Here is a 288,358-nt window from a genome sequence, read left to right on the forward strand (position 1 = left end):
TCCTCTTGGGGTTTTCCATGCCCTTTTTACCCCTTGGCTTCTTTTAAATTCCTAGAGGTTCCTTTTGAAGTGGGGCCCACAAGATATTTCCATAGGATATTTTGTGGGTCCCACAAGATATTTTCTAAGGAATATTCCTGTGGGTCCCACCAATATTTCTGTGGGTCCCGCAAGAATTTCGGGTTTCCGGCGATTTTTTTCCGAAAAATTCTGAGTACGCCATTTTCTTCGTATTGACGTAACTAAGAAAGTTGGCTCGTACGAATCTCTTGATTTCGAGCAGAGAGGAAGTTATGATCTCCAGAGCGTTTGAGCATATATTCGTGAAGATACGAATATCCTAAGTATATCTGGGTCGCAGGAATCGATTTGATTCGCTTTACGGTAAAAATGCTATTTTTCACTGAAGAATGCCTCAGGAATTTATTCAGAGTTATCTGAAAAATTGCGGGTCTTACCCTATCGAACTACGAGAGTTTGATAAAGTCGTAAACTTGTTCATCGAGCACTTCATGTTCAATGTTGAGGCCTCGCCAACTCTCAATCATTTGTACAATCTTAAGCAGAATGAGGGCGAGAGAGCTAGAGAATTCATCCACAGGTGGAGAAGCACCTATAACAAAATGAAGGTTACCATTCCAGAGGAACATGCGCTGCAAATCATCTTGAACAACTTTGCCTAGCCTCTGAGGAATCTCATTTCCACGTCTCCTGCAAAATCATTCATTAAGTTGATTGAGAGAGCCGAATGACTCGAAACAGGGCTGGACAACGACCTCTATGAAGGTTACCCTTTCATCTGAGGTAATCCTGAGCAGAAAAAAAAGGCACACGTTGCTTACTCCACAAAATTTTCAGACCATAGCGGCAGTTTTAGCGGCAAGAAAAGCAAGAAGAATCACAACATGAATTTAGGACGCTCTAAGGTTGAAAGAGCAAATTCTGCAGCCCAAAAAGGGAAGTTCGTCAAGCAACAGCCGGTTCAGCCAGTGCAGCAGCCTGAATCAAGGCAGCAAGAGAAACCAAAGCATGATGAATGGAGTTATGATCGAGAATTCATTGCCCTGGAGCAATCTCGGGAGGATATCCTTGAATATATGATATCAAAAGGGATGGTCAAACTTCCCAAGGTGGCAGATCCTCCAGTCTCTATGGGAAAATAGACAGACAAATTCTGCAAATTTCACCGGACTGTAGGACATGACACAAAGCATTGTTTTGTCTTCAAGAACATCATCCAGGACTGTATCGACAAGAATTTATTGATCGAGGATGAGAACGAAGAACAACCCAAAATTTTTTCCAAGCCTTTTCCTAAGCATTCAACTTTAGTGATTTCAGAGCAGACAGTCTTTTTTCAGAATAGCATTCAGCCATGCTCCAGCCAGGACATCCAGGATCAGCATCATGTCCTAGTCCTACGTCAAGCACAGTCTTCTGCCAAGAGGGTGGATATCACTTCATTTTTTAACAACAATAAGTCAGTAAATGATCCAGCAAAGGTGACAACAGAAGTCGCCAAGCAAATTCCCAGGATTCCAAAGTGCTTCATCAAGGCAGCTTCAAAGAAAGGTGAAGTGTCAGAATCAGTTTAAAAACCGATCACAGCTCTATCAAACATCTCCATCTTGGATTTAACCCATGCTTCCCCGAAGCATCAGCAGGTTCTGGAAGACCTGTTACGAAAAATCAAGGTCAAACCAAGCACGACTCCACAGGATTTGGCTCAGATCGTCAACCAGGCTATGACCAACGCACCAATTACGTTTTGGATGATGATTTGCCAAAGCCTCATTCATTCCACAATAATGCATTGTATATAGTGGTGAGGACCAGGGACATGATTGTCCCTCATATGCTTGTGGACGGAGGCAGCAACCTCAACATCTGTCCAGAGATGACGGTCAAGGCCTTAGGCCTCAAAGAAGAAGAATATACCCAGATCCGATAACGATCTACGGTTTTGATAACCATGGGCAGACGGCTAAGGGGAAGATTTTTCTCGAAATTTTCATCAACTATTCAGTGCATACCGTCCTATTCCATGTGGTGAATGTGCCACCCACATACAACCTTTGTTGGAATGCACTTGAATTCATAATGCCAACGCCGTTCCTTCAACCCTTCACCAATGCATAAAATGGTCGAAGGGAGGCATGATTACCACTGTTCTGGGAGAAGATCTGGAAGAGAGACTCCCACAACTAATGATTCCCCGTCCTACTTTCACTGCCGACATCCCAAGCATTCGAGAAGTAGATGAGATCAATTTGAGTGACAGTTTGGACATGCTGAAGCTGAAGGAAGTCCAGCCGTCAGAGAATATCACCGCAGTGGTCCAATGGCAGGGACCTTGCTTCTTCAAGCTGGGTGGGCGCCTCAATTGTACTTCTTTTAAAGATCATCCTCTATTTCCCCAATTCTCAAAAGTCAAGAAGGGGTTCGATCTTTTGATGAAGCATGGCTATCAGCCCTTCAGGGGTGTCGGGAAGAATGAGGATAGCATGATGGAACCAATCATCCCCGCTCGGCATGTTACTGGTGCAAGCTTGGGTTTTACTGGTCTGTCATCATGCAGAAGAACCACCTTCATCAGAGGGGCAGAGTGAAGACAATGCCTTTATTTTTTGTTTTCTTTTTCTATTTTCCTGTTATCTTGTAGGGACAACTCAGTCCCAGTTTTCTTTTCTCGAGTCATCTGTAAATACCGAGTGGTTGTTTTCAGCAATCAATCAACGAAATTTTGATCTTCTCTTCACATCTTGACGTATATGATTCTTTTCTTATATCTTTTTTTTTCTATGTCATCATTCTCTGTTTCTGTATAAAAGGCTATCTTTTTCATTTTTCTCAAAAATCTTCTTTGCGTTTTTCAGGATTGCCAAAATCATGGCTCCTAAATTTCTCAAAAGACTCATTATCAATTCCATTTTTTCTCAAAGTAATTCCAAACCAGCCAGAATCTGCAAGGCAAAGGCAAGAGCAGGAGTCAACAAGATGGCAGAGCAGATTGAAGAGATAGCAGAGTTTGACTCAGCGATTCAAGAGTTGTCAGAATTTGCCAGTATTTAGAAGTAGGATGAGCCATTGCCGTTGGTACAAAATCTGACAAAGGATGTCAATATTGGTTCAGAAGATGATCCGAAAATCCTCAAGATTGGATCCAGCTTAAGTTCAGATGAGAAGGAAAGGCTCATCCATTTCCTCAAACAACATCAAGAAGTCTTCACTTGGACTTATGAGGATATGCCAGGCTTAGACCCCAAGCTGGTCGAGCATCGTCTTGTGCTAAAGACGGACTGCAAGCCAATCAAACAGAAACTCATAAAAATGGATCCCCGAGTGGAACCACAAGTTAAAAGGACTTGAGGAGTTGTTAAATGCAGGATTCATCCAGACTATTGACTACCCGAACTGGTTGGCGAACATCGTAGGAGTTCCCAAGAAGAATGGCAAAGTCCAAATTTGTATTGATTTCAGGGATCTAAACAAAGCCACCCCAAAAGATGATTATCCCCTCCCCAATATCAATCTTTTGATCGACAGCACGGCAGGTGTGATCATCGCAAAATTTTTCCTCTCTTGTGGTTTCTCTCTCTTCCTTCTCTTTTCCTTTTCTAACCTCTATTTTCCTCCTTTTTGAAGGGAGAAGAATAAAAGAAAGAAAAGAGAAAGAGAAGAGAAAAGAAAGAAAGAGAGAAGAGGAACTATTTTGCGCGGTCTCACTTGACCTTAATTTGAAAACATTTAGAATTTTAACTCACCTTCGTTTTTGAAAATATTGCGGGAAAATGAAGAGACGGGATTCGCTCGTCGGTACGAGGTTCGACCATTCCTGGCGCCTTTACCTGGGGTAATCGAACCAAGGATCGAATCTATGCCTTTTACTTTGCCTAAATATAATCTAAGAATTTATTCTAACTCTAAATGCACAAAGAATCATGCTTGTGCAATGCGAGGATGTATGCTCTTTTCAAAGATGTTTTGGAAATTTCCAAGTATTCTGAGATGAACTTGGTAAGGGAATGAAGAAATATTTGAATTTAACTTAGAACTTGAGATAGATCAGAGAAGTTCTAAGTTTTCAGAGTTGGGAAATAAATATTGATTTTTGAAGAGAAAGATTTGAAGCTTTGAAATGAAAGAAAATGGAATTTCAAAGTCAGAAATGGACTTTGAATTTAATCATGGATTTAGGAGAAGAAGATGAAATTTGAAAGTGTAATCTTAAGATTTGAAATCAGGACAAGCTTGAGAGATCCAAATGATATAGAAAGTAGAAATGGATTCAGACGAGATTTGAAAATGAAATTGGATTTGAAATCTAGAATTTAGGAATGGAATTGGATCTTAAAATGGATTTAAAATTTGAAATCTGACATCCGATGTAAATTTGGGTTCTGGATCCTAAGATGGATTTGGATCTGAAGTTTGAGATCCAATGTAGAGTTGGACTTTGGATCCTAAGATGGATTTGGATCTTGAAGTCTGAGATCCAATATAGAGTTGGACTCTGGATCCTAAGATGGAGTTGGATCTGAAATCTAAGATCCAAAGTGAAACTGAAGTCTGGATCCTAAAGAGGAATTGGATCTGAAGTCTAAGATCCGAAATGAAATTGGAGTCTGGATCCTAAAGAGTTATTGGATCTGAAGTCTGAGATCTAAAAGTGGAATTGGATCTCTGGATCCTAAAGAGGAATTGGATCTGAAGTCTGAGATCCAATATGAGTGTTGAATCCTGGATCCTAAAATGAATTTGGAGTTAAATTCATTAGATGAATCAAGAACTTCCAAGTTTAATTTGAACTTGGAAAATGAATTTTAGAAATTGAATCTTGAATATACAGATGAATTTCAAAGTTGAATTGGATTTTAAATTTAAGATAGAATTTGGAATTTGAATTACAAGATGATTCTGAAGTTTCAAAGTCAAATGGGACTTTGAAATTGAATTCTTGAATCCTTTTGAGAAATAGAATTGAATTTGAATTTATAAATAGGATTTGATCTAAGAAAGGAAAGAATTACTTGGATTTTATGAAAAAGAATTTAGAAATATGATGCAAATCTATCTAAATGATGAATGAATTTAAATTTTTTATTTTGATTTTTTGAAAAGCTATTCCATTCTTTAAATGAATTAAAATAAGATTGAAGATATAATACATCCTTGACTATGGTCATTGAATGTATCATATAATAATCTATATTTAAATTCAGGTGAAGAATGAAACACATTTGGTGCTTTTATAGAATTTAAAATGAAATTAACTCTCAATATACCCTGACTATGGCCATTGGTATATATTTTGAGTTAATTTTAAGTTAAATTCTGATTAAAGAAAAAAAATATTTAAGGAAAATATGATGAATTTTGAAAATGGATCCAGTGTGGATCCAGTGTTATTTCGTAAAAGATAAAAATCATAAGTTTTGTCCACACCCTGTCTATGGCCATTGATGTGGATCATCAACTTAGGATCAATTACCTCTTACGAAAATGATACACGTGCCATTCGTGTTTCACCATGTGAGAATTTGAGAAATAAAGGAAAAGATGCATGAAAACAGGCAATTGGTGAATTTATAATGCTTATTCATTCTACCTAAGACAGGAAATGTAAATTCTCATCACTAATCTAGCTATTACAATAGACACTTGAAAATGAAGCGCTAATTTAGAGGATAGAGTCAACATTTCTCATATACCCCTGCAAGACAAATTTTGGCATAAAGAATATATAAGAACTGATATGTATAGGATGTGCCTTATTGTTAAAATCAGAAGGTATATTCAGGCAAGGTACCACACAATGTATTTATGCTACCTATATTCTTATATCACAAAAAAAACAAATCAACCCCTATAGTATATACCGTTGAAGGCTATCAATAGAATCATCAGAGGGTTTTTAAGAACTTTACCTGATGTATCTTGATTAATTTCGATAAAAACCAGAATTGCAGCAATGCAGAGAAGAGGGGATATGCTATGCATTTGCTTGTTCAGCCACTGAATGTTTGCCCAACAGTCTTATTCCGACCGTGATCAGAGTTTGATATAACAAATTAAATTCTGTGGTTCAGCAATTCAGGAGGATTCTATGCTGACCAGTATCTCGGATGTTTGACAAATCAAGAACTCCGATCTTTGAATCGAGAATCAGTTTACTTCCAAGGATCGAATTTCTTGTGAAATCGGTTAAGCAATTCCCCTTTTTCTGACAGCAATGACCCAACGAACTTCTTCCTTGACAATAAGACTGTTTCCATCAAATGGTCACTGTATCGGCTGGGAACTTAAAGAACAAATGGTTATACGTGGATAGTGTACAGGAGAACACAGGAAATAAAAGTATTTACATTCGTAGTGAGAGGCTGTGCAATTTGCTAAAAAGGTCATGATAATATGCAGGAAATGTAGATATTATATGGGGTACTATGAAGATGGCAGTATGAAATTACAGTAACTGCCGTAAGTATGAATGGTGGTGGAGATTCAGAAGTATATGGGGGTGGTAAATGAATAGGTGCACGCCACAGGAGGTCACCCCTGTACATGTGTCAAGTGTTGGGGTTTTGTGAAAGTAAGTTCAGAGCCATCATGACATATAGCTAAAACCCTCCTTTTGTGAGGTTACAATTCAAACCCTCTTCCTTTACAGAATATTCACCTATGTGGCAATAAAAGAAAATTCTTTCTGGAATAGAACCCAACATAACTTGAATACAGTAGATATATTCCATATTTTTATATACTTACGAATTTTCCAGCCTGGCCAATACCACCACACATATTACGAGATTTTACTTCCAGCTTTAAAATGGGCATCAAGCAATGGTCATGCTTGAACTCTTCTTTTGTTTTTTTTTTTTATGCAAATGGCTCTTTAAAGTTGGATATGTTCTGATCTTCTTGAGATGACTTCACAAATGACTCGCAGATGATGTCATTCCACCAACTCTAACATCCTTTTGCTCAAAAGACACCAGATCCATCTGCGAGGAGGAAAAATTTTCAGGAGCATAAACAGAAGTATACGCAAAACTGAGGTTCATGCTAGCAGCAATATAGCAGCAAAAGTACGCAGCGAATGACCAAATACTACCTTAATAACAAACCAAGTCGAAGTGCTGGCGTCGGAAGCCAGAACACCCAAAGGTATTACCTCTGCTATAGGCACGTTGTTTCAAGAAGTTTGCTCCACTCAGAAGTTTTTTTTTTTACTCATATGTACACAGTTTGCCTTATAACCATCATTAACATATGGCGTACAAGAATTCATCAGAATGAATGCTACAAGAATGCGCAAATTACAAACCAAAATCATCAATCCAAATTAGTCACAATAGCCCCCCTCCCAACATGCATTAACTAAGCCAAATACATACTGCAACATGAAACAAAGTGAAACCCATTTTTCTCTTCAAGCTCGATGCCAGAAAATGAATTGCAGACACCAAAAGAAGTTACTATTTTTTTTAGAATTTCACTCCTCCCAGAACTCAAATCAGTAAATCTCTGCAACCTCAAAAACACAAACTGAAAGAAACCAGCAATCATCAACATAGCAACTTGATCAAATAGCACCTGATAGTAGCATCCTCAGCAGGGCAATGGAAACTTGATCAGTAGCACCTTGTGACATTGTAGCATAAGGAACCAGAAATCATCAATATAACAACTTGCATCAAGCACAGGAAGACCTCTGGGCTCATGACCACTCGTGACATCAAGGATGTTTCAGAGTGATCACTTCAGGCATTCAATTGCAAGCTACTGGCCTCCATTCATCCGATGAACCATTGGACTTTGGCAATGGCTAGGGCTCTAGAGATAGGGGATCTGTCATTTCATAAAACAAGAGGAAACAGAATACAGTTCACACATAAGAACACAAACAGCTACAGGGGCATGGGGATCAAATGCAGCCACTGGTCCTTCTTTTTTTTTTTTTTTGTTCAGTTTGATTTCCATCATTCGTTCATTTCTCATTAACCATCTATTGATCTTTAGAAACTGAATCCTTGCGATGAGCGCCATCTCTCTTAGACAAATTCTCACCTTCCATTACCATAGAACTGTTTGCTGCTAAAGGAGAAAATGGCGGCTAAGGATGGCTTATGATCAGAGACATAACATGCAAAGAGTAAACAAACCATGCCATAATACTACCGTAATGAGGGTCCTCATCTGACGATGGTCAGATAAATTTAATTAAATCATGAGATATGAAAACATTTCTTAATCAACATATGCTTCATTCATGGGGCTTTTTCATAGAACTGCCATCATATAAATCAAAAGATCATCATGTCACCATCGCAGGAAAATGGCATAGACTGTTTTTAACAATTTCTTATTCTCTAAACATGTTTTCTAGATAAAATGAATAAGAAAAGAAAAAAAAAATAACAGTAAAACTAACCTAATATACATGAAGAATTTCCAGTGTTTACCATTCTGAAAGTATCTCACCTGTGCATATTCTTCAATATTGAATTCAGCAAAAACTTTCAATGAAAAATAATGATGGGAGCTTAAATATTTTTAAAATCCCCAATTAATCTGTAGATTTGTAGGGTGCATAGGTTTTTGCTTTGGCAAGATTTAGTGACCCCTTGATTTATCCTCTCATGTATCCACCTCAAGAATATAGGTAGGAAGACCTCAGCAGGATGATCTTCTCTCTTGATCTTAATTCTTAAAACAAAAACATGTCTGATCTATTATACTAATCCCTTTTCAGAGATCACTAACCCAAACACTTAGCATGATCGAACCTCTTTACCTCTTTGTTGTCTGAGATCCTCAAATCAAAAGGGAATCAAGGTAAGATATGAATTGAAAACCATCAATCGCAAATATAAGTCGATCGTCAAAAACGAGAATTAGGCCTAAATCAGAAGAAGTGAATGAAAGGAAGAAATAAAAGGAACAAAAAAAAAAGAAAAGAAAAGGAAAGAAAATCAAATGAACTAAGGAAAAGTCATATTAAATAATGAACGAAAAGAAGAAAAGAGAAAAAAAAAATGAAAAGAGATCCAATAGACTATTCAGAACGCTATTGGATATCTCATGATTTATCGGCAGATGGATGTCTCTTCTGTATGCCAACAAAAAGATATAACCAGAGGGATATTTTGAATTACAAGAACGAGAAAAAGAAAAACATATAAGCATACCCACCCAGAACGATTAAGATGCTCTCTGATGTGAAGAAGTCGATCATACAAAAGCCAACTAAAAGAGCAAAAGGAATAGGGAGCTTGATAGTGAGAACGCCAGCAGAGGATCGGATGTGAACCGATCTTTGAGTAAAGAAACCAAAAATTTTAATAAACATAAAAGAAATGTCGGGATGCAGCTTCCGTTGCTGTTGCACAGGGGTGCATTGAGGTTGCTACATGCAACTCAATGTTATCCATGGTATGCTGATGAAGACCCAAAATCTTTAAAATAAAATTTAGCAAAAAATTTAAGGGGAAAATGTAGAACGGATACAGAGATATATAAAAAAAAGATAAAAGTTCGAAACCAGATGAATCGGCGATGCCATTGCGAGGCATCGTCGACCATCGACCTGTAGGGGAAGAGACTTAGCCAAAATCGTAAATTTACAGAAATAAACGCAAAAACCAGAAAAGTGCGGATAAAAATGGGGGGGAATCGGATTCCAAATATACATTAAAATTTAAGGAGACCCCCAAAAGAAGTTTTCTTACCTTAGTCTTATAGAAACTCTGAAGGAAGGAGGATCTGGATGGATGCTAATGCTTCCATTACAGGACTTCTTCCAGCGAAATGAAGAAGAAGAGGAGAGATGGAAACGCGATGCTGCAGATGAAGGAAGGTGCAGGGGTGAAGAAGCGGTTTCTGAAGTAGAGAGAAGAGAAGGAGACCGGTGGTGTGGTGAAGACGGATCCGGAATGGGGCGTCCTGCATGCCCTTTTAAGGAGGAGGAGAGGGTTCTGGAAGGATCGATGGTTGCGCGTCGTTGGAAATCGAGGGTGGAGGATTTAGGAGATTGATCCAATGGTAGAGATAAAGGGAGCGACGCCATGGCTGAGGTGTAGAGAGGAAGAAAGTTCTGGAGAGGGGGGGGGGCGCCTCCGTAACTCTCTTCTACGAAGAGTCTTCATCAAAACCCTAAAAAAAGACAAATTTCAAAGGGACCCCTCATTTTTCAGGTTTTTTGCACATAGGTGGTTCCCTAACAAATTTTTGCAAAAAGAAGTTTTCTCAAAAACCCAATTTTTCAAAAAGGGTGTTTTCAAAAAGATTATTTTGCAAAGAATGGTTTTTCAAAAGAGGTTTTCTTCAAAAACTAATTTTTTGTTTCTTTTCTATTTTGCATTTTCCATTTTTTTTGTATTTTTGTAGTAGAAAACTAAAATTTTAAAAGAAAACAAAGTTTTAAACACTAAAATTTTGTATTTTTCTGAGAAATATTTACAAAGAGTATTTTTCTGAGAGTTTCAGACCATTTTGGAGAAATTTCTTCAGAAAGTGGGTTTGGACCCAAGTTTTGAGAAAATGTTCGAGTTTTTAAAACTCAAATCAAGGAATACAATGTAATGGATCCAAACGGATGTCGGATGGACTGTCCGAGCTATTTAAAGGCTATTTTTGGTATTTTCTATAATTTTAATTTAAAATTTGAATAAGGAAACTCAGATTTTGATCTGGACATTGGATCCAGATCCGAAATCAATTTAAACATATGAAATGAATTTAATTTCAATAAAACTTGAGAAATGAACTGGAATTTATATTTAAAAATGACACATTTGCTCAAAAAATGAATTTACGGGCAAGAAGGGAATATTTAAAAGATTTTGAAAAATTTGGGGTGTTCACAGATGCCCCTCTTTGCTACTAAGCCGGTTGAAAGCCGAGCTTAGTGGCAAAGAAAACACTCCAAATTTTGAAAAATGCCCCAGTCAACAGATCTGAACTGGGTGTGGAAGAATTTATTTGAAAGACATGGTTTCAGGCTTAATACCTTATCCTGAATGGCTTGGGGGAGCGAAATCCTCTGAATGATAGAGAAGAGGAAATCGTGATGGGACTTTGGGTGAAGATCCCGAAATGATGAAAGGTAAGAATTTTGATCAAGTCTCATGGGTGAGATGAGATCAGCTTTTCAGAATGACTCGGGTTTTAGCCCTTGACCTGGATGGGACGAAGATATATCAAGATAATCTGAATGAGGAAAGGAATATATGATGACCTTGATGGGACATTTTTGAGAAAACACCTCATGAGATGAAGCTCAAGTAGGATCCTGTCCTGGATGGATATACAAAGCATGGATTCCTCGATGGCAAGAACCATGATGGGACTGGAGGAAGAAACACCTCGTCGAAACGAGACTCAGGTTTAACCCAAACCTGAAAAAGGAAGATACCTCGAGGTACGAGGTTCAGGCTTAACCCTTAACCTGAAGGGGACGACCATACGGAATCCTCGAGTGAAGAAACCATGATGGGACCTTCGGGGTTTGGACGAACAAATCCGAAAGGGGTTTGCGAAAGGAGGAAGGAAATGGGGTTCCCTAAAGCTCGAAAAAGGGATGAACTTGGGCGTCTCATTGCTGAGACTGAATCAGCTTTTGAATTTTAATGACCTCTCGCAGGGAGTACAGGTTTTGACCCTTAACCTGAGTGGGAACAACCATACGGATTTCTCGAAACCGTGATGGGACAGGAGAGATACTTCAACTGAATGGGGTAACTCTTCTGGAAGATATAAACAATGCTAGGTTGCACAAAAAATGGATATCGAATATTTATTTCATTCTTTAGAATATCTAGAAAATTTTGCCAATAAGATAAATTTATAGTTGACTTCAACGCTTGAAAAATGTGTACATGTGTGCAAAGATATTCCCTTTTTTACCTAGAGTATTTCCTCCAACGAGGTTAACTTCTTGTTCTTAAGAGTCAAATTCAAAATTTTAGCGCTGATGATTTTCTTCAAGGAAGCTATCCATTTCCTTGATATGAGAGGAGAAGAAATATTCTCAATTTCATAAAAGCAAGTAGTGAAAAGACATTGATAAAAGAATTTTGCATGAGAAAAGATGATTTCTGGCAATTTAGGCAGTTTGATATCTGAGTGTTTTCTCATGATGATCTTTTTGCACTCCTTTTGAGTCATTGAACTTTTTTGGGCTTTTTACATCATCCTTCATTTGGATGTGCCTGACTTTTCTCTCTTTTTCAGGGAAGGGTACGTCACAAACTCCTCCATCTCGGAGATGCTCCGATCCTTCTTTTTCTCAGGGATTATATATGATATTGGCTCAAAAGGTCTTTAGATAATAGCTGAAATCAAATATCATTTAGGGTTTGTCTGTAGGTCCATCACATCCGCCTTCATCTCGACGGTGATCCAAACTTTCCCTGGAAGGATCCGTCACAAACTCTGTCATCTTGGAGATGTTTCAAATCTTCTTTGGCCCTGGGAGTCTACTCGCTTAATTCGCCTTCATCTTGACGACAATTGAGAGATCCCTTTTGCCGATATTTGATTGAAGCTTTAAACTGGATAAGGTGATATGGATTAAGTGGATTCTTTTATGGCTCAGGATATTTCCACTGTCTAATTGCCAGGAAATCGTTTTTAAACATGCATCATAGCTATGATCAATATCAATTCGCTTCGGGCTTTTCAAATGTCATCGAATATTTATTTCACTAATCATACCGAGGATATTTCTTTCATCCTTTTGGTTGATCAACAGGAAAAAGATTTGAATTTTACCTCTTTTTCGCAAAGAGTTTCACCTTTTATGAAGAAAATACTAGAGGTAATCTGAGGTAATTCTTTTGTGCAGTAAGATTTATTTGGAATCAACAAATATTTTTAGCAGATTGGCAAGGTTTTCATGACTTCTATGTGAAATATTTACTCAATATAGATTTCGATGTGACCTTTAGTTGCAATTTATGATTTTGGACATTCTGACTAGTAAACTGGGATTTTTCATTTAACGACCAGCGAAGGAGCTGAAACCTTTTATTTAATGACCAGTGAAAACTGGGACATTTCATTTAACGACCAGCGAAGTAGCTGGGACATTTCATTTAATGACCAGCGAAGTAGCTGGGACATTTCATTTAGCGACCAGCGAAGTAGCTGGGACATTTCATTTAGCGACCAGCGAAGTAGCTGGGACATTTCATTTAACGACCAGCGAAGTAGCTGGAACATTTCATTTAGCGACCAGCGAAGTAGCTGGGACATTTCATTTAGCGACCAACGAAGTAGCTGGGACATTTCATTTAGCGACCAGCGAAGTAGCTGGGACATTTCATTTAGCGACCAGCGAAGTAGCTGGGACATTTCATTTAGCGACCAGCGAAGTAGTTGGGACCTTTCATTTAGCGACCAACGAAGTAGCTGGGACATTTCATTTAACGACCAGCGAAGTAGCTGGGACATTTCATTTAATCATTTAACGACCAGCGAAGTAGCTGGGACATTTCATTTAATCATTTAACGACCAGCGAAGTAGCTGGGACTTTTCATTTAATCATTTAACGACCAGCGAAGTAGCTGGGACTTTTCATTTAATCATTTAACGACCAGCGAAGTAGCTGAGACTTTTCATTTAATCATTTAACGACCAGCGAAGTAGCTGGGACTTTTCATTTAATCATTTAACGACCAGCGAAGTAGCTGGGACTTTTCATTTAATTATTTAACGACCAGCGAAGTGGTTGGGACTTTTCATTTAATCATTTAACGACCAGCGAAGTAGCTGGGACTTTTCATTTAATCATTTAACGACCAGTGAAGTAGCTGGGATATTTCATTTAATGGCTTGATTTAAGATTGAGACTTTCTGAGAGGCAAACAACACGAGGACTGATGAACTTGATTTTTAGATTTGGAAACTTAGCAAAATGGCTAGCGCGAACACTAGGTTTTCCAACTGAGAGTTGGGAAGGAGATCGGCCTATTTAAGATATTTAGAGATTGAAGCAAGAAGAATGGTCGGGGTTTCAGGATTATCCCTTATCCTGAAGGGAAAATAGAATAGACATTTTGAAGAGAATTTAGAAAAAGAATGATTCAGGTTTATCCCTTAACCTGAAGGGGGAAATAGAAGATTTTATGCAGATATAACCTGAGACTTGAATTTAGAAGGGATATGACAAGATTTAGAATTTATGATCTATGATTTAGATGGACCAGGTATGTGACGGGGAATATAAAAAGAATAAACTTTGAGAAGACAAAAGGATATGGAACTTTGAAAAAAAATATAGAACATTTGAGAAAATTGATTTATTTTTGTAAAAAGAATTCTCACAGGTAGCATGGTTGCCCCTATGAGTGATCTCAGGGTTATCCCTTATCCTGAATGGGAAAAAGAATAGAATTTAAAGAGATTTAATGAAGGGAAATTGATATAAATCTAGAAAATCAACAAAGATTGACAAAACTTGTATTTACAAAAGAATCCTCATAGGTAGCATTGTGGCTCCTACGAGGGGTTTCAGGATTATCCCTTATCCTGAATGGGAACAAGAATAGAATTTAAGAAAACTTAGCGAAGGCAAATTGATATAAATCTAGAAAATCGATAAAGATTAACAAAACTTGTATTTACAAAAGAATCCTCATAGGTAGCGTTGTTGCTCCTACAAGGGGTTTCAGGATTATCCCTTATCCTGAATGGGAAAAAGAATAGAATTTAATAAGGTGAAGAAAAAATCAATAAAGGTTGACAAAACTTGTATTTACAAAAGAATTCTCGTAGGTAGCATTATTGCTCCTACGAGGGGTTTCAGGATTATCCCTTATCCTGAATGGGAAAAAGAATAGATTTTAAGAAAATTTAATGCAGAGAAATTGATATAAATCTAGAAAATCAACAAAGATCGACAAAACTTGTATTTACAAAAGGATCCTCATAGGTAGCGTTATTGCTCCTACAAGGGGTCTCAGGATTATCCCTTATCCTGAATGGGAACACCTCGGACAACGAGGGTCAGGTTTATCCCTTAACCTGAGCGGGAACACCTCGGACAACGAGGGTCAGGTTTTTCCCTTAACCTGAGGGGAAAATAAGAATAAAGGAAATACCTCATGGGAAAGAGGCATCAGGTTTATCCCTTAACCTGAAAGGGTAGTAGAATTGATAAAATTTAATTGAATTGAGGAAATATTGATAAACTTGATAAAATTGATGTAAACTTGATAAAATAAAAATGAGTGAAACTGATAAAGATATCAAAATTAACTGAAAATTTATAAGATTTAAAAGAAGGAGTTTTTCTGATCCTGCTTGCATATGGGATTTTGAAAAGAAAATGTTTATTTAAAAGATAGGTGAAAAAAATCATCTTTGGGAGGAAAATTCATTTGTAAGAAGAACGATCAGCGCGAGATCTGATCCTTTAAAAAGGAGAATCATCATGAGAGATCATCATGAGGTTTGATTTCGAAGTTAGTGGTTTAAAAACCAGTTTTGAAAGAGAAAACATGAGGTGATGATTTTGAAGACAAATGGTTTTCAAAACCTAATTTGAAAAAGGAAAATCAACATGTTAGTTTATTTAAAAGGGATTTAGATAAAAATATTTGAACTTTTTGAAGACTTTTGCATAAACTTTTTGAGATTTTATGATTTTGAAAATCCTCATAGGCAATATCATTTCTCTCATGATGGAGGAAAACAAATTTTGAAAGATGACAAGGATTTAAAATTTTTGAAAAATAGCAAGCAGGATCAAAAAGATTTTGAAGAAATCAGAAAGAAAAGGCAATACACCTCGGTTTTTAAAAGAGGAAATTTTTGAATAATATATACCTAGGGTTTTGGAAAATATAAGGAAGATATATATATAAGATATCATATAATCACAGATATATAAGCAAGGATACACAAACAGCACTCCCTAAAGCTGACTCTATATGCAATATTTGAAATGGCTTATAGGACCTTAATCCTAACTCTAAGATTTAGATCATCTGATTTCCATCAAGGTATGCCGATATACTCAAGCCGAAGCTCGAAGTACGTGGCATATAAGATATCTCTTCGGTTCTAAGGTAAAGGCTTCCCAACATCCTTGAGCACCTACCGATATACCTCGGACTATGGCCCTTAGGTACGTGGTAGGGGGCGTGAACCCAAATAAGTGGTCCAGTTGTGAGGCTCTCTCCCGAACTATGGTTCAGTGAGACAGCCCAGCAACGTGAAGACCGGGACAATATAGGTAGGGATATTTTCAAAATATGATCAACATGCAATAAAATCAGAAGGCTCTAATGCAAGTCATAAAGAGATAGATTAAAATGAGAAGAAGCATACACTTGCATACATTGTTTGCATTCAATCCCTAGAATTGAGGAGAGTTGTATTTCAACCTAAATCTAATGTGAACATGGATATAATCTCCTCAATATGGTCCTACCAAACCATACTTAGATCCTATATGCAATGATGTCAGCTTAGGACAGAGTCTAGGCTCCTAAGGTTTGCATGGAAATGTAGCTGACATATGTTAAAATAAAGACTTAGATTATATAAAAGCAAAGCAAAGGCATAGATCCAACCGGACGAAGACGAGTCCCATCACGGTCACCAAAACTGTGATCATCGCAAAAATTTTCCTCTCTTGTGGTTTCTCTCTCTTCCTTCTCTTTTCCTTTTCTAACCTCTATTTTCCTCCTTTTTGAAGGGAGAAGAATAAAAGAAAGAAAAGAGAAAGAGAAGAGAAAAGAAAGAAAGAGAGAAGAGAAACTATTTTGCGCGGTCTCACTTGACCTTAATTTGAAAACATTTAGAATTTTAACTCGCCATCGTTTTTGAAAATATTGCGGGAAAATGGAGAGACGGGATTCGCTCGTCGGTAAGAGGTTCGACCGTTCCTAGCGCCTTTACCAGGGGTAATCGAACCAAGGATCGAATCTATGCCTTTTACTTTGCCTAAATATAATCTAAGAATTTATTCTAACTCTAAATGCACAAAGAATCATGCTTGTGCAATGCGAAGATGTATGCTCTTTTCAAAGATGTTTTGGAAATTTCCAAGTATTCTGAGATGAACTTGGTAAGGGAATGAAGAAATATTTGAATTTAACTTAGAACTTGAGATAGATCAGAGAAGTTCTAAGTTTTCAGAGTTGGAAAATAAATATTGATTTTTGAAGAGAAAGATTTGAAGCTTTGAAATGAAAGAAAACGGAATTTCAAAGTCAGAAATGGACTTTGAATTTAATCATGGATTTAGGAGAAGAAGATGAAATTTGAAAGTGTAATCTTAAGATTTGAAATCAGGACAAGCTTGAGAGATCCAAATGATATAGAAAGTAGAAATGGATTCAGACGAGATCTGAAAATGGAATTGGATTTGAAATCTAGAATTTAGGAATGAAATTGGATCTTAAAATGGATTTAAAATTTGAAATCTGAGATCCGATGTAAATTTAGGTTCTGGATCCTAAGATGGATTTGGATCTGAAGTCTGAGATCCAATGTAGAGTTGGACTTTGGATCCTAAGATGGATTTGGATCTTGAAGTCTGAGATCCAATATAGAGTTGGACTCTGAATCCTAAGATGGAGTTGGATCTGAAATCTAAGATCCAAAGTGAAACTGAAGTCTGGATCCTAAAGAGGAATTGGATCTGAAGTCTAAGATCCGAAATGAAATTGGAGTCTGGATCATAAAGAGGAATTGGATCTGAAGTCTGAGATCCAAAAGTGGAATTGGATCTCTAGATCCTAAAGAGGAATTGGATCTGAAGTCTGAGATCCAATATGAGTGTTGAATCCTGGATCCTAAAGAGGAATTGGATCTGAAGTCTGAGATCCAATATGAGTGTTGAATCCTGGATCCTAAAATGGATTTGGAGTTAAATTCAGGAGATGAATCAAGAACTTCCAAGTTTAATTTGAACTTGGAAAATGAATTTTAGAAATTGAATCTTGAATATACAGATGAATTTCAAAGTTGAATTGGATTTTAAATTTAAGATAGAATTTGGAATTTGAAATACAAGATGATTCTGAAGTTTCAAAGTCAAATGGGACTTAAAAATTGAATTCTTGAATCCTTTTGAGAAATAGAATTGAATTTGAATTTATAAATAGGATTTGATCTGAGAAAGGAAAGAATTACTTGGATTTTATGAAAAAGAATTTAGAAATATGATGCAAATCTATCTAAATGATGAATGAATTTAAATTTTTGATTTTGATTTTTTGAAAAGCTATTCCATTCTTTAAATGAATTAAAATAAGATTGAAGATATAATACATCCTTGACTATGGTCATTGAATGTATCATATAATAATCTATATTTAAATTCAGGTGAAGAATGAAACACATTTGGTGCTTTTATAGAATTTAAAATGAAATTAACTCTCAATATACCCTGACTATGGCCATTGGTATATATTTTGAGTTAATTTTAAGTTAAATTCTGATAAAAGAAAAAAATATTTAAGAACAATATGATGAATTTTGAAAATGGATCAAGTGTGGATCCAGTGTTATTTCATAAAAGATAAAAATCATAAGTTTTGTCCACACCCTGACTATGGCCATTGATGTGGATCATCAACGTAGGATCAATTACCTCTTACGAAAATGATGCACGTGCCATTCATGTTTCACCATGTGAGAATTTGAGAAATTAAGGAAAAGATGCATGAAAACAGGCAATTGGTGAATTTATAATGCTCATTCATTCTACCTACGACAGGAAATGTAAATTCTCATCACTAATCTAGCTATTACAATAGACACTTGAAAATGAAGCGCTAATTTAGAGGATAGAGTCAACATTTCTCATATACCCCTGCAAGACAAATTTTGGCATAAAGAATATATAAGAATTGATATGTATAGGAGGTGCCTTATTGTTAAAATCAGAAGGTATATTCAGGCAAGGTACCACACAATGTATTTATGCTACCTATATTCTTATATCACAAAAAAAACAAATCAACCCCTATAGTATATACCGTTGAAGGCTATCAATAGAATCATCAGAGGGTTTTTAAGAACTTTACCTGATGTATCTTGATTAATTCTGATAAAAACCAGAATTGCAGAAATGCAGAGAAGAGGGGATATGCTATGCATTTGCTTGTTCAGCCACTGAATGTTTGCCCAGCAGTCTTATTCCGACCGTGATCAGAGTTTGATATAACAGATTAAATTCTGTGGTTCAGCAATTCAGGAGGATTCTATGCTGACCAGTATCTCGGATGTTTGACAAATCAAGAACTCCGATCTTTGAATCGAGAATCAGTTTACTTCCAAGGATCAAATTTCTTGTGAAATCGGTTCAACAATTCCCCTTTTTCTGACAGCAATGACCCAACGAACTTCTTCCTTGACAATAAGACTGTTTCCATCAAATGGTCACTGTATCGGCTGAGAACTTAAAGAACAAATGGTTATACATGGATAGTGTACAGGAGAACACAGGAAATAAAAGTATTTACATTCGTAGTGAGAGGCTGTGCAATTTGCTAAAAAGGTCATGTTAATATGCAGGAAATGTAGATATTATATGGGGTACTATGAAGATGGCAGTATGAAATTACAGTAACTGTCGTAAGTATGAATAGTGGTGGAGATTCAGAAGTATATGGGGGTGGTAAATGAATAGGTGCACGCCACTGGAGGTCACCCCTGTACATGTGTCAAGTGTTGGGGTTTTGTGAAAGTAAGTTCAGAGCCATCATGACATATAGCTAAAACCCTCCTTTTGTGAGGTTACAATTCAAACTCTCTTCCTTTACAGAATATTCACCTATGTGGCAATAAAAGAAAATTCTTTCTAGAACAGAACCCAACATAACTTGAATACAGTAGATATATTCCATATTTTTATATACTTACGAATTTTCCAGCCTGGCCAATTCCACCACACATATCACGAGATTTTACTTCCAGCTTTAAAATGGGCATCAAGCAATGATCATGCTTGAACTCTTCTTTTGGTTTTTTTTTTTTTGATGCAAATGGTTCTTTAAAGTTGGATATGTTCTGATCTTCTTGAGATGACTTCACAAATGACTCGCAGATGATGTCATTCCACCAACTCTAACATCCTTTTCCTCAAAAGACACCAGATCCATCTGCGAGGAGGAAAAATTTTCAGGAGCATAAACAGAAGTATACGCAAAACTGAGGTTCATGCTAGCAGCAATATAGCAGCAAAAGTATGCAGCGAATGACCAAATACTACCTTAATAACAAACCAAGTCGAAGTGCTGGCGTCGGAAGCTAGAACACCCAAAGGTATTACCTCTGCTATAGGCACGTTGTTTCGAGAAGTTTGCTCCACTCAGAAGTTTTTTTTTTTACTCATATGTACACAGTTTGCCTTACAACCATCATTAACATATGGCGTACAAGAATCCATCAGAATGAATGCTACAAGAATGCGCAAATTACAGACCAAAATCATCAATCCAAATTAGTCACAATAGCCCCCCTCCCAACATGCATTAACTAAGCCAAATACATACTGCAACATGAAACAAAGTGAAACCCATTTTTCTCTTCAAGCTCGATGACAGAAAATGAATTGCAGACACCAAAAGAAGTTACTGTTTTTTTTAGAATTTCACTCCTCCCAGAACTCAAATCAGTAAATCTCTGCAACCTCAAAAACACAAACTGAAAGAAACCAGCAATCATCAACATAGCAACTTGATCAAATAGCACCTGATAGTAGCATCCTCAGCAGGGCAATGGAAACTTGATCAGTAGCACCTTGTGACATTGTAGCATAAGAAACCAGAAATCATCAATATAACAACTTGCATCAAGCACAGGAAGACCTCTGGGCTCATGACCACTCGTGACATCAAGGATGTTTCAGAGTGATCACTTCAGGCATTCAATTGCAAGCTACTGGCCTCCATTCATCCGATGAACCATTGGACTTTGGCAATGGCTAGGGCTCTAGAGATAGGGGATCTGTCATTTCATAAAACAAGAGGAAACATAATACAGTTCACACATAAGAACACAAACAGCTACAGGGGCATGGGGATCAAATGCATCCACTGGTCCTTCTTTTTTTTTTTTTTGTTCAGTTTGATTTCCATCATTCGTTCATTTCTCATTAACCATCTATTGATCTTTAGAAACTGAATCCTTGCATTGGGCATCATCTCTCTTAGACAAATTCTCACCTTCCATTACCATAGAACTGGTTGCTGCTAAAGGAGAAAATGGCGGCTGAGGATGGCTTATGATCAGAGACATAACATGCAAAGAGTAAACAAACCATGCCATAATACTACCGTAATGAGGGTCCTCATCTGACGATGGTCAGATAAATTTAATTAAATCATGAGATATGAAAACATTTCTTAATCAACATATGCTTCATTCATGGGGCTTTTTCATAGAGCTGTCATCATATAAATCAAAAGATCATCATGTCACCATCGCAGGAAAATGGCATAGACTGTTTTTAACAATTTCTTATTCTCTAAACATGTTTTCTAGAGAAAATGAATAAGAAAAGAAAAAAAAATAACAGTAAAACTAACCTAATATACATGAAGAATTTCCAGTGTTTACCATTCTGAAAGTATCTCACCTGTGCATATTCTTCAATATTGAATTCAGCAGAAACTTTCAATGAAAAATGATGATGGGAGCTTAAATATTTTTAAAATCCCCAATTAATCTGTAGATTTGTAGGGTGCATAGGTTTTTGCTTTGGCAAGATTTAGTGACCCCTTGATTTATCCTCTCATGTATCCACCTCAAGAATATAGGTACGAAGACCTCAGTAGGATGATCTTCTCTCTTGATCTTAATTCTTAAAACAAAAACCTGTCTAATCTATTATACTAATCCCTTTTCAGAGATCACTAACCCAAACACTTAGCATGATCGAACCTCTTTACCTCTTTGTTGTCTGAGATCCTCAAATCAAAAGGGAATCAAGGTAAGATATGAATTGAAAACCATCAATCGCAAATATAAGTCGATCGTCAAAAACGAGAATTAGGCCTAAATCATAAGTGAATGAAAGGAAGAAATAAAAGGAACAAAAAAAAAGAAAAGAAAAGGAAAGAAAATCAAATGAACTAAGGAAAAGTCATATTAAATAATGAACTAAAAGAAGAAAAGAGAAAAAAAAATGAAAAGAGATCCAATAGACTATTCAGAACGCTATTGGATATCTCATGATTCATCGGCAGATGGATGTCTCTTCTGTATGTCAACAAAAAGATATAACCAGAGGGATACTTTGAATTACAAGAACGAGAAAAAGAAAAACATATAAGCATACCCACCCAGAACGATTAAGATGCTCTCTGATGTGGAGAAGTCGATCATACAAAAGCCAACTAAAAGAGCCAAAGGAATAGGGAGCTGGATAGTGAGAACGCCAGCAGGGGATCGGATGTGAACCGATCTTTGAGTAAAGAAACCAAAAATTTTAATAAACATAAAAGAAATGTCGGGATGCAGCTTCCGTTGCTGTTGCACAGGGGTGCATTGAGGTTGCTACATGCAACTCAATGTTATCCATGGTATGCTGATGAAGACCCAAAATCTTTAAAATAAAATTTAACAGAAAATTTAAGGGGAAAATGTAGAACGGATACAGAGATATATAAAAAAAAAAGATAAAAGTTCGAAACCAGATGAATCGGCGATGCCATTGCGAGGCATCGTCGACCATCGACCTGTAGGGGAAGAGACTTAGCCAAAATCGTAAATTTACAGAAATAAACGCAAAAACCAGAAAAGTGCAGATAAAAATGGGGGGGAATCGGATTCCAAATATACATTAAAATTTAAGGAGACCCCCAAAAGAAGTTTTCTTACCTTAGTCTTATAGAAACTCTGAAGGAAGGAGGATCTGGATGGATGCTAATGCTTCCATTACAGGACTTCTTCCAGCGAAATGAAGAAGAAGAGGAGAGATGGAAACGCGATGCTGCAGATGAAGGAAGGTGCGGGGGTGAAGAAGCGGTTTCTGAAGTAGAGAGAAGAGAAGGAGACCGGTGGTGTGGTGAAGACGGATCCGGAATGGGGCGTCCTGCATGCCCTTTTAAGGAGGAGGAGAGGGTTCTGGAAGGACCGATGATTGCGCGTCGTTGGAAATCGAGGGTGGAGGATTTAAGAGATTGATCCAACGGTAGAGATGGAGGGAGCGATGCCATGGCTGAGGTGTAGAGAGGAATAAAGTTCTGGAGAGGGGGGGGGGAGGCGCCTCCGTAACTCTCTTCTACGAAGAGTCTTCATCAAAACCCTAAAAAAAGACAAATTTCAAAGGGACCCCTCATTTTTCAGGTTTTTTGCACATAGGGGGTTCCCTAACAAATTTTTGCAAAAAGAAGTTTTCTCAAAAACCCGATTTTTCAAAAGGGTGTTTTCAAAAAGATTATTTTGCAAAGAATGGTTTTTCAAAAGAGGTTTTCTTCAAAAACTATTTTTTTGTTTCTTTTCTATTTTGCATTTTCCATTTTTTTTGTATTTTTGTAGTAGAAAACTAAAATTTTAAAAGAAAACAAAGTTTTAAACACTAAATTTTTGTATTTTTCTGAGAAATATTTACAAAGAGTATTTTTCTGAGAGTTTTAGACCATTTTGGAGAAATTTCTTCAGAAAGTGGGTTTGGACCCAAGTTTTGAGAAAATGTTCGAGTTTTTAAAACTCAAATCAAGGAATACAACGTAATGGATCCAAACGAATGTCGGATGGACTGTCCGAGCTATTTAAAGGCTATTTTTGGTATTTTCTATAATTTTAATTTAAAATTTGAACAAGGAAACTCAGATTTGGATCTGGACATTGGATCCAGATCCGAAATCAATTTAAACATATGAAATGAATTTAATTTCAATAAAACTTGAGAAATGAATTGGAATTTATATTTAAAAATGACACATTTGCTCAAAAAATGAATTTAGGGGCAAGAAGGGAATACTTAAAAGATTTTGAAAAATTTGGGGTGTTCACAGCAGGCCATGCCATGTTTTCCTTTATGAATGGATACTCAGGCTAAAATCAGATCAAACTGGCCACTCGTGACCAGTCAAAAACTTCTTTCACCACGCCTTGGGGTACATTTTGCTATACAGTCATGCCATTTGGACTCAAGAATGCTGGGGCAACCTATCAGAAAGCAATGACCGTTATTTTTCATGACCAGATGCACAAGAACATGGATGCCTATGTAGATGACATCTTGGTCAAATCCAAAGAAGGCGAGGATCATCTCGATGCTCTTGGCCAAGTCTTTGAAAGACTTATTCTATACAAGCTAAGACTCAATCCCCAGAAGTGCGTCTTCAGAGTAGAGTTAGGCAAAGTGCTTGGCTTTATGATCAGCAAGAAAGGCATAGAGGTGGATCCTGCTAAAGCAAAGGCAATCATTGATATGCCGCCTCCCACCAATCTCATAGAGCTGCGGAGCCTTCAAGGTCGCATTCAGTCGATTCAGCGCTTCATCTCTAATTTGGCCATGAGATGTGAGCCCTTCAATCACTTATTAAGAAAAGAAGTGAAATTTGAGTGGGGACCAGAATGTCAACTCTCATTTGAGCACATCAAGCAGTATCTCCTCAATCCACCAGTTCTGAAGCCACCAAAACATGGAAAACCACTTCTTTTATACATTTCCGTCAACCAGAATGCTTGTGGCAGATTTCTTGCACAGTATAAGGAAGGCAGCCGGATAGAGCATGCCATCTACTACATAAGCAAGACTTTCATCGATTATGAGAAAAGATATTCTCAGATGGAAAAGACATGTCTAGCCTTAGTGTGGATGTGTCAGAAGCTGAGGCATTATCTATTGGCATCAGAGATCAAAATTTTGTCAAGGCTCAATCCCCTCAAGTACATCCTTGAGCAGCCATTTCTTACTGGACGGATTGCGAAATGGCAAGTCCTCCTGATGCAATACGACTTGAAGTATGTATCTCAGAAGTCAGTCAAAGGCCAGTCCATCGCAGATCAGTTGGCAGATTTCCCGTTGACAAAAGAGATCAAGGCAGACGACTATTTTCCCGATGATTAAATCTGTAGCATTCAAGAATCTTAGGTCTGGACCCTGTTCTTTGATGGAGCCAGAAATATGTTCGGTATAGGAATTGGGATCTTGTTGATCACTCCCGAAAAGGAGATAATCCCTTATTCTCTCAAGCTTAGCTTTCAATGTACTCACAACATGGCCGAGTACAAAGCTTTGATACAAGGCCTCAAAATTTTGCAAGATTTCAATGTCAAGAGAGTACATGCCTTCGGCGATTCATTGCTTGTTGTCAGCCAAGTTAATGTAGAATGGCAAGTGAAGGATTCAAAATTGATCCCCTATCAGAAGATTGCCTTAGCCCTCATAGGCAACTTTGAAGAATTTCAGCTTAATCATATCAAGAGGGAATACAATCATATAGCTGATGGCCTAGCCTGCCTGGGTTCCATTTTGTCATTCAAAGACAGTGAATCATGTCGTTCCTTCGAGATCGGCAAACTTGATCAACCTGCTTTCATTCCAGCTGAGCAAGTAAACCAAGCCGCTCAGAAGGAGAAGCCTTGGTACCAAGACATCAAAAACTTTATTGAAACTGATGAATTCCCACCAGAGATGTCAAGAAAGGAGCAATGTGCGATCCAGCGCATGTCTGCGCGCTATTTCATCCTTGCCAATACTCTTTACCGTCGTGGGTTCAGTTCTGAGTATGCCAGATGCTTAGATAAGGATGAAGCCATGGAAGTTGTCCAAGAGGCACACAAAGGAATTTGTGGTGGTCACGTCGGCTACCAGACGCTCGTCAAACAGATTATCCGGGCAGGGTATTATTGGAAAACCATGCAGCATGATTGCCATCGATTTGTGAGAAAGTGCGTCAAATGTCAAATGCACGCACCTTCCATTCATGCGCCAACCGCATATTTGCAGTCTGTGGTTTTTCCTTGGCCTTTTTCGATGTGGGCCTTCGACGTGGTGGGTCCGATCACTCCTTCAGCTTCTAATGGTCACATATATTTTCTCGCAGCTACAGAATACTTCACCAAATGGGTCAAGGTTGTAACTCTGTGAACAGTAGAAGGCTGACATGTGGTTTCTTTCATTCATAGGAACCTTCTTTGTCGTTTTGGTGTGCCGCATGATATTGTGTCTGACAATGACAGTCATTTCAAGAATGAGAGGATGAAGACCTTCTGCTCGAAGTTCAGGATTCATCACCACTTCTCAGCTCCTTATTATCCTCAAGGGAATGGCCAGGCAGAGGCCACCAACAAGATTTTGATCTGCATTCTGGAAAGAACTGTGGAAACAGGTCGTGATTGGCACGAGAAGATGCACGATGCACTTTGGGCATACCAAACCACCATTCAGACTCCAACCAATGCTACTCCTTCAAAGCTGGTTTATGGAACTGAAGTAGTGTTACCTCTCCATGTTCAGAAGCCCGCACTCAAGTTTGCGTCGCTGATAGAACTCCCGCTTAATCAGTATCAGCAGCAAAGGTTGGTACAACTTGATCTGTTGGATGAGAAGAGGCTAAAGGCATCAGAACATGCTCAAGCTTATCGTCAAAGGATAGCTCGACACTACGCGAAGTCCGTCATTGAGAAAAATTTTTGGGTTAACAATTTGGTGCTCAGATCGACAGCTCATCTCAAGCATCGACCAAGAGGCAAGTGGTCACCCAATTGGGAAGGCCCTTATGTGGTTAAGGAAGCACTGCCTCGCAATTCATATCGTCTGATCAACACAGACGGGGTGGAACTGCCAGATCCAATCAATGCTCTGCACTTGAAGAAGTTTTATACTTAAAATGTTCATTCTAGCCTTTTTGTACTCTTCAAAGAGCCTTTTCAATAAAACAATGATCTTTTATCATTCTTACATTTTTCTCCATGATACTGAGGCATTTTATTTTTATATACATCTATCTTCTCTTCAATATATACAGGCAGGATCAGACAAACTCTTGGCTTCAATTTTGTCAAATTCTCGTTAAATCTTTGATCAATCTTTATTTTATCTATTTTATTCAATTTTATCAAATTTTATTATTTTTTCATTAACTTTATTATCAAATCCTTATTCTCTAACCCTCTCAGGTTAAGGGATAAACCTGATGCCTCTTTTCAAATAATGTACTCCTTTGTTCTTGTCCCTTTTCAGGTTAAGGGATAAACCTAAACCTCGTTCCGCGAGGTCCTTTTTCCTTTAGGATAAGGGATAGTACTGAAATCTTCCATCATCAATTTTCCTCAAATTAAACCCTTACAAATCTTTTTCAATTTTTATTTGTCAATTTTATCAATTTTATTGATTCTTTCCTTTTCATCAATTCCTTTTATCTTCTATCAATCTCTATCAATTTTGGTAGATTTTATCAAATTTTTATTCTTCTTCAGAATAAGGGATAATCCTGAAAACCGTCATAAATAAATTCAAATCTTAGGCCACCTTGGGTCAAGGATCTTGAATAAAATCCCTCATCTTCGTCATAATCGTTGAAATCTATTCATGCTTTTTGTCAGTCCTTCCGGAATCCGACTCCGAGGTTGGAATTACTTCCTTCCCACCTAAGTTCAGACTCAGATTTTGTTTTTGTTTTTCTTTTATTTTGAAGATTTGGATTCTGACTCAGGTTTTTCCTTTTTATCTTTTGTTTGAAGCTTCGAGTTTCGACTCGAACTTCCTATTGGATTCAACGCTCGAGTTGGAACCAATCGTTCTTTTGAAGATTCGAGTTTTCAAACTTGAGTTCTTCCATTTTTGTTTTCAAAATCCGGGTTCCGACTCGGGTTTTTTTCTTTTTATCTTTCGTTTGAAGTTCTGAGTTTCGACTCAGACTTCCTATCAGATTCAATGCTCGTGTTGGAACCGGTCGTTCCTTTGAATATTCGAGTTTTCAAACTCGGGTTTTCCATTTTTATCATTATTTTAAAGATCCGGGTTCCGACTCGGGTTTTTCCTTTTGTTGTCATTTGAAGCTCCGAGTTTCGACTCGGACTTCCTATCGGATTCAACGCTCATGTTGGAACCGATTGTTCCTTTGAAGATTCGGGTTTTCAAACTCGGGGTTTCCATTTTATCTTTGTTTTGAAAATCCGAGTTCCGACTAGGGTTTTCCCCTTTTTCTTCCATTTTTGCGATTTCGAGTTCCAACTTGGATTTCCCCTTTTGATCCAATGCTCGTATTGGACCAAAGTTTTTTCCTACATTCCCTCTCAGGTTAAGGGATAAACCTGAACCTCAGCTTTCGAGGTATCTCCCTTTTCCCCTTCAGGATAAGGGATAATCTTGAAACATCAACAATCATTCTCGCTCAATTCTCAAGTATCCTAGAATGTCGGTCTCCTTTTTAACTCTTCGTTAGAAAACTCAGTGCTCGTACTGGTGCATTTTCAAAACCCAGTGCTCGTACTGATGCATTTTTCAAAATCTATTACTCATACTGGTATATTTTCAAAACCCAGTGCTCATACTGGTGCATTTTTTTTAAAAACCCAGTGCTCGTACTGGTATGTTTTCCAAAACCCAGTGCTCGTACTGGTGTATTTTTTTCAAAAACCCAGTGCTCGTACTTGTATGCTTTCAAAAATCCAGTGCTCGTACTGGTGCATTTTAAAAAACCAGTGCTCGTACTGGTGCATTTTCAAAACCCAGAGCTCGTATTGGTGCATTTTCGAAAACCCAGTGCTCGTACTGATTCATTTTTCAAAATCTAATGCTCGTACTGGTGCATCTAGCGCTCATGCTAGTGTTTGGCTGATTGATCAGTTAGCCCTCCAGGTTCAGTCTTTGTATTAACCATTCATCAACAATTCAAGCTCTAAATCTGAATTTCAACCTTCGGGTTATCATTTTGTCCAAATCAATTTTTTTCTCTTGAGAAGGACCCTCTTCTAGGGAGAGTTCGAGGGAGTTCGTTCCTTTTTGTGAACACCCCAAATTTTTCAAAATTTTGTAAAGATGACCCTTTTGCCCCTAACCTCGTTTTCTGAGAAAATCAAGTCATTTCTTCAGATTCTCTGAATTAAAATTCATATTGATATATTCAAAATCAACTCCGGATCGGAATCCAGTACTTTAAATCCATATTTCCTCAAAATCCGGATCAAAACCCATTTCTGAAGAAATTTTCTCAAAATAGTTTTTAAATTCTCAGAAAAGTTCCTTTTGTAAATATTTTTTTGCAAAAACAGAAAAAAATTAGTTTAATCTTTGGTTTCTCGTAAAACTTTAGGATTTTATTCTAAAAATACAAAAAAATAGAAAGATAACTCAAAAACCAAAAATTTGGAAAAAATTTTGAGAAAAACAAAAGATTTTGAGCCTTTTGAAAACAAATTTTGCTGAAAACCTCGGGAGCCCCCCCCCTCTTTGTAAAATCTTAAAAATCAAAGGGGCTCCTCGGTAAAATCTTTTCTTTTAGGGTTTTGTTAAAATCCTTCGTAAGAAGAAAAAAAAAAAAAAACGAGAAACCCTGCTGCATCTTCTTCTCACCGAAACCCTTCCCTAAACCCTTCATCTCCAAAACCTCCATCGCGCCCCTATCCCCCCGTCGATCCCTAACCGCTCGGCCCTTCTCGAAGCACCTTCCCTCCCTTTAAAAAGATCACGCAGGGAACCCCTTAAGACCATCCGTTATCACCCCACTATCGCTCTCTCCTTCCTTCAACGCTTCCCTTCACCATCTTCATCTTCCCTGGTTTCTCTTCCCCTTATGTTTTTCTTGTTGGCTCCCCCCCCTATCAATGGAATGAGCTTCAATCCCGAAGCAATAGCCACGGCACCACTTCGTTGATTTCATATCCCTTTCCTTCTTCCTTCCGATTTTCTGCAAAAATCAGAATCTACAAAAGAGGCATCATCCTGTGGCAATAACATTCAGAGGAGGTATTCTTCAGAATTCTTGTAGACCACAGTAAGTTACCTTCATTTTTTTTTACTTTTCTTTCACTTTCATCCTCACTGCATCCTCGGTAGCCTCGAGTTGTCTATAGCAACATCGATCTACCGACATGCAATATTGACAGAATGACTTGACTCCGACATTTGCATTGTTTTCCTTTTCAATTTGATTTTCGCGTGTCAAACATTAACTGCCTTGATATTTCCTTGCATTTCGATCTAATTCCGTTTCATTTTGATTTCCCTGAGAAATTTTGATTTTCTTGTTTACATCATAACTTCTTCCTTACATTTGATGTTTTGCTTTCATTGGCCATTATGTTTTGAGTTTCATTGGCATTATGATTCTGGTGTTTGATTGTCTGCCCCGTATGGGTTACCACCACATTTTCACTTAATCAGCATCACCAGTGGAGTAAAGTGCAGATCTGCCAACCTTTTGTCATACGTGCCATACGCAAGCCCCTGTTGATTACTTCTTTAAGCATCGGATTACATTTTGTTGGCTTTTGTATTATATTCATTAGAAACCATGCTTCTGTTCCATTATTGTTATATTGTGCATATGCTTCTCCTGTCCATTACAATCCCTTTTCATTTTTTTTTTTACTGTTCATTATATCCTAGTCTGCCATGTAAGTAGACTGGATCTACTGAAAACTCACGAAATGCTTGGGCTAGTTATGAATCAACATATAACCATCGTCGGATGCTATGCCTCTGCATTCGCCTTTGAATGGCGATAAAACATTTGGACTAACCTCTAAGGCTAGATCTTTGATTTGCTGTGGAAAACAACTCACGTCTGCAGGAATCGCCCATCTCATTGGTGAAATTCTTGTTGATTTTATAATAAACGATTCCTTGTTATTGGAGTTGGTTTGAAAATTTGTTTTGCTCTGCTTCCCTGCATTTCCTGGGAGATTCATTCTTATCTGATTCTCAAAGCTTTTAGTCTTGGATCCTATAATTTTTTTTTAGTTTAGTAACATTTATTTTTTATGACAGTCTTCATTATCTCTTCATTTACTTCATCTGTATCAGTATACCCTATTTCAAATTGAGTTTTAAGCTTGTTGGCTAGCAGTTTGATAATTATTAAACCCTTGGATTTGCCCTTTTCAAAGTTTTGATGTGGTGGGTAGGTGTTCTGATGATATCTAATTGCTATAAAGATTGTTCATGATGGGACTGTTTTTTTGTTCCTTTTTTTTTACTCTGAGGAAGTGAATTTAGCTGACAGACAAATTGATAGCGGTAAATGTGCTAAGATACATGATATATTTAGAGCTGCATGTCAAAGGAATCAAATTGGTAGCTCTTGGAAAGAAGAAACTCTTGATGTTCTACATGACAAACGTGATATCGAAGGATCCGGATTCCAAGAAAAATCTTGGGCAATTGGTCCAGGAGATATCAATGCTCAGTCAACTCTCATATCCCAATATCGTGTAGTATGGCAGTCATCCAGGATTATACCTCACAAATTTTTCCTGGGTCTACTTACTTACATAATAGGAATACTATGTACAGGGATATCAGGATTATACTTCACAAGTGTTGAGTTGTTGGGGTAATTTTGCAGATATTTGCAGGGAAATGCACTTTTTTTTTAGTTATTAGAGATCTGCCCATGATGATTTTATCGTTTTTTTTATATGGTGACTGATTCTGGTTGTTTTCATGATAGCAGCCTGGTAAAAGTGTTGTGCTCCAAGTATATCGTGCTCTGAAGGAACTTTACTAACTGGTTAAACTTCATGGTGCTGGGCACCACCTATTTGCCAATGAGTCACTTACAATGAGCCATTAATTCCTTGTTTCACCGTTGCTGCGCTTACCTGTGTATCCCTTCAGCAGCTTGACAGGTAAGTCACTATCTGTTTGAAGTACTAAGGTCGTGCAGTGTAGCCATGTTCTATCCATGTGTATGGCATCGTGTCTTGATACTAATAATGTATCTATATACATAGTCCTGCTCATACCTCACCACTTTTTCACACACATCACCATTGATAACCATGTATGTTCCACCATTTCATATGTTGATAACACCCATTTTGTAGCCACCTCCATTTTTCATGCTGATAGCATCCATCACTTATAGCATTTCATCTCTGTACTTAGACACCATTTTCGGTTCACAGATAACAAATACAACACACTTGATTCGTTCACTGGCATTCAATATTGTGTTTATGCCCTTCTTCATCTATACAATATATGTTGCATATACATTACTTTTAATGTATTGCATCTCATTAGCACTCACATATGTTTGCTGCAAAAGCCACCATCCCCTGCACCCCATCTGCATTTTCTGCAAATTGCCTGGACATAACCATTTGCTGATTAAGTCTCCAGTTGCTACAATGACCCTTTTGGATGAAAGCAGTTTTCGCTGCAGTCAAGTTGGTACTGTCAAGAAAAAGGGTCTATCAATCCATTGCTGTCAGAGAAAAAGAGAAAGTCATTGATTTGACTTTACAAAAGCTCATTCTCTTGTATATGATCACCCTGCTGTTACAGCGTTACCTGTGCACATTCACTTGTATATCACATATTATCTACCTTCAGCCACTGTATTTAGCATTCATATTTCCATGTTCATACACTTGCTGAAAGCATGTGGCCGCTACATTTTCTTAGATTTGTGAAAATTCAGTGGTATGTGGATCTGGCATCTCCCTAAAAACCTGTAAAATTAATTCATTGACTCACTGTCAAAGCCCCATCGTAACCCCTTCTTCTTTTCTTTTATGATAGTTCACTCTTGAACTATCATAATCACCTTATTTTTTTATCATTCTTTTACAAGTGGTTCACAAGAACCATTGTAAACTCTTCTTTCCTTTTATGATAGTTCACTCTTCAAACTATCATAACCATCATATTTGTATCTTTCTCTTACAAGTGGTTCATAGGAACCACTGTAAATTCTTCTCTTCTTTTATGATAGTTCACTATTGAACTATCATAATCATCATATTTTTTTATCATTTCTTACAAGTGGTTCACAGGAACCACTGTAAATTCTTCTCTTATTTTTATGATAGTTCATTCTTGAACTATCATAATCACCATATTTTTACAAGTGGTTCATAGGAATCACTGTAAATTCTTCTCTTCTTTTATGATAGTTCACTCTTGAACTATCATAATCATCATATTTTTTATCATTTCTTACAAGTGGTTCACAAGAACCACTGTAAATTCTTCTTTTCTTTTTATGATGGTTCACTCTTGAAACTATCATAACCATCATATTTTTATCATTCTTTTACAAGTGGTTCATAGGAACCACTGTAAATTCTTCTCTTCTTTTATGATAGTTCACTATTGGACTATCATAATCATCATATTTTCTATTATTTTTTACAAGTGGTTCACAGGAATCACTGTAAATTCCTTCTCTCTTCGTACGTACATATATTCCTATATATGTGTGTGTTTTCTCATAAATATAGGGTAGACCATATATAAAACAAGCATCTGTGTAAGATTTTGGATAATCATTTACACTCATATTTTTCATCTCCTTTTGTGTAAATTCTATCTAGCAGGAATATAAGGAAGGGTAGGATTAAAATATTTTTTTGATCCAATTGTTGTAAATAAATAAGATGATGAAGACTTTACATTTCCTGTTTTAGATAGAAATGAGCATTGTAAATATCATTGAATTACTTGTATTCATGCATTTCTTCCTTTATTTTTCAAATTCTCACAAATGGGAACACGAATGGCACATGCACCATTTCATAAGAGGTAATTTAATACTAAGTTGAAGATTTACATCAACGGCCATAGTCGGGGTGTAAACAAGACTTAGTATTTTTATCTTTTATAAAATAAACACTGGATCCACACTGGATCCCTTTTCAAAAATCATTATATTCTTCAAATATTTCACCTTTTATCAGAGTTTAACTTAGAATTAATTCAATATATATACCAATGGCCATAGTCAGGGTATATTGAGAATTAATTTCATTTTAAATTCTATAAAAAGCACCAAAATGTATTTCATTCTTCTCTTGAATTTAAATATAGATTATTATATAATACATTCAATGACCATAGTTAGGGATGTATTATATCTTTAATCTTATTTTAATTCATTTCAAGAATAAGATAGCTTTTCAAAATCAAATTTCAAACTTATTCAAATTCATTCATCATATAGTATAGAATTGCATCATATTTTCAAAGCTTCCTTTTCAAAATTCCAAGTGATTCTTCTTCTTAAATCAAATCTTATCCAAATCCAATTCTATCTCACTTCAAAGATTCAAAATTCAATTTCAAAGTCCAATTTGACTTTGAAATTCCAAAATCGTATTATACTCAAAACTTCAAAATTCCAACTCAATTCAAAATTCAATTTCAAAGTTCAAATTAACTTTGAAGTTATCTTCTGATTTCAAAAATCAAATTCACCTCCTTTATCTTCAATCAAGGTTTGGATTTGAATCTCAAAACTTAAATTCTGGATTTATAAAAACCCAGATCCATCTTTAAAAGTCCCATTTGGACTTCCAAAACCCAAATCCAAAGTTAAATCTCAACTTGGATCCAGATTTCCAAGTATGAATCCCATTCTACTTTGGATCTTAGATTCAGATCCAAATTCCAATTCTTAGGACCCAGAACCCAACTCATCTTGGATCTCAGACTTCAAGATCCAATTCCTCTTTAGGATCCAGAACCCAATTCTACTTTGGATCTCAGACTTCAGATCCGAATCCATTCTAGGATCTAGAACCCAATTCTACTTTGGATCTCAGACTTCAGATCCAAATCCATTCTAGGATCCAGAACCCAATTCTACATTTGAATCTCAGACTTCAAATCTACTCCATTTTAGGATCCAGAACCCAAATCCATCTTGGATTCCAAAGCTTGGATCCCATTCTGTTTAGGATCCAGAATCCAACTCCAATTCTAGATTTCAATTCCATTTTCGGATCTAATCTGAATCTCTTAAATCCATTTCTATTCTTAAATACCATTTGATTTTCTCAGTCGATTCCATTCAAAATTCCAAATCCAAATTCCACTTTAATTTCAATCCTTAAAACCAATTCCATTTTCATTCCAGATTCATATTCCCAAGCTCTTAAATTCTAAAAACTTAGAACTTTAATCTTAAGTTCTAAGTTAAAATCATTTCTTCACTTTATCAGATTCATCTCATAAACACTTGGGAATTCTTCAAAATATTTTCAAAAAGAGCATACATTTTTGCATTTGCACAAGCATGATTCTTTGTGCATTTAGACTTATGATAAATTCTTAGATAATTTCTTAGCAAAGCAAAAGGCATTAATTCGACCCTTGGTTCGATTACCCCTGGTAAAGGCGCCAGGAACGGTGGAACCTCGTACCGACGAGCGGATCCCGTCTCCCAGCTTTCCCGCAAATATTTCAAAAACGGAGGTGAGTTATTTCAAAAATTTTCAAAATTAAGGTCAAGTGAGACCCGCAAGAGAATTCCTCTTCTCTTCTCTCCCTTCTTTTCTCTTCTCTCTTTCTTTCTGGCTTTTATTTTCTCCCTTCAAAAAGGAGGAAATGGAGGTTAGAAAGGAAAAGAGAAGGAGAAGAGAGAAACCACAAGAGAGGAAATTTTTTTGCGATGATCATAGTTTTGGCGACCGTGATGGGACTCGTCTTCGTCCGGTCGAATTTAATGCCTTTTCTTTTGCTTTGATATTATCTAAGTCTTTATTCTTCAAATGTCAGCTTCATTTTCATGCAAACCTTAGGAGCCTAGACTCTGTCCTAAGCTGACATCATTGCATATAGGATTTAAGTATGGTTTGGTAGGACCATATTGAGGAGATTTTTCCATGCTCACATTAGACTTAGGTCTGAAATACAACTCTCCTCAATTTTAGGGATTGAATGCAAAACAATGTATGCAAGTGTATGCTTCTCTTCATTTTAATCTATCTCTTTAGGACTTGCATTAGAGCCATCTAATTTCTTGCATGTTGAGCATATTTTGAAAACCTCCTTACCTACATTGTCCCGGTCTTCACGTTGCTGGGCTGTCTCACTGAACCATAGTTCGGGAGAGAGCCTCACAACTGGACCACTTATTTTGGGTTCGCGCCCCCCTACCACGTACCTAAGGGCCATAGTCCGAGGTATATCAGTAGGTGCTCAAGGATGTTGGGAAGCCATTACTTTAGAACCGGAGGAATATTTCGATGCCACGTACTTCGAGCTTCGGCTTGAGTATATCGGCGTATCTTGATTGGAATCAGATGATCTGAACCCTAGAGTTAGGATTAAGATCCTACAAGCCATTTCAAAATATTACATTTAGGGTCAGCCTCTAGGGAGTGCTGTTTGTGCATCCTTGTTTGTATATCTATGATTGTATGATATTTTATATTCCCTATATTTTCCAAAACCCTAGGTATATATTATTCAAAATTTTCTCCTTGTTTTAAAACCCAGGGGTATTTTCCTTTTTCTTCTCTTAATTTCTTCTAATTCTTTTTTATCCTGCCTGCAATTCTTCAAAAAAATTTCTTTTCTATATTCTACTCCTTACCCTAATTTACAATAAAAACATCTTTTGTCAGGATATGTCCTTTTCAAAATTTATCTTTATTTCACATTTTTACTTGTATCCTTTTTCAGAAAAACAGTGCGATTGTCATAAATTTTGGAGACAACCCGATCCCTCGTAATGGGATATTTTCATTTTCAGATTATGATTTCCTCCTTTATTCAAATTTCTTCCTAGATCTTTTCTAAAAAAAACCATTTATACTCTACAGAGAGCATCAGCACTATCAGTTGAGCCAGGCAAAGCTCAAAGATTACACTGCTCTAACACCCCAGTTATAAAGCGGAAAGAGTAAGGAATGGATTCTCAAAAGTTTATCAAAAGAGGGGTTCCGGACAACAAAAGTGAGATTGATCCTGCGATATATCAATTATTCAAAAGGATGATGGTTGAGATATTGTCTGAACAAGCTGAAGCCAGTTGTGGAAAAGCTCCCACAAAAGGAAAGGCGCCTGTCACCTTCCCCATAAATGAACGCAGCCATATCAGTATAGGAAATTCCAAAGCCAACAGGGGCAGCAATCAAAGCAACCAAGGCAGCAACTTGAGAGAGTATAAAAGCCAGATTGGGAAATATTGTGAAAACCGTGATAGACCTCTTTAATACAGTCCTCAGCAGAAAGGCAAGAAGCAGGAAGAACCAAAGCGTAAAGATTGGAGCAAGGATCGAGATTTCACCCTTTTAGATGAACCGCTTGACAAAATCCTCGAACACATGATGTCTAACGGATTACTCAGGCTCCCAAAAGCCGCCAGCCCTTCCACAGTCATGGGAAAATATATAGACCAGTTCTGTAGATACCATCAAGTAACAGGGCATGACACTGAGCATTGCTTCATCTTCAAGAATATAGTTCAAGACTGCCTTGATAAGAATCTCTTTGTCAAAAATGAAGAAGAAAAACATCCAGATCTCCTAAACATGCAAGCTCAGTACAGCTACCAGGCAAGGGTCAGTGCTCAGCAGAAGCTAAACAAGCCGAAGAAAGCAAAGCATGAAGGCTGGGGTTATGATCGTCAGCTTACCCCTCTAGGTCAGCCGATCGAAGAAGTTCTCCAATACCTGCTCCAGAAAGAAATGATCAAGCTCCCAAAGCAGGATGATCCCTCTATCACCAAAGGGAAATGGAAGAATCGCTTTTGCAAATTTCATCGAGCAAGGGGGAATGACACAGAGCGCTGCTTCGTCCTCAAAAACATTGTGCAAGATTACATTGATAAAGAGCTTCTGGTACCAGAGGAAGGAGAAGAGCAGCCTGCAGTTTCAGCCGAACCATTTCCATACTACTCAGAGAGTTGAAACTACCAAGAGTTTTCGCTTTCATTCCCTTTCTGCTAGTCATTTTGTAGGGGCAAGTCAGCCCAGTTTTTGTGACTCTTTTAGTTATAATACTTGTAAATATTCAACTTTGTTATCAACTTTTGCTTATCAATGAAATGTCGATTTTCTTTATATCTTTGATATTCAAATACTTCCTTCTTTTTGCTATATTGGGGCATTAAATTCTTTTTCTTTTCAAAAATACGGGACAATCCTGACATCATTCATGAGAGAAATGATATTACCTATGAGGGTCTTTCAAAAACCATGAAAATTTTAGTTCAAATATTTTATTACAACCCTTTTCAAAGATCAACCTTTGTGTTAATCATATTTTCCTACAAATTGATTTCAAAACATTGCATTTCAAAGATCAACCCTTGTGGTGATCATATTTTCTGAAAATTGATTTCGAATTATTACATTTCAAAAAAAAAAAGAGATCAACCCTTGTGTTGATCATATTTTCTAAAAATTTGGTTTTCGAACCATTACATTTTAAAGATCAACCCTTGTGTTGATCATATTGATTTTGAATCATTACATTTCAAAGATCGACCCCTGTGTTGATCATATTGATTTCAATATATTGCATTTTAAAAATCAACCCTTGTGTTGATCATATCTTCCAAAATTAGTCTTTCAAGCCATTGCATTTCATAGATCAACCCTTGCGTTGATCATATTTTCTAAAAAATTTTTGGTTTTCAAATCATTACATTCAAAGATCAATCCCTTGTGTTGATCCCATTTGATTTCATTTCATTCAAAGATCAAGCCCTTGTTTTGATCTCATTTTCCAAAAATTGATTTTGTTACATTCAAAGATCAACCCTTGTGTTGATCATATTTTCTAAAAAGATTGATTTCGAATAAAACATTCAAATATCAACCCTCGTGTTGGTCATATTTTCTAAAAATTAGTTTTCAAATCATTGCTTTAAAAAATTAACCCTCATGATGATCTCTCATGAATGATCCCCTTTCAAAAATTAGCTCTCGTGGTTAACCTTTCTTTCCTAAAATGATTTTCTCATCTTCTTCTCTCATTTTAAAAGATCCCACATGCAGGCAGGATCAAACTCTTTTTCTCAACTTTTATCAACCTTTCAAAAATGATGTTTATTCATCTTTATCAATATTATCAATTTTATTCATTTTTATTAATTAGTTATCCATTTTATTAATTCTTCTTGATTCTTATTTTCAAAGATTACCCTTTCAGGTTAAGGGATAAACCTGATGCCTCTTTTCCCATGAGGTATTTCTTTTGCCTTCTTTTCTTTCTCTACCATTTCAGGTTAAGGGATAAACCTGATGCCTCTTTCCCATGAGGTATTTCTTTTTTCCTTCTTTTTCTTCTTTGCCTCCCCCTTCAGGTTAAGGGATAAACCTGAAACCTCATCCTACGAGGTCCTTCTTTCTTCAGGATAAGGGATAGTCCTGAATGTCTTTCTCTTTTCAAGCTTCATTAATCTCTGCTAAATCTTTTTTTTTTCTTCATTCAATTTTATCAATTTTATTTCTTAATTAAATTTTAATTCTTCCAATTCTTTATCAAAGCTTTTTTTTTTCAGCTTTTGCTTAAATTTTATTCTTTTCCCATTCAGGATAAGGGATAATCCTGAAACCCCTCATAGAAGCAACAATGCTACCTGTGAGAATTACTTCCATAAAAACTCCTTGATTCTTCTCTTTCTATCTCTTCTTATTTGTTCTTTTAAATTTTATTTCCTCTCCAATCAAGATAAGGGGGCAATCAGATCATTCAGTCCCCTAAATGGTCATTCTCAATCCTAGGTCCGGTCTTCGCACTGGCAAATTTCTAAAACTCAATCTCTTGTCAAAAACTCGAGTTTTCACTCGGGCTTCTCCCTTTATTCTTTCGTTTGAAGTTTTGAGTTTCGACCAGGACTTCCTTTTGAATCCAATCCTCGCATTGGAAATCCTTCATTTCTTTGGAAATCCGAGTTCCAGCTCGGGTTTTTCTTCTATTATTTTCAGTCGAAGTTCTGAGTTCCGACCAGGACTTCCTTTTGAATCCAATCCTCGCATTGGAAATCCTTCATTCCTTTGAAAATCTGAGTGCCAGCTCGGGTTTTTCTTCTATTATTTTCAGTCGAAGTTCTGAGTTCCGACCAGGACTTCCTTTTGAATCCAATCCTCACATTGGAAATCCTTCATTCCTTTGGAAATCCGAGTTCCAGCTCGGGTTTTTCTTCTATTATTTTCAGTCGAAGTTCTGAGTTCCGACCAGGACTTCCTTTTAAATCCAATCCTCGCATTGGAAATCCTTCATTCATTTGGAAATCCGAGTTCCAGCTCGGGTTTTTCTTCTATTATTTTCAGTCGAAGTTCTGAGTTCCGACCAGGACTTCCTTTTGAATCCAATCCTCGCATTGGAAATCCTTTATTCCTTTGAAAATCCGAGTGCCAGCTCGGGTTTTTCTTCTATTATTTTCAGTCGAAGTTCTGAGTTCCGACCAGGACTTCCTTTTGAATCCAATCCCCGCATTGGAAATCCTTCATTTCTTTGAAAATCCGAGTTCCAGCTCGGGTTTTTCTTCTATTATTTTCAGTCGAAGTTCTGAGTTCCGACCAGGACTTCCTTTTGAATTCAATCCTCGCATTGGAAATCCATCATTTCTTTTTCCCCTTCAGGTTAAGGGATAAACCTGATGCCTCCTGCTAACGAGGTATTTCTTTCCTTCTTTCCCAATTCAGGATAAGGAGATAAATCCTGAAAACAGACCACCACGCAGTTAGGATGTGACGGTCCATTGAATTCAGAATCTCTCATCAAGTTTTACCTTTCTTAGCTCATCTTCACAACCCAGTCCTCGCACTGGTTATTTCTCAAAATCTTCAATCATATGTTGAGCTCATTTAGGAAATTCGGTCCTCGCATCGGTAACCTTCTAAATTCAGTATTCTGATCAAATTCTTTCCTTTTTACAAAATTCAAAGACTTAAATCTGATGTATTTTCAAAAGATCCAGCATCTCGCTGGTCATGTATTTCCAAAAAATCCAACTTTCGTTGGTCATGTATTTCCAAAAGATCCAGCTTTTGCTGGTCATGTATTTCAAACGTTCCAGCATTTTTGCTGGTCAGGTATTTCAAATGTTCCAGCTTTCGCTGGTCAGGTATTTCAAATGTTCCAGCCTTCACTGGTCATGTATTTCAAACATTCCGGCTTCTGTTGGTCATGTATTTCAAATGTCCCAGCTTTTGCTGGTCATGTATTTCCCAAAATCAAAAGATTGCAACTCAAGATCTCATCAAAATCTATATTGAGTGATTATTTCACAAAGAATTCATGAAAATTTTGCCAATTTGCTAAAAACATTTGTTGATTCTAAATATTCTTAATACACAAAAAGAATTTTCTCAGATTACTTCCTGTATTTCCTTCCAAAAGGTGAAACTTTTTAAGAAAAAAAGGTAAAATTCAAAATCTTTTCCTGTTGATCAACCAAAAGGATGTAAGAAATATCCTCGATATGATTAATAAAAGAAATCTTCAATGATGTTGAAAAGCCAGAAGCGAATTGATATTGATCTTGGCTATGGCGCGTGTTTTAAAATGACTTTTTGGCAATCAGGCAGTGGAAATATCTTGAGCCATAAAAAGAATCCACTTAATCCATATCTTCTCATTTCCTAAGCTACAATCAAATATCCGCAAAAGAGATCTCTCAATTGTCGTCAAGATGAAGGCGAATTAAGCGAGTAGACCCCCGGGGCCAAAGAAGATTTGAAACATGTACAAGATGACAGAGTTTGTGACAGATTGTTCTAGAGAAAGTTCGGATCACCGTCGAGATGAAGGCGGATGTGATGGGCCTACCGACAAACCCTAAAAGATATTTGATTCCAGCTATCATCTAAAAGACCTTTTGAGCCAATATCATATATAATTCTTGAGAGAAAAGAAGGATCGGAGCATCTCCAAGATGAAGGAGTTTGTGACGTACCCTTCCCTGAAAAAGAGAAAAAGTTAGGACATCCAAATGAAGGATGATGTGAAAGACAGAGAAAGCCCAATGACTCAAAAAGAGTGCAAAAAGATCATCGTAGGGAAAACACCCAATCAAACTGCCAAAGTTGCCAGAAGTCATCTTTTCTCATGCAAAATTCTTTTATCAATATCCCTTCATTACTTGCTTTTATGAAATTAAGAATATTTCTTCTATTCTCATATCAGGGAAATGGATAGCTTCCTTAAAGAAAATCATCAGCGCTAAAATTTTGAATTTGACTCTTAGAACTGAGGGGTTAACCTCATTTGGGGGAAATACTCTAGGTAAAAGAGAGAATATCTTTTGCACATACATGCACATTTCCAAGCGTTTGAATCTACTATGATTTTATCTTATTGGCAAAATTTTCTAGCTATTCCAAAAATAAAATAAACATTCAATATCCATTTTGATGCAACCTAGCGTTGTTTATATTTCCCAAAAAGAGTTGCCTCTGAAGGAAGTATCTCTTCCTGTCCCATCACGGTTTTTCTCATTGAAGAATTCCGTATGGACAACCCACTCAGGATAAGGGTCAAACCTGAACCATTTGCGAAAGATCATTTAATTTCAAAAGCTATTTCAGTCTCAGCAATGAGACGCCCAATTTATTCCCCTTTTCAAAGCTTTAGGGACTCTATATTTCCTTCTTTCGCAAAAACCCCTCTCGGATTTGTTCGTCCAAATTCCGAAGGTCCCATCGTGCTTTCTCCATTTTTGAGAAACTTGTATGGTAGATTTCCCCCACTCAGGATAAGGGGCAAACCTGAACCATTTGCGAAAGATCATTTAATTTCAAAAGCTATTTCAGTCTCAGCAAAGAGACACCCAAATTCTTCCCCTTTTCAAAGCTTTAGGGACTCTATATTTCCTCCTTTCGCAAAAAAACCCCTCTCAGATTTGTTCGTCCAAATTCCGAAGGTCCCATCGTGCTTTCTCCATTTTTGAGAAACCTGTATGGTAGATTTCCCCCACTCAGGATAAGGGGCAAACCTGAACCATTTGCGAAAGATCATTTAATTTCAAAAGCTATTTCAGTCTCAGCAATGAGACGCCCAATTTCTTCCCCTTTTCAAAGCTTTAAGGACTTGTAAGCACCCCAAATTTTCACCCTCATCCAGTGTTTGTCCATTTCATATGTAATTGCATATCACTGCATACATTTTTGCATATCATTTCATCGCATTGCATAGCATTGCATGTCATTGCATCCCATTTTCGAGATCCAGCACTCTTGTTTTCAAAACATTCAATCCATATTTGAGTTTTAAAGCTTGCTTTCAAAATCAATTTCAAAACCTGGGTTTTTAGTCAACATTCTATCATTTTCCAACCCCAGGACCTCAAATTTCAAAATATTTTCTCAGAAAACAATCTGGATTCATTTCAAACTCAATTTCAATTGATTTCAATTCTCAGATGAGGCCCATTTAGGTGGTGTCACTTCTGGATTCTTTCATTTATCAAAAATCTCAAAAATTTTAGAGTCCTATTTGGATCAGGACTCTGTATTTTCATCAGTTTGAATCTTTTTAAACCTTTTTAAAACATCATTCTGATTTTGAACCAGTTATGGTCCTATCCCTTGTCCATTTCCTCCATTTTAGCCAAAATTTTAGAGTCCTAGATGGATCAGGACTCTTTTTCCAGAGTGCTAGTCGGATCAAAACTCTACTTTTCACTACCTTTTTACCTGTTTTCGGAGAAAACCTTTCAAAATCTTCTGTTTTGGCCAAAATTTCAGAGTCCTAGTTGGATCAGGACTCTTCTTCAAGAGTCCAGTCGGATCAGGACTCTTCTTCAGAGTTTCAATTGGATTGGGACTCTAATCTTTTACAGCTATTTTATCTATTTCAATCAAATCTTTCAAAATCTTTCAAAAAGAGTCAGAAACTCAGAGTTTCAGTTAAAACAGGACTCTGTTCAGAGAGTCCTAGTCGGATCAGGACTCTGATCCTGATTTCAATTTTGAAAGAATCTTTCAGAAATCTTTCAATCTACCAAAACTATTACACTTTTATCAAAGAATTTCAAAATTCTGAGGTTTTATCTCAGAGTCCTGATTAAATCAGGACTCTACCCCAGAGTCCTGATCGAAGTAGGACTCTATCCAAAATTGATTTTCTCACTTCATTTTCACTAGTTTTCAAAAAGCTTTGCTTAAATTTCATCATTTGCCTACCAGAAAAACCAAAATTCTTAGAGTTCTGATTGAATCAGGACTCTTTCTCAGAGTCCTAAGCAGATCAGGACTCTGAACCAAAAATTCAATTTCATCCTGTTTTTAACTGTTTTTCAAAATTCTCTCATTTGATTTCTCAGAAAATCCAAAAATTAAAAGTCCTAGTTCAATCAGGACTCTGTCCTCAAAGTCTCAGTTGAATCAGAACTCTCTTTTATTTCAATATTCGTTATTGTTTTCACTGTTTTGACAAGTTCTTTCATTTGTTTTTCAGAAAAATACCAAAAAAATCTAGAGTTTCAGTCCGATCAGGACTCTGTCCCAGAGTCCTAGTCCAGTCAGGAGTCTGTTTTGAAGTCCGTTGTCACTTCCATTTTTTATTTATTTATTTTCAAAATTTAGGTCATTTTGTAGAGTCCAGTTAATCCAGGACTCTAATTTAGAGTTCTGGTCGAGTTAGGAGTCTAACCCTGACTGTATTTTCTGACTTGTTTCACCATTTTCGATGAAATCTTTTCAAAAATTTCTTTATTTGGCTTTTAAAAACCAAAATCACAGAGTCCTAAAAATCCAGAACTCTAGCCCAGAGTCCAGTTCGCTTGAGACTCTATTTTCAAAAATCTTTGAATTTCAACTATTGATTTTAACCCCTTTTCAAAGTCATTTTCAGTATTTATTTCAAATTTTCAAAACTCTGATGTGGGGTCCACTCAGTTGGCGCCATATCCAGAGGAGTTTTGACCCAGTTGGAACTCTGTGCCATTTCAAAACTTTTAATTTCAAGTCTACTTTTGAATCTCTTTTGAAAACTCCTTCAATTTCAAGTTTTAAAATCGCTTTTTGAAAAACTCAAGTAGGGCCGACTCGGGGTGGCGCCATATTCGAGTAAGTCAGGGATAGACTAGGGTTAGTCAGTGTCTTGGTTAGTGTTAGGGGTTTAGAAGAGTTAATATCATTTTGAAAACCCATTTTGAAGTTTAGTTTTTAAAACTAGTGTTTTTAAAGGTTTTTAAAAAACGAAATGTGGAAGATGCCAAGTGGCATCACATTTGAGGGTTTTCTAGGTTTAGTTAGGGGCTAATTAGGGATTAATTAGAGTCCCACCTAGGCTATAATTCTCCAAAAAATCGTTGCCCCCTTTATTGGATTTATTAGAAAGAGTTCTAAAAAAATAAAACTCCTTAATTAACCCTAATTAAGGAGGTTTTGAAAACCTATAAATAGAGGACTTCAAGAGGTCAAAAGAGGGCTCCTTTTCTCTCAAATTTTTGTGGCCACTCTCTCCTCTCCAGCACTTCTACCTTCCTATATTGCAGCTGCAGCCCCAAGGTGAGTTTATTTAATATTATTTCATTATTATTTTATTAGTTTTTATGATTTTTCAATAGATTTCACCATGGAAACTCTTGTGTTCATGGATTTAACCATGGATTTCATCCAAGAACCCCAAAATCGACCCAAGAAGATGATCTAACTCAGTTTGAGGGTGATTTCAAGGATTCTAATCCATTAGAATCGATGAGAGGTACGTTTTTCATGTTCTTAACCGACGAAACATGAGATTTACCCGTTAAATGGGTTAAATCCATGATTTCAAAGGTGAAAGCAAATTCCAGCCATGGATTACCTGTATTTTATTTTTTTCTTTGCTTATTCATGTTTATTACACGTTTTCCAGCATAGAAATAATTTTTATTTTACTGTTTTATGGTTTATTTTATTATTTTTCATTAGTTAATGCATATTTTCTCAAGTTTATTAGATTTCTGTGTGTTTTTAGTTTAGAACAGAAAAGAGCATGCTGTTTCAGATTGAAATTTGTGTTGTTAATTTCTTATTTTTTTATATGTGATACATGCATATGTGATTGAACTACTGTAAAAAAATCAGAGATTTTGGATTTCGGGAACCCTGTCAGAAAAATCAGACATCAAATCGGGTTTTTAAAACTTTAAAATCATTGTTAAAATCAAGAGGGTAACTTGCTGTGGTGATATTTTTCTTATCCTATATCCGATTTTAGATCTGTAAAATGCCATGGATTTACATTGATTAGATCTGTCTACTGTGAAATTTTCAGAATTTTTTATTACTTTTTACTATTTTTTCTTTGTCAGAGACTTTGATTTTCAATTTAAAACTCGTTAGGGTTTACCAAAACCCTAATCAGACTTGTGTTGTTTATAAATCCCAAACCACAGATCCGATTCATGATCTGTAAAAAGTGAGTATTATTATTTTTGTGTCAGCTGTTTACTGCTAAAATATCAGATATTTTAGATCAGTATTTCTATTTATCCCAAAATTATCCATTGAAAATATCTGTTTTAACCCCTGTTAGATTTGTTAGATTTTAGTTCAGATTGCCGGAAGGGTTTATCCCTAACCGAAGATGATTTTTCCGATCTATAAATTGGGAAATCTCTGTTGTTTTTCCTAATTTGTCTCTGTAAAATTTCATAGATTTCCATGGAGGTTTGACCCCTGGTTCGGGTCTTGGACTGAGACTGGTTGGTGAGCTATGTCAAAAATAGCATATTTTTAGGGTTTAATGCAATTTTCGAATTAATTTAATGCCAAAAAAATATTTTTATAATTATAATTTGATATTAGGGTTATAACAAGTGCAGGTACCAATTTTAAAGATTTTTAGAATCCGTTTGATGCTTGAATGGCTTGAATTGCAAAACAGGGCACCCAAAGAATTCCAAAGCATTGCAAAAATCATAAAATTTGTGATATTCTTAGATTTTTGTGCATAAGCATATATTTTTAGGGTTTAATCATATTCATAATCATATTAGGATGCTTTAGGTTTAATTGGATGCTCATTTGATTTCATTTAGTGCATAAAACCTAAGTTTTACCAAAATATTTTCTAAAAACCCTGATTTCAAGGCCATAGTCTTGCTATCGGGGGCAATTTGGTCATTTGACCTAAATTTCGAAATCCCTAACCCTAATTTTCATATTTTTAATCATGCCATAGCATATTTAGTTTGATTTATTCTCATTTGAATTTCAAAACTTGCATTTTACCAAATATCTTTCTGAAAACCCTAATTTCAAGGCCATGGTCTTGTTATTAGGGGTATTTTTGTCATTTTGAACCCAATTTCGAAATTTCATATCTTATATTCATGTTTATTTTAGTTTAATTCATATTTTTATAATTTTGATTTAAGAGAATCATGGAAAAGGCTTATATCTAGCAAAATCCAGTAATTTCTAGATATTACTGGATAAACCTAGAAAAGCCAACATATTTTCATTAATCAAGTTTTCTAGTTTTGCAGGTACCTTGAAGATTTTATTTTTCTTGTATTTAAATTCAATAGTGATGTAAATTAAATTAAACTTTGGAATAAGAATTTAAATTTCAGCTTAGACTAGGATTGCATTGCATATAGCTTAATTCTGCAAATATTAAATGTCTGATGAATGTATCATTCATGCATATTTTTATAAATTCACTATGGTCTACACGAATGGCACATACACTAGCTTTTATGAAGTTTATAAACTTGGTGAAATTCATATTTATGGCCATAGTCAGAATATGAATGATACCCAGATTTATGATCTTCACATTAGCCACATTCAGCCTACACTCTTAGGCTAACTTCAAAAATGCACTGCATTTCTCACAAATACAAAAAGATTTTCTCAATTCCTCAAATCCATATTCATTCATTTCATTCATTTGCCAATTCCAATTCAAATAAGCTCATTTTCTCAAAATCCTCTAAGTCTTATTCAAAAATCGATTTTCTCAAAATATTGATTTGCCAATGATATTTCAAGTATTTCCCAAGTTCCAAATTTGATTTTTTTTAAGTTATATTTTCAATTTCAAAGTTTGAATTCAAAGAAATCGAGTTTTCTAAAGTTATTTCATATTTCTCAAAATCGATTTTCACAAAATCCTTACATTTCTTCAGAAATCGATTTTTACTTTTCTCAGAAGTACATTTCAAATCCCAATTCACGATTTTCCATGTGATATCTATTCTAAGTGTTTCAGTTATTCAAAGCAAGCATCATGTTTTCAAATGTGCATTTTTAGAAATTCATAGCACATGCCTGATTCTTTGTGCATTTAGAAATTAGAATATGATTTAGACAAGTTGAATAGAGCAGAGCAGTAGATTGATCCTTGGTTCGATTACCCCTGTTAAAGGTGGCAGGAACGGTCAAACCTCGTACCGACAGACGAGTCCCATTCTACAGAATTTTCCCGCATTTTAAAACGGAGGCGAGTTATTTTCAAAAGCTTTTCAAAGGTCAGTTTGACTCGCAAAAAGTTAAAAATTTTGTGATGATAACAGGACTCTATATTTCCTTCTTTTGCAAAAACCCCTCTCGGATTTGTTCGTCCAAATTCCGAAGGTCCCATCGTGCTTTCTCCATTTTTGAGAAACCTGTATGGTAGATTTCCCCCACTCAGGATAAGTGTCAAAACCTAAAACCATTTACGAAAGATCATTTAATTTCAAAAGCTATTTCAGTCTCAGCAATGAGACGCCCAATTTCTTCCACTTTTCAAAGCTTTAGGGACTCTATATTTCCTTCTTTCGCAAAAACCCCTCTCGGATTTGTTCATCCAAATTCTGAAGGTCCCATCGTGCTTTCTCCATTTTTAAGAAACCTGTATGGTAGATTTCCCCCACTCAGGATAAGGGTCAAAACCTGAAACCATTTGCGAAAGATCATTTAATTTCAAAAGCTATTTCAGTCTCAGCAATGAGACGCCCAATTTCTTCCACTTTTCAAAGCTTTAGGGACTCTATATTTCCTTCTTTCGCAAAAACCCCTCTCGGATTTGTTCATCCAAATTCTGAAGGTCCCATCGTGCTTTCTCCATTTTTAAGAAACCTGTATGGTAGATTTCCCCCACTCAGGATAAGGGTCAAAACCTGAAACCATTTGCGAAAGATCATTTAATTTCAAAAGCTATTTCAGTCTCAGCAATGAGACGCCCAATTTCTTCCCCTTTTCAAAGCTTTAGGGACTCTATATTTCCTCCTTTCGCAAAAAAAACCCCTCTCGGATTTGTTCGTCCAAATTCCGAAGGTCCCATCGTGCTTTCTCCATTTCTGAGAAACCCATATGGTAGATTTCCTATCCAGATTAAGAGTTAACCCTGAACCTCGCTTCGCGAGGTATCTTCCTTGCAGGTTTGGGTTAAACCTGAGTCACATTCCAATGAGATTCCTCGTTTTTTACGAGATGTTTTCTTCCAGTCCCACCATGGTTCTTCCCATCAAGGAACCCTTGCTTCATATATTCCTCCAAGAAAGGATCATACTCGAGCTTCATTTCACAAGGCCTTTTCCAAAATGTCCCATCAAGGTCCTCATATATTCCTTTCCTCATTTCCAAATTCATTTTTTGATATATTTTCGTCCCATCCAGGTTAAGGGCTAAACCTGAATCATTCCAAAAAGAGTATCTTGTCTCACCCATAAGACCTGATCAAAATTTTCATTTCCCACCATTTCAGAATTTCCATCTAAAGTCCCATCACGATTTCCTCATTTTCTACCCAATCATATCATCTTCGAGGATTTCGCCTCCCCAAAACCATTCAGGATAAGGTTTCAAAGCCTGAAAAACCATATTTTCAAAATAATTCTTCTACACCCAGTTCAGACCTGCTGACTGGGGCATTTTCAAAATTCGGAGTGTTGTCTTTGCCACTAAGCTCGGCTCTCAACCGGCTTAGTAGCAAAGAGGGGCATCTGTGAACACCCTAAATTTTTCAAAATTTTGTAAAGATGATCCTTTTGCCCCTAACCTCATTTTCTGAGAAAATCAAGTCATTTCTTCAGATTCTCTGAATTAAAATTCATATTGATATATTCAAAATCAACTCCTGATCCGAATCCAGTACTTTAAATCCATATTTCCTCAAAATCCGGATCAAAACCCATTTCTGAAGAAACTTTCTCAAAATAGTTTTTAAATTCTCAGAAAAGTTCCTTTTGTAAATATTTTTTTGCAAAAACACAAAAAAATTAGTTTAATCTTTGGTTTCTCGTAAAACTTTAGGATTTTATTCTAAAAATACAAAAAAATAGAAAGATAACTCAAAAACCAAAAATTTGGAAAAAAATTTGAGAAAAACAAAAGATTTTGAGCCTTTTGAAAACAAATTTTGCTGAAAACCTCGGAAGCCCCCCCCCCCTCTTTGTAAAATCTTAAAAATCAAAGGGGCTCCTCGGTAAAATCTTTTCTTTTAGGGTTTTGTTAAAATCCTTTGTAAGAAGAAAAAAAACAAACGAGAAACCCTGCTGCATCTTCTTCTCACCGAAACCCTTCCCTAAACCCTTCATCTCAGAAACCTCCATCGCGCCCCTATCCCCCCGTCGATCCCTAACCGCTCGGCCCTTCTCGAAGCACCTTCCCTCCCTTTAAAAAGATCACGCAGGGAACCCCTTAAGACCATCCGTTATCACCCCACTATCGCTCTCTCCTTCCTTCAACGCTTCCCTTCACCATCTTTATCTTCCCTGGTTTCTCTTCCCCTTATCTTTTTCTTGTTGGCTCCCCCCCCCCCCCTATCGATGGAATGAGCTTCAATCCCGAAGCAATACCAACGGCACCTCCACTTCGTTGATTTCATATCCCTTTCCTTCTTCCTTCCGATTTTCTGCAAAAATCAGAATCTAAAAAAGAGGCATCATCCTGTGGCAATAACATTCAGAGGAGGTATTCTTCAGAACCCTTGTAGACCACGGTAAGTTACCTTCATTTTTTTTTTACTTTTCTTTCACTTTCATCCTCACTGCATCCTCGGTAGCCTCGAGTTGCCTATAGCAACATCGATCTACCGACATGCAATATTGACGGAATGACTTGACTCCAACATTTGCATTGTTTTCCTTTTCAATTTAATTTTCGCGTGTCAAACATTAACTGCCTTGATATTTCTTTGCATTTCGATCTAATTCCGTTTCATTTTGATTTCCCTGAGAAATTTTGATTTTCTTTTTTACATCATAACTTCTTCCTTACATTTGATGTTTTGCTTTCATTGGCCATTATGTTTTGAGTTTCGTTGGCATTATGATTCTGGTGTTTGATTGTCTGCCCCGTATGGGTTACCACCACATTTTCACTTAATCAGCATCACCAGTGGGGTAAAGTGCAGATCTGCCAACCTTTTGTCATACGTGCCATACGCAAGCCCCTGTTGATTACTTCTTTAAGCATCGAATTACATTTTGCTGGCTTTTGTATTATATTCATTAGAAACCATGCTTCTGTTCCATTATTGTTATATTGTGCATATGCTTCTCCTGTCCATCACAATCCCTTTTCATTTTTTTTTTTACTGTTCATTATATCCTAGTCTGCCATGTAAGTAGACTGGATCTACTGAAAACTCACGAAATGCTTGGGCTAGTTATGAATCAACATATAACCATCGTCGGATGCTATGCCTCTGCATTCGCCTTTGAATGACGATAAAACATTTGGACTAACCTCTGAGGCTAGATCTTTGATTTGCTGTGGAAAACAACTCACGTCTGCAGGAATCGCCCATCTCATTGGTGAAATTCTTGTTGATTTTATAATAAATGATTCCTTGTTATTGGAGTTGGTTTGAAAATTTGTTTTGCTCTGCTTCCCTGCATTTCCTGAGAGATCCATTCTTATCTGATTCTCAAAGCTTTTAGTCTTGGATCCTATAATATTTTTTTTAGTTTAGTAATATTTATTTTTTATGACAGTCTTCATTATCTCTTCATTTACTTCATCTGTATCAGTATACCCTGTTTCAAATTGAGTTTTAAGCTTGTTGGCTAGCAGTTTGATAATTATTAAACCCTTGGATTTGCCCTTTTCAAAGTTTTGATGTGGTGGGTAGGTGTTTTGATGATATCTAATTGCTATAAAGATTGTTCATGATGGGACTGTTTTTCTGTTCCTTTTTTTTTACTCCGAGGAAGTGAATTTAGCTGACAGACAAATTGATAGCGGTAAATGTGCTAAGATACATGATATATTCAGAGCTGCATATCAAAGGAATCAAATTGGTAGCTCTTGGAAAGAAGAAACTCTTGATGTTCTACATGCCAAACGTGATCTCGAAGGATCCGGATTCCAAGAAAAATCTTGGGCAATTGGTCCAGGAGATATCAATGCTCAGTCAACTCTCATATCCCAATATCGTGTAGTATGGCAGTCATCCAGGATTATACCTCACAAATTTTTCCTGGGTCTACTTACTTACATAATAGGAATACTATGTACAGGGATATCAGGATTATACTTCACAAGTGTTGAGTTGTTGGGGTAATTTTGCAGATATTTGCAGGGAAATGCACTTTTTTTTTAGTTATTAGAGATCTGCCCATGATGATTTTATCGTTTTTTTTATATGGTGACTGATTCTGGTTGTTTTCATGATAGCAGCCTGGTAAAAGTGTTGTGCTCCAAGTATATCGTGCTCTGAAGGAACTTTACTAACTGGTTAAACTTCATGGTGCTGGGCACCACCTATTCGCCAATGAGTCACTTACAATGAGCCATTAATTCCTTGTTTCACCGTTGCTGCGCTTACCTGTGTATCCCTTCAGCAGCTTGACAGGTAAGTCACTATCTGTTTGAAGTACTAAGGTCGTGCAGTGTAGCCATGTTCTATCCATGTGTATGGCATCGTGTCTTGATACTAATAATGTATCTATGTACATAGTCCTGCTCATACCTCACCACTGTTTTCACACACATCACCATTGATAACCATGTATGTTCCACCATTTCATATGTTGATAACACCCATTTTGTAGCCACCTCCATTTTTCATGCTGATAGCATCCATCACTTATAGCATTTCATCTCTGTACTTAGACACCATTTTCGGTTCACAGATAACAAATACAACACACTTGATTCGTTCACTGGCATTCAATATTGTGTTTATGCCCTTCTTCATCTATACAATATCTGTTGCATATACATTACTTTTAATGTATTGCATCTCATTAGCACTCACATATGTTTGCTGCAAAAGCAACCATCCCCTGCACCCCATCTGCATTTTCTGTAAATTGCCTGGACATAACCATTTGCTGATTAAGTCTCCAGTTGCTACAATGACCCTTTTGGATGAAAGCAGTTTTCGCTGCAGTCAAGTTGGTACTGTCAAGAAAAAGGGTCTATCAATCCATTGCTGTCAGAGAAAAATAGAAAGTCATTGATTTGACTTTACAAAAGCTCGTTCTCTTGTATATGATCACCCTGCTGTTACAGCGTTACCTGTGCACATTCACTTGTATATCACATATTATCTACCTTCGGCCACTGTATTTAGCATTCATATTTCCATGTTCATACACTTGCTGAAAGCATGTGGCCACTACATTTTCTTAGATTTGTGAAAATTCAGTGGTATGTGGATCTGGCATCTCCCTAAAAACCTGTAAAATTAATTCATTGACTCACTGTCAAAGCCCCATCGTAACCCCTTCTTCTTTTCTTTTATGATAGTTCACTCTTGAACTATCATAATCACCTTATTTTTTTATCATTCTTTTACAAGTGGTTCACAAGAACCATTGTAAACTCTTCTTTCCTTTTATGATAGTTCACTCTTCAAACTATCATAACCATCATATTTGTATCTTTCTCTTACAAGTGGTTCATAGGAACCACTGTAAATTCTTCTCTTCTTTTATGATAGTTCACTATTGAACTATCATAATCATCATATTTTTTTATCATTTCTTACAAGTGGTTCACAGGAACCACTGTAAATTCTTCTCTTATTTTTATGATAGTTCATTCTTGAACTATCATAATCACCATATTTTTACAAGTGGTTCATAGGAATCACTGTAAATTCTTCTCTTCTTTTATGATAGTTCACTCTTGAACTATCATAATCATCATATTTTTTATCATTTCTTACAAGTGGTTCACAAGAACCACTGTAAATTCTTCTTTTCTTTTTATCATGGTTCACTCTTGAAACTATCATAACCATCATATTTTTATCATTCTTTTACAAGTGGTTCATAGGAACCACTGTAAATTCTTCTCTTCTTTTATGATAGTTCACTATTGGACTATCATAATCATCATATTTTCTATTATTTTTTACAAGTGGTTCACAGGAATCACTGTAAATTCCTTCTCTCTTCGTACGTATATATATTCCTATATATGTGTGCGTTTTCTCATAAATACAGGGTAGACCATATATAAAACAAGCATCTGTGTAAGATTTTGGATAATCATTTACACTCATATTTTTCATCTCCTTTTGTGTAAATTCTATCTAGCAGGAATATAAGGAAGGGTAGGATTAAAATATTTTTTTGATCCAATTGTTGTAAATAAATAAGATGATGAAGACTTTACATTTCCTGTTTTAGATATAAATGAGCATTGTAAATATCATTGAATTACTTGTATTCATGCATTTCTTCCTTTATTTTTCAAATTCTCACAAATGGGAACACGAATGGCACGTGCACCATTTCATAAGAGGTAATTTAATACTAAGTTGAAGATTTACATCAACGGCCATAGTCGGGGGGTGTAAACAAGACTTAGTATTTTTATCTTTTATAAAATAAACACTGGATCCACACTGGATCCCTTTTCAAAAATCATTATATTCTTCAAATATTTCACCTTTTATCAGAGTTTAACTTAGAATTAATTCAATATATATACCAATGGCCATAGTCAGGGTATATTGAGAATTAATTTCATTTTAAATTCTATAAAAAGCACCAAAATGTATTTCATTCTTCTCTTGAATTTAAATATAGATTATTATATAATACATTCAATGACCATAGTCAGGGATGTATTATATCTTTAATCTTATTTTAATTCATTTCAAGAATAAGATAGCTTTTCAAAATCAAATTTCAAACTTATTCAAATTCATTCATCATATAGGATAGAATTGCATCATATTTTCAAAGCTTCCTTTTCAAAATTCCAAGTGATTCTTCTTCTTAAATCAAATCTTATCCAAATCCAATTCTATCTCACTTCAAAGATTCAAAATTCAATTTCAAAGTCCAATTTGACTTTGAAATTCCAAAATCATATTATACTCAAAACTTCAAAATTCCAACTCAATTCAAAATTCAATTTCAAAGTTTAAATTAACTTTGAAGTTATCTTCTGATTTCAAAAATCAAATTCACCTCCTTTATCTTCAATCAAGGTTTGGATTTGAATCTCAAAACTTAAATTCTGGATTTATAAAAACCCAGATCCATCTTTAAAAGTCCCATTTGGACTTCCAAAACCCAAATCCAAAGTTAAATCTCAACTTGGATCTAGATTTCCAAGTATGAATCCCATTCTACTTTGGATCTTAGATTCAGATCCAAATTCCAATTCTTAGGACCCAGAACCCAACTCATCTTGGATCTCAGACTTTAAGATCCAATTCCTCTTTAGGATCCAGAACCCAATTCTACTTTGGATCTCAGACTTCAGATCCGAATCCATTCTAGGATCCAGAACCCAATTCTACTTTGGATCTCAGACTTCTGATCCAAATCCATTCTAGGATCCAGAACCCAATTCTACATTTGAATCTCAGACTTCAAATCTACTCCATTTTAGGATCCAGAACCCAAATCCATCTTGGATTCCAAAGCTTGGATCCCATTCTGTTTAGGATCCAGAATCCAACTCCAATTCTAGATTTCAATTCCATTTTCGGATCTAATCTGAATCTCTTAAATCCATTTCTATTCTTAAATACCATTTGATTTTCTCAGTCTGATTCCATTCAAAATTCCAAATCCAAATTCCACTTTAATTTCAATCCTTAAAACCAATTCCATTTTCATTCCAGATTCATATTCCCAAGCTCTTAAATTCTAAAAACTTAGAACTTTAATCTTAAGTTCTAAGTTAAAATCATTTCTTCACTTTATCAGATTCATCTCATAAACACTTGGGAATTCTTCAAAATATTTTCAAAAAGAGCATACATTTTTGCATTTGCACAAGCATGATTCTTTGTGCATTTTGACTTAGGATAAATTCTTAGATAATTTCTTAGCAAAGCAAAAGGCATTAATTCGACCCTTGGTTCGATTACCCCTGGTAAAGGCGCCAGGAACGGTCGAACCTCGTACCAACGAGCGGATCCCGTCTCCTAGTTTTCCCGCAAATATTTCAAAAACGGAGGCGAGGTATTTCAAAAAATTTCAAAATTAAGGTCAAGTGAGACCCGCAAGAGAATTCCTCTTCTCTTCTCTCCCTTCTTTTCTCTTCTCTCTTTCTTTCTGGCTTTTATTTTCTCCCTTCAAAAAGGAGGAAATGGAGATTGAAAAGGAAAAGAGAAGGAGGAGAGAGAAACCACAAGAGAGGAAAAAATTTTGCGATGATCACACTTTCGCATGCAACCATCTTTTCGTTCACAGGAACCCTTTTTTTAGGGAAAGTTTGAAGGGACTCATTTCTTCGCGAACTGTTTGCAAAACAACCAACCAACTTTACACAAAAGAACCCTTTCTCCAGGGAGAGCTTCGATGGAAGTTCATTTCTTTTTGTGGCCCCTGTTTTTCTCATCTTTGGCCAACCCCTTCACAGAGGACCCTCTTCTAGGGAGAGTGTGATGGACTCGTTCCTCTGTGATAGTTTTTCAACTTTGTTTTCGGCCGCCTTTCCATAAGAGAAGTCTAGAGATAGGGAGTTTTGACGAAAACTTAATTTCTCTTCGAAAGTTCCGTTTTGCAAACACCTCCTCTTTAGGGAAGAGACGAGTATTTCCAACTTCCCATTTAGGTAAGGGCTAAGTCTGAGTCTCTCTTTTTGGGGAAAAAGAGAGGAGAATTTTGTCATTGATGTGTCAAATCGATATCAAACAATTACTTCTATCAAAGGATTTCAAGAATATCTTGCCAATTTGCTATAAAAAACCATTGTTGATCTCAAAGCTTTCATCACGCAAAGGATTGCCTCGAACTACCTTTAGTATTTGTTTTCAAAAGGACAAGACTCTGGTGAAGAAAGAACTAAATTCAAGCTTTTTCTGTTGGTCAACCAAGAGGATGAAGAAAAATCTTCGATATGACCGGTAGGGGAAAATTCAATGATGTTGAAAAGCCATAAGTGAATTGATAATGATCATAGCTATGACACATTCTTAAAGATCGTTCTTCTAGCAGTAAGGCAGTGGAAATATCCTGGGCAGTAAAAGAACCTACCTTATCCATATCTCCTCAGTCATTTGAGCTGCAATCAAATATCTACAAAAGGGATCTCTCAATTATCGTCAAGATGAAGACAAATATGTGAGCTAGACCCCCGGGGCTAAAGAAGATTTGGATCATCTTCGAGATGAAAGAGTTTGTGATGGATCCTTCCAGGGAACATTCAGATCACTGCCAAGATGAAGGCAACTGCGATGAACCTCCCGACAAACCCCAAAAGATATTTGATTTCTGCTATCATCTAGAGATTTCAACCCAAGAAACAATATCATCAGTATAATTCCTGAGACAAAGAAGGATCGGAGCATCTCTAAGATAAAGGAGTTTGTTGAAATTCCACTAGAGGGGGGGTGAATAGTGAAATACGATAAAGATCGATAAAATAAAATAATCAGGCAATAAGGCACAACACATAAAACACAGAATTTATACTGGTTCGGTCAGTACCCAGACCTACATCCAGTCCCCAAGTAAACCACTTGAGCTTTCCACTATAACATCCGAGTCACCGGATAAATAGTACAACACCCTCTTCCTCAGAGGTCTTCTTCTCTCAACAGAGAAGGACAACACCCTCTTTCACAGAGGTCTTCTTCTCTCAACAGAGAAGGGCAACACCCTCTTTCACAGAGGTCTTCTTCTCTCAACAGAGAAGGGCAACACCCTCTTTCACAGAGGTCTACTTTTTTCAACAAAGAAGGAAAACAGTGAATAACAGAGTTATAATACTTCCTATAGAACCTTCAGAATGATATGAATGCACAAATGAAGGATTCTCAGAATGTTCTGTTTGTCACTCAGAGGATGCTCTTTGTCAAAGAGCTGGACTTGACTTTTTCTCTTTTCTTTCTTTTCTTTTTCTCTTTCTTTTTCAAGGCTCTCTTTTTAAATATCGAATAGGAATTTTTCTCGTTGTAAGCTCACACGTCTATTCCATTCAGTTGTTGAATAGTTTATTTGAGTGTGTTTATATAGCTTATGAAAAAGTAGTCGTTACATTTTGAAATCGTACCCTTTTTGAAATGTGAAATGTTATGTCATTTCAAAGATATCTTTTAGATAAATTCGAGAATGCCTTTTTCCATAAAAGTAAAATATAGGGTACACTAGTCGTTGTAATATTTTAGGTAATACATATTTTATGTAAAAAGTCTATTTCTTACAAAAGTACATTGAACGTTGGGTTGTAGTTTTGTCTTTATTCTAATTAATGATTTGAGGTACATAAGTACTTCTTTACTTTAAATGAGTGTAAGTACAATGAGTGCTTTGAGATATTTATTTGTACATAGTCATGTCAAGTGTTTTCTTTATGTTGTGTTTTTCAAAGTCTTCAGAGAGAATGAGGACTAAAAGAAGGTCGACATTCTTTGAGAAGGATATTAACAAGGATTTGTTACAGGAGGTATTTAATGCTTTGTACAAAAGAGAATGATGACTTCAAGTAAGTCGACATTCTATGGTTTTGTAAAAAGGTAACTAGAGTCCTTTCAAAAATATATTATATTTGTATTTCTTTGTGTAGCCGATTTTATGTTTTTGTCTTCTTCTTATATTAAAAAACATTTCTTTAAAGAAGGTAACTAGAGTCTTTTCAAAACTATATTATATTTGTTTTTCTCTATGTAGCCGATTTTATGTTTTTGTCTTTTTCCTACATTTCTTTTTCATGTTGTCTTGTATATAGTGTAAGGTACAATTATTACATGACAAAATATCTTTTTCATAAAAGGTTATAAGAAGGTACAATTATTGTTTTTCAAAAAGGAGCTTTTTGAAACTATCGTATACTTTTATGATATAGTTTTTATGAATGAGTATGTAATATGCAATATGCATGTTCCTGAAGGTTCTGTTACATATGACTCTAAAGAAGAAGAAAAAAAAGTCTTCATCTTGAGGTAGCCGATCTCTTCATTTGAACTTTAGGAATGCATGGCTCATCAAGCTTTTTCTTCAAGGAGTATGATTGCACCATAGTTGTACTTGAACATGAAGTCTCCATCCTTATTGGGTGAGATATCCTTGCATCAAATACTCGTTAGATTTATGGCAAAACATATTCAGTCATAATATAACATTTTTCAAGAGGACATATTATCATATCATATAAAATCAAATGAGACAGTGTATCATATTATGTGACATCAAAACAGAGTTTCTCAACATTCTCCCCCTTTTTTATGATGACAAAATATGCTCCCTCTGTCAAAAAGACATTATGCATAGAAATAATAATATGATAAAATATTGAAAAAAAATTTAAAGAGAGTATTACTCCAATAATGGAGACAGGTTTTCTCTCCCTTTGTCATAGACAAAAAGGAAGGGATCAGAGTAAGAGAGTTATTACAGACCAAAAGGAATTAAAGGTTATTACAGACCAAAACAAATTTATCCCGAAGGTGGAGGAGGTGGATGTGTTCGGTCGGTACGATTCTGCTTGTGAGCTTGACGAGTCTCCTGCAACAGGGCTTGATTGCGAAGGATTCGATCCTGAGAGCGCTCGATATCCATCAGAGCAGGGAAGTAATTGAAGGTGGATGTTGGATCTTCTTCATCAGAGTCGGGCATGTGCAGGGACCTTAGATTGAAGGTGGTATCATCGAGGACCTGAGAGGGACGGAGGATGACTTCGTTGTGAAGGAGTACTTTGAAGTATTTGAGAATGGGAGTTATGAAACACCCAAAAAGAAGAGGCTCAAATTTTTGATAACGAATAAAAAGGTTGAAAAGAATGGAGGACCAGTTTATCAGAATAGAAGAAAAAATTGCGTAGATAAGGAGAGAGATTTTTCGTGGGACTAATCCCTTGCGGGGAAGCTTGGGATAGATGTTGTGGAGAAGAATCTGGGCAAGTAATTGAGCATGAGGTTGGAGATTCCTCATGTGCCATGGAAGTTGGTAGCAGTTGGTACAGATAAGAATTTTTCGAAGTACCGATCGTTCGATAGGTATTATAGTGTTGAGGTTGGTGCCGGTGGAAGGTAGGTTTAGAATTCTACCTAGGTCGGAAGCATTGAAAAACATCAGCTTGCCTCAAACTTTGGTGGTGATGGTGGTTTGTTCATGATCAGTAGAGAAGTTGGTATAGAAAAGTCGAACAAGTTCGGGATAATAGGCAGCTTGGGATGAAGATCCTAGTAGAGGTTTGAGTTCAGGGAGACAGTTGTCTAAGTCAAAGAGCATGAAGTCGTCTAAGTTAACCAATTTACCTTCATAAATGGGGCGAGAGCATAGTAAGTTGTAGTTGTGAAACAGATCTGGATACCTTAGATCTGCTGCAGTAATCACATTGTTGGAGGAGGAAGAGGCCATTGCAAGAGTTTGTAAGAAAAAAAAGGAGGACTAAGAAGGGCGAGTTTGAAGTGGGTAATAGTTTGTAGGATGATATATAGATACGAGTGGAATTGGTGTGTGATGAACCAATCCATTAAATAGAGGAATGAGAATAATTTTGATAGGTTTTGAATGACATTGGAAGTGAGTGATTTTTAGATTTTTGTCAAATAAGGAAATCCGTGAGTAGTAAGTTAAGAGACTTGTGAATGACAAATCAAATCAATGTTTGAAGATAGTGTATTATATTAGGTTGAGAAGGACATAGTTTTGAAATGTATAGTATATATATAGATTTTACTATGGGTGAGTTTATCGACTAGTGAGAGAAGCCATTAATAGAGTATGGGGTGTCATGTTGAACTAAAAAGAGTGAATGATTTTGAAAATAATGGCCTAATAAAACAAGCAACTTTTTACTTTATGTGGAGGTATTCTAAATTCGTGAATGGAGAGTTTAGAATAGGACAACCCATGGGGTATGAGTGAGAGGCAATAATAGTTTTTATTTACATATATTGATAAGCGTGAAAGGAGAGTGGAAGACATAAAAAGATGATACGGATATGTAGAGAAAAGAGAAAGGTTATAAAGGACAACATTCACTTGATTTAGATATAACATAAAGTAGAGTTAGAATAAATAAAGTTTTGCTTGGAGACAAGACTTTAATGATTCTCGATTTTAGAGAGATATGCAATATAAGAGAGAGTCATGGTCACGGATGGAAAGAAATGTCATGATTGCTTATTTAATATAAAAATAGTTTTTATGGAAATAGGTCATAGGGTGATCATGTGATGTGTACTTTGAAAGATATGACATTTTTGAAAGAAAAGAATGACTTAAAAACAATGTGTCATGATTAATGTGTTTTCATATTTGTAATTTTTATGAGTATACGTAAATATGAGGACACACTTTGACTTTGAATAGTGGTAAGAGAGATGATGAGACAAAACGATATTCATGAGTGAAGAGTAATAATTCTTTATATAAGAAGTATTTTTATGGATATGCGTGGAAGGAGTAAAAGTAGACATAAAGAAAAGTGAGATGACATATATGGATTTTCGAGTAGGATAGGAATAAAAAACAAGAAAAAAATTCATGATTGATATGAGATGAAAGACATAAAATAAAGTTATGATTGACATGAATTAATGTTTATTTGATAAACATATTTTTAAAGAAACTCGATTGGAGGAAGTTCATAGTTTTTAGAGAATAAAGTTAAGTTTTAAACTTGTAAAGGAGTCACAAACAAGAATTGACAAAAATGAAGGCTCAATTCGTATGAGAGAGAGGTAAGGTACTAAAGGTACTAATGAGAATAAAAAATATGAAGGACAAGGTTTTAATGAGTCTTGATTGGAGAGAGATATAAAATATATGAGAAGGAGCTTCTTATAATATAAAGAGAGAGAGATAGATAAAAAAAAAAGGTGATACAAAATGTACTAATGGGTGAAGTACAAGTGTTTTTATGATACTTTTTGTAAAAGATGTAAAGCATGAAGAGATGATAATAGATAGTTCGTTAGACTATGATATAAAAGATGATATAGTAAAAATTTACGTGAGATATAATAGAGTGTACGTAATCTATGATATATCAAATGATATAGTAAAAATTTACGTGAGAACATAGCAACTAGACCAAAAGAAATAATCATTCGATTTTAACTAATAATTTGAAAAGCAAGAGTTCTCATAAACTAATATGTTATCATGTAGAAGGTGAATCAATTTATCGTAAGAGAAGTTTTCACAAAAGGACAAAACTACTAAAGGAGTTATGAGATGAGTGATGGGAACAATGTTATGATAGCTTTTAATATAATTAGTTTTTATGGATATGAGTGAAAGGAGATAGGACAAGGAGTCATAATGGATGTGTACTTGAAAGATGACAAGTTGAAAGACATAGAGAATGTGTCTTATAAGAGTTTAAAGTGTACGTGAATATGGAAACCTAGTTTGACTAACAAAAATCGATAAGAAGAAAAGCTATTTAAAATAAGATTTTAACAAAACTTATAAGAAGTATTATAATAAGTGTGATTAATTTATAAGTCACTTAGTTTGCATATTCCTAGTTCTCTTCTAATACGTGTAAAGTCTTCATGTTTCAATGGTTTAGTGAATATGTCTGCTAACTGTTGATTAGTGGGTATGAATTCTAGTTTAATTATGTTGTTTAAGACTTGTTCTCTTAAGAAGTGGTGTCTTATTTGAATGTGCTTAGTTCGTGAGTGTAGAATAGGATTCTTAGATAAGTTTATAGCACTCGTACTATCACAAAAAATAGTTGTATTTTCAAAATTTAAACCAAAATCTTTTAAGGTTTGTTTCATCCAGATAACTTGTGTACAGGCTAGGCTAGCAGCAATGTATTCGGCTTCAGTAGTTGATAAGGATACACAGTTTTGTTTCTTACTGAACCATGATACTAGTGAGTGCCCTAGCATATGACATGTTCCACTTGTGCTTTTTCTGTCAGATTTACTTCCAGCAAAGTCAGCATCGCTGTATGAGATTAGATCAAATGTAGAGGATTTTGAATAGAATAATCCAAAATCAACCGTGTCTTTTAAATATCTCATTATTCTTTTTACAGCTTTAAGATGTGATTCTTTTGGATTTGACTGAAATCTAGCACACAAGCAAACACTGAACATAATATCTGGACGGCTAGCAGTTATATAAAGAAGTGATCCTATCATACCTCGGTATACCTTTGTATCAACAGACTTACCATCTTCATCTTTGTCCAAAAGAGTAGTAGTGCTCATAGGAGTAGATTTTGAAGCAGTTGAGTTCATGTTGAACCTCTTCAGAAGTTCACGAGCATACTTAGATTGATTGATGAAGACTCCATCCTTGGTTTGCTTAATATGCAGTCCAAGAAAGTAGGTGAGTTCTCCCATCATACTCATTTCAAATTCTTTCTGCATGGACTTAGAAAATTCTTCACAAAGAGTGCTGTTAGAAGATCCAAAGATGATATCGTCTACATATATTTGAACAATTAGGGTATGATTATTCACTATTTTCACAAATAAAGTCGAGTCTGCTTTGCCTACAGAAAAAACAGTTTTTAATAAAAAGGTTTTAAGTCTATCATACCAAGCACGAGGTGCTTGTTTTAGACCATATAAAGCACGTTTTAGTTTAAAAACATGATCTGGATATTGTTCATTTTCAAATCCTGGAGGTTGTTTTACATAAACTTCTTCATTTATAAAACCATTTAAAAAGGCACTTTTAACATCCATTTGATATAATTTAAAATCCATATAGCTAGCATATGCTAAAAACATTCTAATAGATTCAAGTCTAGCAACAGGAGCAAATGTTTCATCAAAATCAATACCTTCTTCCTGGTTGTATCCTTGAGCTACTAGTCTAGCTTTGTTCCTTATAACATTACCTGTTTCATCTAGCTTGTTTCTGAAGATCCATCTTGTTTCAATGATCTGATGGTCCTTTGGTCTTGGTACAAGATCCCAAACATCATTTCTTTGGAATTGATTCAGTTCTTCAGTCATGGCTAGCATCCAGAACTCATCAATGATGGCTTCATCAATCTTCTTTGGTTCAAGTTGAGAAATGAATGCCATGTTTGCAATCTGTTCTAGCTGAGCTCTAGTTTGAACCCCTTTTGTCAGGTCTCCCAAAATCTGCTTTTGAGGATGATCTTTGATATCGACAAATGTTCTTTGATGATCATCTTCATTAGACTTAGCTGTGTTATCTATGAATAAATCTGTACTTTCAACATCATCATCATTAGTTTACTTATGAACAGATTGATCAATAGATTCACAAAAACTAACATGCATAGATTCTTCAATAGTATTATAACTCTTATTGAAAACTCTGTATGCTTTACTATGACTTGAATATCCTAAGAATATGCCTTCAACGGATTTTGCATCAAATTTATCCAGGCTATCTTTTGTGTTTAGGATAAAGCATTTACATCCAAAGACTTTGAAATAGTCTATTCTTGGAGTTCTGTCATAGAATAGTTCATAGGGAGTTTTATTTAATAAGGGTCTAATGAGAACTCTATTTGTTATGTAGCATGCAGTATTAACAGCTTCTTCCCAAAAAGATTTAGCAAGATTATTGTGTTGGAGCATAGTTCTAGCAGATTCCTGAAGGGTTCTATTCTTTCTTTCTACTACACCATTTTGAGGTGCAGCTCTAGGAAAGGCAAAGTTATGAGAAATACCATGCAAGTTAAAAAAAAATTCAAAAAGTTCATTTTCAAATTCTCCTCCATGGTCACTACGGATTTTAACAATAGAACAAGATTTTTCGTTTTGTAATTTTTTACATAAGATTCAAATTGACAAAACGTGTCACTTTTGTTTTTCAAAAATATTACCCAAGTAAATCTTGAGTAGTCATCTACAATAACAAAAACGTATTTATTGTGATTATGACTAGCTACTCTAGAAGAACCAAAAAGATCCAGGTGGAGAAGCTCTAAAGGTCTTTTACTTGAAATGATATTTTTTTATTTGAAAGATGATTTTGATAATTTTTCTAATTGACATGCATCACAAAAGTAATTCTTTTTAAAAGAAATTTTGGGTAACCCACGTACTAACTTATTTTTAGCTAATTTAGACATGTACTTAGAATTTACATGCCCCATTCTCAAGTGCCATAAATGTTGAGAGTCATTATTAGCTATAAGGCAATGTTCTGTGATGTTTTCTAGGTATAGTTCATATATATTATTCTTTCTTATACCTTTTAAGATGATGTTTTCATTGGTGTCTGCTATGAGGCATGCATCATGATTAAAGCTAACATTATAACCTGTGTCACACATTTGACTGATACTTAGTAGGTTATGTTTTAAGCCTTTAACAAGGAGAACGTCTTTGATAAGAGGTTTATCTATGTTGCCAATATTACCAATACCAATTATCAAACCTTTGTTGTTATCTCCAAAGGTGACGGTTCCTCCTTCTTTATGATGAAGAACAGCAAAAAGGTCTGGATGTCCTGTCATGTGCTTTGAACATCCACTATCTAGTATCCATCTGTTCTTCTTCTTTGGAGCTTGCAAAACATTAAGTAAATCTCTTTTTTGGTACCCAATCGGGTCCTTTTTTGTTAGACTTTGGAACCCATATCCATTTGGATTTGGGTTTGTCTATATCTTTAGAGGAGTTAAAAAGATTATCATTATGCTACTCCTTATTTGGTTTAGATGAACTTTTCACAAACGTGGTCTTTTGATTCATACAAGAAGGCTTTTTGAAATGAGAGTAGCCAATACCATTCTTGTAAAAAGAGACTTTCTGAGAGGATAAGAGTTTATCCAAGTTCTCTTTACCTTTAGTAAACTTGAAAACCGTTTTCATGAGGTTCTCAGTTTTACTTTTTAGCTCTAAAATTTCTACTTGCAGATTTTTAGTTTTGGAGCTAGTAGAAGAAATTTCAGACATAAGCATAAGATTTTCCTTTTTCAACTCAGAATTTTCACTGCTGAGTTTTTCATTCTTTTGGGAAAGCTTTAGATTTTCAGATTTTAAATCTTTGTTTTTGAAACTCAATTTTCTAGATTCTTCAAATAGTTCTTGAAAAGCATCTAGAAGTTCTTCAAAGGAAAAATCAAAGATTTCACTTACCGAACTTTCGTTTGCCATGAAGCACATATTTGCAGTTTCGGCTTCATCATCACTTGACTCTTCACTAGTGGATGGTTCTGAATCATCCCATTGAGCATGCAGAGCTTTTTTCTTGAAGAACCTCTTCTTTGGTTCCTCAGTCTTGGACTTTCTTTTGAGAAGGGGACAGTCACGTCTTAAGTGGCCTGGCTTATTACACTGAAAGCACATGGGATCTTCTTTAGGATCTTTTCTTTCCTTGTGCCTATTTGGAAGCCGGTTCCTTCTCATGAAGCGCTGGAATTTTTTGGTAAGTAGCGCAATTTCTGATTCTTTATCTGAGTCTTCATTCTCAGATAGGGCTGGGAAAGCTAGAGTTTTCTTTACCGGTTGCTCTTCTTCCCTTCTTTCTTTCATGTGGACTTCATAGGCCATAAGATTGCCTATTAAGTCGTCCAAAGTAAGCTTAGATAAATCTTGAGCTTCTTCAATAGCTGTAGTCTTCTTCTCTCAATCAGTTGTGAGAGATCTCAAGATTTTCTTCACCTTTTCTGTCTGGGAATATGTTACACCATGAGATTTCAGGTCGTTGGTGATGTTGGTGAATCTGGTAAACATCTCTGTGATGGGTTCATCTATGTTCATTTTGAACAACTCATATTTTCTAACAAGAGATGAGATTTTGGCTTCTTTTACTTTGTTGGTTCCTTCATGAATAACCTTCAAAGAATGCCAAATGTCATATGCAGATTCACATATAGATATTCTGTTGAATTCATTCTGATCAATGGCACAATATAAGGCATTCATAGCCTTTGCATTTAGGTTTGCCATTTTCTTTTCTTCATCAGACCATAAGTTATAGTCTGCGGATGGAGATGTGTATGGATGCTTAACAATTTTCCATACATCAAAGTCTATGGATTTGAGAAAGATAGTCATTTTGCACTTCCAGTATCCATAGTTGGAGCCATTGAAGAAAGGAGGACGAGATGCGTGTTGACCTTCAATATCACGAGCATAAGAGGTAGATGTCATTTGTGCTGGAAGACTTGTTATGTCGAAACCAGCAAACCTGCTCTCATACCAAATGAAATTCCACTAGAGGGGGGGTGAATAGTGAAATACGATAAAGATCGATAAAATAAAATAATCAGGCAATAAGGCACAACACATAAAACACATAATTTATACTGGTTCGGTCAGTACCCAGACCTACATCCAGTCCCCAAGCAAACCACTTGAGCTTTCCACTATAACATCCGAGTCACCGGATAAATAGTACAACACCCTCTTCCTCAGAGGTCTTCTTCTCTCAACAGAGAAGGGCAACACCCTCTTTCACAGAGGTCTTCTTCTCTCAACAGAGAAGGGCAATACCCTCTTTCACAGAGGTCTACTTCTTTCAACAAAGAAGGAAAACAGTGAATAACAGAGTTACAATACTTCCTATAGAACCTTCAGAATGATATGAATGCACAAATGAAGGATTCTCAGAATGTTCTGTTTGTCACTCAGAGGATGCTCTTTGTCAAAGAGCTGGACTTGACTTTTTCTCTTTTCTTTCTTTTCTTTTTCTCTTTCTTTTTCAAGGCTCTCTTTTCAAATATCGAATAAGAATTTTTCTCGTTGTAAGCTCACACGTCTATTCCATTCAGTTGTTGAATAGTTTATTTGAGTGTGTTTATATAGCTTATGAAAAAGTAGTCGTTACATTTTGAAATCGTACCCTTTTTGAAATGTGAAATGTTATGTCATTTCAAAGATATCTTTTAGATAAATTCGAGAATGCCTTTTTCCATAAAAGTAAAATATAGGGTACACTAGTCGTTGTAATATTTTAGGTAATACATATTTTATGTAAAAAGTCTATTTCTTACAAAAGTACATTGAACGTTGGGTTGTAGTTTTGTCTTTATTCTAATTAATGATTTGAGGTACATAAGTACTTCTTTACTTTGAATGAGTGTAAGTACAATGAGTGCTTTGAGATATTTATTTGTACATAGTCATGTCAAGTGTTTTCTTTATGTTGTGTTTTTCAAAGTCTTCAGAGAGAATGAGGACTAAAAGAAGGTCGACATTCTTTGAGAAGGATATTAACAAGGATTTGTTACAGGAGGTATTTAATGCTTTGTACAAAAGAGAATAATGACTTCAAGTAAGTCGACATTCTATGGTTTTGTAAAAAGGTAACTAGAGTCCTTTCAAAAATATATTATATTTGTATTTCTTTGTGTAGCCGATTTTATGTTTTTGTCTTCTTCTTATATTAAAAAACATTTCTTTAAAGAAGGTAACTAGAGTCTTTTCAAAACTATATTATATTTGTTTTTCTCTATGTAGCCGATTTTATGTTTTTGTCTTTTTCCTACATTTCTTTTTCATGTTGTCTTGTATATAGTGTAAGGTACAATTATTACATGACAAAATATCTTTTTCATAAAAGGTTGTAAGAAGGTACAATTATTGTTTTTCAAAAAGGAGCTTTTTGAAACTATCGTATACTTTTATGATATAGTTTTTATGAATGAGTATGTAATATGCAATATGCATGTTCCTGAAGGTTCTGTAACATATGACTCTAAAGAAGAAGAAAAAAAAGTCTTCATCTTGAGGTAGCCGATCTCTTCATTTGAACTTTAGGAATGCATGGCTCATCGAGCTTTTTCTTCAAGGAGTATGATTGCACCATAGTTGTACTTGAACATGAAGTCTCCATCCTTATTGGGTGAGATATCCTTGCATCAAATACTCGTTAGATTTATGGCAAAACATATTCAGTCATAATATAACATTTTTCAAGAGGACATATTATCATATCATATAAAATCAAATGAGACAGTGTATCATATTATGTGACATCAAAACGGAGTTTCTCAACATTTGTGACGTACCCTTCCCCGAAAAAGCAAGAAAAGTCAGGACATCTCCAAAATGAAGGAAGATGTAATAAGCTTCTCGCCAAAACCCAAGAAAGCTCCATGACTCAAAAGAGTGCAAAAAGATCATCATGGGAAAAGCCCCAGGATATCAAACTACCCAAAACCGCCAAGAATCTTCTTTATTTTTGTGAAATTCTTCTATCAATATCTTTTCACTCAATTGCTTTGATGATACTGAGAACAAATTCCTTTCTCTTCATATCAAGAAAATTGATATCTTCCTTGAAGAAACTCAACAGCGACAAATTTGAATTTGATTCTTGATTCTACGGAGTTAGCCCAAATTGAAGTTAATACTCTAGGTAGAAAGAGGTGATATTTTCACACATATGAGCACAATTCAATCATTCTGAATCAACTACAATTTTTGGCATCTTATTGGCAATATTTTCTCGTTATCCCAACATAAAGTAAGAACTTGATGTTCGTTTTTGACGTATCCTGATGTCATCCCTTATTAGGACTGAAAAGTCCTTCTCTTCTGTTTGATTTGAATTTCTCGGATCTACACACTTCCATGTGTTCTTCACAGTCTTGCCATAGACAATCCCCGCTCAGGATAAGGGTTAAACCTGAACTTTCTGTAAAAGGTCTGTTATTGTTAAAAGCTATTTCAGTCTCAGCAATGAGGCGCCCCGTATCAACCCCTTTTTAAGCTTTAGGGACCCCCATTTTCATCCTTTTGCAAACCCCTCTTGGACTTGTTGTGCAAAGTTTAGAGGTCCCATCACAGTTTCCTCGCTCTTCGAGGATTCTATATCCATTCAGGCTAAGGATTAAACTTGTTACCTCGCTCCTCGAGGTATCACTCAAGCTTTCTGCGAGAGGTTGTCTGTTTTTAAAAGCTGATTTAGTCTCAACAATGAGACGCCCCAGATCATCCCTATTCCAAGCTTTAGGGAACCCCATTTTTCTCTTCTCGCAAAGCCCTTCCAAATTCGTTCATCCAAATTTTGAAGGTCCCATCATGGTTTCTTCATCCGAGGATTCCGTATGGTCGCCCCTTTCAGGTTAAGGGTTAAGCCTGAACCTCGCTCCACGAGGTATTTTCTCTATTCAGGTTAGGGTTAAACTTGAATATCGTTTTGACTAGATATCCTTTCTGGTCCCAGCACAGTTTCTTTATTCGAGGATTCTGTACGGTTGTGAACACCCCAATTTTTTAAAAGTTTGGTAAAATGACCTTTTTACCCATGGCCCCATCTTTTGAGAAAATCAAAACTAAAATTCAGTTATTCTTCAGATTTTTCTGGATTGAATTCCATTCAAACTCGATTTCGGAGCCGAACACGGTGTTTAAGGACCAAATTTGAGCCTCGTTACTCAATTTACAAATCGAAATTATAAAATACCAAAAATATTTTCTAAATAGCTCAAACAACTCATTCGACACCCATTTGGATCTACTATTTTATATTTTCTCGATTCGAGGTTCTAAACCTCGAATATCACCTCAAATTCTGGGTCCAAATTTGCTTTCTGAAGAATTTTTCAGAGAAATAGCTTTGAATTCTCAGAAAAAACTCTCTTTTGTAAATATTTTGCAAAAATACAAAAAAAAATAGTTTTTAATCTTTGTTTTCTCATAAAACTTTAGGATTTTATTCTAAAAATGCAAAAAAAGATGAAAAATAACACAAAAACCAAAAAAAAAATCAGAAGATGTGAAGCTCAAAACCTCTTAAAAATATCCTTTTTCTTTGAAAATCATTTTTTTATTATATATAAAAACCACCTTCAGGAAAAACCGTTTTAAGGGAGCCCTCTCTTTGTAAAACTTGAAAATCAAAGGCCTCCCCTTGCAAATTTTCTTTTAAGGGTTTTGAAAAACCTTCGTAAGAAAGGAAAGGGGCGAAGACCGCCCTCTCACTGCCTCTTCACTAAGCGCCCACCGAAACCCTCTTCTCCTCAAAACCATCTCCAAAACCCCTTTCCTCCATCATCGATCCCCAATGGCATGGCCTTCTTCCAAAATCATCTTCCCCTCTTTAAGAGGGACACAATGGGGAAGCATTGGACCATCCGCCTTCACCTCCCCATGTGCTTGTGAACACCCCAAATTTTCCAAAAAATCTAAAAATTCCCTTTTTTGCCCCTGACCCTCGTCATCTGAATAATTGGGTTAATTTTTAACAAAAATTTCATTCATTTCTCGAATTCACTGGAATCCAGACTCAATTTTCTTTCTGACCCAAATTCTGGTCCAAATCGGATATCCAGATCCAATTTTGGTTCCGGATCTCTTGTTCAATTCTCAAATTTTATCGGATGTTTTTGTCTAGATCCAATCATAATTTGAGATTCAAATCCAATCTAGGATCCAAATCCATTTTGAAGTGCGTGTTCTAAAATAAATCCTGCATTTTCATAAAAACCTCATTTTAGAAAAGTCTTAAAGTTCGAAAAAGCAAATTTTTTTTAATGCTTCAAAAAACCTCTGTCGGGTCTCGTTTCCCTCGAAACCCCTCTTTTTGTAAATACTTTTCAAAGAAAATCCAAAAATAGTTTTAATCTCTCCTTTTCCCTAGTTCTAGAATTTTTATTTTAAAAATAAATAAATAAATAATACGAAAAATAAAATTTCAAGAATTGAACAAAAAGAAAAACCAGAATAGTAAAAATTACAGAAAAATGACTTTAAAAAGCTGTTTTGAGAAAAATTTGTTTAAAAAGACCTTTTTGGAAAATTTTGGAAAAACACTCCTTTACAAGCCTCAGAAAGCCGAGTTAAGGTTTTTCAGACTCTCTCTCTCGCTTTCTCCCTTTCGCAAATCCACCCATCCTCCTCCTGCTTCGCCACGACCCTCGATCGCCAACGGCCTCGCAGGCCTTCCCCCATCACCGAAACCCTCCTCCTCCTCCGCTCATCTCCAACTGACTACCTTTCCGAACCTTCCCCTTTTCCTCTTTAAAAAGAGCATGCAGGAAACCCTCAACTTATCCAGCTTCACCCCCGCACCCTTCTTATCAGATTGATTGTTTCTTTTTTTTTTGGTCTTCCTCTCCTTCGGCTGGAGGAAGTCGATCAACCTCCCCCCCCCTTGCAATTACAGGCAAGTAAGCGCTTCTCCCTTCCTTTTATCTTCAGAATTTATTTTCTCGTCATTACGTTTTCTTTCGTTGTTCTGATCTTTTAGTTTTCCTTTCCTTCCTTCTCCTCTCTGTTGTTTTCTATCTTCCTTTTATTACATATACGTTTTCTTTTGGATTTTCCTTATTTTATCATATTAACGCACCTCCCCCATCCCATAATGTCGATTTGCATATAGCAAATTAGGTTCAGGGATGCGCAACATCAAAGGAATCTCCGATTCCAACACATTTTGTTCTCTTCATTCCTAAAATTTCTCAATACTTAGGTGATTTGAAACGTTAGTTAAATTCTATATTCCTCCCTTTTATTTGATTCATCTCAATTTGTTTTTTTTGCATGCTTTTTCACCATCGTTTTTTAGAATTGAGCATATAGATTTTATTGAGAGCTTCCATGATGGCTATGTAAAACATCAAGATATGATAAACCAGCAAGCTTGCACTTCAATCACGTGCAATCCATGCACCAAAGAGAGCTTCAAGAATTTTCAAGGTACTTACTAGAAAAAGGATTTTCTTGATTTCTCTTTTCACTTTTCTTTTCTACCTACCGTTCATGTTCTAATATCTTGCTTGCATTACCCAGATGGTGGGAAGAACTGAGGATAATGAAAAAATGGGATTGCTAACCAATGGTATGGTTCATGTTGTCTAGTTTAGTGTTGCCAGATCCACAGTTCAAGTGCAGGATCAAACTTGCGAAAGTCAAAATGCTGGCCCTTTGTCATTGATGGTGTATTTGATATTTATCGAACATTGGATGATCTAATTCTCTTTACTGAGCTATCAATAGCTCCCTCCTGAATGGACAGATAAGTGTGCTTCTGGGATTCAGGTACCAACTTCAACCTTAGTAGTAAATTCTGCAATTAGATGACTCTTTTTTGCTTTTACACTGATTTTGGTTGAGCCTTTATTAGACCATTGCTGTGATTCTGCAACTTGGGCCTTGCATGATTGTGAATTTGTTACTTGTTGGGTTTTGAAGAAAACCCATTAAAGAGGGAGAAGAGGATGATTAAGGGCCTGCATCAGAGGGGTTCCTACATAGAGATTTTCCTGTGTTAATTTTCTTACCACCTCCGAAGTTGCCCATTTTTAAGCCCATTCATAATGAACCATCACATAGAAAGCCATGAACTGATGCAACAGTTCATGTGGCTATCCATATAAGATTTTGTGTCACTATAGCGGTTCATTTAGTCTCTAATGGGAGCCCTTATGGCCACACTTGGATCTATATTACTGGATCCAAATCAAGATCCAACAACTAAGTTTTCACTACTTATGTTTGATATGAGACCTTTTTGTTGGATCTATTTTGCTGAATTTAGCTGAATATTTAGATACTGAAGATCTGCATTTTGAGATTGAGACACTTTTTGAGTCTCTTGGGTGTTGTGACCTTCTTCCTTTCTCTCTTTTTAAATAATCATCTAGATCCACTTGGATCCACTGTAAATCGTTTGATTTATTTCCTTTTTTATTTTTTTATTTTTTTTCTTTCTTTGTTTCCATCTAGATCGGTTGTCGATTTTGATGGTCACGATTCTCTCTCCTCACACTAAATCCCATTTCCTTCTCTTATGTGGGTTTTGATTTCCTGTTTCACTTTAAATGCCTGTTGGTATTTGGTTTTCTTTTTTTTCTTTTCTTTTTTTTTGATTTTGATGGCCCATATCTGATCATCCATTGCAATTAATCTCCTGTTTTAACGATATCTGATTCATCATTTTTGTTGCCTCCTGTTCAAAATGCCATATGTACATCCGTGTTCCTCTTTCTTCAACATTGCGTAGTGTGATATACTCAGCAAGGTTAGTTCATCCATTTGATCCATCGTTTATCATTCTTTTGATGTAATCAATACATGAAAATCTATTCATTGTGAATGGGCCCATCGCTGGAGAGTAGCTTGCCAAAGGGCAAGGTTGTGGCAGGGTGACACGAAAGATTGATCCACTGATGGGGATCAGTTAAATATTAAGATCCCACCTTAGTGTTCGTAGGTTTTGCCTTCACAAAAGGCTGAAGTATGTCCAGAAAATTGGCTCCAACAAAGAATAGAAGTCATGTAATCAGTTTCTGATGGACTCTTCCATTACTTCACAGCCTAGACTGAGAAACGATAGAGTTTTTGCTAAATTTCCTGTATGTATTGTCATGGCAGTTAGTTCTTGATGTGATCAATTAAAAGTTTCAGGTAAGGTCGACTATAATCAGGGAGGTACGCAGATGATCAGGAAATATCCACACTATTCCAGAACAGATGGTTAAAAGAATATAGTTCTGAAAGTTGTAAACTGAACTGAAAATGGTTGTTGCTTTTGTAGCTATTCGTGAGTCATACCTGCCATATACATGCTTTTTTTATTTCTTCTTTTTTTGCTTTTTCTTCTACAAATGATATTGTTTGCCATAGCTATACATCCACTATATGCTATACACAACACGTTACCTATATATTCGTCTTTAATTTGCCATAGAATTGCTTATTTGGTTTAAGATAAATTATTGTGCTGATTTGCTTCTGTTACTATAAAAATTTGTCATAATCTGTTGATAAAAAAAAAGAGGGGAAAGAAGGAATGATAGAAGGTAAGATAACCTGTATATGTAGGTCAGATCAGGCCAGGTGGTGTAAAGGGTAATCACAGGCATCATACTTGCAATGAGACCTTTATCATCTGGGGTGCGACAACAAAGTTTAGGCTTGAAAATGCACATATTTCTAAGAAAGGTTATGCCGAAGTGACAATTGGTGAGGATGAGATTGGCATGGCCGCAAGCCCAAGTGGAACAACACAGGCACTAGTCAATGTTGATCGAGCACAAACCACCTATTTTCTTGGATGTCAGGATGCCATCTTTAACTACAGCAACTCAAACACAGATTTTAAAGTCTAGAAAGATCTCTTAGTTATATGACTTCAATGTACATGTTTTTCCTTTTTCTTTTTCTTTCTCTTGCTGATCTGCTCACTTCCTTTCGCCTAGTCCACTGATGGTTGAAATTCTGTACACTCTGTTCCATATTTGTCTGACTTGGATGAGATGAATAATCATGTTCTCTTGACCACCTATCGATATAAGGCATGCATATTTCTTAAGCCTTTTTTTTTTGAAAAAAAAGTCACCTGCACTTTCATCCCCCAACAGCTACCTCCTTCACTATTGTTGTAACTTTCTGCACCACTACTATATCACTGATATATCCCCCACACTCACCTGCTGTAAGTTGCATCCACAGCGTGCTTCAGCACTTCATCTTCCCCACATGCTGTCACCATCTTCTACACCTATTAGCATATTCATAATATTCCTACATGCACCTTACCTGTCACCTCCAATGACTCCCAATACACACCACCTACCGTGTACATTTCATCCCCTGTTTCACAACACTTTCTCTGCATATTTCACTCCACTTACCTTCCTCAACATCTACTCCACTGGCATGTACACAACACAGTAACCTTCAGCACCTTTATACCTCACATTCACATACCTTCCACTTCATATGCTGCTCCATCTGTACTTCCAACCAACACTCTTCTAGCTCCAGCACATGCCACTGTGACACTCTTATGTACACAACTCACTCTATCATTTTTCTATACCACACCTATACCACTCCAGCCACCTATATACCACAACATCATTACTACGTCTACACCTCATTGCAGCAAGCATTTTTCATTTGTGCTGCTGCATATTTGTTATCGTCGCAAAATTTTTCCCTCTTCCCTTCCTTGCGGGAGAGAGAGGAAAGTGTTTCCGTGAGTCAAACTTGACCAGATTTTTGGAAATTGTTTTGAAATACTCGCCTCCGTTTTGAAAATAGCGGGAAAATCCATGGGATGGGGTTCGACCTGTCGGTACGAGGTTCGACCGTTCCTGCTACCTTTAACAGGGGTAATCGAACCAAGGACCAAAATGTATGCTTGACTTAGTGAAATCCTCGAAATTGTGTTCTATCCTAAATGCATAGAGAATTCAGGCATGTGCTATGAGATTTTGTAAAATGCTTGTTGAGAAAAAGATGATGCATGCTTTAGAAAACATTTGGAGTTGAAAAGCATTTCTCAGGAAAAAGGTGGAATTCAGTCTCTCAGGAAATTCTGATAAAAGGGATTTGAAATCTCGAGAAAATTTATGAAGATTTGGAAAAATCATGAATGGTTGAAAATCTTGGGAAAATAGAAGTGATTCTTGAGAAAAAGGTGAACACGGGAAGAAAAATGCTGGTCAGGAAAATTCTAGCTTTGAAAAGTTTCTCAAGAAAATGAGCAAAATTCATTAGAAAACTCTTTAGAGAAGGAAAATTGAAGCTCAGGAAATTGAAACCCTGAGAATCTTAACCTTGAAATACTTGGAAATCGATTTTGATTTTGAGAAAAATGAGAAATTTGAAAAGAATCTTAAGAAAATAACATTTTCCAGGGAAAATCACGGGAAAACTTGACTTAGAAAATCCGACTTTGAAAATTTTAGAAGTTTCTTGAGAAACTGATTTCCATGGAATGAAGTTTTCTCGAAAAAATCATGAGAAAAACAGATGATGCCATGACGCAGATGATTTGGATGTATGAATGCACTTTGAAAAGAATTTCTGAGAGATTTTGTTGGAAAAATGTGTATTAAGTCGAAATAAATCCTTCCCATATTCTGACTGTGGCCATGAATATGTTCAGAGTTTATTTGAGTTAATTCACAATATTTTGAAAAATTGGAAATATGATGTGCATTTTTTAAGATAGCCTAAGAGTGTAGGCTCAATGTGACTGGTAGAAAGATGATGGATCTGGGTCTCGTCCATATTCCGACTAGGGATGTAAATATGGACTCCACCGAGTTCATCAACTCTCTAAGAGTTGGTGCACGTGCCATTCGTGTACATCCATGGTGATTTTGCAAAATGAGATATATGAATCATAGCATCAGGATATTGCAGGAATCAAACTACATGAGATGCATCCTAATCTAAGCAGTAAAAGTAAATATTATTCCAAGTTTGATTGTTACATCTCTGACATAAGTCAAAATAAATGAAATAAAAAAAATACATGGTATAAAAGAATCAACATCCTTCAGACCTCCCTGCAAATGAGAATTAGTACAAGAAATAGAAGTACGAGATACACAAGGAAATAGATATATATATACACGTACATGTAAATATATATATATAAATACATTCCTATAACCGAAAATATAGGTGATGGTCAAATTTGCACCTAAATATACCAATGCAGTGTACAATAATACATAAGAATACGGAGGGCTGAGAATACGCAAGTGTGCTACAGAACATACGGATGACTATATCAAGGTGACAGTAAGTGCATCAAGACTGTGGAGGAAGATGCAATGGATGATTAAGGTGCACTGGACATATACATGATTGACACTTGCATGAATCGACTAAATGAGATGTAGGTTAATACACAAAAGGCTAATCCGCCATGATATACAGAAAATAAATGTGGAATATGTAAATGTGATAGTAAATATGCTGCAAATAATATGTACAGAGGAAAAGTTGTTGCAGTTGAATGTTAACGTAAGATGGCCACATGATTTCATAGAAGAAGACATGCTGCTAATAGCGGATAAGCAAGGAAAATGACACAGGTGATGACATTAACAGATTGGATGGCAAGAATGGAGTTGCAGAGACACGTTGGGATAACCCAATACAGAGGTCTGGGTGGCGAGGTAGGTAGCATACGAGTGATGCATATGAGATATATATATATATATATATATATATATATATATATATATATATATATGTGTGTGTGTGTGTGTGTGTGTGAGCAGATATATATATATATATATATATATATATATTTGGTATGCCTTGAATACATATGTAATCATAACTACACGCTTTTTGCAATGCCATAGATGCTGAAGTCAAACCATCCCTTAAGAAAATACAGGTTCAATGAGAGCCATTCAGAACAGTCAAATTTTAATCATCGTAAGAGATGCTGTAGTAAGACATGCAACAAAGCTTAATAAAGGATTTGACAGTTCATGAGCTATTTCTTGCAAAATGATTGTTGTCATGACAAATTGCCCATAAGCAACACAAATGATACCCAATGAACTATGGTGATACCTTGATGGTGGCAGAGTGTGACTATTGCTAAGTCTGCTACAGACACAGGGTACTCCAAAATAGTAAAATAAAAGGACTGAATTAAACTAAATCACCTAGATAAGGATGCAACTGTATAAAAGAATTAATGCTACGCCAGAGATTCAAAAGGCAGACTGAGAGTCATGGCATTATTGAAGATATAACAATTGACAACAATGTGAGGGTACAGATATAGGACTCATCGTATATAGGAGCAGTTGAGCATGAGTAGTGGAAGTGTAGCAGTGCAAGTGAGAATATATAAATGACAGGTATTGTGCACATATGATCCTACCCATGTTTCCAGAATCTTAGTGGTCTATTTAGTGACTTTCATAAACAGGATACAGGAACATGAGACATATAAACATAGGAAGCTGGAATCAAATGGAACATCGGAGCTTAAATAGATCCTCATTACATTCATCAGCATCAGCACATTACAAGATTTCAGCTCTATGTTAAAGTTTGGAGAAATTCAATAGTGCACAACAAGTCATAAAACGCTCAGCTCTTTCACATTTTGAAAAATGCAAAACAAATGAAATTTTCTAAAAAAAAAAAAGAAACATATGAAACCGTGAAACAGAAGGCTATATAGACTTAAACATGGTTGACGCAAGGGAATATAAGGAACAATACACTAAATTTAAGTGTAGTGCTTTGGTTAAGAGCACACTTTTCTGTAGGATGAGCCTTGCCGGCTATCACTGTATCCCTCAATCTACAGACACCTTCAGCAAAAAAAATCATTTGACATGTAAAAGGGGTTTGCAACCAAATTTTAAACAAGAAAACCATGAAGAAATTGCCATAAATAACACCTGAAACCTCAAGTATTGCATTTGCAACAGACTGAAGGGTGGAAATTTTTGATAAAACGATCCTTTTTAATGATAAAGCACAGGCGTATGACAGTATGAGTTAGATAAACATAAGAACATTATGAATTGAAGTAAAAAAAAAAAAGAAGTTATTTGGAACTGTTCATAATGCTGGATCGAATCACACGAAAATTTTAGAGAAAGAACAAAAAAATGAAAGAAAACAATCATCTGGTAAGATTCAGACTGAATTGAGAATATCATTGAACTATCCTCAACTCTTGATACCTTGGACAACCAGAATGCAAAATACGTTAATTGCTGAAACGAATTTGCAAGAAAATGTAGTATGAACAAGATACCTACTTCACGCAAACACGGGTGTATAAGGTCTTTACCTTTGATTCGGCACAGCTGACAAGGTCCCTTCCCGTTGAAGGTTCTGCAGAGGATCAATTATATCGACTAAAGCTTCTGAAGGCCAGCTGCTGGAGATGTTGAAACCTTTGAAAAGCGATGGAAAACAGAAGGGAATCGATCATGATGCTGAGAGGAAGGGAAAGTTGTGGGTCTCCCCTTTTGCTGGAAGGAAAGAAGCAAAGTAATGAAAGGAGATTCCAACGAAAAAAAAAGGAGGAGATGCAGTCGTCCTCCCGATGACTGATGGGAGGGATCAAAAATGGGCTTCGCCTTCTGCTAAGAAAGGTGGGAAAGAGCCGATGAGGGAGACTCCAGAGATAACTTTCAAGAAAAAAAACCGAAGTCCCCTCTTGCATTGGCCCCTATGGCTTTTTAATAGCCAGCCCACCTGCTTTTTCCCCCAAATCCGAGAGTTTCCTCTCCTTTAGCCGAATTCTAATAATCTTTTAAAACAAACTTTTGAAATGTTTTGAAAGAAAGAAAAAAACTCGCCGTTTTGAGAGGGGGACGACTCCCTTTCTCCAACAAAATTTTTTGAAAAGTTAGGTAAAAATAAAGTTTTTTTTTTGGGTAGGGTTTCACGGTGGCTCCATTTGGGGCTGAAAAGTAATAAAAAAAACAAAAAAAAAGTGATAAAACGAATTTTCTTTTTTCCTTTTTTTCTTTTTACTTTTTTTTTTTAAGGTGGTGCCACCTCACTGGATTTGAAAACTTTTTTGAAAAAGTTTGTTTTTCTTTGTAGAGGACTCTAGTGGGGTGTCACCTACGTGGGCCCACTAATTATTTTATTAAAAATTAAATCAAATGAAAGAGTTTTATAAATCGGTGCCACTTTCGAATGGGCACTGTTTTGAAAATAAGAGAAATTTTTGAGAATTTGAGTGCGACACCACCTCGAGGCAGGTCCCACGTCACTTATTTGAAATAAAAGCCAAATGAGATATTTTCGAATTTTCACAATAGTAGGCTAGTTTAAAAAACACGAAGTGAATTTTGGTTTGATTTCAAAACTTGGAAGAAAATGGTTCTTCAGGGCAAAATTTAGAAAGATGCGGGGAAATTCGGAGCCCTTTTTGTAAAAGTTTGAAATAAGGTCTTATGAATTTTGAAATTGTGTCCCCCTCTTTTCAACTGACGAAATCTTGAAAATCAATGTCCAAAACTATCCAGATCATTTTCTTGAGAAAAACTTTTGTAATTCGGAGCCCTGGGGGTAAAATGGGAAGAATTGGTAATTTTGAAGACCCAGGGTTTTGAAATCAAATTTTGAAAAGTTTAAAACTCAAATCTGGATTAACAATTATGAAAATTGAGAGTTCCGGATCTCAAAATGACATGCTGTGCATTGAAATGGTATGAAATGTTTATGCAATGCTATAAAAAGACATATTTCCTGAAATGCCCCTCTGAGCCAGGACTTGGAAATTCTAGCTTTTTGTCCCGAATAGGATTTTGAAAATTTGCATTTTGAAGATGTTTCTGAGTCTAAATAGAGAAGTTTTGAGACTTGAGAATGCAATTTAGGACTTTCTGCAAGGTTCAATCTTGGAAAATGACCATTTTGCCCTTCATTGGTTCCGGAGAACTGAAATGTGATGATTGGTGGAGATGTCAAGAAGGTGAGTGAAAATTTGGGGTGTTTACAGATGCCCCTCTTTGCTACTAAGCCGGCTTGTCGCCGAGCTTAGTGGCAAAGAAAAACACACCAAATTTGGGCTATATACAAAAAAATGCCCCAGTTAGAAGGATCTGACTGGGTATGAAGAAATTAGTCCGAGGAAGATGGTAGATATGAAATTGAGAATGAAGAGGAATAGATTTGCTTTATGAGAGTGAAGTTCAGGTTTTTGCCCTTAACCTGGATGGGACAGAAAATGCTTTGTATGGAACGAAGCTCGGGTTTGACCCTTAACCTGATTGGGGAATAAAATATCTCCTAGAAATGAGACTCAGGTTTGTACCCTTAACCTGATTGGGCGGAAGATGAAATACCTCATCAGAGGAGGCTCAGGTTTATACCCTTATCCTGATTGGATAGAAAATGGAATACCTCATCAAAGGAGGCTCAGGTTTATCCCCTTATCCCGATTGGGCGGAAAATGGAATACCTCATCAAAGGAGGCTCAGGTTTATCCCCTTATCCTGATTGGGCGGGAAATGGAATACCTCATCAAAGGAGGCTCAGGTTTATCCCCTTATCCTGATTGGGCAGAAATGGAATGGAATCCTCGAAAGAAGAGACCATAATAGAACCTTCAGATTTTGCACAATGAATCTGATAGGGGTTTTGCAAAAGGAAGGAGAATGGGGTCCCTAAAGCTTGAAAAGGGGTTGATCTTGGGATTCTCATTTCTAAGACTAAATAGCTTTTGAAATTGCCTTTCGCGAGAAATGATTGGTGGTTCGACCTCGAACCGAAATGGGACTGTCTATGGTTGGATAGTGGGGACACAGGGAAGTGTGCAAATCTGAGAGATCACGCTCTCAAGGAAGGGAAAGAATCAAGTCCTTAAGAGGGATTTAAAATTGGTGTCAGGATGTATAAAAAACAGACATCAAGCTTCTCACTTCACGTCAGGATAGCTAGAAAATATTGTCAACATGTTGAGAATTCTGTTGTTGATTCAAAGTATTTGAAAATAGTGCACATTGTTGCAAAATATGCCTTCTTTTCTACCTTAAGTATTACCTCCGAACGAGATTGACTTCGTAGAATCGAGATTTGAAATCCAAATTGCTTGCAATTGACCTTCTTCAAAGAAGCTATCAATTTCCTTGATATGAACAGGAAAGAGAATTTAGTATTGTGAAAGTGGTTGATGAAAGGATATTGATAATAGAATTTCACAAGTTTAAAGAAGATTCTTGATAGATCTGGCAGTTTGATATCCTGGAGGCTTCTCCCATGATAATCTTTTTGCACTCTTTTGGCTCTCTTGGGTTTTGGCTACATTCTCCTTCATTTTGGAGATGTTCTGACTTTTCTCTCTTTCTTTTTCCTCTCTTTCTCTCTTTTGGAAGGGTACGTCACAAACTCCTTCAACTTGGAGATGTTTCGATCCTTCTTGGAGAATGTTGGCTGATGGGTTTAGAGATCTTTGGATGATAGCTGAAATTAAATATCTTTTAGGGATTGTCGGGAGGTTCATCGCATCTGCCTTCATCTCGACAGTGCTTTAGACTTTCCCTGGAAGGATCCGTCACAAACTCTGTCATCTTGGAGATGTTTCAAATCTTCTTTGGCCCCTTGGGGTCTACTCGCTTAATTCGCCTTCATCTTGACGACAATTGAGAAATCTCTTTTGCGGATATTTAATTGTAGCTTAGGTGATTTTGAGGAAATAGGGCTTGGGTGAATTCTCTCCTTTTATAGCGCTCAGGATATTTCCACTGCCTCATCTTTACAAGAATAATCTTTAGAGATGTGCCATAATTGCAATCAATATCAATCACCTACGGCTTTTCGATAACGTTGAATCTTCTTTTCTGGCCATATCGAGGATTTATCCTTCATCCTTTGTTTGGCCAATAGAAAGAATTTGAATTTTGAATATCTTTTCGCAAAAGCTTCACTCTTTTGGAAGTAATGCTAGAGGTAAACTGAGGTAAAGATTTGTGTAATAAAGTTTTGAAATCAACAAGTAATTGATTGACAAATTGACAAAATTTTCTTGAAATCCTTGGTAAAAGAGAGCATTTGAGGTCCAACTCAACACATCCGTGACGAAAATTCTCCTCTCTTTTTCCCCAAAAAGAGAGACTCAGGCTTAGCCCTTACCTGAATGGGAAATGGGAAATACTCCTCTCTTCCCTGAAGAGGAGGTGTTTGCAAAATGAACTTTTGAAGAGAAATTTAAGCTTTTATCAAAGCTCCCTAATATTAGGCTTCTCTTATAGAAAGGGGGCCGATAATAGTGAGGTCAGAAAATTGGGTCATGAAAGGATCGAGTCCATCACACTCTCCCTAAAAAGAGCGTCCTCCATGACGAAAATGGCCTAGTAGGAAAATTGGGGTGGCCACAAGGAAAACGAGTCTCCGTCGAGTCTCTCCCTTTAAAAGGGTTCCTTGTTTGAAATTGGAAATTGTTTTGCAAACGGTTCACGAAGACGCGAGTCCCTTCAAACTTTCCCTGAAACGGGGCTAAGTGAACGCATTGGATAGCATGCGAAAAGAACGAGCTCCCTCGAACTTCCCCTAAAAAGGGTCTCTCGCAAGAGAAAATGATTGAAATTGGATGTTGAAATTGATTGACCCAAAAGGTCGAAATTGGAAATTAAAAAATTGATTGTTGGAGATTGAATGACCCGGAGGTCGAAATTGGATGACCTAACGGTCGAAATTGGGAATTAGTTGACCAAAAGGTCGAAATTATGTGACCCGAAGGTTGAAATTGAGAATTGAGTGACCCGAAGGTTGAAAATTGGAAGTTGGGTGACCTGATGGTCGAAATTGAGAGTTTGGTAATTGGAATTGAGAATTGGAATTTGAAATTGGAAATTGGGTGACCCAGGGGTCAAGATTGGAGAATTGAGTGATCCGAAGATTTGAATTGAAAATTGGTGGGCAAAATATCAAGTTTGAGTAATTGACAGACCCTAAGGATCGAAATGACTTGGATTAACAAAGCAAAATAAATGGCTCGAGTCGGAGCTCGAATAAAGTAAAGAGATCACGAGTCGGAACCCGGATCAGCAAAGGAGATTGAAGAGCTCGAGTCAGAGCTTGAATAAGGTAAAGAGATCACGAGTCGGAACTTGGATCAACAAAGAAACATGAAGAGCTCGAATCAGAGCTTGAATAAATAAAGAGATCTCGAGTCGGAACCCGGATCAACAAAAGAAAATAAAGAGCTTGAATCTGAGCTCGAATAGGGTAGAGAGATCACGAGTCGGGACTCGGATCAACAAAGGAAAATGATTTAAGAGAACACCCGAGGCGGAACTCAGCTCTTCAAAAGAAAAAGTAATTTAAAAGAAAACCCGAGTCGGAACTCGGTTTTTCAAAGGAAAAATAATTTTTAGAGAAAAACCCGAGTCAGAACTCGGTTTTTCAAAGAAAAAATAATTTTGAGAGAAAAATCCGAGTCGGAACTTTGTTTTTCAAAGGAAAAATATAGACCAACTTGAAAATTGGATTTTAAAATAACGCCAGTTCGAGCACTGGATTTTGAAATAATACCAGTTCGAGCACTGGATTTTTGGTTCAGTATTAATGATTGTTTTTCAATTTTGAATAACAATTAAGAATTGTGATGGGATTGTTTGTTGAAATCTCAGTACTGACCAGATTGTTGTTAATGCAGTTGAATGCAAATGAATGTGAATTGATGTACATGCATGCACAAGTGTGTAAAATGAGAGATTTGCTTATCCTGTCTGCATACAGAACAAAATTTTAAAAATGCCCCAGTGTAACTGGGAAAAGAAAGTTTGATCATTATTTGAAGAAAATGGGAGGATTACAAGAGGAGAATAAATGTTTCAAGTATAGAACTTTTTCAAGTGTCGAGCATTAATGAGATCTGGTAATTCTACCCCATCGGCATTGATGAGCCGATATGAGTTGCGGGGTAATGCTTCTTTGACGACATATGGACCTTCCCAATTTGGCGACCATTTTCCGCCAGGATGATGCTTGAGATAGGCTGTGGATCGCAGTACTAAATCATTGACTTTGAATCTTCTTTTGATGACAGACTTTGCATATTGCCTAGCTACTCTCTGGCGATAGGATTGAGCATGTTCTGCTGCTTTTAGCCTTCTCTCGTCGAGCAAATCTAGCTGTACGAGTCGTTGCTGTTGGTATTGATTGAGAGGTAGTTCTAGCAGTGATGCAAATTTCAAAGCAGGCTTCTGAATATGTAGTGGCAATACTACTTTTGTTCCGTAGACTAATTCTGATGGAGTAGCATTCGTTAGAGTGTGAATGGTGGTCCGGTAGGCCCATAGTGCATCGTGGATCTTCTCATGCCAGTCACGGCCTGTTTCCACAGTTCGCTCCAAGATACGAATTAAGATCTTGTTGGTGGCCTCTGCCTGACCATTCCCTTGAGGATAATATGGAGCGGAAAAATGATGATAGATCTTGAACTTTGAGCAGAATGTCTTCATCTTTTCATTCTTAAAATGACTTTCATTATCTGACACGATGTCATGCAGGATGCCAAAACGGCAAAGGATGCTCTTGTGAATAAAAGAGACCACGTGTTGGCCTTCTACTGTGCGAAGAGTGATAGCTTCTACCCACTTGGAAGTATTTGTGACTATTTGAGGCAGAGGGAGTGATGGGACCTACGACATCGAAGGCCCACATAGAGAATGGCCATGGAGAGACAACAGATTGCAGATAAGTTGTCGGAGCATGAATAAAAGGTGCGTGTATTTGGCATTAAACACACTTCTTCACATACTAATAACAGTCTTGCTGCATAGTCTTCCAATAGTAACCTGCTCTGACGATCTGCTTGACAAGGGTTTGGTAGCCGACGTGGCCACCACAAATGCCTTTGTGTGCTTCTTGCACGGATTCCTTGGCTTCGTCTTCGTCTAAGCATTTGGAATACTTTGAACTGAATCCACAACGATAGAGGACATTGGCCATAATGAAATATCGAGTAGACATACACTGGATTGCTCGCTGCTCTTTCTTTGAGAGTTCTGGGGGAAATTCGCCGATTTCTATGAAAGTTTTGATGTTGTAATACCAAGGCTTTTTCTTTTGCTCGACTTGGTTTACTTGTTCTGTTGGAAGGAAGCCAGGTTGGTCAAGTCTGCCAATTTCGAAGGAACGACAAGATTCTCCATTCTTGAATGCCATAATAGAGCCTAAGCTGGCTAGACTATCAACCACTTGATTAAAATCTCTCTTGATATGAAAGAGCTGAAATTCTTCAAACTTGTTGACAAGAGCTGAAACGATTTTCTGATAGGGAAAAAGCTTTTGATCTTTGACTTGCCATTCGGCTCGAACTTGATTGACAACGAGTAATGAGTCGCCGTAAGCATGCACTCTCTTGACATTGAAGTCTAGTAGAATCTTTAGACCTTGAATCAGGGCTTCATACTCAGCCATATTATGGGTGCATTGAAAATCTAATTTGAGAGAAAATGGAATCATCTCCTTCTCAGGAGTGATTAATAAGATCCCAATGCCTATTCCAGCCATATTCTTGGAACCGTCGAAAAATAGATTCCAGATAGGATACTACTGGATATTGCATATTTGTTCATCAGGGAAGTCATCTTCGGCTTTCACTTCTTCTGCCAAAGGGAAGTCAGCCAACTGATCTGCAATTGCTTGTCCTTTTATTGATTGTTGCGAGACATATTCTAAGTCATACTCCATCTGTAAGACTTGCCATTTGGCAACTCGTCCGCTGAGGAAAGGTTGCTCTAAAATGTACTTTAGAGGATTGAGTTTGGATAAGATTTTGACTTTAGATGCTACCAGGTAGTGTCTTAGCTTCTGACACATCCATACTAGAGCTAGGCAGGTCTTCTATATTTGAGAGTATTTCTTTTCATAATCTATGAAAGTCTTACTCACATAATAAATGACATGCTCTATCAAATTGCCTTCTTTGTACTGCGCCAAGAATCCGCCGCATGCGACTTGATTGACTGAGATATATAACAAAAGAGGTTTTCCCAATTCTGGCAGCTTCAAGATTGGAGGATTGAGAAGATATTTCTTGATACGATCGAAAGATTGCTGGCATTCTGGTCCCCATTCGAACTTCACTCCTTTTCTGAGCAAGTGATTGAAAGGTTCGCATCTCATTGCCAAGTTGGAAATAAATCGCCGAATTGATTGCATGCGTCCTTGAAGGCTACACAATTCTTTGAGATTTTTCGGGGGTGGCATATCAATGATAGCCTTTGCTTTGGTTGGGTCCACTTTAATTCCCTTTTTGCTGACTAGAAAACCCAACAGTTTGCCTGATTCCACTCCAAAAACACACTTTTGGGGGTTAAGCCTTAGCTTATACAGAATGAGTCGCTTAAAAACTTGATCAAGGGCTTCGAGGTGATCTTCTTCCTCTTTGGATTTCACGAGGATATCATCAACATACGCATCCATGATTTTGCGCATCTGATCATGAAAGATAACGGCCATTGCTCGTTGATATGTTACTCCAGCATTTTTGAGCCCGAAAGGCATAACTGTATAGCAGAAAGTGCCCCAAGGTGTAGTGAAGGAAGTTTTTGATTGGTCGTGGGCGGCCAACTTAATCTGATTGTAGCCGGAGTATCTATCCATGAAAGAGAACATGGCATGTCCTGCCGTGCTGTCGACTAGAAGATCAATGCTTGGAAGTGGATAATCATCCTTCGGAGTCGCTTTATTGAGATCTCTGAAGTCTATGCAAATCCTCACTTTGCCACTTTTCTTTGGAACAACGACGATATTGGCTAACCAATCTGGGTAATAGTTTGGATAAATCCTGCTTTGAGCAGATCTTCGAGTCTTTCTTTGACCTTTTGGGATTTTTTGGGATCCATTTTTCTTAGCTTCTGCTTAACTGGCTTAGCATCTGGTTTCAAAACGAGGCTGTGTTCGACCAATTTGGGGTCTAAGCCCGGCATATCTTCATACGTCCATGCGAACACTTCTTCATGTTGCTTGAGAAAATTTATAAGTCTTTCCTTTTCTTCCGGATTCAGACTGGTTTCGATCTTTAGAATCTTGGGATTGTCTTCTGAACCGATATTGATGTCTTCAGTTGGATCTTGTACTAGAGGAGATGGTTCGTCCTGAGTCTGAACTGAGGCAAACTCTGGTAATTCCTGAAGAGACTGATCATATTCTGCATAATCATCCGATTGCTTTGCAACCTTGCCATCTTTTGTACTTTCTTTAACTCAGTGAATTGCTGCCGATTTCTGGAAAGCCTTTGGGTTGAGAATGAGCTTCTTGATTGCTCGGGAAGACATTCTGAAATTTTGGATAAGAAATTTGGTTCAGGTAAAATTGTCCATCATAAGACAAACAATCATTCGAAAAGAATCATGCATAAAATGATATTGAATTATAAAATGAAGAGATAGACGAAGAGGAGACAGATGGCATCTAGATAGACAAAGAAACTTGAAATTTTATTGATTTTGAATGGATCAAGAACATTAATAAAATGAGACATTTATTGGAAAGAAAATAATGAATGGTCTTCAATGTGCCCCTTTGACAAAAACTGCCTTCTTTGGTGAGCTTCCGCCGGAAAACCCCAGTCCTGCTCTGTGGGGACGATGCTTCTGGATCACTGGCTCGATGCGACCATCTTCATTCTTGCCCAGTCCTTTGAAGGGTTGATAACCATGTTTCAGGAAGAAATCAAATCCCTTTCTTGCCTTCATGAATTGCGGGAACAACGAATGATCTTTGATAGCGCTGTAGTTGATCCGGCCTCCAATCTTGAAGAATTTGGGACCTGTCCATCGGGTCATGGCTACAGTGTGCATAGATAGTTCTGAGGATGTCTGGAGTATTTCCCGATTTTCTTCGAGATTGATTTCTTCGCTCTCTCTGATGCTGGGGATATCCGCCGTGAATGATGGTCGAGGGATCATGGGCTGCGGGAGCCTTTCTTTTGGGTCTTCTCCCAGTACTGTTGTGATCATTTCACCTTTTGACCATTTCACGCATTGATGCAGGGTGGAAGGCACTGCATTAGCATTATGAATCCACGTTCTTTCGAGCAGCAGATTGTAGGTGGGTGGTACATTGACCACATGAAAAAGTATTGAGTGCACAGAATAGTTGATGAACACTTCCAGAAATATCTTGCCTTTTACCGTTTGACCATGGTTGTCAAACCCATAGATGGTGATAGAATCTGGAATGTATTCTTCTTCCATGATCCCTAATGCCTTTGCTGTCATCTCGGGACATATATTGAGGATATTGCCTCCATCAACTAGCACATGGGGTACTGTCATCCCTCTTACTCGGACGACGATGTATAAGGCATTATTATGAAAGGAATGAGACTTTGGAAGGTCCTCATCCGAGAAAGTGATTGGTGCATTAGTCATGGCTGCATTCACAATTTGTGCCATGTCTTCGGGTGTGGTACTGGGCTTAACTTTAATCTTTCTGAGCAGATCATCCAGTACTTGCTGATGCTTGCAGGAATTCTTGGCCAAGTCAAGAATGGAAACATTGGATAGAGCGGTCAGAGGCTTCTAACTTGAATTTTCTGGCCTGGGCTTGATGATTTGATTAAGGAAATCAGGAATTCCTTTTGACTTGGGGGCTGACTTTGTAGGTGCTTCAGAAACTTTCATCTTGCCGAATGCTGAGATTAGGTCCATCTTCTTAGAAGCTGGAGTTGCTTGCCGTAGCACTGACACCTGATGTTGAACTTGGAGATCCTGAACAGAACATGGCTTGATGTGCTCATGAGGTAGGAACGGCTGTTCAGATACTACTGCTGTGGTGTGTGAAGGAAAAGGCTGCTTTAGAATATCCATTTTCTCTTCTTCATCTCCTTTCACTAAAAGATTTTTATCAATAAGATCTTGCACAATGTTTTTGAGAACAAAGCAGTTCTCACTGTTGTGTCCCACTGTCCTGTGGAACTTGCAAAATTGATCTTTCCACTTTCCCATGGGCACAGGGGGATCAGTCAATCTTGGTAACTTGACCATCTCTTTCGACATCATATACTCGAGCACATCTTCGAGTGATTGGTCTAAAGGTGTGAACTTTTGGTCATAGCTCCGTCCTTCATGTTTGGTTTTCTCACGCAGTTTCGGCCCTTGATCCTGCTGAGGAGGCTTGCTGTATTGAGGGGCAGGCTTTCCTTTCGGATCCCCTTTGTTGTTTACATTACCTGCACCGTAGCAATAATCTTTCTTCTTTCCTTTATACTGATTTCGGCTATTGTTGTTGTTGTTGTTGGCAGAATAGGTGAAGTGAGCTTTCTTCTTCTGCTCACCTTGAGGGTTGTTTTTGGAAAAAGTGAAGCCTTTGTAGACTCCATTCTCCACACTCAGCTCGAGCCATTCAGCTCGTTCGGTTAGCTCGATGAAAGTCCAGGATGGTGCAGTAGAGATTAATCCTCTTAATGGTTGTGAAAAGTTGTTGAGGATCAATGATAGGGCATGCCTTTCTGAAATAGGATCTCTCATTTTGTTACAGGCTAACCTCCATCTGTGAATAAAGTTCCGCACCTTTTCATTCTCATTCTGCCTTAGATTGCAGAGATGACTTAGTGTAGGAAGCGCCTCTGTGTTGAACAAGAAGCGTTCAATAAACAAGTTTACAACTTTATTGAACTCCTTGAGCTCGATGGGATTGATATGCTCAGCATACCACTTAGCTGCAACTCCTTCCAAGCTGCGGAAGAAACATAGAAATAGTGCTCAGTTGTCCCTTTTGAACCTCAAGCACTCAGCAAAGAAAGTGGCGAGATGAGCTTTTGGGTCGCCAGAACCGTCGAACTTGATGAATTTATGGGGAAGATTCTTCAGATCATCATCCCCTTCTAAGCCATCATAAAAGTCCTCACTGGTGAAGACTTTCCTGCCCTTGTTGTGGGCTTGCAGATCCTTAACAACTCTCGCCATTTCTCTGAATTGTGCTTGCAGAGGTGCTTCTGTGACCTGACTCTTTGATTTGCGGCTTTTCCTTTGTTTTTGGCCCCGTTTCTGAAATGCCGGAGGCACTTCATACTCTTCATCGGTGTCTTCGATTGAGTCTGTTTCGTCTGAGATCTCTTCCGGCTGAACTTGCTTTTTGGAAGCCTTCTTATCTCTGTGACTATGGAACTTCTCTCTGAATGGATTTCTTTCTGAGCTGGTCCTGGGTGTGAACACCCCAAATTTTTTAAAGGTTTGTAAAAAGGACCTTTTTGCCCCTGACCCTATTCTCTGATAAAATAAAGGTAATTTCAAAGCCAAAATTCAGTTATTCTTTAGATTTTCTGAAATAAATTCCATATTGATGTATCCAACTTGATTTCGGATCCGGATCCAGTGTCAAAAACCTAAATCTGAGCCTCGTTGTCCAAAGTTTTAAATTAAAATTTTAAAATATCAAAAATAAATTTTGAAAAGCTCAGACTGTCCATCTGGTATTCTGTTGGATGCACAACCTTGTATTTCTCAATTCGAGGTTTTAAACCTCGAATATTTTCTAAAAATCCGGATGTAAACTCATTTTCTGAAGAAATTTCCCCAAAATAGCTTTGAATTCTCAGAAGAACTCTCTTTTGTAAATATTTTGCAAAAATACAAAAAAAAAAATCAGTTTTAAATCTTTATTTCCTCGCAAATCTTAGGATTTTATTCGAAAAATGCCAAAAAATGAAAAAATAGCATAAAAAACCAAAAAAATTGGAAAAAGCTATAAGAAAAACAAATGATTCTCAAAGCTTTTAAAGCTATTTTGCCGAAAACCTCATCTTGAACCATTTTATAAATTTTTTTTAAAAAGGGGATCTCCTTTTTGAAAAAGGGAAGATTTCCAACAGACTCCTTCCCGCGCGTTTCCCCCTCCTCTCACCATCGTCCATCCTGAACGAACCTTTCTCCCCTCCACCTTCAATCTTCAACGAACTTCCTCTCTCGAACCCTCCATTTGCCCTCTAAGAAGGGGCTTCCATAGACTCTCAAGGGAGGGAGGAGCAACCACCATCCATCTTTTCTGCAACATTTTCATATAACAGCTCACCTTGGCACCGGAACTCTCGAAACTCCATTAATCTACTTCATCCACCCCTTCATTGCGAACCCATTTTTTTCCCTTTGTCGATTTATCAACATCCATTACAATCCACCAGGATTGGGTTTTTTTTTTTCTTCAAGCATCCATCGCCTCCCTAGTCTCTGATTCCCCTTTTCAAGCCAAGAAGCTCCACTCTGAAGTCTTAAGTAATCGGCAGAAGATCGATCCTCATCTCCATCGAAAGAAGTCCCCTTTCCTCCTTCCTCCTTCAGAACTCCAGCACATCAGTAGGATATAGAAGGCGTGACTCCTTCCTTCGAAATTCCAAGAAACTGGTAAGAATCCTATCATTTTTTTTTTCACAATCATTACTCTCTCTCCTTATTATATTTGATCATCGGAGGCAACCCTGTATCATTGATCTGCCCATCGCAGCCTCAATAATACATACATTGCTACAGTAACATTTGCCCCTAAAATGTTTGTTACATTTGGAGCTACAACCAGTTAGATACGTATTATATCTTCTTGTTAATTCTCTGTTTGAATTCTGTTAAAATGCATTTATTCATTAGTTTATAGTTCATGCATTTTCATACTCTGTTGTCATTTTATTTCCTGTATGTCACTTTCCATTTTCAAGAGCTATTCGTCATCTACTGCATTTACATGAGCTATGATAATCATTTTTGAATTCAATAACCCCGAAATCTGCTATATACCTGAAATAAACATCTGATTCATCATGGATCAGATTCAAGATCAGTCTCACGATGGGGCATTGATTCACTGAGGAACCCTTCATACCACCCATCTCCTCTGATATTTCATTTTTTTTTGTGTTTTATCGATTTGTGCCATCACTGATTCGTATATGGCAACTCTTTTACCATTACAGCATGTAAGCAATGCATTATATTCATTTAACGTCATGTTCCACTACTGTAAGATCTATATTTGTCATATGGTTCTTCCATTTTTGTTCTTTTTGTCTGGGTCTCATATCTCTTCATTAATTTTCTTTCATTATCAATTTGCATTTGTATCTTATTATTATTTATGCATTGATCATAAATATCATCAACGATGTTAATGAGATATTGCATTGAGAATGCGATCCTGTATTGTAACAATCGTCTGCTGTATGTTTTGCTCATTATATAACATCACCTGAGAATCTCCTCTTTGCATTATGTAACTTTTTTTTTAGCCATTTCGGTTCACTCTATATCCTCTCCATCTGATATTCAATACCACCTGAACCAATAGTTCTCCATAGGCATCACCTATGTTTTAAGAATCATCTATGCATCTCCATCAAATTCTTGTTGTAATATAGGGACCATATAGATCATCTGTGATCTGTCGATTCCACCTGTTCTGCAACCTAAATAGGAAATCATTACCCCGTGCGTTATATATCCTCAGTTCCTAATAACCATTCTTAGCACCTGGCAGCAAATTCTGACGATATCGATTCAGTGCTATAGTAAGTAGAGATGGACCCCCCACTACGATCTCTTCAAATACTACAGTTTACTGAAAGGGGATTAAGGAACTCTTACAGGGGTCTAGATGCCATTTTAGCAGAATAGTTGCTTCCTTTATAGTACAAAGTGGTTTTCTTGTCATTTCTTTTGTTGATTAATGCTCAAGTTATCAGTTAACAGAAACTGATTTAATATCCACAACTATCACAAGTCTACCATATCAACTTGAGCTAAGCCTTAGCTCTTCTTCAATCATTCTCAAGGAGTGGTGTACTCGGTCTTTCAAATCTGTTTCTCGCCTTTTCTTTTTTTTTTGTTGGTTTTAGTAGTTGTTGCAAAGACTCATCAAGGATCGTGTTTTATCCATCTGAAGATGGGTAGTTTTAGTTCACCCTGGAACCGATTGAGTCCCATTCTCCCGCTACCCTGTCAAACACTACTTACTCATTCATTTCTTCTGCAACCAGCTAATGGTTCATCGCATATCATTGATGTTATCTCCTTCATAGCATCCATGTCTTACCTACTCATCTACTGGTTTTTTGGAGTGCATTGATGAATTCTTTGGGGTTTCCAATTTGCAAGCAAGGTAAGCTCAAACGGTGGGAGGTCTATTGTGACATTCAAAGTAAGTACCACAGATGAAGATTTTGTTGAAGATAATTTCAGTAGGCATTTTCTTGTGGAATGACGACTCAATTAAATCAAACTATTGTTGTAGCAGCTATTGTGCTGATTAGCCCGTCCCTTCGGGCAAAACTCTACAGAATCATGCTAGTCTTGAGGCTGAAAATATATGATAATGCTTGGTGGTTATCATCAATACATTAGATAATGTGAATATTAGGTTTTACATTGATGTTAGGTGCTTACATCATCAGAAATCACTCTTGGAATTCGGAATTCTGGGAGATGAATGTAATATTCAAATGGCAATCCGGAAGATTATGGGATTCCTAAGGAGTCCCTAAGAAATAAATATCTATATGCATACTGTACTGTTGTTCATCATCCAGTTGCCTGCCACAGCATAATTACACTCTCTGTATCTTCACAACACTTGAATTTCACAGAATTTTTTGTTAGTAGGGTTGGTCTTGCTAGATCCCGTTCCAACATTCCATGATACCCTGTTACATTCCTTAACATTGATGTCTTCTGGAGCTGACATTTTATAATACATACTTCAAATGAATCCTTGAGGCAGTAGATGGGTGGAATAGATATCAATGAGAAGACTGAAATGGAGAAATTTATTCACAACATGATCAACTTTCTATCAGCTGTCCTGAAATGATATATGGTTGACATTGGAAAGACATGGCCTATATTGATCGTCGGTGGAGGGATGTTATTATTTATTATTAATTTTTTTTGTTACTAATGATTCATCATTTTGTTGTTGTTGTGACATGTGTGATTAGGATACTATCTAACATTTTCACAACATCTGTCATAATGTTCTTATACCTAAAAGTTGTGTTTCGGCTGTGATAGGTGAATCCGGTCCATGTATCAATATTAGCAAAAGAAAAAAAAATCCTCCCTAAGTCGTTGCTATGACAGCCACGGTGGACATTGCAACTCTCCCAATAATAGCCACTGTCCAGCCACAGTGACTTGCATCCACATCTCCTATCTTACAAGCTATTGTATATGCCCTATATAGATATATATACATATATACATATATGTATATGCCTATATATACGTAGATATACATATATATATGCATGTATATATATGTATGTATATAGGTGTATATATCATTTTTTTACCTTTTTCATCATATATATCTTGACATAGGAGCATTTTACCATTGTCCTCCATGTGATATGTACAATCTTTCCTTTATTTTCATATTAACCCAGTTATTTTGCAGGAGATATGTGGAAAAGGTCATTATGTGGAGTTGTAAATTTGATTTCATGTATTGTAATAGATTAGACCTTAATGAGAATTTACATTTCATGTTCTAGATTAGAATGAATGAGCATATAAACATCATTTGTTGTATCATTTTTCTTCATTTCAAAGTTTCACAAATGGGAACACGAATGGTACGTGCACCATTTCGTAAGAGGTAACTAATCCTAAGTTGATGATTTACATCAATGGCCATAGTCAGGATGTAAACAAAACTTAGGATTTTTATCTTTTATAAAATAACACCGGATCTACACTGGATCCTTTTTCATCATATTTTCTTTAAATATTTTTCTCTTTTATCAGAGTTTAGTTTAAAATTGATTCAATACATATATCAATGGCCATAGTCAGGATATATTGAGAATTAATTTCATTTTAAACTCTATAAAAGCACAAAAATGTATTTTATTCTTCATTTGAATTTAGATGTGATTATTATATAATACATTCAATGACCACAGTCAGGAGTGTATTATATTATTAATCTTATTTAAATTCATTTAAAGAATGAAATATGATTTTCAAAATCCAATTTCAAATTATTTAAATTCATTCATCATTTAGGATATAATTGCATCATATTTTCAAAATTTCCTTTTTCAAAATTCCAAGTGATTCTTTTCTAAAATCAAATCTTGTCTATGAATTCAAATTCAATTCTATCTCGTTTTCAAAGTTCAAATTTTGACTTTGAAATCAAATTTAAAGTTTAATTCAACTTGATTCATTTTCTAAATTCCAAAATTCAAGCTTCAAAGTCCAATTTGACTTTGAAAATCATGCATATATTCAAAATTTCATTCTCAAGTCAACTTTGAAATTCCAAATTCGTTTTCAAAGATCCAAGTTCAAAATTCAATTCAATTCTATTTTTCAAGGTTCAATTTAACTTTGAAACTTCTGAGTTATCTTCTGATTTCACATTCGAAATCAAGTTCATCTTCAAAAATTCAAAATCAAAGTTTGAGGTTGATTCTGAATCTCAAAAACTTAACTCTTCCTAAATTTTAAATTCAATCTGGGTTTTCAAAACCCAGATTCATCTTCAGAAGTCCCATTTAGACTTTCAAAAATCCAAATCCAAAGTTAAATCCTAAACTTGGATCCTGACTTCCAAGAACAATTTCTACTTTGGATCTCAGATTTTAGATCCAAAACCCATTTTAGGATCCAGAATTCAACTTCTACTTTGGATCTCAGACTTCAAATCTATTTTAGGATCCAGAAACCCAATTCTACTTTGGATCTCAGACTTCAGATCCAAATCCATTTTAGATTTCAGAACCCAATTCTACTTTGGATCTTAGACTTCAGATTCGAATCCAATTTAGGATCCATAATCCAATTCTACTTTGGATCTCAAACTTCAGATCCAATTCAATTTAGGATTCAGAATCCAATTTCATCTTGGATCCCAGATTTCAGATCTAATTCCCCTTTCGGATTCTAAATCCAGAATTCAATTTTAAATCTCAACTCTATTTAGAATCTGTAAAAACCCCAAATTTTCTATATCCATTCTCAAACAACCCTCTTCGGGCAGTGCCAACCCTGTCAGGTCAGTGTAGGAGTCAAACCCCGAGTCGGTTGCAGAAAATCACCATTTTACCCATTTTCATTAGGAAAATTATCATTTTACCCCTAGGTCATCCCAGACCCCAGTCAGTCGGAGTCAACCAAGCTCATTGGTCAGTTCAGGACAGTTAAAATATCAGTCATCTCAAGCTCATCTAAGCTCACAATGAACAGACCATTTTCATTTCTGACCATTCCTGCCAAAATGGGATCATTTCTTCATAAATGAGCTCATTTCTCACTCGAATCCAAGTCAATTGTCTCTGAGTCAGTCATTCACAGTCAGTCATGTTCCCCTGAGTCTAACTTGAGCTCACCAGAAGTTCAAGTGCTCCAGTTTCAGTTCAAAACCATTTCCAAGTGTCTAGGAGCCCATTTTAGTCCATTTTAGCTCTTTCAGCTGAAATTGAGCTGAGTTCAGTCAATTAAGCTAGTGTTCAAGCTTTGATTTTAGTTCATATCAGTATTACTGACCTTTGTTCTAGCTCAAACCCAACTCAGGTTCGTAATTCACTTCGCTCCAGTGACCATTTTGTACCATTTCTTTAAAAATGGCAGCTTTTCTTGAAAATTCAGTCGGAAAGGTCAGTTGAGTCAGTATCATTGTCAGCTCATTGGAGTTCTGAAACTCTAAAGCCCAGCTCAATCTAGCTCATCTCAGTTCGATCCAGCTCGAACCCTAATTTCTAGTGTCATTCTAACCCAGTAGAGTCCAGAAACCATTTCTTCAACCATTTTGCAAATTTTATCAGTTTTAATGCTTTTTAAACTGGTACAAGTGTTAATCCGGGTTTAAGATCCAAAATTCTTCATTGAGGGTCTGCATTTCGCATGTCATTTCTCATCATTTCATATCATTTCTCAGCATTTCATAACATTTCATCACATTTCATTTCATTTTCGAAGTCCAGAACTCCAGTTTTATAAATTTCAATCCAGATCGAGTTTTAAAACCTTTCAAAAATCAATTTCAAACCCCGGGTTTCCAAAATTGACACTTTTACCCCCGGGAGTCTAACTTTGGAAATATTTTCTCAAGAAAAATACTCTGGATTTATTTCAAACACAAATTTTTGAATTCTACACTGTATTTTCTTCGCAACGGGGTATTGAACTTCAAAATCCAAGCTCGTTTCAAAAACTGCCAAAAATAGCTCATTTCGTCTGGAAATAAATTTGGAAGTATTTTCTCGAGAAAAACAATCTGGATTTCTTCCAAAATTAATTTTTTAAATTCTACATTGGATTTGCTTCGCAATGAGGTATTGAACTTCAAAATCCGAGCTCGTTTCAAAAACTGCCAAAAATAGCTCGTTTTGTCTAAAAATAGATTTGGAAGCATTTTCTTGAGAAAAACAATCTGGATTTCTTTCAAAATTACATTTTTAAATTCTACATTGGATTTGCTTCGCAACGGGGTATTGAACTTCAAAATCCGAGCTCGTTTCAAAAACTGCCAAAAATAGCTCGTTTCGTCTGAAATTTTTTTGAAAAGACTATTTTACCCCTCTAATCGTCAAAATGAATTTCAAAATAGAAATTTGGACCCGCTCTGAGATGGCCCATTCATTTACATTTCTACTTTATTACTTTATTAAAAAAATGTTTCTTTTTATTTGTTTGTTTTTGTTTTTGTTTTTATTGATTTTTATTTTTTATTTTATTTTATTTTATTTTAGAGAGGAGGTGGGACCCACAATGTGGTCACCCAAACCTCCAGCCCCACTTTCTATTTTTTTTTCTCATTTTTTCTTTCTCTTTTCCTTTTTCCCTCCTTTTCTTTCTTTCCTTTTCTTTTTATTCTTTCTTCCTTTTATTTCCTTCTCCCTTTCTTCCTTCTTCCCTTTCTTCCTTCCTTTCCCTCTTGTCCAGCCATTCACGTAAACCCCAATTCTTTCCTTTTATTAAACCTTCTCAACCTTGGTGCTAAAAAAAAAAAAAGCTAAGTCTTTGTTAAAAAAAAGAAAGAAAAACCCATACGTGAAGGGGACTTCTCCCTTCACGCTTTTCTCATTCTCTCCCTATCATTCCTCTCTAATCAAACCTAAAAAAACTTAGGAAAGAATTTATCTTCCCTAAGTTACCAACCCAAAAGAAAAGAGCATACGGCTGGCCATATCTTTCTCTCTCTCTCTCTCTCTCCTTTTGTTCCAGCTTTTCCCTATGTTTTGAGCTCTTCCATCAAAGAGGAGGGACTCCAATCACAGCAGCCATTGCTGCCATTGCTCCAGCTTCCCCTTGCACAACTGCAGCCACTTTGACAGCAACTTCCCCCTTTGTGTAGCAGCCATTGACACCCTTACATGCTTGCAACCAGCCACCATCTTCAACCTTCAACAAGGCAGTCAGTGCCATCACCACCAAAATCAGCTACCTTTGTTGCAGCAGCCACCTCCACAGCAGCATAGCAGCTCCAGAGCTCCTTCCACAACTTCAACAGCCACCTCTTCTACACAGCAGCCTTCATCACCACCAATAGAAGCTGCACTTTCACCTTCCTTCAGCCGGTGCAACCTCCTTCTACTTTGCTCCAGCCATCTACATCAAGTCTCCTCCAGCTACAACCTTCTTCAGCCACCATAGCAACTGGTACCATCTCTTCCAAGCCTCCGCCTTGCTGCAAGCTTCAACCACCTTCAGCTGGCACTACAGCCACAACCAACAGTCGATCTCAGCAGCCTCAAAGCTCCTCCAACATCCATTGGTACAGCACCACTATCACTTGCGCCAACCCCTCTTGCCGCCGACCCAAGGTAAGCCTATGGTTCTCTTCTACTATACTGATTCTCTTTGAAAAAGAAACATTATTGTTATTCTTTTAGAATGATAGATCTGATGTAAAATCCAGTTTAGAGTTGGGTTGGTATTGTTGGAAAATTCTCTATTGTTCATGTTAAAGCCATGAAGAGGAAGGGATTCGTCCAATGAATGGATCGGACTTCCTTCCTAATTTCAAAGGCTAACATCGAAATGACTCATGACCCCCTAATTTTTTTTTCATGTTTTATTACTACCATCATATAGATTCCATGTCTCTCTTTTACTTAGAGTTATATCTTAGTTTTATAGTCATATTGTTCATGTAGTTTAGTTTTATTAATGTCTAATGGTTAGTTATAGGTTTTTTTTATGTATGTCCCTAATATCATTGTCATTACATGTATGAATTTTCATCCATAAACTCTGAAATTTTTGTGGCAGTCATTTTCGTTTGTCTGTAATATTCTGCCGAAAATTTGATTCAATTCGGGTTTCAGAACCCTTCTAAACCAACCAAACCCTAAATCAGGTTTTCTGTCTCTCTGAGTTTTCAATCTCCGCTTTAGCAAAGAAGAACCTCCGACACCACCCTTGTGGGAGATCCGGATTGTTCTTCAAAAATCACAGTGGATTCATGATTGAATCTACTAATGATCTGAAAATTTTTAGGTTTTTCCAAGCATCTTTGACCTCTGTAAAAAATCGGATTTCTCAGACCCTTAGGAAAATATCGATTTTCTTTCATCAGGGTATAGACAGAACCTAATGCACCGAGTCCATACAATATGTAACCTTTATGAAAAAACTTTCAACATGAAAGTTGTTCTTAACATAATTTCCTGTCATTTCCCAAAATTTGGGAATTTTTTGATCTGTTTCATTATTTTTCTTGGATTTTACCTTTATGTCTAACAGATTCCAATGTCCAGAAACCTCAGAGATTTAGGTCTCTGATAACAGTATGGCCTTTTCCAAACCATAACCCGAATCCCAATGGTGTCAAAAGATCAAATCTTCCTCTGTTTGTCAGGGACATTTTTCCACAATTTTATTCTTTTTCCCATCTGTCTTCCATTTTTCCCATGTTTTCTACAGAAACCTGTCTGTTTCCCCTAAATCCTAGAGTCGCCAGATTCCGATCCGACTTGCCGGAGTAGTACAGCTCCGACCATAGGTCAAAACCAGAAAAAGTAAAAGGAAAAAATCCTTGCCTTACTGTCCTCTGTCACCCCATAAAATGTGGGAAAATTTTATGAAAGTTTGATATCCTAAATCGCCTTTAGAATCAACATTTTAGGCAAAAATCACAAAATTTAGGATTTTTTTTTGAATTTCTATGTTTAAAAATACAAAAAATAGAATTTCGAGCTCCATTCTGTTTTTAGGGTTATTCTAGGTGTCCATGCCAAATTTGGCTTAATTCCAAGTTCAGTTGCTCAATGTGTTAGTTTATCTTTAAATTCAAAAGCGAAAATCAAGCGAAAATCAAGTTAAATTCGATATTTTATGATACTTTTGCCATTTTAGGGTTTTTATAATGTACATGAGCATGTATAATCATATTAGGATTAATTTCAATGTCATTTTCATTTTATATTTTTCAATTTTACAAAATTTATTTCAGAAAACTCTGGTTTCAAGGCCATAGTCTTGTTATCAGGGGTATTTTGGTCATTTTGACCTAAATTTCGAAATTTCAATTTCTAATTCTCCAAAATTTCATTCATATCATCATATTTCATCATATTATGTTTGATTTATTTCATTTGATTTTCAAATTTCCAAAATTTACAAAAATTCTTTCAGAAAACCCTGATTTCAAGGTCATCAGGGGTATTTTGGTCATTTTGACCCCAATTTCGAATTTTCAAGTTTATTTTCGAAATTTATTCATTATTTATCATGTTTATATCAAAGGGGGTATGATTTTGGGTTTATATCTGAATAATATCCGATAATTTCCTATATTTTCGGATAAATTCAGAAAAACCTACATTTTTGTGCTAACCTTGTTTTCTAGTTTTGCAAGAACATTCAAGAAGAAGATTTAGCTTTTATTTCTTTTATTTCAATTCAATGTAAAAATCAATGTAATATTTGGAATAAGAGTTACTTTTCTGCTTAGAATAGGGTTGCATTGCATATAATTTAATTTATGCAAATTTCAATATGTGATGTATGATTCATGCATATTATTTCAAATTCACTATGGTTTACACGAATGGCACGTGCACAAGCTCTTATGGAGTTTATAAACTTGGTGAGATTCGTATTTATGGCCATAGTCAAAATACGAAGAAAACCAAGATTTATGATCTTCGTATTAGCCACATTCGGCCTACACACTTAGGCTAACTTCAAAAATGCACTGCATTTTTCAAAACTTCAAAAGGATTTCTCAATTCCTCAATGAAATTCCCTTTTCAAATTCATATTCATTCATTCATATTATTCAAATTGCATTGTTTTCAAATTCATTTTCCAATTTCAATTTAAAAAAAAATCAGTTTTCTCAAGAATTTCCAAGTCTTTCTCAGGATCTCATTTTCTCAAAATCCTAAGTTTTTCAAATGACATTTCAAAGCATTTCCCAAGTTCAAATCAAGATTTTCCTATGCTTTAAAATTCTAAAATTTCAAAATCCCAAGTTTTCAGAAATCCATCTTCTCAGAATTCCTGTTTTCCTGAGAATTCATTTTCCTTTTCAGAAATCCTTTTCCAAAGAATTTCCTGATTTTCCCAGCATTTCTCAAATCCATTTTCTCATAAAATCAATTCCAAGTTTCCAATCTCAAAACCAATTTTCTCAGATTTTTAAGTTTTCCTGAGAAATCACTTTCCAATGCAAATTTCTGATTTCCAATGAAATTCAATGATTTTCCCAGAAACTCCAATTTCAAGCACTTTTCCAATCTTTTTCCAAATGCATTTCAATTTTCCAAAGCAAACATCATATTTTCTCAAACTTGCATTTTTCAAAATTCCATAGCACAAGCCTGATTCTTTGTGCATTCTAGGAAAAAATAGAGCATAATTTAGATATTTGAGTCAAGTGAAAGCACATAATTGATCCTTAGTTCAATTACCCCGGGTAAAGGCGCCACGAACGGTTGAATCTCGTACCGACAGACGGATCCCATTCCATAGAATTTTCCCGCAAATTTTCAAAACGGACGCGAGTAATTTTCAAAACCAATTTCAAAACTTTGGTCGAGTTTGACTCGCGAAATTCGTTTCTCTCTCGCAAGGGAGGAAAAAATTTTTGCGATGATAACAGGTTTGGCGACTGTGATGGGACCTATCTTCGCCTGATCAATTATGTGCTTTAACTTAGCTCAATTATCAAAATTATGTTCTATGGAATGTCAGCTTTAATTCCTGATATCATGTGAACCTAGGAGCCTAGACTTGAACTCAGCTGACATGGATTGCATGTAGACTAGGCATGGTTTGGTAGGACCATATTGAGGAGAATTATGCATGCTCACTTAGACTTAGGTCTGAAATACAACACTCTTCAATCTAGGACTTGTATGAAAACAATGTTTGCTTCTTCAAATATTTCAAAATTCTATCTCTTTAGGATTTAGAGCTCTCTATTTGTCTGCATGTGATCATTTTTCAAAAACCACCCCACCTATGTCTACTCGGTCTTCACGTTGCTGGGCTGTAAACACCCCAAATTTTCACACTCATCTAGTGTTTGTCCATTTCATAAGTAATTGCATATCACTGCATACATTTTGCATATCATTTCATCGCATTGCATAGCATTGCATGCCATTACATCTCATTCTCAAGATCCAGCACTCCTGTTTTCAAAACATTCAATTCAGATTTGAATTTTAAAGCTTTTATTTCAAAATCAATTTCAAAACCTGGGTTTTTATTCAATACTATGTCATTTTCCGACCCCAGGACTTTATATTTCGAAATATTTTCTCAAGGAAACAATCTGGATTCATTTCAAATTCAAATTTTAATTGATTTCAATTCACAGATGAGACCCATTGAGGTGGTGTCGCTTCTGAATTCCTCTATTCATCAAATTTCTCAAAATTTTGAAAGTTTCAGTCCGATCAGGACTCTGTCTCAGAGTCCTGATCCGGTCAGGAGTCTATTTTGAAGTCTGTTTTACTTCCATTTTCAATCTTTTTTATTTGTTTTCAAAATTTAGGTCATTTTACAAAGTCCAGTTAGTTCAGGATTCTATTTTAGAGTTCGGTTGAGTTAGGAGTCTAACCCTCACTGTGTTTTCTGACTTATTTCATCATTTCTTGATAAAATCTTTTGAAAATTCTTTCATTTGGCTTTTAAAATCTAAAATCTCAGAGTCCTAAGTGTTCAGGACTCTAACCCGGAGTTCCAGTTCGCTTGAGACCCTATTTTCAAAGATCTTGAATTTCAAATGTCGATTTTAACCCTTTTTCAAAGCCATTTTCAGTGTTTATTTCAAAATTCTTCAAAACTCGATGTGGGCCCACTCAGTTGGCACCATATCCAGAGGAGTTCTAACCTAGTTAGGACCCTATTCTATTTCAAAAATTATAACTTTGAAGTTTGTCTTTGAAAATCCTTTTGAAAACTCCTTCAATTTCAAGTTTTAAAATCGCTTTTTGAAAAACTCAAGAAGGGCCCACTCGGGGTGGCACCATATTCGAGTCAGTCAAGGCTAGACTAGGGTTAGTTGATGTCTTGGTTAGTGTTAGAGGTTTAGAAGAGTCAAAACCTTTTTGAAAAAATCATTTTTGAAAGTTAGTTTTTAAAACTAGTGTTTTTAAAGGTTTTTAAAGGTGTTTTAAAAACCCAATGTGAGAAAATGCCAAGTGGCATCACATTTGAGGATTTTCTAGGATAGGCTAGGGGTTAATTAGGAATTATTTAGGATAATTTAGACTAGGGGTAGATAGGTAACTCCACCCCAAAATCGCCCCCCTTAGGAGAGTCCAAAAATTTTAAAATTGTCAATTTTTGAAACCTAAAAAAATTCTATAAATAGAGACCCATAGGGGGTCGATTTTCTCATCTCTCTCCTATTGGATTCTTGGAGCTTCTCTCTCCTCTCCAGCCCTTCCTCCATTGCAGCAACCTCAAGGTAATTATTTTCTTTAATTTTTAGTTTTTATTTAATATTTTTCATTGTTTTAAGCATGATTTAGCCATTGGCACCGTCACCTTCATGGATTCAACCTCAAGAACCATCAAGAATCAGCAAGAACGATCCAAGAAGGTGATCTAACCCTGTTTTGGATGATTTACAGAGATTTTAATCCATTAGAATTAATTTTAATATGATTCTTTACATTATTAACCAATAAAATATATGATTTACTCTTTTTAATGGGTTAAATCTATGTTTTAAAGGTGATATCAAATTCCAGCCATTGATTCCCTGTTTTTATTTTATTTTCATGGTTTATTCATGTTTGTTTTACATTCTATAGCATAGAAATAAGTTTTATTTACTGTTTTATTATTTATTTTATTAGTTAATGCATGGTTTTTCAAGTTTCTTAAATTTCTGTGTGTTTTAGGTTTAGAACAGTAAAGATAATGTTATTTCGGGTTGAAGTTCTCATTGTTTATTTCTGATTTTTTTATATGTGATGCATGCATGAGTTATTGAGTTAATGTAGAAAAATCAGAGGTTTTGGATCTCGGGAACCCTGTCAAAAAAATCAGACATCAAATCGGGTTTTTAAAGCTTTAAAATCATGGTTAAAATCAAGAAGGTAACTTGCTGTTATGATATTTCTCTCATCTTATATCCGATTTTAGATCTGTAAAGTGCTATGGATTCACATTGAGTAGATCTGTCTGCTGTGAAATTTTCAGATTTTTTGATCACTGTTTAGTATTTTTACCTTTTCAGAGAATCTGTTTTTAAATTTAAAACTCGTTAGGGTTTACCAAAACCCTAATCAGACTTGTGTTAGTCATAAATCCCAAACCATAGATCCGATTCATGATCTGTAAAAAGTGAGTATTGTTATTTTTCTGTCTACTATTCACCACTAAAATTTCAGAGATTTTTGTTTAGGATTGCTATTTATGTCTGTATTTTAAATCTGGAATAGCTGTTTTAATCCCTGTTAAGAGTGATATATTTTAGCCCAGATTGCCGGAAAGTTTTCTCCCTAACCGTAGATGATTTTTCCGATCTGTAAATTGGGAAATCTATGTTTTTCTTCTTAGTTAGTCTTTGTAAAATTTCATAAATGTTCATGGAGATTTGACCCCTAGTTCAGGTCTTGGACTGAGACTGGTTGGTGAATTAGGTCAAAAATAACATATTTTTAGGGTTTAATACAATTTTCGGATTAATTTAATGTCAAAAAAATATTTTTATAATTTCAATTCGACATTAGGGTTATAACAAGTGCAGGTACAAATTTTTATGGATTTTTGAATCCATTTGATGGCTGAATTAAGCAAATTGCAAAACCGGGTTCCTGAAAGATCCAAAAACACTGCAAAAATCACAAAATTTGTGATATTATTGGATTTTCGTGCATAAGCATATGGTTTTAGGGCTTTATTATGTTCATAAGCATCTTAGGATACTTTAGGTTTAATTTTTTAGTTATTTGATTTCATTTAGGTCATAAAACCCAAATTTTTACCAAAAATCTATTTCTAAAAACCCTGATTTCAAGGCCATAGTCTTGCTATCGAGGGAAATTTGGTCATTTGACCTAAATTTCGAAATCCCTAACCCTAATTTCATATTTTTAATCATGTCATAGCATATTTGGTTTGAGTTTATTCCATTCAAATTTCAAAACTTGCATTTTATCAAAATATCTTTCTAAAAACCCTAATTTCAAGGCCATAGTCTTGTTATTAGGGGTATTTTGGTCATTTTGACCCCAATTTCGAAATTTCATATTTTCTCTTTCATATTTATTCAATTTTATTTCATACTTTATCATTTTTATTTAAGGGAATCAAGGAAAAGGCTTACATCTAGCAAAATCCAACAATTTCCTGATATTGTTGGATAAATCTAGAAAAGCCAACATATTTTCATTAACAAAGTTTTCTAGTTTTGCAGGTACATTGAAGACTTTATTTTTCATGTATTTAAATTTCAATAGTGATGTAATTTGTAATTTAAACTTTGGAATAATAATTTACATTTCCTGCTTAGCTTAGGTTGCATTGCATATAGTTTATTTTTATAATTTTAATATGTGATGGATGATGATTCATGCATATTCTTACAAATTCACCATGGTCTACACAAATGGCACATACACTAGCTTCTATGAAGTTTATAAACTTGGTGGAATTTGTATTTATGGCCATAGTCAGAATACGAATGATACTTAGATTTATGATCTTCATATTAGCCACATTCAGCCTACACTCTTAGGCTAACTTCAAAATGCACTGCATTTCTCAAAATACAAAAAAGTATTTCTCAATTCCTCAAATCCATATTCATTCATTTCATGCATTTGCCAATTCCAATTCAAATTCTAAGTCAAGGGAAATTGAATTCCTCAAAATCTCCTAAGTCTTATAGCAAAATCGATTTTCCCCAAAAGCATTGAATTTCAAAGAATATTTCAAGTATTTCCCAAGTTCCAAATTCAAATTTTCTAAGTTAGAATTTCAATTTCAAAGTTTGAATGCAGAGAAACCAAGTCTCTCAGAATCGATTTTCACTAAATGTCAAGGATTTCTCAAAATCGATTTTTACTTCTCTCAGAAGTACATTTCAAATCCCATTTCACGATTTCTCATGTGATATCATTTCCAAGATTTACATTTTCTAAATATTTCAATCATTCAAAGCAAACATCATGTTTTCAAATGTGCATTTTCTGAAAATTCATAGCACATGCCTGATTCTATGTGCATTTAGAAATTAGAATATGATTTAGACAAGTTGAATAGAGTAGAGCATAAGATTGATCCTTGGTTCAATTACCCCTATTAAAGGTGGCAGGAACGGTTGAACCTCGTACCGACAGGCGAGTCCCATTCTACGGAATTTTCCCGCATTTTAAAACAGAGGCGAGTTATTTTCAAAAACTTTTCAAAGGTCAGTTTGATATGCAAAAGTAAAATTTTGCGATGATAACAGGTTTGGCGACCGTGATGGGACTTGTCTTTGCCTGATCAATTTAATGCTCTACTTAGTTCAAATTGTCAAAATCGATTTCCATGGAATGTCAGCTTTGCTTTATGATATCATGTGAACCTAGGAGCCTAGACTTGAACCCAGCTGACATGGAATGCATATAGACTAGGTATGGTTTGGTAGGACCATATTGAGGAGAATTATTCATGCTCACATAGACTTAGGTCTAATACAACACTCCTCAATTTAGGAATTGTATGAAAACAATGTTTGCTTCTTCAAATATTTCAAAATTCTATCTCTTTAGGACTTAGAGCCTTCTGTTTGATTGCATGTGCTCATGTTTTTCAAAAATCACCCTACCTATATTGTCCCGGTATTCACGTTGCTGGGCTCTCTTCCAGAACCATAGTTCGGGACAGAGCCTCACAACTGGGCCACCTATTTGGGTGAAAACCCCCCTGCCACGTACCAAGGGCCATAGTCCAACGTATATCGGCAGGTGCTCAAGGATGTTGGAAAACTTGAACCTAGAACCGGATGAATTGATTTTATGCCACGTACATCGAGCCTTGGCTTGAGTATATAGGCATAACTAGATTGGATACAGATGATCTGAGCCTTAGAGTTAGGATTAAGGTCCTACAGCCATTTCAAAATTTGTGCATCTAGAGTCAGCTTTTAGGGAATGATGTATGTGCATACTTGTTTATGCAGAATTTGATTGAATATGTTATTTCCTTTTTATTTTCCATATTTTCCCCAATTTTCTAAAATACTGGACGATTTTCTCAAAATTCCCCAATCTACGTCCATGTACTGTCCATGTTTTAAACCTTGGACGATTTTCCAAAATACTTCATTTTCCATTTATTTCTTCATATTTCATCAAACCCTGAACGATTTTCCAAATTTCCCTTAATTTCCTTCAAAACTCCAGGTGATTTCCCATCTTTCCTTTCTTCTGGATCTCGAATTTCCTGCTTTATTTTTATCCTGCATGCATTTTTCTCAAATTTCCTGTATTTTCCCAAGTCTTATTCCAATTTCCATGTCTTCCAGTCCGATGGCATCCAGTCAGCTTGATTCAGTCTTCCCTGAGGGTCACATCTCTTATGAGGTGCGACAAAGTCTTCCCGAACATCGAGTCCTCAGCACCGGATCCTTCTTTCCCCGGTGGTATTATTCCTGGCTCAAGAACTTCTCTCGTATGTTTCCGGACCACTTGGACAATTGTGGGTTAGAACTGGCGTCCGCAGTGGGAAAACAGACAGTCAACGGTAACTTGATCCATGCACTAGCAGAATGGTGGAATCCGAGCACTTCTACCTTCTGGTTCCCGTGGGGCGAGATGACAATACTGATGGATGAATTTTCAGAAATCATGGGATTGCCCGAGCCAGCCGGTCAGCCTGAAGATCCATTGGAGAAACAGTTTCTGATTAATGTTAAGGGTCTGGACCCTAAGGATGCCTTAGCTCGCATGACAGGACGCAAGTCTTGGCCATTGATAGAGGAGGATGGAAACGAATATGTGGACCTGCTCGAAATCTATAGACAGTATGGAACATTTGCAGAAGTCAGCTCATTGTCCAGGACAGCTCGAGAAAGAATTCAGCATGCGATGGTTCTGTGCACGGTGGGATTAGCTTTCTTTCCCGACGGACGAAATTACATAGATATCAGGATAGTTCAGCTTCTAAGGAGATGGGGAAGTCGACAGACCGCCTCTCGATTGCCATGGCCGCACTCGCCTTTCTATACCGAGGGTTGACTCGTTTCGCACTCGGAGAGTCGATCCTAGTCGAAGGGTGCACCTATGCCTTGCAGTCTTGGTTCCTCCGACATGTTCCAGTCCGAGCCAGTTCCTCCAGATACAATGGTGAAAAGCTTCTTCCAGTTGCGCGATACCGGTTCTTGATCGACAACCTTCAGGAGGAAGAGGTCGTATGGGACTACTTTGATCGCCAGGAATCACCTCCCAGATACACTTACTCTTATGGCAAGCGATTCAGGCTACTTGGCCCATTCTTCTGCACATACTATCATCCAGAGCGGTGTGTCAGGCAGTTCTCTCAGAGGCAGAAGCACGTAGAGATTCGTCCACTAGCCGGGGTTCTGCAAGAATTCGATCTCGCATCAGATCAGTGGTCCGGAGCATACCATTCTGCCAGACATGGCTGAGATTCCTTTGTTAATCTTACTATTTTTCCTGGCCCTCGTGTGTCTTCTGATTATCCGGAGTGGTGGAAAATTGTTTGTCCCCCTCCCCTCTGTCAAGTGTATTATTGATAAAATCATGTTTTTCCCCTTAATAAAATTCCTTTAATTTACATCTCATCTTGGTTTGACGACCTCGCCTAGGTAACAAGGCATATTTCCAGTTGTTTATTTTGCAAAGAATAACAACACAATTGTTGTAATTCCAGCGACGACTCAATCCCTAGTAATGGGATACTCTTTCAATTGTCCACCAAAATTCTCAACAAATATTTTCCTCCAACCAAATCTCTTTCAAAAGCCTAACTATCAATTCTGCCCTGCAGAGAGCATTAGTGACATTCAAGAGAGCACCTACATCCTCAATGGTTCAGACAAGATCCAGAAAGAAAACCACATCAGTTGAAGGCGTCGCGTACTCAGTAGCTTTAGAAGAAGAGATGGACTCACCCCGATCAATCCAGAGTCAGGGTCAGCAGGCGGATGATGGCATCGATCCCCAAATGTACATCATGTTCAAAAAAATGATGACCAAGATGCTCGCAGAGCAAGCTGAGGCTAGTACTGAGCAAATTCAGACCAAACAGAAAGATAAGGGTCATGCCGTCAAGAATGTGTAGATCAGCAAAAAGCAGAGTCGTCACGAGGAAATATCTGATGAGTCAGAATCAGCTGACGATGCTGACAAGGAATGTGAAAATGAATATGAGTTCAAAAGGTCGACTCAGGGTCAGGGGTCAGCTTACAAATCCAAAAATCAGTCTGTTAATGACCCTACTCAGTCACAGCTAAAAGATATGATGAAAATGGTCAAAGATCTGCAGGCCCGCGACAAGGGCAAGAAAGTCTTCACCAGCGAAGACTTCTATGATGGTTTAGATGGGGACGACAATCTGGATAATCTCCCCAGAAAATTTATCAAGTTTGATGGTTCTGGCGACCCTAAAGCTCATCTCGGCATGTTTTTTCGCTGAGTGTTCACGATTCAAGCGTGAAAATCGAGCACTCTTCCTTTGCTTCCCTCGCAGTCTGGAGGGAACGACAGCTAAATGGTACTCGGAGCACATCAACCCCATAGAGCTGAAAGAATTTGATAAGGTGGTAAATATGTTCATTGAGCGCTTTCTGTTCAATGCTGAGGCGCTCCCGACCCTCAGCCACCTCTGTGGCCTGAAACAGAGAGAAAATGAAAAGGTCCGAGATTTTATCCATCGCTGGAGGTCAGCTTGTAATAAAATGAGAGATCCCATATCAGAGGGGCACACTTTGTCTCTAATTCTGAGCAACTTCTCGCAACCCCTGAGGGGACTGATTTCTACATCTCCATCAAAGAGCTTCATAGAACTGACAGAACGAGCTGAATGGATTGAGTTGAGTATGGAAAATGGATCTTATGAAGGTTTCATATTCACCAAAAGCAGCAGTCAGCAGGAATCTAACAAGAAAACCCATTTTACTTACTCTACCAACAACAACAAGAACCATTATAAGGGAAATGTGAAAGATCACAGCTCTGGCCCAGGGGGACCAAACCCCAACAAAAATGAGCAAAAAGGTGAGTCGATTCCCCAGTATGATAAGCAACCTCAGCGATCTTTTGAGCAAGGGTCGAGACCTCAAGAAAAGTCGAAGCACGACAACTGGAGTTTTAAACGTGACTTTACTCCCCTAGATCAACCATGTGAAGAAATCCTTGAATATATGTTGGCCAAAGAGATGATTAAGCTCCCAAGAGTCGATGATCCTCCTATCACTAGGGGAAGATTTAAAGATCAATTCTGCAAGTTTCATCGAGCCATGGGGCATGATACCGAGTACTGTTTCGTTCTCAGGAATATTATTCAAGACTATATCGATAGAAATATCCTTATGGAAGGCAAAGAAGAAGATAAAGCAACCAGCTCATCAGCCCCTTAAGAGCGACAAGGCCATCACTCTTTCATTCTTGCGTTTTGCTTTCGTCATTTTGTATGGATGGCATGGTCTCATCTCTTTCATCAATAAAATTATCAATCTTCCTCATAGTTTGGCATCATCTTTTGTATTTCTCCTTCTTTACAAAATGTCTTTTTACAAGGGGTAACCTCTTTCAGAGTGTCTCCCGAATTCATCAAGAAGCACATCGTCAATCTTTCCACTATTATCTTCAGAGAACATTCCCCAAATATCAATTATTTATCCTTTCATCCAATATCTTACTCCCCCATTACACTGGGGCATTATTTTAAAAAATTGTCTTCAAAACATCCTGTATGCAGGCAGGTACAAGCAAATCTCTCATTTTGCACACATGTGTACTCATTTACATCATTTTGCATTTGCATGCATTCATTTGCATTTTTTGCATACATCAACTTGCATCAATCCAATACCCATTTAGGATAAGGGATGAATTCTGAGACTCGTGGCATTTGTCTAGGACAGCGTGAGGGTAAAAGACTGAAAATCTCATAATACAATCATCGAGCGCTTTCTAAACACCAACCTTTTTCAAGTTCGTCCTGCGGGCCGAGTTTTTATCAAAACCATTTTTACCGGTCAACCTTCGGGTGAAGCCTACTTTCTAAATCTGGTTTTAACTGGCCGAACTTCCTAAATCCAGTTTTCACTGGTCGAACTTCCTAAATCCAGTTTTCGCTGGTCGAACTTCTTAAATCCAGTTTTCACTGGTCGAACTTCTTAAATCCAGTTTTCACTGGTCAAACTTCCTAAATCCGGTTTTTACTGGTCGAACTTCCTAAATCCAGTTTTCGCTGGTCGAACTTCTTAAATCCAGTTTTCACTGGTCGAACTTCCTAAATCCAGTTTTCACTGGTCGAACTTCCTAAATCTAGTTTTCACTAGTCGAACTTCTTAAATCCAGTTTTCACTGGTCGAACTTCCTGAATCCAGTTTTCACTGGTCGAACTTCCTGAATTTGTTTTTACTGGTCGAACTTTCTAAATTCAGTATTCACTGGTCAGACTTTTTCAAAGCCCAGCGTTCGTGCGGGTACTTTTTTTTAAAAATCCAGTGCTCATGCTGGTATCCTTCCAAAATCCAGTGCTCGTACTGGTAGCCTTTTAAAATCCAGTGCTCGAACTGGTATCCTTTAAAAATCCAGTGCTCGTACTGGTAATCTTTCAAAATCCAGTGCTCGTACTGGTAATCTTCCAAAATCCAGCACTCGTACTGGTAATCTTCCAAAACCCGGTATTCGTACTGGTAATTTTTCAAAACATAATGCTTGTATTGGCATATTTTCAAAATCCGGTGTTTACACTAGTACACTTTAAAATTCAGTGTCCATTAATTTAGTTTTCCTTTGGGATTCGAGTTCCGACTCGAATTTCTTTTCCTTTTGGTTAACCCAGATTTCCTTTAGGAATTTGAGTTCCGACTCGAATTTCTTTTTCTTCCAACCGGTTTAGTTTTTCTTTGAGATTCGAGTTCCGACTCGAATTTCTTTTCCTTTTGGTTAACCCAGTTTTCCTTTAGGAATTCGAGTTCCGACTCAAATTTCTTTTCCTTCCAACCGGTTTAGTTTTCCTTTGGGATTCGAGTTCTGACTCGAATTTCTTTTCCTTTTGGTTAACCCAGTTTTCCTTTAGGAATTTGAGTTCCGACTCAAATTTCTTTTCCTTCCAACCGGTTTAGTTTTTCTTTGGGATTCGAGTTCCGACTCGAATTTCTTTTCCTTTTGGTTAACCCAGTTTTCCTTTAGGAATTCGAGTTCCGACTCGGATTTCTTTTCCTTCTAACCGGTTTAGTTTTCCTTTGGGATTCGAGTTCCGACTCGAATTTCCTTTCCTTCTATTTGATCTAATTTTCTTTCAGGAATTCGAGTTCCGACTCGAATTTCTTTTCCTTCTAACCAGTTTAGTTTTCCTTTGGGATTCGAGTTCCGACTCGAATTTCCTTTCCTTCTATTTGATCTAATTTTCCTTCAGGAATTCGAGTTCCGACTCGAATTTCTTTTCCTTCTAACCGGTTTAGTTTTCCTTTGGGATTCGAGTTCCGACTCAAATTTCTTTTCCTTTTGGTTAACCCAGTTTTCCTTTAGGAATTTGAGTTCCGACTCGAATTTCTTTTCCTTCCAACCGGTTTAGTTTTTCTTTGGGATTCGAGTTCCGACTCGAATTTCTTTTCCTTTTGGTTAACCCAATTTTTCTTCAGGAATTCGAGTTCCGACTCGGATTTCTTTTCCTTCTAACCGGTTTAGTTTTCCTTTGGGATTCGAGTTTCGACTCGAATTTCCTTTCCTTCTATTTGATCTAATTTTCCTTCAGGAATTCGAGTTCCGACTCGAATTTCTTTTCCTTCTAACCAGTTTAGTTTTCCTTTGGGATTCGAGTTCCGACTCGAATTTCCTTTCCTTCTATTGGATCTAATTTTCCTTCAGGAATTCGAGTTCCGACTCGAATTTTTTTTCCTTCTAACCGGTTTAGTTTTCCTTTGGGATTCGAGTTCCGACTCGAATTTCCTTTCCTTCAAATTAATCTACCTTTCCTTCAGGATTCGGGTTCTGACTCGAATTTCTTCTCCTTCCAAATTGATCTACCTTTCCTTCAGGATTCGAGTTCTGACTCGAATTTCTTCTCCTTCCACGATGGATCTAGTTTTCCTTCAAAGATTCGGGTTCCGATCCGAGTTTTCCTTTCCTTCAGAGTTGGTCTAGAAGATTCAAGTTCCGACTCGAATTCTCTTTCAAAATCCAATTCATCTAGTTTTCCTTGAAGAGTTGAATTCTGATTCAAATCTTCCCTCAAAAATCCAGTTTAGCACCTGGTCCATTCAAAGCTCACAAGTTGGAATCATTCCTTCTTAAACTATGACCCTTAGGTTAAATCCATATGGAATAGATAGTTCGTAGGTCGAATCCCTATAGAACCCATGTCATTCTCAGTAAACCAATTCACAATTTCGACTTTTTTTAGCCAATCAATTCCCAAATTCCCAATTTCCAAATTTCCAATTTCCAATTTCCAAATTTCGACCTTTTGGTCATCCAATACCAATTTCAATCATTTTCTCTTGCGAGAGACCCTTTTTATAGGGAGAGTTCGAGGGAGTTCGCTCTTTTTGCATGCTATCCAATTCGTTCACTTAGCCCCTTTTCAGGGAGAGTTTGAAGGGACTCGTGTCTTTGTGAACCGTTTGCAAAACAAAATTCCAAATTTTACACAAGGAACCCTTTTTATAGGGAGAGACTCGACGGAGACTTGCTTTCCTTGTGGCCACCATAATTTCAGACTAGGCCATTTCATCATGAAGGACCCTCTTTTCAGGGAGAGTGTGATGAACTCGTTCCTTCATGACCAATTTACCAACCTCACCAATTCCAGCCCCCTTTCCATAAGAGAAGCCTAATGTTAGGAAGTTTTGACGAAAGCTTAATTTTTCTTCAAAAGTTCGTTTTGCAAACACCTCCTCTTCAGGGAAGAGAGGAGTAATTCCCAATTCTAATTTCTGAATCTTCTCCTTTGGGAAAGGAGAAGAAATTTTTTGTCATGGATGTGTTGCATTGTGCTCGCTTTCACAAAAGGATTTCAAGAAAGTTTTGCCAATTTGTCATTAAATATTTGTTGATTTCAAAAATCTTTATTGCACAAAATTATTACCTCAGAATACCCTCAGTATTACTTCCGAAAGGACAAAGCTTTCGCGAAAAAGGATTCAAAGTTCAAAATCTTTTTATTGGCCAACCAAAAGGATGAAGAATAAATCCGCGATATGGCCAGCAAAGAGAATTCAATGTTGTTGCAAAGCCATAAGTGATTGATATTGATCGCAGTCAATGGCACATTTTTAAAGACCATTCTTGAAAAATAAAGCAGTCAAAATATCCTTGGTGATACAGAAAAATCCACTCAATTTTCATATCTCCTCAATCACCTAAGCTGCAATTAAATATCTGCAAAAGGGATCTCTCAATTGTCGTCAAGATGAAGGCGAATTAAGCGAGTCGACCCCCGGGGCCAAAGAAGATTTGGATCATCTCCAAGATGACGGAGTTTGTGACGGATCCTTCCAGGGAAAGTTCAGATCACCGTCGAGATGAAGGCGAGTGTGATGAGCCTAACGACAAACCCTAAAGGATATTTGATTTTAGCTATCATCAAGAGATTCTCAACCAAAGAGCCAATAATCATCATGATAACCCCTGAGAGAAAAGAAGGATCGGAACATCTCTGAGATGAAGGAGTTTGTGACATACCCTTCCCAAGAAAAAAAGAGAGAAAAGTCAGGACATCTCCAAAATGAAGGATGATGTAATTCCCAAAAAATCCAAGAGAGCTCCAATCTGCTAAAAAGAGAATGCAGAAAGATCATCATGAGAAAAGAATCCCAGGATATCAGACTTCCAAATCTATCAAGAATCTTCTTTAATTTTGTGAAATTCTTTTATCAATATTCTTTCAACAATAGCTCTCGCAATATCAAGAATACTTTCTTTCCCGTTCATATCAAGGAAATTGATAGCTTCCTTGAAAGAAAGTCAATCGTAAGCAATTTGAATTCGAATCTTGATTCTACGAAGTTAAGCCCAGTCGGAGGTAATACTTCAGGTAGAAAAGAGGGAATACTTTCAAAACAAAGTGCATCATTTTCAATTATTTTGAATCAACAACAATTTTCAACATTTTGACAATATTTTCTAGCTATCCTGGCATGAAACGAGAGCTTGAGGTTCATCTTTGGTGCATCCTGACATCAGTTGTTATCCCTCTTAGGACTTGATTACGGGAGTTTTCAAGGTTCCTTCCCTTCTTTGGTATAATCTGAGCGCACGGGCTCTCAGATTCGCACACTTCCCTGTGTCCCCACTGTCCCACCATAGACAGTCCAATTTCGGCTTGAGGTTAAGCCACCAATTTCAGCAAAAGACAATTTCAAAAGTTAATTAGTCTCAGTAATGAGGCGCCCAAAATCAATCTCTTTTCAAACTTTAGGGACCCCATTTTCCTTCCTTTTGCAAAACCCCTATCGGATTCATTGTGCGGAAATCTGAAGGTTCCATCACGGTCTCTTCTTTCGAGGATGCCGTCCATTTTCTGCCCAATCAGGTTAAGGGTATAAACCTGGGCCTCCTTTGATGAGGTATTCCATTTTCTGCCCGATCAGGATAAGGGTATAAACCTGAGCCTCATTTGATGAGGTATTCCATTTTCTGCCCGATCAGGATAAGGGTATAAACCTGAGCCTCATTTGATGAGGTATTCCATTTTCTACCCAATCAGGATAAGGGTACAAACCTGGGCCTCCTTTGATGAGGTATTTCATTTTCTGCCCGATCAGGTTAAGGGTATAAACCTGAGCCTCCTTTGATGAGGTATTTCATTGCCCAATCAGGATAAGGGTACAAACCTGGGCCTCCTTTGATGAGGTATTTCATTTCCCGGTCAGGTTAAGGGTTAAACCTGAGCTTCGTTTCTACACGAGGTATTTTTTGTCCCATCCAGGTTAAGGGCAAAACCTGAATCTCACTTCATTTTGAAATAAAATTTTCTTCTTATTCTCCATTTCATATCTATCATCATTACTTGAACTAATTCTTTCATACCCAGTCAGATTCATCTAACTGGGGCATTTTTATAATCTAAATTTGGTGTGTTTTCTTTGCCACTAAGCTCGGCTTTCAACCGGCTTAGCAGCAAAGAGGGGCATCTGTAAACACCCCAAATTTTCACACTCATCTAGTGTTTGTCCATTTCATAAGTAATTGCATATCACTGCATACATTTTGCATATCATTTCATCGCATTGCATAGCATTGCATGCCATTACATCTCATTCTCGAGATCCAGCACTCCTGTTTTCAAAACATTCAATTCAGATTTGAATTTTAAAGCTTTTATTTCAAAATCAATTTTCAAAACCTGGGTTTTTATTCAATACTCTGTCATTTTCCGACCCCAGGACTTTATATTTCGAAATATTTTCTCAAGGAAACAATCTGGATTCATTTCAAATTCAAATTTTAATTGATTTCATTTCACAGATGAGACCCATTGAGGTGGTGTCGCTTCTGAATTCCTCTATTCATCAAATTTCTCAAAATTTTGAAAGTTTCAGTCCGATCAGGACTCTGTCTCAGAGTCCTGATCCGGTCAGGAGTCTGTTTTGAAGTTTGTTTTACTTCCATTTTCAATCTTTTCCGTTTGTTTTCAAAATTTAGGTCATTTTACATAGTCCAGTTAGTTCAGGATTCTATTTTAGAGTTCGGTTGAGTTAGGAGTCTAACCCTGACTGTGTTTTCTGACTTATTTCATCATTTCTTGATAAAATCTTTTGAAAATTCTTTCATTTGGCTTTTAAAATCTAAAATCTCAGAGTCCTAAGAGTTCAGGACCTTAACCCGAAGTTCCAGTTCGCTTGAGACCCTATTTTCAAAGATCTTGAATTTCAAATGTCGATTTTAACCCTTTTTCAAAGCCATTTTCAGTGTTTATTTCAAAATTCTTCAAAACTCGATGTGGGCCCACTCAGTTGGCACCATATCCAAAGGAGTTCTAACCTAGTTAGGACCCTATTCTATTTCAAAAATTATAACTTTGAAGTTTGTCTTTGAAAATCCTTTTGAAAACTCCTTCAATTTCAAGTTTTAAAATCGCTTTTTGAAAAACTCAAGTAGGGCCCACTCGGGGTGGCGCCATATTCGAGTCAGTCAGGGCTAGACTAGGGTTAGTTGATGTCTTGGTTAGTGTTAGAGGTTTAGAAGAGTCAAAACCTTTTTGAAAAAATCATTTTTGAAAGTTAGTTTTTAAAACTAGTGTTTTTAAAGGTGTTTTAAAAACCCAATGTGAGAAAATGCCAAGTGGCATCACATTTGAGGATTTTCTAGGATAGGCTAGGGGTTAATTAGGAATTATTTATGATAATTTAGACTAGGGGTAGATAGGTAACTCCACCCGAAAATCACCCCCGTTAGGAGAGTCCAAAAATTTTAAAATTGTCAATTTTTAAAACCTAAAAAAATTCTATAAATAGAGACCCATAGGGGGTCGATTTTCTCATCTCTCTCCTATTGGATTCTTGGAGCTTCTCTCTCCTCTCCAGCCCTTCCTCCATTGCAGCAACCTCAAGGTAATTATTTTCTTTAATTTTTAGTTTTTATTTAATATTTTTCATTGTTTTAAGCATGATTTAGCCATTGACACCATCACCTTCATGGATTAAACCATGGATTCAACCTCAAGAACCATCAAGAATCAGCAAGAACGATCCAAGAAGGTGATCTAACCCTGTTTTGGATGATTTACAGAGATTTTAATCCATTAGAATTAATTTTAATATGATTCTTTACATTATTAACCAATAAAATATATGATTTACTCTTTTTAATGGGTTAAATCTATGTTTTAAAGGTGATATCAAATTCCAGCCATTGATTCCCTGTTTTTATTTTATTTTCATGGTTTATTCATGTTTGTTTTACGTTCTATAGCATAGAAATAAGTTTTATTTACTGTTTTAAGGTTTATTTTATTAGTTAATGCATGGTTTTTCAAGTTTCTTAAATTTCTGTGTGTTTTAGGTTTAGAACAGTAAAGATAATGTTATTTCGGGTTGAAGTTCTCATTGTTTATTTCTGATTTTTTTATATGTGATGCATGCATGAGTTATTGAGTTAATGTAGAAAAATCAGAGGTTTTGGATCTCGAGAACCCTGTCAAAAAAATCAGACATCAAATCGGGTTTTTAAAGCTTTAAAATCATGGTTAAAATCAAGAAGGTAACTTGCTGTTATGATATTTCTCTCATCTTATATCCGATTTTAGATCTGTAAAATGCTATGGATTCACATTGAGTAGATCTGTCTGCTGTGAAATTTTCAGATTTTTTTATCACTGTTTAGTATTTTTACCCTTTCAGAGAATCTGTTTTTAAATTTAAAATTCGTTAGGGTTTACCAAAACCCTAATCAGACTTGTGTTAGTCATAAATCCCAAACCATAGATCCGATTCATGATCTGTAAAAAGTGAGTATTGTTATTTTTCTGTCTACTATTCACCACTAAAATTTCAGAGATTTTTGTTTAGGATTGCTATTTATGTCTGTATTTTAAATCTGGAATAGCTGTTTTAATCCCTGTTAAGAGTGATATATTTTAGCCCAGATTGCCGGAAAGTTTTCTCCCTAACCGTAGATGATTTTTCCGATCTGTAAATTGGGAAATCTATGTTTTTCTTCTTAGTTAGTCTCTGTAAAATTTCATAAATGTTCATGGAGATTTGACCCCTAGTTCAGGTCTTGGACTGAGACTGGTTGGTGAATTAGGTCAAAAATAACATATTTTTAGGGTTTAATACAATTTTCGGATTAATTTAATGTCAAAAAAATATTTTTATAATTTCAATTCGACATTAGGGTTATAACAAGTGCAGGTACAAATTTTTATGGATTTTTGAATCCATTTGATGGCTAAATTAAGCAAATTGCAAAACCGGGTTCCTGAAAGATCCAAAAACACTGCAAAAATCACAAAATTTGTGATATTATTGGATTTTCGTGCATAAGCATATGGTTTTAGGGCTTTATTATGTTCATAAGCATCTTAGGATACTTTAGGTTTAATTTTTTAGTTATTTGATTTCATTTAGGTCATAAAACCCAAATTTTTACCAAAAATCTATTTCTAAAAACCCTGATTTCAAGGCCATAGTCTTGCTATCGAGGGAAATTTGGTCATTTGACCTAAATTTCGAAATCCCTAACCCTAATTTCATATTTTTAATCATGTCATAGCATATTTGGTTTGAGTTTATTCCATTCAAATTTCAAAACTTGCATTTTATCAAAATATCTTTCTAAAAACCCTAATTTCAAGGCCATAGTCTTGTTATTAGGGGTATTTTGGTCATTTTGACGCCAATTTCGAAATTTCATATTTTCTCTTTCATATTTATTCAATTTTATTTCATACTTTATCATTTTTATTTAAGGGAATCAAGGAAAAGGCTTACATCTGGCAAAATCCAACAATTTCCTGATATTGTTGGATAAATCTAGAAAAGCCAACATATTTTCATTAACAAAGTTTTCTAGTTTTGCAGGTACATTGAAGACTTTATTTTTCATGTATTTAAATTTCAATAGTGATGTAATTTGTAATTTAAACTTTGGAATAAGAATTTACATTTCCTGCTTAGCTTAGGTTGCATTGCATATAGTTTATTTTTATAATTTTAATATGTGATGGATGATGATTCATGCATATTCTTACAAATTCACCATGGTCTACACGAATGGCACATACACTAGCTTCTATGCAGTTTATAAACTTGGTGGAATTTGTATTTATGGCCATAGTCAGAATACGAATGATACTTAGATTTATGATCTTCATATTAGCCACATTCAGCCTACACTCTTAGGCTAACTTCAAAATGCATTGCATTTCTCAAAATACAAAAAGTATTTCTCAATTCCTCAAATCCATATTCATTCATTTCATGCATTTGCCAATTCCAATTCAAATTCTAAGTCAAGGGAAATTGAATTCCTCAAAATCTCCTAAGTCTTATAGCAAAATCGATTTTCCCCAAAAGCATTGAATTTCAAAGAATATTTCAAGTATTTCCCAAGTTCCAAATTCAAATTTTCTAAGTTAGAATTTTAATTTCAAAGTTTGAATGCAGAGAAACCAAGTCTCTCAGAATCGATTTTCACTAAATGTCAAGGATTTCTCAAAATCGATTTTTACTTCTCTCAGAAGTACATTTCAAATCCCATTTCACGATTTCTCATGTGATATCATTTCCAAGATTTACATTTTCTAAATATTTCAATCATTCAAAGCAAACATCATGTTTTCAAATGTGCATTTTCTGAAAATTCATAGCACATGCCTGATTCTATGTGCATTTAGAAATTAGAATATGATTTAGACAAGTTGAATAGAGTAGAGCATAAGATTGATCCTTGGTTCAATTACCCCTGTTAAAGATGGCAGGAACGGTTGAACCTCGTACCGACAGGCGAGTCCCATTCTACGGAATTTTCCCGCATTTTAAAATGGAGGCGGGTTATTTTCAAAAACTTTTCGAAGGTCAGTTTGATTTGCAAAAGTAAAATTTTGCGATGATAACATGGGCTCTCTTCCAGAACCATAGTTCGGAACAGAGCCTCACAACTGGGCTACTTATTTGGGCTAACGCCCCCCTGCCACGTACCAAGGGCCATAGTCCAACGTATATCGGCAGGCGCTCAAGGATGTTGGGAAAACACAAGCCTCCGGAGATGAGTTTTATGTCACGTACATCGAGCCTCGGCTCGAGTATATCGGCATAGCATGATTGGACACAGTTGATCTGAGCCTAGAGTCAGGATTAGGGTCCTAAAGCTCTTTCAAAATTGATGCATTTAGAGTCAGCTTCTTAGGGAATGTTGTATGTGCATAATTGTTTGTGATTGAATATATGATATTCATTTGCATCTTATTTTCTTATATTTTTCCCAATTTTTCCAAAATATCGAATAATTTTTCAAAATACCTCATTTTCCATCTTTCGTGAAATATCTCTTTTTTCTCAAAAACCCTGGACGATTTTTCTAAATTATCCACTTTTTCCTTCAAAACTCCAGGAGATTTTCCATTCTTTCGTTCCTCTAGACTTCGAATTTCCAGCTTTCATTTTATCCTGCCTGCAATTTTCAAAATTCTTGTATTTTTCCAAAGTCTAATTCCAGTCTTCTTGTCTTTCAGTCCAATGACATCCAGTCAGCTCGATTCTGTTTTTCCTGAGGGTCACATCTCCTATGAGGTGCGACAAAGTTTTCCTGAGCATCGATCTCTTAGCACCGGACCCTTCTTCCCCCGGTGGTACTATGTCTGGTTCAAAAACTTCTCTCGTATGTTTCCGGACCACTTGAGCGATTACGGGTTGGAATTGGCATCTGCAGTGGGAAAGTTGACAGTCAACGACAATCTGATTCATGCACTGGCAGAGCGGTGGAATCCGTGCACTTGCACGTTCTGGTTTTCGTGGGGCGAGATGACACTACTGATGAATGAATTTTCAGAGATTATGGGACTGCCTGAGCCAGCCGATCAGCCTGGAGATCCGTTAGAGCAGCAGTTTCTGATCAATGTCAAGGGTCTGGACCCCAAAGATGTCGTAGCTCGCATGACAGGGTGCAAGTCTTGGCCACTGATTGAAGAAAATGGGAATAAGTACGTGAGCCTGATCGAGATCTATCGACAGTATGGAGAATTTGCAGAAGTCAGCTCGCTGTCCAGAACAGTTCAAGAGAGAATTCAGCATGCAATGGTTTTGTGCACTGTGGGACTTGCTTTCTTTCCAGACGGACAGAATTATGTGGATGTCAGAATAGTTCAGCTTCTGAGGAGATGGGGAAGTCGACAGACCAGCCGTCTTTCGATAGCCATGGCCGCGCTTGCTTTTCTATACAGAGGACTGACCCGCTTCACACTTGGAGAGTCCATCTTAGTCGAGGGATGTACTTATGCTCTTCAGTCTTGGTTCCTTCAGCATATACCGACCAGAGCTAGTTTGTTCAGATACAATGGCATGGAACTTCTTCCAGTTGCACGGTACCGATTCATGATCGATTATCTGCAGGAAGAAGAAGTGGTGTGGGACTATTTTGATCGAGAATTATCGCCTCCCAGATACACCTATGCATATGGCAAGAGATTCAAGTTGTTTGGTCCATTCTTCTGTGCTTACTATCATCCGGAGCAGTGTGTTCGACAGTTTTCTCAGAGACTGAAGCACATAGAGATGCGGCTGCTATCAGGAGTCGTGCCAGAGTTCGACCTTATATCAGCACAGTGGTCCAAAACATACCATTCTGCCAGATATGGCTGGGACTCTTTTGTTACTCTTCCGCTTTTTCCCGGTCCTCGTGTCTCTGCTAGTTATAAAGAGTGGTGACAAATTGTCTGTCCGCCCCCTCTTTCCCAAGTTTATTATTGATGCAATTATGTTTTTCTTTCAATAAATAAAAATCTTGCAAATTCTTCAATTCATGGTTTGACGACCTCGCCTAGGTAACAAGGCATGATTTTCAGTTGTTTATTTTCTTTGCAAAGGAATGACAACACAATTGTCGTAATCCCAGCGATTACTTAATCCCTAGTAATGGGATATTCTTTCAATTGTCTACCAAAATTCTCAGCAAATATCTTTCTTCCAGTCAAAATCTCTTTCGAAAGCTTAACCCTCAATCTTGCCCTGCAGAGAGCATTCATGACATTCAATGGTTCAGACAAGGTCAGGGAAGAAAACTGCGCCAGTTGAAGGCATCACATATTCAACAGCTTCAGACGAAGAGATGGATTCCCCGCATTCAGGCAAAAATCAAGGGCAGCAGATTGAGGATGACATTGATCCTCAGATGTATGCCATGTTCAAGAAGATGATGACCAAGATGCTGGCAGAGCAAGCTGAAGCCAGTACAGAGAAAATACAGGTAAAGCAAACGACAAAAGGTCGGGCAGTCAAGAAAGTCGTGAAGATATCTAAAAAGCCTACCCAGAATGTTGATACAACTGATGAAGAGGGATCAACAGAGGGCACAGATGAAGAGTTTGGGACCCATCAGACATTCTGCAAATCTACCCAGGGGCAGGGGTCAACCCACAAATTCAAAGAGCAGTCTGTCAATGACTCTGACCAGCCGCAGTTCAAAGATGTGGTCAGAATGCTTCGAGACCTGCAGGCCCGCGACAAGGGCAAGAAAGTCTTCACCAGCGAAGACTTCTATGATGGTTTGGATGGGGACGACAATCTCGAGAATCTCCCCAGAAAGTTTATCAAATTTGATGGTTCTGGCGATCCTAAAGCTCATCTCGCCATGTTCTTCGCTGAATGCTCCAAATTTAAGCGAGACAACCGGTCACTTTTCCTTTGCTTCCCTCGCAGTCTGGAGAGAACATCAACAAAATGGTATTCAGAACATGTCAATCCCATCGAGCTGAAAGAATTTGACAAAGTGGTGAACATGTTCATCAAGCGATTCCTCTTCAATGCCGAGGCGCTTCCCACCCTCAGTCACCTATGTGGCCTCAAACAGAGAGAAAATGAGAAGGCCCGAGATTTCATTCACCATTGGAGGTCAGCTTGCAACAAGATGAGGGACCCCATATCAGAGGGACATGCTCTGTCCCTAATTCTGAGTAACTTCTCACAGCCTCTAAGAGGTCTCATTTCTACTGCACCATCGAGGACATTCATTGATCTGACAGAGCGAGCCAAATGGCTCAAATTGAGTATGAAAAATGGTTTCTATGAAGGTTTCACCTTCACTAAAAACAACGGCCAAACTGAGCAGAAGAAGAAGACTCACTTCACTCATTCTGTCAGAAATAATAATTGGAACCACCGTAAGGGGCAGAACAAAGATTTCTGTTATGGGGCAGGAAGTTCCAACAAGAACGATCAGAAAGGCAAGTCAGTGCCTCAATACAATAAGCCACTTCAATTAGAACAGGGACCGAAGCCCCGAGAAAAAGTAAAGCATGAAGGGTGGAGTTATGACAGGAAATTCACTCCACTAGACCAATCCATCGAGACTGTGCTCGAATATATGTTGACCAAGGAGATGGTCAAACTGCCTAGGTTGGCTGATCCCCCTGTTCCCATGGAGAAATTCAAAGATCAATTTTGTAAATTTCATAGAACAGTGGGGCACAATACTGAGAACTGCTTCGTTCTCAAGAATATTGTTCAGGATCTCATCGATAAGAATCTTCTGGTAGAGGGTGCCGAAGATGAAAATATGGATATTCTAAAGAAACCCTTTCCCCATCATTCTACGGCGGTCGTCTCTGAATAGCCTTTTCAGCCGCAGGAGCATATTAGGCCATACTCTAAAAGGGATATGCAAATCCAACATTACGTCCTTGTACTGCAGCAGGCTCAGTCCAAAGCTCAGAAAATGGATCTCATTGCAACTTTTGGTAAAATGAAAGTATCTGATAAACCCACTGGGGTATCTCCTGAGGTGGCTAAAAAAATGCCATGGCTCCCCAAGCACTTTATTAAGCCCGCCTGAGAGAAAAGTGAGACATCCACGCCAAAGCCGATAACTGCATTATCCAATGTCTCAATTTTGGACTTAGCTCAAGCTTCCACCAAATACCAGCAGGTGTTGAATGATCTATTGCGGAAAATCAAAGTGAAACCGAGCATAACTCCTGAAGACATGGCCCAGATAGTCAATCAGGCCATGACAAATGCTCCGATAACTTTCTCGGATGAAGATCTTCTCAAGCCTCATGTATTTCACAACAATGCTTTGTATGTTGTGATTTGAGCACGAGGAATGACGGTTCCTCACGTGCTGATAGATGGAGGCAGCATCCTCAATATATGCCAGGAGATGACAGCCAAAGCTTTGGGCATCAAAGAGGAGGAATACATCCCGGACCCAATCACCATCTACGGGTTCGATAATCATGGCCAAACGGCGAAAGAAAAAGTTTTCTTGGAAATTTTCATTGACTATTCAGTCCACTCTGTCCTTTTTCATGTGGTCAATGTGCCACCGACGTATAATTTGTTATTGGGAAGACCTTGGATCCATAACACGAACGCTGTGCCATCCACTCTGCACCAATGTGTTAAGTGGTCAAAAGGTGGGATGATCACAACAGTCTTGGGCGAGGATCCAAAACAGAGGCTTGCACAACCCATGGTTCCTAGGCCCACTTTCACTACTGATATCCCTAGCATTAGGGGCATTGATGAGGCCAGTTTCGAAGAAAACTCAGAAATATTGCAGACGATAGAACAACCAGAGCATACAGTGGCCATGACTCGATGGAGAGGCCCACAATTTTTTAAAATTGGAGGATGAATTGATTACAACACATTCAAAGATCATCATCTGTTCTCTCAATTCATGAAAGCCAAAAAGGGATTTGATCTGTTGGTAAAGCATGGCTATCAGCCTTTTCAAGGCCTGGGAAAAAATGGGAATGGTCGTCTCGAGCCAGTAATTCCTCAGCACTATCCTCAGAGGGCCGGATTGGGCTTTAATGGCAAAAGATCTCAGAAGGGCACTATTTTTGTCAAAGGAACCCACTAAGGGCATCTGCTTGTCTTTCATTTCTATTCTTTTGTTTTCACATTTAGGATGATATCCTGTTTCATTTCAATCATTGTCCTCAATTCAATCTTTCAATAAAGTTGCAAATTTCCTTTGTCTATCTGGATGCCATTTGTCTCTTTACTTCTCATTATCAAATCTTTACAAAATTGCCATTATTTTGCTCTTTTATTTTTCCAATTATTTTCTCAATAAAAGCAATTTGTTTTATGATGGGTGATTTCCCTGAATCGATTTATTCTTCAATTTTCAGAATGTCTTCTCGATCTATCAAGAAGCTCGTTCTTAATCTAGAGGCCTTTCCGAAGCCAACAGTGATTTATCAGGTTAAAATAAGAGCATAATGTAGTCAGATTACAAAGCAGTCAGAAGAACCTGCAGAATTTGATTCAGCTCTTCAAGAATTACCAGAATTTGCAGCAATTCAGAAACAAGATGAGCCATCATCCTTAGTTCAGGATCCGACTGAGGATATCAATATTGGATCAGAAGACGATCCTAAAGTTCTCAAGATTGGCAGTAGTTTAAGCTCGGAAGAGAAAGAAAGGCTCACCCATTTTCTCAAGCAACATGAAGAAGTGTTCGCGTGGACGTATGAGGACATGCCAGGTCTAGATACCAAATTGGTTGAGCATCGTCTCATCCTAAAACCAAATGTCAAGTCGGTTAAGCAGAAACTGAGAAAGATGGATCCTCGAGTGGAACAACAAGTTAAGGAAGGTCTGGAAGACCTACTCAAAGCAGGGTTCATTCGAACCATTGACTATCCAGATTGGCTAGCAAATATTGTCGTTGTTCCCAAGAAAAATGGTAAAGTTTGAATTTGCATCGACTTCAGAGAACTCAATAAAGCGACTCCTAAGGATGATTATCCACTTCCTAATATTGATCTTTTGATTGATAGCACAGCAGGTCACGCTATGTTCTCTTTTATGGATGGATATTCCGGATATAATCAGATCAAGTTGGCCGCTCGTGATCAGTCCAAGACGTCTTTCACTACTCCTTGGGGCACTTTTTGTTATACAGTCATGCCATTTGGGCTTAAGAATGCTGGAGCCACTTATCAACGTGCTATGGCCGTCATTTTCCATGATCAGATGCACAAAATCATGAATGCCTATGTCGATGATATTCTGGTAAAGTCCAAAGAAGAGGAAGATCACATCGAAGCTCTCAATCAAGTTTTCAAGCGACTCATTCTTTACAAGCTAAGACTCAATCCACAAAAATGTGTTTTTGGAGTCGAATCTGGCAAATTGTTAGGCTTTCTAGTCAGCAAAAAGGGGATAGAAGTTGATCCCGCTAAGGCCAAAGCTATCATTGACATGTCTCCCCCGACTAATCTGAAAGAATTGCGTAGCCTTCAGGGACGTATGCAATTAATTCAGTGATTCATATCCAATTTGGCCATGAGATGTGAGCCTTTCAATCATTTGCTCAGAAAAAGAGTCAAATTCGAATGGGGACCAGAGTGTCAGCAATCGTTCGAACGCATCAAGAAATATTTGCTCAATCCTCCTGTGTTAAAGCCGCCAGAATTGGGGAAACCCCTACTGCTATACATTTCAGTTAATCAAGTGGCTTGTGGCGGATTCTTGGTGCAATACGAAGAAGGCAGTCTGATAGAGCATGCCATTTACTATGTGAGCAAAACCTTCATTGATTATGAGAAGAAATACTCTCAGATAGAAAAGACATGTCTAGCTCTGGTTTGGATGTGTCAGAAATTGAGACACTATCTGTTGGCATCTGAAGTCAAGATCCTATCTAAATTAAATCCTCTCAAGTACATTCTAGAGCAACCCTTCCTCAGCGGACGGATTGCCAAATGGCAAGTCCTATTGATGCAATACGATTTGGAATATGTCTCTCAGCAATCTATCAAGGGCCAAGCAATTGCATATCAATTGGCAGATTTTCCTCTAGCAGAGGATGTTAAAGTCGAGGATGATTTCCCCGATGAGCGGATCTGCAATATTGAACAATCCCCAATTTGGAATTTATTCTTTGACGATTCCAAGAATATGGCAAGCATAGGAATCGGGATTCTGTTGATCACACCTGAGAAGAAGATGATCCCCTTTTCTCTCAAATTAGATTTTCAGTGCACTCATAATATGGCCGAGTATGAAGCCCTGATTGAAGGTCCAAAAATTCTACTAGACTTCAATGTCAAGAGAGTGCATGCTTACGGCGACTCATTACTCATTGTCAATCAAGTCCGAGCCGAATGGCAAGTGAAAGATCAGAAGTTATTCCCCTATCAGAAAATTGTTTCAGCTCTTGTCAGCAAGTTTGAAGAATTTCAGCTCTTCCATATCAAGAGAGATTTTAATCAAGTGGCCGATAGCCTAGCCAGTTTAGGCTCCATTATGGCATTCAGAAATGGAGAATCTTGTTGCTCTTTTGAAATTGGCAGACTTGACCAACCTGCTTTCCTTCCAGCAAAACAAGTAAACCAGGCTGAGCAAAGGAAGAAGCCTTGGTATTACAACATCAAAACTTTCATAGAAACTGGCGAATTTCCTCCAGAACTCTCAAAGAAAGAGCAGCGAGCAATCCAGTGTATGTCCACTCGATATTTCATTTTGGCCAATGTCCTCTATCGTCGTGGATTCAGTTCAGAGTATTCCAGATGTTTAGATGAAGAAGAAGCCAAAGAAGTCGTGCGAGAAGCACACAAAGGCATTTGTGGCGGCCACGTCGGCTACCAAACCCTTGTCAAGCAAATCATCAGAGCAGGTTACTACTGGAAGACTATGCAACAAGATTGTTATCATTATGTGAAGAAGTGTGTGCAATGCCAGATACACACACCTTCTATTCATGCTCCGGCAACATATCTGCAATCTGTTGTCTCTCCATGGCCATTTTCTATGTGGGCCTTCGATGTCGTAGGTCCCATCACTCCCTCTGCTTCAAATGGCCACAAATACTTTCTTGCTGCAACAAAATATTTCACTAAATGGGTAGAAGCAGTCACTCTACGCACAATAGAAGGTCGACATGTGGTCTCATTCATCCATAAAAATATCCTATGTCGTTTTGGCATACCACATGATATTGTGTCAGATAATGGCAGTCATTTCAAGAATGAGAGAATGAGGACTTTCTGTTTGAAGTTCAAAATCCATCATCATTTCTCCGCTCCTTATTATCCTCAAGGAAATGGCCAAGCAGAGGCCAACAATAAGATTTTGATTCGAATCCTGGAGCGAACTTTGGAAACAGGCCGTGACTGGCATGAGAAGATTCATGATGCATTGTGGGCGTATCGAACCACCATTCGAACTCCAACTAATGCTACTCCGTCAGAACTTGTCTACGGAACCGAAGTAGTATTGCCTCTACATGTTCAGAAACCTGCTCTGAAATTTGCATCACTTCTCGAATTACCTCTTGATCAGTATCAGCAACATCGGCTAGTACAACTTGATTTGCTAGATGAAAGAAGACTCAGAGCAGCAGAGCACGCTCAATCATATCGTCAGAGGATAGCCAGACAATATGCAAAATTCGTCATTGAAAAAAAAAATCGAGTCAATGATCTAGTGCTCAGATCAACGGCTTATCTCAAGCACCGCCCAGATGGCAAGTGGTCACCAAATTGGGAAGGTCCCTATGTTGTCAAAGAGGCATTACCTCGTAATTCATATCGGCTCATCAATGCCGACGGAGTGGAATTACCAGATCCCATCAATGCTCGACATTTGAAAAAAATTTATACTTAAATTATTCTTTATAATTCCTCAAATTTTCTTCAAATAATGATCAGATTCTCTTTTCCCAGTTATACTGGGGCATTTTTAAAATTTTGTTTTTTTTTTATCCACAAATATCCTATATGCAGGCAGGATAAACAAATCTCTCACTTTGCACGCATGCGCACTCATTTATATCATTTTCATATTTGCATACATCTGCATTAATTGGCATGCATTTGCATCAAGTTCGTTACCCATTCAGGATAAGGGATAATCCTGAGACCCCGACAATCATTCTCGTTACAATTCCCAAATATTTTAATAGCATAGATCTCTTTTAAAAATTCAAATTTCAATTTAAAAACAAGGTATGTTTTCAAAATCCAGTGCTCGAACTGGTACATTTTCAAAATCCAGTGCTCAAACTGGTGTGTTTTTAAAAAAATTCAGTGCTCGAACTGGTACATTTTCAAAATCCAATGCTCGAACTGGTGTGTTTTTAAAAAAATCCAGTGCTCGAACTGGTACATTTTCAAAATCCAATGTCTATGTTGTCATATTTTCAAAACTCGGTATTCATGCTGGTGTTCTTTCAAAATTGAGCACTCGTGGTTAGTGTCTCCCAGGTTGGTCATATCACTCAACCTCTCGAGTTCAGTCTTTGTGTTGATCATTCATCAAAGTTCAAATTCCAATTACCAGTTTCGGCCCTTGGGCCATCCAATTTCCAATTTCGGCCTTCGGGCCATCCAATTACCAATTTCGGCCCTCAGGCCACCCAATTTCCAAGATTCCAATTTCGACCTTCAGGTCAATCAATTTCCAAATTTCCAATTTTGATCTTCGGGTCAATCAATTTCCCAATTTCCAATTTTCAAATTCCAAATTTCTAATTTCGACCTTTGAGTCAACCAGTTTCAATTTCGACCTTTGGGTCAATCAATTTCCAATTTCCAAATATCAATTTCCAAATATCAATTTCCAAATTTCCAATTTCAAATATCAAATTTCAAATTTCAAATTTCAAATTTCAAATTTCAAAACTTCAAAATTTCAAATTTCCAATTTCGACCTTTTGGTCATGCAATACCAATTCCAATCATTTCCTCTTGCGAGAGACCCTTTTTACAGGGAGAGTTCGAGGGAGCTCATTCTTTTTGCATGCTATCCTTTGTTCACTTAGCCCCTTTTCAGGGAGAGTTTGAAGGGACTCGTGTCTTTGTGAACCGTTTGCAAAACAAAATTCCAATTTCATACAAGGAACCCTTAGTTCAGGGAGATCTTCGACGGAAGTTCGCTTTCCTTGTGACCACAATTTCATACTAGGCCATTTCATCGTGAAGGACCCTCTTTCAAGGGAGAGTGTGATGGACTCACTCCTTTATGACCAATTCATCAACCTCACCATTACCGGCCCCCTTTCCATAAGAGAAGCCTAATGTTTGGAAGTTTTGACGAAAGCTTAATTTCTCTTCGAAAGTTCATTTTGCTAACACCTCCTCTTCAGGGAAGAGAGGAGTAATTCCTATTTCCAATTTCTGAATCTTTTCCTTTGGGGAAAGGGGAAGAAAATTTCTGTCATGGATGCGTTGCGTTGTGCTTCAAATACTCGCTTCCACAAAGGATTTCAAGAAAATCTTGCCAATTTGTCATTAAATATTTGTTAATTTCAACATTTTTTATTGCACAAAAACATTACCTCAGAATACCTTCAGTATTATTTCCAAAAGGTCAAAGCTTTCGTGAAAAAGGATTCAAAATTCAAATTCTTTCTATTGGCCAACCAAAAGGATGAAGAATAAATCCTCGATATGGCCAGCAAAAGGAAATTCAATGTTGTTGCAAAGCCATAAGTGATCGGTATTGATCGCAGTCAATGGCACATTTTGAAAGATCATTCTTGGAAAATAAAGCAGTCGAAATATCCTGGGTGATACAGAAAAATCCATTAAATCCCTATATCTCCTCAATCACCTAAGCTGCAATTAAATATCTGCAAAAGGGATCTCTCAATTATCGTCAAGATGAAGCCGAATTAGGCGAGTAGACCCCCGGGGCCAAAGAAGATTTGAATCATCTTCAAGATGACGAAGTTTGTGACGGATCCTTCCATGGAAAGTTCAGAGCACCGTCAAGATGAAGGCGACTGCGATAAGCCTCCCGACAAACCCTAAAAGATATTTAATTTCCGCTATCATTAAGAGATTTCCAACCAATGAGCCAATAACCGTCGATATAATCCCTGAGAGAAAAAGAAGGATCAAAACATCTCCAAGATGAAGGAGTTTGTGACGTACCCTTCCAAAATAAAAAGGAGAGAAAAGTCAAGACATCTCCAAAATGAAGGATGATGTAATAAAATCCCCAAAAGCCTAAGAGAGCTCTAATTGTGCCAAAAAAAAAGAAAAACAAAAGTGGGCAGAAAGATCATCATGAGAAAAGAATCCCAGGATATCAGACTGCTGAATCTGTCAAGAATCTTCTTTAAAATTTGTGAAATTCTATTATCAATATTCCTTCACCAATTGCTTTCACAATATCAAGAATACTTTCTTTTCTATTCATATCAAGGAAATTGATAGCCTCCTTGAAAGAAAGTCAATTGCAAGAAATTTGAATTCGAATCTTGATTCTACGAAGTTAAGCCCAGTCGGAGGTAATACTTCAGGTAGAAAAGAGGGAATATTTTCAAAACAATGTGCATCATTTTAAAATATTTTGAATCAACAATAATTTTCAACATTTTGACAATATTTTCTAGCTATCCTGGCGTGAAGGGGGAGCTTGAGGTTCATCTTTGGCGCATCTTGACATCAGTTGTTATCCCTTTTAAGGACTTGATAACGGGAGTTTTCAAGATTCCTTCCCTTCTGTTGGTATAATCTGAGTGCATGGACTCTCAGATTCGCACACTTCCCTGTGTCCCCACTGTCCCACCATAGACAGTCCAATTTCGGCTTGAGGTTAAGCCACCAATCATTTTCTGGCAAAAGGTCACCAATTTTAAAAGTTATTTAGTCTCAGCAATAAGGTGCCCAAAATCAAACCCCTTTTCAAGCTTTAGGGACCCCAATTTCATTCTTTTGCAAAACCCCTATCGGATTCATTGTGCAGAAATTCGAAGGTTCCATCATGGTTTCTTTCTTCGAGGATTCCATTCATTTTCTGCCCAATCAGGATAAGGGTACAAACCTGAGCCTCCTTTGATGAGGTATTTCATTTTCTGCCCAATCAGGATAAGGGTACAAACCTGAGCCTCCTTTGATGAGGTATTTTATTTTTCGCCCAATCAGGATAAGGGAACAAACCTGAGCCTCCTTTGATGAGGTATTTCATTTTCCGCCCAATCAGGATAAGGGTACAAAACTGAGCCTCCTTTGATGAGGTATTTCATTTTCCGCCCAATCAGGTTAAGGGTTAAACCTGAGCCTCATTTTGATGAGGTATTTCATTTCCCGGTCAGGTTAAGGGTTAAACCTGAGCTTCGTTTCTACACGAGGAATTTTTCGTCCCATCCAGGTTAAGGGCAAAACCTGAATCTCACTTCTTTTGAGGTAAAATTTTTCTTCTTTATTCTCCATTTCATATCTACCATTTTCATCAGGGCTAATATTTTCATATCCAGTCAGATCCTTCTAACTGGGGCATTTTTATAGCCCAAATTTGGTGTGTTTTCTTTGCCACTAAGCTCATCTTCAAGCCGGCTTAGTAGCAAAGAGGGGCATCTGTAAACACCCCAAATTTTCCACATCCATTCTCAAACAACCCTCTTCGGGCAGTGCCAACCCTGTCAGGTCAGTGTAGGAGTCAAACCCCGAGTCGGTTGCAGAAAATCACCATTTTACCCATTTTCATTAGAAAAATTACCATTTTACCCCTAGGTCATCCTAGACCCCAGTCAGTCGGAGTCAACCAAGCTCATTGGTCAGTTCAAGACAGTTAAAATATCAGTCATCTCAAGCTCATCTGAGCTCACAATGAACAAACCATTTTCATTTCTGACCATTCCTGCCAAAATGGGATCATTTCTTCATAAATGAGCTCATTTCTCACTCGAATCCAAGTCAATTGTCTCCGAGTCAGTCATTCATAGTCAGTCATGTTTCCCTGAGTCTAACCTGAGCTCACCAGAAGTTCAAGTGCTCCAGTTTCAGTTCAAAACCATTTCCAAGTGTCTAGGAGCCCATTTTAGTCCATTTTAGCTCTTTCAGCTGAAATTGAGCTGAGTTCAATCAATTAGGCTAGTGTTCAAGCTTTAATTTTAGTTCGTATCAGTATTACTGACCTTTGTTCTAGCTCAAACCCAACTCAGGTTCGTAATTCACTTCGCTCCAATGACCATTCTGTACCATTTCTTTAAAAATGGCAGCTTTTCTTAAAAATTCAGTCGGAAAGGTCAGTTGAGTCAGTATCATTGTCAGCTCATTGGAGTTCTGAAACTCTAAAGCCCAGCTCAATCTAGCTCATCTCAGTTCAATCCAGCTCGAACCCTAATTTCTAGTGTCATTCTAACCCAGTAGAGTCCAGAAACCATTTCTTCAACCATTTTGCAAATTTTATCAGTTTTAATGCTTTTTAAACTGGTACAAGTGTTAATCCGGGTTTAAGATCCAAAATTCTTCATTCAGGGTCTACATTTCGCATGTCAATTCTCATCATTTCATATCATTTCTCAGCATTTCATAACATTTCATCACATTTCATTTCATTTTCGAAGTCCAGAACTCCAGTTTTATAAATTTCAATCCAGATCGAGTTTTAAAACCTTTCAGAAATCAATTTCAAACCCCGAGTTTCCAAAATTGACACTTTTACCCCCGGGAGTCTAAATTTGGAAATATTTTCTCAAGAAAAATAATCTGGATTTATTTCAAACACAAATTTTTGAATTCTACACTATATTTGCTTCGCAACGGGGTATTGAACTTCAAAATCCGAGCTCATTTCAAAAACTGCCAAAAATAGCTCGTTTCGTCTGGAAATAAATTTGGAAGTATTTTCTTGAGAAAAACAATCTGGATTTCTTTCAAAATTACATTTTTAAATTCTACATTGGATTTGTTTCGCAACGGGGTATTGAACTTCAAAATCCGAGCTTGTTTCAAAAACTGCCAAAAATAGCTCGTTTCGTCTGAATTTTTTTTGAAAAGACTATTTTACCCCTTTAATCGTCAAAATGAATTTCAAAATAGGAATTTGGACCCGCTCTGAGATGGCCCATTCATTTACATTTCTACTTTATTAAAAAAATGTTTCTTTTTATTTGTTTGTTTTTGTTTTTATTGATTTTTATTTTTTATTTTATTTTATTTTATTTTAGAGAGGAGGTGGGACCCACAAGGTGCTCACCCAAACCTCCAGCCCCACTTTCTATTTTTTTTTCTCATTTTTTCTTTCCCTTTTCCTTTTTCCCTCCTTTTCTTTCTTTCCTTTTCTTTTTCTTCTTTCTTCCCTTTCTTTCCTTCTTCCCTTTCTTCCTTCTTCCCTTTCTTCCTTCCTTCCTTTCCCTCTTGCCCAGCCATTCACGTAAACCCCAATTCTTTCCTTTTATTAAACCTTCTCAACCTTGGTGCTAAAAAAAAAAAATCTAAGTCTTTGTTAAAAAAAAGAAAGAAAAACCCATACGTGAAGGGGACTTCTCCCTTCACGCTTTTCTCATTCTCTCCCTATCATTCCTCTCTAATCAAACCTAAAAAAACTTAGGAAAGAATTTATCTTCCATAAGTTACCAACCCAAAAGAAAAGATTTTTAAGTTTTCCTGAGAAATTACTTTCCAATGCAAATTTCTGATTTCCAATGAAATTCAATGATTTTCCCAGAAACTCCAATTTCAAGCACTTTTCCAATTCTTTTCCAAATGCATTTCAATTTTTCAAAGCAAACATCATATTTTCTCAAACTTGCATTTTTCAAAATTCCATAGCACAAGCCTGATTCTTTGTGCATTCTAGGAAAAATAGAGCATAATTTAGATATTTGAGTCAAGTTAAAGCACGTAATTGATCCTTGGTTCAATTACCCATGGTAAAGGCGCCAGGAACGGTTGAATCTCGTACCGACAGGAGGATCCCATTCCATGGAATTTTCCCACAAATTTTCAAAACAGAGGCGAGTAATTTTCAAAACCAATTTCAAAACTTTGGTCGAGTTTGACTCGTGAAATTCGTTTCTCTCTCGCAAGGGAGGGGAAAATTTTTGCGATGATAACAGAATCCAAACTTTGGATTCAAATTTCATCTCGAATCTTAGATCTCAAATCAACTTCTATTCTCAATTCCAATTTTTTAATCCAATTCCATGTCATCCCAAATTTCAAATCCAATTCCCATTTTCGGATTCTAATTTTGATCTTAATTTAAAATCCAAACTTTGGATTCAAAGTTTCATCTTGAATTCTAATTTTCAAATCAATCTCATTTCTCAATTCTATTTAGATTTTCCACATTTCATTTTGATTTCAAACTTCAAAGTTAGAATTCAATTCCATTTTCTGATTCAAAGTTCATTTATGACTTTGAAATTTCCTTTCTTCTCCTTTTATCTCAAACTTCAAAATCATCTCTTTTAAAATCCAGATTTATTCTTTCCAAACTCTGATTATTCCAAAAACTTAGAACTTTAAATCTTAAGTTCTAAGTCAGAAACTATTTCTTCACTCCCTTATCAGATTCATCTCAGAAACACTTGGAAAATTTTTAAATCATTTTAAAAAAGAGCATACATCCCTGCATTGCACAAGCATGATTCTTTTTGCATTTAGACTTAGAATAAATTCTTAGATAATTTCTTAGCAAAGCAAAAGGCATGAATTTGACCCTTGGTTCGATTACCCTTGGTAAAGGCGCCAGGAACGGTCGAACCTCGTACAGACGAGCGAATCCCGTCTCCCAGTTTTCCTGCAAATATTTCAAAACGGAGGCGAGTTATTTTCTTAAATATTTTCAAGATTAAGGTCAAGTGAGACCCCGCGAAAGAGTTCCTATTTTCTTTTCTTTTTTTTTCTCTTCTCTCTTTCTTTCCGTCTTTTATTTTGTCCCTTCAAAAAAGGAGGAAATAGAGGTTGGAAAGGAAGAGAAAAGGAAGAGAGAGAATATTACGAGAGGAAAAATTTTGCGATGATCACAGTTTTGGCGACCGTGATGGGACTCGTCTTCGTCCGGTCGAATTTAATGCCTTTTCTTCTTGCTTTAATATTATCTAAGTCTTTATTCTATAAATGTCAGCTACATTTCCATGCAAACCATAGGAGCCTAGACTCTGTCCTAAGCTGACATTATTGCATATAGGATTTAAGTATGGTTTGGTAGGACCATATTGAGGAGATTATTCCATGCTCACATTAGATCTAGGTCTGAAATACAACTCTCCTCAATTCTAGGGATTGAATGCAAAACAATATATGCAAGTGTATGCTTCTTTTCATTTAAATCCATCTCTTTAGGATTTGCATTAGAGCCATCTGATTTCTTGCATGCTGAACATGTTTTCGAAAACATCCCTTACCTATATTATCCCGGTCTTCACGTTGCTGGGCTGTCTCACTGAACCATAGTTCGGAAGAGAGCCTCACAACTGGACCACTTATTTTGGGTTCGCGCCCCCCTACCACGTACCTAAGGGCCATAGTCCGAGGTATATCAGTAGGTGCTCAAGGATGTTGGGAAACCATTACCTTAGAACTGGAGAAATATTTCTATGCCACGTACTTCGAGCTTCGGCTTGGGTATATCGGCGTATCTTGATTGAAATCAGATGATCTGAACCTTAGAGTTAGGATTAAGGTCCTACAAGCCATTTTAAAATATTGCATTTAGAGTCAGCCTTTAGGGAGTGTTGTGTGCGCATCCTTGTTTGTGCAGCTTTTGGTTATGTGATATTTCTCTTATTCTCCCATATATATATATGTATCAAACCTTTTCGAAAACCCTGGGTGTATTATTCAAAACTTGTTCTTTTCTTTCAGAAACCCCAGGTGTATATTTTCCTCTACCTACATTTCTTTTCTTTTTTTAGATCAAATTTTCTTCAAAAAACCATGGAAAATTTCTTTAAAAAATTTTTCTCAATCTTTCAAAATTTCCAGGTATGATTCTTCAAGAGTCTATCCGTAAGTCCTGCATTCTATCTTATTCTTCTCATTTCTTCTCTTCCCCCAGTATCATTTCAATGGTGTTTGATTCCCTCGATGTTCTCTTTCCCCGAGATCATGTCTTCTATCAAATTCAAGATGGATCCTCGGATCATCGGGTCATCCAGTCTCATCCTTTCTTCCCTCGGTGGTATTATTCTTGGTTTGCCACCTTCTCACGTATGTTCCCAGACCACCTGGATGACTGTGGGTTGGAGATGGCATCGGCAGTGGGCAAGAGAATCATCAATGGAGCTTTGATTCAAGCTATGGCAGAACGGTGGAAGCCACGTGCCTGCACATTCTGGTTTCCATGGGGAGAGATGACTCTACTGATGGACGAGTTCAATGATATTATGGGATTGCCCGAACCAGCTGGTCAGCCAGATGATCCTGTCGAGCAGCAGTTCCTGATCAACATCAAAGGGGTAGATGTTCGAGAAGCCTTGGCCAGAGCAACAGGGAGCAGATCCTGGCCTCTTACTGAGATCAATGGGAATCAGTTCATCGACCTGTTCGGACTCTATCGCAAGTACGGAACTTACGAAGAGGTTGACACTTTGTCTCAAGCAGCAAAAGACATAATTCAGCATGCAATGATCCTATGCACAGTGGGACTAGCTTTCTTCCAAGATGGCCAGAATTTCATAGATATCAGAGTTGCCCAACTCTTTCGAAGATGGGGAAGCAAGCAGACCCGTTAGCTATCAGTTTCTATGGCAGCCTTAGCTTTTCTTTATAGAGGCTTGGCTCGATTTGCTCTTGGGGAGACCATTCTGGTAGAAGGATGCACTTACGCCCTGCAGTCGTAGTTTCTGCGACATGTGCCATCGAAGTCCAGCTCCTTCAGATTTAGCGGCAAGCAGCCAAAGTCTGTCATTAAGTATCGAGCCTTGATCGAGAAACTGCATTAGGAGGAGATTGTTTAGGACTTCTTCGACAGAAAAGAGACCGTCCCTCGATATACCTATGCTCGCAGCAAGCGCTACAGATTGCTTGGCCCCTTCTTCTGTGTTGATTATCAGCCGGAGAGATGTCTGAGACAGTTTTCGCAGCGACAGGTTCGTGCCAACACCTGCCTCCCGACAGGCAACATGCCAGAATTCAACCTACAGTCGGATCAGTGATCTAGGGCATACCATGTCACCAAATATACTTAGGACTCCTTTGTTTCTTTATCCATATTTCCTGGGCCGAATGTATCTTCTGAATATCAGGAGTGGTGGCAAACTGTCTGCCCACCCTCTCTTTGTCTGTAAATATTACTATCAATAAAAATTACTTTTTTGGGCCAAAATGTTATTTCTTGTATTTTTGTTTTTATAGCAGAAAATGATCACAATTTTTATGAAGACCTCGTCCCGGGTAAAAGGGACATTCCTTCCACATTTCTTTAATATATTTTATAATGGTTGACGACCTCGCCTAGGTAACAAGGCACATTTCCCTATTATCATCAAAATGGTAACACAATTATCACAAATCTTGTGATGACCCAATCCCGGGTAATGGGATAATCTCTTGAAATTGTCTACCAAAATCCTTCATTCTTTTTTTCCTCAAAAATTATGATTTTCAAAAAGATTCTCCATACTCTAACCATTCCCGTATTCTACAGGAAAACTTTGGCATCCAAAGATGGTTCAGACAAGGGCCGGTAAGCAGACTGCTCAGCGGCACAGTGACAACGAACAAGAAGAGATGAATTCTCCCAGATTATCCAAAAAGCATGACTCAGGGGATGAGAGCGATGTTGATCCTGCCATGTACCGGGTCTTTCAAAAGATGATGACCAAAATGATGGCCGAGCAGGCTAAGGCTGGTCCAAAGAAAGCGGCTTCTATAAGCAAAGTTAAAAAGAAGCCCATAAAAAAGCCCATTAAGATCAGCAAACAGAAAGTACAACATGACAATACTTCTGAAGGTTCCGAGTCATCAAAAGAAGTCTCTGAAGAAGAAGAACAACTGATTTACATTCTAAAGCATCTGCGATCATCCAAAAGGCCAGTGGAAGAGCCATTGTCAGTAAACAAACCCAAGTCCGGGGCCCCCGCGGAGGATTCAATCCAGGCACTGACCAAAATAGTCAAGGATCTGCAAATCCGGGACAAAAGAAAAAAGGCCGTACACCAGGCAGAACTTCTACCTCGGCTTGGAAGGGGACAACAATCTGGAGAATCTTCCCCAGAAATTTATTAAGTTTGATGGATTCGGAGATCCCAAGGCCCATTTGGCAATGTTTTTCGCCGAATGTGCCTGATTCAATGAGGACAACCGTGCCCTATTTCTCTATTTTCCCCGCAGTCTGGAGGGGATAGCTGCCAAATGGTACGCCGAGCACGTCAATCCCATCGAGCTAAGGGATTTTGACAGAGTGGTTAATATGTTTGTTGAACGCTTCCTGTTCAATACGGAAGTTCTGCCCACCCTAAACCATTTGTGCAACCTCAAGCAGGAGCCCAATGAGAAAGTCAAAGATTTCATCCATAAATGGAGGAGTGTTTGTAACAAAATGAGAAATCTTATTTCTGAAGAGCATGCCCTCCAAGTCATTGTCAACAACTTCTCTCAACCCCTGAAAAGCCTCCTTTTCCCATATCCATCCAAGTCGTTTATTGAAATGACGGAGCAAGCAGAATAGCTCGAGACGGGGGTGGAAAATGGGATGTATGAAGGTGTCGCTTTGGCCAAAAATGTCCAGGATTCAAAGAAGAAGGCACACTTCACTTACTCAGCCGAGGTACCAGGGGATGACCAGGGCAGCAGCAGCAAGCAGGGCAGCGGCAGTGGCACGAAGCCTGAACAGAGCAAAGGGAGAAAGGGGAAGTTCTTCAAGAACAATAACAAGCCTCTCCCGACCGATCCTCAACAAAAAGGGGATCTTCAAGAAAAACCCAAGCATATAAACTGGAGCAGGGATCCGAAATTTACTCCCCTCGACCAGCCTCTAGAAAAGATTCTGGAATATTTGCTATCCCACGGAATGGTGAAGCTTCCCAAAATTGCAGATCCGCTAGTGATCATGGGAAGATTCAAGGAACAGTATTGCAAGTTCCATAGAGCGACATGCCATGACACAAAATATTGTTTTGTCCTGAAGCATTTAATCCAGGACTGCATCGATAAGAGCATCCTCATCGAGGATGAAGAAGAAGGCAAAATGGATATCCTATCCGCTCCATTTCCAAAACATTCAGCATCAACCATTTCCGAACATTCTTTCCTTCCGCAGAGTCACATACATCCATGTTCCAGCGAAGAAATAAGTCTTCAGCATCAGGTGATGGTTCTACATCAGGATCAGCCTGCATCTCAGAGAGGGAACATCCTCTCATTTTTTAACATAAGGAATGTACCAGTTGAGAGCGGAAGAACTCAAGTTTTTCCGAAAAGATTTCTTAAGAAAGAAGCCTGCATAGAGGAAGCAGAAACCTCCGAGGCAGCAGAAGAGCGGGCCAAAAACCTCCAAAAGCCTATTACAGTGCTCTCCAACATCTCTATTTTTGAGTTAACTCATGATTCTCCCCAGCATCGAGAAAAATTAGATGATTTACTAAGAAAGATCAAAGTGAAGCCGGACACTACGCCCGAAGACATGACACAAATCGTAAATCAGGCGATGACTAATGCGCCTATTACTTTTTCAGATGAGGACATGCCAAAGCCTCATTCGTTTCACAACAATGCACTGTATATCATGGTCAGGACCAGGGGCATGACTGTCTCGCATGTGCTCGTTGATGGAGGCAACAACCTCAATATTTGCCCAAAAATGACAGCGAAGGCCTTGGGATTAAAGGAAGAAGAATACATGCCTGATCCCATTACCATCTATGGCTTCGATAATCATGGGCAGACCGCCAAGGGCAAAATCTTTTTGGAAATCTTTATCAATTATTCAGTGCACACAGTATTATTCCATGTTGTCAATGTACCACCGACTTACAATCTTCTATTGGGACGAACATGGATCCATAATGCTAATGTTGTTCCATCAACCCTCCACCAGTGCATAAAGTGGTCCAAGGGAGGAATGATTACCACCATTCTGGGCAAAGATCCTGAAGAAAGGCTGCCACAACCTATGATTCCCCGTCCAACATTCACAACTGATATTCCAAGCATCCGAGAGGCAGACGAAATCAATCTCAGTGACAGCTTAGAGATGTTGAAGTTGAAAGATATCATGGATGAAGAGAATGTTGCAGCCATGGTTCAATGGCAGGGACCTTGTTTCTTCAAGTTAGGAGGACACATCAATTACGCCTCCTTTAAAGATCATCTCTTATTTCCTCAGTTTTCCAAAGCCAGAAAGGGATTTGATCTGCTGATAAAACACGAATACCAGCCGTTCCGGGGCATAGAGAAAAATCAAGATGGCATGGTGGAGCCTATCATTCCCATACAGCATGCGGACAACTCAGAGTTGGGGTTCACCGACCAGGATTCCAGCAAAGAGACCATTTTTGTCAGAGGAAGCAAATGAAGAGATGATGCCTTAGTTTTCCTGCTTTCTTTTCTTATCTTTTGTTAATCTTGTAGGGACGACGCAGTCCCATTTCTTTTGTCAAAATCTTGTAAATATCATACTTCCAATCAATGAAAGATCAATTTTCTCTCCATACTTGAGTATCTATCATTCTTTCTTATACTTTGTCTGTGCCATTTTTCTTTACTTTGTACAAAAATTTGTTTTGGCTCATACTTTCTCTTAAAAACCTTTCGTACATTTTCAGGATCATTAACTCCTGAATCAATGAAGAAATTCATTATCAATTCCAAGTATCTAAAATTGGCAAGGTTTCTTGAGATGAAAGACAAAGCAGAAGTCAGTCAGGCAGCAGAGCAGACCGAAGAGTCAGCCGAGTTTGATTCAACTATCCAAGAATTACCAGAATTTGCTCACATTCAGAAGCAGGATGAACCCTCATCTTTGGTTCAAGATCCAACTGAGGATATCAACATTGGATCGGAAGATGATCCAAAAATTCTCAAAATCGATTCGGGCCTAAAAGCAGAAGAGAAAGCAAGACTCGTCCAATTCCTTAAGCAACATCAGGAAGTATTTGCCTGGACTTATGAAGATATGCCAGGATTAGATCCCAAGCTGGTTGAGCATCGCCTCAAGTTGAAACTAGAAGTCAGACCAATCAAGCAGAAACTAAGGAAATTGGACCCTCGAGTTGAGCAGCAAGTCAAGGAAGGACTTGAAGATTTGTTAAAAGCAGGCTTCATCCGAGCCATTGATTATCCAGATTGGTTGGCAAATATCGTGGCAGTCCCTAAAAAGAATGGAAAAGTTTGGATTTGCATTGATTTCAGGGATCTCAATAAGGCTACCCCGAAAGATGATTATCCACTTCCCAACATTGACCTGTTGATCGATAGCACAGCGGGTCACGCCATGTTTTCTTTCATGGATGGATACTCAGGCTATAATCAGATCAAGCTGGCCGCTCGTGATCAGTCAAAGACTTCCTTTACTACACCGTGGGGAACCTTCTGCTACACAGTCATGCCATTTGGGCTCAAAAATGCCGGGGCAACCTATCAGAGGGCAATGGCAGTTATTTTTCACGATCAAATGCACAAAAATATGGATGTATATGTGGATGACATTCTGGTTAAGTCTAAAGAAGAAGAGGATCACCTTGATGCTCTTAGTCAAGTTTTTGAAAGACTTATTCTCTATAAGTTGAGACTTAATCCTCAGAAATGTGTTTTCGGAGTTAAGTCTGACAAGTTGCCCGGTTTCATTATCAGCAAGAAAGGAATAGAGGTGGACCCGACCAAAGCAAAAGCCATTATTAATATGTCGCCTCCAACTAATCTCAGGGAACTGCGAAGCCTTCAAGGGTGCATTCAATCTATTCGCAGATTCATCTCCAATTTGGCTATGAGATGTGAACCTTTCAATCATTTGCTAAGAAAAGGTATAAAATTTGAATGGGGATCAGAATGCCAGCTTTTGTTTGAGCGCATCAAGCAATATCTCCTTAATCCACCAGTTTTGAAGCCGCCTAAGTTGGGGAAGCCTCTTTTACTATATATTTTCATAAATCAGAATGCCTGTGGTGGATTCCTCGCACAGTATGAAGAAGACAACCTGATAGAGCATGCCATCTACTACTTGAGCAAAACTTTCATTGATTATGAAAAAAAATATTCTCAGATGGAGAAAACTTGTTTAGCTCTGGTTTGGATGTGCCAGAAATTAAGACATTACTTGTTGGCTTCTGAAATCAAGTTTCTATCGAAACTTAATCCTCTCAGATACATTTTGGAACAACCATTTCTCACTGGACGGATTGCGAAGTGGCAAGTCCTTCTGATGCAATATGACTTAAAGTATGTCTCTCAAAAGTCGATTAAAGGCCAAGCGATCGCAGATTAGTTGGCGGATTTCCCTTTGACAGAAGAAATTAAAGCAGATGATGATTTTCCTGATGAGCACATATGCAATATCCAACAACCCCCAGTTTGGCACTTGTTCTTCGATGGCTCTAAAAACATGTCTGGCATAGGGATTGGAGTTCTGTTAATTACTCCAGAAAAAGAAATGATCCCTTATTCCCTCAAACTTGGTTTCCAATGCACTCATAATATGGCCGAGTATGAAGCTCTAATACAAGGCCTCAAAATTCTGCAAAATTTCGATGTCAAGAAAGTGCATGCCTTTGGCGATTCTTTACTTGTTGTCAGTCAAGTTAACACTGAATGGCAAGTAAAAGATCCAAAATTGATTCTGTATCAAAAGATCATCCTAGCTCTTGTGGACAACTTCGAAGAATTTTAGCTCAATCACATCAGAAGAGAGCATAATTAGATAGCTGATAGTTTAGCCATCCTGGGCTCCATTTTATCCTTCAAAGGCAGTGAATCATGTCGTTCTTTTGAAGTTGGCAGAATTGAGCAACCCGCTTTCATTTCAACCATGCAAGTAAACCAGGTCGATCAGAAGGAGAAACCTTGGTATCAAAATATCAAAAATTTCATTGAGACTGGTGAATTTCCACCAGAAATGCCAAAAAGGGAGCAACGCGCGATTCATCGTATGTCTACCCGTTATTTCATCCTGGCCAATGTCCTCTACCGCCGTGGGTTCAGTTCTGAGTATTCGAGATGCTTAGAAAAAGAAGAAGCTATGGAAATTATCCAAGAGGCACATGAAGGGATTTGCGGTGGCCATGTCGGCTATCAAACTCTTGTCAAGCAGATCGTCCGAGCAGGCTACTATTGGAATACCATGCAGCGGGACTGTCATAGATTTGTGAAGAAGTGCGTCAAATGCCAAATGCACGCACCTTCCATTCATGCACCGGCCACATATCTACAATCAGTTGTTTCTCCTTGGCCATTTTCTATGTGGGCTTTCAACGTCGTAGGCCCGATTACCCCTTCTGCTTCGAACGGCCACAAGTACTTTCTGGCTGCGACAGAGTATTTTACCAAATGGGTTGAAGCTGCTACTCTATGCACAGTAGAAGGCCGCCATGTGGTTTCTTTCATTTACAAGAACATTCTCTGCTGCTTTGGCATACCACATGACATTGTGTCAGACAATGGGAGTCATTTCAAGAATGAGAGGATGAAAACACTTTGTTCTAAGTTCAAAATTTGCCATCATTTCTCAGCTCCCTATTATTCTGGAAAGGACTGTAAAAACAGGTTGAGATTGGCATGAGAAAATTCATGATGCGCTTTGGGCTTACCGAACTACTATTCGGACTCCGACCAATGCCACTCCTTCAGAACTTGTTTACGGAACTGAAGTAGTATTGCCTCTCCATGTCCAGAAGCCCGCTCTCAAATTTGCTTCCCTTATAGAATTGCCACTCGATCAGTATCAGCAGCAGAGATTGGTGCAGCTGGATTTACTGGATGAGAAAAGGCTCAAAGCAGCAGAGCATGCCCAAGGTTATCGACAGAGGATAGCTCGACACTATGCCAAGTCCGTCATTGAGAGAAAATTTCGAGTTAACGATTTGGTGCTCAGATCAACGACTCATATCAAGCATCGACCACGGGGCAAGTGGTCACCCAATTGGGAAGGCCCCTATGTGGTTAAGGAAGCATTACCTCGCAACTCTTATCGTTTGATCAACGTAGATGGGATGGAAATGCCAGATCCTATCAACGCTCTGCATCTGAAGAAATTTTATACTTAGAATTTTCATTTTAAAGCCTTCTGTACAATTCAAAGAGCCATTTCAATAAAACAATGATCTTCTATCAATTCTTACATTCTTCTCCATGATACTGGGGCATTTTATTTTGGTCTATAATCATCTTCATTTATCATATACAGGCAGGATTAGACAAAAGCTCTTTTCTTCAAATTTTATTAATTCTCAATTGATCTTTGTGATTCACTTTTGGTTTGATCAAATTTTCATCAAACTATTGCCAATTTCTGTCGAGTTTTAAAATTTTTGTCAATCTTATTAAAATTTCATCCAATCTTTATCTTTGAAAATACCCTTTCAGGTTAAGGGATAAACTTGATGCCTCCTGTCAATGAGGTATTCTTTTGTTATTTCCCTCATTCAGGATAAGGGGATAAATCCTGAAAGCCGACCACATGCAATTAAGCTATGATGGTCCATTAATTCTCACCAAGAATCTTTACCTTCTAAATTCATTTTGAAAATCTAGCTCATCTTTAAAAACCCAGTCCTCGCACTATTTATTTCTCAAACTTTTCAATCATATATTGGGCACATTCAAAAAGTCTGGTTCTTACACCAGTAACTTTCTAGATTCAGTCCTTTGATCAAAGATTTTCTTTCTGCAAAATTCAAGTTTTTGACTTGAACTTCCCAAAATTTGATATAAATTCCAAAAGATCCAACACTCGTTGGTCATGTATTTCCAAAGGATTCGGCATCTCGCTGGTCATGTATTTCCAAAAAGATCCAACACCAGTTGGTCGTGTATTTCCAAAGGATCCAGCATCCCGTTGGTCATGTATTTCCAAAGGATCCAGCATCTCGTTGGTCATGTATCTCCAAAAGATCCAACACCAGTTGGTTGTGTATTTCCAAAAGATCCAACACTCGTTGGTCATGTATTCCAAAAGATCCAGCTCCCGCTGGTCGTGTATTCCAAAAGATCAAACCCTTAGGGTGCGACTCCTCAATTTTATCATTTCCAAACCTTTAAGATCTTCAATCTCTCAAATTATATCAGTTTCCCAACCTCTGGTTGTAATATCTTCAAAATCTTATCGTTTTCTCAACCCTCGGGTTATAATCTCCCAAATTCAATCACTTTCAAACCATCAGATTAAATCCTTCATTTTCAAAATCTAGTATTTTTCACTGGTCGGGATTTGAAATTCAGTTTCTTATAACTGGTCGGGATTTGAAATCCAGTTTTCATAACTAGTCGGGATTTGAAATCCAATTTCTTATAACTGGTCGGGATTTGAAATCCAGTTTTCATAACTGGTCGGGATTTGAAATCCAGTATTTTTCACTGGTCGGGATTTGAAATCCAGTTTCTTATAACTGGTCGAGATTTGAAATCCAGTTTTCATAACTGGTCGGGATTTGAAATCCAGTATTTTTCATTGGTCGGGATTTGAAATCCAGTTTCTTATAACTGGTCGGGATTTGAAATCCAGTTTTCATAACTGGTCGGGATTTGAAATCTAGTGTTTTTACTGGTTGGGATTATCAAAATCCAGTTTCTCATAACTGGTCGAGATTTCCAAAACCTAATGTATTTCATCAGTCAAGTTTTCTAAAGTCTGATTCTTACACCATTTCTTTTAATTGCAACTAAAGGTTTCGTCAAAATCCATATTGAGTGATTATTTTACAAAAAGGATTCTGGAACATTATGCCAATTTGTTAAAAACATTTGTTGATTCTAAAAATCTGATTACACAAAAGAATTTCCTCAGATTACCTCTAGTATTCTTTATAAAAAGGTGAAACTTTTTCCAAAAAAGAGGTAAAATTCAAATCTTTTCCTGTTGATCAACCAAAAGGATGTAAGAAATGTCATCGATATGATCAGTGAAAGAAATATTCAATGATGTAGAAAAGCCATAAGCGAATTGATATTGATCATGGCTATGACGCATGTTTTAAAGACGACTATCTGGCAATCAGGCAGTAGACATATCTTGAGCTATAAAAAGAATCCACTCAACCCATATCTTCTCATTCATTTAAAAGTTGCAAATCAAATATCTACAAAAGAGATCTCTCAACTATTGTCAAGATGAAGACGAATATGCGAGCTAGACCCCCGGGGACAAAGAAGATTTTAATCATCTCCGAGATGAAGGAGTTTGTGAAGGATCCTTCCAGGGAAAGTTCAGATCACCATCGAGATGAAGATGAGTGCGATGAACCTGCCAACAAACCCTAAAAGATATTTGATTTCTGCTATCCTCTAAAGACCCTTTTGAGCCAATATCATCAATAGAATGCCTGAGAAAAAGAAGGATCAAAGCATCTCCAAGATGAAGGATCAGAGCATCTCCAAGATGAAGGAGTTTGTGACGTATCCCTCCCAAAAAAAAAGAGAAAAGTCAGGACATCCAAATGAAGGATGATGTAAAAAACCCGAGAAAGTTCAATGACTCAAAAAGATCATCATGGGAAAAACACCCAGATATCAAACTGCCAAAGTTGCCAGAAGTCATCTTTTCTCATGCAAAATTCTTTTATCAATATCTCTTCAATACTTGCTTTTATGAAATTAAGAATATTTCTTCTCTTCTCATACCAGGGAAATGGATAGCTTCCTTGAAGAAAATCATCAGCGCTAAAATTTTGAATTTGACTCTTAAAAGACCAAGGAGTTAACCTCATTGGAGGAAATACTCTAGGTAAAAAGAGAATATCTTCGCACACATGTGCACATTTCCAAGCATTTGAATCAGCTATAATTTTATCTTATTGGCAAAATTTCTAGCTATTCCAAGAATGAAATAAACATTCAATATTCATTTTGATGCAACCTTGCATTATTTATATCTTTCAGAAGAGTTGCCTCATTCAGTTGAAGTATCTCTTCCTGTCCCATCACGGTTTTCTCATTGAAGAAATTTCGTATTGACGACCCACTCAGGTTAAGGGTCAAACCTGAACCTTCTGCGAGAGGTTATTTGATTTCAAAAGCTATTTCAGTCTCATCAGTGACACGCTCTGTTTCTTCTCCTTTTCAAAAGCTTTAGGAAACCCAATTTTCATCCTTTCGCAAAACCCCTCTCGGATTTGTCCGTCCAAATTCCGAAGGTCCCATTATGGTTTCTCCATTTAAGAAACCCGTATGGTAGATTTCCTATTCAGGTTAAGAGTTAACCCGGAACCTCGCTTCGCAAGGTATCTTCCTTGCAGGTTTGGGTTAAACCCGAGTCTCGTTCCAACGAGATTCCTCGTTCTGATGAGATGTTTCCTTCCAATCCCATCATGGTTCTTCCCATCAAAGAATCCATGCTTTGTATATCCATCCAGGATAGGATCCTACTTGAGCTTCATTTCACAAGGCATTTTTCAAAAAATGTCCCATCAAGGTCCTCATGTATTCCTTTCCTCATTCAATTCATTTTTGATATATCTTTGTCCCATCCAGGATAAGGGCTAAATCTGAATCATTCCAAAAGCGTATCTTGTCTCACCCGTGAGACTTGATCAAAATTCTTATTCCACCATTTTTCGGGATTTTCATCAAAAGTTCCATCACGATTTCCTCATTTGCTACTCAATCATATCATCTTCGAGGATTTCGTCTCCCCAAAACGATTCAGGATAAGGTTCTAAGCCTGAGAAGCCATATTTTCAAAATAATTCTTCCACACCCAGTTCAGATCTGCTGACAAAATTTAGAGTGTTATCTTTGCCACTAAGCTCGGTTTTCAACCGGCTTAGTAGCAAAGAGGGGCATCTGTGAACACCTCCATTTTTTTCAAAGGTTTGTAAAAATGACTTTTTTGCCCCTGACCCCATTCTCTGAGAAAATAAAGGCAATTTCAAAGCCAAAATTCAGTTATTATTCAGATTTTCTGAAATAAATTCCATATTGATGTATCCAACTTGATTTCGGATCCGGATCCAGTGTCAAAAACCTAAATCTGAGCCTCATTGTCCAAAGTTTCAAATTAAAATTTTAAAATACCAAAATAAATTTTGAAAAGATCAGACTGTCCATCTAGTATCCTGTTGGATCCGCAGCCTTGTATTTCTCAATTCGAGGTTTTAAACCTCAAATATTTTCTAAAAATCCAGATATAAACTCATTTTCTGAAGAAATTTTCCGAAAATAGCTTTGAATTCTCAGAAGAACTCTCTTTTATAAATATTTTGCAAAAATACAAAAAAAAAATCAATTTTAAATCTTTATTTCCTTGCAAATCTTAGGATTTTATTCTAAAAATGCCAAAAAATGAAAAAATAGCATAAAAAACCAAAAAAAATTGGAAAAAGCTATAAGGAAAACAAATGATTCTCAAAGCTTTTAAAGCTATTTTGCTGAAAACCTCATCTTGAACCATTTTATAAAAATTTCTTAAAAAGGGGACATCCTTTTCGAAAAAGGGAAGATTTCCAAAAGACTCCTTCCCGCGCGTTTCCCCCTCCTCTCACCATCGTCCATCCTAAACGAACCTTTCTCCCCTCCGCCCTCAATCTTCAACGAACTTCCTCTCTCAAACCCTCCATTTGCCCTTTAAGAAGGGGCTTCCATCGACTCTCAAGGGAGGGAGGAGCAACCACCATCCATCTTTTCTGCAACATTTTCATATAACAGCTCACCTTGGCACCAGAACTCTCGAAACTCCATTAATCCACTTCATCCACCCCTTCATTGCGAACCCATTTTTTTTCCCTTCGTTGATTTATCAACATCCATTATAATCCACCAGGATCGGTTTTTTTATTTTCTCTTCAAGCATCCATCGCCTCCCTAGTCTCTGATTCCCCTTTTCAAGCCAAGAAGCTCCACTCTGAAGTCTTAAGTAATCGGCAGAAGATCGATCCTCATCTCCATCGAAGGAAGTCCCCTTTCCTCCTTCCTCCTTCAGAACTCCAGCACATCAGTAGGATACAGAAGGCGTGACTCCTTCCTTCGAAATTCCAAGAAATTGGTAAGAATCCTGTCATTTTTTTTTCATAATCCTTACTCTCTCTCTTTATTATATTCGATCATCGGAGGCAACCCTGTATCATTGATCTGCCCATCGCAGCCTCAATGATACATACATTGCTACAGTAACATTTGCCCCTAAAATGTTTGTTATATTTGGAGCTACAACCAGTTAGATACGTATTATATCTTCTTGTTAATTCTCTGTTTGAATTCTGTTTAAATGCATTTATTCATTAGTTTATAGTTCATGCATTTTCATACTCTGTTGTCATTTTATTTCCTGTATGTCACTTTCCATTTTCAAGAGCTATTCGTCATCTACTGCATTTACATGAGCTATGATAATCATTTTTGAATTCAATAACCCTGAAATCTACTATATACCTGAAATAAACATCTGATTCATCATGGATCAGATTCAAGATCGGTCTCACGATGGGGCATTTATTCACTGAGGAACCCTTCATACCACCCATCTCCTCTGATATTTCATTTTTTTTTTGTGTTTTATCAATTTGTGCCATCACTGATTCGTATATGGCAACTCTTTTACCATTATAGCCTGTAAGCAATGCATTATATTCATTTAACGTCATGTTCCACTACTGTAAGATCTATATTTGTCATATGGTTCTTCCATTTTTGTTCTTTTTGTCTGGGTCTCATATCTCTTCATTAATTTTCTTTCACCATCAATTTGCATTTGTATCTTATTATTATTTATGCATTGATCATAAATATCATCAACGATGTTAATGAGATAGTGCATTGAGACTGCGATCCTGTATTGTAACCATCGTCTACTGTATGTTTTGCTCATTATATAACATCACCTGAGAATCTCCTCTTTGCATTATGTAACTATTTTTTTTTAGCCATTTCGGTTCACTCTATATCCTCTCCATCTGATATTCAATATCCACCTGAACCAATAGTTCTCCATAGGCATCACTTATGTTTTAAGAATCATCTATGCATCTCCATCAAATTCTCGTTGTAATATAGGGACCATATAGATCATCTGTGATCTGTCGATTCCACCAGTTCTGCAACCTAAATAGGAAACCATTACCCCGTGCGTTATATATCCTAAGTTCCTAATAACCATTCTTAGCACCTGGCAGCAAATTCTGACGATATCGATTCAGTGCTATGGTAAGTAGAGATGGACCCCCCACCACGATCTCTTTAAATACTACAGTTTACAGAAAGGGGATTAAGGAACTTTTACAGGGGTCTAGATGCCATTTTAGCAGAATAGCTACTTCCTTTATAGTACAAAGTGGTTTTCTTGTCATTTCTTTTGTTGATTAATGCTCAAGTTATCAATTAACAAAAACTGATTTAATATCCACAGCTATCACAAGTCTACCATATCAACTTGAGCTAAGCCTTAGCTCTTCTTCAATCATTCTCAAGGAGTGGTGTACTCGGTCTTTCAGATCTGTTTCTCGCCTTTTCTTTTTTTTTTTTTTGTTGGTTTTAGTAGTTGTTGCAAAGACTCATCAAGGATCGTGTTTTATCCATCTGAAGATGGGTAGTTTTAGTTCACCCTGGAACCGATTGAGTCACATTCTCCCGCTACCCTGTCAAACACTACTTACTCATTCATTTCTTCTGCAACCAGCTAATGGTTCATCGCATATCATTGATGTTATCTCCTTCATAGCATCCATGTCTTACCTACTCATATACTGGTTTTTTGGAGTGCATTGATGAATTCTTTGGGGTTTCCAATTTGCAAGCAAGGTAAGCTCAAACGGTGGGAGGTCTACTGTGACATTCAAAGTAAGTACCACAGATGAAGATTTTGTTGAAGATAATTTCAGTAGGCATTTTCTTTTGGAATGACGACTCAATTAAATCAAACTACTATTGTAGCAGCTGTTGTGCTGATTAGCCTGTCCCTTCGGGAAAAACTCTACAGAATCATGCTAGTCTTGAGGCTGAAAATATATGATAATGCTTGGTGGTTATCATTAATACATTAGATAATGTGAATATTAGGTTTTATATTGATGTTAGGTGCTTACATCATCAGAAATCACTCTTGGAATTCAGAATTCTGGGAGATGAATGTAATATTCAAATGGCAATCCGGAAGATTATGGGATTCCTAAGGAGTCCCTGAGAAATAAATATCTATATGCATACTCTACTGTTGTTCATCATCCAGTTGCCTGCCACAGCATAACTACACTCTCTGTATCTTCACAACACTTGAATTTCACAGAATTTTCTGTTAGTAGGTGTGATCATCGCAAAAATTTTCCTCACTTGTGGTTTTTCTCTCTTCCTTCTCTTTTCCTTTTCTAGCCTCTATTTCCTCCCTTTTAAAGGGAGAAAAATAAAAGACAGAAAATAGAAGAGAAAAGAAAAAGAAAGGAAAGAAGAGAGAAGATGAACTCTTTTGCGGGGTCTCACTTGACCTTGATTTAGAAAATTTTTAGAAGATGAACTCTTTTGCGGGGTCTAATTTTATTTTGATTTGAAAAATAAAATTAGAAAATATATTGCGAGAAAATAGAGAGACGAGATTCGCTCATCGGTACGAGGTTCGACCATTCCTGGCACCTTTACCAGGGGTAATCGAACCAAGGATCAAATTTATGCCTTTTGCTTTGCCTAAATATTATCTAAGAATTTATCCTAAGTCTAAATACACAAAGAATCATGCTTGTGCAATGCAAGGATGTATGCGCTTTTGAAAGATGTTTTGAAAACTTTCAAGTATTCTGAGATGGACTTGATAATGGAGTGAAGAATTGGTTTCTGAATGGTAAAATCTTAACTTAGAACTTGAGATAGATCAGAGAATTTCTAAGTCTTTGAAGTAAATCAGAGTTGGAAGAATAAATCTTGATTTTGAGAAAGAATGATTTGAAGCTTGAAATGAAAGGAAATGAAGTTTCAAAGTCAGAAATGGACTTTGAATTTGGATTTTAAACATGAATTTAGGAAAGGAAATTAATATTTGAAATGGAATTTGAATTTCAATTTTGAAATCAGAATGGACTTGAGAAATCCAAATGATATTAAAAATAGAAATGGATTTAGGAAGTTCAGATGAGATCTGAAAATGGAATTTGGATTTGAAATCTAGAATTGGGAATGAAATTGGATTTCGAATCCTGAATAGAATTGGATCTGGAATCCAATATGGGATTAGATTCTGAATCCTAAAATATATTTTGGATCCGAAGTCTGAGATCCAAGATGGAATTGGATTCTAGATCTTAAAATGGATTTTGGATCTGAAGTCTAAGATCCAAAAAGTAGGACTGGGTTTTGGATCCTAAAAATGGATTTTGGATCTTGAAGTCTGAGATCCAAGATAGAATTGGACTCTTGATCCTAAGATGGATTTTGGATTTGAAGTCTGAGATCCAAAAAGTAGAACTGGGTTCTGGATCCTAAAAAATGGATTTTGGATCTTAAAGTCTGAGATCCTAGATAGAATTGGACTCTGGATCCTAAGATGGATTTTGGATCTGAAGTCTGAGATCCAAAAAGTAGAACTGGGTTCTGGATCCCAAAAAATGGATTTGGATCTTGAAGTCTGAGATCCAATGTAGAATTGGATTCTGGATCCTAAAATGGAGTTTGGATCTTAAATCTGAGATCCAAAAAGTGGAGATTGTACTTGGAAAAAAGGATCCAAGTTGGGATTAAGATCTAACTTTGGATTAGGAATTTCAAAATTGATTCGAGGATTGATATTTGAATATACAAATGAATTTCAAAGTCAAATTGAACTTTGAATTTCAAGCTTGAATCTGAAACTTAGAAGATGAATAAAGAATTTTGAAGTTAAACTGAACTTTGAGTTTAATTGGGGTTTTTGAATATAAAATGAATTTGTAATTTCAAAGTCGAATTGGACTTTAAAATTGTTTTTTTTTTTTTTGAAAATGAGATAAAATTGATGAATTTGAAATAGAAATTGAAGAAAGATATTCAAGATTTACTTGGATTTTGAAAAGAATTTTGAAAATATGATGCAGTTCTATCCTAAGTGATAAATGAATTTAAAGAATCTTGAAATTAGATTTTGAAAAGCTATTCCATTCTTTAAATGAATTAAAAATGAGATTGAAGATATAATATATCCCTGACTATGGTCATTGAACGTATTATATAATAACCACACTTAAATTCAAATGAAGAATAAAATACATTTTGGTGCTTTTATAGAGTTTAAAATGAAATTAACTCTCAATATACCTTGACTATGGCCATTGGTATATATATTGAATTAATTTTAGATTAGACTCTGATAAAAGAGGAAAATATTTAAAGAAAATATGATGAATTTTGAAAAGGGTCCAGTGTGGATCCAATGTTATTTTATAAAAGATAAAAATCCTAAGTTTTGTTTACATCCTGACTATGGCCATTGATGTAAATCATCAACTTAGGATTCATTACCTCTTACGAAATGGTGCACGTGCCATTCGTGAGATTCGAAAAATAAAGGGAAAAGCATGAAGACAAGCAACTTATGATTTTTACAATGCTCATTCATTCTATCTAAAACAAGAAATGTAAATTCTCATTAAGATCTAACTATTACAATACATGAAATTGAATTTACAACTCCAAATAATGATATTTTCCACATATTCCTTGCAAAACACTTGGTTAGCTAAATGCAAAATTTGTAATATGCTATATTTATGCTAAAATGACCATGTTAAATAAGGAGTGTATATGCTAAGTGAAATGCTTAAATACATATATACATATATATGTATATATATATATATATATATATATATATATATATATATATATTACAAGTGATATGTTCATAAAAGGAAATTTTAGATGTGCCCTTTTATACATGACATGCTTAGGTCAGTGGGGAAGGATGCTCTAAAAAATGTATGTATCAAATGAAGGGATGCACATACCTTGCTTAGGTATAATCTCTATTGTATGAGTTGAATTACTTTACTGAATTACAAACAGAGATATCTTTGTTGAAACAATGAAAGTGGAGGAGGTTCATGGATATGATGCAATGAACATACCAGTGATGACATGAAATGAAGCGCAGCAAGATGGCATTGCAGATGTATGGCCATGGAGGGTTGTGGATGTGACTGAAGTGGGATAATAAGGTACAGAGGATACTGTATAACAGGCAAATATACACATGCTGACGGAGGTAAATGGGAGGAAGAGGCGTAAACAAGCTGGTGGTTAGGCTGGAAGGAAACTCCTTAAACACTATTGTGATAGTGCAACATGGACTACGATGAAAAATCAGATGAAGATGATGGATTTTGTGGCTGCAACTGTCATAAAGAGATGTAATAGGCTGAAGGTGTGAAGATAGGCATGATGACTGCATGGTGGAAGGTAAAGTATGAATGACTGTGAATGTGGAATGAAGAAGGTAAGTACTTGTAAGAGAATGCATATACATAGGTGTACAGAGGTGATAGAGGTGAAATAGGGTCATGCTGCAGAGGATGCAGTGACGGTACATAAATGGCTGTGAAGGGAATATGTGAAGATGGGAGATTCTAGATGTAAATGACAAAGTGGGTATGACAGAATGGTGTGCACAGTTATGTACAAAAGACATCACGCAGGTGACATCCGGTTCATGTTATCAATAAGGTACTACAGTACAAGGCTATCAATATCACCATGAGTATTTTCCAGAGCCTGGGTCTTACCAACACGAACTTCTAGACTGGCAACATACTCCTCCATCAAACTGACAGGTCTATGTAGCTTCATCTCCAGCCAAAACACGTTGTATATAAAAAAAAAGGAAAAAATATCATCAAATTTTGACTTAAGCAAGGTGTAAGTAACACAGCAGCAACAATATGAAACCACTGAGAAAACAAGGTAAATGTGTATTTACATTGCCAGCTGTATTCCTGCGGAAAATGTGTTGTTTGCAGAGCATGCTGAAATAGAAAACATGGGGGGGAGGGGGGGGGTGGGGGGTTGAATGAATGTGATTGAACTCAAATGCCAACCTAATTCACAGATTTTATACTTTTAAGAATACAAGTTCCAAAGAAAGAATCATACCCTCCCCCATCAACAGACAATGTAATCTAAAGTTTAGAGACCAACTTCTGTCTACAACCATTATGATAGTTCAGATTTAAGCAAAACATGAAAGAAGGTTATACAAAATTCTGCAGAGTAAGTTGGACAGGATGACGGCATCACCTCACACTGAAGAGTCTTGAAAAGCTCCTAAACTTAAAATAAATTCCCTGTAAATGCCTATATATTTAGTGGGGATGGAGAAGACACATGCATTGTTTTTGCAGAAAGAACAGGAAAATGGCAAGATACATGCTGCAAGCTTTCAGGAATAAAACAGAATGCCTTTGTGATGAGCCCACCGACTGGAAATTGATCCCCGAGACTTTGGCAAATTGCCAATAATGATAAACTGAAATATGATACAATCATTCAGATGCAAAACAGTATATCAATATTCGGCGAGGGGTCTCATCATAAAAAGAAAATACTGAAACCATTGATTCTGTGAAGCAAGGTTGTATCACTTGACATGGGAAGGATGGTTGATGGCTGATTTTGACTACTTGAAAATGGCGGATGGTGAGGTTTAAGGTGGGGTATGAAGTGAACGAACACCTAAACCTCGTGGTGCGATGCTGGCATAGTGGCTTATGGCCACGGTTGACATTTTTCACGATGGATGTCCAAGTGATAACACGCAGATGAGGAACTATGAATTAGCAAAGAAACAGAGAAATTATGAAAATATGAAGACCTTCCTATCATGAAAGGTAATAAACGCAGAAAATAACTGGATGCAGAATTGAGCATTAGATGTAGTTTAAGACATAACTTAAATATGAAAGCAAGGGAATTTAGAGAACTTTGGATGCAGCTTTTGCCTTGCAATAGGAAAAATAAAGCACGAAACAGATGGTGATGTATCACAAGGGAGAAATAATAAATGAGCGAGATATGGAAAACACAGTATACAGATAAAATGATACACTTGAGATGATAATCAAACGAATGTCAAATATGGTAGCAATCTAAAAAAAAATTACAAATAATATGAGAGGCATAATGTATATGGATGAGATGGCCTAAATCTAACATTGGATTCGATGTTACTCTGCTTTGGTTTTTGCATTGATCTTCATTTCATTCTATGACTGGCGATCAATGAAAGGGTATATGCCAAAAAAAAAAAGGAAAAAGAAAAAAAGAAAAGAAAATGATCCTCACCTCTTTGGCAAACCAACCTCTGCTCAAAGCATAACGAATTGGGCCCATTAGGACAAGAATTCAACCGAGAATTCCCGATTAATACAAAGGGAGACATAATGTTACATATTCCAATGCCAAAGGGAGGGTGTGAAGGAAAAATGAAGTGGATGTCGTTTGCAAAATAAAAACAACAACGATGGATGAAACATCGTGACATCCTAATTTCAGAATGGGATATAATGGAGGATCACAAATAAATAATGTAGACAGATGTTTTAGACTTATATAAACTAACGAAAAGTTGTAGAAGTAAAAAAAAAACAAATATTGGAATCGAATGCTCCGTTGATGTTGCACATTGGTAGATCGGTGTTGTTATGAACAACTCGATGCTACTCAGGGTGCTTTGAGGGAAGAGATAAAAAGAACCAGTAAAAAAAAAAAGAAAAAAAAAGGAAAAGGATAAAAAAAATGCAGTAAGGAGATAGGAGGGATAGACAACATAGAAGAAAAGAGGAAAAGGTGAGCTACTTACCTCCGGCTGCTGTCGCAGATCGGCTTCCCAAGGAGGGGAAAAGGTGATCCTCCAAGGAAAAAAGAGGTGTGCGGGAGAATGGATGTTGGTTGGAAATCGAATCGAGAGGGGTGGAACGGATGGAGCACGAATTGGAGTGGTTAATGGATGACTCTTTTCCTTGCGTGTTCCCCTTTTAAAGAGGAGGAGGAGGGTTCGAGAGAGGAGTTCGGTTGGAGATGGATGGCCACTCAACAGGGAAGAAAGCGATGGAGGGTGCGCGGGAGGATGGTCGTTGCCATCTTTCAAAAATTCCCACGGGGGGGGGGGGGGATCCCTTTTAAGATTTTCCTAGAAAAGGCTTTCAATAGAGGGTTTCAATAAAAACAGTTTTCAAAAAGAATTTTAATTGCATATTTTTCTGTATTTTTGGAAATTTTCTATTATTTTCTTATATTTTTTTTCTTGAATTTTCTATATATTTGTATTTTTTTAAAACAAAACTCTAAAAACTAAGAAATTTAAACTGATTTTTTAAGATATTTACAAAAGAAGGATTTTTATGAAAAATCAGGGTTATTTTGGGAAAATTCCTTCAGAAAATGGGTTTGGATCCATGTTTTGAGAAAAATGTTCGAGTTTTGAAACTCGATTTGAGAAATACAGCACGATGGATCCAAACGGATGCCGGATGGAATGTCCGAGCTATTTAAAAAACTATTTTTGGTATTTTCTGTAATTTTAATTTAAAGGTTGGACAACGAGACTCAGATTTGGATCTAGACAATGGATCCAGATCAAAATCAATTCAGTCATATAAAATGGATTTAATTACAGTAAAACTTGAGAAATGATCTGGAATTTAGATTTAAAAGTGACTCAATTGCACATAAATTGAAATTAGGGGCAAAAAGGGGATATTTAAAAGATTTTGAAAAATTTGGGGTGTTCACAGATGCACCTCTTTGCTACTAAGCCGGTTGAAAGCTGAGCTTAGTGGCAAAGATAACACTCCAAATTTTGAAAAAATGTCCCAGTCAGCAGATCTAAACTGGGTGTGGAAGAATTATTTTGAAAAGACATGATTTTCAGGCTTAAAACCTTATCCTGAATGGCTTGGGGGAGATGAAATCCTCAAAAAAGATATGACTAGATAACAGAAGTGAGGAAATCGTGATGGGACTTTGGGTGAAGATCCCGAAATGATGAAAGGTAAGAATTTTGATCAAGTCTCATGGGTGAGACAAGATCAGCTTTTCAGAATGACTCAGGTTTAGCCCTTAACCTGGATGGGATGAAGATATCTCGAGATAATCTGAATGGGGAAAGGGATATGAGTGGACCTTGATGGGACATTTTGGAAAATGCCTTGTGAGATGAAGCTCAAGTAGGATCCTGTCCTGAATGGATATACAAAGCATGGATTCCTCGATGGGAAGAACCCTGATGGGACAGGAAGAAAACACCTCGTCGAAACGAGGGACCTCGCCGAAACGAGACTCAGGTTTTAAACCAAAACCTGAAAAGGAAGATACCTCGAGGCACGAGGTTCAGGCTTAACCCTTAATCTGAAGGGGACGACCAAATGGAATCCTCGAGTGAAGAAACCATGATGGGAACTTCGGAGTTTGGACGAACAAATCCGAAAGGGGTTTGCGAAAGGAGGAAAATGGAGTTCCCTAAAGCTTGGAAAAGGGATGATATTGGGCGTCTCATCACTGAGACTAAATCAGCTTTTGAAATCAATGACCGCTCACAGAAAGTACAGGTTTGACCCTTAACCTGAGTGGGTACGACCATACGGAATTCTCAAATGGAGAAACCGTGATGGGACAGGAGAGATACTTCAGCTAAATGAGGTAACTCTTCTGAAAAGATATAAACAATGCTAGGTTGCATCAAAATGGATATTGAAAATTTATTTCTTTCTTGGAATATCTAGAGAATTTTGCCAATAAGATAAATTTATAGTTGACTCAAACGCTTAAAAATGTGCACGTGTGTGCAAATGATATTTCCACTTTTACCTAGAGTATTTCTTCCAACGAGGTTGACTCCTCGATCTTAAGAGTTAAATTCAAAATTTTAGCGCTGATGACTTTTCTTCAAGGAAGCTATCCATTTCCTTGATATGAGAAGAGAAGAAATATTCTCAATTTCATGAAAGCAAGTAGTGAAAAGACATTGATAAAAGAATTTCGCATGAGAAAAGATGACTTCTGGCAATTTAGGCAGTTTTGATATCTGAGTGTTTTCTTATGATAATCTTTTTTGCACTTTTTTTGAGTCATTGAACTTTTTCGGGCTTTTTACATCATCCATCGTTTTGGAGATGTCCTGACTTTTCTCTCTTTTTTGGGGAAGGGTACGTCACAAACTCCTTCATCTTGGAGATGTTCCGATCCTTCATTTATCTCAGGAATTCTATTGATGATATTGGCTCAAAAGGATAGCAAAAATCAAATATCTTTTAGGGTTTGTCGATAGGTTTATTGCACTCGCCTTCATCTCGACGGTGATCTAAACTTTCCCTGAAAGGATCCTTCACAAACTCCTTCATCTCGGAGATGATCCAAATCTTCTTTGGCCCCGGGCATCTAGCTCGCATATTCGTCTTCATCTTGACGACAATTGAGAGATCCCTTTTGCAGATATTTGATTGCAGCTTAAAAATGAGAGGATATGGATTAAGTCGATTCTTTTTGTACCTCAGGATATTTCCACTGTCTGATTGCCAGAAAATCATCTTAAAATATGCGTCATAGCCATGATCAATATCAATTCACTTCTGTCTTTTCAATGTCATTGAATATTTCTTTCACTGATCATGTCGAGGATATTTTTTACATCCTTTTGGTTGATCAACAGGAAAAGATTTGAATTTTACCTCTTTTTCGCAAAAAGTTTCACCTTTTTGGAAAGAATACTAGAGGTAATTTGAGGTGATTCTTTTGTGTAGTAAGAATATTTAGAATCAACAAATGCTTTTAGCAAATTGGCAAAGTTCTCATAAATTCTATGTAAAATACTCACTCGATATAAATTTTGATGTGACATTGAGCTGAATCTCTGATTTTTGGACATTTTGACCAGTAAACTGGGACCTTTTATTTAACGACCAGCGAAGGAGCTGGAACCGTTCATTTAATGACCAGTAAAAACTGGGACCTTTCAGTTAACGACCAGCGAAGGAGCTGAAACATTTCATTTAACGACCAGTAAAAACTGGGACCTTTCATTTAACAACCAACAAAGTAGCTGGGACATTTCATTTAACGACCAGTAAAAACTGGGACCTTTCATTTAACGACCAACGAAGTAGCTGGGACATTTCATTTACCGACCAGTAAAAATTGGGACCTTTCATTTAACGACCAGCGAAGTAGCTGGAACATTTCATTTAACGACCCGTAAAAACTGGGACCTTTCATTTAACGACCAACGAAGTAGCTGGGACATTTCATTTAACGACCAGTAAAAACTGGGACCTTTCATTTAACGACCAGCGAAGTAGCTAGGACATTTCATTTAACGACCAGTAAAAACTGGGACCTTTCATTTAACGACCAACGAAGTAGCTGGAACATTTCATTTAACGACCAGTAAAAACTGGGACCTTTCATTTAACGACCAGCGAAGTAGCTGATACATTTCTTTTAACGACCTTTGATTTAATGATTTGATTTAAGATTTGAGACCTTTTGAGAGACAAACAACACGAGGACTGATTCTTATGAATGAACTTGATCTTTAGATTTGAAAATTTAGCAAAATAACCAGTGCGAGCACTGGGTTTTCCAACTGAGAGTCGGGAAGGAGACCGACATTCTTAAGATATTTAGAGATGGAAGCAGGAATGATCGCCGGGTTTTCAGGATTATCCCTTATCCTGAAGGGAAAAATAGAATAGATATTTGAAGAGAATTTAGGAAAAATGATTCAGGTTTGTCCCTTAACCTGAAGGGGAAATAGAAGATTTTGTGAAGAGGCAACCTGAAACTTGAATTTAGAAGGTATATGACAAGATTTATGATTTATGATCTATGATTTAGATGGACCAGCACAGTTAGCTATATACGATCTGATTTTCAGGATTAAACCCTTATCCTGAACGAGGAAAATAAGGAATAAAATTTAAGAAGATAGAAGGAGATCAAATTTGATGGAAAATTGATAAAAATGGAGAAAATTTTGAGGAAATTTGATGAAATTTTTGTTTTTGAAAAGAATTCTCATAGGTAGCTTTGTGACTCCTATGAGAGGTTTCAGGATTATCCCTTATCCTGAATGAGAATATAGAATAGAATTTAAGGAAAATAAATGAAGAGAAATTGATATAAATTTAGAAAATCAATAAAGGCTGACGAAGCTTGTATTTACAAAAGAATCCTCATAGGTAGCGTTATTGCTCCTATAAGGGGTTTCAGGATTATCCCTTATCTTGAATGGGAAAACCTCAGACAACGAGAGTCAGGTTTATCCCTTAACCTGAGGGGGAAAAACCTTGGACAACGAGGGTCAGGTTTATCCCTTAACCTGAAAGGGTAAAAGAATAAGAATTTAGAAATACCTCATGGAAAAGAGGCATCAGGTTTATCCCTTAACCTGAAAGGGTAATGTGAAAGAATAGAATTTTGGGAGAAAATTAATAAAGAGAAATGAATAGACATTTACAAAATCGAGAAAATTTGAAAAAGAATCCTCATAGGTAGCATTATTGCTCCTACGAGGGGTTTCAGGATTATCCCTTATCCTGAATGGGAACACCTCGGACAACGAGGTTCAGGTTTACCTCTTAACCTGAGGGGAAAACAAGATTTAGAAAATACCTCATGGGAAAGAGGCATCAGGTTTACCCCTTAACCTGAAAGGGAAATGGTTTTGATAAAAAATTAATATAATTGAGGAAAAGTTTGATAAAACTTGATAAAATTGATGTAAACTTGCTAAAAAAAATGAATAAAACTGATAAAGATATCAAAATTAACTGAAGATTTATAAGATTTAAGAAAAAATGGGTTTTTCTGATCCTGCCTGCATATGGGATCTTGAAAGAAAAAATGTTTATTTAAAAGATAAGTGAGACATCATTTTGGGGAAGAAAATCCATCACAAGAGGAATGATCAGCGCAAGATCTGATCCTTTAAATCAAACATGAGAGATCATCATGAGGGTCAATTTTTGAATGCAATGGTTTAAAAACTTATTTTTTGAAGAAGAAGATCAACAATAGATCTGATTTCTAAAAATAATAGTTCAAAACTGATAATAAGATCAATACAAGGGTTGATCTTTGAATATAATGTTTTAAAACTAATCTTGGAAGATAAGACCAACACAGGGGTTGATCTTTGAATGATTTGGAACCCATTTTGGAAGATAAGACCAATGCAAAGATTGATCTTTGAATATGATGATTTATAACCCATTTTGGAAGATAAGACCAACACAAGGGTTGATCTTTGAATATAAAGATTTGAAATCCATTTTGGAAGATAGGATCAACACGAGTGTTGAATTTTCAATGCAATGGTTCGAAAAACTTATTTTTTGAAAATATGATCGACACGGGAGTTGATTTTTCACAAAGGTTGGACCAAAGAATATTCGAACTCTTTGGTCATTATAACGAAGACTTTCAAAATTTCATGATTTTTGAAAAACCCTCATAGGTAATATCATTTCTCTCATGAATGATGTCAGGATTGTCCTGCATTCTGAAAAGAACAGGAATTTAAATGCCCCAGCATGGCAAAGGAAAAAAAGAAGTATTGGATATAAAAGATATACAAAGGAAATTGACATTTCATTGATAAGCAAAAGTTTGATAACAAGATTGAATATTTACAAGAACTTTAAAAGAAAAAAAAGATTCAAAAAAGACTTGGGCTGACTTGCCCCTACAAGACGACTAACAAAAGGAAATGACAGTGCAGAAAAACTTGGGCATCCTCAATTCTTTGAGTGATCCGAAAATGGCTCTGTCAGGACTGCTGGCTGCCCTTCTTCCTCGTCCTCTATCAGCTCACTTCTGTCAATGCAGTCATGTATCATGTGCTTGAGGATGAAACAGTGCTCTGTATCATGCCCCGTTGCCCAGTGGTATTTGCAGAATTGATCTTTGAATTTTCCCAACATTACGGGAGGATCTGCGATTTTAGGGAGTTTGATCATCCCATGCTTTAAAAGGTAATCCATAATCACTTCTAAACTTTGAGCTAACAGAGTGAAGACTCGATCTTTCTCTCACTTGGTATACTTAGGCTTCTCTTGAAGATCACCCTTTTGCTAAAGGCCAATTGGAAGCGGTTTGTCATTGTTCTTATAAGATCTTTCCTTCTGCCCCTTACTCTGATCTATTCTCGGGCCACTACCACTGTTGTTCTCGTTTCCTTTGCTACTACTGCCAAGATTATTGCTGGAGGCCTCAACTGAATGAGCGAACTGCGCCTTCTTCTGGTCTTGGATATTCTTGACCAGAGGCGTGCCCTCGTAAAGCCCACTTTTTAATCCTGCCTCAAGCCATTCAGCTCGCTCAATCAACTTGATGAAGGATTTCGCCGGGGAAGTGGCGATGAGGCTCCTTATGGGCTGAGAGAAATTGTTGAGGATTATCTGCAATGCGTATTCCTCTGGAATGGGTACCTTCATCTTATTACAGGTGCTTCTCCACCTGTGAATGAAATCTCCTGCTCTTTCAGTTTCGCCTTGCTTCAGGTTGTAAAAATGATTTAATGTAGGTGAGGCTTCAGTGTTGAATAAGAAGCGCTCGACGAACAGATTTACTACCTTATCGAACTCTCGTAGTTCGATAGGATTGATATGGTCAGCATACCACCTGGCCGCTACACCCTCTAGACTGCGGGGAAAACAGATAAACAGAGCCCTGTTGTCTTTTCTGAAATGGCAACATTCTGCATAAAAGGTGGCTAAGTGGGCTTTAGGGTTGCCAGTCCCGTCAAATTTGAGAAACTTGCGAGGAAGGTTCTCCAGGTTATCGTCCCCATCTAGTCCATCGTAAAAATCTTCGCCAGTGTAAGTCTGCTTGCCCTTACCCTTGGCTTGAATGTCCTTGATTGCTCGATTCATCTCCTTCATATGCTTGCTCATAAGGTCTTCTGCTGGAGCCCCATACTTGGGCTTGTTGACGGATTCAGGCTCTTCTGCAGCTATCTTTATGGACTGTCTCGGAGGATTCTGTTTGTAGACAATCTGCTCTTCTTCTTCTGACTCTTCCTCGACTGACTCTGATTCCTCAGAAATAGTGTCTGGCTGTATCTTCTTTCTGATGATTCTGACTTACTTTTTTACAGGCTTCTTCCTCAGCTTGCCTTTAGGAACTGCGTCTTTCAGATTGGCCTCGGCTTGCTCCGACATCATCCTCGCCATCATCTTTCAGAACATATCATACATAGCAGGGTCAATGTCATCTCCTATGTTCTGGCCCTATCCCCTGACTGACTTAGGACAACTCATCCCTTCTGCCTCACTGTCGCTGTGTTGAGGAACTGTTTCTTTTCCCGCTCTTGTCTGAACCATTTTCAGATATCAATGCTCTCTCTGTAGAGGAAAGTGGAGGTTTTAGACCCAAGAAAATTTTTTTGGAGAAGTTTTTGACAAGAGGAAGGATTTAGGTTGAAATCTAAAAAATTGTATCTCATTACTAGGGATTGAGTCGCCACAAAATTTGTGACAATTGCGTTGTTTACTCTACGAGGGGGAGTGTGAACACCCCAATTTTTTCAAAGATTTGCAAAATGACCCTTTTGCCCCTAACCCTATTTTCTGAGAAAATCAAGTCATTTCTTCAGATTTTCTGAATTAAAATTCATATTGATATATTCAAAATCAATTCCGGATCCGAATCGAGCACTTTAAATCCATATTTCCTCAAAATCCGGATCAAAACCCATTTCTAAAGAAACTTTCTCAAAATGGCTTTAAAATTCTCAGAAAAATTCTCTTCAGTAAATATTTTACAAAAACACAAAAAAAAAAATTATTATTAGTTTTAAATCTTTAATTTCTCGTGAAGCTTTAGGATTATTCTAAAAATACAAAAAATTGAAAAATAATATAAAAAAACCAAAAAAATTGGAAAAATTATAAGAAAAGCAAATGATTCTCAAAAGGTTTTAAGAAGCTTCTTGCTGAAAACCTCAATTTTCAACTATTTTACAAAAAAATTCTTTTTAAGGGAGCCTCTTTTAGAAAATATCACAAAAGATCCAACAAACTCTTCCCGCACCTTCTTCCTTCTCCTCTCCACAGTCCGATTGGTAACAGTCGGCCTGTTCTTCCATTCTCCATCTCCAACGATTTTTCGTTCACGAACCTTCTCTCCCATCTATAAAAAAAGGAGGAACAAGGGAAAGAGGGGGATCCATTTTTTTTACTGGTGCCGATCATCCACCCTACATTCTATTCTCTGATAATCCCTTGTTTCTCTGGAGATTTTTTTTTTTGAAGCATCCATTGTCTTCCTTGAGATCGATTTTCCTTAGCCTTTAGATCCATCTCTTACCATCCATCAATTTCATCCGTTGTAATCGATCAATTTCATCTACGCACCACCATTCATCTTTTTGCAAACAAACCACCGATTCCCTTTTGGAGGCATCAAATTTTCCATCATTGCTTCATTCTCCTCCCTTCTTGGGGTTCCTTTTTAGCCAAGCACTGCAAAACAATTCACCTCTGAGAGCTTTTTCCTCTGCAAGAAATCAAAGGAGTCCCGAGCCATTCTTCCAAAATAGGGTGCCGAGAACATCAGAGGACCAATTTCGATCTTTTGCAAAACCAGATCCTCCATTAATTCACGGTAAGCCTCTTCTTTTGATTCTCTCACTAGATCTAGGTGCTCTTATTCGTTTACTCCTTTAAGCACCCTTGGTAGTGTCTGATTTGCCTATAGCAAACCAGTCTATCTACGTGCAATATGAACTGGAACGATCATGTTCCAACATATTGATTTCAGGTTTATATTATTATTTCCCATTTCCATCTGGATCATCATTGATTTTCGATTCTTTGTTCTTATTTCGATCATCTGTTCAGATCCCAATCTCATATTTCTTTTAGTTTTAATTTACATTCTTATTCTTTATTATTTTCTTTTCATGGCGTTCCCCATCATAAATACATCTATATTTCATTTTCTCGAGAGTTTATGTGCAGTACCATCTTTCTGGGTAAGTTTTGTTTTGGCATCCACGCATGGATCAATTGAAAGGTTGCTAGATATTAGCATTTCATGGTTCTTCATACCTATTGTAAAATGCTGTGTTCAGGTAGCCCCAAAACCAAGTTCTCATTTGATTTACCGTAGAAATTCCATGTTTGGGTTTTTCAATGCTTGATAGTTCTGATATAACTTCATTGTAAAATGTTTGTCTATACTGATCTGTCATTAAAATCTGCATTTGTGTTTATCATAACTCGCCTCGTTCCAACTTGGAGTCCAACTTGTGTCGAATATGCCATGAGTTCCCTGTTTGAGCTTGTGGAATACATGCTCATCTAATAAAAGCCCATGAGGGCCCATTCAATCGCATTTCCCTATGCTTGGAACTCACTGAAGGCGACCCACATGGCATTAGCATCAGTGATCCAGTATGTAGCAGAACATTGCTCACAATATGATTCATAACAGCGCCGATTTCTGTAAGGATCAGTTGTTAAAACTAACCTGGCAGCTGGAACTATCTTGTGAAAATCAAGGAAATTACGCGATCAAGATATTGCCAGAGGTAAAAGCAGGAGAAGCATGCCAGGCGCATTCCAATTGTCAGAGCAAATTGATCCGGAAAAGATCAAACTCATCTGAGCAAACTCCTGTTGCATTGGGTTAGTTAATTGAAGGGATATTAATGAGGCATTATCAGGACCGTTATTCATCATCTATACAATTTGTCTGCAATTAATCATTCAAGATCTATATTGTTATGTTACACTATTCATTTTTTTGAATCATTTGCTGGGCCTCACTGTAATAAGGTTATCGTCATCTTCCAGCTATGTTTAATTAACTTCTGCCCTGGTTCAAATTCTAAGAATGCTAAGGTCACCTCTTGGCGATCTCATCTCCTTTGCTGAACATCTCACATTTAATTAAATTTGTATCATGGCTACATTTACATCCAAACCTTAGTTCAGGAAATGTATGTATCTGCCTATCAGGAGTTGCTGTGGCTTTCCCATTCCACTTTTTGTCCAAGCCTTATTCCAATATTGGATTTTTAGTCAATGAAAGTTAAAAGCCTCCATTTACTTGTTATTCTTTCATCGGGTCAAGTATCATCTATCAAGAATATAATTGAGAAGGTTATAGAGCCCCTGTTTGGATCTCCTTCAGCTTTCTTGCCATCCTCTAGTTCTGAGAAGGTAGCAAAGGTCGTTGTAGCTGAGTGTGTAGAAGGACTTTATAAGTCATGGTGTCATAAATCTGTTTTATCTAAGTAAAAGGAAAATACAAGCATGATGGATGATCAATTTTTTTTTTTCTTCTGCAGTCATATGGGGAATTCCTTGAGTCGACAGTGCTATAAAAGAAGAAGATATCTCTGAATCCAATTTTTTTTTTTTGCTAACTTCTAAGGCAGACCTTCTTGTACCATAAAATCTTGATAAAAGACTGAATCAAGATGGTTAGGCAGAGATCATACACTTTTTTTATCTTGAGTACTGCTTCCAGAGCTCTATGGAGAGTTTGTAGTAGGTAATAGTTCATTGGTCTTCTGATTTTTCATAAGCATGAGCTGTCAGGAATTGAAGCCAAGGTTCTGTGGAGGGAGCGATATCAAGAAACGTGCTTTCTACATTTATTCCTATTTTCAAGTCATTACTTTAGTATTTATAAATGCCTCACAATGCACAACATTTTTTGAGATTTGCTGTAGTTTTGGGCACACTTACAGTAAGCCACTTGATTTCATAACATCTCAGATTTCTGCATTTTTTTTTCTTTTATCAATATTCAGTTAGCATTCGTATTTCGAACCCTTCCTAGCTATCACCTTAGCATAACTCTTTGATTACTTCCTCTGTACATGTGTCGGCCCAAGGGTAGGTACTGTCCACCACCAGTATCATCTCTACCATCCGTCTACAGCAACTCTCTGAGTTGTTGTAGCCTTGCATCTACTATAGCAGTTCCATCGATGGCTGTGCGCCATCATCAACCCCATAGCAAGCATGATTGGTTGTATTTATTAAGTACACTTCCATTTCAACACCCACAGCCACTACATGTATGTAACTCTTACTGCTACCTTTGCCAATATGATTTGCAGCCCCCCCCCCTGCCACACAGAATTTTTGTGCATCTACATTTATTCTTAATCCATCATCAACATTCTTCCACCAGCTGTTGTCACCAGCTGAAATGAACACCTTCACTGCTGCACCTAGAAATTCACATTTCCCAAACACCATGTACCTCACTTTTTTTTTTATTATTCACAAACTGCCTTCATTACTAAAAGGGGTTGCTTGCAGCAACCTGGACATAATCTGTCCCTCAGCACATTTCTCCATTAAATGTACCCCTATATGTATATATATGTATATATGCCTATACATAGATATATACATTTATGTGAATACACCAATACATGTATGTATATATATGTATGTAAGTATATAGATATCTTTTCCATCCTTTTTATCATTGTCATCATTTGATTTCCATATATATATGATTTTCCCTTTTACTAACCTGGTTGTTTTACAGGAAATATGGAAAAGATATCATTACTTAGGGTTGTACATGTGACTTTATCCATTGTAATAGTTAGATTGGAATAAAAATTTACCTTTTCTGCTTTAGGTAGAATGAATGAGCATTATAAAAATCATGAATTGTTTATTTCCATGCATTTTTGCCTTTATTTCTCAAAATTCCCACGATGGTGAAGCACGAATGACACGTGCACCATTTCGTAAGAGGTAATGGATACTAAGTTGATGATCCACATCAATGGCCATAGTCAGGGTATGGACAAAACTTAGCATTTTTATCTTTTACAAAATAACACTGGATCCACATTGGATCCATTTTTCATCATATTTTTAAACATTTTCTTCTTTTATCAGAATTTAACTTAAAATTAACTCAAAATATATACCAATGGCCATAGTCAGGGTATATTGAGAGTTAATCTCATTTTAAATTCTATAAAAGCACAGAAAAATGTATTTTATTCTTCACTTGAATTTAAATGTAGTTATTACATAATACATTCAATGACCATAGTCAAGGATGTATTATGTCTTCAACATCATTTTTAATTCATTTAAAGAATGAAATAGCTTTTCAAAATCCAATTTCAACTTATTCAAATTCATTCATCATATAGGGTAGAATGGCATCATATTTTCAAAACTTCTTTTGTTTTTTTTCAAAATCCCAAGTGTTTCTTCTTCTTTATCAGATCTTATTCAAATCCAATTCTATCTCATTTTAAGATTCAAGATTTCAATCTCAAAGTCCAATTATACTTTGAAACTCCTTTATATTCAAACTTCAAATTTCCAATTCAATTCAAAATCCACTTTCAAAGTTCAATTTAACTTTATCTTCTGATTTCAAAATCAAGTTCATCCCCTTATCTTCAATCAAGGTTTGGATTTGAATCTCAAGTTTAAATCTGGGTTTCTAAAACCCAGATTCATCTTTAAAGGTCCTATTTGGACTTTTCATAATCCAATTCCAAAATTAAATCCTAAATCCCAACTTGGATCTAGATTTCCAAGCCTAAACCCAATTCTACTTTGGATCTCAGATCCAGATTCCAACTCTTAGGGTCCAGAATCCAACTCTACTCTAGATCTCAGATTACAGATCCAAATTCCATTCTAGGATCCAGAATCCAATTCTACTTTGGATCTTAGATTACAGATCCAAATTCCATATAGGATCCAGACTTTTTCTTTGGATCTCAGATTACAGATCCAAATCCATCTTAGGATCCAGAACCCAATCCTTCATTGGATCTCAGATTCAGATCCAAATCCATCTTAGGATCCAGAACCCAATTCGACATTGGATCTTAGATTTCAGATCCAAATCCATCTTAGGATCCAGAGTCCAACCTTATCTTGGATCTCAGATTGCAGATCCAAATACCATCTTGGATTCCAAATCTTGAATTCAATTCCATTCAAGATTCCAAACCCAAATTCTATCTTGATTTCAATTCATTAGAACCAATTCCATTTCCAGATTTCAAATCAAATTCCCATTTCGGATCCTAAATCCAAAATTTAATCTTCAGAATCTAGATATTGGATTCGAATTTCATCTTGAAAATCCAACTCTATCTTATTTCTCCAATCTATTCTTCCCATTTTCCTCATAAAAATTTCAAAGATAGAATTCAATTCCATTCTAAATATTCATCCAAGTTCAAATTTCTAATTCAAAGTTCATTTATGACTTTGAAAATTCCTTTCTACTCTTTTCTCTCAACTTCAAAATCATTTTCCAAAATCCAGATTTATTTTCCCAAGCTCTTGATTATTCTAAAAACTTAGAACTTTAATCTTAAGTTCTAAATTAAAAATCATTTCTTCACTCTATCAGATTCATCTCAATAACACATGAAAAATTTCAGAATATTTTCAAAAAGAGCATACATCTTTGCATTTGCATAAGCATGATTCTTTGTGCATTTAGACTTAGGATAAATACTTAGATAATTTTCTTAGCAAAGCAAAAGGCATTAATTTGACCCTTGGTTTGATTACCCCTGGTAAAGGCGCCAGGAACGGTCGAACCTCGTATCGACGAACGGATCCCGTCTCCCAGTTTTCCCGCAAATATTTTTAAAACGGAGGCGAGTTATTTCAAATATTTTCAAAATTAAGGTCAAGTGAGACCCGCAAAAGAGTTCCTCTTCTCTCTCTCTCTTTCTTTCTTTCCTCTTCTCTTTTCTCTTTCTGTCTTTTATTTTCTCCCTTCCAAAAAGGAGGACATAGAGGTAGGAAAGGAAAAAGAGAAGGAAGAGAGAGAACATTACGAGAGGAAAAATTTTGCGATGATCACAGTTTTGGCGACCGTGATGGGACTCATCTCCGTCCGGTCGAATTATGCCTTTTCTTTTTGCTTTGATATTATCTAAGTCTTTATTCTATAAATGTCAGCTTCATTTCCATGCAAACCTTAGGAGCCTAGACTCTGTCCTAAAGCTGACATCATTGCATATAGGATTTAAGTATGGTTTGGTAGGACCATATTGAGGAGATTATTCCATGCTCACATTAGATTTAGGTCTTAAATATAACTCTCCTCAATTCTAGGGATTGAATGCAAAACAATGTATGGAAGTGTATGCTTCTCTTCATTTTAATCTATCTCTTTAGGACTTGCATTAGAGCCATTTGATTTTTGCATGTTGAACATGTTTTCAAAAACATCTCTTACCTATATTGTCCCGGTCTTCACGTTGCTGGGCTGTCTCACTGAACCATAGTTCGGGAGAGAGCCTCACAACTGGACCACTTATTTGGGTTCGCGCCCCCCTACCACGTACCTAAGGGCCATAGTCCGAGGTATATCGGTAGGTGCTCAAGGATGTTGGGAAGCCATTACCTTAGAACCGGAGAAATATTTTTATGCCACGTACTTCAAGCTTCGGCTTGGGTATATCGACATATCTTGATTGGAATCAGATGATCTGAACCCTAGAGTTAGGATTAAGGTCCTACAAGCCATTTCAAATATTGCATCTAGAGTCAGCCTTTAGGGAGTGCTGAATGTGCATCCTTGTTTGTGCAACTTTAGTTGTATGATAATTCTCTTATTCTCTCATATATACGTATCAAACCCTTTTTCAAAACCCTGGGTGTATTATTCAAAACTTACCCTTATTTTCAAAAACCCGAGGTGTATATTTCTATCTACCTACATTTCCTTTTCTCTTTTAGATCAAATTTTCTTCAAAAACCCTGGAAAATTTCTTTAAAATTTCTTCAACCTTTTCGAAATATTCCAGGATTTGGTTCTTTAAAGAGTCTATCCATAAGTCCTGCATTTTATCTAATTCTCCCTATTTTCTTCTTTTTTCCCAGTATCATCTCAATGGCGTCAAATGCCCTCGATGCTGTCTTCCCCCAAGACCATGTCTTTTATCAGATTCAGGATGGACCCCCGGATCTGCGGGTCATCCAGTCTCGTCCTTTCTTCCCTCGGTGGTATTATTCTTGGTTCGCCACCTTCTCACGTATGTTCCCAGACCACTTGGATGACTGTGGGTTGGAGATGGCATCAGTGGCAGGCAAGCGAACCATCAATGGAGCCCTGATTCAGGCTATGGCAGAATGATGGAATCCACGTACCTGCACATTCTGGTTTCCATGGGGAGAGATGACTCTACTGATGGATGAGTTCAATGACATTATGGGATTGCCCGAACCAGCTGGTCAGCCAGATGATCCTGTCGAGCAGCAATTTTTGATCAACATCAAAGGGGTGGATGTTCGAGAAGCCTTAGCAAGGGCAACGGGGAGCAGATCCTGGCCTCTCACTGAGATTGGTGGAAATCAGTTCATCAACCTATTCGAACTATATCAAAAGTACGAAGCCTACAAAGAGGTTGACACTCTGTCTCGAGCAGCGAAAGACAGAATTCAACATGCCATGATCCTGTGCACAGTGGGGTTAGCTTTCTTCCAAGATGGTCAGAATTTCATAGATATCAGAGTTGCCCAGCTCTTTCGAAGATGGGGAAGCAAGCAGACCCGTCAACTTTTAGTCTCCATGGCCGCATTAGCCTTTCTTTACAGAGGCTTGGCTCGATTTGCTCTTGGGGAGACCATTCTGGTAGAAGGATGCACTTACGCCCTGCAGTCGTGGTTCCTGCGACACGTTCCTTTGAAGGCCAGTTCTTTCAGGTTCAACACTAAGCAGCCGAAGACAGTCATCCAATGCCGAGCTCTGATCGAGAAGCTACATCAGGAGGAGATTACCTGGGATTTCTTTGACAGAAGAGAGATTGTTCCTCGATACACTTATGCCTGTGACAAGCGCTACAAGTTGATGGGCCCTTTCTTTTGTATTGATTATCAGCCGGAACGATGTCTGAGGCTGTTTTTGCAGCGGCAGGTTCGTGCCAACACCCGTTTCCCGACAGGCAACGTGCCAGAATTCAACCTGCAGTTGGATCAGTGGTCTGGGGCATATCATGTCGCCAAATATACCTGGGATTCCTTTATTTCTCTGTCTATATTTTCTGGGCCAAATGTATCATCTGCATATCAAGAGTGGTGGCAAACTGTCTGCCCACCCTCTCTTTGTCTTTGAAAGTTAAAAATATCAATAAAAATTTACTTTTTGGCCAAAAATGTTGTTTTCTGTATTTTGTTTATAGCGCAAATAAAAGTCACAAATTTTGGGTGACGACCTAATCCTGGGTAAAAGGGATATTCATTCCGCATTTCTTTAACATATTTTATCATGGTTGACGACCTCGCCTAGGTAACAAGGCATATTTCTCTGTTATCATCAAAATGGTAACACAATTGTCATAAATCATGTGATGACCCAATCCCGGGTAATGGGATAATCTCTTGAAATTGTCTACCAAATCCCTTCATTTCTTGCTTTTTCTCAAAGAAATTATGATTTTCAAAAGCTTCTCCATACTCTAACCATTCCCATATTCTGCAGGAAAGCTTTGGCATCTGAAAATGGTTCAGACAAGGGCTGATAAGAGGGCCGCTCAACAGCACAGTGATAGCGAGCTAGAGGAGATGAATTCTCCCTGATTATCCAAAAAGCATGACTCCGGAGATGAGAGTGATGTTGATCCGGCCATGTACCGGGTTTTTCAGAAAATGATGACTAAAATGATGGCCGAGCAGGCTAAGGCAGCTCCAAAGAAGGCAGCTTCTAAGGCCAAGGCTAAGAAGAAGCTCATAAAAAAGCCAGTCAAGATCAGCAAGCAAAAAGTACAGCGTGACAGTACTTCTGAAAGCTCCGAGTCAGCGGAAGAGATCTCCGAGGAAGAAGAGCAGCTGATCTACATCCCGAAACATCTGCGGCAATCCAAGAAGCCGGTGGAAGAGCCAGTGTCAGTGAACAAGCCCAAATATGGGGCCCCTGCAGAGGACTCGATCCAGGCATTGACCAAGATAGTCAAAGACCTGCAAGTCCGGGATAAAGGGAAAAGGTCATACACTAGACAGGATTTCTACCTCGGTTTAGAGGGGACATCAATCTAGAGAACCTCCCCAGAAAATTCATTAAGTTTGATGGATCCGGGGATCCTAAGGCTCATCTTGCCATGTTCTTTGCCGAATGTGCCTGATTCAGCGAAGACAATCGCGCCCTATTTCTCTACTTTCCCCGCAGTCTGGAGGGGATAGCCGCCAAATGGTACGCTGAGCATGTCAATCCCATCGAATTAAGGGATTTTGACAAAGTCGTCAATATGTTTGTTGAACGCTTTCTGTTCAACACGGAAGCTCTGCCCACCCTAAACCACCTGTGCAACCTGAAACAGGAGCCCAATGAGAAGGCCAGAGACTTCATTCACAAGTGGAGAAGCCTGTGCAACAAGATGAGGAACCCTATTTCTGAGGAACATGCCCTCCAGGTCATTCTCAACAATTTTTCGCAACCCCTGAAAAGTCTTCTTTTCCCATATCCCTCCAAATCATTCATTGAACTAACAGAGCGAGCAGAATGGCTAAAGATGGGGGTAGAAAATGGGATGTACGAGGGTGTTGCTTTGGCCAAAAATATCCCAGACCCAAAGAAGAAGGTACACTTCACCTACTCCGCCGAGGTTCCACGGGATAATCAGGGCAGTAGCAGCAAGCAGGGCAGTGGCAGTGGCACAAAGCCCGAGTAAAACAGAGGAAGGAAAGGGAAATTCTTCAAGAGCAGTGACAAGCCTCTTCCGGCCGGTCCTCAACAAAAGGGGGACCTTCAAGAAAAGCCCAAACATATAAACTAAAGCAGAGATCAGAAGTTCACTCCCCTCGACCAGCCACTGAAGAAAATTTTGGAATACTTGCTGTCTCACGGGATGGTAAAACTTCCCAAGGTTGCAGATCCACCAATGCTCATGGGAAGATTCAAGGAACAGTATTGCAAGTTCCACAGAGCAATGGGCCATGACACTGAATATTGCTTCATCCTGAAGCATCTGATCCAGGATTGCATCGATAAAAGCATCCTCATTGAGGATGAAGAAGAGGGCAAAATGGACATCCTATCCGCCCCATTCCCAAAGCATTTCACATCAACCGTTTCTGAACATTCCTTCCTACCACAGAGTCACATACATCCTTGTTCCGAAGAGGAGATGAGTCTGTAGCATCAGGTAATGGTTCTACGTCAGGATCAGCCTGCATCTCAGAGAGGGGATATCCTCTCATTTTTGAACATCAGAAACACGTCAGTAGAGAGTGGGAAAACCCAAGTTTTTCCAAAAAGAATTCTGAGAAAGGAGACCTGCACAGAGGAAGCAGAAACCTCAGAAGCAGCAGAAGAGCAGGCCAAAAGCCTTCAAAAGCCTATTACAACGCTCTCCAACATCTCCATTTTTGAGTTGACTCACGACTCTCCCCAGCACAAGGAAAGACTAGATGATCTATTAAGGAAGATCAAGGTGAAACCGGGCACCACGCCCGAAGATATGGCGCAGATAGTGAACCAGGCAATGACAAATGCGCCTATTACTTTCTCTGATGAGGACCTGCCAAAGCCTCATTCATTCCACAATAATGCATTGTACATCGTAGTCAGAACCAGGGGCATGACTGTCCCGCACGTACTTGTTGATGGAGGCAGCAGCTTAAATATTTGCCCGGAAATGACAGCAAAAGCCTTGGGATTGAAGGAAGAGGAATATGTGCCTAATCCCATCACCATCTACGACTTTGATAATCACGGGCAGACTGCCAAGGGCAAGATCTTCCTGGAAATTTTTATTAACTACTCAGTACACACAGTGCTATTCCATGTCGTCAACGTGCTGCCAACTTACAATCTGTTGTTGGGACGAACATGGATCCACAATGCCAATGTCGTTCCATAAACTCTCCACCAGTGCATCAAGTGGTCCAAGGGTGGAATGATTACTACTGTTTTGGGCGAAGACCCTGAAGAAAGGTTGCCACAGCCTATGATTCCTCGTCCAACATTCACAGCTGATATTCCAAGCATCCGAGAAGTGGATGAGATCAATCTCAGTGACAGTCTAGAGATGCTGAAACTGAAAGATGTCATGGAAGAGGAAAATGTTGCAGCTACGGTCCAATGGCAGGGACCTTGTTTCTTCAAGTTAGGAGGACGCATTGATTACGCCTCCTTCAAAGATCACCCTTTATTCTCTCAGTTCTCCAAAGCCAAAAAGGGATTTGATCTGCTGATAAAACATGGATATCTGCCATTCCGAGGTATGGGGAAAGATGAGGACGGCATGATAGAGCCCATCATTCCAGTTCGGCATGCGGACAATTCAGGGTTGGGGTTCACCGGCCAGGATTCCAGCAAAAGGACAGTTTTTGTCAGAGGAAGTCAATGAAGAGATGATGCCTTAGTTTTCCTGCTTTCTTTTCTTCTCTTTTTATCTTGTAGGGACAATACAGTCCCATCTTTTGTTAAAGTCTTGTAAATACTTTACTTCAATCAATGAAAGATCAAAATTTTTTCTTCAAGTATCCATCATTTCCCTCTTATACTTTGTCTATGTCATTTCTCTTGCTTTATACAAATTTTTTTTATTTGGCTCGTACTTTCTCTTAAAAACAACCTCTTTTGGCGTTTTCAGGACCATTCACTCCTGAATCAATGACAAGATTTGTTATCAATCCCAAGTATCTAAAATTGGCAAGGTTTTCTGAGATGAAAGACAGAGCAGAAGTCAGTCAGACAGCAGAGCAGACCGAAGAGCCAGCCGAATTTGATTCCACCATTCAGGATTTACCAGAATTTGCTCATATTCAGAAGCAGGATGAACCATCAACTTTGGTTCAAGATCCAACTGAGGATATCAACATTGGGTTGGAAGATGATCCGAAAATTCTCAAAATCGGGTCGAGTCTAAGCGAAATTGAAAAAGCTAGACTCATCCAATTCCTCAAAAAGCATCAGGAAGTATTTGCCTGGACTTATGAAGATATGTCAGGATTGGATATCAAGCTGGTTGAGCATCGACTCAAGTTGAAACCAGAAGCCAGACCAATCAAGCAGAAACTGAGGAAGTTAGACCCTCGAATTGAGCAACAAGTCAAGGAAGGACTTGAAGATTTACTGAAAAAGGGCTTCATCCGGGCCATTGATTATCCAGATTGGTTGGCAAATATCGTAGCAGTCCCTAAAAAGAACGGAAAAGTTCGGATCTGCATTGATTTCAGGGATCTCAATAAAGCCACCCCGAAAGATGATTATCCGCTTCCCAATATTGACCTGTTGATCGATAGCACAGCAGGTCATTCCATGTTTTCCTTCATGGACGGATATTCAGGTTATAATCAGATTAAGTTGGTCGTTCGTGATCAGTCCAAGACTTCATTTACTACCCCATGGGGAACCTTTTGCTATACAGTCATGCCATTTGGACTCAAAAATGCCGGGGCAACCTATCAGAGGGCAATGGCCGTCATTTTTCATGATCAAATGCATAAGAATATGGATGCATATGTGGATGATATTTTGGTTAAGTCTAAAGAAGAAGAGGATCACCTTGATGCTCTTAGTCAAGTTTTTGAAAGACTTATTCTTTACAAGTTGAGACTTAACCCTCAAAAATGTGTTTTTGGAGTTGAGTCTGGCAAATTACTCGGCTTCATTATCAGCAAGAAAGGAATCGAGGTGGATCCAGCCAAGGCAAAAGCCATTATTGATATGCCACCTCCAACTAATCTTAGAGAACTGCGAAGCCTTCAAGGGCGTATTCAGTCTATTCGCAGATTCATCTCTAATCTGGCCATGAGATGCGAGCCTTTCAACCATTTGCTAAGAAAAGGAGTTAAATTTGAATGAGGATCAGAATGTCAGCTCTCGTTTGAGCGCATCAAGCAGTATCTCCTTAATCCACCAGTATTGAAGCCGCCAAAGTTGGGAAAACCTCTTCTACTGTACATTGCTGTCAATCAGAATGCCTGTGGTGGATTCCTCGCACAGTATGAAGAGGGTAGCCTGATAGAGCACGCCATCTACTACGTGAGCAAAACTTTCATTGATTATGAAAAGAAGTATTCTCAGATGGAGAAAACTTGTCTAGCTCTGGTTTGGATGTGCCAGAAATTAAGACATTACCTATTGGCTTCTGAAATCAAATTTCTATTGAAGCTTAATCCTCTCAGATACATCTTAGAACAACCCTTTCTCACTGGACGGATTGCGAAGTGGCAGGTCCTCCTAATGCAATATGATTTAGAGTATGTTTCTCAAAAGTCAATTAAAGGCCAAGCGATCGCAGATCAGTTGGCAGATTTCCCTTTGATGGAAGAAATTAAAGCAGAAGATGATTTTCCTGATGAGCACATCTGTAATATCCAACAGCCCCCAGTTTGGAACCTTTTCTTCGATGGCTCTAAAAACATGTCAGGCATCAGGATTGGAGTCTTGCTAATCACTCCAGAAAAAGAAATGATCTCTTATTCCCTCAAGCTTGGTTTCCAATGCACTCATAATATGGCCGAGTATGAAGCTTTAATACAAGGCCTCAAAATTCTGCAAAGTTTCAATGTCAAGAGAGTACATGCCTTTGGCGATTCACTACTTGTTGTCAGTCAAGTTAACACTGAATGGCAAGTGAAAGATTCCAAGTTAATTCCATATCAGAAGATCGTCTTAGCTCTTGTAGACAGCTTCGAAGAATTTTAGCTCAATCATATCAAAAGGGAGCATAATCAGATAGCCGATGGTTTGGCCAGTCTAGGCTCCATTCTATCCTTCAAAGGTGGTGAATCATGTCGTTCTTTCGAAGTTGGCAGACTCGAGCAACCCGCTTTCGATTCAAATATGCAAGTAAACCAGGTTAATCAGAAGGAGAAACCTTGGTATCAAAATATCAAAAACTTCATTGAGTCTGGTGAATTTCCACTAGAGATGCCAAAAGGGGAGCAACGTGCGATTCAACGTATGTCTACTCGCTATTTCATTCTTGCCAATGTCCTCTACCGCCGTGGTTTCAGTTCTGAGTATGCAAGATGCTTAGACAAAGAAGAAGCTATGGAAGTTATCCAAGAGGTACATGAAGGGATTTGTGGTGGCCATGTCGGCTATCAGACTCTCGTCAAGCAGATCGTTCGAGCAGGGTATTATTGGAATACCATGCAGCAGAACTGTCATAGATTTGTAAAGAAGTGCGTCAAGTGCCAATTGCATGCGCCTTACATTCATGCTCCGGCCGGATATCTACAATCAGTTGTCTCTCCTTGGCCATTTTCTATGTGGGCTTTTGACATCGTCGACCCGATTACTCCTTCTGCTTCCAACGGCCACAAATACTTCCTGGCTGCGATAGAGTATTTCACAAAATGGGTCAAAGCTGTTACTCTACGCACAGTAGAAGGCCGCCATGTGGTTTCTTTCATTCACAAGAACATTTTTTGCCACTTCGGCATACCACGTGACATCGTTTCAGACAATGGAACCCATTTCAAAAATGAGAGGATGAAAACATTTTGCTCTAAATTCAGAATTTCCCATCATTTCTCAGCTCCCTATTATTCTCAGGGGAATGGCCAAGCAGAAGCCACCAATAAAATCTTGATTCGTATTTTGGAAAGGACTGTGAAGACAGGTCGAGATTGGCATGAGAAAATTCATGACGCACTTTGGGCATATCGGACCACCATTCGGACTCCAACTAATGCCACTCCTTCAGAACTTGTTTACGGAACTGAAGTGGTGTTGCCTCTCCATATCCAGAAACCCGCTCTCAAATTTGCTTCTTTTATAGAATTGCCACTTGATCAGTATCAGCAGCAGAGATTGGTGCAGCTAGATTTACGGGATGAAAAAAGGCTCAAAGTAGCAGAGCATGCTCAAGCTTATCGGCAGAGGATAGCTCGACATTATGCCAAGTCTGTCATCGAGAGAAAATTTCGAGTTAATGATTTGGTACTTAGATCAACAGCTCATCTCAAGCATCGACCACGAGGCAAGTGGTCACCCAATTGGGAAGGCCCTTATGTGGTTAAGGAAGCACTTCCTCGCAATTCATATCGTCTGATTAACGCAGATGGTGTGCAAATGCCAGATCCCATCAATGCGCTGTATTTGAAGAAATTTTATACTTAGAATTTTCATTCTAAAGCCTTTTTGTACTATTCAAAGAGTCATTTCAATAAAACAATGATCTTCTATCAATTCTTATATTCTTCTCCATGATACTGGGGCATTTTATTGATCTATAATCATTTTCTTCATCATATGCAGGTAGGATTAGACGAAAGCTCTTTTCCTCAAATTTTGTTAATTCTCAATTGATCTTGTGATCTTTATTTTCATTTCATTTGATTCACTTTTGGTTTGAGCAAATTTTCTTCAAGCTATTGCTCATCCCTGTCAAGTTTTAACAAATTTTTCAATCCTATTAAAATTTTATCTACCTTTATCTTTAAAATATACCCTTTCAGGTTAAGGGATAAACCTGATGCCTCCTCTCAATGAGGTACTTCTTTTTGTTATTTCCCCCGTTCAGGATAAGGGGATAAATCCTGAAATATCCTCTAAAAACTCATTTTGAAAATCTAGCTCATCTTCAAAACCCAGTTCTCGCACTGGTTATTTCTCGAACTTTTTCAATCATATATTGAGCTCATTTGGAAAATCTGGTTCTCACACCGGTAATCTTCTAAAATCAGTCTTCTGACCAAAGACCTTTCTCCTTCTAAATTTTAGTTCTGACTTAAATCTCTCAAAATTTCATATAGTTCCAAAAGATCCAACACTCGTTGGTCATATATTTCCAAAAGATCCAGCATCTCGCTGATCATGTATTTCCAAAAGGATCCAACACTCGTTGGTCATATATTCCAAAAGATCCAGCTCCCGCTGGTCATGTATTCCAAAAGGTCAAACCCTTAGGGTGCGACTCCTCAATCCCATCATTTCTAAGATCTTCAATCTCACAATTCTATCAGTTTCCAAACCTCCGGTTGTAATATCCTCAAAATCTTAGCATTTTCTCAACCCTCAGGTTATAATCTCCCAAATTCAATCACTTTCAAATCATCAGATTAAATACTTCATTTTTGAAATCCAGTTTTTATAACTGGTCGGGATTTGAAATCCAGTTTTCATAACTGGTCGGGATTTAAAATCCAGTGTTTTCACTGGTCGGGATTTGAAATCCAGTTGTCATAACTGGTCGGGTTTTGAAATCCAGTATTTTTCACTGGTCGGGATTTGAAATCCAATGTTTTCACTGGTCGGGATTATCAAAAATCCAGTTTCTCATAAACTGGTCGGGATTTCTAAAACCTAATGTATTTCATCAAGTTCAGTTTTCTAAAGTCTGATTCTTACACCATTTCTTTAAATTACAGCTAAGTGTCTCATCAAAATCTATATTGAGTGATTATTTCACAAAGAATTCGTGAAAATTTTGCCAATTTGCTAAAAACATTTGTTGATTCTAAATATTCTTACTGTACAAAGAGAATTTCCTCAGATTACCTCCAGTATTTCCTTCCAAAAAGGTGAAACTTTTTGCGAAAAAGAGGTAAAAATTTAAATCTTTTCCTGTTGATCAACCAAAAGGATGTAAGAAATGTCCTCGATATGATCAATGAAAGAAATCTTCAATGATGTTGAAAAGCCAGAAGCGAATTGATATTGATCTTGGTTATGGCGCATGTTTAAAAATGACTTTCTGGCAATCAGGCAGTGGAAATATCTTAAGCTATAAAAGAATCCACTCAACCCATCTCTTCTCATTTTCATTTAAAAGTTGCAATCAAATATCCGCAAAAGGGATCTCTCAATTGTTGTCAAGAAGAAGGCGAATTAAGCGAGTAGATCCCTGGGGGCAAAGAAGATTTGAAACATCTCCAAGATGACGGAGCTTGTGACGGATCCTTCCAGGGAAAGTTCGGATCACTGTCGAGATGAAGGCAGATGCGATGAACCTACCGACAAACCCTAAAAGATATTTGATTCCAACTATCATCTAAAGACCTTTTTGAGCCAATATCATATATAATCCCTGAGAGAAAAAAGGATCGGAGCATCTCCAAGATGAAGGAGTTTGTGACGTACCCTTCCCTGAAAAAGAGAAAAAAGTCAGGACATCCAAATGAAGGATGATGAGAAAAACCTGAGAAAGCCCAATGACTCAAAAAGAGTGCAAAAAGATCATCGTAGGAAAAAACACCCAGATATCAAACTGCCAAAGTTGCCAGAAGTTATCTTTTTTCATGCAAAATTCTTTCATCAATATCCCTTCATTACTTGCTTTTATGAAATTAAGAATATTTCTTCTATTCTCATATCAGGGAAATTGATAGCTTCCTTGAAGAAAATCATCAGCGCTAAAATTTTGAATTTGACTCTTAGAACTGAGGGGTTAACCTCATTTGGGGGAAATACTCTAGGTAAAAGAGAGAATATCTTTTGCACATACGTGCACATTTCCAAGCGTTTGAATCTACTATGATTTTATCTTACTGGCAAAATTTTCTAGCTATTCCAAGAATAAAATAAACATTCAATATCCATTTTTGATGCAACCTAACGTTGTTTATATTTTCCAAAAGAGTTGCCTCTGAAAGAAGTATCTCTTTCTGTCTCATCATGGTTTTCTCATTGAAGAATCCCGTATGGATGACCCACTCAGGATAAAGGGCAAACCTGAACGATTTGCGAAAGATCATTTAATTTCAAAAGCTATTTCAGTCTCAGCAAAGAGACACCCAATTTTTTCCCCTTTTCAAAGCTTTAGGGACTCTATATTTCCTCCTTTCGCAAAAACCCCTTTCGGATTTGTTTGTCCAAATTCCAAAGGTCCCATTATGGTTTCTCCATTTTTGAGAAACTTGTATGGTAGATTTCCCCCACTCAGGATAAGGGTCAAACCTGAACCATTTGCGAAAGATTCTTTGATTTCAAAAGCTATTTCAGTCTCAGCAAATGAGACGCCCAATTTCTTCCCCTTTTTAAAGCTTTAGGGACTCTATATTTCCTCCTTTCGCAAAAACCCCTCTCGGATTTGTTCGTCCAAATTCCGAAGGTCCCATCGTGCTTTCTCCATTTTTGAGAAACCTGTATGGTGGATTTCCCCCACTCAGGATAAGGGTCAAACTTGAACCATTTGCAAAAGATCATTTAATTTCAAAAGCTATTTCAGTCTCAGCAATGAGACGCCCAATTTCTTCCCCTTTTCAAAGCTTTAGGGACTCTATATTTCCTCCTTTCGCAAAAACCCCTCTCGGATTTGTTCGTCCAAATTCCAAAGGTCCCATCGTGCTTTCTCCATTTCTGAGAAACCCATATGGTAGATTTCCTATCCAGATTAAGAGTTAACCCGGAACCTCGCTTCGCGAGGTATCTTCCTTGCAGGTTTGGGTTAAACCTGAGTCACATTCCAATGAGATTTCTCGTTTTTGACGAGATGTTTTCCTCCAGTCCCACCATGGTTCTTCCCATCAAGGAACCCATGCTTCATATATTCCTCCAAGAAAGGATCATACTCGAGCTTCATTTCACAAGGCCTTTTCCAAAATGTCCCATCAAGGTACTCATGTATTCCTTTCCTCATTTCCAAATTCATTTTTGATATATCTTCGTCCCATCTAGGTTAAGGGCTAAACCTGAATCGTTCCCAAAAAGAGTATCTTGTCTCACCCATGAGACCTGATCAAAATTTTCATTTCCCACCATTTCAGAATTTCCATCTAAAGTCCCATCACGATTTCCTCATTTTCTACTCAATCATATCATCTTTGAGGATTTCGTCTCCCCAAAACCATTCAGGATAAGGTTTCATAGCCTAAAAAATCATATTTTCAAAATAATTTTTCCACACCCAGTTCAGACCTGCTGACTGGGGCATTTTCAAAATTTGGAGTGTTGTCTTTGCCACTAAGCTCGGCTCACAACCGGCTTAGTAGCAAAGAGGGGCATCTGTGAACACCCTAAATTTTTCAAAGATTTGCAAAATGACCCTTTTGCCCCTAACCCTGTTTTCTGAGAAAATCAAGTCATTTCTTCAGATTTTCTGAATTAAAATTCATATTGATATATTCAAAATCAATTCCGGATCCGAATCGAGCACTTTAAATCCATATTTCCTCAAAATCCGGATCAAAACCCATTTCTAAAGAAACTTTCTCAAAATGGCTTTAAAATTCTCAGAAAAATTCTCTTCAGTAAATATTTTACAAAAACACACAAAAAAATTTATTATTAGTTTTAAATCTTTAATTTCTCGTGAAGCTTTAGGATTATTCTAAAAATACAAAAAATTGAAAAATAATATAAAAAAACCAAAAAAATTGGAAAAATTACAAGAAAAGCAAATGATTCTCAAAAGGTTTTAAGAAGCTTCTTGCTGAAAACCTCAATTTTCAACTATTTTACAAAAAAATTCTTTTTAAGGGAGCCTCTTTTAGAAAATATCACAAAAGATCCAACAAACTCTTCCCGCGCCTTCTTCCTTCTCCTCTCCACCGTCCGATTGGTAACAGTCGGCCTGTTCTTCCATTCTCCATCTCCAACGATTTTTCGTTCACGAACCTTCTCTCCCATCTATAAAAAAAGGAGGAACAAGGGAAAGAGGGGGATCCATTTTTTTTACTGGTGCCGATCATCCACCCTACATTCTATTCTCTGATAATCCCTTGTTTCTCTGGAGATTTTTTTTTTTGAAGCATCCATTGTCTTCCTTGAGATCGATTTTCCTTAGCCTTTAGATCCATCTCTTACCATCCATCAATTTCATCCGTTGTAATCGATCAATTTCATCTACGCACCACCATTCATCTTTTTGCAAACAAACCACCGATTCCCTTTTGGAGGCATCAAATTTTCCATCATTGCTTCATTCTCCTCCCTTCTTGGGGTTCCTTTTTAGCCAAGCACTGCAAAACAATTCACCTCTGAGAGCTTTTTCCTCTGCAAGAAATCAAAAGAGTCCCGAGCCATTCTTCCAAAACAGGGTGCCGAGAACATCAGAGGACCAATTTCGATCTTCTGCAAAACCAGATCCTCCATTAATTCACGGTAAGCCTCTTCTTTTGATTCTCTCACTAGATCTAGGTGCTCTTATTCGTTTACTCCTTTAAGCACCCTTGGTAGTGTCTGATTTGCCTATAGCAAACCAGTCTATCTACGTGCAATATGAACTGGAACGATCATGTTCCAACATATTGATTTCAGGTTTATATTATTATTTCCCATTTCCATCTGGATCATCATTGATTTTCGATTCTTTGTTCTTATTTCGATCATCTGTTCAGATCCCAATCTCATATTTCTTTTAGTTTTAATTTACATTCTTATTCTTTATTATTTTCTTTTCATGGCGTTCCCCATCATAAATACATCTATATTTCATTTTCTCGAGAGTTTATGTGCAGTACCATCTTTCTGGGTAAGTTTTGTTTTGGCATCCACGCATGGATCAATTGAAAGGTCGCTGGATATTAGCATTTCATGGTTCTTCATACCTATTGTAAAATGTTGTGTTCAGGTAGCCCCAAAACCAAGTTCTCATTTGATTTACCGTAGAAATTCCATGTTTGGGTTTTTCAATGCTTGATAGTTCTGATATAACTTCATTGTAAAATGTTTGTCTATACTGATCTGTCATTAAAATCTGCATTTGTGTTTATCATAACTCACCTCGTTTCAACTTGGAGTCCAACTTGTGTCGAATATGCCATGAGTTCCCTGTTTGAGCTTGTGGAATACATGCTCATCTAATAAAAGCCCATGAGGGCCCATTCAATCGCATTTCCCTATGCTTGGAACTCACTGAAGGCGACCCACATGGCATTAGCATCAGTGATCCAGTATGTAGCAATACATTGCTCACAATATGATTCATAACAGTACCGATTTCTGTAAGGATCGGTTGTTAAAACTAACCTGGCAGCTGGAACTATCTTGTGAAAATCAAGGAAATTACGAGATCAAGATATTGCCAGAGGTAAAAGCAGGAGAAGCATGCCAGGCGCATTCCAATTGTCAGAGCAAATTGATCCGGAAAAGATCAAACTCATCTGAGCAAACTCCTGTTGCATTGGGTTAGTTAATTGAAGGGATATTAATGAGGCATTATCAGGACCGTTATTCATCATCTATACAATTTGTCTGCAATTAATCATTCAAGATCTATATTGTTATGTTACACTATTCATTTTTTTGAATCATTTGCTGGGCCTCACTGTAATAAGGTTATCGTCATCTTCCAGCTATGTTTAATTAACTTCTGCCCTGGTTCAAATTCTAAGAATGCTAAGGTCACCTCTTGGCGATCTCATCTCCTTTGCTGAACATCTCACATTTAATTAAATTTGTATCATGGCTACATTTACATCCAAACCTTAGTTCAGGAAATGTATGTATCTGCCTATCAGGAGTTGCTGTGGCTTTCCCATTCCACTTTTTGTCCAAGCCTTATTCCAATATTGGATTTTTAGTCAATGAAAGTTAAAAGCCTCCATTTACTTGTTATTCTTTCATCGGGTCAAGTATCATCTATCAAGAATATAATTGAGAAGGTTATAGAGCCCCTGTTTGGATCTCCTTCAGCTTTCTTGCCATCCTCTAGTTCTGAGAAGGTAGCAAAGGTCGTTGTAGCTGAGTGTGTAGAAGGACTTTATAAGTCATGGTGTCATAAATCTGTTTTATCTAAGTAAAAGGAAAATACAAGCATGATGGATGATCAATTTTTTTTTTCTTCTGCAGTCATATGGGGAATTCCTTGAGTCGACAGTGCTATAAAAGAAGAAGATATCTCTGAATCCAATTTTTTTTTTTTTGCTAACTTCTAAGGCAGACCTTCTTGTACCATAAAATCTTGATAAAAGACTGAATCAAGATGGTTAGGCAGAGATCATACACTTTTTTTATCTTGAGTACTGCTTCCAGAGCTCTATGGAGAGTTTGTAGTAGGTAATAGTTCATTGGTCTTCTGATTTTTCATAAGCATGAGCTGTCAGGAATTGAAGCCAAGGTTCTGTGGAGGGAGCGATATCAAGAAACGTGCTTTCTACATTTATTCCTATTTTCAAGTCATTACTTTAGTATTTATAAATGCCTCACAATGCACAACATTTTTTGAGATTTGCTGTAGTTTTGGGCACACTTACAGTAAGCCACTTGATTTCATAACATCTCAGATTTCTGCATTTTTTTTTCTTTTATCAATATTCAGTTAGCATTCGTATTTCGAACCCTTCCTAGCTATCACCTTAGCATAACTCTTTGATTACTTCCTCTGTACATGTGTCGGCCCAAGGGTAGGTACTGTCCACCACCAGTATCATCTCTACCATCCGTCTACAGCAACTCTCTGAGTTGTTGTAGCCTCGCATCTACTATAGCAGTTCCATCGATGGCTGTGCGCCATCATCAACCCCATAGCAAGCATGATTGGTTGTATTTATTAAGTACACTTCCATTTCAACACCCACAGCCACTACATGTATGTAACTCTTACTGCTACCTTTGCCAATATGATTTGCAGCCCCCCCCCTGCCACACAGAATTTCTGTGCATCTACATTTATTCTTAATCCATCATCAACATTCTTCCACCAGCTGTTGTCACCAGCTGAAATGAACACCTTCACTGCTGCACCTAGAAATTCACATTTCCCAAACACCATGTACCTCACTTTTTTTTTTATTATTCACAAATTGCCTTCATTACTAAAAGGGGTTGCTTGCAGCAACCTGGACATAATCTGTCCCTCAGCACATTTCTCCATTAAATGTACCCCTATATGTATATATATGTATATATGCCTATACATAGATATATACATTTATGTGAATACACCAATACATGTATGTATATATATGTATGTAAGTATATAGATATCTTTTCCATCCTTTTTATCATTGTCATCATTTGATTTCCATATATATATATGATTTTCCCTTTTACTAACCTGGTTGTTTTACATGAAATATGGAAAAGATATCATTACTTAGGGTTGTACATTTGATTTTATCCATTGTAATAGTTAGATTGGAATAAAAATTTACCTTTTCTACTTTAGGTAGAATGAATGAGCATTATAAAAATCATGAATTGTTTATTTCCATGCATTTTTGCCTTTATTTCTCAAAATTCCCACGATGGTGAAGCACGAATGACACGTGCACCATTTCGTAAGAGGTAATGGATACTAAGTTGATGATCCACATCAATGGCCATAGTCAGGGTATGGACAAAATTTAGCATTTTTATCTTTTACAAAATAACACTGGATCCACATTGAATCCATTTTTCATCATATTTTTAAACATTTTCTTCTTTTATCAGAATTTAACTTAAAATTAACTCAAAATATATACCAATGGCCATAGTCAGGGTATATTGAGAGTTAATCTCATTTTAAATTCTATAAAAGTACAGAAAAATGTATTTTATTCTTCACTTGAATTTAAATATAGTTATTACATAATACATTCAATGACCATAGTCAGGGATGTATTATGTCTTCAACATCATTTTTAATTCATTTAAAGAATGAAATAACTTTTCAAAATCCAATTTCAACTTATTCAAATTCATTCATCATATAGGGTAGAATGGCATCATATTTTCAAAACTTCTTTTGTTTTTTTTCAAAATCCCAAGTGTTTCTTCTTCTTCATCAGATCTTATTCAAATCCAATTCTATCTCATTTTAAGATTCAAAATTTCAATCTCAAAGTCCAATTTGACTTTGAAACTCCTTTATATTCAAACTTCAAATTTCTAACTCAATTCAAAATCCAATTTCAAAGTTTAATTTAACTTTATCTTTTGATTTCAAAATCAAGTTCATCCCCTTATCTTCAATCAAGGTTTGGATTTGAATCTCAAGTTTAAATCTGGGTTTCTAAAACCCAGATTCATCTTTAAAGGTCCTATTTGGACTTTTCATAATCCAATTCCAAAGTTAAATCCTAAATCCCAACTTGGATCCAGATTTCCAAGCCTAAACCCAATTCTACTTTGGATCTCAGATCCAGATTCCAACTCTTAGGGTCCAGAATCCAACTCTACTCTAGATCTCAGATTACAGATCCAAATTTCATTCTAGGATCCAGAATCCAATTCTACTTTGGATCTCAGATTACAGATCCAAATTCCATATAGGATCCAGACTTTTTCTTTGGATCTCAGATTACAGATCCAAATCCATCTTAGGATCCAGAACCCAATCCTTCATTGGATCTAAGATTCAGATCCAAATCCATCTTAGGATCCAGAACCCAATTCGACATTGGATCTTAGATTTCATATCCAAATCTATCTTAGGATCCAGAGTCCAACCTTATCTTGGATCTCAGATTTCAGATCCAAATACCATCTTGGATTCCAAATCTTGAATCCAATTCCATTCAAGATTCCAAACCCAAATTCTATCTTGATTCCAATTCATTAGAACCAATTCCATTTCCAGATTTCAAATCAAATTCCCATTTCGGATCCTAAATCCAAAATTTAATCTTCAGAATCCAGATATTGGATTCGAATTTCATCTTGAAAATCCAACTCTATCTTATTTCTCCAATCTATTCTTCCCATTTTCCTCCTAAAAATTTCAAAGATAGAATTCAATTCCATTCTAAATATTCATCCAAGTTCAAATTTCTAATTCAAAGTTCATTTATGACTTTGAAAATTCCTTTCTTCTCTTTTCTCTCAACTTCAAAATCATTTTCCAAAATCCAGATTTATTTTCCCAAGCTCTTGATTATTCTAAAAACTTAGAACTTTAATCTTAAGTTCTAAGTTAAAAATCATTTCTTCACTCTATCAGATTCATCTCAATAACACTTGGAAAATTTCAGAATATTTTCAAAAAGAGCATACATCTTTGTATTTGCACAAGCATGATTCTTTGTGCATTTAGACTTAGGATAAATACTTAGATAATTTTCTTAGCAAAGCAAAAGGCATTAATTTGACCCTTGGTTCGATTACCTCTGGTAAAGGCGCCAGGAACGGTCGAACCTCGTACCGACAAGCGGATCCCGTCTCCCAGTTTTCCCGCAAATATTTTAAAAATGGAGGCGAGTTATTTCAAAGTTTTTCAAATATAAGGTCAAGTGAGACCCGCAAAAGAGTTCCTCTTCTCTCTCTCTCTTTCTTTCTTTCCTCTTCTCTTTTCTCTTTCCGTCTTCTATTTTCTCCCTTCCAAAAAGGAGGACATAGAGGTAGGAAAGGAAAAAGAGATGGAAGAGAGAGAACATTACGAGAGAAAAAATTTTGCGATGATCACATGGAGTAACCAACTAAAACATGAAAAAAGATGCTTATTTTGAAAAGGATATCTCTTGATGAAAAAAAATTTTATTTATGAAAATATAAACAAGAATATAAAATCAGAAGAAAAATAAGAGAAAAAGATAAAATTTGAGAATAAATGGTAAAGATTTTAAATTTTGAAGAACTTGCAGGCAGGATCAGAAGAATTTTTGAAGAAATTTAGAAGAAGAAGAGAAAGAAAAATACAATTGGGTTTTAAAAACAAAGAGGAAATTTTGAAATATATACCCAGGATTTTGGAAAATATAAGGAAGATATAAAATATCATACAATCACAGATGTACAAACAAGGATGCGCAAACAGCACTCCCTAAAGCTGACTCTATATGCAATATTTAAGATGGCTGATAGGACCTTAATCCTAACTCTAAGATTTATATCATCTGATTCCAATCAAGGTATATCGATATACTCAAGCCGAAGCTCGAAGTACGTGGCATAAAAAAATATCTCTCCGGTTCTAAGGTAATGGTTTCCCAACATCCTTGAGCACCTACCGATATACCTCGGACTATGGCCCTTAGGTACGTGGTAGGGGGGATCGAACCCAAATAAGTGGCCCAGTTGTGAGGCTCTCTCCCAAACTATGGTTCAGTGAGACAGCCCAGCAACGTGAAGACCGGGACAATATTATAGGTAGGAATGTTTTCAAAAACATGATCAACATGCAATAAAACCAGAAAGCTCTAATGCAAGTCCTAAAAGAGATAGATTTAAATGAATAGAAGCATACACTTGCATACATTGTTTGCATTCAATCCCTAGAATTGAGGAGAGTTGTATTTAAGACCTAAATCTAATGTGAACATGGGATAATCTCCTCAATATGGTCCTACCAAACCATACTTAAATCCTATATGCAATGATGTCAGCTTAGGACAGAGTCTAGGCTCCTAAGATTTGCATGGAAATGAAGCTGACATATGTTAGAATAAAGACTTAGATAATATCAAAGCAAAGAAGAAAAGGCATAAATTCGACCGAACGGAGACGGGTCCCATCACGGTCGCCAAAACTGTGATCATCGCAAAAATTTTCCTCACTTGTGGTTTTTCTCTCTTCCTTCTCTTTTCCTTTTCTAGCCTCTATTTCCTCCCTTTTAAAGGGAGAAAAATAAAAGACAGAAAATAGAAGAGAGAAGAAAAAAGAAAGGAAAGAAGAGAGAAGAGAAACTCTTTTGTGGGGTCTCACTTGACCTTGATTTGAATTTTTTTAGAAAATTACTCGCCTCCGTTTTGAAATATATTGCGAGGAAATGGAGAGACGGGATTCGCTCGTCGGTACGAGGTTCGACCGTTCCTGGCGCCTTTACCAAGGGTAATCGAACCAAGGATCGAATTTATGCCTTTTGCTTTGCCTAAATATTATCTAAGAATTTATCCTAAGTCTAAATGCATAAAGAATCATGCTTGTGCAATGCAGGGATGTATGCTCTTTTCAAAGATGTTTTGAAAACTTCCAAGTATTTTGAGATGGACTTGATAATGGAGTGAAGAATTGGTTTTTGAATGGTAAAATCTTAACTTAGAACTTGAGATAGATCAGAGAATTTCTAAGTCTTTGAAGTAAATCAGAGTTGGAAGAATAAATCTTGATTTTAAGAAAGAATGATTTGAAGCTTGAAATGAAAGGAAATGAAGTTTCATAGTCAGAAATGGACTTTGAATTTGGATTTTAAACTTGGATTTAGGAAAGGAAATGAATATTTGAAATGGAATTTGAATTTCAAATTTGAAATCAGAATGGACTTGAGAAATCCAAATGATATTAAAAATAGAAATGGATTTAGGAAGTTCAGATGAGATCTGAAAATGGAATTTGGATTTGAAATCTAGAATTGGGAATGAAATTAGATTCCGAATCCTGAATAGAATTGGATCTGGAATCCAATATGGGATTAGATTCTGAATCCTAAAATGTATTTTGGATCCAAAGTCTGAGATCCAAGATGAAATTGGATTTTGGATCTTAAGATGGATTTTGGATCTGAACTCTGAGATCCAAAAAGTAGGACTGGGTTCTGGATCCTAAAAATGGATTTTGGATCTTGAAGTCTGAGATCCAAGATAGAATTGAACTCTAGATCCTAAGATGGATTTTGGATCTGAAGTCTGAAATCCAAAAAGTAGAACTAGGTTCTGGATCCTAAAAAATGGATTTTGGATCTTGAAGTCCGAGATCCTAGATAGAATTGGACTCTGGATCCTAAGATGGATTTTGGATCTGAAGTCTGAGATCCAAAAAGTAGAACTGGGTTCTAGATCCTAAAAAATGGATTTGGATCTTGAAGTCTGAGATCCAATGTAGAATTGGATTTCGGATCCTAAAATGGAGTTTGGATCTTAAATCTGAGATCCAAAAAGTGGAGATTGTACTTGGAAATCTGGATCCAAGTTGGGATTAAGATCTAACTTTAGATTAGGAATTTCAAAATTGATTCGAGGATTGAATTTTGAATATAGAAATGAATTTCAAAGTCAAATTGGACTTTGAATTTGAAGCTTGAATCTGGAATTTAGAAGATGAATCAAGAATTTCGAAGTTAAACTGAACTTTGAGTTTAATTGGGGTTTTTGAATATAAAATGAATTTATAATTTCAAAGTCGAATTGGAATTTGAAATCGTTTTTTTTTTTTTTTTTTGAAAATGAGATAAAATTGATGAATTTGAAATAGAAATTGAAGAAAGATATTCAAGATTTACTTGGATTTTGAAAAGAATTTTGAAAATATGATGCAGTTCTATCCTAAGTGATAAATGAATTTAAAGAATCTTGAAATTGGATTTTGAAAAGCTATTCCATTCTTTAAATGAATTAAAAATAAGATTAAAGATATAATATATCCCTGACTATGGTCATTGAATGTATTATATAATAATCACACTTAAATTCAAATGAAGAATAAAATACATTTTGGTGCTTTTATAGAATTTAAAATGAAATTAACTCTCAATATACCCTAACTATGGCCATTGGTATATATATTGAATTAATTTTAGATTAGACTCTGATAAAAGAGGAAAATATTTAAAGAAAATATGATGAATTTTGAAAAGGGTCCAGTGTGGATCCAATGTTATTTTATAAAAGATAAAAATCCTAAGTTTTGTTAGCTAAAACACTTGGTTAGCTAAATGCAAAATTTGTAAGATGTTATATTTATGCTAAAATGACCATGTTAAATAAGAAGTGTATATGCTAAGTGAAATGCTTAAATACATATATACAATATATGTATATATATATATATATATATATATATATATATATATATATATATATATATATATATATATATATATATATATATATATATATATATATATATATTACAAGTGATATGTTCATAAAAGGAAAATTTAGATGTGCCCTTTTATACATGACATGCTTAGGTCAGTGGGGAAGGATGCTCTAAAAAATGTATGTATCAAATGAAGGGATGCACATACCTTGCTTAGGTATAATCTCTATTGTATGAGTTGAATTACTTTACTGAATTACAAACAGAGATATCTTTGTTGAAACAATGAAAGTGCAGGAGGTTCATGGATATGATGCAATGAACATACCAGTGATGACATGAAATGAAGCGCAGCAAGATGGCATTGCAGATGTATGGCCATGGAGGGTTGTGGATGTGACTGAAGTGGGATAATAAGGTACAGAGGATACTGTATAACAGGCAAATATACACATGTTGATAGAGCTAAATGGGAGGAAGAGGCGTAAACAAGCTGGCGGTTAGGCTGGAAGGAAACTCCTTAAACACTATTGTGATAGTGCAACATGGACTACGACGAAAAATCAGATGAAGATGATGGATTTTGTGGCTGCAACTGTCATAAAGAGATGTAATAGGCTGAAGGTGTGAAGATAGGCATGATTACTGCATGGTGGAAGGTAAAGTATGAATGACTGTGAATGTGGAATGAAGAAGGTAAGTACTTGTAAGAGAATGCATATACATAGGTGTACAGAGGTGATAGAGGTGAAATAGGGTCATGCTGCAGAGGATGCAATGACGGTACATAAATGGCTGTGAAGGGAATATGTGAAGATGGGAGATGCTAGATGTAAATGACAAAGTGGGTATGACCGAATGGTGTGCACAGTTATGTACAAAAGACATCACGCAGGTGACATCCGGTTCATGTTATCAATAAGGTACTACAGTACAAGGCTATCAATATCACCATGAGTATTTTCCAGAGCCTGGGTCTTACCAACACGAACTTCTAGACCAGCAACATACTCCTCCACCAAACTGACAGGTCTATGTAGCTTCATCTCCAGCCAAAACACGTATATAAAAAAAAAGAAAAAAATATCATCAAATTTTGACTTAAGCAAGGTGTAAGTAACACAACAGCAACAATATGAAACCACTGAGAAAACAAGGTAAATGTGTATTTACATTGCCAACTGTATTCCTACAGAAAATGTGTTGTTTGCAGGGCATGATGAAATAGAAAACATGGGGGGGTTGAATGAATGTGATTGAACTCAAATGCCAACCTAATTCATAGATTTTATACTTTTAAGAATACAGGTTCCAAAGAAAGAATCATACCCTCCCCCACCAACAGACAATGTAATCTAAAGTTTAGAGACCAACTTCTGTCTACAGCCATTATGATAGTTCAGATTTAAGCAAAACATGAAAGAAGGTTGTACAAAATTCTGCAGAGTAAGTTGGACGGGATGACGGCATCACCTCACACTGAAGAGTCTTGAAAAGCTCCTAAACTTAAAATAAATTCCCTGTAAATGCCTATATATTTAGTGGGGATGGAGAAGACACATGCATTGTTTTTGCAGAAAGAACAAGAAAATGGCAAGATACATGCTGCTAGCTTTCAGGAATAAAACAGGATGCCTTTGTGATGAGCCCACTGACTGGAAATTGATCCCCGAGACTTTGGCAAATTGCCAACAATGATAAACTGAAATATGATACAATCATTCAGATGCAAAACAGTATATCAATATTTGGCGAGGGGTCTCATCATAAAAAGAAAATACTGAAACCATTGATTCTGTGAAGCAAGGCTGTATCACTTGACATGGGAAGGATGGTTGATGGCTGATTATCTTTTAATGAAGTAGACTTGGATTCCATAGATGGTAAATTATGATCCGCACTCACTGCATCCTTCCGACTGCCATCTTCCATATATATTATTTTTTTTTTGGAAAAATGTATGCCTTGGAGATTTGTATGTATTGAACTCTTCCTTGGTCCAGTTGTTGTCGTTGAAATTTGAAAAATTCCTAATAGTTTCTTGGACTCAGAACCACAGGGTTAGGCCTTGGAACCTGTTCTACTGGCAAAACCTACTCGTGATGAAGAGGTAATGGGCCTATGAGTGCCACGAACTGTAGCATTTTGTATATCAAAAACCATCTGTGCTTTGAAGCTTTGTGTTGTGGAGGGCACTTAAGGATGACTCAGAAAATGCTGACGAAAAGTTATTTATTATCTGAATTGACATTCCAGGAGATGATGACCCTGATGTCTGTGATGAATTGAGGTTTTGACTACTTGAAAATGGCGGATGGTGAGGTTTAAGGTGGGGTATGAAGTGAACGAACACCTAAACCTCATGGTGCGATGCTGGCATAGTGGCTTATGGCCACGGTTGACATTTTTCACGATGGATGTCCAAGTGATAACACGCAGATGAGGAACTATGAATTAGCAAAGAAACAGAGAAATTATGAAAATATGAAGGCCTTCCTATCATGAAAGGTAATAAACGCAGAAAATAACTGGATGCAGAATTGAGCATTAGATGTAGTTTAAGACATAACTTAAATATAAAGCAAGGGAATTTAGAGAACTTTGGATGCAGCTTTTGCCTTGCAACAGGAAAAATAAAGCACGAAACAGATGGTGATGTATCACAAGGGAGAAATAATAAATGAGCGAGATATGGAAAACACAGTATACAGATAAAATGATACACTTGAGATGATAATTAAACGAATGTCAAATACGGTAGCAATCTAAAAAAAAAAAATTACAGATAATATGAGAGGCATAATGTATATGGATGAGATGGCCTAAATCTAACATTGGATTCCATGTTACTCTGCTTTGGTTTTTGCATTGATCTTCATTTCATTCTATGACTGGCGATCAATGAAAGGGTATATGCCAAAAAAAAAAAGGAAAAAGAAAAGAAGAAAAGAAGAAAAGAAAATGATCCTCACCTCTTTGGCAAACCAACCTCTGCTAAAAGCATAACGAATTGGGCCCATTAGGACAAGAATTCAATCGAGAATTCCCGATTAATACAAAGGGAGACATAATGTTATATATTCCAATGCCAAAGGGAGGGTGTGAAGGAAAAATGAAGTGGATGTCGTTTGCAAAATAAAAACAACGACGATGGATGAAACGTCGTGACATCCTAATTTCAGAATGGGATATAATGGAGGATCACATATAAATAATGTAGACAGATGTTTTAGACTTATATAAACTAACGAAAAGTTGTAGAAGTAAAAAAAAAAACAAATATTGGAGTCGAATGCTCCGTTGATGTTGCACATTGGTAGATTGGTGTTGTTATGAACAACTTGATGCTACTTAGAGTGCTTTGAGGGAAGAGATGAAAAGAACCAGTTAAAAAAAAAAGAAAAAAAAAGGAAAAGAAAAAAAAATGCAGTAAGGAGATAGGAGGGATAGAAAACATAGAAGAAAAGAGGAAAAGGTGAGCTACTTACCTCCGGCTGTTGTCGCTGATCGGCTTCCCAAGGAGGGGAAAAGGTGATCCTCCAAGGAAAAAAGAGGGGTGCGGGAGAATGGATGCTGGGTGGAAATCGAATCGAGAGGGGTGGAATGGATGGAGCACGGATTGAAGTGGTTAATGGATGCCTCTTTTCCCTACGTGTTCCCCTTTTAAAGAGGAGTTCGGAGGGTTCGAGAGAGGAGTTGGGTTGGAGATGGATGGCCACTCAATAGGGAAGAAAGCGATGGAGGGTGCGCGGGAGGATGGTCGTTGCCATCTTTCAAAAATTCCCACGGGGGGGGGGGCTCCCTTTTAAGATTTTCCTAGAAAAGGCTTTCAATAGAGGGTTTCAATAAAAACAATTTTCAAAAAGAATTTTAATTGCATATTTTTCTGTATTTTTTGAATTTTTCTATTGTTTTCTTATATTTTTTTTCTTGAATTTTCTATATTTTTGTATTTTTTGAAAACAAAACTCTAAAAACTAAGAAATTTAAATTGATTTTTTAAGATATTGACAAAAGAAGGGTTTTTATGAAAAATCAGGGTTATTTTGGAAAAATTCCTATAAAAAATGGGTTTGGATCCATGTTTTGAGAAAAATGTTCGAGTTTTGAAACTCGATTTGAGAAATACAGCACGATGGATCCAAACGGATGCCAGATGGAATGTCCGAGCTATTTAAAAAACTATTTTTGGTATTTTCTGTAATTTTAATTTTAAGGTTGGACAACGAGACTTAGATTTGGATCTGGACAATGGATCCGGATCAAAATCAATTCAGTCATATAAAATGGATTTAATTTCAGTAAAACTTGAGAAATGATCTGGAATTTAGATTTAAAAGTGACTCAATTGCTCAGAAAATGAAATCATGGGCAAAAAGGGAATATTTAGAAGATTTTGAAAAATTTGGAGTGTTCACAGTAGGGTTGGTCTTGTTAGATCCCGTTCCAGCATTCCATGATACCCTGTTACATTCCTTAACATTGATGTCTTCTGGAGCTGACAGTTTATAATACATACTTCAAATGAATCCTTGAGGCAGTAGATGGGTGGAATAGATATCAATGAGAAGACTGAAATGGAGAAATTTATTCACAACATGATCAACTTTCTATCAGCTGTCCTGAAATGATATATGGTTGACATTGGAAAGACATGGCCTGTATTGATCGTCGGTGGAGGGATGTTATTATTATTATTTTATTTTATTTTTACTAATGATTCATCATTTTGTTGCTGTTGTGACATGTGTGATTAGGATACTATCTAACATTTTCACAACATCTGTCATAATGTTCTTATACCTAAAAGCTGTGTTTCGACTGTGATAGATGAATCTGGTCCATGTATCAGTATTAGCAAAAGAAAAAAAAATCCTCCCTAAGTCGTTGCTATGACAGCCACGATGGACATTGCAACTCTCCCAATAATAGCCATTGTCTAGCCACAGTGACTTGCATCACTTGCATCCACATCTCCTATCTTACAAGCTATTGTATATGCCCTATATACTGTTGAGAAACTCTGTTTTGATGTCACATAATATGATACACTGTCTTATTTGATTTCATATGATATGATAATATGGCTTCTTGAAAAATGTTATATAATGACTGGATATGTTTTGCCATATATCTAACGAGTATTTGATGCAAGGATATCTCACTAAAAAAGGATGAAGACTTCTTGTTCAAGTACAACTATGATGCAATCATACTCCTTGAAAAAAAAGCTTGTTGAGCCATGCACTCCTAAAAACCATCTAAAGAGATCGGCTTCCACAAGTTGAAGATTTTTTTTCTTTAGAGTCATATGTAACAGAACCTTCAGAAGGATGCATATTGCATATTACATACTCACTCATAAAAGCTATTTCTTAAAAGTATACGATAGTTTCAAAAAGCTCCTTTTTGAAAAACAAATAATTGTACCTTCTTACAACCCTTTATGAAAAAGGTATTTTGACATGATTTCAAAATGTAATAATTGTACCTTACATCATATACAAGACAACTTGAAAAGAAATGATTTCAAATATAGGAAAAAGACAAAACATGAAATCGGCTACACAAAGAAAACAAATATAATATTGGTTTTGAAAAGACTCTAGTTACCTTCTTTAAAGAAAGGATTTCAAATATAGGAAAAAGACAAAACATGAAATCGGCTACACAAAGAAAACAAATATAATATTGGTTTTGAAAAGACTCTAGTTACCTTTTTACAAACTCATAGAATGTTGACTTACTTGAAGTCATCATTCTCTTTGTATAGCATTAAATACCTCCTGTAGAGAATCCTTGTTAAATATCCTTCTCAAGAATGTCGACTTACTTGTAGTCTTCATTCTCTCTGTAGACTTTGAAAAACACAACATAAAGAAAACACTTGACATGACTATGTACAAATAAATATCTCAAAGCATTTATTGTACTTACACTCATTTAAAGTAAAGAAGTACCTATGTACCACAAATCATTAATTAGGATAAAGACAAAACCACATGACAACCTACAATCCAACGTTCAATGTACTATTGTAAGAAATAGACTTTTTACATAAAATATGTATTACCTAAAATATTACAATGACTAGTGTACCCTATATTTTACTTTTATGGAAAGAAGACTTTCTCGAATTTCTCTAAAGATGTTTTTTTAAATGACATGACATTTCACATCTCAAAAAGGCTACGATTTCAAAAAGCCAACGACTATTTTTTTAAGCTATAAAAACACACTCAAATGAACTATTCAAGATAGAAGGAAATGGAATAGACAAGTGAGCTTACAACGAGAAAAATACCTATTCGATATTTGAAAGAGAGCCTAGAAAAAGAAAGAGAAAAGAAAGAGAAAAAGTCAAAAATAACTCTTTGACAAAGAGTATCTTCTGAGTGACAAACAGAACATTCTGAGAATCCTTCATTTGTGCATTCATATCATCCTGAAGGTTCTATAGGAAGTATTGTAACTTTCTGTTATTCACTGTATTCCTTCTTTATTGAAAGAAGTAGACCTCTGAGAAAGAGGGTGTTGCCCTTCTCTGTTGAGAGAAGAAGACCTCTATGTAAGAGGGTGTTGTCCTTCTCTGTTGAGAGAAGAAGACCTCTGTGGAAGAGGGTGTGCCCCTTCTCTGTTGAGAGAAGAAGACCTCTGAGGAAGAGGGTGTTGTACTATTTATCCGGTGACTCGGATGTTATAGTGGAAAGCTCAAGTGGTTTGCTTGGGGACTGAATGTAGGTTAGGGTTTTGACCGAACCAGTATAAATTCTGTGTTTATTGTGTTGTGCCTTATTGCCTTATCTTTTATTTTATCAATTTGCATCGTATTTCACTATCCCTCTAGTGAAATTTCATTTGGTATCAGAGCAGGTTTGCTGGTTTTGACGTAACAAGTCTTCCAGCACATATGGCATCTACCTCTTATGCTCGTGATATTGAAGGTCAACACGCATCTCGTCCTCCTTTCTTCAACGGCTCTAACTATGGATACTAGAAGTGCAGAATGGCTATATTTCTCAAATCCATAGATTTTGTTGTATGAAAAATTGTAGAGCATCCATACACATCTCTTTTCGCAGACTATAACTTATGGTTTGATGAAGAAAAGAAAATGGCAAACCTAAATGCAAAGGCTATGAATGCCTTATATTGTGCCATCGATCAGAATGAATTCAATAGAATATGTATATGTGAATCTACATATGATATTTGGCATTCTTTGGAGGTTATTCATGAAGGAACCAACAAAGTGAAAGAAGCCAAAATCTCATCTCTTGTCAGAAAATATGAGTTGTTGAAAATGAACAAAGATGAACCCATCACAGAGATGTTCACCAGATTCACCAACATCACCAACGATCTGAAATCTCTGGGTGTAACCCACTCTCAGACAGAAAAGGTGAAGAAAATCTTGAGATCTCTCATAACTGATTGGGAGAAAAAGACTACTGCTATTGAAGAAGCTCAAGATTTGTCCAAACTTTCCCTGGACGATTTAATAGGCAATCTTATGGCCTATGAAGTCCATATAAAGGAAAGAAGGGAAGAGGAACAACCTTTGAAGAAAACTCTAGCCTTCCCAGCACTTTCTGAGGATGAGGACTCAGAAAAAGAAACTGAAATTGCGCTACTCACCAGAAAATTCCAGCGCTTTATGAGAAGGAACCGACTTCCAAATAAGCACAAAGAAAGAAAAGACCCAAAAGAAGATTCTATGTGCTACCAGTGTAATAAGCCAGGTCACCTGAGACGTGACTGTCCTCTTCTCAAACGAAAATCCAAGACTGAGGAACCAAAGAAAAGGTTCTTCAAGAAAAAGGCTCTGCATGCTCAATTGGATGATTCAGAACCATCCACCAGTGAAGAGTCAAATGATGATGAAGCAGAAATCGCCAACATGTGCTTCATGGCAGAAAGCTCTGTAAGTGAATCTCTTGATTTCTCCTTTGAAGAACTTCAAAATGCCTTTCAGGAACTTTCTGAAGAATCAAGGAAAACGATTCTAAAAAATAAACATTTAAAATCTGAGAATCTAGAGCTCATTTTGAAAAATGAAAAACTCAGTATTGAAAACTCTGAGTTACAAAAGAAAAATCTTCTTATTACTTCTGAAATCTCTTCTACCAGTTCCAAGACTAAAAATCTGCAAGTAGAAATTTCAGAATTAAAAAGTAAATCTGAGAACCTTATGAAAACGGTTTTCAAGTTTACAAAAGGAAAAAAGAACTTGGATAAACTCCTATCCTCTCAAAAAGTGTCTTTTTACAAGAATGGTATTGGCTACTCTCATTTCAACAAGCCTTCTTGTATGAATCAAAAGACCACATTTGTGAAAAGTTCTTCTGAACCTAAAAAGGAGCATTATAATTTTAACTTCTTGAACTCCTCCAAGGCTGTAGACAAACCCAAATCTAAATGGATATGGGTTCCAAAGTCTAACAAAAAGGGACCCGACTGGGTACCAAAAAGAAATTTTACTTAATGTTTTGCAGGCTCCAAACAAGAAGAACAGATGGATACTGGACAGTGGATGTTCAAAACACATGACTGGACATTCAGACCTCTTTTCTGTTCTTCATAAAAAAGGAGGAACCGTCACCTTTGGAGATAACAACAAAGGTTTGATAATAGGTATTGGTAATATTGGAAATATAGATAAACCTCTTATCAAAGACGTTCTTCTGGTTAAAGGCTTAAAACATAACCTTCTAAGTATTAGTCAAATGTGTGATACAGGTTATAATGTTAGCTTTAATCATAATGCTTGTCTTATAGCAGACACCAACGAAAATATTATCTTAAAAGGTATAAGAAAAAATAATATATATGAACTATACCTAGAAAACATCACAGAACATTGCCTCATAGCTAATAATGACTCTCAACATTTATGGCACATGAGAATGGGTCATGTCAATTCTAAGTACATGTCTAAATTAGCTAAAGATAAGTTAGTACGTGGGTTACCCAAAATATCTTTTAAAAAGAATTATTTTTGTGATGCATGTCAATTAGGAAAACTATCTAAATCATCTTTTAAATCAAAAAATATCATTTCAAGCAAAAGACCTCTAGAGCTTCTCCACCTGGATCTCTTTGGTCCTTCTAGAGTAGCTAGTCATAATCACAATAAATACGTTTTTGTCATTGTAGATGACTACTCAAGATTTACTTGGGTAATATTTTTGAAAAACAAAAGTGATATGTTTTGTCAATTTGAAATTTTATGTAAAAAATTACAAAATGAAAAATCTTGTTCTATTGTTAAAATCCGTAGTGACCATGGAGGAGAATTTGAAAATGAACTTTTTGAAAATTTTTGTAACTTGCATGGTATTTCTCATAACTTTGCCTTTCCTAGAGCTGCACCTCAAAATGGTGTAGTAGAAAGAAAGAATAGAACCCTTCAGGAATCTGCTAGAACTATGCTCCAACACAATAATCTTGCTAAATCTTTTTGTGCAGCAGCTGTTAATACTGCATGCTACATAACAAATAGAGTTCTCATTAGACCCTTATTAAATAAAACTCCCTATGAACTATTCTATGACAGAACTCCAAGAATAGACTATTTCAAAGTCTTTGGTTGTAAATGCTTTATCCTAAACACAAAAGATAGCCTAGATAAATTTGATGCTAAATCTATTGAAGGCATATTTTTAGGATATTCAAGTCATAGTAAAGCATACAGGGTTTTCAATAAGAGTTCTAAGTCTATTGAAGAATCTATGCATGTTAGTTTCTGTGAATCTATTGATCAATCTGTTCATAAGCAAACTAACAATGATGATGTTGAAAGTACAGATTTATTTTTAGATAACACAGCTAAGTCTAATGAAGATGGTCATCAAAGAACATTTGTCAATATCAAAGATCATCCTCAAAAGCAGATTTTGGGAGAACTGACAAAGGGGATTCAGAGTAGAGCTCAGCTAGAACGGATTGCAAATATGGCATTCATTTCTTAACTTGAACCAAAGAAGATTGATGAAGCCATCATCGATGAGTTCTGGATGCTAGCCATGACTGAAGAACTGAATCAATTCCAAAGGAATGAAGTTTGGGATCTTGTACCAAGACCAAAGGATCATCCGATCATTGGGACAAGATGGATATTCAGAAACAAGCTAGATGAAACAGGTAATGTTATAAGAAACAAGGTCAGACTAGTAGCTCAAGGTTACAACCAGGAGGAAGATATTGATTTTGATAAAACATTTGCTCTTATTGCTAGACTTGAATCTATTAGAATGTTTTTAGCATATGCAAGCTATATGGATTTCAAATTATATCAAATGGATGTTAAAAGTGCTTTTTTAAATGGTTTTATAAATGAAGAAGTTTATGTAAAACAACCTCCAGGATTTGAAAATGAACAATATCCAGATCATGTTTTCAAACTAAAACGTGCTTTATATGGCCTAAAACAAGCACCTCGTGCTTGGTATGACAGACTCAAAACCTTTCTTTTAAAAACTGGTTTTTCTGTAGGCAAAGCAGACTCGACATTATTTATGAAAATAGTGAATAATCATACCCTAATTGTTCAAATATATGTAGACGATATCATCTTTGGATCTACTAACAACACTCTCTGTGAAGAATTTTCTAAGTCCAAGCAGAAGGAATTCGAAATGAGTATGATGGGAGAACTCAACTACTTTCTTGGACTGCATATTAAGCAAACCAAGGATGGAGTTTTCATCAATCAATCTAAGTATGCTCGTGAACTTCTGAAGAGGTTCAACATGAACTCAACTGCTTCAAAAACCACTCCTATGAGCACTACTACTGTTTTGGACAAAGATGAAGATGGTAAGTCTGTGGATACAAAGGTATACCGAGGTATGATAGGATCACTACTATATTTAACTGCTAACCATCCAGATATTATGTTCAGTGTTTGCTTGTGTGCTAGATTTCAGTCAAATCCAAAAGAATCACATCTTAAAGCTGTAAAAAGAATAATGAGATATTTAAAAGACAATTGATTTTGGATTATTCTATTCAAAATTCTCTACATTTGATTTAATCTCATACAGCGATGCTGACTTTGCTGGAAGTAAATCTGACAGAAAAAGCACAAGTGGAACATGTCATATGCTAGGGTACTCTCTTGTATCATGGTTCAGTAAGAAACAAAACTGTGTATCCTTATCAACTACTGAAGCCGAATACATTGCTGCTAGCCTTGCCTGTACACAAGTTATCTAGATGAAACAAACCTTAAAAGATTTTGGTTTAAATTTTGAAAATACAACTATTTTCTGTGATAATACTAGTGCTATAAACTTATCTAAGAATCCTATTTTACACTCACGAACTAAGCACATTCAAATAAGACACCACTTCTTAAGAGAACAAGTCTTAAACAACATAATTAAACTCAAATTCATACCGACTAATCAACAGTTAGCAGACATATTCACTAAACCATTGAAACATGAAGACTTTACACGAATTAGAAGAGAACTAGGAATATGCAAACTAAGTGACTTATAAATTAATCACACTTATTATAATACTTCTTATAAGTGTTGTTAAAATCTTATTTTAAAAGTTTTTTTTCTTCTTGTCGATTTTTGTTAGTCAAACTAGGTTTCCATATTCACGTATACTCTAAACTCTTATAAGACATTCTTTATGTCTTTCAACTTGTCATCTTTCAAGTACACATCCATAATGACTCCTTGTCCTATCTCCTTTCACTCATATCCATAAGAACTAATTATATTAAAAGCTATCATGACATTGTTCACATCACTCATCTCATAACTCTTTTATTTTTTTTTGTCCTTTTGTGAAAACTTCTCTTACGATAAGTTGATTCACCTTCAACATGATAACATATTAGTTTATGAGAAATCTTGCTTTTCAAATTTTAGTCAAAATCGAATGATTATTTTTTGGTTCTTTTTACCTTCTTCTAAAGATCTAGTTGCTATGTTTTTACGTAAAATTTTTACTATATCATTTGTTATATCATATATTACGTACACTGTATCTCTATCATGTCTTCCTTTTCTTCCTATCGAGACACTTCACTAAAATATTAATGCCTTTCATGAAAAATTCAATTGATTATCCTCTCGTACCACTTTTTAAGTTGTTATATTTCACGTAAAATTTTTACTATATCATCTATTATATCATAGCCTAAGAACAATCTATTATCATCTCTTCATGCTTTACATCTTTTACGAAAAAGTGTTGTAAAATTCTCTTTTCAAAAACTTGTACTCCACTCATAAGTACGATTTGTATCACCTTTTTATCTCTCTCTCTCTCTACATTATACGAAGTTCCTTTTCATCCGTGACCATGACTCTCTCATATTTTTTATATCTCTCTCCAATCGAGATTCATTAAAACCTTGTCCTTCACCCCACTTTATATCATACATCTCCTATCCAACTTCAAGTGATTGGTGTCCTTTATGACCACTCTCATTTCTTTACATATCCGTATCACCCTCCTTTATATCTATTCACACTCCCTTCACTTATATCAAAATATACACTTCTTAAATAAGAAATTATTGCTTTTCCTCATACTCTCTTGTTTGTCCTATTCCAAACTCCCTCTTCACGATTTTGGAATGCTTTCACATAAAGTAAATTTGTGAAAAAGTTGTTTGTTCTTATTAGGCCATTATTCACTCTCTATTCTTCATGATCTTCACAAAAATCTTTAAAAACTCTTGAATCATTCTTTCTCTTACGTTTAATATGATACTCCATACTCAATTCATGACTCTTCTCACTATCCAACAAGATTGCCCATAGTAAATTTGTTACATATATAGAAAAATTATTTCGAAACTATGTCCTTAATATCTATACTAATATAATACACTTTCTTCCAAAATTAATTTGATTTGTCATTCACAAGTCTCTTATTTTACAACTCACGCATTTCCTCTTTCCACTAAAATCTAAAAATCCTTCACTTTCAATGTCATTCATTTCTTATCACCATTATTTTTCTTCTTCTATTTATTAGATTGATTCATATCTCATTCCCACGATTTTCTCTATTCTCTTACAAACCCTTACTCTTTCCAAATCCTTTTCTCTTGCTTGTTCTTTCTAAGCTCTTGCCATGGCTTCCTCCTCCAACACTGCTATCACTGCCGCCGACCTAAGGTATCCCGATCTATTTCACTTCTACAACTCCCTTTGCTCTCGACCAATTCATGAAGGTAAATTGGTTAAATACGACGACTTCGTATTATTTGACCTAGAAAGATCTCTCCCCGAACTCAAACACTTACTAGGATCTTTATCCCAAGCTGCTTACTATCCCGAACTCGTCCGACTCTTCTATACAAATTTTTCTTCTGATCATGAACAAACTACCATCACCACCAAAGTACGCGGACGCCTGATGTTCTTTCGTGCTTCCTCATTAGGCAAAATTCTTAACCTTCCTTCCACCGGCATAAACCTAGACAACATAGTACCACTCGAACGATCGGTACTTCGAAAAATTCTTCTCTGCACCAACTGCTCACAACTTCCCTGGCACATGAGGAATCTCCAACCTCATGCTCAACTGCTTGCCCAGATTCTTCTCCACAATATCTATCCCAAGCCTCCACGCAAGGGATTAGTACCAAGAAAAATCTCTCTCCTTCTCTACGCAATTTTTTCTTCTACTCCGATAAACTGGTCCAACATTCTTTTCGACCTTTTTATTCGTTATAAAAAATTCCAGCCTCTTCTTTTCGGGTGTTTTATAACTCCCATTTTAAAATACTTCAAAGTACCCCTTCAAAACAAAGTTATTCTCCATCCCTCTCAGGTCCTCGATGCTACTTCCTTCAATCTCAGGTCCCTGCACCTGCCCGGCTCTGATAAAGAAGATCCCACATCCAACTTTGATTACTTCTCTGCACTGATGGATGTCCAGCATTCTCAGGATCGCATACTTCGCCGTCAAGCCTCGTTGCAGCAAACATTACAGACCCTCCAACCGAATCAAGCCAACCGTTCACTTCAATCCTCTCCACCTTCGGAATAAACTCATTTGTTTGTTTGGACTATAATAACTTTAATTAATTTTGGTCTGTAATACCTCTCTTACTCTGATCCCTTCCTTTTTGTCCATGACAAAGGGGGAGAAATCTTGTCTCCATTCTTGGAGAAAAATACTCGTATTTAACATTTTTTCAATATTATTATGATAAGTATTATTTCTATGCATAATATCTTTTTGACAGGGAGAGCATATTTTGTCATCATCAAAAAGGGGGAGAATGTTGAGAAACTCTGTTTTGATGTCACATAATATGATGCACTGTCTTATTTGATTTCATATGATATGATAATATGTCTTCTTGAAAAATGTTATATAATGACTGGATATGTTTTGCCATATATCTAACAAGTATTTGATGCAAGGATATCTCACTCAAAAAGGATGGAGACTTCTTGTTCAAGTACAACTATGATGCAATCATACTCCTTGAAGAAAAAGCTTGTTGAGCCATGCACTCCTAAAAACCATCTAAAGAGATCGGCTTCCACAAGTTGAAGTTTTTTTTTCTTTAGAGTCATATGTAACAGAACCTTCAGAAGGATGCATATTGCATATTACATACTCACTCATAAAAGCTATTTCTTAAAAGTATACGATAGTTTCAAAAAGCTCCTTTTTGAAAAACAAATAATTGTACCTTCTTACAACCCTTTATGAAAAAGGTATTTTGACATGATTTCAAAATGTAATAATTGTACCTTACATCATATACAAGACAACTTGAAAAGAAATGATTTCAAATATAGGAAAAAGACAAAACATGAAATCGGCTACACAAAGAAAACAAATATAATATTGGTTTTGAAAAGACTCTAGTTACTTTCTTTAAAGAAAGGATTTCAAATATAGGAAAAAGACAAAACATGAAATCTGCTACACAAAGAAAACAAATATAATATTGGTTTTGAAAATACTCTAGTTACCTTTTTACAAACTCATAGAATGTCGACTTACTTGAAGTCATCATTCTCTTTGTATAGCATTAAATACCTCTTGTAGAGAATCCTTGTTAAATATCCTTCTCAAGAATGTTGACTTACTTGTAGTCTTCATTCTCTTTGTAGACTTTGAAAAACACAACATAAAGAAAACACTTGACATGACTATGTACAAATAAATATCTCAAAGCATTTATTGTACTTACACTTATTTAAAGTAAAGAAGTACCTATGTACCACAAATCATTAATTAGGATAAAGACAAAACCACATGACAACCTACAATCCAACGTTCAATGTACTATTGTAAGAAATAGACTTTTTACATAAAATATGTATTACCTAAAATAGTACAACGACTAGTGTACCCTATATTTTACTTTTATGGAAAGAAGACTTTCTCGAATTTCTCTAAAGATGTTTTTTGAAATGACATGACATTTCACATCTCAAAAAGGCTACGATTTCAAAAGGCCAGCGACTAGTTTTTTAAGCTATAAAAACACACTCAAATGAACTATTCAAGATAGAAGGAAATGAAATAGACAAGTGAGCTTACAACGAGAAAATACCTATTCGATATTTGAAAGAGAGCCTAGAAAAAGAAAGAGAAAAGAAAGAGAAAAAGTAAAAAATAACTCTTTGACAAAGAGTATCTTCTGAGTGACAAACAGAACATTCTGAGAATCCTTCATTCGTGCATTCATATCATCCTGAAGGTTTTATAGGAAGTATTGTAACTTTCTGTTATTCACTGTATTCCTTCTTTATTGAAAGAAGTAGACCTCTGAGAAAGAGGGTGTTGCCCTTCTCTGTTGAGAGAAGAAGAGCTCTGTGTAAGAAGGTGTTGTCCTTCTCTATTGAGAGAAGAAGACCTCTGTGGAAGAGGGTGTGCACCTTCTCTGTTGAGAGAAGAAGACCTCTGAGGAAGAGGGTGTTGTACAATTTATCCGGTGACTCGAATGTTATAGTGGAAAACTCAAGTGGTTTGCTTGGGGACTGGATGTAGGTCAGGGTTTTGACCGAACCAGTATAAATCCTGTGTTTATTGTGTTGTGCCTTATTGCCTTATCTTTTATTTTATCAATTTGCATCGTATTTCACTATTCACCCCCCCTCTAGTGGAATTTCATATACATATATATACATATATACATATATGTATATGCCTATATATACGTAGATATACATATATATATGCATGTATATATATGTATGTATATAGGTGCATATATCATTTTTTTACCTTTTCATCATATATATCTTGACATAGGAGCATTTTACCATTGACCTCCATGTGATATGTACAATCTTTCCTTTATTTTCATATTAACCCAGTTATTTTGCAGGAGATATGTGGAAAAGGTCATTATGTGGAGTTGTAAATTTGATTTCATGTATTGTAATAGATTAGACCTTAATGAGAATTTACATTTCCTGTTCTAGATTAGAATGAATGAGCATATAAACATCATTTGTTGCATCATTTTTCTTCATTTCAAAGTCTCACAAATGGAAACATGAATGACACATGCACCATTTCGTAAGAGGTAACTAATCCTAAGTTGATGATTTACATCAATGGCCATAGTCAAGATATAAACAAAACTTAGGATTTTTATCTTTTATAAAATAACACCGGATCCACACTGGATCCTTTTTCATCATATTTTCTTTAAATATTTTCCTCTTTTATCAAAGTTTAGTTTAAAATTGATTCAATACATATATCAATGGCCATAGTCAGGATATATTGAGAATTAATTTCATTTTAAACTCTATAAAAGCACCAAAATGTATTTTATTCTTTATTTGAATTTAGATGTGATTATTACATAATACATTTAATGACCACAGTCAGGAGTGTATTATATTATTAATCTTATTTAAATTCATTTAAAGAATGAAATATGATTTTCAAAATCCAATTTCAAATTATTTAAATTCATTCATCATTTAGGATAGAATTGCATCATATTTTCAAAATTTCCTTTTTCAAAATTCCAAGTGATTCTTTTCTCAGATCAAATCTTGTCTATGAATTCAAATTCAATTCTATCTCATTTTCAAAGTTCAAATTTTGACTTTGAAATCAAATTTAAAGTTTAATTCAACTTGATTCATTTTCTAAATTCCAAAATTCAAGCTTCAAAGTCCAATTTGACTTTGAAAATCATGTATATATTCAAAATTTCATTCTCAAGTCAACTTTGAAATTCCAAATTCGTTTTCAAAGATCCAAGTTCAAAATTCAAAATTCAATTCAATTCTATTTTTCAAGGTTCAATTTAACTTTGAAACTTCTGAGTTATCTTCTGATTTCACATTCGAAATCAAGTTCATCTTCAAAAATTCAAAATCAAAGTTTGAGGTTGATTCTGAATCTCAAAAACTTAACTCTTCCTAAATTTTAAATTCAATCTGGGTTTTCAAAACCCAGATCCATCTTCAGAAGTCCCATTTAGACTTTCAAAAACCCAAATCCAAAGTTAAATCCTAAACTTGAATCCTGACTTCCAAGAACAATCTCCACTTTGGATCTCAGATTTCAGATCCAAAACCCATTATAGGATCCAGAATTCAACTTCTACTTTGGATCTCAGACTTCAAATCCAAATCTATTTTAGGATCCAGAAACCCAATTCTACTTTGGATCTCAGACTTCAGATCCAAATCCATTTTAGAATCCAGAACCCAATTCTACTTTGGATCTCAGACTTCAGATCCAAATCCATTTTAGGATCCAGAATCTAATTCTACTTTGGATCTCAAACTTCAGATCCAATTCAATTTAGGATTCAGAATCCAATTTCATCTTGGATCCCAGATTTCAGATTTAATTCCCCTTTCGAATTCTAAATCCAGAATTCAATTTTAAATCTCAACTCTATTTAGAATCCAGACTTTAGATTCAAATTCCATCTTGAATCTCAGATCTCAAATCAACTTCTATTCTCAATTCCAATTTTTTAATTTAATTCCATTTCATCCCAAATTTAAAATTCAATTCCCATTTTCAGATTCTAATTTTGATCTCAATTTAAAATCCAGACTTTGGATTCAAAGTTCCATCTTGAATTCCAATTTTCAAATCAATCCCATTTCTCAATTCTATTTAGATTTCCCACATTTCATTTTGATTTCAAATTTCAAAGTTAGAATTCAATTCCATTTTCTGATTCAAAGTCCATTTATGACTTTGAAATTTCCTTTCTTCTCCTTTTATCTCAAACTTCAAAATCATCTCTTTCAAAATCCAGATTTATTCTTTCCAAACTCTTATTATTCCAAAAACTTAGAACTTTAAATCTTAAGTTCTAAGTCAGAAACCATTTCTTCACTCCCTTATCAGATTCATCTCAGAAACACTTGGGAAATTTTTAAATCATTTTCAAAAAAAGCATACATCCCTGCATTGCACAAGCATGATTCTTTTTGCATTTAGACTTAGAATAAATTCTTAGATAATTTCTTAGCAAAGCAAAAGGCATGAATTCGACCCTTGGTTCGATTACCCCTGGTAAAGGCGTCAGGAACAGTCAAACCTCGTACCGACGAGCGAATCCCGTCTCCCAGTTTTCCCGCAAATATTTCAAAACGGAGGCGAGTTATTTTCTTAAATATTTTCAAGATTAAGGTCAAGTGAGACCCCGTGAAAGAGTTCTATTTTTCTTTTCTTTTCTCTTCTCTCTTTCTTTCCGTCTTTTATTTTCTCCCTTCAAAAAGGAGGAAATAGAGGTTGGAAAGGAAGAGAGAAGGAAGAGAGAGAATATTACGAGAGGAAAAATTTTGCGATGATCACACCGGGTTGCTTATTCATCATTTTTCGGAACATGGCATACATTTGCGGGTCTATGCCATCATCTTCTTGTTACTGCTCTTGACTCCTCTCGGATCGCGGGGAGCCCGTCTCTTCTTCTGAGGCCGACGAGTACTGAGATGCCATTGTTCTTTTTCCTGATCTTGTCTGAACCATCAAATGTTATAGATGCTCTCTGCAGGGCAAAGACCTGGTTAGATTCTGAAGGAATTAGTTTTTTTTTTAGAAGAATTATTTGCTGGAAATATGGTAGACAATTTGAAAAAGATATCCCATTACTAGAGACTGAGTCATCGCGAGAATCACGACAATTGTGTTGTCATTCTTTTTGCAAGAGAAATAAACAACGAAAATATGCCTTGTTACCTAGGCGAGGTCGTCAAACCACAATAGAAAGAGAAAATTTTATTGGAATGAGAACATTGAACTTTTATTGATCTTGACAAAGAGGTGGAGGACAAACAATTTGCCACCATTCATGATAGTCGGCAGACACTCTAGGACCAAGAAAGATTTTGAGAGAAACAAAGGAATCTCAGCCGTAGCGGGCAGAATGATATGCCCCAGACCATTGTGCGGAAGTGAGATCGAATTCTGCCATAGCTCCTGATAGTAGTCTGGCTTCAATGTACTGCTGCCTCTGGGAGAACTGTCGAACACACCACTCCGGTTGGTAGTAAGTGCAGAAGAATGGTCCTAATAATTTGAACTGCTTTCCATAAGCATATGTATATCTGGGAGGAGACAATTGTCGATCAAAATAGTCCCAAACTACGTCATCTTCTTGAATGCCATCAATCATGGACCGATACTGTGCCACTGGAAGAAGTTCTTGACCATTGTATCTGAAAGAGCTTGCTCGGGCTGGAACGTGTTGGAAGAACCAGGATTGAAGCGCGTAGATGCATCCTTCAACTAAGATGGATTCTCCGAGTGAGAAACGGGTCAGACCCCGATACAGGAAAGCAAGTGCTGTCATGGCTATGGAGAGACGATTGGTCTGTCGACTTCCCCATCTTCTCATGAGCTGGATTATTCTGATGTCCATGTAGTTTTGTCTATCTGAAAAGAGGGCTAATCCTACAGTGCATAGAATTATTGCATTATGGATCCTTTTTTTAGCTGTTCTTGATAGTGAGATGACTTCGACGAAGGTTCCATATTGGCAGTACAACTCGAGCAGGTTGACATATTCATTTCCGTCCAACTAGATCAGGGGCCAAGATCGGCGGCCTGTCATACGAGCTAATGAGTCTCGGGGGTCCAAACCCTTGGCATTGATCAGGAATTGATGCTCTAATGGATCTCCTGGTTGACTGCCTGGTTCTGGTAATCCCATGATTTCTGAAAATTCATACATTAAAAGGGTCATCTCTCCCCATGGGAACCAAAAGGTACAGGTTCGTGGATTCTATCGCTCTGCCATTGCGTGGATCAGGTTGCCATTGATGGTCTGCTTTCCGACTGCTGAGGCTACTTCTAATCCGCACTCGCTTAAATGGTCCGGGAACATTCGAGAAAAGCTTTTGAGCCAAGAATAGTACCACCGGGGAATGAAAGTTCTGGTGCTAAGGGCTCGATGTTCAGAACGACCATGTCACACCTCGTAGGAGATGTGACCTTCTGGAAAGATAGGATCAACTTGACTGGATGCCATCGAACTGAAAACAGAGAAAGACTTAGAATGAGACTTAGGAAAATGTGGGAAATTTTGAAAAAATTTGCAGGCAGGATATAAAATGCAGCTAGAAATTCGAGATCCAATAGAAAGATAGAATGAAAATTCACCTGGAGTTTTGAAAGAAATGAGATATTTGAGAAAATCATCCAGGGTTTGAGAAAATAAAGGAAAAGGATGAGAATATGGGTATTTGAAAATAGTTTTGGTGAAAATATGAAAGAAATAAAGGTAGCATACAAACAATCACATCTTGCACAAACATTTATGCACATTCAGCACTCCCTAAAAGGCTGACTTTAGATGCATCATTTTGAAAACAGCTGTAGGACCCTAATCCTAACTCTAGGTTCAGATCATCTTTGTCCAATCCAATTATGCCGATATACCCAAACTGAAATCCGAGGTACGTGGCATATAATCTCAACTCCGGTTCTAAGGTAAGGTTTTCCAACATCCTTGAGCACCTACCGATATACTTCGGACTGTGGCCCGCGATACGTGGTACGGGGGTGTTAACCCAAATAATTGGCTCAGTTGTGAGGCTCTGTCCCGAACTAAGGTTCTGGAAGAGAGCCCAGCAATGTGAAGACCGGGTAATGATAGGTAATGAAGGTTTTAAAAAAAATGATCACATGCAAGAAATAGAGGGCTCTAAATCCTAGAGAGATAGATTTTGAAAACTTTGAAGAAGCATACATTGTTTGCATTCAGATCCTAAATTGAGGAGAGTTGTATTTAGACCTAAGTCTATGTGAGCATGAAAATTTCTCCTCAATCTGGTCCTACCAAACCATGCCTAGTCTATATGCAGTCAATGTCAGCTAGGTCAGAATCTTGGCTCCTAGGTTCGCATGATATTGAAAGTAAAAGCTGACATTTTGTGAACACAGTTTCGATAATTGAACTAAGTCAAGCACAATTTTGATCAGACAAGGACAGGTCCCATCACGGTCGCCAAACCTGTTATCGTCGTGAAATTTTTTCCTCTTCCCTTCCTTGCGGGAGAGAGAGGAAAGCGTTTTCGCGAGTCAAACTTGACCGGATTTTTGGAAATTATTTTGAAATACTCGCCTCCGTTTTGAAAATAGCGGGAAAATCCATGGGATGGGGTTCGATTTGTCGGTACGAGGTTCGACCGTTCCTGCCGCCTTTAACAGGGGTAATCGAACAAAGGACCAAAATGTATGCTTGACTTAGTGAAATCCTCGAAATTGTGTTCTATCCTAAATGCACAGAGAATTCAGGCATGTGCTATGAGATTTTGTAAAATGCTTGTTGAGAAAAAGATGATGCATGCTTTAGAAAACATTTGGAGTTGAAAAGCATTTCTCAGGAAAAAGGTGGAATTCAGTCTCTCAGGAAATTTTGATAAAAGGGATTTGAAATCTCGAGAAAATTTATAAAGATTTGGAAAAATCATGAATGGTTGAAAATCCTGGGAAAATAGAAGTGATTCTTGAGAAAAAGGTGAACACGGGAAGAAAAATGCTGGTCAGGAAAATTCTAGCTTTGAAAAGTTTCTCAGAAAAATGAGCAAAATTCATTGGAAAATTCTTTAGAGAAGGAAAATTGAAACTCAGGAAATTGAAACCCTGAGAATCTTAACCTTGAAATACTTGGAAATCGATTTTGATTTTGAGAAAGATGAGAAATTTGAAAAGAATCTTAAGAAAATAACATTTTCCAGGGAAAATCACGAGAAAACTTGACTTAGAAAATCCGACTTTGAAAATTTTAGAAGTTTCTTGAGAAACTGATTTCCATAGAATGAAGTTTTCTCGAGAAAATCATGAGAAAAGCAGATGATGCCATGATGCAGATGATTTGGATGTATGAATGCACTTTGAAAAGATTTTCTGAGAGATTTTGTTCGAAAAATGTGTATTAAGTCGAAATAAATCCTTCTCATATTCTGACTGTGGCCATGAATATGTTCAGAGTTTATTTGAGTTAATTCACAATATTTTGAAAAATTGGAAATATGATGTGCATTTTTTAAGATAGCTTAAGAGTGTAGGCTCAATGTGACTGGTAGAAAGATGATGGATCTAGGTCTCATCCATATTCCGACTAGGGCCGTAAATATGGACTCCACCGAGTTCATCAACTCTCTAAGAGTTGGTGCACGTGCCATTCGTGTACATCCATGGTGATTTTGCAAAATGAGATATATGAATCATAGCATCAGGATATTGCAGGAATCAAACTACATGAGATGCATCCTAATCTAAGCAGTAAAAGTAAATATTATTCCAAGTTTGATTGTTACATCTCTGACATAAGTCAAAATAAATGAAATAAAAAAAAATACATGGTATAAAAGAATCAACATCCTCCAGACCTCCCTGCAAATGAGAATTAGTACAAGAAATAGAAGTACGAGATACACAAGGAAATATATATATATATATATATATATATATAAATACATTCCTATAACCAAAAATATAGGTGATGGTCAAATTTGCTCCTAAATATACCAATACAGTGTACAATAATACATAAGAATACGGAGGGCTGGGAATACTCAAGTGTGCTACAGAACATACGGATGACTATATCAAGGTGACAGTAAGTGCATCAGGACTGTGGAGGAAGATGCAATGGATGATTAAGGTGCACTGGACATATACATGATTGACACTTGCATGAATCGTCTAAATGAGATGTAGGTTAATACACAAAAGGCTAATCCGCCATGATATACAGAAAATAAATGTGAAATATGTAAATGTGACAGTAAATATGCTGGAAATAATATGTACAGAGGAAAAGTTGTTGCAGTTGAATGTTAACGTAAGATGGCCACATGATTTCATAGAAGAAGACATGCTGCTAATAGCGGATAAGCAAGGAAAATGACACAGGTGATGACATTAACAGATTTGATGGCAAGAATGGAGTTGCAGAGACACGTTGGGATAACCCAATACAGAGGTATGGGTGGCGAGGTAGGTAGCATACGAGTGATGCATATGATATATATGTGTGTGAGTGTGTGTGTGAGCATATATATATATATTTGGTATGCCTTGAATACATATGTAATCATAACTACACACTTTTTGCAATGCCATAGATGCTGAAGTCAAACCATACAACAACAACAACAACAACAACAACAACAACAACAACAACTACGCCTTCAGCCCAAAACAATTGGGGTCGGCGATATGAACCAACAAAGAAAATCATTCTGGGTCTTCCACATGAATCCTTCTCCTCCATTCATTTCTATCCAATGCCATGTCCTCGGTGAGGTTCAAAGCATTCATATCCTTTCCTATCACCTCCATTCATGTCTTCCTAGGCCTACTCCGACCTATTTTAACTAATATATTTTCCCATTTCTCCATCCATCTAACTGGAGCATCATTAGGCCTTCGTCGAATATGTCCAAACCACCATAAACGATTCTCTCTCATCTTATTTTCAATGGGTGCAACGCCTACCTTCTTACGTATCTCCTCGTTCTGAATCTTATCTTTTATTGTATTTCTACACATCCATCTCAGCATACGCATCTCAGCTACACTCATTTTTTGAATATGATGTCTCTTGGCAGCCCAACATTCCGTACCATATAGTAAAGCGGGCCTAATAGTTGTCCTATAAAACTTTCCCTTCAACCGCAATGGCATTCTACGATCGCACAACACTCCAGTTGCACTCTTCCATTTCATCCACCCAACCTTTATCCTATGATTTACATCTCCATCAATTTCTCCATACTTTTGAATGATAGATCCCAAATATTTGAAAGAATCATCCACCGGTATTTCTTTCTCACCAAGCTGAAGTCAAACCATCCCTTAAGAAAATACAAGTTCAATGAGAGCCATTCAGAACAGTCAAATTTTAATCATCGTAAGAGATGCTGTAGTAAGAGATGCAACAAAGCTTAATAAAGGATTTGACAGTTCATGAGCTATTTCCTGCAAAACGATTGTTGTCATGACAAATTTCCCATAAGCAACACAAATGATACCCAATGAACTGTGGTGATACCTTGATGGTGGCAGAGTGTGACTATTGCTAAGTCTGCTACAGACACAGGGTACTCAAAAATAGTAAAATAAAAGGACTGAATTAAACTAAATCACCTAGATAAGGATGCAACTGTATAAAAGAATGAATGCTACGCCAGAGATTCAAAAGGCAGACTGAGAGTCATGGCATTATTGAAGATATAACAATTGACAACAATGTAAGGGTACAGATATAGGATTCATCGTATATAGGAGCAGTTGAGCATGAGTAGTGGAAGGGTAGTAGTGCAGGTGAGAATATATAAATGACAGGTACTGTGCACATATGATCCTACCCATGTTTCCAGAATCTTAGTGGTCTATTTAGTGACTTTCATAAACAGGATACAGGAACGTGAGACATATAAACATAGGAAGCTGGAATCAAATGGAACATCGGAGCTTAAACAGATCCTCATTACATTCATCAGCATCAGCACATTACAAGATTTCAGCTCTATGTTAAAGTTTGGAGAAATTCAATAGTGCACAACAAGTCATAAAATGCTCAGCTCTTTCACATTTTGAAAAATGCAAAACAAATGAAATTTTCTAAAAAAAAAAAAGAAACATATGAAACCGTGAAATAGAAGGCTATATAGACTTAAACATGGTTGACGCAGGGGAATATAAGGAACAATACACTAAATTTAAGTGTAGTGATTTGGTTAAGAGCACACTTTTCTATAGGATGAGCCTTGCCGGCTATCACTGTATCCCTCGATCTACAGACACCTTCAGCAAAAAAAATCATCTGACATGTAAAAGAGGTTTGCAACCAAATTTTAAACAAGAAAACCATGAGGAAATTGCCATAAATAACACCTGAAACCTGAAGTATTGCATTTGCAACAGACTGAAGGGTGGAAATTTTTGATAAAACGATCCCTTTTAATGATAAAGCACAGGCGTATGACAGTATGAGTTAGATAAACATAAAAACATTATGAATTGAAGTAAAAAAAAAAGAAGAAGAAGTTATTTGGAACTGTTCATAATGCTGAATCGAATCACATGAAAATTTTAGAGAAAGAACAAAAAAATGAAAGAAAATAGTCATCTGGTAAGATTCAGACTGAATTGAGAATATCATTTAACGATATCCTCAACTCTTGATACCTTGGACAACCAGAATGCAAAATACGTTAATTGCTGAAACGAATTTGCAAGAAAATGTAGTATGAACAAGATACCTACTTCACGCAAACACGGGTGTATAAGGTCTTTACCTTTGATTCGGCAGAGCTGACAAGGTCCCTTCCTGTTGAAGGTTCTGCAGAGGATCAATTATATCGACTAAAGCTTCTGAAGGCCAGCTGCTGGAAATGTTGAAACCTTTGAAAAGCGATGGAAAACAGAAGGGAATCGATCGTGATGCTGAGAGGAAGGGAAAGCTGTGGGTCTCCCCTTTTGCTGGAAGGAAAGAAGCAAAGTAATGAAAGGAGATTCCAATGAAAGAAAAAGGAGGAGATGCAGTCGGCCTCCCCCTGGCTGATGGGAGGGCTCGAAAATGGGCTTCGCCTTCTGCTAAGAAAAAGGGGAAAGATCCGATGAGGGAGACTCCAGAGATAACTTTCAAGAAAAAAAACCAAAGTCCCCTCTTGCGTTGGCCCCTATGGCTTTTTAATAGCCAGCCCACCTGCTTTTTCCCCCAAATCTGAGAGTTTCCTCTCCTTTAGCCGAATTCTAATAATCTTTTAAAACAAACTTTTGAAATGTTTTGAAAGAAAAAAAAAAACTCACCGTTTTGAGAGGGGGACGACTCCCTTTCTCTAGCAAAATTTTTTGAAAAGTTAGGTAAAAATAAAGTTTTTTTTTGGTAGGGTTTCATGGTGGCTCCATTTGGGGCTGAAAAGTAATAAAAAAAACAAAAAAAGTGATAAAACGAACTTTTTTTCTTTTTACTTTTTTTTTTAAGGTGGTGCCACCTCACTGGATTTGAAAACGTTTTTGAAAAAGTTTGTTTTTCTTTGTAGAGGACTCTAGTGGGGTGTCACCTATGTGGGCCCACTAATTATTTTATTAAAAATTAAATCAAATGAAAGAGTTTATAAATCAGTGCCACTTCTGGATAGGCATTGTTTTGAAAATAAGAGAAAATTTTGAGAATTTGAATGCGACACCACCTCGAGGCGGGTCCCACGTCACTTATTTGAAATAAAAGCCAAATGAGATATTTTGGAATTTTCATAATAGTAGGCTAGTTTAAAAAACACGAAGTGAATTTTGGTTTGATTTCAAAACTTGGAAGAAAATGGTTCTTCAGGGCAAAATTTAGAAAGATGCGGGGAAATTCGGAGCCCTTTTTATAAAAGTTTGAAATAAGGTCTTATGAATTTTGAAATTGTGTCCCCCTCTTTTCAACTGACAAAATCTTGAAAATCAATGTCCAAAACTATCCAGATCGTTTTCTTGAGAAAAACTTTTGTAATTCGGAGCCCTGGGGGTAAAATGGGAAGAATTGGTAATTTTGAAGACCCAGGGTTTTGAAATCAAATTTTGAAAAGTTTAAAACTCAAATCTGGATTGACAATTTTGAAAATCGAGAGTTCCGGATCTCAAAATGACATGTTGTGCATTGAAATGGTATGAAATGTTTATGCAATGCTATGAAAAGACATATTTCTTGAAATGCCCCTCTAAGCCAGGACTTGGAAATTCTAGCTTTTTGTCCTGAATAGGATTTTGAAAATTTGCATTTTGAAGATGTTTTTGAGTCTAAATAGAGAAGTTTTGAGACTTGAGAATGGAATTTAGGACTTTCTGCATGGTTCAATCTTGGAAAATGACCATTTTTCCCTTCATTGGTTCCGGAGAACTGAAATGTGATGATTGGTGGAGATGTCAAGAAGGTGAGTGAAAATTTGGGGTGTTTACAATATTGCATCACCTCTCATAATGCATCGCACCCTCATCTTCCTATATTGTATATACCTCCAGCCCAACATCCCATGTGCATTTTTCACTCCATTGTATTATGTCATTAAGCATAGGGTATACCATATGCATTTTTTTTTAAGCTTTGTATTTAGTATATTTGTTTCTTCATTGAAATAAGCATGTTTCAGATATGTCTTTAATTTTAATATAGCATTTTCAATTCTTCTTCTATATTTCGCCTGTTATCTTGTGTCAACTTGATTTTGCAGGAAATATGTAGGAAATACAAATTTCCTCCCTAGATTAGGATTTTATCATTTCAATTTCGATTTAAAGATTGTAATAAGTTAGCATTAATAAATTTTTTTACATTTTCAGCTTAGAATAGAATACATGAGCATATAGAAGTCATAAATGACTTGTTTCATGTCATTATTTTCCTTTATTTCTGAAAATTCATAAATGGGAACACGAATGGCATGTGCACCATTTTATAAAAGGTGATTAATCCTAAGTTGATGATTTACATCAATGGCCATAGTCAGGATGTAAACAAAACTTAGGATTTTCATCTTTTATAGAATAACACTGGATCCACATCGGGTCCCTCTTAAAAAATCATCATATTTTTTTAAATATTTTCTTCTTTTATCAAGGTTTAAATTAAAATCAACTCAAAATATATATCAATGGCCATAGTCAAGATATATTGAGAGTTAATTTCATTTTAAACTCTATAAAAGCACCAAAATATGTTTTATTCTTCACCTGAATTCAAATATGATTGTTATATAATATATTCAATGACTATAGTCAGGGATATATTATATCCTCAATCTTATTTACATTCATTTAAAGAATGAAATATGATTTTCAAATCCAATTTCACATTCTTTAGATTCATTCATCATTTAGGATAAAATTGCATCATATTTTCAAAATTCCTTTTAAAAAATCCAAGTGGTTTTGAGTATCTTCTTCAAATCAATCCTTATTTATAGGTTCAAATTCAAATTCTATCTCATTTTCAAGATTCAAAATTCGATTTCAAAGTCCAAATTGACTTTGAAATTTCAAATTCATTTTGTACTTCAATTTCCAAAATTCAAACTTCAAAGTTCGATTTAACTTTCAAGTTTCTGATTCATCTTTTGATTTCAAATTCAAAAATCAAGTTTATTTTCTTATCTTGAAATTCAAAATCAAAGTTTGAGATTGACTCTGAATCTCAAAATTCGAGTATTCTCCAAAGTCTTGAATTCAATCTGGGTTTTTCAAAACCCAGACCCATCTTCAAAAGTCCCATTTAGGCTTTTTGATTAGAACCCAATTCCATTTTTTATCCAGATTTCCAAATCTACTCTTCATTTTGGATCTCAAACTTCAGATCTAACTCCATTTGGGATTTTGGATCCAGAAATCAACTTCATTTTGGATCTCAGACTTCAGATCCAATTCTATTTAGGATCCAGAATTCAACTTCATTTTGGATCTCAGACTTCAGATCCAATTCTATTTAGGATCCCAGAATTCAATTTCATTTTGGATCTCAGACTTCAGATCCAATTCTATTTAGGATCCTAGAATTCAACTTCATATTGGATCTCAGACTTTAGATCCAAATCTATTTAGGATGCCAGATTTCAAATCCAAATCTATCTTTGATTTTCAGAAAACAAAATCCACTTTCAAAACACATCTGGCCTTCTTGAAACCAATTATATCTTCAAACTCAATTTGGATTTCTCAAATCTCATTCTGATCTCAAATTTCAAATACAGAATTCAATCCCATTCCAAAATTCATCTCCTCTCCTAAATCCAGATTCAAAAGTCCAAATGCTAAAACTTCATTTCCTTTTCTTTTACCTCAACCTCAAATCATTCTTTTTAAAGTCCAGATTTATCTTCCTAAAACTCTGATTACTTCAAAGACTTAGAACCTCAAATATCTTTTCTAGTCTACCTCAAGTTCTAAGTTAGACTCAACCATTTCTTCACTCCATTATCAGGTTCATCTCAGAAATACTTGGAAATTTTCAAATCATTTTTCTCAAAAGAGCATACATCTTTTCATTGCACAAGCATGATTCTTTGTGCATTTTAGACTTAGAATAAATTCTTAGATAATCTTTTAGCAAAAACAAAAAGGCATAAATTCGATCCTTGGTTCGATTACCCCTGGTAAAGGCGCCAGGAACGGTAGAACCTCGTACCGACGAGCGAGCCTCGTCTCCTAATTTTCCCGCAAATATTTTAAAAACGGAGGCGAGAAATCTTTCAAAATCTTTTCAAAATTAAGGTCAAGTGAGACCTTCGCAGAAAATTTCCTCTCTCTCTTCTTTCTTTCTTTTCTCTTCTCTCTTCTTTTCTGTCTTTATTTTTCTCCCTTCAAAAAGGAGAAAAATGGAGGTCGGAAAGGAAAAAGAGAAGGAAAAGAGAGAAAGATACAAGAGAGGAAAAATTTTGCAATGATCACAGTGCTCACACTTCTTCTTCCTCTCTTCTTCGATTCCCCTTTTCTTCTTACTCTTCTTCTCCTCCTCTTACCGACTTCTCTGCTTTTTCTTCTTACTGTGTAAGGAAATTTGATCCTACAATAGCAACATCCAGAGAGGGAGCCTCTCTCATCTCAGCCTTTGTAAAGCTACGGTAAGAGCCTTTTCCCCTTTTTTTCTCTTTTATTTCTGTCTCTCTTTTTTTTCTCTCATTTATTACTCCATTAAAGCACCCCTGTAATATTGATTTGCTCATAGCAAAATCGATCTACAGATGTGCGATAGCATTGAAATGCTCACATTCCAACACCTTTTTTTGTTTTTGTTTTTTTCTCTTTATTTTCTTGGCAATTTCTTTGGTTTACATATGTTCGAATATCTGCATTTCCCCTGCGACACCGTTTTCGACATAGTGTTAGTATTTCCTTCTTAATTTCATAAGCATTTTCTTTCTTACTTTCATTTTAGTGAATGTATTAGTTTTTAATTCAACGCATAACTGCATTTTGTCCATTCTTTTCTTGGTTACAACATCATCAGCCCTCGTTCATCGATTTTTATTTTTGTCACTACCCCTGCACAACATGTTACTATGTCACTGATGCATATATCAATGGATGGGGTCCAGAATCACCTGAAATAAACATCGACATCCCTGTTGTAACACGGTGTTCTAACACCGATCCAGCTTGATTGTATCTTCTGTTGCTGATTTCGCAGTGAAATCTTAACCCACATTCATTTCACTGCGAAATTTTGAGCTACATCTCCTTTGTTACGTGGGTAGCATTCTTGCTTTACAACAGTTTTCTAATTTGCAGTTCAATGCAACACTAGACCATCTACTTATCTCCATGTGTTGTGCATTTACTGGACCCAGTAGTCATTCTTGTTCACCTCTTTATAGATATCTCATCCACCTTATTCCATTTATGATTCATCACAATCATTGTTCCTGGTGCTGTGGGAGTTTTAGTTTTATCTCATTTACTATCTGTCTGACTTCTCATTTTGTTTGGATTACCTTTCTGCAAAACATCTCACGACCTAGCATTCCTAATTTGTTTACTCAGCATATCATCATCATCCACTGCAGCATATCTCCATTTTGCTTAGCTCTTAGTACTCTTCCTTTTAAGCTCATTTTGCAATTTACTATCGCGATCCATACTTGCTATGTTTTTGAGATACATTATCTTCATTTTGTTGATTTAGTTAGAGATATTTTTCTTTTTGTTTCTTCTGTTTCTTTTTTTTCTTTTGAAATTTTATTTCATCGTTAGTACATGCACATTCCCATTGTGCCTTGCTTCATTTGATATCCCCTATATATTTTTGGATCCTATGTGATCAAATTTCTTGTTTGTAAGCAGCATCTGGGCATAGCCAGTGAACCCTCCCCAAGAGTTGTTCTAAATCTGTTCCCAAATGACGATCCTACCAATCAAGTTCAACACAGAACTTACCTCATTGATGGTCAATGAGAAAGTTTTAATGACACAGGTGGTATTGCTTTAATCAACCATTTTAAAGGCCCTTCACTTGTAATTATCTTGTCACTTGAATCTAAAACTGCTACATTACCACCATCTGGGATAGTAATCTCTGCAAGAAAAGGGAATGTTGAACTTCCAGGCATACCAATTACAAGTAATTAGGCTCGTGCTAATAAATCGGGTGATTATTGATTCACATGATCCCCTATGTTTGGAAGAGATAGTATGCCAGGCTTTTAGAGTCTGTTGGTAAAAAGGATGAGGCATGAAAAGAAGAAAGACGAGTTTATGGCTTGCAGAGGTGTCCGAAATTCTGAAAGAAACGTGACTGCTAGTAAACTTTATTGATCTATCTATGATGAAGAATGTTTGGAAGCAGGAAGGAAGGATCCAGTCTTAAGCTGTCAATATAATGTATATGACATTCTATTTATGCATCTTGGCTATACAGTTTTTTTTTTTTTTACTATTGTGCCTCACTAGTTTTCACAGCCATCTCTCAAAGAGGAGGATGGAGATTTTCTTGGTAGCAATGAAAGAACCTGAAATCCAAGGAGGATGCATGTCATTGGTCATATTCAGTTACTTTTCACAGGTCTTGTAAGATGGATAACGTGTGTTCTCAAATATGTTAAACAGGAATTCCAGCAAGCCTTGGTTACTGAATGTACAATGAATGCCATTATGATATTAACATACTTGACAGGTGTGGGTTTTGTAGGAGTTGCATAACAGGTAATTCGTGTGGAATTCTAAAGCAGGAGATCCCTCTACGCTGTCACTCCGCCACGGTAGTGATTTGATGAAAGCTACCCTACAACCAACTGAGTGATAATTTGTGTAACCATGCTTGGACCCTGAAGTTTCACAGCTCACTGTCGGCATTTCCAAGGCTCTTGCTGCAATACATATATCACTGCCTATATTGTTGATCTGAAATAAGGTTTGTATTTAATCCCCCTTAAAAATCTGCTGACTTCTAAATAATGCTCCCAGGTTTGACATGCTTTCAACCACTACTAGGTTCTGCATCTCACATCCAGCACATATGTTGAAATGCCTGCCACAACACTTTCACTAAAGTTTATCTCACCTGCATTTCACATTGGTTAATATATGATATGTTAAGATCATTAGTTAATATAACATCTCTAGGTATGCCATGTTTGTCATATTCTCAATTCATCTCCATTACTGGCCTTTATTCCCTGTTGTAATCCCCTTGCCAACATATACTCATCATCAGATACCTATAGTCATACCCACCTATATACTATCACAGCCAATTAATTCCAGCTATTCCCCTTTACTGATGCAAATACCAGCAACAGTTACCCCCATTCCATAAGCCTCATCCCATGTTCACCTTCCTGTTTCAAAGAAGCTTCCTTGTTCAAAATATCACATCATTGGCAATAGGAGTTGTCAGTAGCTTCAAGTAAAATCTAAGATGCCTTAAAAAGTGAAAAACTTTGGAAAATTATATGCAGAATCAACTCCTCTGCAAATGGAAAGAATGAATTAAAGAAAGCCATGGAAGGAGAATTAGTCAGAGAGATTCACAAACCAAGTTTTGTCCATTGTTAGTTGACCATAGACAAATTGTTGCCTGTATACTCCCTGCAACAGGAAACTTGCAAACTTTGTCTTTCGGTTTGCATATGATCAGGACCATTTTATTATCTGAATATGGCATGGCATACATGATTTTGCATCCATTTTTTTTTACTCATGTTGTGTTTGGCATCAGGTAGGTTTAAGTGGTAGAAGCGGCAGTATCTGTTTCATTTACCTACTATCAACCAGGCGTTTGCTCCCTTCAGCCCATTTTGTAACCATACCCCTTTCAGCACCTCCCGCTGTAACAGCCCCAACAACATGACACCCACTTCACTAGTCCCCAATAGTACACAACCATCACCTCACAGCAGCTCATTGCTGTTGTGCATTCTTTTCTCCTGCACTTTAGCCTACCCCATGATTGCTGCCATCATTATATCAATACCAGCAGATACTCTTCTGCTGGAAGCACCACTCATTACCCAATCACCATCATCTTTTTATCATTCCTTTACAGTGGTTCACAGGGAACCACTGTAACTTTTTTTTTTTTTTTTTATGATAGTTCATTCTTGAACTATCATAACTATTCATTTTTTTTTATCATTCTTTTACAGTGGTTCACAGGGAACCACTGTAACTTCTTCTCTCTTTATGATAGTTCATTCTTGAACTATCATAACTATTATTTTTATTTTTCATCATTCTTTTACAATGGTTCACAGAAAACCACTGTAACTTTTTGTTATGATTGTTCATTCTTGAATTATCATGACTATCATTTTACCATTCTTTTGCAGTGGTTCACAGGGAACCGCTGTAAATTTCTCTCTCTTTGTCATGATAATCCCTTTTAAGAGTTATCATTCTTTGTCATTCTTTTATTGTAAACCACAAGAAGTCACTATTCCCATAATAGTTTGTCAAGAGCTGCTATGGCCATGTCATTACATGATGATTTATTTTGGGTTATCCTAGCCCTTGTCTTCATTCATTACATACAGATGTTCATTTAACTATGGCGTCGTCCATACATATGCATCTACATATATATATATATATATATATATATATATATATATATATATATATATATATATATATATATATATATATATATATATATATATATATATATATATATGTATATATGTGCATCTTTTAAATGCAGGGTAGGCCATAAGCCTTTCTCATTCAAATACGAGTAAAGCATCTTGTGTAAGACTTGGGACAGTCATCTACATTCACATTTTTAAATTTTCTTTTTATGCTAATTCTATCTTGCAGGAACAGTAGAAAAGCTTGAATTAGAAATTTTTAATGTTTTCAAGCTAGATGTTTAATTCTACATTACAAGTCTTAGATTAGAATGGATGAGCATATACATATTGCTTGTTTTCATATCATTTCCTTCTTCTTCGAGAATTTCACAAATGAAGAACAGGAATGGCATGTGCACCATTTTGTAAAAGGTAATTAATCCTAAGTTGATGATTTACATCAATGGCCATAGTCAGGATGTAAACAAAACTTAGGATTTTTATCTTTTATAAAATAACACTGGATCCACACTGGATCATTTTCAACATTCATTATATTTTCTTTAAATATTTTCTTCTTTTATCAGAGTTTAATTTAAAATTAATTCAATATATATACCAATGGCCATAGTCAGGGTATATTGAGAGTTAATTTCATTTTAAACTCTATAAAAGCACCCAAAAAATGTATTTTATTCTTCACTTGAATTTAAATATGGTTATTATATAATACATTTAATGACCATAGTCAGGGATGCATTATATCTTCAATCTCATTCTTAATTCATTTAAAGAATGAATTATGCTTTTCAAAATCCAATTTCAAATTCTTTAAATTCATTCATCATTTAGGATAGAATTGCATCATATTTTCAAAGTTTCCCTTTTTAAAATTCCAAGTGATTCTTTTCTTCATTTCTCAGATTAAATCTTATTTATAGATTCAAATTCAATTCTATCTCATTTCAAGATTCAAAAATTCAATTTCAAAGTCCCATTTGACTTTAAAATTTCAAAATCATTTTATATTCAAATTTCAATTTCCAAATCAACATCCAAACTTGAAAAGTTCAATTTAACTTTGAAGTCATCTTCTGTTTTAAAAATCAGGTTTATTTTTCCCATCTCCAAAATTTGAGATTGATTTTTGAATCTCAAAAACTTCACTCTTCTTAAATTTTAAAATTCAATCTGAGTTTTCAAAACCCATATCCATCTTTAAAAGTCCTATTTGGACTTTTCAGAATCCAAATCCAAAGTTAGATCCTAATCCCAACTTGGATCCGGATTTCCAAGTACAAATCTCCATCCTGAATCTCAGACTTCACATCCAAAATCCAGAATAGGATCCAGAATTTACTTCCACCATGGATCTCAGACTTCAGATCCGAACTCTATTCCAAAAACTCAGATCCAATTCCCATTTAGGATTCTAAACCCAGAATTCAATTTTGAATCTCAACTCTATTTAAAATCCAGACTTTGGATTCAAATTCCATCTTGAATTTCAGATTTCAAATCAACTTCTATTCTCAATTCCAATTCTCAAATCCAATTCTGTTTCATCCCAGATTTCAAAATCCAAGTTTTGATTCCCAAAAATCCAAAAACCAATTCCATCTATCAATTCTATTTTGATTTCTCAAATCTTACTTTGATTTCAAAACTGTAAAGCTGAAATTCAAATAACATTTCTTTTTTATCCTGGTTCAAAATCCTAAATTCAAAGTCCATTTATGACTTTGAATTTTCCTTTCTTCTCCTTTCATCTCAACTTCAAAACCATTCCTTTCGAAGTTCAGATTTATTTTCCCAAGCTCTGATTATTCCAAAAAACATAGAACTTTAAATCTTAAGTTCTAAGTTAAAAGTCATTTCTTCACTCTACTATCAAATCCATCTTAGAAACACTTGGAGATTTCTAAATCATTTTTTTTTTAAAAGAGCATACATCCTTGCATTGCACAAGCATGATTCTTCGTGCAATTAGACTTAGGATAAATTCTTAGATGATATTTTAGCAAAGCAAAAAGGCATAAAATTTGACCCTTGGTTCGATTACCTTTGGTAAAGGCACCAGGAACGGTCGAACCTCATACCGACGAGCGGATCCCGTCTCCCAATTTTTCCCGCAAATATTTCAAAATGAAGGCGAGTTATTTTCTTAAATATTTTCAAAATTAAGGTCAAGTGAGACCTTTGCAAAAGAGCTCATTTTTCTCTTCTTTCTTTCTTTTCTTTTCTCTTCTCTCTTCTTTTCTGTCTTTTATCTTCTCCCTTCAAAAAAGGAGGAAATAAAGGATTAGAAAGGAAAAGAGGTGGAAGAGAGAGAAATACTATGAGAGGAAAATTTTTGCGATGATCACAGGTTTGGCGACCGTGATGGGACTCGTCTTCGTCCGGTCGAATTTAATGCATTTTTCTTTTTGCTTTGATATTATCCAAGTCTTTATTCTAACATATGTCAGCTTCATTTCCATGCAAACCTTAGGAAGCCTAGACTCTGTCCTAAGCTGACATCATTGCATATAGGATTTAAGTATGGTTTGGTAGGACCATATTGAGGAGATTATTCCATGCTCACATTAGACTTAGGTCTGAAATACAACTCTCCTCAAATCTAGGGATTGAATGCAAAACAATGTATGCAAGTGTATGCTTCTTTTCATTTTAAATCTATCTCTTTAGGACTTGCATTAGAGACATCTGATTTTATTGCATGCTGAACATGTTTTCGAAAACATCCCTACCTATATTGCCCCGGTCTTCACGTTGCTGGGCTGTCTCATTGAACCATAGTTCGGGAGAGAGCCTCACAACTGGACCACTTATTTGGGTTCGCGCCCCCCTACCACGTACCTAAGGGCCATAGTCTGAGGTATATTGGTAGGTGCTCAAGGATGTTGCGAAGCCATTACCTTAGAACCAGAGAAATACTTCTATGCCACATACTTCGAGCTTCGGCTTGAGTATATCGGTGTATCCTGATTGGAATCAGATGATATAAACCCTAGAGTTAGGATTAAGGTCCTACAAGCCATTTTAAATGTTGCATTTAGAGTCAGCTTTAGGGAGTGTTGTTTGTGCATCCTTGTTTGTACATCTGTGATTGTATGATATTTTATATATTTTTCCAAAACCCTAGGTATATATTATTCAAAATTTTCTCTTTGTTTTTAAAACCCAGTTGTATTTTCTTTTTCTTCTCCTAATTTGTTCAAAATTCTTTTGATCCTGCCTGCAAATTCTTCAAATCTTAAATCTTTGCCATCTACTTTTGAAATTCTTTTATTCTTTGATATATTCCTTACCTTTTTTTTATCTTTTGTCAAGATATGTCCTTTTCAAAATTAATCTTTGTTTTACTTGTTTATCCTTTTTCAGAAAAACAATGCGATTGTCGCAAATTTTGGTGACAACCCGATCCTTCGTAATGGGATATTTTCATTTTCAGATTATGATCTCTTCCTTTATTAAAATTTCTTCCTAGATCTTTTCTAAAAACCCCCATTTTTGTCCTTTAGAGAGAGCATTGGCATTGTTAGTTGATTTGGGCAAAGATCAAAGATTGCACTGCTCTAAAGGAATGGATTCTCAAAAGTTTGTCAGAGGAGTTCAGGACAGCAAAAGTGAGATTGATCCCGCTATATATCAGTTATTCAAAAAGATGATGCTTGAGATATTATCCGAGCAAGCTGAAGCCAGTTGCGGAAAAACTTCCACTGAAGGAGAGGCACCTGTCACCTTCTTCATGAATAAATACAGCAATAGCAGTGCAAAAAATTCTAAAGCCAGCAGGGGCGGCAACCAGGGCAGCAACTTGGGAGAGAATAAAGGCTAGATCAGGAAATGTTGTGAAAACCATGATAGACTTCTTCAATACAGTCCTCAGCAAAAAGGCATGAAGCAAGAAGGACTAAAGCACAAGGATTGGAGCAGGGATTGAGATTTCACTTCTTTAGATGAGCCGCTCGACAAAGTCCTCGAATACATGTTGTCTAGCCGATTAGTTAGGCTGCCAAAGGCCGTCAGCCCTTCCACAATCATGGGAAAATATATAGACCAATTCTGTGGGTACCATCGAACAACAAGGCATGACACTAAGCATTGCTTTGACTTCAAGAATATAGTTCAAGACTGCCTTGATAAGAATCTCTTTGTCAAAAATGAAGAAGAAAAGCATCCAGATCTCCTAACCATGCAAGCTCAGTCCAGCTACTAGGCAGGGGTCGACACTCAGCAGAAGTCAAGCAAGCCGAAGAAAGCAAAGCATGAGGGTTGGGGTTATGATCGCAAGCTTACCCATCTAGGTCAACCAATCGAAGAAGTTCTACAATACCTACTTGCGAAAGACATGATCAAACTCCCAAAGCAGGATGATCCCTCTGTCACCAAGGGGAAATGGAAAGATCGCTTTTGCAAGTTTCATCGAGCGAGAGGGCATGACACAGAGCGCTGCTTCGTCCTCAAAAATATTATGCAAGACTACATTGACAAAGAGCTTCTGGTGCCAGAGGAAGGAGAAGAGCAGCCTGCAGTTCCAACCAAACCTTTTCCAGACCACTCGGAGAATGGAGAATGCCAAGAATTCTTCGCTTTCATCCCTTTTGACAATCACTTTATAGGGGCAAGTCAGCTCAGTCTTTTATGACTTTTTGGTTAAAATACTTGTAAATATTCAGTTTTGTTATCAACTTTTGCTTATCAATGAAATGTCAATTCTCTTTTTATCTTTGATGTTCAATACTTCCTTCTTTTTGCCATACTGGGGCATTAAATTCCTTTTCTTTTTCAAAATGCAGGACAATTCTGACATCATTCATGAGAGAAATGATATTACCTATGAGGGTCTTTCAAAAATCATGAATTTTTTTCATATTTTAGTCCAACTTTTTTTCGAAGATCAACCCTTGTGTTGATCATGTTTTCTAAAAAAAATGGTTTTTCAAACCATTGCATTCAAAAATCAACCCTTGTGTTGATCCTATTTTCTAAAAAAATTGGTTTTTCAAACCATTGCATTAAAAAAGCAACCCTTGTGTTGATCATGTTTTCTAAAAAAAATGGTTTTTCAAACCATTGCATTCAAAAATCAACCATAGTGTTGATCATATTTTCTAAAAAATTGGTTTTTCAAACCATTGCATTCAAAAATCAACCCTCGTGTTGATCATGTTTTCTAAAAAATTGATTTCGAACCATGGCATTCAAAGATCAACCCTCGTGTTGATCATATTTTCTAAAAATTGATTTCGAACCATGACATTCAAAGATCAACCCTCGTGTCGATCATATTTTCCAAAAATTAGGTTTTCAAATCATTGCTTAAAAAAATTAACCCTCATGATGATCTCTCGTGAATGATCCCCTTTTAAAGATCAGCTCCACACTTAATCCTCTTTCCAAAAAATGTTTTTTCTCATATTCTTTAAAGATCCCACATGCAGGCAGGATCAAACTCTTTTTCTTAAAACTTTTATCAATTCTTCGCTTGTCAAATCCTCTTTCAGTCTTATCAGTTTTATTCATCTTTATCAAATTCTGTTAAATTTTATTTATTCATTCTTATTTCAAAAATTTCCCTTTCAGGTTAAGGGATAAAACCTGATGCCTCCCTTCAATGAGGTATTCTTTTTTCTCTTTTCCCTTTCAGGTTAAGGGATAAACCTGATGCCTCTTTTTCATGAGGTATTTCTTTTTCCTTCTTTTCTTCCCTTTCAGGTTAAGGGATAAAACCTGATGCCTCCCTTCAATGAGGTATTCTTTTTTCTCTTTTCCCTTTCAGGTTAAGGGATAAACCTGATGCCTCTTTTTCATGAGGTATTTCTTTTTCTTTCTTTTCTTCCATTTCAGGTTAAGAGATAAAACTTGATGCCTCCCTTCAATGAGGTATTCTTTTTTCTCTTTTCCCTTTCAGGTTAAGGGATAAACTTGATGCCTCTTTTTCATGAGGTATTTCTTTTTCCTTCTTTTCTTCCCTTTCAGGTTAAGGGATAAACCTGATGCCTCTTTTTCATGAGGTATTTCTTTTTTCTTCATTTCTTCCCTTTCAGGTTAAGGGATAAACCTGATGCCTCCCTTCAATAAGGTGTTTTTTTTTTCTCTTTTCCCCTTCAGGATAAGGGATAAACCTGATACCTCTTTCCCATGAGGTATTTTTTTTTCCTTTTTTCTTTCACCCCCCTTCAGGTTAAGGGATAAACCTGAAACCTCGTCCTACGAGGTCCTTCTTTCTTCAGGATAAGGGATAATCTTGAAATGTCTTTTAAAGCTTCATTAATCTCTGCCAAATCTTTTTTTATTCTTTACACAATTTTGTCAAATTTACCTTTTTTTATCCAACTTTGTTAATTCTTCCGATTCTTTATCAAGCCTTTTATCAATTTTTGCCAAAATTTTATTCCTTTCTCATTCAGGATAAGGGATAATCCTGAAAACACTCATAGGAGCAACAATGCTACCTGTGAGAATTCTATCACAAAGATAATTTTTCATAAATTTCCTTAATTATTCTCTTGTGTTAATTCTTCTATCAATTTCTATCTCTTCTCGTCAGGTTCTCTCAAATTTTATTTCTTTCCCAGTCAAGGTAAGGGGGGCAATCTTGAAAATCAGATCACATGCAAATAATTCAGTCCCCAAAATGGTCATTCTCAATCTTAGATCCGGTCCTCTCACTAGCAAACCTTCAAAATTCAATATTCTGATTAAAACTTTCTGTCAAAAACCCAAGTTTCGATTCGGGCTTTCGTTTTTGGATCCAATGCTCGTATTGGAACCAATCACTTCTCCAGAAAATTGAGTTTTTCAAAACTCGGGTTCCTCTTTTATCTTTTTGAAGATCCGAGTTCCGGCTCAGGTTTTTCCCTCTATTATTTTTGTTTGAAGATCTGAGTTCCGACTCAGACTTCCTTTTGGATCCAATACTCATGTTGGAACCAATCGTTGCGTCGAAATTTCAAAATTTTCAAACTCAAAACTTTTCTTTTATCCTTTGTTTTAAAAGATCTGAGTTCCCACTCGGGCTTTCTCTTTTCTTTCGTTTGAAGATCCGAGTTCCGACTCAGACTTCCTTTTGGATCCAATGCTCGTGTTGGAACCAATCGTTGCATCAAAATTTCGAATCTTTCAAACTCAAAAACTTTTCTTTTACCCTTTGTTTTAAAAGATCTGAGTTCCCACTGGGGCTTTCCCTTTTCTTTCATTTGAAGTTCCGAGTTCCGACTAGGACTTCCTTTTGGATCCAATGCTCACGTTGGGACCAATTGATTGCGTCGAGAATTCGAGTTTTCCAACTCAAAATTTTTCTCTTATCTTTTATCTTGAACATTTGGTTCCGACTCGGGTTCTCTCCTTTTATTTCATCTTCCTTTTTTACACGAGTCCCGACTTGGACTCTCTTCTTTTTTCAAAAACCCCAATTTTCCAGGCGGGGCCTTCTTCCAAAATCCAGTCTTCCGGCTAATCCATTTCAAATTTCAAAATTCAGGTTTATTCTCTTTGAAAATCCTTCTATGCCCTTTCAGGATAAGGGATAAACCTGATGCCTCCTACTAACGAGGTATTTTCTTTCCTTTCTCCCCCGATTCAGGATAAGGGGGCAAATACTGAAAGCAGACCACGCGCAGTTAAAATGTGATGGTCCATTGAGTTCAGAAGTTTCACCAAGAATCTTTACTTTCTAAAAACTAGCTCATCTTCACAACCCAGTCCTCGCACTGGTTATCTCTCAAAACTCTTCAATCACATATTGAGCTCATTTTTCAAAATCCGGTCCTTGCATCGGTAACTTCCTAAATTCAACCATTTTGATCAAACTCTTTCCACCTAAAAATTCAAAATTCTGACTTGAACTTCCCAAGATTTGGTATTTCCAAAAGGATCCAGCTTTTGCTGGTCTTGTATTTCCAAAAGGATCCAGCTTTTGTTGGTCATGTATTTCCAAAAGGATCCAACTTTTGCTGGTCTTGTATTTTCAAAAGGATCCAACTTTTGCTGGTCTTATATTTCCAAAAGGATCCAGCTTTTGCTGGTCATGTATTTCCAAAAGGATCCAGCCTTTGCTGGTCATATATTTCCAAAATTGAAGATTACAGCTAAAGGTCTCATCAAAATTCATATTGAGTGATTATTTCACAAAAGAATGTTGGAACATTATGCCAATTTGCTAAAAATAGTTGTTGATTCCAATATTCTTACTACACGAAAGAATTACCTCAGATTACCTCTAGTATTAACTTCCAAAAGGGTGAAACTTTTTGCAAAAAAAGGTAAAATTCAAATCTTTTCCTGTTGATCAACCAAAAGGATGTAAGAAATGTCCTCGATATGATCAATGAAAGAAATCTTCAATGATGTTGAAAAGACAAAAGCGAATTGATATTGATCATGGTTATGGCGCATGTTTAAAGATGACCATCTGGCAATCAAGCTGTGGAAATATCTTGAGCCATAAAAGAATCCAGTCAATTCTTGTCTTCTCAACCATTTAAGCATCAATCAAATATCTGCAAAACGGATCTCTCAACTGTCGTCAAGATGAAGACGAATAGACGAGTTCGACCCCCGGGGCCAAAGAAGATTTGGATCATCTCCGAGATGAAGGAGTTTGTGACAGATCCTTCTAGGGAAAGTTCAGATCACCATCAAGATGAAGACGAGTGTGATGAACCTACCGACAAACCCTAAAAGATATTTGATTTCTTCTATCATCTAAATATCTTTTGAGCCAATGTCATCAATAGAATCCCTGAGATAAAAGAAGGATTGGAACATCTCCAAGATGAAGGAGTTTGTAACGTACCCTTCCCCGAAAAAGAGAGAAAAGTCAGGACACATCCAAATGAAGGATGATGTTAAAAACCCGAAAAAGTGCAATGACTCAAAAAAGAGTGCAAAAGGATCATCATGAGAAAACACCCAGATATCAAACTGCCGAAATTGCCAGAAGTCATCTTTTCTTATGCGAAATTCTTTTATCAATATCTTTTCATTACCTGCTTTTATGAAATTGAGAATATTTCTTCTCTTCTCATATCAAGGAAATGGATAGCTTCCTTGAAGAAAATCATCAGCGCTAAAATTTTGAATTTGACTCTTAGGACCGAGAAGTTAACCTCAATGGAGGAAATACTCTAGGAAAAGAGGGAATATCGTTTTCACATACGTGCACATTTTCAAGCATTTGAGTCAACTATAATTTTATCTTATTGGCAAAATTTTCTAGCTATTCCAAGAATGAAATAAGAATTCGATATCTATTTTGATTTAACCTAGCGTTGTTTATATTTTCCAGGAAAAGTTGCCTCATTCAGTTGAAGTATCTCTTCCTGTCCTATCACGGTTTTCTCATTGAAGAATTCCGTATGGTTGACGCGAGAGGTGATTGATTTCAAAAGCTATTTCAGTCTCATCAATGAGACGCCCCATTTTGTCCCCTTTTCAAAGCTTTAGGAAACCCTATTTTCCTCCTTTTGCAAAAACCCCTTTTCGGATTTGTTCGTCCAAACTTCGAAGGTCCCATCATGGTTTCTCCATTTGAGAAATCCGTATGGTAGATTTTCCCACTCAGGTTAAGTGTCAAACCTGAATTTTCGGCGAGAGGTCATTGATTTCAAAAGTTATTTTAGTCTCAGCAATGAGACGCCCCATTTTGTCTCCTTTTCAAAGCTTTATGGAACCCTATTTTCCTCCTTTCGCAAAAACCCCTTTTTGGATTTGTTCGTCCAAACTCCGAAGGTCCCATCATGGCTTCTCCATTTGAGAAATCCGTATGGTAGATCTTCCCACTCAGATTAAGGGTCAAACCTGAATTTTCTGTGAGAGTTCATTGCTTTTAAAAGCTATTTCAGTCTCAGCAATGAGACGCCCTATTTCGTCTCCTTTCAAAGCTTTAGGGAACCCTATTTTCGTCCTTTCGCAAAAACCTCTTTTCGGATTTGTTCGTCCAAACTCCGAAGGTCCCATCATGGTTTCTCCATTTGAGAAATTCGTATGGTAGATTTTCCCACTCAGGTTAAGGGTCAAACTTGAATTTTCTGCGAGAGGTCATTGATTTCAAAAGCTATTTCAGTCTCAGCAATGAGACGCCCCATTTCGTCCCCTTTTCAAAGCTTTAGGGAGCCCTATTTTCCTCCTTTCGCAAAACCTCTTTCAGATTTGTTCGTCCGAACTCCGAAGGTCCCATTATGGTTTCTCCATTTGAGAAATCTGTATGTTAGATTTTCCATTCAGGTTAAGGGTTAACCCTCAACCTTGCTTCGCAAGGTATTTTTCTTTCTTAGGTTTGGGTAAAACCCGAGTCTCGTTTCGACGAGATTCCTCATTTTGACGAGATGCTTTCTTCCAGTCCCATCACGATTTCCCCATTTTCTACTCAATCATATCATTTTTGAAGATTTCGTCTCCTCAAAACCATTCAGAATAAGGTTTTAAGCCTGAGAAGTCATCTTTCAAATAAATTCTTCCACACCCAGTTCAGATTTGCTGACTAGGGCATTTTTAAAATTTGGGGTGTTATCTTTGCCACTAAGCTCGGCTTTCAACCGGCTTAGTAACAAAGAGGGGCATCTGTGAACACCCCAAATTTTTCAAAGTTCGGTAAAAATGACCTTTTTACCCCTGGCCCCATCTTCTAAGAAAATCAAAACTAAAATTCAGTTATTCTTCAGATTCTCTGGATTGAATACCATTCAAACTCGATTTTGGAGCCGAACCCGGTGTTTAAGGATCAAATTTGAGCCTCGTTACTCAATTTACAAATCGAAATTATAAAATACCAAAAATATTTTCTGAATAGCTCAAACAACTCATTCGGCACCCATTTGTATCTACTATTTTATATTTTCTCGATTCGAGGTTCTAAACCTCGAATATCACCTCAAATTCTGGGTCCAAATTTGCTTTCTAAACATTTTTTCAGAGAAATAGCTTTGAATTCTCAGAAAAAACTCTCTTTTGTAAATATTTTGCAAAAATACAAAAAAAATAGTTTTTAATCTTTGTTTTCTCATAAAACTTTAGGATTTTATTCTAAAAATTCAAAAAAAGATGAAAAATAACACAAAAACCAAAAAAAAAAAATCAGAAGATGTGGAGCTCAAAACCTCTTAAAAATATCCTTTTTCTTTGAAAATCAATTTTTTATTATATATAAAAACCACCTTCAGGAAAAACCGTTTTAAGGGAGCCCCCTCTTTGTAAAACTTGAAAATCAAAGGGGCCCCCCTGCAAATTTTCTTTTTAGGGTTTTGAAAAACCTTCGTAAGAAAGGAAAGGGGCGAAGACCGCCCTCTCACTGCCTCTTCATGAAGCGCCCATCGAAACCCTCTTCTCCTCAAACCATCTCCAAAACCCCTTTCCTCCATCGTCGATCCCCGACGGCATGGACTCCTTCCAGAATCATCTTCCCGTCTTTAAGAGGGACGCAATGGGGAAGCATTGGACCATCCGCCTTCACCTCCCCATGTGCTCACACTTCTTCTTCCTCTCTTCTTCGATTCCCCTTTTCTTCTTACTCTTCTTCTCCTCCTCTTACCGACTTCTCTGCTTTTTCTTCTTACTGTGTAAGGAAATTTGATCCTACAATAGCAACATCCAGAGAGGGAGCCTCTCTCATCTCAGCCTTTGTAAAGCTACGGTAAGAGCCTTCCCCCCTTTTTTCTCTTTTATTTCTGTCTCTCTTTTTTTTTCTCTCATTTATTACTCCATTAAAGCACCCCTATAATATCGATTTGCTCATAGCAAAATCGATCTACAGATGTGCGATAGCATTGGAATGCTCACATTCCAACACATTTTTTTGTTTTTTTTTCTCTTTATTTTCTTGGCAATTTCTTTGGTTTACATATGTTCGAATATCTGCATTCCCTCCGCGACACCGTTTTCGGTATAGTGTTAGTATTTCCTTCTTAATTTCATAAGCATTTTCGTTCTTACTTTCATTTTAGTGAATGTATTTGTTTTTAATTCAACGCATAACTGCATTTTGTCCATTCTTTTCTTGGTTACAGCATCATCAGCCCTCGTTCATCGATTTTTATTTTTGTCACTACCCCTGCACAACATGTTACTATGTCACTGATGCATATATCAGTGGATGGGGTCCAGAATCACCTGAAATAAACATCGACATCCCTATTGTAACACGGTGTTCTAACACCGATCCAGCTTGATTGTATCTCTGTTGCTGATTTCGCAGTGAAATCTTAACCCACATTGATTTCACTGCAAAATTTTGAGCTACATCTCCTTTGTTACGTGAGTAGCATTCTTGCTTTACAACAGTTTTCTAATTTGCAGTTCAATGCAACACTAGACCATCTACTTATCTCCATGTGTTGTGCATTTACTGGACCCAGTAGTCATCCTTGTTCACCTCTTTATAGATATCTCATCCACCTTATTCCATTTATGATTCATCACAATCATTGTTCCTGGTGCTGTGGGAGTTTTAGTTTTATCTCATTTACTATCCGTCTGACTTCTCATTTTGTTTGGATTACCTTTCTGCAAAACATCTCACGGCCTAGCATTCCTAATTTCTTTACTCAGCATATCATCATCATCCACTGTAGCATATATCCATTTTGCTTAGCTCTTAGTACTCTTCCTTTTAAGCTCATTTTGCAATTTACTATCGCGATCCATACTTGCTATGTTTTTGAGATACATTATCTTCATTTTGTTGATTTAGTTAGAGATATTTTGCTTTTTGTTTCTTTTGTTTCTTTTTTTTCTTTTGAAATTTTATTTCATCGTTATTACATGCACATTCCCATTGTGCCTTGCTTCAATTGATATCCCCTATATATTTTTGGATCCTATGTGATCAAATTTCTTGTTTGTAAGCAGCATCTGGGCATAGCCAGTGAACCCTCCCCAAGAGTTGTTCTAAATTTGTTCCCAAATGATGATCCTACCAATCAAGTTCAACACAGAACTTACCTCATTGATGGTCAATGAGAAAGTTTTAATGACACATGTGGTATTGCTTTAATCAACCATTCTAAAGGCCCTTCACTTGTAATTATATTGTCACTTGAATCTAAAACTGCTACATTACCACCATCTGGGATAGTAAACTCTGCAAGAAAAGGGAATGCTGAACTTCCAGGCATACCAATTACAAGTAATTAGGCTCGTGCTAATAAATCGGGTGATTATTGATTCACATGATCCCCTATGTTTGGAAGAGATAGTATTCCAGGCTTTTAGAGTCTGTTGGTAAAAAGGATGAGGCGTGAAAAGAGGAAAGAAGAGTTTATGGCTTGCAGAGGTGTCCGAATTTATGAAAGAAACATGACTGCTAGTAAACTTTATTGATCTATCTATGATGAAGAATGTTTGGAAGCAGGAAGGAAGGATCCGGTCTTAAGCTGTCAATATAATGTACATGACATTCTATTTATGCATCTTGGCTATACAAAATTTTTTTTTACTACTGTGCCTCACTAGTTTTCACAGCCATCTCTCAAAGAGGAGGCTGGAGATTTTCTTGGTAGCAATGAAAGAACCTGAAATCCAAGGAGGAGTCATATTCAGTTGCTTTTCATAGGCCTTGTAAGATGGATAACGTGTGTTCTCAAATATGTTTAACAGGAATTCAAACAAGCCTTGGTTACTGAATGTACAATGAATGCCATTATGATATTAACATACTTGACAGGTGTGGGTTTTGTAGGAGCTGCATAACAGGTAATTCATGTGGAATTCTAAAGCAAGAGATCCCTCTACGCTGTCACTCCGCCACGGTGGTGATTTGATGAAAGCTACCTTACAACCAACTGCATGATAATTTGTGTAACCATGCTTGGACCCTGAAGTTTCACAACTCACTGTCGGCATTTCCAAGGCTCTTGCTTTAATACATATATCACTGCCTATATTGTTGATATGAAATAAGGTTTGTATTTAATCCCCCTTAAAAATCTGTTGACTTCTAAATAATGCTCCCAGGTTTGACATGCTTTCAGCCACTGCTAGGTTCTGCATCTCACATCCAGCACATATGTTGAAATGCCTGCCACAACACTTTCACTAAAGTTTATCTCACCTGCATTTCACATTGGTTAATATATGATATGTTAAGATCATTAGTTAATATAACATCTCTAGGTATGCCATCAGCACATCAGCTTGCGTTATATGATCTTTGCGTATTACTTATAGCATTTACCCATCCCATTTAGATATCATACCCGCTTTCATGGCATCCCCTGTCATCTACTGTTATCATGCCACAGTACTATCTGCAGCAAAACCTGAGTACACCTTATCAACCACTATGGCTTATACCCCCATGACATTGTATCAGTTTGTCATATTCTCAATTCATCTCTATTACTGGCCTTTATTCCCTGTTGTAATCCCCTTGCCAACATATACTCATCATCACATACCTATAGTCATACCCACCTATATACTATCACAGCCAATTAATTCCAACTATTCCCCTTTACTGCTGCAATTACCAGCAGCAGTTACCCCCATTCCATAAGCCTCATCCCATGTTGTTCACCTTCTTGTTTCAAGAAACGCAAAGAAGCTTCCTTGTTCAAAATATCACATCAATGGCAATAGGAGTTGTCAGTAGCTTCAAGTAAAATCTGAGATGCCTTAAAAAGTGAAAAACTTTGGAAAATTATATGCAGAATCAACTCCTCTGCAAATGGAAAGAATGAATTAAAGAAAGACATGGAAGGAGAATTAGTCAGAGAGATTCACAAACAAAGTTTTGTTCATTGTTAATTGACCATTGACAAATTGTTGCCTGTATACTCCCTGCAACAGGAAACTTGCAAACTTTGTCTTTCGGTTTGCATATGATCAGGACCATTTTATTATCTGAATATGGCATCACATACATGATTTTGCATCTATTTTTTTTTACTCATGTTGTGTTTGGCATCAGGTAGGTTTAAGTGGTAGAAGCGGCAGTATCTGTTTCATTTACCTACTGTCAACCAGGCGTTTGCTCCCTTCAGCCCATTTTGTAACCATACCCCTTTCAGCACCTCCTGCTGTAACAGCCCAACAACATGACACCCACTTCACTAGTCCCCAATAGTACACAACCATCACCTCACAGCAGCTCATTGCTGTTGTGCATTCTTTTCTCCTGCACTTTAGCATACCCCATGATTGCTACCATCATTATATCAATACCAGCAGATACTCTTCTGCTGGAAGCACCACTCATTACCCAATCACCATCATCTTTTTATCATTCCTTTACAGTTCACAGGGAACCACTATAACTTTTTTTTTTTATGATAGTTCATTCTTGAACTATCATAACTATCATTTGTTTTATCATTCTTTTACAGTGGTTCACAGGGAACCACTGTAACTTGTTCTCTCTTTATGATAGTTCATTCTTGAACTATCATAACTATTATTTTTATTTTTCATCATTCTTTTACAATGGTTCACAGAAAACCACTGTAACTTTTTGTTATGATAGTTCATTCTTGAATTATCATGACTATCATTTTACCATTCTTTTGCAGTGGTTCACAGGGAACCGCTGTAAATTTCTCTCTCTTTGTCATGATAATCCCTTTAATGAGTTATCATTCTTTGTCATTCTTTTACTGTAAACCACAAGAAGTCACTATTCCCATAATAGTTTGTCAAGAGCTGCTATGGCCTTGTCATTACATGATGATTTATTTTGGGTTATCCTAGCCCTTGTCTTCATTCATTACATACAGATGTTCATTTAACTATGGCATCATCCATACATATGCACATATATATATATATATATATATATATATATATATATATATATATATATATATATACGTATTCCTATATATATGTGCATCTTTTAAATGCAGGGTAGGCCATAAGCCTTTCTCATTCAAATACGAGTAAAGCATCTTGTGTAAGACTTGGGACAGTCATCTACATTCACATTTTTAAATTTTCTTTTTATGCTAATTCTATCTTGCAGGAACATGAGAAAAGCTTGAACTAGAAATTTTTGATGTTTTCAAGCTAGATGTTTAATTCTACATTACAAGTCTTAGATTAGAATGGATGAGCATATACATATTGCTTGTTTTCATATCATTTCCTTCTTCTTCGAGAATTTCACAAATGAAGAACACGAATGGCATGTGCACCATTTTGTAAAAGGTAATTAATCCTAAGTTGATGATTTACATCAATGGCCATAGTCAGGATGTAAACAAAACTTAGGATTTTTATCTTTTATAAAATAACACTGGATCCACACTGGATCATTTTCAAAATTCATCATATTTTCTTCTTTTATCAGAGTTTAATTTAAAATTAATTCAATATATATACCAATGGCCATAGTCAGGGTATATTGGGAGTTAATTTCATTTTAAACTCTATAAAAGCACCAAAAAAATGTATTTTATTCTTCACTTGAATTTAAATGTGGTTATTTTATAATACATTCAATGACCATAGTCAGGGATGTATTATATCTTCAATCTCATTCTTAATTCATTTAAAGAATGAAATATGCTTTTCAAAATCCAATTTCAAATTCTTTAAATTCATTCATCATTTAGGATAGAATTGCATCATATTTTCAAAGTTTCCTTTTTTAAAATTCTAAGTGAATCTTTTCTTCATTTCTCAGATTAAATCTTATTTATAGATTCAAATTCAATTTTATCTCATTTCAAGATTCAAAAATTCAATTTCAAAGTCCCATTTGACTTTGAAATTTTAAAATCATTTTATATTCAAATTTCAATTTCCAAATCAACATCCAAACTTGAAAAGTTCAATTTAACTTTGAAGTCATCTTCTGTTTTAAAAATCAGGTTTATTTTTCCCATCTCCAAAATTTGAGATTGATTTTTTAATCTCAAAAACTTCACTCTTCTTAAATTTTAAAATTCAATCTGAGTTTTCAAAACCCATATCCATCTTTAAAAGTCGTATTTGGACTTTTCAGAATCCAAATCCAAAGTTAGATCCTAATCCCAACTTGGATCCGGATTTCCAAGTACAAATCTCCATCCTGGATCTCAGACTTCACATCCAAAATCCAGAATAGGATCCAGAATTTACTTCCACCATGGATCTCAGACTTCAGATCCGAACTCTATTCCAAAAACTCAGATCCAATTCCCATTTAGGATTCTAAACCCAGAATTCAATTTTGAATCTCAACTCTATTTAAAATCCAGACTTTGAATTCAAATTCCATCTTGAATTTCAGATTTCAAATCAACTTCTATTCTCAAATCCAATTCTGTTTCAACCCAGATTTTAAAATCCAAGTTTTGATTCCCAAAAATCCAAAAACCAATTCCATCTATCAATTCTATTTTGATTTCTCAAATCTTACTCTGATTTCAAAACTTTAAAGTTGAAATTCAAATAACATTTCTTTTCTATCCTGGTTCAAAATCCTAAATTCAAAGTCCATTTATGACTTTGAATTTTCCTTTCTTCTCCTTTCATCTCAACTTCAAAACCATTCCTTTAGAAATTCAGATTTATTTTCCCAAGCTCTGATTATTCCAAAAAACATAGAACTTTAAATCTTAAGTTCTAAGTTAAAAGCCATTTCTTCACTCTACTATCAAATCCATCTCAGAAACACTTGGAGATTTCCAAATCATTTTTTTTTTGAAAAGAGCATACATCCTTGCATTACACAAACATGATTCTTCGTGCATTTAGACTTAGGAGAAATTCTTAGATGATATTTTAGCAAAGCAAAAAGGCATAAAATTCGACCCTTAGTTCGATTACCCCTGGTAAAGGCGCCAAGAACGGTAGAACCTTGTACCGACGAGCGGATCCCGTCTCCCAATTTTTCCCACAAATATTTCAAAACAGAGGTGAATTATTTTCTTAAATATTTTCAAAATTAAGGTCAAGTGAGACCTTCGCAAAAGGGCTCCTCTTTCTCTTCTTTCTTTCTTTTCTTTTCTCTTCTCTCTTTTTTTCTGTCTTTTATCTTCTCCCTTCAAAAAATGAGGAAATAAAAGATTAGAAAGGAAAAGAGGTGGAAGAGAGAGAAATACTAGGAGAGGAAAAATTTTGCGATGATTACAACAGTCCCCCCACTCAGGTCAAGGGTTAAACCTGAATCTCATTTTGGCGATGTATCTCTTTCTGTCCCATCACGATTTCTTCGTTCAAGGATTTTGTATGGTCATCCCTTTCAGGTTAAGGGTTAAGCCTGAAACTCGCACCACGAGGTACCTTCTGTTCAGGTTTGGGTTAAACCTGAGCCTCATTTCGACAAGGCAATCCTCTCAGTCCCATCATGGTTTTTCCCCACAAAGGAATCCATGCTTTGTATATCCATCCAGAAAGGATCATACTCAAGTTTCATCTTGCGAGGCATTTTTCTTAAAAATGTCTTATCAAGGTCTTTGTATATTCCTTTCCCATTCAGGTTAGGGTAGAACCTGAAATTCATCTTGATATATCTTCGTCCCATCCAGGTTAAGGGCTAAACCTGACTCGTTTCAAAAAGTTGATCTTGTCTCGCCCATAAGACTTGATCAAAATTCTAATTTTCCACCATTTCAGGATTTTCACTCAAAATCTCATCATGATTTCCTCATTTCTGTTATTCAATCATATCATTTGCGAGGATTTCGTCTCCCCAAAGCCATTCAGGATAAGGTATTAAGCCTAAAAAACCATGTCTTTCAAAACTAATTCTTCCACACCCAGTTCAGATCTGATGACTGGGGCATTTTTCAAAATTTGGCATGTTTTCTTTGCCACTAAGCTCAGCTTTCAACCAGCTTAGTAGCAAAGAGGGGCATCTATGAACACCCCAAAATTTTTAAAATTTTATAAATATTCCCTCTTTGTCCCTGGCCCCATTTTCTGAGCAAATTGAGTCATTTTCGCTCAAAATTCCAATTTAATTCTTGGATTTTCTGGAATCATATCAATTTTCTATATCTAACTCAATTTCGGATCCGGATCCAATATCAAAATCCAAATCCAAATCTGAGCCTCGTTGTCCAATTTTCAAATTAAATATACAAAAATACCAAAAATAGTTTTGAATGGCTCGGACAGTCCATCCGGCATCCGTTTGGATTCACTGCTCTGTATTTCTCAATCCGAGGTCAAAAACTTGAATATCTCTTCAAATCCCGAATCAAAAACCCGCTTTCTGAAAAAAATTTCAGAGAATAGCCTTGAATTCTCGAAAAACCCTTCCTTTGTAAATATTTTCAAATTTTACAAAAATATGTCAAAAATCCTTTGTTTTCTCGTAAATTTCAGAGTTTTATTTTAAAAATACAAAAATATATATATATACGAAAATACCAAGAAAACGAACAAGAAATTCAAAATACAAAGGAAATTACAAAAACCTCTTTTAGAGAAAATTTTTGAACCTTGTTTTGAAAAATCAGAGAACCCTCCTCTTGAAAATCAAGAGAATTCACAATGGTCTCTCTCTCTGTCTCATTTTTCTGTCTCATTTTTTTTCTCTCGCTCTCTCTTTCTATCTCGTTTTCTCTCTCTGTCTCATTTTCTCCCGCTCCCTCTCGCAGGCCCTCCCTCTGGAAGCCTCCATCGGCTATCCACCTTCATCCTTCATCTCCATCCTTGATCACCAACGACCTTGGCCTTCATCCACCCTTCATCTCCAATGGAACCCAGATCCTTCCTCTCCCGCTCTCTCTCGCACGCTCGATCCTCCTCCTTCTGGAGAGTTCTCTTCTCCAGCCACCATTGATCAGGACCCCTCGTCTTCATCCACCCTCGATCACCAACGACCTCCATCTTCTCCTCATCCAACCATTGATCCCCAGCAATTTTCCTTCCAGACCCTTCCTCCCCTCTCTATAAAAGGGGTGTAAGGGGAAGGGAGCGAGGGGGGAAGAGAAAAAGAGGAGCAACCTCCCTTATCATCCATCATCCAGCAACATAAATGATTTGCCTAACCATTACGTCCACCTTCGACCCCAAACCCCTCTTGTATCCATCCACGAGTCACCCGAATCACGCTTTCATTGCTCCCCTCTCCCAAAATCCTTGCAAGCAAGTGGAATCAGCAAGCTTCTTCTCTGTTTTCGCTGAAGGAACGCCGAGCTTTACTCCTTCACAACCCCTGTTAGTGCTTCAAAGTTGCAAGCCATCCGGAGGAGAGCAACCATTCCCTGCAGTAATCAGGTAGGCAATCTATTCCCCTCTCTCTATTGTTTTCTTGAGTTTCCTGTTTAGCTCCTTTTTCTATTTCGTTTTCTCCCATTTGACGCACCATCGAGTTGTGGATTGGGTTGCATATAGCATCATCAATCCTTTATCTCGTGCAAGAGCAAAAGGGAACAATCTCGTTCCAACATCCTTTTCTTCCTTCTCTTTGCAATCTAACTCTCAATTTTCTGTTTTGAGCCTTTATTATGCCATCTCATGATAAATCCAGTAATGCTTCATCATGCATTTTATCCTCTAAATGATCGAGTTTAGTGGTTGATATTTTGAAATGATCTTTTTAAAATAATTATTTTCAATAAAACTTTGGAAAATCGTCAACCAAAAGTATAAAAACCGACTTTCCACAAAGTGGTAAGTACGGGTCGAATCCTCAGGGAACGGGAATTAATCAGAGTATTTCTTAAAATTTAATTTATTAATTACAAAAATCAATATACAATTACACAATTAATTAAATTACAATAAAAACAACTTGAAATAGCACTCCAGTCTTCAGTTGCACGCCAGGGGGTATTTTGGTCTTTTCACCATTTAAACGATATTTGCACTTGAACAAAGAATCCTGGAAAAAATGAAGATGCTTTTCAACCTAAAATGAAGAAAAATACAAAGTTAGTATTCTATTCTAACAATGAAAACGATAAATAAAACTAAGTCTAATTTTACGAAATTAATAAAACAAATGCTAATTATCACACAATAATTAAATAAAATACTAAACTAATTCTAAAATTAGCTAAATTAATTCTACTAATGCTGTATGATGATTATGCAGCTCCTAAAATGCAAAAATGACTGAAAACAGGTCTAAAATGCCGAAACTAAGGAAATTACAAAAATGCCCCTAACTAGTGTAAAATAGATTTCTGACAAGTTATCGAAAAACCACTGTTTGACAATGCAAACGAGGTCCGATTTTCCCAAAATTTGTTCTGTTATGTAATTAACAGATTAAATAATCTGACAGTTTTTACATATTGAAAAAAATGATATCTAGAACTCCAAATATAAGCGTTTCAAAACTGGGAAAAATCAGGATATCGAAAGTCCTGTAATTTAAAAACCAGAAAAAGCGGTTTTCGCAAAACGCTTAAAAATCAGACCAAATCAACTCCAAAAGAGCTGAAATTTGGTCTGTAGTCAGATAACACGTCAATAAAGTGAACAGAAAAAGAATTTTTGGAAAACTCGAACTTTTTGGACATAAAATAACGCTTGTGCGACAGGGCAAAAATCAGGTTTTTCTTTGAGTACACTATTCACTTTATAAATCTATTTAAACTCTAAAAAATGCAAATTAAACCTAATGCAATCTAAATGACACTGAATGACAGTGTATATGCTACTATTGAATGCACTATCACTACATGAATTAAAGAATAATCGTAAATTGCAAACTATGACTAACACTACTAAATTAACGATGCAAATGTACTTAAGCTACTCAATAAAATGCAATTCTAATTAACTATGTTAAATACTAAATAAGTACGAGTCAAATAAGCACAATGCACCACTCACACACACGAAACAAGTACCATTTACACACACACACTTCTACACTATAACTAAATCAAATAACTAAACTAATTAACCTAAAATCAAAATAAATAACACCTAAATGAAATTAAATCCACTAAAGAACAAAGGCTGCGGGTTTAGGATAGGGTTAGGGTTAGGTTTACTCGGTTGACTCAACTAGGCTCGGTCTTGACTTAACTAAGGTCGTTTTGGACTTGACTAGGTTTGGGTTGACTTGGGTGAGCTCGGGTATGGTTAGGTGCACGACTCACCTAACCAAGTCAATCTAATTGACTAGATTAGGTTAGGCTAGGTTAGTTAGACTCGGTTGACCTAAGCTTAGGTTAGGTTTGACTTTGACTAAGGTTGACTCGGCCTAAGCTCGGTCTTGACTCACCTTGGGTTCGAATAAGACTTGACTAGGGTTAGGTCTTGGTCTATGACTTGACCTAGAGTTGACTCGACCTAGGTTTGGTCTATGATTTGACTTAGGCTAGGCTCGGTTTTGACTAGACTCAGGTGGGTTTAGACTAGGGTTTGACTCACTTAATTAGGTCGACTAAATTAGTAACCTCTTAATTATCCTAAAATTAATTCAAAGCTAACGATTTTAATGTAGAAGGTTGGAAAAATAAGGTAATAATTATCAATGCTCAAAATTTGAAATGATTTGGATTCTCAAAAATTGCCAACTTAATGAGGGAGTTACACTCCTTAATTATATTTAAAGGCTCACTTTGGAAAACGAAAAGTCCAATCTAGAAACCCACAATTTTTGCTTTCCAAGATGGAATTAATTTGCATTTACTTCTTTCTTGAAATCGTGGAACCTAAATTGGAAGTTTAATTGAATTTCAAAAACACTTTCCAAGACCAAAGAGTAACTCCTTTTTTAATGCACACTCAAAATTTAATTCTCCCTTAAATGCTCCACACGATTTTTGAAGAATCTACTATTTCCAAAAACTTTTCAAATTCAATTACCTTAATTATCTTCCTTCTCAAAAATCGCCAACCCTAATTAACCTACTTTCTAGGCTAACACAATTAAAACTACCTAGGGAATAAAAAGAATTAAATGGTAATACGATTTTCTAGGATTAAATGCTACCCTAATTCCCAAAAATTACTTAAATGATTCCTAAAACGGCTAAGGCAATAAACCCTAATGCATTGAACCTAGACACCTTCCTAACCTACCTAATTGGAATCCTAAAAACATCTAAGGTATTAAACACCTAATACATTGAATGTAGACAACCTAATTAAACCTACCTACTTACAATTAATAATTACCAAAAACAACTGTGGAGCTCAAGGGGAGCTCTAATGGCTGCCGCCCCTCCTTGGGGAAGAAGAAAACCAACAAAAACAAAAATACAAACAAAAAAAATTAATTAAACTAAGTAACCAATACTTTGATAAAGCTAAATTAATATATAATAAAAAACTCCTAATTACACAAATGCACACATGAACAACACTATGCTGAAATTCATTAAAAATATATAGAAAATAAAACTCGATTTTTGTAATTTTTCCAATAGACACAAAACACAAAAACACAAAATGCTTAAAACAATTATTTAGAACAATCCTAAAATGCTAAGCTCTACCACAACACACTTTGCAACACTGTAAAATCAACAAAAGATGCAGACATGCAGCATGAAGTAGAAGATTACACGCACATCACGAACTTCCTAAACACAAGGATCGGCTAGAAGTAGTCTAGCCGATATAAATATTTTTTTTTATATTCAAACAATGCTCAATCACAACCAACAACTACACTAAATCAAAATGAACTTTTTCGACATTTTTTTTTTTGTAAAAACAACTTACTGAAACACGTTGGACAGAATAAAAATAAAATAAAAGAAATCGGCTAGATGAGGATCTAGCTGATTTTCACAATTTGAGTGAAAAATCTTTAAAAGTCAAAAGACAAACGAATCAAGCAATGACTCAAACCTAAATAGATCTGCAGTAAACTCACTAGACTCTGATCTATGTAGGGTCTACTAACCCAGCTTTGCTGCCAAAAACCGAACTAAGGCTAAAATTCAAAATAAACCAAAATCGGCTAGAATGGATCTAGCCGATGTATGGATTTTTTTTATGAAAAACACCTTTGTTCCAGACCCACGTCCAAAATAGATCAAAATAAATTGTTTAAAACAAATTTTGTATTGGATTTTTTGTAGAACAGAACCACAAACACAATGGAAACCCTTGAAAAGTCGGCTAGATAAAGAACTAGCCGATTTTTACAAGTTGGGTGAAAAATCTAAAAAAACCGAGATGCAAACACATCAACCAATCAAGCAAACCTAATCTAACGTGCTGGTCTATACACGAGATCTATGCTAAGGTTGAAAACAAAAAGAAAAACAAGAAACACTCAGAAAAATAAGAAAATGAAATCAACACACAATCCGGTTTTAGCTAGAAGAGAAGGAAGAAGAAGACCTACCTCTTGGTTGATCCGACGACCAGGGGGATGAAGAAGAGCGGACTGTAGCTTGATCTTGACATTCCAAACGGTTCGAGAATGCTAGAACTTCACCAAAAACAGCACTTTTGCAGCTGCTACACGTTGGAGATTTACCGAAGATGGAGTATGCGCCGATTCTCGATCGGAGGGTGTAGAAAACCGGATGGAGGTAGGGCCGGCTCACCTTGCTGGTGTGTTTCGCACTCCCACACAAGGTTAATGGTCTCCACCTCTGCTACACCTGCAAAAGCACAGAAAAATGATGAAAACACAGCAAGGAAAAAGAAAGAAATGCAAAGAAATCACAAGAGAGATCGAAATATGCTTGGAACACAAGCATAAACCGGTCTTCAATGGCCAAAACGTGGAAGAATGGAGGGGAAGGAGATGCTGGAGCTAGAGGCACTGCAAAGGGCATCAATCCAAGCCAAAGACACCTAGGGTTTGCTACAATATTTTATTTATACTTTTGATAGTTTTCAGAAACACTGTTATAAAAAATTTATTTTTTATGCGCCTCTTTCTGTGGGGTTTTCTGCAAAACTTTTTGAAATGGATATGGATAGGCGTGTGGGTTGGGTTTTGGGCTTTCTAAAGGTTGATCCAAAGTCCAAATAACCTAATTGGGTCGGATATGGATCCGATCCACCTCGAAATTTGTGCCCACACACTGAAATAGCCATAACTCTCTCATTTTAACTCTGATTTTTCTGAAATTCGAACCATAACCCCTTACTATCAAAATACATCTAAACTTGGGTTTAAAACCTTAAACTTGTTACAAAATGCATAAAAAACTTATTAACATAATGTGCATTTCATGCATCATCAAATACCCCCATGCTTGAATGTTTGTTAGTCCCTTAACAAACCCTAATTATGCTATGCAACAGAGACAAGAAATGCTAAATATGAATGCATAAAAACTAACTCACTTTCGTAGGAATTACTGTTGCATTTAGCATATGCAACAAGCCCTTTTAACCCCTAGCTTACACTAGTGGACGAGTAAGGTCTCGTGAGGGTTTGCAGAGATGCTACCCACAAACATCAATGAAATGCAAGGATGATTTTTTCAAAAATATGACTCTCTTAAGAATGCAGTTGGAACAAATATTTCATGTAATTGACCTTCTCAAAACAAGTTTAAAAATCTCATGCCACCACAGTAAAAGTTCTTTTTCCTTCACTTTTCTAATATTGTAGCTATTTTATGATTTTTCTCAGAAAGTCAAGTATTCTCATGTTTTACTCATTTATTCTCACTTGTATATTTTCTGCACAGTAATACTCCTATATGCCTAAGCAATGAAAATTTTCTCATTCAGCACATTCTTTTTTTTTCTTTCATTTTTCACCCTTTTTCAAATTTGTTCTCTTGAGCATTCTTCTCACATGAGAACTATTTCGAATAGTCAGTTTTCGCGACCCGTGTAGCGAGCTTTGGGTCAGTGACTCCCAGGCTGGCCAACCTTAGGGCACTAGATACAAAGTATCCCTCGAACTTAATTGCTCGAGTCACTAGACCTTCTATTCTAATAGTTTACGTATAGTCTTCCTCTCGTCATGTGCAATGTCTCTATCTCTTAGGCTTTCTATGCAGTCCATGTAACAAGATTTCGAACCGGTGGCTCCCAAACCAGCTGGCTTTGGGGTGAAATTCCACTAGAGGGGGGGTGAATAGTGAAATACGATGCAAAATGATAAAATAAAAAATAAGGCAATAAGGCACAACACAATAAACACAGGATTTATACTGGTTCGGTCAAAAACCTGACCTACATCCAGTCCTCAAGCAAACCACTTGAGCTTTCCACTATAACATCCGAGTCACCGGATAAATAGTACAACACCCTCTTCCTCAGAGGTCTTCTTCTCTCAACAGAGAAGGACAACACCCTCTTACACAGAGGTCTTCTTCTCTCAACAGAGAAAGGCAACAGCCTCTTTCTCAGAGGTCTACTTCTTTCATCAAAGAAGGAATACAGTGAATAACAGAAAGTTACAATACTTCCTATAGAACCTTCAGAATGATATGAATGCACGAATGAAGGATTCTCAGAATGTTCTGTTCTTTTCACTCAGAGGATACTCTTTGTCAAAGAGTTATTCTTGACTTTTTCTCTTTCTTTTCTCTTTCTTTTTCTAGGCTCTCTTTCAAAATATCGAATAGGAATTTTTCTCGTTGTAAGCTCACATATCCATTCCTTTTTCTTGTTGTTGAATAGTTCATTTGAGTGTGTTTATATAGCTTTAAAAAAGTAGTCGTTACTTTTTGAAATCGTAGCCTTTTTGAGATGTGAAATGTCATGTCATTTCAAAAAACATCTTTAGAGAAATTCGAGAAAGTCTTCTTTCCATAAAAGTAAAATATAGGGTACACTAGTCGTTGTAATATTTTAGGTAATATATATTTTATGTAAAAAGTCTATTTCTTACAATTGTACATTGAATGTTGGATTGTAGGCTGTCATGTAGTTTTGTCTTTATCCTAATTAATGATTTGTGGTACATAAGTACTTTTTTACTTTAAATGAGTGTAAGTACAATAAATGCTTTGAGATATTTATTTGTACATAGTCATGTCAAGAGTTTTCTTCATGTTGTGTTTTTCAAAGTCTACAGAGAGAATAAAGACTACAAGTAAGTCGACATTCTTGAGAAGGATATTTAACAAGGATTTCTTACAGGAGGTATTTAATGCTATACAAAGAGAATGATGACTTCAAGTAAGTCGACATTCTATGGGTTTGTAAAAAGGTAACTAGAGTCTTTTCAAAACCAATATTATATTTGTTTTCTTTGTGTAGCCGATTTCATGTTTTGTCTTTTTCCTATATTTGAAATCATTTCTTTAAAGAAGGTAACTAGAGTCTTTTCAAAACATATTATATTTGTTTTCTTTGTGTAGCCTATTTCATGTTTTGTCTTTTTCCTATATTTGAAATCATTTCTTTAAAGAAGGTAACTAGAGTCTTTTCAAAACATATTATATTTGTTTTCTTTGTGTAGCCGATTTCATGTTTTGTCTTTTTCCTACTTTTAAAATCATTACTTTTCAAGTTGTCTTGTATATGATATAAGGTACAATTATTACATTTTGAAATCATGTCAAAATACCTTTTTCATAAAGGGTTGTAAGAAGGTACAATTATTTATTTTCAAAAAGGAGCTTTTTGAAACTATCGTATACTTTTATGAAATAGCTTTTATGAGTGAGTATGTAATATGCAATATGCATGCTTCTGAAGGTTCTGTTGCATATGACTCTAAAGAAGAAAAAAATCTTCAACTTGAGGTAGCCGATCTCTTTAGATGGTCTTTAGAAATGCATGGCTCATCAAGCTTTTTCTTCAAGGAGTATGATTGCACCATAGTTGTACTTGAACAGGAGGTCTCCATTCTTTTTGAGTGAGATATCCTTGCATCAAATACTCGTTAGATATATGGCAAAACATATCTAGTCATTATATAACATTTTTCAAGAAGACATATTATCATATCATATGAAATCAAATAAGACACTGTATCATATTATGTGACATCAAAACAGAGTTTCTCAACATTCTCCCCCTTTTTTATGATGACAAAATATGCTCCCCCTGTCAAAAAGACATTATGCATAGATAGAATACTTATCATAAAAATATTGAAAAATGTTAAATACGAGTATTTTTCTCCAATAATGGAGACAGGATTTCTCCCCCTTTGTCATAGAAAAAAAGGAAGGGATCAGAGTAAGTAGAGTTATTACAGACAAAAAATAATGTAAAGTTATTACAGACCGAATAAAGTACAGCTAGTACAGTCTAAAAAATAAGTTGTTGGATGTTGGATCTTCTTCATCAGAGTCGGAAAGGTGCAGGGACCTTAGGTTGAAGGAAGTAGCATCGAGGACCTGAGAGGGATAGAGGATAACTTCGTTTTGAAGGGGTACTTTGAAGTATTTTAAAATGGGAGTTATAAAACACCCGAAAAGAAAAGGCTGGAATTTTTTATAGCGAATAAAAAGGTCAAAAAGAATGTTGGACCAGTTTATCTGAGTAGAAGAAAAAATTGTGTAGAGAAGGAGAGAGATTTTTCTTGGTACTAATCCCTTGCGTGGAGGCTTGGGATAGATATTGTGGAGAAGAATCTGGGCAAGCAGTTGAGCATGAGGTTGGAGATTCCTCATCTGCCAGGGAAGTTGTGAGCAGTTGGTACAGAGAAGAATTTTTCGAAGTACCGACCGCTCGAGTGGTACTATGTTGTCTAGGTTTATGCCGGTGGAAGAAAGGTTTAGAATTCTGCCTAATGAGGAAGCATGAAAGAACATCAGGCGTCCGCGTACTTTGGTGGTGATGGTAGTTTGCTCATGATCAGAGGAAAAATTTGTGTAGAAGAGTCGGACGAGTTCGGGATAGTAAGCAGCTTGGGATGAAGATCCTAGTAAGTGTTTAAGTTCGGGGAGAGATCTTTCTAGGTCAAATAATACAAAGTCGTCGTAGTGAACCAATTTACCTTCATGAATTGGTCGAGAGCAAAGGGAGTTGTAGTAGTGAAATAAATCGGGATACCTTAGGTCGGCGGCAGTGATTGCAGTGTTTGAGGAGGAAGTCATGGCAAGATCTTATAAAGAACGAGCAAGAGAAAAAAACTTGGAAAGAGTAAGAGTTTTTAAGAGAATAGAGAAAATCGTGGGAATGAGATATGAATCAATCTAATAAATAGAAGGAGAAGAATAATGGTGATAAGAAATGAATGACATTGGAAGTGAAGGATTTTTAGATTTTAGTGGAAAGAGGAAATGCGTGAGTTGTAAAATAAGAGACTTGTGAATGACAAATCAAATAAATTTTGGAAGAAAGTGTATTATATTAGTATAGATATTAAGAAGGACATAGTTTCGAAATAATTTTTCTATATATGTAACAAATTTACTATGGGCAATCTTGTTGGATAGTGAGAAGAGTCATGAATTGAGTATTGAGTGTCATATTACACGAAAGAGAGAGAATGATTCAAGAGTTTTAAAGATTTTCGTGAAGATCATGAGGAATAGATAGAGAGTGAATAATGGCCTAATAAGAACAAACAACTTTTTCAGGAATTTACTTTATGTGAAAGCATTCCAAAATCGTGAAGAGGGAGTTTGGAATAAGACAAACATGAGAGTATGAGGAAATGCAATAATTTCTTATTTAAGAAGTGTATATTTTGATATACGTGAAAGGAGTGTGACTAGATATAAAGGAGGGTGATACGGATATGTAGAGAAATGAGAGTGGTCATAAAGGACACCATTCACTTGATGTTGGATAGGAGATGTATGACATAAAGTGGAGTTAAGGACAAGGTTTTAATGAATCTCGATTGGAGAGAGATATAAAATATATGAGAGAGTCATGGTCACGGATGGAAAGGTACTTCGTATAATGTAGAGATAGAGAGATAAAAAGGTGATACAAAACGTACTTATGAGTGGAGTACAAGTTTTTGAAAAGAGAATTTTATAACACTTTTTCGTAAAAGATGTAAAGCATGAAGAGATGATAATAGATTGTTCTTAAGCTATGATATAATAGATGATATAGTAAAAATTTACGTGAAATATAACAACTTAAAAGGTAGTATGAGAGGATAATCATTTGAATTTTTCATGAAAGGCATTAATATTTTAGTGAAGTGTCTCGATAGGAGGAAAGAAAGACATGATAGAAATAGAGTGTACGTAATATATGATATAACAAATGATATAGTAAAAATTATACGTAAAACATAGCAACTAGATCTTTAGAAGAAGGTAAAAAGAACCAAAAAAAAATAATCATTCGATTTTGACTAAAATTTGAAAAGCAAGATTTCTCATAAAATAATAGGTTATCATGTTGAAGGTGAACCAACTTATCGTAAGAGAAGTTTTCATAAAAGGATAAAAAAAATAATAAAGGAGTTATGAGATGAGTGATGTGAACAATGTCATGATAGCTTTTACTTTAATATAATTAGTTCTTATGGATATGAGTGAAAGAAAATAGGACAAGGAGTCATTATGGATGTGTACTTGAAAGATGACAAGTTGAAAGACATAAAGAATGTGTCTTATAAGAGTTTAGAGTATACGTGAATATGGAAACCTAGTTTGACTAACAAAAAATCAATAAGAAGAAAAACCTTTTAAAATAAGATTTTAACATAACTTATAAGAAGTATTAATTTTAATAAGTGTGATTAATTTATAAGTCACTTAGTTTGCATATTCCTAGTTCTCTTCTAATTCGTGTAAAGTCTTCATGTTTCAATGGTTTAGTGAATATGTCTGTTAACTGTTGATTAGTGGGGATGAATTCGAGTTTAATTATGTTGTTTAAGACTTGTTCTCTTAAGAAGTGGTGTCTTATTTGAATGTGCTTAGTTCGTGAGTGTAAAATAGGATTCTTAGATAAGTTTATAGCACTAGTATTATCACAGAAAATAGTTGTATTTTCAAAATTTAAACCAAAATCTTTTAAGGTTTGTTTCATCCAGATAATTTGTGTACAAGCTATGCTAGCAGCAATGTATTCAGCTTCAGTAGTTGATAAGGATACACAGTTTTGTTTCTTACTTAACCATGATACTAGTGAGTGCCCTAGCATATGACATGTTCCACTTGTGCTTTTTCTGTCAGATTTACTTCCAGCAAAGTCAGCATCACTGTATGAGATTAAATCAAATGTAGAGGATTTTGAATAGAATAATCCAAAATCAACTGTGTCTTTTAAATATCTCATTATTCTTTTTACAGCTTTAAGATGTGATTCTTTTGGATTTGACTGAAATCTAGCACACAAGCAAACACTGAACATAATATCTGGACGGCTAGCAGTTAAATATAGTAGTGATCCTATCATACCTCGGTATACCTTTGTATCCACAGACTTACCATCTTCATCTTTGTCCAAAACAGTAGTAGTGCTCATAGGAGTGGTTTTTGAAACAGTTGAGTTCATGTTGAACCTCTTCAGAAGTTCACGAGCATACTTAGATTGATTGATGAAAACTCCATCCTTGGTTTGCTTAATATGCAGTCCAAGAAAGTAGTTGAGTTCTCCCATTATACTCATTTCGAATTCCTTCTGCATGGACTTAGAAAATTCTTCACAGAGAGTGCTGTTAGTAGATCCAAAGATGATATCGTCTACATATATTTGAACAATTAGGGTATGATTATTCACTATTTTCACAAATAATGTCGAGTCTGCTTTGCCTACAGAAAAACCAGTTTTTAATAGAAAGGTTTTGAGTCTGTCATACCAAGCACGAGGTGCTTGTTTTAAGCCATATAAAGCACGTTTTAGTTTGAAAACATGATCTGGATATTGTTCATTTTCAAATCCTGGAGGTTGTTTTACATAAACTTCTTCATTTATAAAACCATTTAAAAAGGCACTTTTAACATCCATTTGATATAATTTGAAATCCATATAGCTTGCATATGCTAAAAACATTCTAATAGATTCAAGTCTAGCAACAGGAGCAAATGTTTCATCAAAATCAATACCTTCCTCCTGGTTGTATCCTTGAGCTACTAGTCTGGCCTTGTTTCTTATAACATTACCTGTTTCATCTAGCTTGTTTCTGAAGATCCATCTTGTCCCAATGATCAGATGATCCTTTGGTCTTGGTACAAGATCCCAAACTTTATTCCTTTGGAATTGGTTCAGTTCTTCAGTCATGGCTAGCATCCAGAACTCATCGATGATGGCTTCATCAATCTTCTTTGGTTCAAGTTGAGAAATGAATGCCATATTTGCAATCCGTTCTAGCTGAGCTCTAGTCTGAACCCCCTTTGTCAGGTCTCCCAAAATCTGCTTTTGAGGATGATCTTTGATATCAACAAATGTTCTTTGATGATCATCTTCATTAGACTTAATTGTGTTATCTAAAAATAAATCTGTACTTTCAACATCATCATCGTTAGTTTGCTTATGAACAGATTGATCAATAGATTCACAGAAACTAACATGCATAGATTCTTCAATAGAATTAGAATTCTTATTGAAAACCCTGTATGCTTTACTATGACTTGAATATCCTAAAAATATGCCTTCAATAGATTTAGCATCAAATTTATCTAGGCTATCTTTTGTGTTTAGGATAAAGCATTTACATCCAAAGACTTTGAAATAGTCTATTCTTGGAGTCCTGTCATAGAATAATTCATAGGGAGTTTTATTTAATAAGGGTCTAATGAGAACTCTATTTGTTATGTAGCATGCAATATTAACAGCTTCTGCCCAAAAAGATTTAGCAAGATTATTGTGTTGGAGCATAGTTCTAGCAGATTCCTGAAGGGTTCTATTCTTTCTTTCTACTACACCATTTTGAGGTGCAGCTCTAGAAAAGGCAAAGTTATGAGAAATACCATACAAGTTACAAAAATTTACAAAAAGTTCATTTTCAAATTCTCCTCCATGGTCACTACGGATTTTAACAATAGAACAAGATTTTTCATTTTGTAATTTTTTACATAAAATTTCAAATTGACAAAACGTATCACTTTTGTTTTTCAAAAATATTACCCAAGTAAATCTTGAGTAGTCATCTACAATGACAAAAATGTATTTATTGTGATTATGACTAGCTACTCTAGAAGGACCAAAGAGATCCAAGTGGAGAAGCTCTAGAGGTCTTTTGCTTGAAATGATATTTTTTGATTTAAAAGATGATTTAAACAGTTTTCCTAATTGACATGCATCACAAAAATAATCCTTTTTAAAAGATATTTTGGGTAACCCACGTACTAACTTATCTTTAGCTAATTTAGACATGTACTTAGAATTGACATGACCCATTCTCATGTGCCATAAATGTTGAGAGTCATTATTAGCTATGAGGCAATGTTCTGTGATGTTTTCTAGGTATAGTTCATATATATTATTTTTTCTTATACCTTTTAAGATAATATTTTCGTTGGTGTCTGCTATAAGACAAGCATTATGATTAAAGCTAATATTATAACCTGTATCACACATTTGACTAATACTTAGAAGGTTATGTTTTAAGCCTTTAACCAGGAGAACGTCTTTGATAAGAGGTTTATCTATATTTCCAATATTACCAATACCTATTATCAAACCTTTGTTGTTATCTCCAAAGGTGACGGTTCCTCCTTCTTTTTTATGAAGAACAGCAAAGAGGTCTGAATGTCCAGTCATGTGTTTTGAACATCCACTGTCTAGTATCCATCTGTTCTTCTTGTTTAGAGCCTGCAAAACGTTAAGTAAAATTTATTTTTGGTACCCAGTCGGGTCCCTTTTTGTTAGACTTTGGAACCCATATCCATTTAGATTTGGGTTTGTTTACAACCTTAGAGGAGTTCAAGAAGTTAAAATTATAATACTCCTTTTTAGGTTCAGAAGAACTTTTCACAAACGTGGTCTTTTGATTCATACAAGAAGGCTTGTTGAAATGAGAGTAGCCAATACCATTCTTGTAAAAAGACACTTTTTGAGAGGATAAGAGTTTATCCAAGTTCTCTTTTCCTTTAGTAAACTTGAAAACTGTTTTCATAAGGTTCTCAGTTTTACTTTTTAATTCTGAAATTTCTACTTGCAGATTTTTAGTTTTGGAGTTGGTAGAAGAGATTTCAGAAGTAATAAGAAGATTTTTCTTTTGTAACTCAGAATTTTCAATACTGAGTTTTTCATTTTTCAAAATAAGCTCTAGATTCTCAGATTTCAAATGTTTATTTTTTAGAATCGTTTTCCTTGATTCTTCAAAAAGTTCTTGAAAAGCATTTTGAAGTTCTTCAAAGGAGAAATCAAGAGATTCACTTACAGAGCTTTCTGCCATGAAGCACATGTTGGCGGTTTCTTCTTCATCATCATTTGACTCTTTACTGGTGGATGGTTCTGAATCATCCCATTGAGCATGCAGAGCCTTTTTCTTGAAGAACCTTTTCTTTGGTTCCTCAGTCTTGGATTTTCTTTTGAGAAGAGGACAGTCACGTCTCAGGTGACCTGGCTTATTACACTGGTAGCACATAGAATCTTCTTTTGGGTCTTTTCTTTCTTTGTGCTTATTTGGAAGTCGGTTCCTTCTCATAAAGCGCTGGAATTTTCTGGTGAGTAGCGTAATCTCAGTTTCTTTTTCTGAGTCCTCATCCTCAGAAATGGATGGGAAGGCTAGAGTTTTCTTCAAAGGTTGTTCCTCTTCCCTTCTTTCCTTCATGTGGACTTCATAGGCCATAAGATTGCCTATTAAATCATCCAGGGTAAGTTTGGACAAATCTTGAGCTTCTTCAATAGCAGTAGTCTTTTTCTCCCAATCAGTTGTGAGAGATCTCAATATTTTCTTCACCTTTTCTGTCTGAGAGTGGGTTACACCCAGAGATTTCAGATCGTTGGTGATGTTGGTGAATCTGGTGAACATCTCTGTGATGGGTTCATCTTTGTTCATTTTGAACAACTCATATTTTCTGACAAGAGATGGGATTTTGGCTTCTTTCACTTTGTTGGTTCCTTCATGAATAACCTCCAAAGAATGCCAAATATTATATGCAGATTCACATATAGATATTCTATTGAATTCATTCTAATCGATGGCACAGTATAAGGCATTCATAGCCTTTGCATTTAGGTTTGCCATTTTCTTTTCTTCATCAGACCATAAGTTATAGTCTGCGGAAGGAGATGTGTATGGATGCTCAACAATTTTCCATACAACAAAATCTATGGATTTGAGAAATATAGCCATTCTGCACTTCCAGTATCCATAGTTGGAGCCGTTGAAGAAAGGAGGACGAGATGCGTGTTGACCTTCAATATCACGAGAATAAGAGGTAGATGCCATATGTGCTGGAAGACTTGTTATGTCAAAACCAGCAAACCTGCTCTGATACCAAATGAAATTCCACTAGAGGGGGGTGAATAGTGAAATACGATGCAAAATGATAAAATAAAAAATAAGGCAATAAGGCACAACATAATAAACACAGGATTTATACTGGTTCGGTCAAAACCCTGACCTACATCCAGTCCTCAAGCAAACCACTTGAGCTTTCCACTATAACATCCGAGTCACCGGATAAATAGTACAACACCCTCTTCCTCAGAGGTCTTCTTCTCTCAACAGAGAAGGACAACACCCTCTTACACAGAGGTCTTCTTCTCTCAACAGAGAAGGGCAACACCCTCTTTCTCAGAGGTCTACTTCTTTCAACAAAGAAGGAATACAGTGAATAACAGAAAGTTACAATACTTCCTATAGAACCTTCAGAATGATATGAATGCACGAATGAAGGATTCTCAGAATGTTCTGTTCTTTTCACTCAGAGGATACTCTTTGTCAAAGAGTTATTCTTGACTTTTTTTTCTTTCTTTTCTCTTTCTTTTTCTAGGCTCTCTTTCAAAATATCGAATAGGAATTTTTCTCGTTGTAAGCTCACATATCCATTCCTTTTTCTTGTTGTTGAATAGTTCATTTGAGTGTGTTTATATAACTTTAAAAAAGTAGTCGTTACTTTTTGAAATCGTAGCCTTTTTTAGATGTGAAATGTCATGTCATTTCAAAAAACATCTTTAGAGAAATTCGAGAAAGTCTTCTTTCCATAAAAGTAAAATATAGGGTACACTAGTCGTTGTAATATTTTAGGTAATATATATTTTATGTAAAAAGTCTATTTCTTACAATAGTACATTGAACGTTGGATTGTAGGCTGTCATGTAGTTTTGTCTTTATCCTAATTAATGATTTGTGGTACATAAGTACTTCTTTACTTTAAATGAGTGTAAGTACAATAAATGCTTTGAGATATTTATTTGTACATAGTCATGTCAAGAGTTTTCTTTATGTTGTGTTTTTCAAAGTCTACAGAGAGAATGAAGACTACAAGTAAGTCGACATTCTTGAGAAGGATATTTAACAAGGATTTCTTACAGGAGGTATTTAATGCTATACAAAGAGAATGATGACTTCAAGTAAGTCGACATTCTATGGGTTTGTAAAAAGGTAACTAGAGTCTTTTTAAAACCAATATTATATTTGTTTTCTTTGTGTAGCCGATTTCATGTTTTGTCTTTTTCCTATATTTGAAATCATTTCTTTAAAGAAGGTAACTAGAGTCTTTCAAAACATATTATATTTGTTTTCTTTGTGTAGCCGATTTCATGTTTTGTCTTTTTCTTATATTTGAAATCATTTCTTTAAAGAAGGTAACTAGAGTCTTTTCAAAACATATTATATTTGTTTTCTTTGTGTAGCCAATTTCATGTTTTGTCTTTTTCCTACTTTTAAAATCATTAATTTTCAAGTTGTCTTGTATATGATATAAGGTACAATTATTACATTTTGAAATCATGTCAAAATACCTTTTTCATAAAGGGTTGTAAGAAGGTACAATTATTTGTTTTCAAAAAGGAGCTTTTTGAAACTATCGTATACTTTTATGAAATAGCTTTTATGAGTGAGTATGTAATATGCAATATGCATGCTTCTGAAGGTTCTGTTACATATGACTCTAAAGAAGAAAAAAATCTTCAACTTGAGGTAGCTGATCTCTTTAGATGGTCTTTAGAAATGCATGGTTCATCAAGCTTTTTCTTCAAGGAGTATGATTGCACCATAGTTGTACTTGAACAGGAGGTCTCCATCCTTTTTGAGTGAGATATCCTTGCATCAAATACTCGTTAGATATATGGCAAAACATATCCAGTCATTATATAACATTTTTCAAGAAGACATATTATCATATCATATAAAATCAAATAAGACAGTGTATCATATTATGTGACATCAAAACAGAGTTTCTCAACATGGGGCACCAGGTGTAAAACACCCTTCAGATTCTACTTACTCGAACTACCAAGGCCACAGATATCAACTAGATAAGAGGATGATTTCCTTCGTTATCCTTTTCGTTAAGAGACTCAAACACTTCATCTCGTGTCCGAGTTCTACTATTAGGATTCACAAAGACATCAACAACTAAACGTAGCTCTATTCTTTTTAAACTCATTTTTCAAAAACATCTTTCCATTGTTTATTTCTTTCACAAAACACACTGTGCATACTTATACTAAAGTGATTCAAAATTTTCTAACAATCAAATACTATCTTTTCTTTGAATTTTCTCATAAATAACTACTCTATTTGACTCAGTTCAGAAAAAAAAATTCATGGGGCTTAAAAATTTATAAACTGTTAGATTATGCCAAAAACAATCATATATGCTACAACTTGTTCTCAAATGCCTACCATAATTACCAGTCATAAAAAAATTTTGAACTTTTTGTGAACATGCATCTAAACCACCCCCCCATGCTTGAATGACACTGTCCCTAGTGGCATACAAAATATATAACAATACGATGTACATGCACACTAAAAGACAATAAGAATATGGGAGAAATGATAGATACAACCTGATCTGCTCTGAGCTTCTGAAGTTGAATTTCATCTGATCTTTGAATTCTTTGAAAGCTCTTCTTTGTACCTGGTAACTTGATATACTAAGTGTTAGATTCATCCTGCATACATCAAAACAAATGTTAGCACATGTGAAATGAAATACTGAATAAAGAAAAATACTGAAATGAAAAATAAACTAGTGTACATATGATACATCCCTCTGGTTGATTCCTCATGCCTTCGTGAGATGCACTATCTCACACTCACCATCCTGCAAGGAATCTGAAATAAAGGGCTTCAATCTTTGCCCATTCACCTTGAATGTACCTTGGGTCATAGGATCGAATAATGTCACTGCTCCATGGGGAAATACTTCTTTCACAATGTAAGGACCTGTCCATCTCGATCTCAACTTCCCTTGGAATAAATGCAAACGAGAATTGTATAGCCACACTTTCTGATCTGGCTCAAACACTTTCCTGACAATATGCTTATCATGAAATGCTTTCGTGCGAGCTTTGTATAATTTGGCATTCTCATACGCATCATTCCTGAGTTCCTCTAATTCTAAGAGCTGCAGTGCTCTCTCTTTGCCAGCCTGGGTAAGGTCAAAATTCAATTTCTTGATAGCCCAATACGCTCTATGCTCTAGCTCGACAGGAAGATGGCATGCTTTCCCGAATACAAGGTGATACGAGGACATGCCAATGGGAGTCTTGAATGCAGTTCTATATGCCCAAAGTGCATCATCTAAGCGCTGGGACCAATCCTTGAAGTCCGGGCGAACTGTCTTTTCTAAAATTCGCTTAATCTCCCTATTGGACACTTCAACCTGTCCACTAGTCTGCGGATGATATGGAGTGGTGAATCTATGATTGACAGAATATCTTCTCAGCAGAGAAGCTATCTGTACATTCCTAAAATGCTTGCCACCATCGCTAATCATCGCACGTGGCACACCAAAACGACTGAAAATGTTGTGCTTAATGAACTTCAGCACTACTCTATGATCATTGGTCTTGGTTGCCACAGCCTCGACCCATTTGGACACATAATCAACCGCCACCAGAATGTATAAATTTTCGAATGAAGGCAGAAATGGTCCCATGAAATCAATGCCCCAAACATCAAAAATCTCGACTATCAAAATCGGAAGCAAGGGCATCATGTCCCTCTAGGACATGTTCCCAATCTGCTGACATAGAATACAACACCTACAGAACTCATGAGCATCCCTATGGAGTGTGGGCCAATAAAATCCAGACTGCTAAATCTTTGCAGCCGTCTTTCTACTGCTAAAATGCCCTCCACAGGCTAACGAATGGGAAAAACTAAGAATGGACTGGTACTCCTCTTTCGGAACACATCTCCTAATGATCTGATCTGCACAGTATTTGAACAACTCTGGTTCATCCCAATAATAGTGCCTCACCTGAGATAGGAATCTCTCACGCTCATTCTTGTTCTAATGCTTAGGTATCTGCCTCGAAACCAGATAGTTCACAATATCTGCAAACCAGAGTAACTGCGATGTCCTAACTGTCATGATCTGCTCGTCGGGGAAAGAATCACTAATCGGCCTCTGATCCTACTTGATCTCTACGATCAGTCTGGAAAGATGGTCTGCTACTACATTCTTGCTTCCCTTCTTATCTCGAATCTCGAGATCAAACTCCTGTAGTAGTAGAACCCAATGAATCAATCTCGGTTTGGTGTCTTTCTTATTCAACAGATATTTCAATGCCACATGGTCAGAATAGACAACCACCTTCGACCCGAGTAAATAGGACTTAAATTTGTCCAATGCAAAAACTACCGCAAGTAGCTCCTTCTCTGTCGTAGTATAATTCATCTGAGCATCAAACAAAGTTCTACTCGCATAGTAGATCACATAGGGCTTCCTATCAACGCGTTGTCCTAAAATAGCCCCCATAGCATAATCAGATGCATCACACATAATCTCAAATGGGAGAGTCCAATCCGGAGGTCTCAAGATAGGTGCAGTAATCAAGGCCTCTTTGAGAATCTCAAAGGCCTTCATACAATCCTCGCTAAAAACAAAGGGCTGATCTTTCTCCAATAAAGTACATAGCGGTCGAGAGATTTTACTGAAATCTTTTATGAACCACCTATAAAATCCCGCATGCCCTAAAAATGACCGAATCTGCCTCACAGAGGTGGGTGGAGTCAAACGAGAAATGGATTCCACCTTCGCTCTGTCAACCTCAATACCTCGCTTGGACACAATGTGTCCAAGCACAATCCCCTCCTAGACCATAAAATGTCTCTTTTCCCAACTCAGGACAAGATTTGTCTCCGCACACCTACTCAGTACTCGAGTAAGTTTTTGGAGGCAATCTTCAAATAAAGAGCCATACACTGAAAAGTCGTCCATGAAAACTTCCATCAAATCATCTATCATGTCCGAGAAGATAGCAAGCATACACCTCTGAAAAGTTGCTGGGGCATTGCAGAGCCCAAACGGCATACGTCTAAACGCGAAGGTGCCATAAGGACATGTAAACGTAGTCTTCTCCTGGTCGTCAGGATATACAGCTACCTGATTGTATCCTGAGTATCCATATAAAAAGCAGTAGTAGCTCTGTCCTGCGAGTCTCTCTAAGATCTGATCAATGAATGACAATGGGAAATGATCTTTCCTAGTTTCCACATTCAGCTTCCGATAATCGATACAGACTCGCCATCCTGTGGTGGTTCTCATCGGAATTCTCTCACCCTTCTCGTTCTCGACCACAGTGAGTCCTGACTTCTTTGTCACACCCTGAAACGGACTGACCCACTGGCTATCAGAAATAGGGTAAATGATTCCGGCATCCAACCACTTCACCACCTCGTTCTTCACCACTTCCTTCATGTTGGGATTTAGCCTTCTCTGCATATCTCTCACTGGCTTAACTTCCTCATCGCAATGAATTCTATGCATGCAGAATGAAGGATCAATCCCCTTCAGATCAGCAACTCCTCAGCCAATCGCTACCTTGTGCTCTCGAAGAATAGTCAGCAATCTCTACTCCTGCTCCTCAGTGAACAGGGACGAGATGATCACAGATAGAGTCTCATCATTTCCGAGGTATGCATACTTGAGTGAATCCGGTAAGGGTTTCAACTTAAGTTTCGGAGGTGACTCGATCGAAGATTTGGCGGGGGTCTCCGCAAGTGGTGGGAGAGTCTCAATGATGGCTCCCCAAGGTGGTCTCTCTGACGACACTCTAGACACATCTACACTATCTACACCACTATTCTTCTCTATATGGTACAAATCTAAAGAATCCTCAGTGATATACAACTCGGGCTGCTCTTCCACTAACTCATGTGCAATATCTACATGAAAACAGTCCATGTCTCCTGCGGGTCCCATTGCGGCATTGAAAATATTCAGCTTGACTTTCCTATTGCCGAATAAGAGATCCATGGCTCCGGTCCTACAGTTGATGCACGCATTGGCAGTCGCCAAGAATGGTCTGCCTAAAATGATCAGAGTCTGGTGTTGGCTGTCTACTCCTTCCATATCAAGAATAATGAAATCGACTGGGAAATAAAAGTCATCCACCTTAACTAGCATGTCCTCCAAGACACCTCTCGGTACCTTGACAGAACGATCTGCCAGTTGCAATGTAATAGGAGTCGATCTCATTTCTCCTAACCCAAAAGAATCAGAGAAATATCCAGGCAGAATGTTCACGCTTGCTCCAAGATCGAGCAACGCGTGTTCTATCCGGATGTTCCCTATGGTACAGGCAATAATCGGGGCTCCAGGGTCCTTGAGCTTTGGTGGTGTCTGATGCTGAAGTACTGAACTCACCTGCTCAGTCAAATGGACCCTGTTAGGAACTCTCTCTCTAGATTTCCGCTTCTGCGTACATAGTTCCTTCAGGAATTCGGCATATGCCGGCACCTACTGAATCGCATCAAGCAGAGGTAAGTTGATCTGTACATGCTTGAAGATGTCAAGCATGTCTTGGATCTTCGCACCCTGCTTCCCTCTAAACCCGGGAGACTCTAATGCTTTGGGGTAGGGTGGTGGGGGAATATACTCGGCTGACTCCAACTCTTTGTGAGAAGGCTCACTCCTATCCTTCTTCTGCACTGAGGATGAAGATGAAGATGATGAAGATGATGTTGGGGATGGGGATGATAATGACGGCTGAGCCGACGTAGGTGAAACAATGGTCTCTGGCTCCTCTATCCTCTCTCTACTCTCTCTCTCTCTGCTCTCGACGTGATACTCACGTCCACTCCTCAGGGCCATAACAGATTTGACCTGTTGCTGTGTCTCAGTATGAAACAGGCCTCCAGTCATCTGGTCCTTGCCCTTCGGGTTCATGACAGCCTGACTCGGCAATGTACCCTCGGGTCTCCTACTAATAGCCTCAGCTAACTGTCCCATTTGCGACTCTAACTTCGCAATGGACTGCGTATGTGAGCTCAATATCTGGCTACACTTCTCGAAGGCATTCTGATTAGAGGTTTTCACCTCTTGGAATGCCTGGAGAAGTCTCTCCTCAAAAGATGTCTGCGGGGCAGATTCCTGCTGAATCGGGGGAGGGACTGACGAAGAAGACTGCGAATAGCTCAGCCTCTAGAATGGCTGAGTAAAAGATGGCTGTCGAGCTGGCTGAGAGGATGTAGGCATCTGCATGGAAGACTGTGGCTTCTTCCATGAAAAATTGGGATGGTTACGCCAACCCGGATTATATGTCGATGAAAATGGGTTATTCAGCGGTCTGACGTAACTCTGAGCTGCCTGAACTTGTTCTTGAACAAATTCAGGATACTGAGCTGCCGACGGGCATTCAGTGATATCGTGTGCCGGACTGGCACAAAGAGTACACATCTGCTGGGTAGTGGGTAGTCTTGAGAGAAGCTGGTCCAGCTTCTAAGCAATCATGTCTACTTTGCACTGTAGTGCAGTAGATGGACCAATCTCAAGAACACCAGCTTTCTTCTGAATGCTGGGTGTGGCTCTATCAGAATGAGAGCTCGAAGCATGGTGGAGGGAATTTTCAGCCAATGTATCAAATAACCTCCATGCTTCGTCCTCGCTCTTTAGCATGAATGTCCCTGTGCATGAAGAGTCGATCATCTGACGATTCTTGTCAGACAATCCATCGTAGAAGCTCTGTACCAGTTGCCATTTTGGCACCTGATGATGGGGACATTTTCTGAGGAGATCCTTCGTTCTCTCCCAGGTCTCATGAAAGTGTTCACCATCTAGTTCCGCAAAACTAGTGATGGCTCGACGATACTGGTTCGTACGACCAATGGGAAAATATTTCCGAAGAAACTCTTGTTGTAACTTCTCCCAAGACTCTATTTCTACAGAATCTAAGGACTTTAGCCAATACTTGGCTTTGTCCTTCAATGAGAAAGGGAATAGAGTCAACATCAAGGCGTCATCATCGAAATTTTGTATCTTTACCGTAGAACAAATTTCGAGGAATTCATCTAAATGGCGGTAGGGATCCTCGTGATTAAGGCCATAAAAAGATGGGAGCATCTGAATAATGCTGGCCTTAATCTCATAATGAGGCGCTCCTACTTCGGGTCTCCGAATGCATGATGCCTGAACATAATCTGTGGGAATGAAGTATTCCCGTAGAGGACGTGGATGAACTGGGGGTGGAGGTGGAGGATCCATGTCAGCCATTGTGGTCGAACTTCGATGAGAATGTAAAATTCTCTCTGGGTTGTCAACAAATGGATGTAACGGTGTTCCTAGACCTCGTCGCCCCTGCATACACTGGTACTAAGACAAGATGTAAGCAAACGACCTAAATCTAAAACTAAACTAACACAGATACTAAAACGTAAATAAAACAAATAACAACAACTAAGAAACAAATATACTAACTACCTATGTCAGAATTCTATAACTAAATAAATAAATAACAAAGTAACTATTCTAAAATACTGAAACAAATAAATACAGGAAATCACAAACTAAGTTTTTCTAAAACCCACCTGTCTAATCGCTCCTTGCAGAATGAAAAATTAAGTGAATCCTAGAAAGAACAGTACGTGAATCCTATATTTATTAATCCTATATTCACTTACTAATCCTACTAACTAAAAATAAAATAATTAATTAACTAACTAAAACAAATTAATAAATCAAAATCTAAGAAATAAAGTAATTAATTCGCCGTTCCCCGGCAACGGCGCCAAAATTTGGTTGATATTTTGAAATGATCTTTTTAAAACAATTATTTTCAATAAAACTTTGGAAAATCGTCAACCAAAAGTATAAAAACCGACTTTCCACAAAGTGGTAAGTACGGGTCGAATCCTCAGGGAACGGGAATTAATCAGAGTATTTCTTAAAATTTAATTTATTAATTACAAAAATCAATATACAATTACACAATTAATTAAATTACAATAAAAACAACTTGAAATAGCACTCCAGTCTTCAGTTGCACGCCAGGGGGTATTTTGGTCTTTTCACCACTTAAACGATATTTGCACTTGAACAAAGAATCCTGGAAAAAATGAAGATGCTTTTCAACCTAAAATGAAGAAAAATACAAAGTTAGTATTCTATTCTAACAATGAAAACGATAAATAAAACTAAGTCTAATTTTTAGAAATTAATAAAACAAATGTTAATTATCACACAATAATTAAATAAAATACTAAACTAATTCTAAAATTAGCTAAATTAATTCTACTAATGTTGTATGATGATTATGCAGCTCCTAAAATGCAGAAATTACTGAAAACAGGTCTAAAATGCCGAAACTAAGGAAATTACAAAAATGCCCTAACTAGTGTAAAATAGATTTCTGACAGGTTATCGAAAAACCACTGTTTGACAGGGCAAACGAGGTCCAATTTTCCCAAAATTTATTCTGTTCTGTAACTAACAGATTAAATAAATTTGACAGTTTTTACAGAATGAAAAAAACGATATCTGGAACTCCATATATAAGCGTTTCAAAACTGGGAAAAATCAGGATATCGAAAGTCCTGTAATTTAAAAACCAGAAAAAGCGGTTTTCGCAAAACGCTTAAAAATCAGACCAAATCAACTCCGAAAGAGCTGAAATTTGGTCTTCAGTCAAATAACACGTCAATAAAATGAACAAAAAAAGAAGTTTTGGAAAACTCGAACTTTTTGCACATAAAATAACGCTTGTGCGACAGGGCAAAAATCAGGTTTTTCTTTAAGTACACTATTCACTTTATAAATCTATTTAAACTCTAAAAAATGCAAATTAAACCTAATGCAATCTAAATGACACTGAATGACAGTGTATATGCTACTATTGAATGCACTATCACTACATGAATTAAAGAATAATCGTAAATTGCAAACTATGACTAACACTAATAAATTAACGATGCAAATGTACTTAAGCTACTCAATGAAATGCAATTCTAATTAACTATGTTAAATACTAAATAAGTACGAGTCAAATAAGCACAATGCACCACTCACACACACGAAACAAGTACCATTTACACACACACACTTCTACACTATAACTAAATCAAATAACTAAACTAATTAACCTAAAATCAAAATAAATAACACCTAAATGAAATTAAATCCACTAAAGAACAAAGGCTGCGGGTTTAGGATAGGGTTAGGGTTAGGTTTACTCGGTAGACTCAACTAGGCTCGGTCTTGACTTAACTAAGGTCGTTTTGGACTTGACTAGGTTTGGGTTGACTTGGGTGAGCTCGGGTATGGTTAGGTGCACGACTCACCTAACCAAATCAATCTAATTGACTAGATTAGGTTAGGCTAGGTTAGTTAGACTCGGTTGACCTAAGCTTAGGTTAGGTTTGACTTTGACTAAGGTTGACTCGGCCTAAGCTCGGTCTTGACTCACCTTGGGTTCGAATAAGACTTGACTAGGGTTAGGTCTTGGTCTATGACTTGACCTAGAGTTGACTCGACCTAGGTTTGGTCTATGATTTGACTTAGGCTAGGCTCGGTTTTGACTAGACTCAGGTGGGTTTGACTCACTTAATTAGGTCGACTAAATTAGTAACCTCTTAATTATCCTAAAATTAATTCAAAGCTAACGATTTTAATGTAGAAGGTTGAAAAAATAAGGTAATAATTATCAATGCTCAAAATTTGAAATGATTTGGATTCTCAAAAATCGCCAACTTAATGAGGGAGTTACACTCCTTAATTATATTTAAAGGCTCACTTTGGAAAACGAAAAGTCCAATCTAGAAACCCACGATTTTTGCTTTCCAAGATGGAATTAATTTGCATTTACTTCTTTCTTGAAATCGTGGAACCTAAATTGGAAGTTTAATTGAATTTCAAAAACACTTTCCAAGACCAAAGAGTAACTCCTTTTTTAATGCACACTCAAAATTTAATTCTACCTTAAATGCTCCACACGATTTTTGAAGAATCTACTATTTCCAAAAACTTTTCAAATTCAATTACCTTAATTATCTTCCTTCTCAAAAATCGCCAACCCTAATTAACCTACTTTCTAGGCTAACACAATTAAAACTACCTAGGGAATAAAAAGAATTAAATGGTAATACGATTTTCTAGGATTAAATGTTACCCTAATTCCCAAAAATTACTTAAATGATTCCTAAAATGGCTAAGGCAATAAACCCTAATGCATTGAACCTAGACACCTTCCTAACTTACCTAATTGGAATCCTAAAAACGTCTAAGGTATTAAACACCTAATACATTGAATGTAGACAACCTAATTAAACCTACCTACTTGCAATTAATAATTACCAAAAACTACCGTGGAGCTCAAGGGGAGCTCTAATGGCTGCCGCCCCTCCTTGGGGAAGAAGAAGACCAACAAAAACAAAAATACAAACAAAAAAAATTAATTAAACTAAGTAACCAATACTTTGATAAAGCTAAATTAATATATAATAAAAAACTCTTAATTACACAAATGCACACATGAACAACACTATGCTTAAATTCATTAAAAATATATAGAAAATAAAACTCGATTTTTGTAATTTTTCTAATAGACACAAAACACAAAAACACAAAATGCTTAAAACAATTATTTAGAACAATCCTAAAATGCTAAGCTCTACCACAACACACTTTGCAACACTGTAAAATCAACAAAAGATGCAGACATGCAGCATGAAGTAGAAGATTACACGTTGTAAACACCCCAAATTTTCACCCTCATCTAGTGTTTGTCCATTTCATATGTAATTGCATATCACTGCATATCATTTCATCGCATTGCATAGCATTGCATGTCATTGCATGTCATTACATCTCATTTTCGAGATCCAGCACTCCTATTTTCAAAACATTGAATCCAGATTTGAGTTTTAAAACTTTTCTTTCAAAAACAATTTTAAAACCTGGGTTTTTATTCAACATTCTGTCATTTTCCAACCCCAAGACTTTATATTTCGAAATATTTTCTCAGAAAACAATCTGGATTCTTTTTAACTTCAAATTTTAATCGATTTCAATTCACAGATGAGGCCCATTGAGATGGTGTCGCTTCTGAATTCCTTTATTCATCAAATTTCTCAAATTTTTGAAAGTTTCAGTCCGATCAGGACTCTGTCTCAGAGTCCTAATCCGGTCAGGAGTCTGTTTTGAAGTCTGTTTACTTCCATTTTCAATCTTTTCTGTTTGTTTTCAAAATTTAGGTCATTTTACAGAGTCCAGTTAGTTCAGGACTCTATTTTAGAGTTCGGTCGAGTTAGGAGTCTAACCCTGACTGTGTTTTCTGACTTATTTCATCATTTCTTGATAAAATCTTTCGAAAATTCTTTCATTTGAATTCTAAAATTTAAAATTTCAGAGTCTTAAGAGTTCAGGACTCTAACTCGGAGTTCCAGTTCGCTTGAGACCCTATTTTCAGAAATCTTGAAGTTCAAATATCGATTTTAACCCCTTTTCAAAGCCATTTTCAGTGTTTATTTCAAAATTTCCAAAACTCGATGTGGGCCACTCAGTTGGCACCAAATCCAGAGGAATTCTAACTCAGTTAGAACCTTATGCCATTTCAAAAATTCTAATTTTAAGATTGCTTTTGAAAAATCCTTTTGAAAAATCCTTCAATTTCAAGTTTTAAAATCGCTTTTTGAAAAAAACTCAAGTAGGGCCCACTCGGGGTGGTGCCATATCCGAGTCAGTCAGGGCTAGACTAGGGTTAGTTGATGTCTTGGTTAGTGTTAGAAGTTTAGGAGAGTCAAAACCATTTTGAAAAACTCATTTTGAAAGTTAGTTTTTAAAACTAGTGTTTTTAAAGGTTTTTAAAGGTGTTTTAAAAAAACCAAATGTAGAAAATGCCAAGTGGCGTTACATTTGGGGATTTTTTAGGAAAGTCTAGGGGTTAATTAGGCATTAGTTTAGATAATTTAGGCTAGGGGTAGTTAGGTCTTTCCACCCAAAAATTGCCCCCCTTAGAAGAGTCCAATTTTTTAAAAACATTTGATTTTTAACCTAAAATTTTTTTATAAATAGAAGGCCATAGGGGGTCGATTTTTCCAACTTGCTCTCCTTGGGATTCTTGGAGCTTCTCTCTCCTCTCCAGCCCTTCCTCCATTGCTGCAACTCCAAGGTATTTATTTCTTTTAAATTCTTTAGTTTATTTAATACTTTTGTTAATTAAAACACGAATTTAGCCATTAATACCTCCTATTTCATGGATTCAACCATGGTTTCACCTCAAGAACCATCAAGAACCAGCAAGAACGGTCCAAGAAGGTGATCTAACCTTGTTTGGTGTATTTTACAGGGATTTTAATCCATTATAATTAATTTTAATATGATTCTTTACATTATTAACCAATAAAATACATGATTTACCGTTTTAATGGGTTAAATCTATGTTTTAAAGGTGATATTGAATTTCAGCCATTGATTCCTTGTTTTTATTTTATTTTCATGGTTTATTCATGTTTGTTTTACGTTATATAGCATAGAAATAATTTTATTTACTGTTTTATGGTTTATTTTATGGATTTACATTAGTTAATGCATGGTTTTTCAAGTTTCTTAAATTTCTGTGTGTTTTAGGTTTAGAATAGTAAAGATAATGTTATTTCGGATTGAATTACTCATTGTTTATTTCTACTTTTTTTATATGTGATGCAAGCATGAGTTATTGAGTTACTGTAGAAAAATCAGAGGTTTTGGATCTCAGGAACCCTGTCAAAAAAATCAGACATAAAATCGGGTTTTTAAAGCTTTAAAATCATGGTTAAAATCAAGAAGGTAACTTGCTGTTATGATATTTCTCTCATCTTATATCCGATTTTAGATCTGTAAAGTGCTATGGATTCACATTGAGTAGATATGTCTTCTGTGAAATTTTCGGATTTTTTTATCACTTTTTAGTATTTTATCCCTTTCAGAGAATCTGTTTTTAAATTTAGAACTCGTTAGGGTTTACCAAAACCCTAATCAGACTTGTGTTAGTCATAAATCCCAAACTACAGATCCGATTCATGATCTGTAAAAAGTGAGTATTGCTATTTTTATGTCTACTGTTCACCACTAAAATTTCAAAGATTTTTGTTTAGGATTGCTATTTATGTCTGTTGAAAGTGATATATTTTAGCTCAGATTTCCGGAAGGGTTTCTCCCTAACCAAAGATGCTTTTTCCAATCTGTAAATTGGGAAATCTCTGTTTTTTTTATGGTTAGTCTCTGTAAAATTTCATAAATTTTCATGGAGATTTGACCCCTGGTTCGTGTCTTGGATTGAAACTGGTTGATAAATTAGGTCAAAAATAGCATAATTTTAGAATTGGATGCAATTTTCGGGTTAATTTAATGTCAAAAAATTATTTTGATAATTCTAAGTCAAAACTAGGGTTATAACAAGTGCAGGTACCAATTTTTATGGATTTTGGAATCCATTTGATGTCTGAATTAATAAAATTGCAAAACAGGATACCTGAAAGATCCAAAAACACTGTTAAAATCATATTTTTTTGTGATATTATTGGATTTTCGTGCATAAACATATAGTTTTAGGGTTTAATTATGTTCATAAGCATCTTAGGATACTTTAGGTTTAATTTTGTAGTTATTTGATTTCATTTAGTGCATAAGACCTAAGTTTTACCAAAATATTTTCTAAAAACCTTGATTTCAAGGCCATAGTCTTGCTATCGGGGGCAATTTGGTCATGTGACCTAAATTTCGAAATCCCTAACCTTAATTTTCATATTTGTAATCATGTCATATCATATTTGGTTTGATTTATTTTTATTTGAACTTCAAAACTTGCATTCTACCAAATATCTTTCTGAAAACCCTAATTTCAAGGCCATAGTCTTGTTATTAGGGGTATTTTGGTCATTTTGACCCCAATTTCGAAATTTCATATCTTATCTTCTTTATTTATTCAATCTTATTTCATATTTTATCATTTTGATTTAATGGAATCATGGCAAAAAGGCTTATATCTAGCAAAATCCAGTAATTTCTAGATATTACTTGATAAACCTAGAAAAGCCAACATATCATTACTAACAAAGTTTTCTAGCTTTGCAAGTACATTGAAGATTTTAATTTCATGTATTTAAATTTCAATAGTGATGTAAATTAAATTGACTTTGGAATAAGAATTTACATTTTCAGCTTAGACTAGGATTGCATTGCATATAGTTTAATTCTGCAAATATTAAATGTCTGATGAATGTATCATTCATGCACATTTTAATAATTCACTATGGTCTACACGAATGGCATATACACTAGCTTTTATGAAGTTTATAAACTTGGTGGAATTCGTATTTATGGCCATAGTCAGAATATGAATGATACCCAGATTTATGATCTTTACATTAACCACATTCAGCCTACAATCTTAGGCTAACTTCAAAATGCACTGCATTTCTCAAAAATACAAAAAGTATTTCTCAATTCCTCAAATCCATATTCATTCATTTCATGCATTTGCCAATTCCAATTCAAAATTTCAATTCAAAGAAGTTCATTTCCTCAAAATCCCTTAAGTCTTATAGCAAAATCGATTTTCCCAAAAGCATTGAATTTCAAAGAATATTTCAAGTGTTTCTCAAGTTCATAAACTCAATTTTCCAAGTTATGCAGTCAATTTCAAAGTTTGAAGTTAGAGAAATCAAAATCTTTCTAAGTCTTATTCAAAAATTTATTTTCTCAAAATATGGATTTGCCAATGATATTTCAAGTATTTCCCAAGTGCCAAATTCAAATTTTCTAAGTTAGGATTCCAAGTTTGAATTCAGAGAAACCAAGTCTCTCAGAATCGATTTTCACCAAATGTCAAGGAATCCTCAAAATCGATTTTTACTTTTCTCAGAAGTATATTTCAAATCTCAATTCACGATTTTCCATGTGATATCCATTCTAAATATTTCAATCATTCAAAGCAAACATCATGTTTTCAAATGTGCATTTTCAGAAAATCCATAGCACATGCCAGATTCTTTGTGCATTTAGAAATTAGAATATGATTTAGACAAGTTGAATAGAGTAGAGCATAAGATTGATCCTTGGTTCAATTACCCCTGTTAAAGGTGGCAGGAACGGTTGAACCTCGTACCAACAGGCAAGTCCCATTCTACGGAATTTTCCCGCATTTTAAAACGGAGGCGAGTTATTTTCAAAAACTATTTCAAAGGTCAGTTTGACTCGCAAAAAGTAAAAATTTTGCGATGATAACAGGTTTGGTGACCGTGATGGGACCTGTCTTCGCCTGATCAATTTAATGCTGTACTTAGTTCAAATTGTCAAAATCGATTTCCATGGAATGTCAGCTTTTAATTTATGCTATCATGTGAACCTAGGAGCCTAGGCTTGAACCCAGCTGACATGGACTGCATATAGACTAGGTATGGTTTGGTAGGACCATATTGAGGAGAATTATTCATGCTCACATAGACTTAGGTCTAATACAACACTCCTCAATTTAGGAATTGTATGAAAACAATGTTTGCTTCTTCAAATATTTCAAAATTCTATCTCTTTAGGACTTAGAGCCCTCTGTTTTCTTGCATGTGCTCATATTTCAAAAATCACCCTACCTATATTGTCCCGGTCTTCACGTTGCTGGGCTCTCTTCCAGAACCATAGTTCGGGACAGAGCCTCACAACTGGGCCACCTATTTGGGTGAAAACCCCCCTGCCACGTACCAAGGGCCATAGTCCAACGTATATCGGCAGGTGCTCAAGGATGTTGGAAAACTTGAACCTAGAACCGGAGGAATTGATTTTATGCCACGTACATTGAGCCTTGGCTTGAGTATATAGGCATAACTGGATTGGATACAGTTGATCTGAACCTTAGAGTTAGGATTAAGGTCCTACAGCCATTTCAAAATTTGTGCATCTAGAGTCAGCTTTTAGGGAATGTTGTATGTGCATACTTGTTTATGCAGAATATGATTGAATGTGTTATTTCCTTTCTATTTTCCATATTTTTCCAATTTTCTAAAATACTGGACGATTTTCTCAAAATTCCTCAATCTATGTCCATGTACTGTCCATGTTTTAAACCTTGGACGATTTTTCAAATACTTCATTTTCCATTTATTTCTTCATATTTCATCAAACCCTGGATGATTTTCCAAATTTCCCTTAATTTCCTTCAAAACTCCAGGTGATTTCCCATTTTTCCTGTCTTCTGGATCTCGAATTTCCTACTTTATTTTTATCCTGCCTGCATTTCCCTCAAATTTCCTGTATTTTCCCAAGTCTTATTCCAATTTTTCATGTTTTTTAGTCTGATGGCATCCAGTCAGCTTGATTCAGTCTTTCCTGAGGGTCACATCTCCTACGAGGTGCGACAAGGTCTTCCAGAATATCGAGTCCTCAGCACCGGATCCTTCTTTCCCCGATGGTATTATTCATGGCTCAAAAACTTCTATCGTATGTTTCCAGACCATTTGGATGATTGTGGGTTAGAACTGGCGTCCGCAGTGGAAAAGCAGATAGTCAACGACAACTTGATCCATGAACTAGCAGAACAGTGGAATCTGAGCACTTCTACCTTTTGGTTCCCGTGGGGCGAGATGACAGTACTGATAGATGAATTTTCAGAGATTATGGGATTGCCCGAGCCAGCCGGTCAGCCTGGAGATCCATTGGAGAAACAGTTTTTGATCAATGTCAAGGGTCTGGATCCCCGAGACGCTTTAGCTCGCATGACAGAACACAAGTCTTGGCCTCTGATCGAAGAAGATGAAAATGAATATGTGGACCTGCTCGAAATCTACAGACAGTATGGGACATTTGTGTAAGTCAGCTCGTTGTCCAGGACAGCTCGAGAGAGAATTCAGCACACGATGGTTTTGTGCACGGTGGGATTAACTTTCTTTCCCGATGGACAGAATTACATGGATATCAGAATAGTTCAGCTTATGAGGAGATGGGGAAGTCGACAGACCAGCCACCTCTCGATAGCCATGGCCGCACTCGCCTTTCTATACCGAGGGTTGACCCGTTTCACACTCGGAGAGTCGATCCTAGTCGAAGGATGCACCTATGCCTTGCAGTCTTGGTTCCTCCAGCATGTGCCTGCCCGAGCCAGTTCATTCAGATACAATGGTGAAAAGCTTCTTCCAGTTGCGCGATACCGATTCTTGATCGACAACCTTCAGGAGGAAGAAGTCGTGTGGGACTACTTTGATCGTCAGGAATCACCTTCTAGATATACTTACGCTTATGGCAAGCGGTTCAGGCTACATGGCCCCTTCTTTTGCGCATACTATCATCCGGAGCGGTGTGTCAGGCAGTTCTCTCAGAGGCAGAAGCGCGTAGAGATTCGTCCACTAGCAGGGGTTCTGCCAGAATTCGACCTCGCATCAGATCAGTGGTCTGGAGCATACCATTCTGCCAGACATGGCTGGGATTCCTTTGTCAATCTTACTATTTTTCCCGGTCCTCGAGTGTCTTCTGATTATCCGGAGTGGTGGAAAATTGGCTGTCCCCCTCCCCTCTGTCAAGTGTACTATTGATAAAGTCATGTTTTTCCCCTCAATAAAATTCATTTATTTTATATCTCATCTTGGTTTGACGACCTCGCCTAGGTAACAAGGCATATTTCCAGTTGTTTATTTTGCAAAGAATAACAGCACAATTGTCGTAATTCCAGCGACAACTCAATCCCTAGTAATGGGATATTATTTCAATTGTCTACCAAAATTCTCAACAAATATCTTCCTCCAACCAAATTTCCTTCAAAAGTCTAATCATCAGTTCTACCTTTGTAGAGAGCATCAGCAATATTCAAGAGAACATTTGTGATACCCGATGGTTCATACAAGGTCCGAAAAGAAAACCCTATCCGTCGAAGGCGTCGCGTATTCAGTAGCTTCAGAAGAAGAGATGGATTCCCCCCGATCAGCTAAAAATCAGGGACAGCAGGTTGAGGATGACATTGATCCTCAAATGTACATCATGTTCAAGAAAATGATGACCAAGATGCTGGCAGAGCAAGCTGAGGCCAGTACTGAGCAAATTCAGACCAAACAGAAAGATAAGGGTCATCCTATATTCTCCCAATTTATGAAGGCTAAAAAGGGATTTGATTTACTAGTGAAGCACGGCTACCAGCCTTTTCAAGGCCTAGGCAAAAATGAAGATGGTCGTCTTGAACCAGTGATTCCTCAGCACTACCCTAAAAGGGCCAGATTGGGCTTTAATGGCCGAAGATCTTGGAAGGGCACTGTTTTAATTAAGGGAACGCATTAGAAGAATTCATTTGTCTTTCCTTTTCTATTCTTTTGACCGGATGATATCCCATTTCATTCTCATCATTGTCATTTTGATTAATTCTATCTTTCAATAAAGTTGCAAATTTCCTTTGTCTATCTTGGTGCCATTTGTCTCTTTACTTCTCAATATTAAATCTTCACAAAATTGAAATCATTTTGCTCTTTTATCTTTCCAATTATTTTCAATAAAAGCAATTTATTTCATGATGAGCAATTTCCCTAAATCAATTTATCCTCCAATTTTCAGAATGTCTTCCCGATCTATCAAGAAGCTCGTCTTTAATCCAAAAGCCTGTTTGAAATCAGCAATAATTCATCAGGTCAGAATAAGAACAGAATGTAGTCAGGCTGCAAAGCAGTCAGAAGAATCCGCAGAGTTCAATTCAGCTCTTCAAGAACTGCCAGAATTTGCATCGGTTCAGAAGCAAGATGAGCCATCATCCTTAGTTCAAGATCCGACTGAGGATATCAACATCGGATCAGAAGACGATCCTAAAATTCTCAAGATTGGCAGTGGTTTGAGTCCAGGAGAGAAAGAAAGGCTCACTAATTTCCTCAAGCAGCATGAAGAAGTATTCGCATGGACTTATGAGGATATGCCAGGTTTAGATCCGAAATTGGTGGAACATCGCCTCGTTCTGAAGCCTGAGGCGAAACCAGTCAAGCAGAAGTTGAGAAAAATGGATCCTCGAATCAAGCAACAGGTCAAGGAAGGACTTGAGGATCTGCTTAAAGCAAGATTCATTCGAGCAATTGATTACCCGGATTGGTTGGCGAATATCGTAGCAGTTCCTAAGAAGAATGGTAAAGTATGAATCTGTATTGACTTCCGTGATCTCAATAAAGCCACTCCGAAGGATGACTATCCGCTCCTGAATATTGATCTCTTAGTTGATAGCACAGTCGGGCATGCTATGTTCTCCTTCATGGATGGATACTCCGGATATAATCAAATCAAATTGGCCGCTCGTGACCAATCCAAAACATCCTTACTACGCCATGGGGCACTTTTTGTTATACAGTCATGCCGTTTGGGCTCAAGAATGTTGGGGCAACCTATCAGCGTGCTATGGCTGTTATTTTCCATGATCAGATGCACAAAATCATGGATGCATATGTTGATGACATTCTGGTAAAATCCAAAGAAGAGGAAGATCACATCGAAGCTCTCAATCAAGTTTTCAAGCGGCTCATTCTTTACAAGCTAAGACTCAATCCACAAAAATGTGTCTTTGGAGTCGAATCAGGCAAATTGCTAGGCTTCTTGGTCAGCAAGAAGGGGATAGAAATGGACCCCGCTAAGGCCAAAGCTATCATTGGCATGCCGCCCCCGACTAATCTCAAAGAATTGCGTAGCCTTCAAGGATGCATGCAATCAATTCGGCGATTCATTTCTAATTTGGCCATGAGATATGAGCCTTTCAATCATTTGCTCAGAAAAGGAGTGAGGTTCGAATGGGGACCAGAGTGTCAGCAGTCATTCGAACGCATCAAGAAATATCTTCTCAATCCTCCTGTTTTAAAGCCGCCAGAATTAGGGAAACCCCTATTGCCATATATTTCAGTTAATCAAGTTGCTTGCGGCGGATTCTTGGCGCAATACGAAGAAGGCAGCTTGATAGAACATGTCATTTACTATGTGAGCAAGACCTTTATTGATTACGAGAATAAATACTCTCAGATAGAGAAGACGTGTTTAGCTCTGGTATGGATGTGTCAGAAATTGAGACATTATCTATTGGCGTCTGAAGTCAAGATTCTATCTAAATTAAATCCTCTCAAGTACGTTCTTGAACAACCATTTCTCAGCGGACGAATCGCCAAATGGCAGGTCCTATTAATGCAATACGACTTGGAATATGTCTCTCAACAATCTATCAAAGGCCAAGCAATTGCAGACCAATTAGCAGATTTTCCTCTAGCAGAGGATGTTAAAGCTGAGGATGATTTCCCCGATGAGCGGATCTACAATATTCAACAATCCCCAATTTGGAATTTATTCTTCGACGGTTCCAAGAATATGGCAGGCATAGGAATCGGAATTCTGCTAATCACACCAGAGAAATAGATGATTCCCTTTTATCTCAAACTGGATTTTCAGTGCACTCACAATATGGCCGAGTATGAAGCTTTGATACAAGGTCTGAAAATTCTACAGGGCTTCAATGTCAAAAGAGTGCATGCTTATGGCGATTCCTTGCTCATCGTCAATCAAGTCCTAGCCGAATGGCAAGTGAAAGATCAGAAATTACTTCCTTACCAGAAGATTGTCTCAGCTCTTGCCAACAAATTCGAAGAATTCCAACTTTTCCATATCAAGAGAGATTTCAATCAAGTTGTAGACAGTTTAGCTAATCTGGGATCCATCATGTCTTTCAGGAGTGGAGAATCTTGTCGCTCATTTGAAATTGGCAGACTTGATCAACCCGCTTTCGTCCCAGTAGAGCAGATAAACCAGGCTGAGCAAAAGAAGAAGCCCTGGTATCATGATATCAAGAATTTCATTAAAACTGGCGAATTTCCTCCAGAATTATCAAAGAGAGAGCAACGAGCAATTCAACGCATGTCTGCTCGATATTTTATTCTTGCCGACGTCCTTTATCGTCGTGGATTCAGTTCTTAGTATTCCAGATGTTTGGACGAAGAAGAAGCCAAAGAAGTTGTGCAAGAAGCACATGAAGGCATTTGCGGTGGTCATGTTGGCTATCAAACTCTCGTCAAACAAATCATCCGAGCAGGATATTATTGGAGAACTATGCAACAAGATTGCTATCGTTTTGTGAAGAAGTGCGTCCAATGTCAGATGAATGCGCCTTCCATTCATGCGCCAGCGACATACTTGCAATCTGTCATCTCGCCATGGCCATTTTCCATGTGGGCTTTCGATGTTGTAGGCCCCATCACTCCTTCAGCCTCCAATGGTCATAAATATTTTCTTGCTGCAACAGAATATTTTACTAAATGGGTAGAAGCAGTCACTCTACGCACAGTAGAAGGTCGACACGTGGTTTCTTTCATCCATAAGAATATCCTTTGTCGTTTCGGTATACCGCATGATATTGTGTCGGATAATGGCAGTCATTTCAAGAATAAGAGAATGAGGACATTCTGCTCAAAGTTCAAAATTCATCATCATTTCTCTGCTCCTTATTATCCTCAAGGGAATGGTCAGGCAGAGGCCACCAACAAGATTCTGACTCGAATCCTGGAGCGAACTTTAGGAACGGGCCGTGACTGGCATGAAAAGATTCATGATGCATTATGGGCATACAGAACCACCATTCGAACTCCAACGAATGCTACTCCGTCAGAACTTGT

This window comes from Nuphar pumila, chromosome 1 (genome assembly GCF_984573655.1).
Source record: "Nuphar pumila chromosome 1, dmNupPumi1.hap1.1, whole genome shotgun sequence".
Lineage (NCBI taxonomy): Eukaryota > Viridiplantae > Streptophyta > Magnoliopsida > Nymphaeales > Nymphaeaceae > Nuphar > Nuphar pumila.